Source organism: Thermobia domestica, chromosome 4, assembly GCF_964235325.1.
Source record: "Thermobia domestica chromosome 4, izTheDome1.hap1.1, whole genome shotgun sequence".
NCBI lineage: Eukaryota > Metazoa > Arthropoda > Insecta > Zygentoma > Lepismatidae > Thermobia > Thermobia domestica.
In genome coordinates, this window is record NC_137457.1 from 321,444,607 (window position 1) to 321,732,964 (window position 288,358).

At 35.1% G+C, this 288,358-nt stretch overlaps 4 protein-coding genes across 21 annotated transcripts; 3 read left to right on the top strand and 1 right to left on the bottom strand.

Moving 5' to 3' along the window:
• Positions 1-1,374: 1,374 nt before the first annotated feature.
• Positions 1,375-171,337, top strand: LOC145684384 (uncharacterized). 10 transcript variants are annotated; one of them, XR_014131288.1, is made up of 4 exons: positions 149,037-149,181; positions 160,212-160,389; positions 165,814-166,386; positions 169,657-171,337. XR_014131288.1 is itself a non-coding variant. In XM_081756633.1 (3 exons), the coding sequence occupies exons 2-3, from the start codon at positions 7,319-7,321 to the stop codon at positions 19,596-19,598; spliced, it is 1,707 nt and encodes a 568-aa protein (XP_081612759.1). In that variant the 5' UTR covers positions 1,375-1,936; positions 7,164-7,318; the 3' UTR covers positions 19,599-19,782. The 10 variants fall into 10 exon arrangements, 9 of the variants coding, with proteins under 9 accessions (XP_081612759.1, XP_081612760.1, XP_081612764.1 ...); XM_081756633.1 differs by lacking the exons at positions 149,037-149,181; positions 160,212-160,389; positions 165,814-166,386; positions 169,657-171,337 and adding exons at positions 1,375-1,936; positions 7,164-7,704; positions 18,278-19,782; XM_081756634.1 differs by lacking the exons at positions 149,037-149,181; positions 160,212-160,389; positions 165,814-166,386; positions 169,657-171,337 and adding exons at positions 1,375-1,858; positions 7,164-7,704; positions 18,278-19,782.
• Positions 53,966-74,767, top strand: LOC145684379 (uncharacterized). Of its 7 annotated transcripts, none has more exons than XR_014131284.1 (4): positions 53,966-54,402; positions 58,891-59,144; positions 63,551-64,083; positions 70,432-74,767. XR_014131284.1 is itself a non-coding variant. In XM_081756626.1 (4 exons), the coding sequence occupies exons 3-4, from the start codon at positions 63,710-63,712 to the stop codon at positions 70,664-70,666; spliced, it is 609 nt and encodes a 202-aa protein (XP_081612752.1). In that variant the 5' UTR covers positions 53,985-54,411; positions 58,891-59,144; positions 63,551-63,709; the 3' UTR covers positions 70,667-74,766. The 7 variants fall into 7 exon arrangements, 1 of the variants encoding a protein (XP_081612752.1); XR_014131282.1 differs by having other exon boundaries at positions 53,970-54,411; positions 58,891-59,058; XR_014131283.1 differs by having other exon boundaries at positions 53,970-54,411; positions 58,891-59,058; positions 63,554-64,083.
• LOC145684382 (uncharacterized) lies at positions 94,286-116,865 on the bottom strand. Of its 3 annotated transcripts, none has more exons than XM_081756630.1 (3): positions 116,824-116,865; positions 105,165-106,116; positions 94,286-95,311 (listed from the first exon to the last, which is right to left on the bottom strand). In XM_081756630.1, exons 2-3 carry the CDS (start codon positions 105,977-105,979, stop codon positions 95,275-95,277), a joined length of 852 nt encoding a protein of 283 aa, XP_081612756.1. In that variant the 5' UTR covers positions 105,980-106,116; positions 116,824-116,865; the 3' UTR covers positions 94,286-95,274. The 3 variants fall into 3 exon arrangements, with proteins under 3 accessions (XP_081612756.1, XP_081612753.1, XP_081612754.1); XM_081756627.1 differs by having other exon boundaries at positions 94,304-97,647; XM_081756628.1 differs by lacking the exon at positions 116,824-116,865 and adding an exon at positions 116,731-116,819 and having other exon boundaries at positions 94,304-97,647.
• An 83,352-nt stretch (positions 171,338-254,689) lies between the features above and the next one.
• On the top strand, positions 254,690-274,177 carry LOC145683561 (uncharacterized). Its single transcript, XM_081754909.1, has 3 exons — positions 254,690-254,817; positions 269,324-269,855; positions 272,469-274,177. The coding sequence occupies exons 2-3, from the start codon at positions 269,479-269,481 to the stop codon at positions 273,712-273,714; spliced, it is 1,623 nt and encodes a 540-aa protein (XP_081611035.1). The 5' UTR covers positions 254,690-254,817; positions 269,324-269,478; the 3' UTR covers positions 273,715-274,177.
• The last annotated feature ends 14,181 nt before the right edge of the window (positions 274,178-288,358 follow it).

A 288,358-nucleotide genomic window follows, 5' to 3' on the forward strand; every position in this document is an offset into this window, starting at 1 on the left:
AAGGAATGCACGATGAAAACAATATACTTTCACACGAGGCGAAACAATGTTTATTAGTGATACGTTCTGGAAAGCATACTTTGAAGGCCACCATATGTGGGATCAGCATGTAACAGAAGCTAAACAGCATTGCTAGTTCCACACCCAGAAATGTTTGCTGGGAGGGGTCTAAAGTATTTAAGGGGATCCAATACACTATATAATACAGAACCAGTCTTATTCTGCACCCGAAAAGAAGATAAGTAGATAATTACTGTCACGTATATTAAAAAAAAAAAAAAAACTGATAGAACGATTATTTTTATTAGAAAAGAAAGAGTACATAATGAGGCATAAAATAAATATTTAGCCTACATGAATAATTTCTCTGATCAACATTATAGTTCGTTAAGAAAATCTACAAATGTTAGTCGAGTTTGGAAATTGTTGGGAGGTCTGGACCCGGTGGACCTCTCCCTCGTGGCTACGACCCTGAGCATTCCTAACTAGTCCTAAATTCAACGTGGCGTTTCCCATCATGCAGTTTTATGCGGAAAGTTATCAAGAGTATAAAATTCATTTGTTTAAAAAAATATGTATATGTTAAATACTATCCACAAAGGGGCGGGGGGATTCTATATATTGAATTATTAATATCAGAAATCTTATTTAGCGCGAGAAACCTTCTCGTTCACTGGAAACTGTGCTGCGTTTTTGCACAAACACTGCAACGACTAGAGCGTTTAACTTCTGAAATAGAGGAAAGGAGACTAAGCATTCGCTCCAATTGCCGCGCTGAAGAAACCTGGTCGTTGTATGCTCGCTGGAACGCAACATAAATGACAAACTTGTTTTTCGCTTTTTAAAACGGATTAATGGATTTTAGTTATAGAAGTAAAAAAGAAAATGTTATTTAAAGTATATGGGAGTGTTAGAAAGTATGTTTTCCTGTTCTTTACTACTACTGCTAATAATATTTTTTTCTTGAAGTACTTTGATCATTGCGCAACGCTGCAACACTAACATTAGCCGCCACAATATCTCGTGTAGCCCAAATATTTGAGGGTCCAACTTCACACAAATCACTTCTTTTCTGTTTGGTTTTGTAATATTTTAAGCACAACTCTGTCTCGTCCGTCACTAAAAATTACCCTACTTTTGCAAAAATCTAGAGGCGCTTCTGACAACGACAAGAAATTTCGTCTTAGGAGGCATTCGCTGCTGAGTGCAGAAACAACTAACATTCCAACTATATAGATGCAAATTACAAACTAATATATTTTTATGTTTGGGCTAGCACTTGTGGAAATACGCTACTTTTCCAACACCCTAGGTACTTTTTAATAATAAGGTCTGGCAACACTGAAGAGAACTTAAATAAAGTGAACAAGAGCGTAAACGGGAGTTCGACAGCGGATGTGCTAGTGCGAACATTGTAGCTAATAGTGCTCCAAGAGGAAGGAGTTGAGTGGGCCCAGTGATACATCTACACTACACTTACACTTTCTGCTCCATTTACACGTACATACATTCCCTTCTTTTTATACTCTTTCTATTTTCATTTTACACTTCCCATTTTCCTCTACTTTTTCGCCCTGTTCACTTTGGCTTTTGGCCCTCTTTCCCTGTCTGAACCCCCTTCCCGACTTTGACTTTTTTCCCGACTTGTGTCCGTTCTTCCCGATTGTGTCCTGTATATTATTCTCTTTTGTTTTTCAATCATAAATCCTCTGTTTGAGGTACACATTTGACCAATTAGCATTAGTAGCACATTTGACTAGAAAGCTGGTGCACCTACCTATTTGACTGCTAATAGTCTTATGAAGAGAAGAGAAGAAGAGCGTAAACGAGATTAGTCACAGACAAAGGATATATCCTAGTAGGTTTTGGTAGAGGAGTTTGACAGTGGCCGTTAGGGCGAAAGCCTCAAGTAATATGGTGCTCTGTGAGGAAGAGAGTTGAGTGGGACTTCTTATCCAACTTCACTACACTCACACTTTCCTTTTACAATCACACGTACATACACCCCTTTCTTCTCTTACTCCTTTCCATTTTCATCCTACACTTCCCACTTTCCTCTAAATTTTCACCCCCTCCACGTGGGTAGTTAGCCCTCTTTCACTGCCTGACTTCCTTTCCCGACATTGACATTTTACTTTTCTCGATTTTGAGTTCCCCGATTGTGACATTTACTTATTACCATTCTACTATAATAACTTTCTTACTTTCTCATTCGTTATTGCCTTTTTATTTTTTTTTATTTTTACCTTTGTACTAATTTTCTTTTTAACTGACTACATTTATTACAGACCTTGTTCAGGGGCTTTAGTGCCGGAAACATATAAAGGGGGATTTTATTAGTGATGGGTAAATTCCCGGGAAGATATTTTTTGGGAATATTCCCCGAAATGGAGATTTTCCGGGAATTTATGTACAATCAGAAAGAAAATTGCATTGTATTACTATATTATAATTTCAAAGTTAAATTCGTTTTTATATCACAGTATATTATTACTGTTGTTCCCAGAGGACTCTTTAAAATGTATATTCTGAACGATGTTATTTTAATAATATTATATTTAGAGGGTACGCGCGAATGGATATTTATTTGCAATATATTCTATGAAAGTAAATATGTTTCAAAAATGGTATAGTAAGTCCACGTACTTTTGAACCGCTAAATAGTTTAAATTTACATGTAAGTGGATTTTCTAAACTTGACTCTACTACTGATATAAAAATAATAAAGTTTTAAATATTATAAACAAATTAGGTTGGGTAACTGCCAGAAGACACATGTCCCACCATTTTGTCAACATTTGCGCATAAATATGTATGTTCACAATATTTGCATGATACTTTCCTATCTTTATAATTTTGCATGTAACATTGCCACACACGACCTTTCTTCCTGCCCATTTCTCGAAATTTCATGCGTTAATTCACATGTAAAAGAAGTCGGAGTACCTCTTCAGAAATTCGAGTCAGAGAGAGGAGACAGACCGAAGTCTATTACTAACAGTGGTTTTGGGTTTAATAATAGTAATTCATCTATATTTCTACATAACTCTACATTACTTTACAAAATGGGACCTTTTCATCATTTGTAAATTCGTACTTTGGTACTTTTGGCTAGGGGGGGCAGATTTTGCACCTAGTTTTTTGCGGTATTCTATTTCCGTGCGGTTGTTTTAAGGTTTCATACGTTGAATTACGTTACCAACATTAAATTCAGACAGCATTGCCGAGCAAGCGTTAGCGAGTGAAGGCGGGTTAGAGCCCCGCAGGGTACGTTGTTTTCTATCTTCGTTACCAACAATTCACTTCCTTATCTCACATAAATCAGTTCCACTTACCTTTACGGTTTGTACAAATTCATACTGCCCTAAAACAATGTGTTCGATACTTTCTTGACTACTTGAACACCACTATCAACTCATTTCTTTTGTAAATCATCCTACTTTTTGCTAGTTTTGGCCCACAATACTAAACAATTACCCTACTTTTTAGTGCAAATGGAAATGGAACTTAAAAAATCATATTATGAGTTATGTAAAGTAGTCAAAAGAATTTAAAATTTTTTAACCTCCAAATTCTTTAAAGCCTTGAAGTAAATCACAATATATTAAAATAAAGTAGTTATTCATATTGTTCTTATAATTTCGAAGATAAAGTAAAGAAATTGAAATAAATTCCCTCCCGGGAATTTATAGGCCGGGGAAAATACCCGGGAATATTCCCATTTTTTAAATTCCTTCCCACCGGGAATATTCCCACTGCCCATCACTAGATTTTATTCTCCGCAAAGAGTGAAGTGAAGTGAGGATAGTGTAGTGTATAAAAAGATTAGTTCAAATTATTAATCGTGGGAATTCCAGTTTTATGGCCTTGTACTTATCACGAACAAATTTACCTCAAAGTTTGTACCGTCCGATCTAGGTGTTACGGACTTCTGAGCTATACTTTCATTGATCAAATTCCTTCTGCAACATTTGTCCTCCAAAATTGGTTACTTCAGATCACACAATACCAGCTGCGTTGTTATAGAAACAAACATGCAGGTTTACTTTTGGCATACCACAAAATTATTCTTGAAAAATGCTTCTTATCTGCTAAATGATTTGCGCTGGGAGACATGAAAGTATCTCAGACACGATTCAAGAGTACATCGGAGCGGTTGTTGAAAAATTACAATTCTTTTATGGTTTGCGTATGAATACAGCATCCGGGGGGAAATATTTAGTGCAGGAAACACAAAACAAGGTGTGCTGGGTGGCTAGTAGAAGCATAAATGCTATCAAACCGAGCCAGGGCAGTGCAAAGCTGGGGGTCCGAGCAAAAGCGAGGGATTGCTTCGGAAGGGAGCAGACGCGTCTCCGACGGTGAGTATACGCGTAAGTGAGCGTAGTGTTACGAGTTTCAATAGCATTTGTCATACTTTCGTGCTATGAGTTACATTTATCGTAAACATCCATCAATAACGTACGAACCGAAAATTATTGACGTCTATTTCTGCCTGATTTGTATTGTTTTTTTTTTTTTTATTATGTCGCCTTCTGTTTCAATAAATAACTACTCTTACTTTCAGACCATTCAAGATTTATTTCCATATGCTATGCGGTGACAGAAATGAATTATATTCTCAATCTCACTTCTTAACGGAAAAGGTTTCACATCGTATTTTATCTAGAAATTTTCTAGTTGATAGAACCGTCTGCTCGAGTGATTCCCTTTGTATACATGCCTCTTCATAAAAAATAAATAAATAAATTGAATTTCACCTTTAATCCGTGCAAAACGTGCTTTGCCAAAAGTAACCCAGCGCCAAATTAAATCGTTCATAAGATAATATTCGGCACAACCCATTCTGTTGAACAACAATATTGATATAAGAACATGCTGTTTTCTAAGAATAATGTAATTTTACGATTCAGATTTATTGTTGCAATTGAGGAAGAATTTACAGCTTATTCAGTTGCAGATTTAGGACGCATCCGCTGTGGAAAAAAAAAAAAAGACTGACTGGAGGTTTCCTACTTACTTAATAGTGTTCAGAGTTCATTATTTATTTTCTCACTAAATCTACTCTTTTCTTACATCTCAGATCCAATGTAGGAGGTCTTAATTGCTATAGGTATTACAGCGCTTTTTCCGTTAAAATTTGTTAAAAACCATGTACAAAGCCACTTGTACTTATTTTAAGCTTACTCAATAGGATTCATAAGTGCCAGAGTTAAAGGTCGTGCGATAGCTCTATTTGTGAGCACCGTGCCCCTATGGTTTTTCTTTGTCACGCTAAGTCACACGTTGGTTCAGTTAACGGCAAAGGCATTACCCTCGTGCTTTCGAGATTGACACTTCTTCGAAACATATGTATATTCGATGTACACAATGCACGTAAACGTAAGAAAATGGGTTATACACAATTTACTTTGTAACTTTTTTATTTTTTTAAAATTTTTTTTATAGTGAATAAACTTCTGTTCTGATGCTCATAAACAGTACATGTAAGCTTCGCAATTACTCACTACTGCAACATGTACATAATTCACCCATCACGTAGTGTACGCTTACTGACTACTTGGAGCCTTCTATGGTTGTGTATCATGAGTTAGCACACTGCCCTCGCTCAGTCTATTCCATTTCGCATATAGTGCTTAATGGTTTCTGTATAAAGAAATCCGTGTTTTACACCACCTGCTTTCATTCATCTGTGTGTTCGTACTATGCAAAACCCATATCGCAACATACCAATAATACTTGCACAGTGGCCTATGATATTAATTTTACGTATTTCTTCTGTAAATTTTATAAATATGTGGACCCGTTTTTCTTAAGATAAAGTAAACAACTGACAGTTTAAACCATTAAAATTCGATTTGCACAGAATTTCATAATATACATACTAAGTATACGTAAAGTAGAGAGGAAAATAAACGTTGGGTATTTTTTTTCTATCCAGTTTTAAACTACAAGGCAAAAAATCAAAAATATTTTTATCAACACTTTACGATGGCTTTTATTTCACTTCGTAGGTGTATGTTTTACCTAGTTACCTAGTAGACCTAGTATGTCCAGACGTGTATCTAGTAATGGGCAAATTTCCGGGAAAATTCCCAAAAATGGAAATATTCCGGGAATTTATTTAGAATCACAAAAAATGGCATTCTATTACTATATTATGATTTCAATGTTAAATTCGTTTTTCTGTATATTACTACTGTTGTCTCCAGATGATTCTTTAAAATGTATATTCTGAATGGTATGCTATTTTATTATATTTAGAGAGTATGCATAAATGTATATTTACCTACAATACGTTGTATGCAAGTAAGGATGGTGAAAAGAATGGTATAGCAAGTCCACATACTTTTACACCGCTAAACAGTTTAAATTTATATGTAAATGGATTTTCTAAACTTGACTCTACTACTGATAATATAAACATATTAAATTTTTAAATGTTATAAACAAATAAGTTTGCGTAATTGCTGGAAGACGTTTCTCGCCATTTTACCAACATTTGTGCATACACATTTATGTGCACAATATTTGCAAGATACAATTTTCCTCGTACCATTGCCACACGCGAAGTCTCTTCCTACCAATTTCTCGAAATTTCATGCATTAATTCATATGTGAGACAAGTCCGGGTACCTCTTCAGAAATTCTAATCAGAGACAGAAGACAGACGGACATCTATTACTAACGGTGCTTCGGGGTGTGTTGATGGTACTTCACATCTATTTCTACAGAAACTCAACGCCACTTTACATACTGGTTCCTGTTCATCATTTGAAAATTAGTACTTTCCTACATTTTAGTGCAAATGGAAATGTAACTTAAAAAGTCATATTATTAGTTACATAAAGTACAGTCAACGAATTTTAAATTTTTTAAGCTCCAAATTATTTAAAAAGTAGAACTAAATCATAATAAATGAAAATAAAGTAGTTAGTCATATCTTATAATTTGGAAGATAAAGAAATGGGAATAAATTCCTTCCCGGGAATTTATATGCCAGGGAAAAAATCGGGAAATTTATTGACAGATTTGCTTTATGTACTGACATATTTAATTTCGTCGTTTGTTATTATGACGATTGTATTGTGATAATATTTGAATCTACTTACCATTTTGACAATTGATCCATATAAATTGTACTTTTTTTTTTTGTTTTCTAGGGTCATTTGGTTGAAAACTAGTTGATTGCTGTGAAGGAAATGAAAGCTTGATATATATCTATTTTGATTTATGGTTATTTCAAAAGTACGACTGGTAAAAAAATATTGTTTAAAGGTCTTCCGAAACGTTTACTTATTAAAAACAGAATTTGATAATGGATGATAGATATAAAATACAAAATGAATTCTCTCCTATTAAGTCTAAACTATTCTATAAATCTGAATACAGGAATTGTTTTGTTAAACTAGAACGACTGAATGTTCAGAAAATGGAAATTCCTTTACTAGTAGAAGAGAAAAGAATGGAAATATGCACGTTCACAGAAGAACGCATGAAGGATTGTGACCTGATAATTTCTCCGTCACGTTCGAATTTGGAACAATGCGATATAAAGACAGAACCAGAATTCAAATCCAATGGAACGTCTATATGTGGAATCGACTTAAAGATAGAAGAGTGCGAAGGTGACACGTGTGGACTATTCTCTAATACAATAGTAGAGAGCGTATCGAGTGAGATAGTTGAATGCAACGATGAAAGGTAAGAAATATTTTATTTTTATTTGATAGGATATTATACATTTGTTGAAGTTTGAACGAGAATTTGAAAGAGCTTACTTTGTTGCGAAAACAGAAACCTGTCGGTGGATTGCCTTAATTTGTTTGAAAATTTGTTTAATATTGTTAGTTTGATACACATGAAATATTCGATTTTAGTTTAAGAAGTTCGATGGTCGCAAGCTCCGCCAGAAATTGTTGGTGTGTAGGAAAAGAACGGACAAATGTTCGGACGTAAGGAAGGATTTACCTCGTATTGTGTGGTCATATAGACACATAGACAATACTCTGCTAGAAAAAGTAAAGAAGCATTAGAGAAGGTGATTAGAGAAAATTTGGTATTATCCCTGCTAGAAGAAATATATTTGTTGCGTTTCAGAAATTGTAAGTAATCGCTAAAGAAGGCTCATTTTGGATTAATGCTGATACGCTTAGGTCTTTTCTTAAATTGTAACATTTATGTACAATTGTTATATTTAAAAGAATTTGGAAGAAACTGATTACGATACTTTTTAAGTTCACATTAAAGTATCTAAAAATATAAGATTTCGTAAAGCAGAAACAAATTTCTCGTGGTACACATGTTGCAAGTGACTTTAGTGGTGAAAATTTAATAAAGTTTCCTAGTTCAAGCTCATATACTCTTAGTCATGACAAATTGCCGCTGGAAGAGTATTTTCAGAAATAATTTACAAGCGCTCAATATAATGAGATTATTCTAGAGGAAGTAATGGTGTTCTATACCACCAGCATGAGTAGTACGCGTTTTGGAAACTTTGGATATGTCACTTTTTTCGTTTTATCCTTTTCGAATTAAAAGTATAAAAAAGATAAATTTTTAATCTGTTACAACATTTCGTTATTCGAAGTCATTTTCTGAACGCACTATTCGACACTAGAATTATTTGAGTGTACTATTTTCTTAAATATAGAAGCACATGTAAACTTTTCTAAGTCCCTTAAAATTGTCATCTTCGTAACAACGCACCTGAAGTAATAGGATGGGAAGTTATAAGGCAAAAAGAGTAGTGAAGCATTCACGGCAAACCTTGTTGTTTGCTGTTTGGGATATTCAGGTACGTTGGGAAATGCAGAAAAAACGTTATTTAGCTAAAGAAAAGCACAAAATTTTTAAGCAAAAGAAACTCGTAAAAAACTAGAAGGATTTTAAGGAGCTTCCTCGCTATCAATAGGGTGAAAAATAATACCACATTTTATTTCTATAGCCGTGCGTGTTTAGTTCGTTTTTTCTGTTTAAAATCAACTTGTGAGTTTAGTTCGAATCCCAGTCGCTGCTTTTACTTATTTATTTTTGTTAACTTCTTCCGCGGTTCTTAGTTCACATTTATTTCCTTCTTCCTTTCTTCAAAAGTCATGCTTTAGAAAATCACTAACTGATTTCCATTTGTATTCGTCGTTTTCTTAGATACCAGCAAATGAATAATCAAAGCATTTTTTTTTTGTTTTTTTAGGAAGTGGTTCAGTGTTCTCTGGTGCACGGGGTCTGGTTCGATCCCAGCTCGCGCCAAGTAAGCTTTGTGTTGAAAAAACACTGAGTGTGAAGGTTTTCTCGGGGTTCTCTCATTTCGTTTCACTTTCTTTATTCCATCATTTCATTCATTCCTCATCATCACTGTCTCCTTTAGTCGAACCAACATAACTGTTGGACGTAAAACTTAATAGATTTTCGTTTCAGCAAGATATATTAAAGCTACTAAATTGTTACTGACATGGGTTAAAGCGTTTGTTCTTCCCAGTGTGTGTATTGAGGAGAAAATGCTAGGAATACGCACCTGGCAAAGAGATATGCTAACTTCAAGAGGAAAATTTCCGTCCCAATCATGAATATCTTTTCCACCTCTAGAATTGTTTCGAGTGTTCATGCGGAAAGAAACAAGGAACAACTTTTGTTTTGTAGGTTGCAGTACTATGTTTAGGAACACACTTTGTTAAGGAGATTGGTTTATCAACCCCCCGTTATATATCTACTCTATCCATCTGTCCACAAGACGAAAACATCTGAAGAATTATTTCATGAATCACCACCACATGTGTTCAGTATATAGAGTCAGAAGGTAGGAATCCAATTCCGTTACAGAGGCAATATTGAAATAGGCAGTAATAGAGATAAATAATTACCGATTTTTATGTTGATCACTTAAGCGTTCCAAAAGTACATTTCATGTATATCCTTTACCTTCAATTAAAACTAGAAGCAATAAATGTCCATTAAGACTTTCCGTTTCAGTATTGATCTAAACAGACCAAAAAAATGAGATAGCGAGGATAGTAGTTTCTTTAATCTATTTAGCGTTTTGTTAATATAAAATATGATTTAACCCCTTATTCAAATCGAAAGTTTCAAGTGTAATCCACTTTCTCGTTTAACGTTGATTCTTATAGAACGTAATAGATAGTGAAAAGCGGTTTCCTGTGGCAGAAAATCAACCACTTTCAGTTTTAGCATTAAATATTTCGGAGGAAAAATGATAGTAGATAACACGAAGTGCCTTTCTGCACTAAACCAGATGTCCCAAACTTTGTTCTGTCTTCACTCGAATGCAGTGGTTCTGAAACTTTCAGATAACGCGGACCCTCTGTTCATCCCGGAAGTGATATATTCCTGTTCATTCGAGAAGCGATCTACGGACCCCCTTGCAATGCTATCTGAAATTTCACATTTTATTAAAAATAAACTAATTAAAACTATCACTGACCAAAAAAGATCAAGAAAAATAATGCAATAAGTAATTTGTTCTAAAGATACATGGTTGTTTCCTAGTGAATGAAATTTCAGTCGTAACTTTCAAGACTAAAAACCATTTTTTAAAAAAGAAATTACTTGCTAAACAATGTTCTCAAATAAGAGGTCACTAATGTGAGGAATGAATTTCTTTGTTTTTTTCATAACTGCATTGAAATCGGGAATAATTTTTGACACCATCTATCTTAGATCCGATTCCACATTAAGACGATTTCGCTTTAACGTTTTAATACTTCAAAGAGCAGAAAAGGTCTGCTTACATAAGTAAGTGGTAGGGAAAGGCACCAAACGTTGCAATGCCTTTTTACACAACTCTTCGTACTCACAGGGCACACGCAAACCTATTTGAGTCAAAAATTACTCGCAGCTGCGGATCTAACAACATATTTTGGGAGGGGTTTCTCATTGATTTTTTTGAAATCCCAGAATTCGGGGGAAGACTTGATGTTCTTATAAGCACAGGAATGACTAATATTTACTTCCTTTTTAAAAAAATCTGGAATTGGTGGTAGTGGTGGAATTCCGCCATTTGAAAATGAAATTCATGAAATTCCGAGGTGTCGTATAGTTAATTTACAACTGTTTTTGAAAAAGTGTCCTAACAAAGAAGAAATTTCTCTCACTTTAAGTAGTCCTATTTAACATTTGACCAAGTTCATGGCAGAAATTTAGTAAAGTACGAAAACATTTAGATTTACAAACGTAGGTATAATTTCTAATTGCTTTATTTTTAGTAACTGAAAAAATTCTTCTTGAGTAATGTGAGTTCCATTTTATTACAACACATCTCAATTTTTAGGCGCCGCTGACCTCTTGGCTAGGTCCCACGGGCCCCACTTTGAGAACTAATCCTCTAATGTGTCTGCTACAACTGGAAGTAGTAGAAATTTAGTACTACTTCCAGCTACAATATTGGGAAAATATCACTCCGTAGAAATCACACCTTCAGGTGATACATACGTATCACTGTATACAGATCGAAGAAGTAATTTGATGCTTGTCTGTCGAACTCAGTATAACCATAATTATAAAACAAGTCCAGTGACAAATGTACACTACCCGAAGATGTGGCTTGTGATGCCATACATAGAATAAATTCAAACATATATGTACTTAGCCATTACACGCACACACACACACACACACACACACACACACACATATATATATATATATATATATATATATATATACAGGGTGGGCCATTTTAATTAATCCACGGAAATATCAAAAAAATGATAAAACATAGAGGAAATGTTTGAAGTACACGTTATATATTGCTAAGGGGGAAAACCATTTCCGCCAAAAGTACCCCTCCCCACACCCCGGAAATGGGGGTAACGGGGGGTAAGTTTGAAATGTCAAATGGGAACATGGGTCGAGTAATACCTCGTTCGAAAGGTCTTGGAAAACTAAGTAACGCTGTACCAAAATTTGTTTCATACGAAGCACCAGTTTCAAAATGGCCGCCATGATATAGTTGGGAAACTCCAGTAGCCGTAGTATGAAAACCATGGGAGGTAGATGAATGGAACAAAATTGAAATACGTAAATATCATAGGGCATATCGAATGATGTGACCCCTGCGATCCCAGCGTCTTTCCTGAAGGGATCTTGTGAGCTAACTTCAAAATTTCAATGTCCGACCGGACAACGGTTCGGGCGTACGCTTTACCTACCCAATGCTGTTTGGAAGGCAGACTTCAGAGATAGAGAATTAGTGCACTCAGTTAATGCGGATTGCCACAGTCAAGGGCGCCCAAAAGGGGGGCAAGGGGGGCTCTCGCCCCCTAGAGGAAATTGTGCTTCGGAATATCGAAAACTCAATAGAATTTTTAGAATAGCTACAGCAAAATTTGAAACTATATTTGAAATGTCGCTTTTTCTTGCCTCCCTTGGAAACCACAAAATGGGCGCCCTTGGCCACAGTTACATTTTGATTAACTATTAGCACTCATGTCATATTGTGAGCTTGAGGGACGAAACAGTGTGTACGTATATCCCCGAAATGCTTTCCGAATAACCAGCACGCATTGCATAAAAGTTTCTGTGGCGACGGAGATTAGCAAATTCACACGTTTGTAAGTTCCAGCAACAGCATTATTCGACAACTTCTTTCGTATAACGTTCCGTCTGTTTTCGCATCAAATCATACTTAGCCATACAGATATGCGTTACCATTCAAATAAAATTTCATCTTTTTATAGTCACTACACCGTCATCCTTACAAACAAATGTTTCAACCATACCATACCTATTTGTAAGGTAGCCATAATTTGCGAATTAAAGTAGAGTTCTCATTTGAACTTTCACTGTTACTTTCCACCCCGCTCACATACAGAGCACAGGAAAAGATTATTTTGCAGGACTTGGATATCTCTCTATACATTATGGCAATTTTCTCTAACATTTTTATCTCTGTTGTATCATTCTCGAGCCTTGGAACGCCTCCGTGGTTTTCCTATTTAATTTTCGTTATTTTCATTCATCTCTACCCGTATTCATACTATGGGCACTAGACGTTTTCTTAGACATATTCACCATGTCTTGGCGATCATTTTGAAAACGGTGTCTCATGTCGAAATTATTCTTACAGAAGCTGTTTGATATTCATTTGTCTATGTAACATGATGTTACTCGCTTCAAGTTGCTATTTGAAATTTTCAAGTTGGCCCCGGATACCTTTCAGTGGAGTCACCCCGACAACACCTCTCGATGTGCCTTACGTCAGTTACCTACTCCAGTTTTTCTTCTGTTGATTTATCTCCAATCGCTTTCATAGTACGGGTACTAAACCTTTTCTCTGGCACTGATACTATGTTTCGGCGGCCTTTTGAGAACACTGCCATTTCACCTCAATCGTTTTCTCCTGCAAGATGTTTGATTTTGCAAGATTTATCGAACGAGGTACCACTCGACTCATGTTGCTATTTGAAATCTTGAAGTTAGCCCCCAAGACCCCTTCAGGGAGGCCACTAGGATCACAGGGACCACACTATTCGATATGCCCTATGATATTTACGTATTTCAATTTTGTTCCATTCATTTACCTCCCATGGTTTTCATACTACGGCTACTGGAGTTTCCCAACTATATCATGGCGGCCATTTTGAAACTGGTGCTCCATATGAAACAAATTTTTGTACAGCGTTACTTAGTTTTCCAAGACCTTTCGAACGAGGTATTACTCGACCCATGTTCCCATTTGACATTTCAAACTTACCCCCCGTTACCCCCATTTCCGGGGTGTGGGGAGGGGTACTTTTGGCGGAAATGGTTTTCCCCCTTAGCAATATATAACGTTTACTTCAAACATTTCTTCTATGTTTTATCATTTTTTAGATATTTTCGTGGATTAATTAAAATGGCCCACCCTGTATATATATATATTATGTAATGGTTGAGTACGTGAATTTATCCCCCTGTGAAAAATAACTTACTCAATTAGCGAACTGATTCTTCCTCATTTTTAAGTACACGGAAGCTATGTCATATAGTAGAACTTCCAGGAATAATTTATTCTTTAATTTCACGTTTCAATGCCAGTTGTATCTGCTGCTTTGGTTGATTTAAAATCAGTAGTTCGTGAACTCTGTGTCGCTATTCTCTGGTTTACCTTGAGAAGTTTCAAAAGACACCGTCAATTATTTAATATCGTATCACACGCTTATAAGTAATATTTTTGATACACATTTCTGAATTTTAACTAATGTTAATTTATAGTTATTTTTAAAATGTAAACCAAATGAACCCTTTCCTACAGTAGGTATATCTACTTTCCGACTTCTGGTCAGTGATAAAATCTATGCGCATTTGTCAAGGACTCCGCCTGTTACGCTGCCTAGGGACCTCGCAGAAAGATCTAATATATTACCAACGAAGATACTATATTTGTAGGTCGTCATCAAGTGACATTGTTTGCGGTACTTGACTAATCATCGTTTGGTAGAAGTGGTGCGAAATATTAAATTAAGATTGTAATTTGAATAGGAAGGGACGTACTGTGAGTGGAACAAGTTGGGCATTTGATCCAGACATCATGTTATATGAGACCTATATCATAGGGCGTCATAGGATGTTTAAGAAAAGTATAAATTTACTCTTTGTAAATCAGGTTTGAAAATAAAATATTTAGAGATGGTGAAACATCAGTTTTAAGGCACATTTATATGTGTTACCATTGGTGGACTAAAATTGCGTGACGTCGCATTATTCTCTCTGCTTTATTTCCCAAATAACACGGGCTGGGAACGTAAATAAGCGAAAATAGCGATGCGTTAATTTCTGGATTGTGAACTTAGAGTAAACGAAATTCTTGTATATATTTTTACAAGTAACAACTATTATGTGTATGATCAACATTGATACGAGTATTGTTTTTAAAATAATAATAATAAGTCAAAATCTGACGTATGTCCACTTACGTAAAAATTACTCATATTGAAAATTACTGTCACATATGTAGGTATAAGTGTAGTATTTTTTCGGTACAGATATACTAGACGGCTAGTATTGTTTTTCAATTTATTATTAATTATGCATTTTGTAATGGACACATTGTAATGGATGGGCGTAATAAATATAATTAGGATTCCTCAAAATTTTTTTAACAAAATTGTATATTTATACGATTTGGTGTGTGCCAACGGCTCATCAATATGATCGCTAAAGAGTTTATTATATTGTGTACAATTTATATCCTTATGGTTGATTACATGATAATAGTGCTAGCGTTATTTATGCTATTTCTATTTAAGCAATTTCTCTAAAGATGTGGTGCGTGCAAAAATATGTTCTTTACATATTACTTATTCTTTTCTAATTATTATGTTTCGTATGTAAATTTTCTATAGTGATCTCGATATTCGTAATCTGTACTCTTACCAAATTTATTTTGTCATCAAAAAAGTTCATAATTGTGAATAATGTTGCATTTATTATTCCTGTTTATTCTGGACTTCACGGCACACCTATCACTTCATAGGTTTGTATTAAGCAAAAACAGCGATCTCCATTTTAGCGGAGAGAAAATAACATCACTATATTTCAGGTTATATCGCGAAACTCATTCATACAGCTAATAACGGCCACGTGAAAGATCGCTGTAATGGTTATCAAACTTAACTTTTAACACGGCGAAAGCTTGTATTAAAATTTATTCGTGCTAGCGAGCATATTCTGTGATTGTTTGGGTCAATGCAGCACAAACTATACGATTTAGTTTGCATTAATTGGGATAGTAGTTTTCATTTTTTTGTTCCGCTGCTGTACGCAAAATGACATATGTTGCGTATTGTGAGACAAAGGTAGATTTCCAATAATGGATATTTGTGTTCAGACCGAAAGTAGTAGATCTATAACTTCCGGTTGCAACAGCGGGATACAATTGAATATGGAACCTGTTCTTCAGACGCTTAATCAGTATGAAAAATGTTCCTTCTACGATTTTTGAACCAAGAGAATCAGAATTGAAACCGGAAAATGTATAGATTTCTACAGCTTTTTTTTTTTTTTTTATAATGAGAAAGGTAAAAATAGAATCTATTCACCGTCTTCTTTAGCCTATCCGGCATAACCGTGGGACGTAAAACTGAAAGATTTAATTTGATTTGATAGAATCTATTCATATGATACTGGATCCATATAATAATACTACCTGTAGCTATCTGTTATCGTGTCTCTTAGAGGCAATCAGTGTAAAAACTAAAAAAAAAAAAAAATAAGTATTACTTGTTAAATTCGAATGAAAGGAAGACATTCTTCGGGCAATAATGAACTACACTCTAGTAGTGACGGAAGTGTTATTGTGGCCGAGAGTTTTTTCCTGAATACTAGAATGTGGTTTTCTACGAATTTATGAGAAGTACGAAAATTTTACAAATCGATGTAAGAAGTGACTTGCACTAAGAAGGAGTTACGTTGGTAAATATGGAAGAGCATTCACGTACGCGTGTGTGACTTATTAATTTTGGTTAATTAGAAACTTGTCAATTACCTTCGCGTAATACACATCTTAAAAAGAAATACGACAAGAATAACAAGTCACCCAGGATTCGAACCTAGTTGAGAATATTAACTTCAAGTAAAAGCAAACCACTTAAACCGAGTGGCTACAGAAACAACTGGTATGCTTCCAGGTATATTCATAGATAGCGAATCCCTTAGCAATCTTTTTCACAATGCTTTTTTCTGCTTTGAGTAGAAAATCGTATGTATTTTTCAAACAAAATTTTCTTCATATGCCAAGGTAATATTTTGTTCTAAAAGTATAATTACGTTAAGTAACAAAACAAGAGCTAAGTAGCTCATACATCAAACAGTGAACTGTGTTCGGAAGTCTCGTTATTCTTCCCCGTCACTTCCCTTCCTCTTATTTGGAATGCGTTGTAGTTAAGTAGCAGAGGAGTAGCTGAATATAACAAACATCAAACCATGAGTTGTGTTCAGAAGTCTCGTTATTCTCCCCGTGATTTCCCTTCCTCTTACTTGGAATGCGTTGTACGTTAAGTAACAGAAGAGTAGTTGAATATGTCAAATATCAAACCGTGAGCTATGTTCGGAAGTCTCGTTATTCTTTTTCGTCATTTCCTTTCCTTTTACTTGGAATGCGTTGTACGTTAATTAACAGAAGAGTGGCTGAATATGTCAAACATGAAACAGTGAACTGTGTTCAGAAGTCTCATTAGTCTTTCCCGTCACTTCGGCACCAGTTACTTGGAATGCATAATTGTCAAACAGGTAACTTTAAGGGACTTAGAAAAATGCACACGTATAGTTATGTTTTGGAGAAGTGTACACTCATGTCCAAAATTATTGTCGCATATCTATAAATATATTTTTCTATGTATATAATTTGATAACGAATTCGCCCGGTATTTCTTATAATTTTAGTATGTGTATAACTGGCAAAGACATGTATGTGGCAAATTTCAAGTTAGAAGAGCAGTAAATAAGAACAATAAAACGAAAATAAAATTTTCTTGTCCAATTAGCAATATTTTATTTTACTCATTATATTTTTCGTATTTATTATTCGTTTCCTATGAAATTTACCAGAAATATACATTTCCCGATTATATACATATTAGTATTAAAAGTATCCTGCAAAATCATTATAAAATTATATTCTTACAAGAAGGCAGTTATAGATATGCGACAATAATTTTGGACATGAGTGTACATTGTCCAATTCTTTTTATTTATAGGGGGGCGCGGTGGCTCAGTGGTAGAGCGTTCACCTCTGGTGCTTGGGGTCCCGGGTCCGATCCCAGCCCCCGCCAAATGAACTTTGTGGTGGACAAACACCGTGCTCGTGTGTTTTCTCGGGGTTTTCCCGTTTCCTCCCACTTCATTCCACCATTTCACTCATCTCTCATTATCACCGTCTCCTTTAGCCTAACCGGCATAACCGTGGGACGTAAAACTCAAAGATTTCATATCATTTTTTTTATTTATAATGTTACTGTCACAGGTTTCCAAATTTAAAGTCTGTAATATCATAGGGTCTTAGGTTCGTAATAATATAGTGGTTAGTAAATGTGTATAGTGTTTTATTTTATCATGTAGATAAAACATATGTAATAACCTGACGTAGTGTCATTTGATAAAATATAATTTTATGTTGGTTTGGAAACATCACAAACTCATAGATTGCAAAGTAAACGATTTCCTCGTTCCAATATTTGCATGGTACAATTTGTGACGTATTTTTTGTCTGCTGGTATAATAATTATTAGGGTGTTTCAAGCTAGTATATCTACCATGTTAAGTTTGTTTCTTGCTCTTTTTGTAGAAAATACTTTGAGGGAAACGGACATACACAGTTGAGTATAATGGGAGAAGTTGACGATCAGCAAAACGAGTCATCAGCTGGAAATGCTAAAATAGCAAAAGAGTTGTCAACTATTGCAAATACTAAGTCAATTTCGTCTATAGAATTTGGCGAATTGTTTAATAATTCGCTGTTAGAAAAGCATTTTTCAAATTACGTAGTTCCACCATCTCGCTCTTGCGATTCGTCATTTGAAGCTAAATTAAAATCAGCAGGACTTCTCTCGACTGACGAAGACAACAAACTCCTAATACCAAGAAAATCCAAATCTATCCGGAAAAGTAACTTATCAACACATTCAGTTAAGAGGCCATATTCTTGTGACAAATGTGGATTGTCATTTACATCGAGAAGTGACTTAAATAGACATTCAACAACACATACTCTTGAAAAAATGTATTGTTGTGAAGAATGTGGAAAATGGTTTACACAGAATCGATATTTACAAAGACATAAATCAAGACATGGAAATGGCAAAATCTACTCTTGTGAGGAATGCGGCTATTCTGTTGGTTGGTTGTCGGACCTTAAAATGCATCTGCTAAGTCATTTGAAAGTAAAACCTTATTGTTGTGAAGTATGTGGAAAATCGTTAACAACTAAGATTGGCTATAAGCGGCATTTGTTAACACATTCAGCGCCGCTTACAGTGGATCTGTTAAGGCAATTGAAAATGAAATATTATTCGTGTGAAATATGTGGAAATTTGTTTTCAGATAAGGGCACCTTGGGTAGTCATTTATCAAGACATTCCCAATTGTTAGAAAGTGAAGAATGCTTTGCTTGCAATGATTGTGGGATAAGTTATCCTGACAAACGTTCGTTGAGAAACCATTTCTTGTTTGGTAGAAATCACGAAAACCGCAAACCACACAAGTGTGATAAATGTGGTAAATTCTTTGCCAGGAAAAATACATTAGATAGGCATTTAGTTGTACATTTGGATGCGAAACCATATTCTTGTGCTGAGTGCGGTAAATCGTTTACTAGGAAACACACTTTAAAAGATCACTTCCTAATTCATTCAGGTGAAGGGCATTGTTTGTGTGAGAAATGCGGTAAAAGCTTTTCTTCTAAAAGTACATTGAGAATGCATTTACTAATGCATGCAGATTTCAAACCTTATCCTTGTAAAGTATGTAGTAAGTCATTCGTTCAAAAAGCATTTTTGAATACACATTTATTGACTCATACGAACGAGAGGCCCCATATTTGTGAGAAATGTAATAAGTCGTTCAAATATAATAGCACATTAAAAAATCATGCTAGGTCATGCAGATAATAATGATGTTTGGAACGTAAATAATTTGCTGCAGCACAGCTTGAAGATTATTTTCTGCTCTGTATGTAAATAAAATTGGCTTAATAAATAGAAATATCTCTATCTTATTCAAACAGAGACTTTCGTTCAAAGATACCTAGCCAACCATTTCTCTCCTATTCTGTCATCAATACAAAGAATGTCTTAATATTTTGTCTTCAGGGAACTGAGTGATCATTTTTTTTTTTTAAATAAATCTGTGAGTATAATGCCTTCTGCATGTAAAAGTAGTTTTGAATATCTTACGTTGTAGAGAGGAACTGTTAAGAATCACATATGTTCACATATTGACTTCATAGCAGTTAAAACGTTTTGTGATTGGGCTGCAATGTGAATTAGCTTTACTTGCTTCACATATCTCCTGTTTATGGATATGTTATACAACATAATTTTAGAGAATGGTTGATTTGAAATTTATTAGGTTCAATTCCAGTAGTATATCATATGTACAGTTCGAAACATATTTATCTGTTTGATTTCTCCAAGTCCGTTAAAATCTGCCAGTTTGGCAACAACAAACACATTTAAAGAAATAAAAAAAATACGAGATTTTCCAACTGATTTCGCTGTATGATGAACTCAGCTTCTCTTTTGTACTTAGCGTGATGATGCTTCTAGAACAAAATAGTACTTCGCTAATTGAAAAAAAAAGGATGATAAGAAACAATGAAGATTTCTAAGGATATAGTAATAGATCAATATAACTGAAGGAAGCCTTACAGTTATTCTAAGAGGCTGAGCTCTGTGTTGGACAGACACCTTGTGAATGTTTTTTCTCGGTGTTCTCTCATTTCCACCCGCATTCTTGATTCCACCATTGCATTCATTTCTCATCATCACCGTCTCCTTTAGCCAAGCCGGCATAATCGTGGGAAGTAAAACAAGGATTTCATTTATTTCAATAGACGTGCGTGTTGTTTCTTTGATTGCTCGATGCTCTTGAACCTGGTTTGAATCTCACTGAGTTTTTTCTTTTAATCTTGCTTTTCAGCTACAGTTTCTTTTTAATTATACTTATTTCACGAGAGTTATTCACAATTTTCGTATCTAACCAAAAGTATACTCACAGGATTGAAACCTTTTCTGTGTTTACCAAAGTAATTCCTCCTTAATGGAATTCACTGCTGAACTCGATCCATAAGATTTTCATATACCTGGAAAAAAGTTTGAGTTTTAATGGTCTCGAAATCACTTTCATCCAAAGAACTCCTTCATTACTACTAGAACGTAATTTATTTTTGATATTAAACTAACGAACAAGAAAAATTTAAGGGTATTAAATTTGGTGAGACATTATTTCTTCCTTCGTAACGTGTTGTTACACCTATGAACTATATATTGTCTTGGTGCTACACAAGGATTTCAGATCCTTTCTGGTGCTTGGGGTCCCGGGTTCGATCCCCGCCCCCGCCAAATAAACTTTGTGGTGGACAAACACCTTGTGCGTGGATTTTTTCGGTGTTCTCCCGTTTCCTCCCACTTTCTTCATTCCACCATTTAATTCATTACTCATCATCACCGTCTCCTTTAGCCTAACCGGCATAACCGTGGGACGTTAAACTCAAAGTTTTCATTTCATTTCAAGAATTTCAGAAAGTTCCTCCTCAGCGATTTCATATTTTGTTTTTCACCTAAACGTCTTATTAGTTCGCAATAGTATATTGCAGACATCGTGTCTCCCTTTGTTAGAGACTTCGTCATAAAAATATCCTTAGAATTCCCGAAAACCGCACCTTACGTTGAATAGGGGTATTTTGAGATTAAGGATAATGTTTGTTTGCGTTGCTTTCCAAGTTTATATCTGAGATTCAAATTCGGGGTTTAAGTCATATTCTGAACCTTTTCTGAGACCTGTTTGTATCTTTATTATAAAGAAAAATTATGCTAGGTCTCAAATGATTTGATTTCTTCCAAAAACTCTTTGTCCGGTGAGAAATCAAAATGAATCAGTCTGCATTGTGGCTACTTGGTATGTCTTAGCTCCGGTCGAGGGGAGTGAGAAGTATACCTATAAACAACACTCAACTCGCCCTGGACTGTATTCAACATTCGAACATTTAGAAACCTGTGAGGCATACAGTTTCCTCATTCTCTGCAACAGACCTATGTGCGAATCACTTTCTCAGAGGGTGTTGTAACTTGTTATACGAAATGTCAATTGTTTCTTTAATATAGCAAATTTTCTCAATCCTGTAATAGAATTTCATAGACAGCAATGTTTTCTGGTGCAAGGTTTGCTGAAGGTGCACAGGAACGAAGTTTATCACAAATAGATATCTTTTACTATTGGAAATCTGCAAGTCAATTTCTCACAATAGCATTGGAAGTTGCTACGTTCCTCAACGATTGACAAAAAGTCCCTTCTTTGTGGCTGTTTCCTTGTAGAGATACTCGATAAGTACTTATGTTTTCGACGATTGTTCCTTGGGGATGCTTATTTAGAAATCCGTTCTGTGAATATGAGGGGTCATGGACAAAAGTAAATTGTGGGTCGATGATGTAGGGGAAACTTCCGTATCTATTTTGAATAAATTATTTTGTGCTAACGTGGAGTAACCATGTTAATTATATTGATACTTCACTAAACATTTAAGACAAGGGTACAATAGTAATAACAATAAATCAATGAGGTATTTAGTATATGTTAAATATCATTTGTTACCTTTTATAGGCTATCAAATTCATTCGAATTAAAAGTAAATTATTTATAGGAGTAAGTCAATACTTGCAGATTTAGGCTTCCAAACCATGATATGTCTAAAGATGATAAGACTTACAGAAAGTATATATCCGTCCGTCTTACCGCTTTATTTGTTGACACGTACCATATGAATATCTGTAAGATAATTATATCAACATATATTAAATATGTACTCAGTGTCTCAAAAGTCGATTAATCTCCTCTCGTAGACCTCTATTCGTCACAAAACTGGTAGAAGTAAACTATTATGGTTTTCTACGCTGACGATCGTAGAACAAAATCTGTAAAAGATAGCGAAAATTCTTGAAATGAGTTCATCGTCCGAAGTATGGAACTTGTTTTCATTTTTATCCTTCCATTAAAACTCAGCGGGAAATATGGTTTTCCTTTAGTCTCCACACTGATCTCCATCAAAAGACACAACAGCAGATAGCTAGAAACAGTTTCTTTGTATGGATTCAGTATGGTAGGAAGACTTGTATTTCTGCCCTTGTATTAATATAAAAACTGGAAGCTATAGAAATCTGTAGAACTTCCGCTTTCAATCTGTTCCTTTAGACAAAATTTGTAAGGGATCCTGCGTTCAAACCGTGGTTAATTCCGAGCGGAGCTTCGGAATGCAAAATTTTGTATCTGGACAGGAATTGGATCTGATTCCGACAGTAATACGAATCGTCTTGAATGTGAACCCGAAGTGAATATTTAAGCTTTGTCTCAATAGACCCATTCGTACAAATACATACACTTAAGAAAACCTGACAAGTTGTGAGTTGTTTCCTTGAACATGTCTCCACTACTATGTATGTAAGGACTCACTTGTGTATAGATCCTAAGCCAAGTATTTCGACGTCCGATTACGTGTGCTCGAGTGTTTATTAGCAAAGAAAATAATACATGAATAACTATGAATACTTCAACAGGACATTGAACGGGAAAGACACGTAAATCATTATTTACCTTGGCGCCCATAACATCCAGCAACAAGACTTTATACTAGCACACACACATGTAAATGTTACTTTATATGAACATACAAATAAAGGATGATTTAAATTTTACTATAAGATCCTTTTTAATGACTTCTTTTAGTGCTGAATCTGATATTTTATAAACTTTCTATCGCATGAAAGTTAGACAAAATTGAAATTATATTATGTGAGAGTAGTATTGTCGATTTTACATGTTGTATCTTGCGAAAACATCATCGTTTTTCAATTGCCCCATAAGAACACGACGTGAAGATGAAAAGATTTGAGACATTTATTAGCTTTAAGACGAGTCAGTAAATATGAAAATATACTTTTGTATTAACCCTTTCAGACCTGGTGGTCACATTTGTGTACATTAAGTTTTAAGCTTAATAAAATTACTCTGGAGGATTCTAAATGGCTGGGTTTTTATGTCAGAATTCTTTGAACTTTTTTAAATCACTTTCCACTATTTCTGTTGTGTTTTAATCTGTTGTCAGGAAGCAATGCACATTTCTTGTAGACTACTTGCAGGAGCTATCACAATGGACAAAGCTCACCCACGTAGGCTGTTTTATTCTTGGCGAAACAAGCTATTTGCAATAAATTCTCCTTTTGTTTTAGTGATGTATTTTGAGTTTCTAAACTATATAGATCACAATGATGTGTTCGATTAATCCCATTTTTATTTTATATACGTATTTCAACCCTAATGCACGCAAAATGTTTCGTCCATAATTCTCTAAATATGACATCCGCAAACGAATTGACGGTTGTATTTCATTTGTTAAGTCATAAAGAATAATAATTCAAAATAACAATAACACCGGAGAGTAAACAAAAAATCAGGTCTGAAAGGGTTAATAGTTAGCTCGTTATGTATTAATATATTAAGGATCCTTCTTGATGAATATTGCGATTTTTTTCATTACATACACAATAAAAATAAAAATTGTTTTATAAGTATATTGATATAGTGCAGTGCGTTGCTCCGTGAGTACATTAACGTTGATTCCTTTGCTTCGCTTCGAATTTTTCACATATAAACTCAAAATTATTGTGTGTGCTTATTCCTGCAAACAGCCAAGTGTGGGCCGGAGAGGAAAGGCACCGTTAGTTTTCTTCAGAAAAATAAAATATTGCAATATTATTGGTGTGTGCATGGGACTATATGCTCCTTACTATTTCACTAGTTTTGGTTAGTATTATACTTATTTTTCACCAAAACACAGTTTCTGCATAAGAAATCCGTACATTCTCCTTGGGAAAACTAACTGATCTTTCGGAAGAACCGCAAAGAGTTTCTGGTATTTCTAACCAAGAGGCGATGTGTGGTTCGAATTTGAAGTAAGTGTTAAAACAACTCCGAAGCATTAAAATCTCGCTATAAGGAGCATAAGCTTGTCTTATCAGCTAGCCGAACTATTCTCCACACAGCAATGAAAATATTTTCAAAACGTTTCTAAAATGTACCATCATTTTCCTTCAGAAAATGTATCCTACTTCCCTTAAGGAGGTATATTCCATATGTTGTTGAAAATATTTTCCAAGTAATACTGAAAATATTCTTGCAATACACTTAAAAACGTTGTAGTAATATTTTATACGCCGTTAGAAAAGTTTTCCAAAAAATGTTTTCTGTACCATTTCCACACATTACTGTAAATTTATTTCAAACGTTTTATACAATGTTAACGGAATGATTTTTAAAATGTTTCGCATGGAACATTTTAAAATCATTTACCAATAGCACAGAAAATCATTTGTCAAAAATATTTTTTTCTAAATATTTTTACAATTTATTGGGTACTTAGTTGAAATGTTTTCTGAAGATTTTTAATCCATTTTTAACAAAGATTAATGTTTTGTAAAATAATAATTTTAAAATATTTTCCACTTATAACAAAAAAATATTTATTGTATATTTTCTGTACGTTTAGAGAACATTTTCTGTGCATGAGGGAAAATATTTTCTACATGAAAAAATATTTAGAGAGTATTTTCTGTACACGACAAAATATTTAGAGAATATTTTCTGTACATGACAAAATATTCAGAGAATATAAGTTAGACTTATCAAAAACATTTTCAAATTAGTGTCCTTGGTGTTTTTTAAGAGTAGAAAATGTTTAGAAAATATTAAACTAATTTCAGGTATGAATTTATGATAAGAAAGGGGCCGCGGTGGCTCAGTGGTAGAGCGTTCACCTCTGGTGCTTGGGGTCCCGGGTTCGATCCCAGCCCCCGCCAAGTGAACTTTGTGTTGGACAAACACCGTGTGCGTGGGTTTTCTCGAGGTTCTCCCCTTTCTTCCCACTTTCTTCATTCCACCATTTCATTCGTTAATCATTATCACCGTCTCCTTTAGCCCAACCGGCATAAATGTGGGACGTAAAACTCAAAGATTTCATTTCATTTTTCTGTGATAAGAAAGAAAATATTTACGCTTCATTTTTCAAATAGCAATTGATATGCTTTTGATATGTTATTGTATGTAGTTTCCGAATGTATTGAAAATACTTTCTAATATTTTGTGGTTTTCACATAGAAATATTTTAAATTCTTTCTCAATATTTTGTCGTCGTTACGACGATAACACCTACAGTTTGAAATACATTTCTTTCTTCAAAACTGAAGGAAATGCATACTGAACAGTTTTCCAAATCTTGTGAGTGAATATATCTGGATTTCATTTTTACAAATTGATGGAGTGGTAGAAGTTTCTGTATGTTGGAACCGGTTTAGAACGCACGGAAACTTCTATCATCACAAATTTGTGGAAATAAATTATAGTATTTTAACTTATAGGTTGAGGGAAGAAATGTATTTCAAACTGTAGGTGTTATCGTGGTAATGACGGAAAAATATTCAGAAAGATCTTAACATATTTCTGTGCGAAAACCAGAAAAGGTTAGAAAATATTTTAAGTATGTTCTGAAACTATCTACAATAACACATTAATTGCTATTTGAAAACTGAATCGTAAAAATTTTCTTTCTTAGCGCAAATTGATATTTAAAACTAGTTCAATATTTTCTTATTATTTTCTACTACTACAAAACATCAAGAAAAGTAATTGGAAAATGTTTTTGATATGTCTACCTTATATTCTCTGAATATTTTCTGTTATGCGCAGAAAATATTTTCTAATATGACCGGCTAGGTTCGATTTCCCATGTTCGGGCTGTTAATTTTTATATCCAAAAATGGATTTAGTGGTCAGTAAGAACAAGTACTTAACTCTGCAAATGGCAGTGGCTAGAACAATAGTTAAATGCAGCTGCTAATCAAATCATAAACCAAGATGAACTCATGCAGAGGTTGCTTTCGTACTTACCCACCATCCCTGACGCGTCAATCATTGAGGCGTACAGAGTATGTATAAATACCAACACAAAATGCTAAGAATTCCTGTGCTGATTTATGTAAGAAACGTGGAAAACATAACTGAAAACAAAATAAATGCATAGAACAAATTTTACTTGATCAGTAGGTGATTTACATTTCACACTTACGTGTCTCTTTCACTAGTATACTTCTATTGATACATATGTTTCAATATATTTTCAGAATCTTCTAGCCCCTTTAATATATTTGGTCTAGGAATTAATTCGTGCGGGTGGACAAGAGATGGCGCAACGAACGGAGCGTCCCACAGTTCCGTGTATCCACACATGTGTTGCAAACCCCAGTCATCGCGTATCGTTCATAGTATAGGGCAGTGGATTAAAGCGTCAACAACACCAGTTTGTAGTTAAGTGAACATGGCGCAATTTGTGCCTGATAAAGTGTTTTTGCGGGGTGTCCTGCTGCATTACTTTAACATGCAGAAAAGTGCGACTGAAAGTCATCGTATTTTGGTGGAAGTGTATGGTGACCATGCTCTAGCTGAGCGAACATATCAGAAGTGGTTTGCACGGTTTAGAAGTGGTGATTTCGGCTTGGCAGACCAAGAGCGAGCTGGACAGCCAAAAAACTTTCAAGACGAAGAATTGACAGCATTGCTCGAGCAGGATTCGTGTCAAACGCAGGAACAACTTGCAGCAGCATTAGGCGTTGATCAAACAACAGTCTCCAAACGCTTGAAAGCCATGGGAATGATTCAAAAGATGTCACATTGGGTTCCACATGAATTGAAAGACAGACGTTGAAAGACGAAAAACCATTTGCGAATTGCTGCTTCAACGACAGAGCAGAAAGGGGTTTCTGCATCGAATTATTACGGGTGATGAGAAGTGGATCCATTACGAGAACCCTAAACGAAAAAAGGCCTGGGTGAAACCAGGTGAACCAGGTCCATCACAACCAAAACGAGATATTCACTGTGCAAAGGTTATGCTGTGCATATGGTGGGATATGAAAGGTGTGGTGTACTATGAGCTGCTGCAACCGGGTGAAACTATGAATGGAGAACGTTATCGACGACAATTAATGCGTTTGAAGCAAGCTCTGGCCAGAACACGACCAGAATGGGAGAACAGACATGATAAACTTATTGTTCAACATGATAACGCTCGCCCACATGTCGCAAAACCGGTCAAAACCTATTTAGAAAATGTCGGATGGGAAGTTTTACCCCACCCGCCGTATTCACCAGACGTTGCTCCTTCGGACTACTACTTGTTCGATTGCATGAACAACGATTTGCTTGGACAGCGGTTTACTTCTTCAGAAGATATCGAAACATGGGTCTCTGACTGGATCGCTTCCAAGGATGAGGACTTCTTTCGCCACGGAATCCGTACATTGCCTGACAGATGGGCGAAAGTGGTGGCTAGCGATGGACAATATTTTTCTTAAGGTATTTATGTATTTTGTGTTTGTACTACAGCTTCAATGTGTGCGTACCAACCGCACGAATTAATTCCTAGACCAAATAGAAGAAAAAAAATAAAAAAAGACGAAGACTTAACTTAAAACGGAGTTATATGTTCATTGCCGGCCTATATTAAGATTAGCGGTGCACGACAACTTAGCACACGTTAGTTGACTGAACACTTCACCACTTTTCACATTGATCACAGGGGGTTTTGGGAGGGATTTCGTGTAATTCCATAGAAAAGAAATCCTTTTAGTTTTGTATTCTTATTCCAACGATGAATTTAAGGCTCCATCCGGGTTACTTCAACTTGCACCTTCTTATTGTACGATTTACGGTGAAATTACTTGATATACGACAAATTGATAGTACGACAAATGAATTTGTCTTTCCACATATTTTTGTTTTACTATCTTACCTTTAATATTGACGTGATTACAGGGTTCCCACATTCTGGAAAATCAGGGAAAGTCATGGAAAGTCAGGGGAATGGAAATATGTCAGGGAAAGTCATGGAAATTATGCATTTCGTGTTAATTATCATAGAAAGTCAGGGAACGTAAATGTGGAAGGGTGGAGTACTGTATGTAAATGTGGACATGTGAAGAGAAAGGCAATGATACATTATTCCCAGTGATGATAGCGATAGTACAGTGTTGCTATTTCATACTGAGGAAATAAGGTAGTGTATGTATGTATGTATGGATGTGTGTGTGTGTGTGTATGAGACGGAGAAGAGGGAGGGGGTAAATTGATAATTTGAAAATACAAGTCGAAGTATGACTTGTCATTTAGAATTTTTCCGTATTGAAAGCATAAGGTTCTGAAAAATACTAGCTCTATTGTTGAACGTGTACGCCTACATAATGCTACCATGCCTACATATCTTAAAGGATGCATGTATTTAAACTTACGTCGGTGCTACACTGAGTGAAAATTCTCTTCATTCCTTTTATCTCTTATTACTCCACAACTCCTCCTAAAGGGTTGGAATGATTTTAATGAAACTTGTTATAAATATTCCTTATAGTTAGACAACAACAGTGTAGTGGTCTGCAATAAACTTGGTATAACTATGGAATGCGTACGGAAATTAAAACCAAACTTCACTACACATATGTCTTAAATGTAGGAAACAATGATGTGGGGGACAACCTTTTGAGGGTTTCTTATCGATTGTTTGTTAATAAATGAAATTTGTACATAATCTTAATTATAATTCGGTCTTAACTCTGATTTTTGTTTTCGCAGGTAAAGGAGTAACTGCAATGGCATCCTCTTCAAAAAGGACATGGTTTAATGAACAGTGGTTAGATCCACAGCTTTATCCAGAATTTTCAGGCTGGTTGAGTGCAGTCCCTGGAGACAAGACGAAAGCTTTTTGCACTATTTGTCATAAGAGTTTTGTTCTGAGTAATATGGGTCGTGAAGCAGTAAATTCACATGCCAAAGGTGCTACCCATCAGAAAGTTAAGGAGCTCAAGAAATCTCAGCCCTCTCTTCATAGCTTTTTTACAAAAAGTGTGAATGATCCTCCCCAGCTATCGTCCACTTCAAAGGAAACTCAAAGTTTAGTACAGCAAAAAGACAGTCATCAGAGCGAAGTAGGTTCCACGAGGACAGTAAATTCTTATATGTGTTGTGACAGTGTTACACGTGCTGAAGTCATTTGTTGTTTGAAAGTGATTGTGAATAAAATGTCTCTAAGATTATGTTCAACAATTGCAGACATATTTAAATTAATGTTTCCAGATAGCGCAATTGCTGAACGCTTCCAGCTAGGTGAAACAAAGTGCTCCTATGTAATTAAACATGGTCTTGCACCATATTTTCATGAGGCAATTATTGACCGTTTGAAACACTGTGAGGACTATGTCCTGTGTTTTGATGAATCATTAAACAAAGTGTCGCAGAAAGGTCAGATGGATATGATTGTGAGATACTTTGACTGCAGTACAAATAGAGTGGCAAATAAGTATTACAATAGTTCGTTTTTGGATCATGCAACATCAACAGATCTACTGCAATCTTTTCTCAGCGGACTGTGTCCTCTTCCGCCAAACAACTTGCTGCAGGTGTCAATGGATGGGCCCAATGTTAATCATTGCTTCCTGGAGAACTTGAAAGAAAAACTGAATGAAGATTTCCCAGATGGAAAAAAAGTTTTGGACATTGGTGTGTGTGATTTGCATGTTATCAATGGTTCAATCAAGAGTGGTATTCAGTCTGCTGGATGGGACTTGCACAGTTTTCTTCGTGACATATACTATTTGTTTTGTTTGGCGTGGGAGATCCGGGTTCGATTCCCGGCGGGAGCTCATGTGGTTCGGATTCCACGTTAATCAGTAGGTCCACGTCTCATATAGCCTCGCTGCTGAAAGGGACGATAAACTAAAATCAACTCAACTATTTGTTTTGTGATTCTCCAGCTCGTCGTGCAGATTACAGTGCTTCCACTGGTAGCAAGATGTTTCCTTTAAAACACTGTGTAATAAGATGGGTAGAGAACGTAGCATGTGTGGAATGTGCTTTACTTATTTTTGATGACATAAAACAGTTTGTACGAACAAATAAAGAGATCAAGAGTAAACCATTTAAAATTGTTGTGGAAGGTACAGGTGATGCTTTCATGAAGTGTAAATTATGTTTCTTCAAAACTGTCTCAGCAGAGTGTGAACCATTTTTAAGAAAATTCCAGAGTCCTGAGCCATTTGTTTGTTTCCTGTACTTAGAACTTCTAAGTCTTTTAAGGAATCTAATAACTCGTTGTGTCAAACAAAGCAGTATGAAACTTGCTGACAGTGCAGTGAAACTTCTTGCATTAGATTTGACATCCAATGAAAACTTGTTGGAAGTAAGAAAGGTAGACATTGGTTTTAAGAAAGAAAAAAAAAGAACCCTACTGAAAGAGCTTAAAGCATCAGATAAAGATAAACTATCTCTCAGGCTGTGTCGAAACTTTTTGCTGGGCATAATCAAGAAGATTGTGGAAAGGAGCACACTGAAGTACAAACTGGTACGTGCTCTGTCAGCTTTGGATCCCAGTCTACAGAAGAACGATCCAGAACTTGCTCAGACTAGGATGAAATGCATTCTACAAATTCTACATGAGCATAACAGGATATCTGGTTCTAAAGCTGAGAAAGCAAAGAGTCAGTTTATGTCTTCCTGCACTGAAATCCAAGGATCCCTTGCAGTTGACTTCAGAGAATATGAAGAGAAAATGTGCAGCACTAGGTTAGATGACTTCTTTGCAAAGGTATTGTCCAAAAATAAGAGTATGCTGATTTGTGGCAATAATTGTAACAATTGTGAAAATATGTTTAATTTTATCTCACGGCAATGCTTCAATGGAGGGCGGGTTCTCAGTCAATAAGACACTTATTGTAGAAAACCAAATAGAAGACTCCCTAGTTGCAAAGAGGTGGGTGCATGACGCAATCATGTACTATGGAGGTGTAGAATCTGTTCCCATTGATCGAAGAATGCTTCTTTCAATTCGTTCAGCTCGGAGACGCTATGATGAACATCTTCAGCAGAAACGAATCCAGAGTGCAGAGGAAAGTTAAGTCAAAGCTGAGAAAAGAAAAGTATGTGCTGAAGTCAAGAAAGTAGAAGCAAAGAAGAAACAATTGGAATTATGTTATAAACAAGAACTGGACGCTCTCGTACAACAAATTCAAGAACTGAAAGCAAAACATAGTTCTGTTTAAAATGTGTGTAATATATTTCTCAGAACTGTCACTCTGAGGATTTTCTTGACTGTATATTTTGTTTTTTTGTCAAGCCAAAAAATAAGTAATTTCCAATGTCAAGGTATTGTATCATACATATATAATATTGTTATATACTTAAATATTAAACTTTGTCTAAATTGTTGAATATAAAAAATACATAAATGGTAATTAAAGGAGTGTGATGGACGGCTATGGGGATGGAGGAGGCCGTTAAAAAAAGTGTATGAGAGGACTTACCACATATCTTCCCGTATTTTTCACAATTAAGGTCAAGTGAACTTTGTGGTGTACAAACATCGTGTGTTCGTGGGTAACGTTTATGTTTCTTAACTTCTTATTCAAAGAACTACAAAACAGGTTATTTCTTATTTAAATGTTTCGTTTGGCTTTCCTACTCTATCGTTGTTTTTAAATCACGTTCACATTTTATGTCTTATCTAATATCTACCGAGATATAAAAGTAGAAACAAAATGTATAAATGCAGGAATTGAAAGACTTCCTAGGAAAATCGAAAGCTGATACCTCACAATGCTATTAGTCTGGTAAACTAGTATTGCCAATGAATCGAGAAACTTCTCGGTACGGAAAGAGACAAGTCTCAAATAGACAAGTACATTTTCAAATTCGAGATAATAGAGAAACATCCGAGACTTGTAGACAACACTAGTTCACTCGAGTTGAAACCTCAAAATACTATTATTTGGGTGAACTAGTATTGTCAACGAAACGAGAAACTTCTCGGCACGAAAAGATACACAAGTCTCGATTCGCTAATTACATTTTCAAATTCGAGATAATACAGAAACATCCGAGACTCGTAGACAACACTAGTTCACTCAAGTTTTAGATCTCAAACACTGTTTTAATGTTACATGTGTCATGTGTAAAACTATAAATTGATAAAAGTAATTGTACGAACGCGATGAAGAGCATTTATCAAAGTGCTGAAACCTCAAAATACTATTAGTCTCTTAAACTAGTATTGCTAAAGAATCGAGAAACTTCTTGGTACGAAAAGAGACAAGTCTTAAATCGACAAGTACTTTTTTAAATTCGAGATAATACAGAAACATCCGAGACTCGTAGACAACACTAGTTCAATCAAGTTGAAACCTCAAAATAGGGGTTTCAAGTAAACTAGTATTGCCAGCGAAACGAAAAACTCGGTACGAAAAGAGACAACTCTCAAATCGAGAAGTACATTTTCAAAATTCTCTTTCCAGATTGGAAATGATAGAGGTCGTTTTTTAAATTTTAACCTTAATCAACAGAGCAAAATCGATAATAGATAACGAGAATTCAGTTCAACAAAATTATATTCAATTCGAACCGATTCTGACAGGCATAATCGTGGGACGTAAAACTGAAAGATTTCATTTCATCTCATTTCATTTTACGATTGATTATTATCATCATACAGCAACAACGGTAAGAGATAAAACAAATTGCAATGTGAAGTGAAACTCACTTGAACTATGTTAATCATCGTTGAAATCATAAAGTATTAATTTCTACAACTTTAAGTTCGTTTAGAGGATTGACATGTGTGGAGGTCGTTGCTTCAATCCTTACACAAGTAAATTTGTGATGAAGAGCATCGTGTTTTTGGTGGGTTTTCCATTAGTGCTCCCGTACGTTTGTAGATAGAGAGTTCACATTTGTTACTTCTCTTTTTAAATTGTGTAAGAAACAATGTACTTAAAGTGAGACGCGAAATACGCGAAACATAGGAGTTTTAAAACTAACTTCTTTGGTGATGTGTAATGCATACCATTATCGAGTTATAGTGAACTGTATGTGTAACGTTTTGACCGACCTTTGTTACTATTGTGATGCGACAAACGATATGAAGACTATGTCGAAAATAATAATAATGCACTATCTGTTTGCTTCCTTTTATGATTGTAATGTATATACATGTTTCTCGGTGACTTTTTTTTTGGTAGATAGCTTGTATAAAAGGGTTTTAGAAGTAAATATATATTTTTTAAAAAGTAAAGAAATCACCTTGCGTTTTCTCAGGGTGGTAATAATGACTTCTTGAGGACTTTTGCGGAGTGCACCAGCGCTCGTCATCCTCTATTGAAAAGTAATTACTTTCAAAACGAAAGTGTACCAATAAAAGAATCGATTGACTTCATTAAGAAAAAAAAATGAAATGAAATCTTTAAGTTTTACGTCCCACGGTTATGCCGTTTAGGCTAAAGGAGACGGTGATTATGAGAAATGAATGAAAAGGTGGAATGAAGAAAGTGGGAGGAAACGGGAGAACCCCGAGAAAACCCACGCACACGGGACTTCATTAAGAGTTTGAAATCCGCTTATGAAGACAAGCATCAACAAAAAGTAAGAAGCGAATAAAATATGAAACGTGACGTTCTTATATCAAGTGACGTAATGTTGAATAACAAAAGATAACCTATGTCTAAAGAAAGAAACACTGACCTATCCTATACTTAGAAGATAACTTACATTCTAGGAAATGCAACGCTGATATGTTGAATGTATGTACAAATTTCTGATTCATTATTAAGTAAATACTACATTAAAACGTATTCTATTCTAAACCAAGAGTAATATTTGGCAATAAACTAGAAAATTGGAATTACTGTACTACGTTCTAAATTTCAATTTTGAGAAATAAATTATTAAGGCATTGTTTCACTTTATACACGAATTTAGTCAAGTTCACAAATTGACACGAGATGAGACTTCTGCAAAATCTAATAAACGAAAAGATAACTTTCTTGATTACGAATTCATGAATTTCATTCAATTTATTTTTGAGTACGAATGCGAACGAGAAAATCTACGAACACAATGTTGTTTGCGGTAAACGTGCGTCGCATTGTGATCAAACCAAAGACCTTCAGAGTAGAGATAAGCGCGCAGCGGCTTCTTAGTGAAAAAAGACGTCCATACGAATTCTTGTTCAGATCAATCATTCTAAATGAATTTTCTTTATTCCTACAAGACGAATATCGGAATAATACCATCATTAGTACACTAATAAAAAATCCTATCATATTTAGGTGACTAAACGATCACAAAGTACATATTTATGTGTAAATAATAGATTTCAACTTCACTATTATTATTATTATTATTATTATTATTATTATTATTATTATTATTATTATTATTATTATTTGTTGAATTATACATGTTGAAAAGCAGTAGAGACCAAACTAAATTAACCTATTCAGGATGAAGTAACTAACTTCCAAGAATAGAACAGGATCAACAGAATAAAGGCTCGACGACGAGTTTCAAGCAGACATGATTATGTCACAAAAAGCACTGAATAAAAGGTTCAAAAATAGTTTCCGAAACATAGTAAATAACACTTCTTAGACAGTATATAACAATACACTAAATGAGATGATTTTTTATCACTTACAAGTAAACCTTACGTTTGGGTGAATCGACTTACTGACTGAGACACACATGAGAAAGTAGTAGTATTTCAGTGAAGTTATAGGTGCGAAGCTCTAGGGGTTTAGAAGATACAGCTACCAGAATATCACATGGAAGTACAGAATAGTCTTCATACAGTTGGACGTAAAAGTCCTGTAAGACATCTTGTAACGACAAAAGTTGAATAACAAATATATATGTACATATTAGGACTAGGGAGAAGTCATATAGTAAGGGTATACCTGACGGCGGCCATCTTGAAAGCCGCCGTTTTGAATTAAGGTTAAGTTTTTAAAATCGGAATAGGGTCATGTGATACACGATTTAAGGCGAAAATTTAATCAGAAGAACAATGGTGACGTTAATTTTGATTTACGCGCAATTGGTAAAAAGTTACAGGGAAATTAAATATTGTTGCAGCATATGTATTAGTCCTTTATCCCACCTTGTAAATTTTGTGTTAATGATGATAATTAAATAAAAAGCAGGTGGATAAATATTAGGTCTATGGTAAGAGTTGCCTTGATGGCGGCCATGTTCAAATCCGCCATTTTGAATCAGACAAAAGTAAAGTAAAGTGAGGACAAGAGCGAGCGAGAAATAGATGTGAACAGGATACAAGAAAAACAACAAAATGGCGTGCAAGTACAGCATCAAACAACTAACATTGTAACACCACCATTGTATTTCTGATTAACTTCTAGCCCGAACTCATCTATTGCATTACTCTATTCCCATTTAATTTTGTGCTGGTTAGTGATAAAGCAAAAATGGTTATACCGTTGAATTTATGGTAAAATTTGCTATTAATAAGGTGTCAATTCCTTTCGTTTAAAACTTTTGTCTGATTCAAAATGGCGGATTTGAACACGGCCGCCATCAAGGCAACTCTTACCATAGACCTAATATTTATCCACCTGCTTTTTATTTAATTATTATCATTAACACAAAATTTACAAGTTGGGGTAAAGGACTAATACATATGCTGCAACAATATTTAATTTCCCTGTAACTTTTTACCAATTGCGCGTAAATCAAAATTAACGTCACCATTGTTCTTCTGATTAAATTTTCGCCTTAAATCATGTATCACATGACCCTATTCCTATTTTAAAAACTTAAACTTAATTCAAAATGGCGGATTTCAAGATGGCCGCCGTCAGGTATACCCTTACTATATGACTTCTCGCTAGTTCTAATATGTACCCATATATTTATTCAACTTTTGTCGTTACAAGAGGTCTTACAGAGCTTTTATTTCCAACTGCATGAAGACTATTCTGTACTTCCATGTGATGTTCTGATAGCTGTATCTCCTAAACCCCTGGAGCTTCACACCTACAACTTCACTGAAATACTGACCACATTTACTACTACTTTCTCATATGTGTCTCACTGAGCAACTCGATTCACCCAAACGTAAGGTTTACTTGTTAGATTCGAGATGAATTGCCAAAAAAAAAAAAAAAAAAGTGGAAGGAGTTAAATAATGCAACCAACCCACTTGTGCGCAGCTGGCAAAAGTACGGAAACTCAGCTTACTTCATTCGAACACCGGAAGACATGTTCAACAGGTTACTAAAAGAGCCCTTTGATCACTGTTCATTTAATAATATAATTGGTGAGTACAAATCACAGATGATCACCTAATTACATGATCTCTTGGAAGTCGAGTTTTGTCAGTGTTGCGGTGACGAAATTATGCTTGACCAGTACGATACGTCACTTCCCTTTCGCGCCAACGGAAGATGGAAACTTTAGTTACCAAATCTCTAAAATATTTGATATACAGAATCTCAAGATGTTACAAACAAAATTACTAAAAACAGAGGACCATTACACTCCTGCATACAATTCCGTGGTAATGACGCCAAATTTTAAAATATGTTTATAAATAATACTTCACTTGCATGTTCCGTGTTTACATAAATTCTTTTTTAAAGGCTCATAGTTTCTAAATCACTTGGCGCGGGAGGTCAAAGTTTGAGTCTTAGTGGGGACTCACGTGGCTTAGGTTCCATGTTAAATTCTAATTCCACGCCTCATACAACCTCACTGCAGGAAGGGGTGTTAACTTAAATAAAATACCACATATTTCCTGTAATTTTCAGCTTTGACTCAAGAATTCATAATCTGCATCGAATGCAACACACACACTTTCTGTACAACTCATTAAGCCTAGAACTCTCGCCGGTACGCTTAACTCCCCTTCTATGTGCTATTCACGTGCCTAAGTTTTCTTATAGCACCTAGACCTTTCAGTGGGTTATCAAACAAATCTTTTCTTGTAAGCATTCGTAGCGAAATGGAAATCCGCCGATGGGAAAGGCCTATTTAAGTCAAAATATGAGAAAAATAATAAACAGACGCTCTGCAGTTTGTACGTGTATTCGAAATGTAGAAGTATTTTTTTCACAGATTTATAGCTGTGTCTTTACCAATAAAGTGATAAGGGTTGTTCAGTACAATCGAGGCGTCAAGTGTGTAAATTACGTACCAAACTGTGCTAGGTACAGCTAAGTTGTAACTACAAGCTAGTAGTACATCAAATTTGCCCGAGGCCGAAGCAGAAGGAACACGCGGAAAAATTTTTAAATTTTAAGTGATAGCTTGCCTAGCTTAGATGAAGTTTCCCTAACAGCACAATTACATAGCAGGCATATGCCTATCATATTCCCTCGGGTACATGAGAATTTGTCCAGTATGTGCTTTATGTACCTATGAGAGAGAAATTACATGGATGGCAAGTGATAGTCACAGTGTATGTCAGTCCATAGGCACATGCCTTACCTGTATTTGAAGGAACTTACCTTGTATGTTCTAGGTAGGTTTTTCCTACACTGTAAGCGAAAATTACTCTCTCAAAATATGTTAAATCGCTTATATGTGTAATTTTTTACATTAAGGTGAGAATAAATAAAAACTTCAAAAAAGTAAAAAAGAAGAAGCACCCGGGGGTGGGTGCGAACCACCGAAAGTTTGATTATTAGGCGCGTGCTCTTCCGACTTGGCCAATGAGGCGATGAACAAAACGTCATTTGTAGAGGAATAAATCCTTGGGGTCTTTTAAATTTGGTTAATCAGAGTGTTCTTGTAACCCTGTATATTCGACGATAACCGTTTGGGATCAGATAAAATCCCCTCGCCATGTAATTTTATAACAAATCGACGCGGATCTCTTTAGTTTATTTCATGGTTCTTCCATATTCACTTTCAAATGATCGGCGACAATTGGCATCTAAAAAATACAATTATTTATCCCTAACTACGTAAATAATCAACTGTACACATATGTATGAAAGATTCATTCTTCTTCTACTTCCTCTTGATTGTGATGATTTGTTTCCATATTATGTAACATAACATCGGTTCGCAAAGCTTCGATTGTGAATTCTATAAAAAGAACGAGGAAAAAAATGATTAGTATAGAAATAGATGATGATTAAACATGTAAAAAGGCACTCAATGATAAATACGATAAAATTACCTGGAAGGTATATCGCAGTAGTCTACGATCATTAACCGTGGGTACTGTTGTGAACATGTATTGAATTTCACGCAGAGATTTTAGTTGGGCTTTACAACACAAACAAAAATAAGGATAATAGCCACATACGGATGAATCAATACTTTGCATTTGGCTATTATTATATTTATAATACATACAATGAAGTTTTAAGAATGCAACATGTTGTGGTACATAAGGAGGAAGCCCAAAGCTGTCAAAATGTTTCCATAACCACGATTACCAATATAAATTGCAATCTAATGGCTTCCTAATTTTGTGGATGGATCTGTATTCACAATGATTTCCAGAGGAAGAGAAATTTTTTAGGGCAAGTCGTTGCTTGCAAACAGCCCGGTAAAATAATTTCTGAATAATGGACTACCGTTTAAAGCACTAGCTTCTTGTATTTAACGCCGTGGATGCAAATGATACATAACGTACACGTACCTTGTTATTTCAAGCCCAGAATAATGGTGTGCTGGTGGTCGATCTCTAGGGGTGAGGAAAACTCCGCATACACAATACAGTTTGCAGGTGCTGCTAATTTCTCTTGGAAATGAACTTCTAATCGGATAGCTCCATGTCTTTGTAATTTTCTGTAGTTACAATCTCCAGCAGAAGAATCGGGAGTTAGGTCAAATACAAACAGTATATACCCATTTTTGTAGTCGGCTCTTGAAATTGTATTTCCAGTATTAGCTAAATGTATGCCTGAGCCTGAGAACAACGTGTGGTACAATGAAATGTAGAGATTCTCGTCAAAGCTGGGTTGCAATGGTTTTGAAGGTACAGCTTTTCCATTCACGTACAATGTAAAGAAATCAATGTTTAGATGTCGAAATTCAAATGGAGTGCTGGTAATGGTTCAATTCGATGCTTCATTCGATGTAAATCCTACAACAATACGATTTGGCAATGTTCCCATAAACAGGTTATCAATAGTTTTGGATTGTATATCCTTCGGGATGGTATGTGATTTCATTTGAATTCTTGTCAGAGAATACTTTGCTGGTCTAGATTGTAAAATTTCACTGTGTGCCAATTTGACACTAGGGCTACTGCTGAGTTTTCACTTGCAACGATGCATCTAGGATATTGATTTATGCACTGACTCCACTTCCACTCGCCATGAGACGAAAGTTGGTTTTGCAGGAATATGTTTCACACGTAATTCCACTCCATGAATTAAAAATTTATCTTAATTAAAAATATTACAATGAAGATGCCCAATCGTATCAAATTTCATACTTTGTTTTTTCAGTTCATGGCGCTGTTGAAATCCTTTATTCTCACTGGTGGCTGCCGAATGACCAGCCGAATCTTGAAACCACATTGGTGTTTGTAAATGCTTATTTTCAGCTCCATCACTATAAATGTAGTTTTGCACACACAGTTCCAAAGGTGAATGTCATACAATGACCTCTGCTATCCCTTATATCGATTTGTACTTGCTCAAATTCCATTTTTTCTCTGGAACATAATGTGGAGGATTAAAGATTTGTACTGCATGACTTTCAAGGGTATGATTCACAGGATACATGTTGACAATTCGTAACAACGGTACCATTGTATCTCCAACAATGACAGATTCAATAATGTCACACCTGACGTATATTTGTGATGGTAAACCTAATTGTACATCATGTGTATATTGTCCCTTTTACATATTTTTAAAATTATTTTTCGCTTCAAATGCAAGCATTAAACTAACACTTGGTGAGAATTGTACAGAAGTATGAATTTCCATATTGCGATGTCTTATGAAGCATATATTATTAGTTGGATCGTGAGATATAAATAAATTCGTTTCTTTATGATGGGCAATAATTGCGTGAATAAGATCCCATATATTGTTATAATTGCGTACAGGGATCGTTACAACCTTCCACGGTTCCTGATAACTACTACTTGATGGTTTGTAATATATTTTATTCTTTTCACTGTTAATGTTCAACACAGAATGTGGATAATGAAACTCTACAATTGCCACATCATCCCATTTCTGGCGAAATTCTACGCGTCGTAATTTCGTAATGTATGAAGTCAATGTATTCTCTGGAAAATAATCCAGGGAACTGGGAAGCCAATTCGGCTTTCTTATGATACATTTGTGATATGGGGCTAATATATTTGCTTCGTCTTATCATCAACATTCGGAACGTCACCATCAGGTTTTGCTGATGTAATTTTAAGTGATATTGGTTCTTCTTGCTTACATATAACATACAGATATTTCTGTAATATTCTATGGTACTGATTCCATTTTTCGTCATCACTTGGACACGATGTATTCAATATAGATTGATTTCACGATCGAAATTTGATTGACGTTTCTCACTCACACTGGATGATGATGCATGCATTCGTTGAAGCATTTCTGGTGGCACGAAAACCATTTTCTCGTTATGTTTCATGATGTTTATTGTTTAAACAAAATACTGGATAACACACTTCCTACAATAGGTGCTAGTAGTGCAGGTAAAAATCCTCTTTGTTGTACGTCTAAATGCTTCTTTTTTATCCAATGATTTTGTATTGTCCACGAGGTAGCGGAGCGTGTTCCTGTAAAGCTTTGTTATTGCCTTCTGTGCACTTAGCAGTGGAACATTGTCTTTTAAGACATTATAAAAACATTCACTAATACTATGAATTAATGAAGCTTCTGTATTGGCAATAATAGCTTCACGCAATCTCGGTTGAGCTTTGTGTAGAGCACGTAGCAGATCAGCGTGTTACACTGTAGGAGACATCGTGATAGACTAAGTCGTTCTTTTCACACGAACAACAATTTAAACATGTTTTGTTGGTACGTAAAGGTAATAATGCAAGCCGTTGGGGAAAATATTTGTACGAAATCGCATTTTATTGGATGTATCTTGTTTAAGATCCATGCAGTAAATAACAATGTGTATTTCTAGTTGCATCTGCATAACTTTCTTGTAGAAACGGTGGATGCTCAGGCATGATTTGATAACTCATATGCTTGATTTGTGACTTATCACGTGAATTTTTAAACAACACCAAGTACGAACAATTTAAAGTCTTATTTCTATTTGCTTTGCTTTGGCGAAACACATTTTGTGTTATATAAAAAATCACTAATATTTCGATAACGTGATTCTTTCGTGAACATATCAACAATATCACTATTCACTTCTCGCATATGATCATCAATAATAATCAAATTTGGTGCAACTTGAGGTTGAAAATCTTTCATTCGTGGAAGTTCTTCGTGAAATTCTACTGGAACCGGAATTGTTGCATATACGTTTTGCCATTCTGCATAATACCAGTATATCTTACGAGATTTCGTATTTATCATGCTTGCGAGATGAGACAGTAATCGCTTTACAAAATACGTTTTGCCACACCCACTAGGTCCATTTAGCATACATGTAAATGGATGTTTCTACTGCGATCCATGATGAACACTAACACCTTTTTTCAATATGATGTGTATTTAAAGTGATTTAAAAGTTTTTGTTTGAAAAGTTTGTTTTAGTTTGTAAATTCTGGCCCTCACTCTTAAATGCTGGAGAACAAACAGGAAATCGCCTATTTGTTAATTGAATAGTTGAAAATAGTTTAGTTGTTAATCGAGTAGTTGAAAACCGGATAAGGTTTGACTCTTAATCGTGAAAGTTCATCACTGTTTCATCTTAAATTGCATTTGCTTGAAAATCATTTGTTTAAAAGTTTTCGTTTGAAGATTTTTTTGTTTCAAAAATTTACTTTCGAAATATTTTCTTGAATTTTTTGTATCAAAAGTTTGTGTGAAAAATTTAATTTAAATTTTTCTTTGAAAATTTTTGTTTGAAAACTTTTGTTTCGAAATTTTTTAGTTTGAAAGTTTGTTTGTGAATGTCTTTAGTTTAAATATTTTTATTTGAAAACTTTTTGATTTTTTCAGTTTTAGAATTTGTTTAAAAGTTTTAGTTTAAAATATTTTGTTTTGAAAATTTTGTTTGAACTTTTTAAGTTTCATAGATGAAAACATTTTTAAGTGGTATGAATTTTGTTCAAAATTTCCACCTAACTCATAACATATGTCGTCGTATCAAAGACTTTCTCATCAAAAACCAAATCATCCATCACATGACCGTACTAATATTTGAGACCCAAATTTTTGTTTGGACAATTCCGAAGGAAACACCCATACCCTATGACCCTATATGACCTCATCAAAGAGGATAAATTGAGTCAATAGCCGAACACGTGGTTGTACTAAAATTTGGCAATTTTGTACCCGTAAAAGGGAACAAGGCACACTACCCGAATTTATAGTGGTACATATTGAGATCCTGTATTATTAAACGAAATTTGGCAATTTCCAAATTTGAAAGGGTGGGTCAATATACCCTTTCCAATTTTTTAAAGGGATGTACCGATATACACATGTCCAGTGAAGGCCTATACACACCCATATAACCATATAACGTATTAGGACCTCATCAAAGGGAATAAATCAGGCCAAAAGCCGAACACGTGGTATAACGTATTGCTTACGATTATATTTTGGCAATTTTTTACCCCTGAAAAGGAAGATGTGGACCACCCAAATTTATAGTGATATATAGTAGGGTCCAGTACTATTATACCAAATGCTTAAATTCGGAAATTTCCACATTTTAAGGGGTGGGCCAAGGTACCCCTCCCAAAATTTTAAAGTGGTGCATTTATGTACTCATGTCTTATGTAGGGGAATGGACCTCTGTATACACCTATATAATTATATAAGGTAATTATACTTGATCAAAGAGGATAAATTAGGTCAAAAGTCTCCGAAATTGGAATTTTTGTCAAGTTTTTACTCATAAAAGGGAACAAGGTGGGCCCCCCAATACTGATAAAGGTACACAATCCTGGTCCGAGGCTACCATACGAAATTTGTAGATTTGGCAGTATCCAAAATTTAAGAGGGTGATCCGATGTACCCCTGCCAAAATTTAGGGGGTCGGTCAAGGTTCCTCTGCCAAAATCTAGAGAGGCTAGTCCTAGGTACCCATATGTCATTGATTCTGGGCCAAGGACATCGACCTTTCACCTATGTCGTGGTCAAAGTCCAAAGTGAGATCAGGTGGGGCCATTACTACTATATATATATATATATATATATAGGGTGAGTCATAAGTCTCCAAACAAATGATGATAATACTACACTATAGTTATAAAATATGTTCCACATGTTTCCCTTGCATGTCGAGACTAAATGACAGGCGCTCCAACCAATTCCGACGAATATTTGTCAATGTTGCACTTGTTACTTTGATTGCAAGCTGCACTAATTCTTTGTTTAAGATAATCCAAATTCCTAATTTTCTTCTAGTACACAATCGATTTCAGGTGGCCCAACAAATTAAAATCCATGGGAGTGAGGTCTGGTGACCTTGGTGGCCACTCCACCGGACCACGTCGACCGATCCCATGCCCAGGGAACTGCTGGTCCAGCCATCGGCGCACTTCAATGCCATAGTGGGGCGGTGCTCCATCCTGCTGAAAAAATGCAGGAAAGTCCCCACTCTCATCCAAAATTGACATGAAGATTTGATTTTTCAACATGTCTGTATAACCTTTGGTGTTAAGGTTTCCTTCAATGAAAAAAGGGCCAACAATTCTGTTACCCCATATGCCGCACCACACCTTGCTGTTTGCACTTAGACATCCAATGTGGGTTGGTATCACTCCAGTACCGCACCTTTTGCTTGTTCACCTCACAACTAACATAAAAATTTCCATCATTGTCTCATCTGAAAAAAGGCTGGTACTAACGAAATCACGATCACTATGGTACATGTTTAGTGCCCATTCACAAAACTCTGCCCTGCGATCAGAATCGTCTTCTGACAGCTTCTGCAACATTTGTAGCATGAATGGGTGTCACTTGTTAGTATGCAAGATACACATGACACTGCTTTGGCTGATACCAATTTCTGCAGAGAAACGTCGGGTTCCCTTTTTCGGACTCTTGACCATCGCTGCAAGCACCATCGTTGACATAACTCATTTGTTGCCGTCTTCGGTCTTCCACATCGAGGTTCGTAGGCCACAGAACCTGTCCTCTTGAATTTCTGAATGAGTTTGACCACTGTGTCATGGGTTATCTCCGTTCTGTGTGTTTCATTGAACTCGCGTGCTACAAGACGTGTGGTACCACTACCAACCAACAGAATGATGTCAATACGTTCTTCCTTTGTAAGTGGCATTCTTTCGCTTCTTTCACTTTGGTTCAACTACGTGGAAAGTGAAAAAATAAACATTAGTCATCTTGTGTGGAGACTTATGAAAAAAATAAATGAAATGAAATCTTTGAGTTTTACGTCCCACGATTATGCTGGTTAGGCTAAAGGAGACGGTGATGATGAGTAACGAATGAAATGGTGGAATGAAGAAAGTGGGAGGAAACGGGAGAACCCGAAAACCCACGCTCACGGTGTTGGTCCACCACAAAGTTCACTTGGCGGGGGCTGGGATCGAACCCGGGATCCCTAGCACCAGAGGTGAACGCTCTACCACTGAGCCACCGCGGCCCTCTGTGGAGACTTATGAGTCACCCTATCTATCTATCTATCTATCTATCTATCTATCTATCTATCTATCTATCTATAGATAGATAGATAGTGGGTCCGTAAAGTTGCGCAACCCAAAGTTTGATTGCGTATATCTTTTGATCTAAAAATGATAAAGACCTGAGACTTCAAACAAATCTAAGCACGGTCTATGTAAATATTTTTGGATCAGACCAATGTTGGAACTTTTAACGCTTTTGTGTAGTAACGAAAGAAATTACCGTATGTGTAAAATGAAAAATGTGCAAAATGAAGGAAATCTATATTTAGTAGCAGAAAACTGGTTTCTTGCGGGTGAATTCCTATGTATATGTACAGTATGCATCAATTAGGTATGTTTTGGATTAATTAATAATAAACAATGAGAATTTGCACATAATTGATAAAATGAAACAAAAATTGCGATAAATTCGACGATACACGGGGTGGCATCGGATTTTAAGGACACCCTATATATATATATATATATATATATATATGACTTTCCATATACTTTAATGTTTGTACTGTTTTTAATCTAGTATAATAAGAAATAATTGCGTACAGATTTATAATATCCCTGCAACTGGAGTACCCTGAAAATGATTACATATTATTCTATTATAATATATGCAATTATGATATCACGAAATTCATACGTAGTTTTTCAGAAATTATTTCTTAAGTTAGAAGTTACTTTATTGCTTTCAAATTAATTTTTAGAGGGCTTTCATGTAAGGTACACATGTGCATCCAGACATATACCACATTTACTAAAGTGCGAAAAAAAAAATAATATAATCAAATCGAGAATGCTATTTAGTGTCAGGGCACAAGCGAAGAAGAGGACCCACGCAAGAGTACGTCGGTAAGGAGTAGGTTCATTATCGATGTAGGTTATAGTGCAAGAAACAAGAATAAGAATAATGCATAAATAAGAATATAAGAAATACGTCACGAACCCTTGATATCGCATTCATTATTTTGAACTCAATTATAGCCTTTTTAATGCTTTGATACTGGTAACATTACACTAAACATAAATACCGGTTTCCTACATTATACAGGCATTTTCCGACTGCGAAAATTATTATCCCAGATAATCTTTTACATCACTGACATATTTTAGCAGTATAATTACTACTTGTTGAACAGGCTCTTCTTATGCAGTACCAAATATGGGAGAGCTTTGTGAAGAAAGTCTGATGCAGATACGGGCGGTAAGTCAAGTAATTAAATTAAATATTATCATTGCTTCGTTTGGTTTCCTGTGTTTTCAGCAGTTTTCTAAAAAGTCTTTGATGCCGTAGCATAACATGAAAAGACATTCATTGCCTCGTGACACACACAATTTTGGGATAGAGTTCGATTTTTTCTTAAGTGTGATTCTGTCATCAGGACGTTATACGAGAAATCAGATTTTTGAATAGCGTAGTACAGGGAATAATTTTATAACCAAAACTCACTTTATTCTTTTAACGCAAACTAACCTAACCCACATTTAATGCAAAAGGAACAAATTAGTTAGTGAATATTCGCGGGCGTTGGAACAGAATCAGTTGACCTGGATTTTAAATGATTATCATGATCTATTGGAAATGCCTGTAGGAAGCTAGGAAAGAATTGCTAATGCTATTCATGCGCAGGTCTAAACAAAATCTGTACGCAGTTTCGCTTTCATTGTTTTCACAGTTTCCCTTACTTGTTTTGGATTGCCACCTATCAACAAGTATAAAAAACATAATTCCTCTATGTTCGTGTAAAAATTGTTTCAAGTTCATTCGAGGCTCTTGCTGAAGTGTCTTGAGCAATACTCTTTGAACGTATAAAGAGTTATTGAATAGCCTTTTTAAAGCTTTCTTTGGCCCTCTGTAAACACCACTATAAATTGAACATAAATCAATAATTATAATAGGCCTATAATGTATTTAATGTTTAAAAGTATTATTAATCCTCTATCTCTCTCTGACACACAGAGCACAGACCAAGACAGAGAAGGAAACGAGTCCAACAAGCATATTGGCAGGTTCAACTTGAAACTTTGTTACGTCATCATTAAATTTGCCTATAAGAGTGGTACTTGAGCTATATATTGGATGAAACTGTGTGGATCGACGATAATGCGTACCAGATTGGGCTATTTTTTTAAAGTGGTCTCGATACCAGAATTTCAGTTTGAGCGACATGCTACTTTTAATCATCTGCAAACTCCAACAATTCTCTACTTTCGTATTTTCATCGTTTTGTATATTACAATAAAAGTTTTGATAAGTGAGTATTGTATTTATAGTGAACAATATTTTACTAAAACTAACATGTTTGATACTAGTTCAATTCTTTTTTTTAGTACTTTTCAAATTCCATACCCGAGAAGACTTCTGTTCAGTTTGCGGTGTTGTAATATCACTGACGTTTTGCTGTTTCAGTTAATAGCTAAGTCTAGTACTAACACAGAGATGTGTAAAAATGAACATAGCAAATTTAATTGTGTTACTGTATTGTCCATATGAACATATTGAGTACGTCTAGTTACAATAAAAAAATCCAAGATTTATGGCTCTAGAATTGGGAAATAACAGCGAAAATTCATACTGTAAACATTGTAAAGTGTTTTTAGAGCCTAAAAAAAATGACTTAAGCAAACACTTCTCCTTGGAAATAGAAGAACGCTCATTTTATATCATCATCGTCTGCACGGTTCATTGCACATTACACTATATATATATATATATATATATATATATATATATATATATATATATATATATATATATATATATATATATATATATATATATATATATATATATATATGTCCTGATTCAAGGGACGACTGTAAAAGTATAGCCCTTCTTTGACGGTCAGGTATTCTTTATTCTTGATAAAGCGGCAAACTATGGTTTAGCTCCTCCGACGATCATATCCATTGATAACCAGCGAAAAAGTTCTCGGTGGGAAGGAAAATAAAAAGATGGAATATTCCGAGATATTTTCCTGGCATATAAATTCCCATAAAGGAATTTGTTTCCATTTCTTTACTTTATTATTCAAATTATCAGAAAAGTATGAATAATTACTTTATTTACATTTATTATGATTTACTTCTGGGTTTTAATTAATTTGGAAGTTAAAACGAATGAAATTCGGAGACTGTATGATTTATATAACTTATTAGTATGATTTTTTTATTTCCATTTCCATTTGCAGTAGAATACTAATTTATAAATGATGGAAAGGAGTTTTTAAGGTAATGTAGAAATTTTGTAGAGCTGGAGCTGAAGTACTATCAATACATCCCAACCACCGTTAGTGATATAGGCAAAGATGTTATAAAATAGAGGATCTGCCCATACAAGAAATTCATGAAGTCATAAGTCACAGCTTTGCGACACCTACTCTGCCCACTTCGCGCCACTAAGATCGCAATGTTTCGAGCCAATAATCATGGTGGAAACGAGAGTAGCCTATCAGACGTGCCAGCTCGTATGATGCTAGGTTGTTTTTTGGCTTCACTGAGTTCATATGATGAACATACGTATGGGCAGATCCTCTATTTTATAACATCCTTGGATATAGTTCCGTCTGAAAAAGAATCGGGAGTTCGGCAGGGGCTGTTGTAGTGGGTGCCTCGTGACTGTTGGTGCTCCGTGAGGAAGAAGGCTAAGTGGGACTTGCTATACATCTACACTACACTTACACCTTCTGTTACATTTACACGTACATACATTCCCTTCCTTTTTATACGCTTTCCTTTTTCATTTTACACTTCCCACTTAATCATAATTTTTTGCCCTGTTCATCTTGGCTTTTCGCCTTCTTTCCCTGCCTGAACTTCTTTCCCGATTTGACCTTTTCCTGATTTTGACTATTTTCCTGAGTTTTGTCTTTCTTTCCCGATTGTGTCCTGAATTTTATTCTTTTTTTTTTTTTTGAATCATAAATCCTCTTTTTGAGATACACATTTGACAATTTAGCATTTTTAGCACATTTGCCTAGTAAGCTGGTGCACCTACCTATTTGACTGATACTAGTCTTACGACAAGACAAGAAAAAGAATCAGATATTGAAGAAAGAAATCTCCGTGGTATAAACCACAGACAAAGGATATACAGACCGCAAACTTCCAATATGTGCAATTGAAATCAGTTTTTATCGTCTGCACAGCGAAAGAGCCAATCAGCGCTCGGGTGGGTGGAACGATGTGTCGTCCCGGGTGAGATGGCGCTGCCATCGGTCTGTGAACGTGACGTCATGGGTTGTCATAGTAACCAGGGGATTGTTTTCGTCTGCTTTGAATCACAAGTGTTAGACGCAGTGCAGAATGATTAGCTAGCTTGTGTTCAGCTTTTCTTGTACTGCCTCTGGATTTGACATTCCTTTAAAGCTTTATATATATATATATATATATATATATATATATCAGATTTTTCTTTTTTCCCTTTTTTTTCGAGTTCACTGAAAATGCCTAAGTTCTGCAAAATACGTCAACATAAAAAGCTGTTCCCCAAACAGTGGCGTCGGAAGTATTTTTCAGCTGGGGGGGCAAACTGCTGTCTAGAAAATAGATACGGGAATGTAACATAGGTAAGATAATACGAATATGTTTGTAATGTAACAATAATTTGATTTAACTGGTTAATAATAATAATAATAATAATAATAATAATAATAATAATAATAATAATAATAATAATAATATAATGAACCTGTAAACAGTTTTGTGAGAGTGAAATTTCCATCTATTAGAGGCATCTTAGTTTACATCTTCAGATTAATTAATCCCGTGTCAGTTTTGTTCTGGATTTTGGTCTGGTGCAGAAATTTTCAACCAGTGAAATCAGAATTAAAAACATAAAATTGTAAAATTTGTACTGCTCACAATGACTGTAAGCACAAATTTTACCATTTTATATACTGGTACATATTTTTAACTGTATTGGACATTGTCACACGGACACTATTAAAGAATCTTATGGCTACTTAAATCATTTGGAAATAAGGAAATTAAAATTATATTTTTACAAATCCAGTTCTGGTGTTGCAGAAATTGCTATTTAGAACTACAAACTTTGTAGCACTTTGTAGTAGAAAGTAACTTTGTACATTATAAAACAGGCTACATAATTAAGTAAAAAATAAGAAAATATATTTTTTCTACCTACTTGCCTTCGTACCAGAAATGGAAAAATGGAATTTTTACTAAAGACTTCATAAAATTTATATAGAAAATTCAATTACACTAATTATTCAGAGTTATTTATATTTTTTACTACACTTACTTCAGTATATCCAGTTTTTTATTACATTCACCTCTCTTCCTAATCTCATTATATTCACTTCACTTCACACTAATAAAGTACGACACAATTAATAAGAAATAATTCAAGTTTATATTGAATTTTAAGTGCTATTTTGTAATTTAAATAATTGGTTATAATACGTATAATATTTTCACTTACGTAATTCCCCATTTATTTCTTTTCAAAATTGACCAATAGTAACTTTTCTTTCGCTTGTCTTTGATATGAATTCTCTTGCAATGGTGTTTAAGTCTGGTCGCTACACATATGCAACAACAGCAGATGAGCCAATCTTTCCTGCGTTATGGACGTCCTCAAATATGTCTTTAGACGACGCAAATAGGTGAATGATCTTTCGCAAATGCTCAAGAAGCTGACATGGTGAGAACGAAAGTCCCTAGACGAACAACTTGGTCGAGAAGACTGCGAACAGTTGGGGTTTCAGCACTAATAGTTTTTAATATTCTGATGGTCGTCAGCGACTCAGTCGTCATCAAAGTAGGTGGAAGCAGCCTGAGCTGTGCTCATAATCTATCCAGGTTAAAATCCGACGAGTGAACTCCCAATTCCTGCTTCAAATATTCTCTTGATAGAGGCCCACCAGCACATAAAGCTCCTTCAGAAAGTATCTTCTAGAGTTCTATGAGTTGTTTGAAGCCTGGCTGATTGAAACGACGCTGTACTTCATTCAACAAATAGTCAATGATTTCGAAGTACTGTACATTTTTGGAAGATCTGATACAGGTTCTAGGGTTGCTGCTATAGGAGGATTAGCAGTCTCCTCCAAGCTAGTTGGTGTTCTCTTTGATCTTGATGAAGTGGGCAATTTTAAGTGTAGTCTGTCTGAATTTTTCTTTGCTTCCTTACAGATGTTTTCAAATGCACTCTCCGTTCGTAGGTTTCTCAGAGTATCCTCTAGATAGAATCGCTGCTGCTCTTTTAGCTCCAGAAGCGGAAGAATCAGAATTTTGAAGCACTTTCGCCAGTTGTCCACAAGGTACAAAAGCACGTATACTGACTATCAGAAAAAAAATATTCCGAATTTGTTCATTCTTTTCAAATGCACTTTTAGAATTACTTTTTGAGCATCATTTGGACCACTTGTATAACTGATGATTCTTTTCGAACGTGATTTGAATTCGTTTGTAGTAGATTGAAATCTGATTAGAGATTTTCGCCTAACACACCAGCGAGTAGGACAAACAGGCACCAAATGTTTAGGATTACTTTCGTTGATAGTTTTACAGGGTTCAAGAACAATGTCGGCGTGCGTATGTTGTCTATCGTTTTGCAGAATCCAGGTTGATGTTTCAAACGTCTTTCACTATGGCCCGCACGTCACACAAAGATTCGCATTTTCGTGCTACTTCATGCAATGGAAGATCTAATGCATGATCATTGCAATGAATGTATACAGCTTTCGGATGTTGAATCGAAGTTATCTTCTGCACACCATTCACTCGTCCTGACATGACAGCTGCACCATCATGACACTGTTCGCGTATATTTTCTGCATTCAGACTAGGTTTCGTTAGAATATCTTTGATCGTGAATTCTGTTTCCGATTTTGTGCCATGTGGGGTGATCATTTCCACAAATATTTTGTTGGGTTTGATGAATCAGAGTCACTACAGCGCACACAGAGACAACTGTTCTTTCTTTGAAATATCAGTCGTGGAGTCGGCTATGATTGCATAAAATACAGATTCTTTAACTTCTGCTACCAAGTCTCTCTATATTGCATGTCCCATAATCTTTAAAATTTCATTCTTTCAATCAGCACTAAGCCAGTTGTCCTGTCGATTAATCAATTGGTTGAGAACAGGCACATCCATTTTTCTTTCATCCAGGAGTGACATCAAATTACCCGTACTATGCAAATGCTCACTGATTGCTTGACCACTGGGAGCTAAATATCTAACACTACTAGTTATTATAAGCAGTGACTGTCTTCCTTATTCTTGTTTACAAACTTGGTCTGAAAGGAGAGCTGAAATAGATATTCTGTTTCTGCACTCATATCTTAGCCCTTTCACTACCACTGGGATATATGTGTCCCACGATACATTCTCAGAGGACCTCTGGTAATTTACCACATTTTATTGCTATGAATTGATGATCCACTGGTAAAGAGAAGCCCGCTAATGGTTCACAGAATTATTATTAACATTATCAAATAGACAGTAGTGGAAGTGAACGTGAACAATGAAAGTGATAATGGAACAGATGAAAGTGAGGAACAATATGCTAGTGATAAAGCAGTGGTTGCATGAACTGTAATTTGGAAAAGGATGCCAAAATGTAAAATATTTGTAATCATAAATACGACCCAATTGTTTTTCTGACAATATACGTTTCATAATTGAAAATACAAGATGAGCATTCATGTCAATACCACTGGGACATACAGGTCCCACGTAAAAATATTAGAGGGATACATAATATCCCACCCTTCCCACGTCGAAAAACGAAACGGTGGAAAACGTTTTTTATATATATTTATACGTTTGAAAACAACTTAAAATAGCCGTATATTAATGTTTCTCACTCCGAAAAAAATGGTAGTGAAAGGATTAAACGAACAAAACGACAATAGAGTTCGCATTTTTTCATATGCTCTGTATTATTAATCCTACCTTATACATTTTTCCTCCTCACTATAAAACTTACTGCACTCTGCACATTGTTTGTAAAAACATTAATTTAACTTTATGGAAAATGTATTTAGTCCCTAAATGTCCTGTTACTCATTTAAACTGTGTTACTCATTTTTCAAACTTTAAAATCTCGCTCGACGACTCGTTTCATATTGCAGACTTACGATTACTTAAACAACAATTTTAAAAGAATTTAAAGTGTTTTGAGAATGTACACCAATGGAAATAAAGAGAATTTTCAATTCTTTTTCCTAACTCTTTCTGTCTAACATGGGGGCAGAAAAAGCGCCCGGTCCCTTGTTTCAAAGAGAAAGATGAATAGAGATTGTTTTTCACATTACTATAAAAAGCAAAATTTAGTTCATATAATCAGTGTTGCGTGATGTTTCTACAGTCTGAAAGTGAGGGGGCAAAAAGGGTATCTTGCCCCCTTTGAAAATTTTAGGAGGGGCAACTGCCCCCCTTGCCCCCCCGGTTCCGGCGCCCCTGTCCCCAAATGCAAGTAAATGAGCCAAAGAGTAATAGTTTTAAATAAAAATATAGAAATTCCTCCTGTGGCTGCGAGTGTGTGCACAGACAAAGGATATCCTTCGTCTGTGCTCGCAGCCACTCTTCCACCACGTGCTAGTATCCTAACCCGCGCCCAGTGAGACAAAGCCTCGAAGGTGGCGTCAGATCGACTGATTAGTTCCGTCGTCGTTGGTGCAGAGGCGCTACTGTTCCCGAAATTTCCAGTTTGTCGCGGAGTTTGCGGTCTGTATATCCTTTGTCTGTGGTATAAACTGTCCAAAGGTGAAAGCCGGGGCAAGAAAGCAACAAGAACAAGAATCTCCGTGGTCGTAAATAAACATACTTTTATAATTGATTGTTTACATATCAATATTAAGGTTGCTTCTCAGGATGTGTCACTAGTAGCAGTGTTTTTGGACGTGTGTTAATTAGGATTTGTTTGCTTCTTCTTATCGTGTGTATGTACAGTGCCAAGCATTGTTCGAATTTTTTTGTAACACCATAAATATTGTTCGAAGTAAGCTATCGTCTTAAATTAGAGAGTTAATAGTACACAGTATGAACAGAGTAACAAAGCACAATGTAACCAAAAATCAACACTGGTATGTATGGTACGTGTATATGCCATCCCATACGATGGTAACCTTACAAATTTTTCGAGAGACTGCGTTGTTTTCTGGCAGTTACCAAACTAATTTGTCTATAACATTTTAAATTTAATATGATTATAAGAGTAGTAGGCTCAAATTAAGAAAATCCACTTACAAATAAATTTAAACTATTTAGCAATGTAAAGGTATTGACTTTGTTACCAAATGTTTTTCCTACATGTTTACTCCCATAAAGAATATTGTAATTAAACATACATTCAAGTGTAAAAGTGCGAGAAAGTTGGGGGTACGCCGTAACCCCACCTCCAATAATTTGTAAGGCGCCCCCCAGTTAGTGATGGGCAGTGGGAATATTCCCGGTGGGAAGGAATTTAAAAATGGGAATATTCCCGGGTTTTTTCCCTGGCCTATAAAATCCCGGGAAGGAATTTATTTCCATTTCTTTACCTTATCTTCCAAATTATAAGAACCATATGACTAATTATTTATTTTAATATATTATGATTTACTTCTAGGTTTTAAAGAATTTGGAGGTTAAAAAAATTAAAATTATTTGACAGTACTTTATATAACTAATAATATGATTTTTTAAAGTTCCATTTCCATTTGCACTAAAAAGTAGGGTAATTGTTTAGTATTGGAGGCCAAAACTAGCAAAATGTAGGATGATTTACGGAAGAAATGAGTTGATAGTGATGTCCAAGTTGTCAAGAAAGTATCGAACATATTTTTTAAGGCAGTAGAGGATTTATACAATACGGAAAGGTAAGTTGAAGTGATTTATGTGAGAAAAGAAAATGAATTGTTAGTAACGAAGATAGAAAACAACGTGCCATGCAGAGCTCTAACCCGCCTTCATTCGCTAATGCTCGCTCTGCAGTGCTGTCTGAATTTAATGTTGGTTACGTAATTTAACTTATGAAACCATAAAACAACCGCATCGGAATAGAATATCGGAAAAAAAGTAGGTGCAAAAGCTGGCCCCCAATGCTAAAGAACAGCCAAAATTAGCAAAGTACTAATTTACAAAGAATGAAAAGGAACCATTTTGTAAAGTAATTTAGAATTATGTAGAAAAAGAGATGAAGTACTATGAATATACCCTGAACCATCATTAGTAATAGATGTCGGTTTGCCTCCTCTCTCTGACTCGAATTTCTGAAGAGGTACTCGGACTTCTTTTACTCCTTCCGTAATTTATTGGTACTAAATAAGTACCGTATGTGGTACGTATACTAAGTACCACATTTGCTCTATCGATTGATTCCGTGTTAACAATTGCATAATTTGGCCTTGTACTCTTGTTCCGATAGATACTTCGATCAAGTGTGTACTTACCGTAGTAATAGCTATTTTCAAGAAAAAGTATGTATCTTCATTAACACGTTTCTCGCGGTGCGAACTCTACTTGAACATATATTTTTATGCATGTATTTAGTGTGTGTGTGTGTGTGTTTTATTAATACACCTAGGTATACTAGGTGTATTAAATCGATGCTATATTTCCACATATTGCATTTTTGAGTGATAAGTGTACAAGTTTTAAATTTATTTTTCAATTGCACTGTTAATTTGGGGCCGCGGTGGCACGGTAGTGTAGAGTTCACCTCTGGTGCGTGTATCTCTGGTTCGATCCCAGCTTGCGCCAAGTGAGCTTTGTGGTAGACAAACACCCTGTGCGTGGGATTTCTCAGCGTTTTACATTTCTTCCGACTTTCTCCATTCCACTATTTGATTCAATTCTCACCACCGTCTCCCTTAGCCTTGGTGTATAATCGTGGGAGTACACGAAACATAACTATGTCATTTATTTTTTTAATGTTGATATTCTATTAATATCTTATGAAAGTAAATGCAGACATTGTATTTAATGACTGAAGTTAGAATACTAGTATAAATATATCGACGTATATTATTTTTCAGTACTTCAAGAAAGCAGAGCATATTAAAACATTATTAATATTACTATAGTAAACATCAGATGAGAATGGAAGGTATAGTAACACTTTATGTTAGCGGTATTCACGAAATATAATGAGTTTGCCAATGAAAATTAACTCCCTGTAAATTTATTCCCAGTTCTAATTAAAAGTGGTTGGCGTTCAAAACTAACTGTGTTTTGATAAAGCTTTCTTTAGCAAATATAATTTATGTATTATATTTTATTAAGAAAAGTAAGTAATTCTTACACATTTTACACGAATATTGCTTACCAATTGAGATAATCGGAGACGGCGTCTCCATATTAAGTTGCTTCGAATATACTTGTATATGAGCGCAGGCTACCAAGTCACCTTATTTTTTTTCCCCTTCACGAAAGATAAATATGCATTCAGTCTTAAATCTGTCTTCGATTTTCTTCCATAGTTGGCATTCTTATCCAGAATAATAAATGTTGATATAACACAGGCAGAACTCGCTTGCCTTTTTCTGTTTATTTATTCACAATGTAAAATTGTAATGACATCTTTCGTTTCTTTCACAACGGCAACAATAACTGATTTTATGTGCTTTAGTATTGCGAAAATGCTACTAGTTCTCTCGTTGTTATATTTGGGAAGATTTCATCACTATAACTATACTGTGCATATAACTGATTAAGATTTTCTGTCAGTCTAAATTGCACAAGTTCTGATAACATATAGATACTCGAAATTTTAAATTTCAATGACGATTTAAAAAATACAGTTCTTCAATATATATTGTTTTAAAACAACATCTAGTTTTGTAAATTTTGAAATGTATAGAAATATATGGTCATTCAATGAAACACAATAAAGCAGGAAAGACTGCTATTGTGTAAGTCAAAATTAGTAACATTAAAACTTCTTCAAAATTATTCATTTCGTTGAGTATTTAAGTTCAGTTAACGTAAGAATTTGTTACAAATATGTTAGTGTTAATAAAAAGTAAAGTAATAATTAAAAAGTTCATAAATTAAAAAAAAGGTGAGCTAGTCATCAAATCGAGTCATACCTGATAACTAAGAGAGTCGTGCGTAAGAGAGAACCAGATGATGATTAGCTACCATACGCTATTTTTTCTTATTTTCTATACTGTTTACATACATATTTTCTTTCTGTTGATATTCTCCTTCTTCTATTCAAAAATTTTAATTTTCTTACGGAAAGGATACAATTTATTTGCTAAAGCTAATTAAAAACTATAAGTATTTAGTGTTATATTTTAATCCTTTCGAAACAGGGTGGTTTTTAGTGTTTTCGCAGTATTTCAGTTAATGAGTTATAACTCAAAAACTATTTACTGCGTTGATGTGGTTGATAACTTGTATCTTAGAAGCATGTAGCGATTTTGTGACGTAAATTCCTTTCCAGTGTTGCTAATGGGGGGAGATGTAGTAATAAAAACTTCGTAACCGAATTTTCAAATGTTTGGAGATGGCACTCACAGGGATCGAAATCACCTAGAAAAATTCTTTGTTGTGTCGACAAAGTACAATGAAAATATGAAGTCGTTTGCAGCCTTACGAAGACAGAAAAAAACATATACTTTCATCTTACACCCGAAATTTTGCACTTCGCTTCAAAAGCAAAAATCAACCAAAATCTTTTATAATGCTCTGTGTTGGCAGAAGACGAGCTTTTCAGATACTGGTACGTGTTTTCAATGTAGAGATTAAGAAAGAAATTATAGAGAAAAAGTGGGTTATTTTCGGAATTTTTCTTTTAAAATCGGAAATTAAAATTTTCTTTGACTGGAAACACTATTAGCAGACAGAAGCAAACCATCTTAAAATAAATTTTTGCATCTCTCTAATGTATCCTGCAAGTGTCATGACTATATATTTTAAAGTATGTATGTATTAAAAAGAAACTTCCTAAAGAACACAATTATTTTCCCATTTAGAGAACAAGGTCTAGTGTAAACCTCAAGTGTAGTTCTAATTATCGTATTGAAACTTTCGATAATGTGTTGTATAGGACGGAGGTGATGTTTTCAGGTACTGGTACGATTGTCTCGATGTAGCCAGTAAGACAGAAATATAGCCAAAAAGAGAGAAAAATGTCATTTTTTTCCCTAAAATAGGGCATTAAAATTTCAGTTTGTTACTTTCTTATTTTGTACATATGTTGGGATTGTGACAAAAATTCCGCGGTCTTTAGTCGTAGTGCTTAATATAACATTTATTGAAAAGCTAAATTTCCGTACATTTTATTTCATATTTGTAAAATCTTCCGTTTTCCCTTGTTAAAAGTTTTTCCTAAATCTCCCTGTGCCGCGGGAAATTTTCCTCTAATACCACTTGTGTGTGATATTGACGCTAATTGATGTACGAGGCCATTTCAATTATTGTAATGTGGTGTATTTACCCAACCGCACAAAGATTCGACTTTTCCCTTTTGAAGTATTTTATGTCTCAGTCTGTAGAATATTTATTTTAAGCTATTTGGAAAACTTTTCACAATAACATTTTCTCTAATAAATATTCATATTTAAGCTACAAAATTTGTTTTGCAGTTTGGCGCCCTCTTCAGCTGACGCTTCCTGTGATCGCGCAGTTCGCAGAATTCAAAATCTGTCCCTGTCTATGGGGAGAAAAGGGAGACAGAAAAAAGGAAATTTGGAAAATTCGACACCCAGGGAAAAAGTACCATGAGGATAAACTGCGGTCCAACCATGTTTAGCGTAATTAAAATAATCCCGATATTTTTATTAGTATTTATACAGCAGAGGATTAAAGAAGTGACTGCTTTGTACGTGTCGTTTTCAAGGTATCTCTCCTAAGGGTGAATTCAGTCTTAACCAATCAGCTGATCTAATTCTAAGAATTCTGTATTCTCTACATGCAATTCCTACAACTGGGTGTAAAAGGGAAAATGATTATTATTTACACACATGATTCTCTCCATATTCAAAGAATTTTTTCGCCCAATGAGGAAATGAGAGACAAAACCACTACGTACTTCTCAAATGTTTGTGTGTTAATATATCTGGTTAACTGTGTTATGCATATATTTTGGGAATACTCAGTTTGAAAACTCATTGTCCCATAATTTCGGAATTCTGAATCTTCTGAACCACATATTGCCGGACAGGTTGATTGACACTGTTTGTGCTGTTTTCACTTCTAGGATCACTTCCCGAAAGTTGTGCCTATATATAGAGACTTACTAGTGTAAATATATTCTGGAATGCTATCATATGTTTGTCGTTAAATTTCTAGTTTTCATTTCCTCACTAGAAATTTTAGTACTATGATAGATCTCTTTTCATATAAATTTATTTCCATCTTCTAAGCGTATTGTCATTAGATGTTATTCATTCTTGTGTTATTGAACCTTTAACGTTTATCTCCTGATATTAGACGTTATCTTGATGTTGGTTTTGAATTTTCAACGTTTCGGTATATCATAATCATCGAATATCAGGTTGGACACCAGATTCTCTATTATGGAAGATGTTTTACTCCTTTCTGCGGGAAACATAAATTCTGATAAACCTATTGCAGTAGATGAGAAGGGAAAGTAAAAAGTGCAATTTGTTACAATAGCTTCAAGATTGATAATCCTGTAGTAATATCTTCAAACACAGTATGCTAAAGTAAGATCAACACAATCGAGTACTTACTTTGTTTTATAATTGGCTTCCATAAATAAACTGCTTTCATTGAAGAATTTCTCGTTTGCCTTCTTCTGCGGAAGACAAGTTCATCTGTAATTATGATGGCTCGTTTTTATTTGTGTCAAATATGTGTATGTTGCAATATCATGTACACTCCCTTTCAAATCACGCTTCTCGCTGAAAGTTGAATATTTTCCTCAAAAGATTTTATGTTTGAAAAAGGCTATATGGATTATCGTAACGAGTGATATTAGGACATAATCTAAAGCAGTATGTGAAATGACAAATATTTTCAAGATTGTTTCCACTCTTGAAGCAAAGTTAACTTTTAAAAATCTAGAATCTCTGTATACATCAGAAAGAAGAAGCTACAGAGCCATCTTAAGTAAACTATTATTTTCTTGTACATGGCATTTCTGTTTCCTACTGAAAATTCTTCAATACTCAACTTGTTATACAGCGTTCCTACCAATCTGTATATCAACTTAAAAGAGTCACAAGCTCAATTTTCATGCAGATGTTTTATACTTTGACTTTCGTACATTGTTCAAGTTTCTTACTGGAAAAGCAATTAACCTTTCTGGACCAATGTAGATGCAACCTAACTTTTGTTGGATTTAACGTTATCTTTACTTGATTAAATGATAACCAAACGTAAAGAAATAATAATCAATTAATATATTGATGCTATGAAGCTTTTTTTTTAAATTATCTTGATAGCATCATTAAAAATGCAATGAGATCGAGCCTATTGTATATATTAAATTTTTTGCCAAACCCAAAATTTCGAAGTACCTTTTGCTTTCATACTGATCTAATACTTATGGCACTATGCCCGTACGCCGTACGTTGATCGCATTTTGTCCCGAAGGACGGGCCTTTGATGTTACGGGTGTGGGGATAAGGTTTGTTTGGCTTTTTAGCTGCATATGTTCTCTTAGTTCTTTCAACCCATGAAAGTGTTTGTAGTAGTCTTTGAAAAGGTGTACCTTTACCTTCTCTGGACTATAAATTCTTTTACAAAGATGTTTATTTATGGCATTTTAGCTAAAACATGCAACTATAATCTTAGTACAGGAAAAAAAAAAAAGAAATCGTAGATGTACTGGAATGTATTGTTAATAATTATATAATAGTATTTGGCCAATATATCTCATTAGAATTAGTTGTTGTTTATAATATATGCTTTTGTATAATTTGCACTGAATCTCGCATTAATTTTACACTAATATTATTCATTTATATGCAGTCTTCTTGTTGCACAAGTAATGTACTACAATGAGAACAATTTAAAATGTTGATTTTGCAAAGCATCAACTCTGTGTTGTGTCTCTATTCTTTATGTATGAGTATAGGTAATTTCCTTTTATGTAAAGTTACAAAGTTATTTACTATCTAACTGTAACACCATTGCCAAGGGATACGGATCATTGCCTATGTGTGCCATGCCTTCGCATGATATTCTTCGAAGCACGTGGGACCAAAAATTAATACGTTACATTCTCTAATAACACCTACTTTCCTTTCAAAGACGGTTTCCAGTATTTGCTCTGCCTTTATCAGAACACACGTTATATTTACTAATCGTCCTGGTTTTCTTTGCTTTTCACTCGATACTGAATACATCCGCGAAAAGGGCAAATACGTTCATCAGTGTTAATATTTCGTCCTGGGTTCAAACTGCACCTATATATATATATATATATATATATATATATATATATATTTGCAAACTAATCTAGGTATGGCCTTATTTTGAAGAGGGAGTCATGGTTAGGTTCACCTGCACTTGCAAACTTTGAATTGCCATTCAAATGAAGCATGAAGAATTTTCACATAACCTGTTGCGTGTCAACGACATGTTGCAAAACTAGTCAGAAAGAATGGTTTTGTCGACCAATAATAATGTAATTTCGGTAGCTGAACAACACAAATATGAAGAATAATTTCAAAGAAGTAAAGCAGTATGTAAAGTTTCACTGTAACCCACTTATACCACATAGAACGTGGTTTTAACTTTCCTTGACGACGTAGGACCGCAAATTTTTTTAGCAGCATAAGGAATCGTTTCCGATTTCACATATTAAATGCATCTTCTCCAAATAGAAAAGCAATCTAACGGAGTACATGAAGGATCAAGACCAACGTTAAACCCTAATGTCTTGTCGAAAACAAGCTAATATGCTTGGTCATTACGAGAAGACTACCTTCTGTCAGTCTTTTGTTCATTACTATGTGATGCACTTGGGCATGGATAATTCCGCAACATGGAACTATCATCATTCGATACAGAGCTACTTTTGCTTTCTCCGTAACTCCGTCGTAACTGAAAGTCTGGATCTTTATCTCCTTCTACAGCAATGTCACTTATTTCAGATTCTGACAATTCACCAAGAATATAATATCGTCAGTATCCAAATTCTTACGGTTGTGTGTGAAAGTCATTTTATCAGAGTGCAGATATCGACCACAACTAGAAAGAAGGAACACTGAATAGTGCCGGTGCTGCCATATGTTGGCTCTATTGCCAATGATGCTCTTCTCTCCAATGCAATAGGAACGAATGCCGTGTCGGGTACGTGTACGAAGGATATATTGCATTTAAAATGCAAAACGTACGTTGTACGGGCAACGTGAGAGGACAGAAAATATCAACGTACGACGTACAAGCAACATGTAAAACGCCAGAAAAATGGTTTTACGGTCCGTGCCGTAAGTGTTAATTTATCGGAGTCTTACTTTATCTAATAAGAAGTTTACTTTTTTTCACATAGTGTTTATGAAATATACAGGTGAAAATTAGGCTAAGGGTGATTTCTATTGATAGCTTCAAATAAATGGTCGTATTGAACAGGGTTCAGTTTATTAATGTATTCCGTGCCGAACATCTTTTTCGGTTGTTCGATAAATATGTTATTATTTTTTCTGTTTATTTTTTTTAGTTAATTTTACGTTTGAACAAAGAATAATTGGTAATTGACATATTGAGATAATATCTGACATACTTTAACTGTCGAAACTCTATTTTCGTACATTAATAAGTTTCGTTTTACATATTCTCAACGAATATTCCAAGGAGTCTAGGAGCAAGTTTGTAAACGAATGTGCATGAATTGGAATGGATAATGTGCGTAAATATCTATTGGAATTCTAACAGTAAACAGATGACATGTGCTGAAGATTCTAATATTAAATTTATTCTTATTTTACTACACAATTTACTGGAACCGATAATTTGTTAAGTAAGAATATTTGAATATTTTGTATTAAACTTCCAATTATATTTTACAGTATTTCTTAAACATTTGCCGTACAATAATCATTTTTAATTGCTTTCAGAGCAAGTTGCAGAATTTACCTTCATTAAAGCTTATGCATGTCAAAGCCGATCTTTCGACGAAGTTGCCATTTTCCTCCTTTTGTCTTTCTAAACTTTTCGAAAGTTTTTTGTTGCGAGCTTTAACTGTTACATTTTAGTGTTTGAGTAAACCTTTTATTTTAAATATTAATTTACAGTACTTTATTCTTAATTACCTAACCGAAGATTTATCTTTAGCAGGTACCTTGGGAAAATATTTATTTAAGAAGGTGAAACAGAATACCAGTTAACTATCCACATTCAAAAAAGTGGATTTCAGTAACTTATTGCAATTAATATAATAATTTACTTAATAATTTTCTGAAGACTATACGTGACAAGATATACAAGTTAAGAATGGAATATATATACCGAATAAAAGGAGAAGACTCCTTTACGAAAGGTGTACTATGCTCTGAAGTTGCTTTCAAAAATTGCTACGTTAAGTTAGAGCCACTGGATCTCAATAAAATAGAAATTACGGTTTTAAAAGAAGAGCAAGAAGGATCATTATTTGCATTCTCAGATCAGTTTCTAAAAGAGTATGACGCGATAACTTGTTCATCACGATTTAAGACAGAAGCAGGTGATCTGAAAACAGAACTCGACAAGAAATCAAATGTAATACATGGGTCTGAAACTGATATACAGATATCTGAAAGTGAATCATCTTCACCTTGTGAATTATTCCCAAATGTCAGAGAAGAAAATAAACCATGTGAGAAAGGAAGGTATGTATTTATTTCTGTAGCAAAGGTATTTACTTTATTTGAATAGAACCGGCTACTTAAAAAATATTTAATGCAGAAATTGGGAAACGAATCTGGTTCAGGCACCAAGAGTCCTCGGTTGATCGAAACTAAAAACTTCATTATTTGCACGCAGCTCCGCACATTCTAGTAAGTCAAAAAATATTTTCAGAAAGGTAACTCTTGAGTCTTGTTTTCAATACATTAACAAGTAAATAATCATGTTATATCTGGCAAATATGTGAGACTGATAACACGTTTTGATCCGAAGCTCACACAAATCAATGCATTCAATTCTACACAACAGCTTCATTATTAGCTACTCGGACATACCGTTCTCATACGTAAAATTACGGGCAGTCTTTTTAGAATAATGAAATAAAATTGCTAGTTACAATCTGACGTATTGTGTGTTATGGAAATTGAGAAGTGTGTTAATTTGTTTCAAATTGGTTGAAAAATTTTGAGTTTTGAAGTGAACCAAGGTCTTTCCACAAAGCAATTTGCCAGTTTTTGTCCAAAACGCGATGAAAAAGTCACGTTTTGTCCTCTTCAATGGTGTTCTAATTCAAATATTGCTTCCTCTCAGCAGATATCATCCATTTGCTTGTATTCATGCATTCTCTTCCATTTCTCCTCCTCAAGGAAGAAAGTCGTCCCAGATTGTCCATACGACTTTTATTCCTTCATGTCCTCCATTATTATTTTCCAAACAATCTTCTCTATTTCAGAAGTTACGATAATATCCTGTGAAATGGATTTCAGTTATTCAGAATACATCAACATGTTAATTATTTCATTGTTCTGATAGTTCTGCCTGCACTTGGGCGCTGTTCTGGTCTAGATTCGTGTTGTAGAATTTCCTGTTAACACTCAATCTCTTATGCAATTAAAAATCATGAGAACGAAGACCGCAATTGTTCTCGTACTTTTTTTCATATCTAGAGTGATTTGGGCGAGATTTTGGGAAAGCGCAGAGAACTTTGTTTTACCTCTGTTGCATGGGGGAAGAGCTGAGAGTGTACCATAATGAGTATCCTTACCTGGCTGTGTGGTGTGCAACATTAGCAAAACACAAAGTTGTAAATTTCTTCGCATGTTCCCAGGCAAACAGGCAACATTCACTAAGTGCAACTACGAAAAACTTTCGTGCCAAAAGAAATTTGAACGAAGAAATAATTCAGTTTCGTTTCCTGATTGCTGCAATAGGTATTAATTGTTGTTGTGTCATTTTATTAAATGTGTTGATTGTTTAATTAATGTAAATTGTGATTTTTTGTACCATTTATATGAACTTGTACAAATAGTTTGGACTGCTTATCGCCAATACACATTTATTCCAAGCATTCCTTATTCTTTATTATTTAGTATTCCTCTTCGTGTTCCGATTTCTTAGATTAGTTTCTCTTTGAAACCTAATAACCTTAAGTAGAAATATCATCAATCCGTGTATTTATGAATCTCTACTTTACGATTTTAAATGGGTTATAATGCAGTGAGAGTGTTACAACTATCTTGAATAGTTACATATTTTTTCCTATGTCTGTAACAGAAATACTTCGTTATATATCTATATCCCTTTCCGTTTCTTTTGTGCTATGAACGGGTTATATATGCAACCGTATAATTAAAAAAAATCACTTTCAACCCAAAAACCTTTTTGTATTTCTTCCTACGTGAACTACTTGCGTACAAGCAGTTCCTTTCATTTTTTTATTTCTATTTCTTCCTGGTAGCTTTTGTTTTGTTGCTGTAACAGAACACCAATCAAGCCTGTAGCAAGCCTGATTTCTTATGGCGGGGAATGATAATTTCTGAGGGGGCAATATCAGGGACCTCAATTAACAAAAAAAAACTCTTTCTCTCTCTAATATGTGAGTTCCTTCGTGGCTAAGCGGTTGGCGTACGCGCCTTTGGCGTGGGGGACCCGGGTTCGATTCCCGGCGGGAGCTCATGTGGTTCGGATTCCACGTCAATCAGTAGGTCCACGTCTCATATAGCCTCGCTGCTGAACGGGACGCTAAACTAAAATCAACTCAACTCTCTCTAATATATATATATATATATATATATATATATATATATATATATATATATATATATAGTTTTTGTCCCTTGAGGCGCTTGTCGTTTCAATGTCTATGTTCATATTTATATTTATTTATTATTTATGGAATCTATAAGAAAGTTGAAAAACTTTATTATGCTGATAAATATTACAGTACCAAATTCACGACTATCAAATATCATCATTAATATTCTTTTGTTAAAACAATGGTATATAATTGAATATATATTTTAATACACTAAATAGTATTAAAAGTAAAATATTATTTATTGTAGGAACATTTATTAACTGTTTTCTAAATTATAGTATTTTAGAACTACAATATTGTTATTACAAATAGATTATGGAATTTTTTTATGTATAAAAATTAAGAAACAATCCTGACATAAGTAAAATAAATATTTTTTACAGTTCTTATATAAGTAATTACGTCAAAAGAGTTTACGTGAGCACTTTGCAAATTCAATAACAAGCTGGTCTAGATCTAGTGCGCGCAGAATATCTTTGTTGTAAGCCAGGAGAACGAGGTCGGATTTTCTTTCGTGTCCCATAGACTGACGTTGAGGTCGAAGGAGAGCTGTCAGATGTGAGAAGCAGTTTTCGACCGTGGACGTTGAAGACGGAATAATTGGAGCAGCTTCTGTAAGCATTTTTATTCCCGGGAAAGCCTCGCCATATTTTCCAATTTGTTTTGTGAGTTCTTCCAGAGATGATGTCTTGTTGAGCAGTCGATTTGCTAGATCTATTTCCTGCTTCAAATTCTGGAGCACTTTGCAATATATGTCTTTGCACTTTACAATATCACACAGGGGTTTCAAATTTTCTTAACTTATTTTCTCGCTCAATAAGTTGTGAATGTCACCAATCACGCTCTCCCTGTCTAACTGAATCTGCTCCGAATTTCTTCGACGGAGATATTGAGAAATGGGCAGTAATCGTTTCAGGTCCTTCTCGTCTTCCTTTTCCTTCTCCAAATTTATGCCACCGAAATCAACAACCGAATCAGTTAAGCGACTGGGGAGTGTGCATTAGCGTTTCAATGGTTGCTGAATCGAAGTGTTTAAGGCATATGCCTTCATTGCATCGTGAAGGATATTTTCAAGTATTCCTTCGTCTTCCAGGCAAGATATGAGCTATTCGTTACCGATCCTATTAACTTCACAGCGGCTTCAATGTCCAAATTTCTTCTTTGTAGCAGTGCGGTTTTAGATATTCAAGAACCCTGAACATGGGCTGAGTAAGGAAACAGAAAGTCTTAGTGGAGATCTGATGTAGTAAACCGGAAGCTTCAACTTTCATTGAGGCGTGTTCTTCACGGGAAGTTTGAATTGCCATCAGTGCTTTCAATATGTGAAACCTGTCGTCATGAATTACAGTCACTGTGTCAAGATGTCCAGTCCAACGTTGTTCAAACAATCGTTTTAAACTCCTTCCTGCGTAATCTTCTGCAACGCGTCCTTTTCTGAAAATGGAAAATAGTTGTTGACAAATATCAAAGAACTCTTTCAGTTCAGGAATTGTGTCAATGGCTCTACAAAAAACTAAATGTTATTGGTGATTGAAACAGTGAACAAACAAAATGTTGCTCTTCAAATTTTCAGACAAAAGAGCTTGTACTCCATTTTTCTGTCCACTCATGACAGGTGCTCCATCGTAGATCTGTGTATTATCGTTTCGGTTTTGAATTCTGCTATTCTTAAACAGTCTAAAATGGCATTCTTAATGATGGCAGGTCTTGTTTGTCCAACTTCAGTATAGCAACGCATCTTTCTTGCACTTTAAAATTCACAAGGTACCTAATAGCGACAGACAAATCTTCGATTCGTTTCTTGTCTCTGGCTTTATCTGTAAGTAAAGAACAAAATGTACTTTCGTTTGCTTCATTTACTATTTTCCTCTTAACAGATTCTGCCATGAAATATCTCATTCTGACTATCCGGATTAGTGTATGTTGCATGGGCAGGGATAGTTTTGACAATTTCTGCTAATGTCGGATCTTTACCAATAATGGATTCAAATAAATATAAGAACAAGCAATTTGATTGTTTTCCGAATTGCCGATTCCCAGAATCTCCTCTAGAGGACAACTGATTCACAGCCAAGAATTGAATAACTTCCATCACACTTTTCACACAGTACCTATTATTATTCATAATTACATCACTACACACCTTCTTCACGACCGTTTCGCCTGAGTCCTCACGTTTTCGTTGCTCCAAGTAGCAATCCACAACGTGTCTATGAGTTTCAGAATCGGCGACGAGAAAATCCCTTATCTTTCTCGGCTGCATGCTTCCAGTCTCTGAAACCCATCTGCACAAATGAGGGAACACTGTTTCTTCACTGATATTTGCGGGATGAGAAGCAAAGGGCAGCATGTAACATAACAGAATACTCGAGCCAATTCCACGTTTTGTACCATATTGTAGGAAATCGTCGAATTGAACCCGAAATGCTGGAACCTGGAAAATTTGCAAGATGCGGCTGAGCTGGTTCTGTGTCGCCAAGGTGTGATGGAGGAAATCAACATCAACATGGTGGAAATCAGATGTTTGACATGTAATTTCTTCTTGACCTTCTACACATGTTGATACAAATGACCCTGCTTCTGAATTAGTTTCATTTTCGTTAATTTTTGAACCAAAAATTACTTGATGGATGCCTGCTTCATATTTATGGCGTTGTAATAATCAGTAGAGTAATTTGAAACGTCTGGCGAGGTACATTTGCCTGTAGTTCATTTTGTACTGTTTTTGTTTCCTTCTGGAAATTTGTTAAGCACTCTGCTCGTTATTATTGCGCGCAATTATAATGACGTGTGACAAAATCTCTTTAAAATAATAGGTTCGGTGTTCTGCTTCCGTCTTGATTTTTATCTCTGAGTGTATATACGGAATTAACGTTCTCTTCATTCCGTATATTTTAAACAAATCGTGAAACAAATGGTTCGGAACCACTCAGAAAACACAAAGTGGGCCAATGCAAACTGCTATTTAAACACATTTTCAATCATTGATTTATTTTCGTGGGTGCTACCCGCAAAGACTCATCACGTGAAAAACAACATTGTTGCCGCTTTTACAATAAACAAAACTTCCGAATTCCCCACTGATTTCTTTGAATCTTACTATTCTAAAGGCGCATGTACGTTTTCTCCAGACATCACAGTTTCGGAACTAGTTTTATATATGAGACATGTGTTTTCCTTGCACTATAAGGAACATGGACATGTTGCATGTTTTACACGTTAATTACAGGCACACGTGGGACATGTACTGTCAAGTCGGCGAAACAAATGTTTTTTACCTGCAATGTTACACATGCACAAGCCAGGCACTCACATTCATGTACCATAGCCTGTTTTCGGGTCAATTTTCATATGGGTATTCTTTGGAGGGTCATCTTGTCCAACGCGTTGAATGCTTGTCGTGGTTGTGATCGTTCAAACTCTTGGAATGAGGAAAAGTAATACATGGGAGATTATTGAGTAAATCTAGCAACAAGAATAACTGTTGTTTTTCGTGGAAATACACGCCACGTTCAATTTCATTTGTTACTAGCAGTAAATGCGCGCTAAGTTCAATTTTATTTAGTAAATGAAATCACAAGATTTTTCTACTTGGGATCTGCTGAAACAGTTTGAAGCTTCTGGACAACGTCCTTTTTAGAGCGGAAAAAGATATTGCCCGCTCTAGCCCCTCCCTGGCTACGGGTCTGAGACCAGTTGATCTGCACCGTTAGCTGAATTAGTATTGTGTTTTTTGGATGGAAATTCCATTACGTATCCTAACATAATTTATGGCACTTATGCTGTCATGTTAAACATATTTAATTAATATTAATAATACTTCGGAAGATGCATTGCTTGGTTATGTTATGACTCATAACTTATGAGTTTGTAAAGTGTTTAATATGTGTGGTATTTTTAGAGGTAGGAACAGAAGTTTCATGATCACGATGAAAAGGGTGGCCATTATTAATAATTATAACGTCGTAGATTTATCCTAAATATCTCAATGTGGTGCGCTTGTACTATAACTACTGAATTATCGTTTCGAAATCTAAAAAAAAAAAAAAAAAAAAAACACTGAATCTACCTTGGTTTTCTTTTTGTTGACTGAAGAAAAATGCATTTAATTTAGCAACATGAAGGCAAAATTGACTCAAAATTTTTAGTTCATAATTTCGTTCACCTAAGAGATATGTCTTTCTTTTCTTTTATCATAGTTATTGCGACAACTTATCTTGTTTCTTTTGATTAGGACTTCCTTCGAAGGCAAAGAAGATATGCTTTTTGGTTCATTTGAAGAAGATAATGATCAGCTTTGTAGTAATTCATCAAGTGGAAATCTTGAAGTAGAATCTCAGTCGTCGCCTCGTGGAAATATTAAATTGAATGTGTATGGGAAGTGCGATAAATTGGAAAAACTGTCAGCTCATATTGTTTTATCATCTTCGCGTGACGATACTTATCCGCGAGTTAAATTCAACACGTAGTCTCCCAACAGACAGAGGAGTGAAATATTATGATTATAGTGAATGTTCGAGTTCGTGTAATTTACGAAATCGATTGACAGCACGTTCACTTGAGAGGTTTCATTATTGTGAAGAGTGTGGAAAATCATTTAAATTAAGAAGAATGCTAAAAAGACATTCACAAATACATTCAGTTGAAAGACCCTACATTTGTGAGAAATGTGGAAGATCGTACAGAAAGAAGGAAAATCTAGAAAATCATATCATAGCTCATTTACATCTTCAACCTTATTCATGCAAAGAATGTGGAAAGTCGTTTACGTGGGAATCTAGTTTGCGCAGACATACACAAACCCACAGAGAATTCTTTTCAGATAAGGATGTTCCCGAGTTCAGTTGTGATGACTGCGGGAGGAAATATACTGAGAAATCGAGCTTGGTAAAACATTTACAATTTGGTGTAAAACATGGCGGTAAGAGAGAACTAATGTGTGATAAGTGTGGCAAACTATTTGGAAAAGGATCCGATTTGAGAAGGCATACTCGATCTCATTTTCAAGAGGAAAAATATTCTTGTCACGAATGTGGTAAATCCTTTACTAGGAAAAGTACTCTGAGGATGCATTTACAAACTCACTCATGTGAAAGAAAAGAAAGAAGTCATTTTACATGTGAGGAATGCGGAAAGAGCTTATCAAGCAAAAATAACTTGAGGTGGCATCTGCTAATGCATAAAGACGTAAGACCGTATCCCTGTAAGGTATGCGGTAAATCATTCGCTCAAAAGGCGACTTTAAATATCCATTTACTGAGCCATTCAGATTTAAGGCCGTACGCGTGTGACAAATGTCTCATATCATTCAAATATAAATCAACATTCAAAAGACATCTACAGAGAAAAACTCATAGGGATAAATGCGTAATTTATGTATAAGAATTAAGTACACTTTCAAGATTATTAACCGTTTGAATCAAATTTACGTTTCTAGTTTGTAACAGTAAGACATCACCTATTAATTGATGTGAAAGCTTGTTCCGAAAAGTCTTTGGAACTCAGGTTTTAATTTTTCTTGCGGAAAGATATGCATACATTTTAAACCTTATCAAAAATAATATCAATACATGGAAAAAGATAAAATCTCCTCAAAGTGGATTAAGGATTGAAGAAAAAATGCCTTTTAGTCGTCCATTCTCCTTATGTGAACTAATGTTTTAAAGTTGTTTCTCGTTAAGGATGTAGTAATATACGAAGCTGTTAGTATGATCTCTTCTGTATAACTTCACCTATTATATTTTGTAATAATTTTGTTATGCAAAATTTAAGCACCAAATAGTTTTTCAAGTTTAATATAAGTGAAATTTATATTACATATTTTCTTCGTTACTTTTTATTATTATTCCGTATTCATTTTAACTTCATGTAGTGTCGAAAGTTTTATTTATTTAATTATAAACATCTCTGTTTAAATAATATGATATTGACTACTTTAATATTTGTTTATATTCTTAAACGTGATATGTGGTTTCTCTGCAACTAGACAACTTCAATATGTGGCGCAATCTATGAGATGAGACAGTACAGTTGAAGTGCCCTTTATCAAAGTATTTACATATAATTTATACCTTTTTTATGAATTGTAACATAGTTTTAAATTAACATTTCATATTTGTGTGCGTTTCGAATATCGAATACTTTTTAATTTTTGCTTGTGTTGGAATACAATCTTTCACTTTTCTTTTTGTACTTTTCTGTAACGGTAAATATATTATAAGAAAACCATGGATTATAACATTGTTTAACAAGCTATTTTGATCCTAAAAGAATTGTTCAACTTTTTCCATTCCAATGCTTTTCCAATTCCTCACCAGCGGATGACATTCTTTACAATGAATGTGTGAGCAACGTGATGAAGTTTCCAGGTATATTTTCCGCAATACTGAAATACAATTCACTTGATTTTGTGTTCATTTTATTTCTTTTGAAAGAGAAATGAGAAACATTCCACTCACGTGAAATTACATGAACTCTTGCTTCTCATCACTTGATGCAATTCAATTATAGTACTACGTGAGGCCATTTTAGTTTCTCATTGGTGCAAAAATCATTCAGTCGGTTTAACACTAGTTTTGCCATTGTAAGGGACCTGCTCGAACAAAAGAAACATTCATCTGGATGCTGGGATTGTTTTTCGTTCAGTACTTATTGGTTATGTATAATATCACATGACATCACATTATTTATCTTTGGTGGAAATTCACACAAACCTAGCCTACATGTCTGCGATGTACAGAGACTAATCTTAGTTTCGCAGTTGAGAGCTGAACCTGATCTATTAGCTTGCAAATCACTTGCATATACAAGGAAAAAGTGTGGAAGTAATACAGAAAAAAGAAATGTAAATAAGGGAATATTATGTAAATTGATATAAAATAGGAATGATAGAGATAAAAAATGTAATTGATTAGCATGTATTGAGGTATCAAGAAAAGGTGTAAAAAAAAATTAGGGATTTTTTCAAGGAAGCAGAGCAGACTGTCAGCTATGTTTTTCTATTATTTTTCATACCTTTCGATTCCTCTCGTCGTTTAATGGAAGTTTTATGTCCGAAATGGTGACAACGGAAGCCCAAGACTACTTCTGATATAATAGGTGAATTGCAACTCTTGTACGTGAACTCGTGAAACGTAGTCGAATTTGGAAAATTTTATGGGATATTTACTTGAGAACTTGTTTCGTGTTGCTTCTTCTGTGCCAAGCTGACCTACAGATTTTCGAGCATTTTTCTGGTTACCGGCATATAAAGCTAGAGCTCCTTTCTGGATAAGCAGTTAGCGTACGTGCCTTTGGCGTGGGAGACCCGGCTTGGATTCCCGGCGGGAGCTCATGTGGTTAGGATTCCAGGTTAATCAGTAGGTCCACGTCTCATATAGCCTTGCTGCTGAAAGAGACGCTAGACTAAAATCAACTCAACTCAATGGCATATAAAGCTGTAGTACAATTAATGGCATCCATGTTTCAGCATTTAAGAAAATTTAGCTCCCTAGGGGAGAATTCGTGATATGAACTATAATTATTATTTTTTTTTAGAAGTAAACATGTATTTCAATTTTTTTCTAAAATTCTGCTTTTGGACGTTAAAAGGGGCAATATGTAAGATTTATGCAACATTGACAGCGATTCACTGAAAATTGAGTCCATGTTAATATAAGTAGAAATGTCGCACTTTGACAGACAGCTAATTTTGACAGCATGGAGTAAGAAAATATTTTTAAAAATACATAATATTCTTCATTATATGGTGTTTGGTTATTATATACGAGAGGTAACTGGAAAGTTTTGAGCCTAACATAGAAAGTGAGTGTCTAGAATATAATAATTATATGTATTGGAATAGGACATATAATGTGTATCGGATCCTTTGGTATTAATGTGTATCAATCTGTTCGTTCTAAGTAATTTCTTTTGTCTTTCACAGGCTCCTGGAGTGAGTGAGATGGCAGAAGTTGGAAAAATGAAAAGAAAATGAGTATAGATCAATCATCAAGTATTTTCAATTAAAAGGAATGTCGGCATCTGAAATCCACCAGGATAGATCAATACCGTATGTGAATCTGCCCTTTTATATGCCACTGTCAAAAGATGGGTGCAAGATATCAAGCGTGGAAATCAGTGTTGAAAATGAGCCAAGATCTGGGAGACCATAAAGTGCTACCACCACGGAAAACATTGACCTGGTACTTGATAGGATCATGGAAGATCACAGACTCACCGATTATCAACTCGACAGATAGCAGACAGGTTTGTCGTATCACAGGAGAGAGATGATATGCTGAAGAATGAGCTTAATTCATAAAAATTTTCTGGTCGATGGGTCTCACGTGTTCTGACTCCCGAAAGAAAAACGCACTCGGAACTCCTATCCACGGACAATTTGAAACTGTTAGAACTGGTGTGGACGATTTTATATGTCGATTCATGATTATGGACGATTGTTAGATACACCATTACCATCCAGAAACAAAACAACAATCCAAGCAATGGAAGTACCCTTCTTCCCCTAATTCCAAAGAAGGCAAAGGTGATCTTCTCCGCTGGCAAAGTGATGGCCTTTTTTTTTTTTTTTTTTGGGATTCCCAAGGTGTGATGTTCATTGATTACCTGCAAAGGTGTCATACCATCACAGGACAATAGTAATGTGATCCTTGAAAAACTTTGAGTGCAAATTCAGGAAAAAAAGCCACAAATGCCACACGTCAGCAGTTGCCATGGCTACTATTCACGAATGCGGCTTTGAACTCGTTCCTCATCCACGCTATTCTCCAGATCTGTCCCTCTTAGACTTCCAGTTGTTCCCTTATCTAAAAGTGGCAATAGCAGGAGCACTTATCCCAATGTTTTGCAAGCGATAACGACGTCATGACAGCCGTGGGGGAGTTTCTGTGGTCAGAACTTAAGGATTTTTCTTTCCATTGGGATAAGTGCATTTCAGCACTGTTGGAGCATGTGTGTTTCTGTCCAAGTGGATTATATTGAAAAATAAAGGTATTAGCAAATCTGTACTTCTTATAGTTTCCTCAAGACTCAAAACCTGACCCCTCGTACTATGATAAAAATAAACTAACCGCTGAGCAGAACAAGCAATTTATTATTATAAAACTAATATCTTATGACAATATCGCCAAGTAACCATTTGGCTTTATCACACCTTATGAATTACTTGAGAATTAACAGAGGGGTAAATATTAAGAGACACCTAAATTCTCTCTCCAACTTGATTGGTAACTGATGGCCAATGACCTTGTAGAACCAAAAAAAAATACAAAACCAGCTAAGTCCCTCTCCGCGCTACTTCGACTGTATACATATGTACTCACTAATTTTTTTTCATAATAATAATAATAATAATAATAATAATAATAATATGAATATAACCCTGTAATAACAATTGTATTCACAATAACAAAAATATCAAAATGTTTAACTTTTAATGCTTCCTAATAACTTACTATACTCTACATCAAGTTTGAATTCCTGAGTTCCAGTTCACATTATCGCCATCATTTTTAATAAATCTTACCTCTTTCTATTTTTTGATATTCTTTCTGTTTTCTTTGGCTAGTACTTTTACCTCATTTCAATTAACCTAATGTCCCATATCCCTTATGTCTCTGTAGACTGCATATCTCTGCATTATTCCTACCTGTTCTGCTTTTCTCTTCTTCCTTTCTTTAAGTACTTCGAATAACCCCTTTCTTCCTTTCATGTAGGTCGAGGTACCTCCCCTTTTCTTAGTCTTATTTTCCTCATTCCTGTGTCTTTCCCCATAATTTCAATCCTCTACCACATTATCTTCTGCAATTTTTCGTTGTTTCTTACCAGTCTCTCTGCTTCTCTTTCTTTCCTCTTTTTCCTTTCTTCACAGTGAAAGATTTTAGTAATTACCAAATCCAGTACTTTCTGGACTACATGTGTAATGATTGTGCTTCGACCATTTAGAAAATTGAGTGTTTTTTTCTTACCTTTCATTATGCATAATCTGTTTCATATGACTGGAACTGAATTCAGTGTTTTTTTTTTTCAAATTTCTATGGAAATAGTAACAATACAGATACCCAAAGCGACTGCCGGGAGCTAGCCAACATCACAAGCCACCCATTTTTTTATCTCAGGTTCTTATGTTAGGACTAACATCCTTTCCTTCTACATTGTGGCTAGTGAGCTGTGAATTGACATAGATTATTTTAACCTTTAATTTGGATATTCAGGCAGGTTATTTGAACCAGACTATATTCTGAAACGAACTACAGCCTTGAAAACAGTTAGTTAATCCAACTTCTACACGGGGTAAATCAACTTGAAGTTTTGCTCCGAACATTCACGAGGAGACTACGTTCACTCTGTTCGCCATGCATTTGTACGAGTAGGCAAACGTTACAATGTAGTCTTCCAAGGACTTTTTTAACGACTAGCAATACTAACCTCGCCCTGTGGTACTCTGACCTGGTGTGCATGTACATGACCGGTTTCAATAAGCAGTTCGGATTTTTATATTTTGAGAGTCATAAGCTGATATTTTGCAGCCTTGAGTACAAATCCTAAAGGAATGCAAGTTTGGATATCCTTATTGGATTATTGAAGCAGGATTTTGGAACTTACTTCGTGGAATGACTTCCAGTACTACCCTTCACTGTGTAACCTCTGTGTGTATCGCTTGGTGGTGTGAGAAAACTTTATATAGTGATCTTCCAAAATAAAAGTGCCATTGATGTGTATCTATCTTACAAATGATTTAAAGAGCTATATTATGTTGAACGGACGGTGAAGTGCATTTTTTTAAATAAATGTTATTAAAAAGAAAAAGAGAAAGAATAGTAATGAAGTAAAAATGTGTTATTGAAGTGTGTAATTCATCAATCAATCTGAATTTTGTTAAAAGCGTGTTTGTGTTTATTTTATAGTGTTTGCTAAAGTGGTGCATTTTTTATACTAATACGAGTGTTTCGTGTTTTTATTATTTTATTCCATTGTAACTGATTTTCACACTAGTGCACTTGATAAATAAGTATACTTTTATCTTATTTGACGTGTTTTGCTTCATGTGCTTGTGATACCTCTACGTATTATCGTTTAAGAAGTTCTCTGGCTGTTCACAAAATTTTCGAGACGAGACATCTGAACCACTTGGCGCTTTGTACTTGTGTTATTGTCGCAAGTTGGGAAGCACCGAGGACCAGGTCTATAATTCCTTTTCGAGGGTGTTCTACAACGTCTTGATCAGGTAAGGTAAGATATTTAAATTGTATTTAATGGGTTGGACGCCAAGAGCGGATCTGAAAACTGGTTATAAATCCTGTAACAGTAAAGAAACTTATTAAGGTACTGAAAAAAAATAGGTTGAACATATTGATCTTCTTTTTACAGATAGAAATCAATTAAGTGAAAAACCACTTAAATCTCCAAATGAAATCTTTAAGTTTAACGTCCCATGCTTATGCTGGTTAGGTTAAATTAGACGGTGGTGATGAGAAATGAATGAAATGGTGGAATGAAGAAAGTGGGAATAAACGGAAGAACCCCGAGAACCTATATTGTTATGATTCCAAATATCTTATAAAATTCATATTCAGTGAATTTGTCACTTGCATTCATGCTGACTCGTAGCCAGATAAGTGACTGAGAGCAAAAACACATAATCGGTTCTTAAATGTACTCCTGGACGAAGGTGAATTCAGCCTATTACCTCGTGGAATCTTCCTGGTAACTCTGTAATGCTTCATTATTTCGTTACACCAATTTGTACGAGAACATTTCCTACTTATTTCTTCTCTCTTAACATCACATCAACACTTAATTTTATCCATCGCTTATCTTTTTTTACTTTATATATCAAGCCCGTTACCACTTTAGTGCCTTTATTATCACGACAAGATCAACTGCTCAAATCATATTTATGATTTATGTGATCAGAACTGTATTTAACATTTTTACTTTCCGGGACCATTATAAAAATGACACTTCCTTCCGAAGTCAATAATTTCCAGTGTAGACTATTTGACACATTGGCTGATGATGACATTAAGCTGCTAAGCAAAAATAACAAAATGATTTGAATCTGTTTTCGAATTTTGTTTGAGCAAGTTGCTTCGATTAGAACAGTTTACGAGTATAATAATAGAATTTTGTCTACGCCTCAAGGTCAAAATATTGTGTCCGCAACTAGACAACAAGCTCGTCACGAGCTGCATTTTTTGCTATTTTTCAGTTCCAGTATCGGTAACAAATTCAATTTAAGGTCAAACAAGTCTTTCATATTTTAAGTAAAAGGTGCGATTTGAAAATATTGTTAATGAGTCAATATCCAAACGAAAAATCATAATTTTAAGCATGAATCAATCGTTTTATGTTTGTTTGATTTTTCTTAAGTTTATGTACTAGCCGTCATTTTGTTAATTCTCACTGGGTTCGAGAATTTCCAGGAATGTGAAGCGAAGAGCGAATGTAACAAATACGCGAGATACTCAAACTTGTAACAACGTGAGTCAAATTAGGAGGAACATTTTGAATCAAACACAGACACGCGATTCTCATTCAAAGCTGAACTGAACACAAAAAGAAAAATTCTTTACCAGTTTCACTAACAGGAATGTTAAATAAGCAGCTATGACAGTGACTTCAGCTCTTGAGTTTGCCAGAGCCGTCATTGCGTGTCATTGTGATGTTGCCATTTCAGAAGATGTCGTTTACATAATAGATAAATCGAAAATTCCTCAAGAGAAGAAAAATTGTGTGAAACTTAATAAAAGACAGTGGTACGTAATATATATATTTCAGTTCCTTTATTTCAATGGGCGGAAATGAGAAAGTTGGAAAGAAGTTCGACGGAATAGAGATACTAGGACAATCCTATACATTCATATCAGAACTTGGCTTAAAATATATTGGACGCGTTTTCCTTACAGAACATGGAGACAAAAATAGCTAAAACGATTTCTCAAGTTATTGAACAAAGTTGAACAGCTACTTAAACTACGTTCACATTGGGATGCTATGAAGGAGATACATTCAGTGGGAGGAGTTGCATATTATTGTGTCTACTTCATATATATGTCCTACAAGCCCAAACACATTATCTATTGCGATGGAAAAATGATTGATATTTTGTTTCTTGCCTATCAATGAAGATCATTGGGCCAAAACAATGACTGATATCAACAATTTTAGTACCAACCAACCCCCAAAAAGACCAGTAGAAATTTATTGAGCTGTCTCTTGTTGCACATGTTTGTTGGATTTATCACAGAAAATTCATGGACAAATTGTACAATCTCATTGTTTAAGATACTCGTTAGGTTAACTGTATATTTACGTAAGTACCTTGCAACTGTACAAGAATTACGTTGCCTGATTCAGTCTACGGGTCAGTGTGCTTCGAAATTAAACTACATCCACGGTGTTGTCATGAATTCATCGGGTAACGGTGGATTGGCCAATTCCTTTCAGAAGAATGAAACAAAATTTCCAGTCGTCCGTATGTGTTTATAGATAGTTCTCTTATCTACATAATATCCCGTCATCCTAATAACGGACAAGCAGCGATGTTAAAATATTGGAATGAAGTCGTACCAAGAAATCACAACAACAGAAAAGTTCATTACCACGACATGGTCAGTTGCTTTCCACCCAGATAACGGAATTACCATAGACTAGGTCGATAACGACGGACCAGTTTAAAGAAAGTGTCAAGAACATAGTCAAGACTACGCCATTTCTGGACCATACTCAAGCGTTTGAGAGAATCATACATGTAGTGACGGATGATTTTAAACAGGTTTCTGCACCAAAGAGAAGAGAGAATATAATTCAGTGTAGTCTTGATGGCAGTATTTGAACTGAAGTATGAGAATGTCACATGAAGACAGACAAATTTGTTAATAGTGAAATGAATATCTTGTAAGGGTAGGTGAGAAAAAACTAGAGCTGGAATCATCTTGGAGTGAGGGAGCGAATCCGAAGTGAACTGCTGAAAAAACAAAAACTCACTAAAATATTTTGGTTTTATGAATTTAAAGGAGGTATAGGGAAATGACATGCCGTTAATAAAGAAAGGTCCTGAAAATAACGTTTGGCACAACAAGAAAAATTTACAAAAGACTACATTTCTAAACATAATGATTCAGTCTTTGCCGTTTAGAAATTTGAAAATAAGAAAGAAACAATTGTTCAAATTAAAGCTTACGAGTTCCATCCTACGCTAGAAACCAATTGCTGTGCTTTCTACACATATTGCTAGCGCAAAAAATGGCAAAAAGAAAAAGAAAAACGGTGTACTTGTGTTCCTACTTTCAGTCACTGAAAAGTTTTAGCTTCTTCAGGGAAGGAAATTGACCAAAAAATATGCAATTTTGCAAAGAAAAGACCCCAATCCAATGATAACTTTTCTGCGACTTGCTCAAACAAGATTAAAAAAAAAAAAAAATCTGTTACTAACTATTACGGCTACAAGATTGTTACACCAACTAGTCACAAAATATTTGCACTGGTGGCTGGGTAATCAGCTTTGAAAACTCTATTGGCAAGTCAATAAGCTAATTAAGAATTGAAATATTTTGAAACTATGATAAAAGAATACCGTGTGAATGGAAAAAGAGAAACAATGAATATTACATCATAGCGAGAATGTTAATTATTTCTTTCTAGCGAAACATATTCTTGTTAATGGGATGTTTACAAATGCGAAAATCCGACGTGATACTCATATATGCCTGGATTGTTAATTTCTGAAATTTTCTGAACAAGAGAATGAAAAAAAAAAGTTAATTTGAGAAAATTTACCGCGCCCCGTAACTTGTCACCTCGGGTTATTCCCCAAGTTAGAGCATTCGTAAATACGGCGTTGCATGTGACTGGTTTCCAATTTTCGAGGATTATTCCTAACACATCTCTCCATACTTGGTTCTGTATTCTGTATTCTGAAATGTATTATTTTCTATTGCTTGCAATTCAGACCCATATGTCGAAGCAGCCAGATTAAATTTAATGAAATTTTTTACATTTAAGAAATATCGGCAATTGACTTGGATATAAAGTTGTTCCTCTGCGAACTGTATTCCCGACTAATTTAGTACGATTATTAATTTGTTTAATCCTGTCATGCACGAGTATCTTCGAACCAGATATATGTTGGTATTCAGTTCTTATAACTACGTATATTAAACTTCAATCCCTGACTACCTAGCAAAGTCTCGAAAAGCAGCCTTAAAATATTCTATATTCATTTTCAGTCGGAATTAGATATTTTTTAGATCAAGGTTTCGTGTCATATCTTGTATTTCTGATCTGTTGTTTAGGAAGGGAACGATAACAGCAGTTAAATGGAGATGGTTCAAAATATACAGGGTGTCCATAAAGCCCGTTGCCACACCATGTATTGTGGAGACGACTGCGAATATGAGAAAATGCAAAACCCGTCCATCACTATTTTAAGGGGCGTGAGTTTTGAGCTATAAAAGTCCATTCCAGACCCTTTTTATAGTACGCGGGGTCAACTTGAAAATTTAAATAGCAAAGGGGGTCGAGTAATATATCGTTGGAAAGGAGTCGACAAGAGAAATATTTCGCCGAAAGGTTCAAGTCTCTATGTTGACCCCATTCAAAATGGCGGGGGGGGGGGTCACACTTGGTACCCATAAAGTCCGTTGCCAGTCCGTATATTTAAGAAACGACTACGAATAATGGAAAACGCAAAAACAGCCCATCATTTTTTAAGGGACTGGCGACGGAATCATTAACTCGTATTCTTGTATCGTCATATAGGTTGTCTCATTCGTATTCGTACTCGAGTCAATGAGGCACACTTTGCAAATATTCGGTATTACAGTTTTTTTTTTACTGGAGATTACAGTATAAATCCTAAATTTTAAGTTCGTCTGTTTTATTGTTTTCTATTTTTATTGTACTAAATAATAACCAGTAGTAGTACAAGTTCAATTAAATATTCCTTAGAACTTCAGTCCCATTCACCAGGACTATATTACTTAATAGATTTCGAATTGTAAATCTCATAGCTTAAAGAAATTTGTAAATTACAGTTATAGTGCTAAGTGTTCTTGTTCATTTTGAGACTGATTGGAACGGTAAATTCTCAGATACTTGTGTCTGGTTTTATACTATTCAAATGAATTGTTGCAAGGACCAATCCAGTAAGCTTTTACTAGTCATTTACCTCTCAATAAAGGTATGAACTAAGATAGTGTGATTAATTTTTGAACTATAATAGCATAACTTTACCCCGTTCATTCAGAAATAAAGTGACAGACATGAACAAAATGGTTATTGATATATTGCATACTTAAATATCTTAATTTAATAAACTTGTGTTTAATTTTAAGTGTCAGTGCTATTTCACCTCACACTATATTACTATGTATATATAAACTCGTTACATGGAAGGTAATGCTCAGAATAGTGTTTAAATATGTTATTCAAGTAAGTATACATATCAGTAATTCAATATTAAGCCTTAATAAAAACCTTTTAAATATATTACTAAATTATTAAAAGTTCAGAAACTTTCAATTCTATGTATGATAGGCTACAATAACTTATTGTTCTTTCGATAAAAAGTAATAAATTCGGATACAAGATATACGGAATGTATTAAAGTAATGGATAATACACGAATGGTGTATAAATTATAGAGCAGAAACCCCATCGAAAAGTACTTCAAGGTGTACCAAGTAGATGTAACAAAGGTGACATTAATCAATTCTTGGAGCGTTAGATGATAAACAATACAGCCATTCTGAAGATTTGTACTGGTTCACTCAAAGCGGTTAAAATTTTCCAGGTTCTAGGAGCCAGTATTTCAATCTATTTCGATACTCAGTATTCAGGAGAGAATATATGTTTTGAGAATATGGTATGTATTCTTTTGTTTCAGTTTCTCAATAAACAATTGAGTCATGTTATAGTTGAGACATAATATTGTAATTTTCCTACAGCATCTCATTAGAGGAAATATTACTGTGCGGGTGTAGAGATTCAGTTTCTATTTTAACATGCGATTAGTTTTCTGCCAGAAAAGTAGTGTGTTGCACTGACGCAAACTGAAAAAAAAACAGCCTATTTTTTTCGTTGGGTGCTTCGGAATAATAGTAAAACATATTTATAATAATATAACCAAACAGTAGTAATAGACATTAAGTCAACTTGTAATACTAAAGATAGAAAAGATTTTCAAATGATTTGATTGACACCACTGATTAAAATACAAACTATTGTAGAGGATATCAGGCTTAGCGCCTATTATGAATTCTGCCTGTATGTGGTTATTCTTCACAGAGGAAATTGTAATTATTTTATAATAAAGAGGAGACTCAATCCAATACAAATTCATGCATACCATTCTCTTCCTAGTTTCTGTAATTTCCTCAGAACAAACTCAGCCATGCCGTTTCAGCAATTGATAAACTTCCCTATTGTCCAAGATAATTTTGATGAGGTAATCACCCACGTGCGGAGCACCAGGAAGAAACGAAAGCAAGAAAGTGGAACAAAACCAAGAGACACGGAACCATCGAGGAGAGAAGTGAGACAGAAGCCGTCAGAAACATACTTTTGGACCGCTATTCAAAAGAGTCGTCTTGACAACAATTGGGAGACGGTAGGCACGCCTGAGCCCTCACCATCCGCTGCATGACAGGTGTCATTCCGAAGACGCCAGGACATCTGGGAGCTGTTGCCCTGAGGTCGGGAGGTTCTTTACTCTCGAACGTGAGGTCCGGGATCGATACCAGACGGAAACACTCAACCGATTTGAGGATAAGGCTTCACCCGATATTTAAAGTGGCTGATCACATCGAAATGGCTGAGGTACAGTAAAACCATTTCCTTCCCTAACCTTTGCGTTTCTGTGATCTTTTCTATTAGAAAACATTCAATTCATTTCACTCATCCGCAATTACTTACTCAAGCGTTGTACTACTCAGATCCCCACGTACTTTCTCTCTTACCATGCGAAGTGCTATCCCCACGTTCATTTGGTAAGAACTGATAATTGAGAAAATTAAATGTGGTTTTAACCCCACAGTACAATACAGCAAGATGGTGGAGATGTGGACCCTCACTTTGTGAAGATTTTTGAAGCCTTTGCCTAGCAGTTAGGATTTTTTTCTCTTAATCTAGAAATGCACCTTCTGTAAGACATCGTTATTTTAAATTTCCGAATCATAAGAACTTTAAAGTTTACTTCAACCAGACGATTTTTTATCATGTCATTTTTGTTACAATTTTGTTATATGATATAATTTCTTCCTTATTATTTAGTTTTTGAAGTGAAGCAAAGATTGGACTTATTTTAACTTTAAGTATGTTGTGTTGACGCTGATTTTATTTGCGTGTTTACTTATCATTTTCTGCATGTTTCGATTATATAGCTGAACAGAATCTACAACCTTCTGATCACAGAAAATAGGAAGTCAATCACAGCATTCTCTGTTCCGGGTGAGGGATCTTTTCATTATAATGGGGTTATCCAGAGATTACTTTGTTCTACTGCGGCGTTGAACCGGCTCATAAAATTGACATTAGCTGACATTCCTTTGCCCCAGATATTGAATTACCTAGATGACTATTTTATAGTATCTGACACCATACCAGAAACGTTAGAATTATGCACATTACTTTTTGATGCTTTTCGCAAGCAAGATTTGTAATTGTCTTCAAAGAAAAACAAGTTTGCCCAGATTTCTGAAGTTGTTCTTGGACATAGAGTAAATAAATATGGTATTTCTATGTCTGACAATGTGATTGACACTATAAAATGTTACAAACTTAAAACTAAAAAAAAAAAAAAAAAAAAAAAGACTGAAGTCATTTTTCGGCACTTATAGTTTTGTGAAACGCTTTGTAAAGAATTTCGGTGGTATTTCAGCTCCTCTCTTACAATTACTTAAGCGTGCTGCTATATTTAGGTGGAAAAAGCCACAATAGGTTGCTTTTGGAAAACTCAAAAATGCAATAATAAATTCACCTAGTTTAATGAACTATCATCCCAACGGACCATTATTTCTGTACACGGATGGATGTAAATCTGGGGTGGGGTCGGTTGCTAAGCAACCAATTGATGAGAACCCTGACAGTGAATTAGTCCCTATTGGGTATTGTTCAAGGTCTCTAAATGCTACAGAAAAAATACCCAATATACGAGATTGAGCTTCTTGGGGTGCTGTATGCACTACGTTCTTTTCGTTACTGGCTCATCGGAAGACATTTTTTTTCTGAAAACAGACTGCCGAGCGATTACATTTTTGAAACAATCTAGAAATGTTAGTGGCAATCTGGCTCGGTGGCTTTTTCAGCTGGAACAATTTGACTTTACAATATCTCATGTATCAGAAACTGCCAACATAGAGGCCGGTAATATCAGTCGTTTTGCTTCCAATAAAAGAGATATCGAGGATGAAAAGTTAAGTTCAGAGGACCCATTTGTTTTTTCTCTAGAAGATAACAGCGAGATTAATATTAGCGAAGCTCAGAGAAAAGATGTTCTTAAGCACATTATTGACTGGCTTGAGGGCAAATCTAAAGAGAATCAGTATGAGAGACAAGCTTCCTGTTACGACTTGCGTAATAACATTCTTTACAGGAAAAATAAAACACATGTGGTTATGAACTACTTGCTTGCCATTCCTTTGTCATTGCGGGAAGCTTTTTTTTAAAGAAGTGTCATGAGGAGATTTTAAGAGCTAACCACTCTGCTTTTAGTAAAACATATACTTTATTAGTTAACAGTGTATATTTTCTTGACATGAAACATTTTGTATATAGAAGCTGCAGAGAATGCCTTCACTGCCAAATGTTAAAGAAAAGAGTTGGTTTGAGTTATGGTAAGCTGCAAACTCACCCTAGTGTTATGCCCTTTTATCGACTTTATTTTGATGTAGCTAGCCGTATTGCACTAACAATATTTTGAAACACAAATATTTTGTAGTTTGTGTAGATGAAGCCACAAGATTTTGTATAACAGCTAATATTGCAGACACCACTGCCAATACTTTGACATCACTCCTTTCTAATGACGTCATTTCAAAATATGTGTTATTTTGTGAATTTTGCCTGGAGAGGGCAGTTGCTTTTACAAGCGCCATATTTAAGGAATTATGTAATATTTACGGTCTTACGTTATATTTTCAGACGTGAAAGCCCATTTTTTTATTGGCCTTGCTGAGGTAACAATACGTAATTTGGAACAAAAGTTGAAGCTCAACATTCACCCAGATAATTCAGGAAATTGGGTGGAGTTACTTCCCAAGGTTACGTTTAGTCATAATATTTCTGTTAACACAAGTTACAGTCCAGTTTTGAATTACTCCATGGCTTCAAACCAAGGTTAATACATCAAGCTATGTTTGACACACAGTGTCAATTTCAAGACAACGTAGTCAGTCTATCTCCTCTTAATGATACTCGAGAGCAGGCTGGTGAAAAATTATTCAAAAGGTTCCAAACTTCTGCAAAATCATATGACAAGCGCCATAAACAAGTGCGTTTTCAGAAGGGAGATCTCCTTTGGATATATGTAGATAACATGAAACAGGGCCAGACGCGTGCTTTCATTGGAAAATACATTGGACCAGGTGAGATACAGGGCAAGAATAATGAAAATAGTTACTCCGTTAAATTCACTACTGGTACTGGAAGACAGAAAATAGACTCCATTACGACTGGCCGTCTTAAGAAATATTACCCTTCGTCGCCTCTGGACGAGTTAGGAGATCATGTCTATCAACGGAAAAAGCCTGACACCAGTGACGATATTGCAGCCAGAGACTCAGCCATTCAAGAAGAGAGCGTATCCCCTGAGGAGAATTGTACAGAAGATGAGGAGGAACAAAATCAACTATCTCTACGGAATGACGAAGAAACAGGCTTACCATCGTCGAGGTTTATTACCGAATTGACGGGAAGGAAAGAGGGAGAGGAAGAAAAGGTTATCAAACTGACAATTACACGTGCCTAAATATAGTTAATGCAATTTCTATGCTCCATTTACCTGAGTGGGATGTCACAGCCAGACGTATGCTACATAATGCACCTAATAAAGTTCCTTCAAAAGTTGGTGTGAACACTAAATCAATTCTAAAGTAGCTTTGTACCATAGAAGCATTGTAGAACTTGAGGGTGACGCCATTGTAAACCCAAGCAGCACGGATTTATTAACCGTAGGGGGCGTAGACAGGGCAATACATGTAGCAGCAGGGCCACAGTTAACTCAAGAATGTGCACGGATTGGGAAATTAAAAGGTTCGTGCATTATTATGGAAGGTTTCCATCTTCCAGCTAAATATGTAATACACACTTGTGGTCTTAAGGTGAAAATAGCAAATTATTACAGTCTTGTTCGTATAATTGCTCGTATGACAACGGCATGTCTGAGTAGCTACTCATGAAACCTGTCGCATAGAATTGAGTGCAATGATACTTGCGAGCTTCAGATCAAAACATGCGTTTTATCAGCCTCCCATACTTGCCAGATACGCAATACGATTTTATAATTTTCAATGTATTGAAAGCAGGACTGAAAAATTTACATTTTTAAAAATGTAGCAGTGATGAGGATCTTTAACAGCGTTACAATGGACGACTTTTGTAGTTCGTTTTATGACTTACTAGATTGTGTGAAGGTGAATACAAATAGTGAAGTTCTGAGTTTGATAACCTGAGGAAAGTTGGTTCTACTTACTTACCTTTGCCGACCTGGCTTATTTTTCTAATTTCTGCATTGTGTATTTCTTTCTCTCAGTTTAATAGCCTGTTCTACTCAAGTAAATGAATAGACATCGCTACAGAAAATAAATAATTACTTTTTTCTCACATGATTTATTTTCTTTTCTGACATTTGTGAGTAATTCACACGGTGAGGACTATTCACCTTCACATAATTTTCTTTACAAGTCAGATTCATGCCCAAATATTACATCTGTTTTGATGTTGAGTTGTATTTTCATATCACCTGATTCTCTCTCCAATCGTGACGAACAAGTTATGGTTTCATACTCTTCCAGAAATTCTTCTGTGACTGCAAATAATGATTCTTCTTGCTCCTCTTTTAGCACCGGAATTTCTATTTTCTTCAAGTCCAATGGCTCTAGCTTAATGTAACAGTTTCTGTAACCAACGTTAGAGCATAGTACACCTTTCGTAAAGGCGTTTTCTCCTATTATTCGGTATTTATTTTTCAACTTTAACTTGTATACCTTGTCAGGTATAGTCTTCAGAATGATGTTAAATAAGTTATGAAACCATGGCTCTATACATTCAGATATTTCTGCCAAGCCTGCACATAAATAAGAACTGGTGGCGAAACAATGTTCAACAAAAGTTGTTTGCTATAGGGAAGATAAAAACTTTACTAAAAAAGTTATATGACCATTTGAAGGCATGTTATATCGTTCTTAATACTTGTTCAGTGTCATCTAGCAACAGGAGATATCACATAAGTACATTTGAAAATAATAGATTTTTTTTTTTTTACAATTGGTGTTTTTGATATCTCGGATTTCTAATTGTGCAAGTGACTGTGTTGAAACTGTTTTTGGGTTTTGCGTCCCGTTTACTGTGTTTAAATTAAGATAGACTTCCTTTAACATGATTTATTGTGTTATTGCTTTTATCAATAGTGTGAGTGTAGCAACCTTTTCAGAAATGGCTGCACAAGATCAATAACAATATTTTAAATAATCAAAGACATCTTCGATTGATGTTGCTGAATTTCGTTTGTATTATTGCATGTTTCATTGAATATAAGGATTTATATTAATGTGTAATTTATATATTTTGTACTTTCAGAATTGTTCGATTATTTCAAATACTGAGCGATAGATGCCTCAAGTCTTTAGTGTAATAAGTTTTCATGTTATTTAATTTGTTCTTGATTGCTTGAACCTAGCTTCAATTAAATACGAAATGGAAACAGAAAATGAACATAATGAAGATCGCAATTGTAAGATATATAGGATTGACAACAATAAATTGGAATAGAAGGATACATCTTCATTAAATTCTATGTTATATTTTGAATGTAAGCAAGAAACAGAAAATTCAATGGAGGAAGATATTGACGTTAAACTACCCATGCTGCGAGAAAATTTAGAGCCTAACTTTAAGTTCGTTTCTGAAGGTAATGGATGTGATGCACTAGGAAATCGGAATCTTCCTGCAGAACCAATATCTTTCGTCAATTGTTTATCAATGTCTGATTTACTTGTGAGGGGAAAGAAAACGTTCAAGAACTGTACTATCCAGAAATAAGGAACAATATTCAGGAACTCAGGTATGTTCATTTCGTCAAAGTTAGGTTACATATAATTTCGGGACTATTAATATTTTTTTTAGGTTACCTAATGTATTCTATTAACCTAATTTATTTTTAGGAAGTTGAGTTCGTAAATGGACACTACGCATACAGAGCTTACCAGACAAATGATTCCAATGCACTTGTCTATCCTCGCATATAATATGATAGACTTTGGAACAATGTAAAAAAGAAAAGATAGTTTTTTTCAAATTAACGTTATACATGAATTTTGCTCTAAATTAGCATAAACTTACTCGTAGTATTATTACTGAGAATTATTTTATCACTTTTTCAAACGTCGGTATGTCAAGTTTTAAAACCCTGTCTTACAATTTAGAAAAGTGGTTTCCATCTAATTTTGTTGACATCAGGGCATTGTTTGGTTTACACAGGAAACGGTAAAGTACGGTTGAAAACCTAAGTCCAACAACATTCTGTTAATTTTTGTATGTTTTTAACACACACACACACACACACACACACACATATATATATATATATATATATATATATATATATATTATTATTATTATTAATGTTTTGGCTGAGTAAAATTTCTTTTTATTTCAATTAATGTATTTCTTATGTAGTAAGTTTTTACCAAGCACACATACCGAAGCTTGCAAAACGCTAGAGTCCCACATAGATAGGTTTTGCACTACTGATTTAGAGTACATAGAAAATGGTTGCTCAGGACTTTAACTTCCTATAGCAAGAAAATTTTAATTTCTTATCTGTCCCCTTCGATATGAATTTCAGAAAACTTTTCTTATTTGATGCTATAGTTTTGTAGAACATTAGTACACTATTTCAACTTTCTACCCACCGGAGAGTAGAGATGTGAACAGTAGCGAAGATTTTAAGTTCTCATTCCACACTTACAGCGTTGTATTGTTTAAAATATAATGTTATCATCAGCTTAAATCTCATTATGCATACCATATTCCAAAATGATCAACGCATTGATTTTGGCTATTTCGAGCAAAGTAAAAAATGAAAGTCCAATTTGGGGTATCTTCGAAAATATTAAATCAAAGATGCTAGGTTGGAAACTGCAAGCCAATCTTCGCAATCGCGAAGAATTGTGTAGTTATGTTTTTAAGTGTAACAAGACACGTTCAAAAATTATTACGCGTACAAAAATAATATTCATTGAAATTCGTAATCATACAGTATTTCAAAACTGTATACATGTGAACACATGCTGGTTTTGCCTGTTAAGTTTGCGAGCATAGTACTCGCATCAATAGTAGAATCGAAAAGATAAAGGAAAGAAAACAACATAACTTGCACCTTATATAAATGTTATCGTCTTGAAAATTCGGTTATATTTGGAAGCTAGGCAGGGGCGATATTGTTTTGTCATCGGTAAAGCACGGGGCTATTGATCGTAAAATCCTGAGTTCCATTATTATTTGAGGTAAATATTTAGCATTTAATGATACATTCATCAATTCATGAATAATTATATAAAGAGATGCATTAAAATAAATCTGTTTATATATATATATATATACTGTGCAATCACTTTTAGACACTAGTAATTATTTAGTAAACCTATCTCTTGAGAAAAGATATTTTCCATCAGTGTTAAAAGTGGCAAAAGTAATTCCTCTCCATAAAAAGGGGAGTATGCATGATGTAAGAAGTTTTCGCCCAGTCTCCATTCTTTCCACGTTTTTAAAATTTTTTGAATATGTGATGAAGTCACGACTTTGCAATTTTTGAAGTCATGTAACTTACTATCAACATCACAACATGGCTTCTAAAATAAGAAAAGTATTGAAACAACCTTGTTTGATTGCACGTCCAATATAGCTTTTGAATTTAAAAAAACAGTAAATATGTTATTGGCCTATTCGTCGACTTATCCAAAGCTTTTGATACAATTGATCATGCTATTCTTTTAAGCAATTTGTATGCTTATGGTATTAGAGGAGCAGCTCACAACTGGTTTCTCTCTCATTTATCCAGTGGGCAACAAGCGTTACAAATATCAAAGTTAGCTGCAAATGGGTTTCAAACAACTTGTTCGTCTTTACCAACTGTAATCAGAGGTGTTCCTCAGGGTTCCATTTGGGTCCTATTCTCTTCCTGATATATATAAATGACTCTTTAGAATTTATGCAGATATATATAAATGACTCTTTAGAATTTATGCATCCAGCAAAATGTATTCTATATGCTGATGACATCAGTATGATAATATCAGGAAAATCAATAGAAGAAGTTGAGAGGAAATCTGACAGTTTTACGGACAAATTAGTAAAATAGTTAACAGCGAATAGGTTAATTATAAATTATGATAAATCGATTCTCTTACATTTTCATTTTCCAGGAAAACCGCGTATATCACCTAGAAAAAAATATCTGCTAACTTACTCCAATATTTTTGCATAACAAAGCATTCAGGTGTAATCATAAGTGATGATCTTTCATGGTCTGTTCATATCTCCACTTTAAACAAGAAACTAAGTAGCGTGTGTTTTGCCTTATACAAACTTCAAGGTACTGTGTCGAGAGAAGCACTTAGCTTTTACTACTCCAAATTTAATTCATTAATTAACTTCGGCATAATACACTGAGGATCTGCTAAAATAGTTTAGGCACTCTCCGATTGCAGAAGAAAGCTATTAGAATAATTTTTGGATTACCCACAAAATCGACATGTAAAAACGTTTTCATAGAAGCAAAAATGTTAACACTCCCCCTCTATAAATCTATTCTTTTTACTGTGAAAAACAAGCATCTTTTATCATTAACAAAAATGTTCATAGCCATAATACAAGACAATGTAGTGACATATTTGTGATGCATCAGAAATATGCTAATATAAGCAAAACGGTGTACATGAATTGTGTCAGATTGTATAACAAACTTCCTCTGTACTTGAAAAATATGACCAATGTTTTCATTCTTTGTAAGACTTTATATAATCTACCCACTGAAAAGTGCTATTACACAATTAAAGAATATTTAAATGACTTGTTAACTGAAGAGTTGGTAACAGATACTTACCCGTGAGTACATGCCTGGTGTGGTACAAACAGTTACCTAATTAGATGTAAATTGTCATTTTTTTATACTTAATATATCCTATTATGTGGTTTTGTATTTTAGAAAGATGCATGATGTATACCTCTGGTACTTGACAATATTGTATGTTTTTTTTTTTCTGAGAACTGTAACGCTTACATGAGAATTTCTCATGCTTTGTAAGCTAATGAAGCAGGCAAATAAATGAATGAATGGTCACTAGCTGTCTTCTTTGCTTTGATGAATATCGCCGGTACAAACAGCTTCATAATTTTTCAGTCCAACACACAGAGTAACATGAACAGGAATGATTTTCTGAAAGTCTTAGCTAAAGATCTTTGCTTGGACAACATGAAGGCAAGAGTAAATCTACAATATCTCCTCAGAGAATGAAAATCAAATATCCGAAAGTATGCAAGAATACCAGAAGATCCATCTACTGTGTCTAATCCAGTTGCAATTTCAGGGCGTTTTGCTTTCTGCACGAGGAAAGAAAACAGGAAGACCAAATATTGTTGTGTCAAGTGTCAAAACTTTGTGTGCGGTGTGCATAAAGAAACTGTCACATATTGCAAAGAATGTGTTCATCAAGATGGAGTAGAGGAACTTGAAGACGAGGATATGTAAGTAGTATGGATACGTAAACCGAGAGGCAAAAGCATAATTTATATGAACGTTTCAAAACACAAAAACTATATTTCTTATCAGATCTAACTCTACATGTTATTCTTGTTATTTGAGAAAAAACAGAATAGTTTCTTCATTGTTTAGGTATTTATGTCTAACGTATTTTTATATTAGTTTAGGTCGTCAATTGCATAAAATAAATTAAGACGCCTATTAAAACAAATAATTTAAACTAAAATTAAATAAAAATTAAAAAAAAGGAACAAATATTACAGGAGTTTTAATCTGTAGTTATTGTGCGGAACAAAATTCCGCACGCGACTAATTAAGTAATTTTTTTCACGCGACTAGTTAAGGGATATTATCTATATCGCTCACTTATAATGTAAGTGCGTACACTTTGAATATTTTCTCCATTGGATAAACTTAACTACTTTAAGTAAATTTACTATATACTTCCTTGCATGTTGTTAGAACACACTCACGTTTTTGTGCACTACTCTGGATACACCATCAAGTGAGGTCATCGTCACACAAGTAACTGTTTCAATCCACTTCTGATTTATAAATTTCCGAATCTCGAATTGGACACCGAAGGTATTCATGTTACAAGAATGTTTTACTGTGCTATAAGTATATTTGACAATACCTTGTAACCAATCTCCCTCAGCCTCTGAACATTAAAGTGGGACGTTGCACTAAAATAAACCTTTTAGAGTTGAACACAAAATGATTTCAAGATATTGAGATAGAAAGTAGAGAAAGGTGGTTGACAGAAAGAAGACACAGTATTAGGGAAAAATATCTGGGAAGCTAGACAAGGAAACTAATAAAAGCGTTAATCAAAGAGAGAAAACAATGTATGAGGAAATCAGATACATTTTCTTTATGGGTTAATATACAACAACATGTGGAAGAGCACGAATTATTTAAAATTGAATACAATGATTCAAGAAAAAAATATCCTTTGTACACATACTTTTGTCGTGTACTTAATTTGTGGTTCTTTACTATATTTAGAGAATATTTCATTTCAAAACCAAGAAAATGTAAACAATCCCTTGATCTTTCCATATCCACCGGTGTCTTTTGTTTGTAGGGTCCAGGTGAAACGAAGAAAAGAAAAAAGTGTCCACGCTAGCATATTACTCTATTGAATTGAGCTTTTAACTTGGGAAGAAAATCAGTAACACAAAAATGCTTGATCACGTAGGATGTTTTTTTTTCGTAGCGTATATTTCTGTTTAATTTTTTGTTTACATGTCAATTCTTCGATATCTATACATAGTACTATGCCATGTGGATAATAACTTGCATTTATGATATATATGTCGTTTTTCTTATAAACTATAAATTTTATTCTCTTTGTTAATTTTCGTTGCATGTATATTACGGTTACCACAAGGGAACTTACAAATTAACGATAAAAATTTCGATGATTTCCTTTTTCCATTATAACTTATTTTTTCCTGAAATATCTTATTGTTAATATCTGTTTTGTTTTGCATATTTCCAAGAAGACGTACGAAATTTTCTGTCGTAAGACATGGTTATTTATCTGTATTTAAGTTTTAGAGACATATGACACGAATTTTAAACACTAGTGTACATGGCTCTTTCCCATGCAAGGAATCTTGTAAAGAATTATTACTATAAAATATTTGTAATTCCTATTCGAGCTTCATATTAAGTTTCAACCTCGATAATTGCGGTGCTTAATGAGGTTGTGAAATTAAAATTTAAGAGGTCACAGAATGTTATTTTTATTCACATAATGGTGACGGTTATTACACAATTGTGGTATACAATTTTATACTATCTACTTTTATGTGTGAAATTGAGTTTACGTACAATTAATTTTTGCCTAAGATGTACAACATTTCATAGTATATCAGAAACGATGTATTGCAACTTTCACAAACATAAAATAACGGATCTGGTATTTACAGAAATCTAATTGTATGCAAGTTACATAGCACATACGAAATATATATTTGACCAAAGAAAAGTTCCGAGCGACGAAAGTGAAAATATATAAATAAGGTTCTCTGTTGGTGTAAAGCAAAGTTTTGAAATTATTTTCAGCCAACATATGGCAATTGAGGTATTTCATATCATACAGGGTGGCCACAGAATCCCGTTACCCCTGAAAGTAAGAAACAAACCAGTAAATATACGTAAACAACTACAATCAAACAACTGAATAACATGAAACACAATGCTTTGGAGAACTTTTGTTGAGATAGGAAACATTAAGCGTCCAAAGGATCGGTCTGTCAGCCGTCATTCTCGTGACAAAGGACAATGCTTAGCCAGGTTCTGTGCGATATTTTGCGGAGCATTGCACGTGTACCATAAGTGAAAGCTTGTCGCGCAGCGTCTGTCAGTTCGGCAGTGGTATCATTCTTTTTTTTTTTTTTTTTTTTTTTTTTTTTTAACGATGCCCTGTATGAACTCCCACAGCGCATGATCAGAGGTGGTCAGGTCTGGGTTCGTGGTATCTCTCAAGTACCAAACAAGTTCCAGTAATACTTTCTTCAACACTGAAAGTGGAAGTGTCAGCCATCGTTAAGCAACGGAAAACTTGAATTAGAACTAGCAAGGGGTAATGGGAAAAATTACATAAGCATTTATCAAGGGGTAACTGGACTTTGTGGTCACCCTATCATTAACTTATATTCTTCATAAAAATGACAGTACAAAAATAAATTAAAAGTAACTTGCAATTAAAAAATTACATAGCAGGAATAATTTCGATTTCTAAATAAATTACTATATTTATTTTAATTACATTGTAATGTAAGTGACCCACCATAGATTTCAAAACATATACGTATCTGTTCGCACAAGTGAACCATTCAAGAACACGACTTATCACATTCATCTCTAGTATACTATTTTTCACGTGTGTGAACTAACATATGATGTTTAAGATATCCTAAATGTTTAAAGGATTTAGAACACTCGCTGCAGACATATTCCCTCGTAACTCTATGAGTTGCAACATGGCGATTCAACTTTGATATTTGGCGAAACGATTTACTACAAATTTTACAAGTATGCGGTTTTATATTTTTATGAATCTGTAAATGCCATTCCAACCTATTCTTGAAAAGAAATCTTTCTCCACATTTTTCACAAACAAAACGCTCTACACCCGTATGAATTAACATGTGATCCTTAAGTGTTAATCTACTTTTTAACAATTTGCCACATTCCTTACATGAATAGTTCTTTTCATTGTTATGACTTAATACATGATACTTTAAACCTTGCAACTGACGGAATGATCTGCTGCATATTTCACACAAATAGGGTTTTATGTTCTTGTGTATCAGTAAATGCGATTGGAGATTTGACTTAGTAAGAAATGCTTTTCCACATTCTTTACATGAGTAACGGGGTTCACCTGAGTGAATTAATAAGTGGTGTTTTAAGTGATGCTTTAAAATAAATGATGCGCTGCACTCCGTGCACGGATGGGGTTTTACTTCCAAATGAGTCTTTAGATGATAATTCAAGAATCTTTGTCGAGTGAATGATTTACCACATTTATCGCATACATATGAACAATAATTACCATGACTTTTCGTATACAAAATATGTATTTTTAGATTCTTTTTATGAGCAAATTCTTTCCCACAAATATCGCAATAATACTTGAGGATTGCTGTGTCTTCTAGTGTATTTCTGTGCTTTAAAATATGTTTCTCCAAATTAAATGTGTTTACAAATTTGTTTCCACATTCCGTACAAGAGTATGATTTAACGTTCAGATGAGAATCTCGATGTTTTTCGAAGTTCCATTTTGCACCGTAACTTTTTCCACATTGCTCACAAGTATACGGATGTTTTTCTGCATGTGTTGATATATGAGATTTTAGGTAGCATTTAGACCTATATGCTTTTTTACACATGTCACAGGAATAAGGGTACACATCTTCATGTGATGATATATGCAGCATTAGCGACGATTTGGTTTTAAATGTCTTTGAACATCTGTCACAAGAATACGGCCTGTCACTTAAATGTACTATTAAATGAGATCGTAACACATCCTTTGATTTATATGATTTTCCACATTCCTTACAAGAATACAGCTTCACGGCGTTATGTCTCATTAAATGTCTCTTTAAGTAAAGATTAGTTGTAAATGACTTTGAACATTTCTCACAAGAATACAGTCTTTCAGTTGTATGTATTATTAAATGCCTTTTCAAACATATTTTTAATTTAAATGATTTTCCGCATTTTTCACAAGAAAACGGTTTTTCATATGCATGTTTTACCATATGGGATCCCAAATTTTTTTTGGAATTAAACACCTTATTACATTTGTCACACACAAATGATCTGATATTCTTCCTAGTTAATTCGTTTTGCATACCGGTGTCTTCAATTAGTCCCTGAAAATTTTGTTGGTGGTTCGAAACATTCACAACTGTACTCATAATCGTTTGTACTTCTTTTTCTGAAGTATTCCTAAAATAAAGAAAAAGTACAAGTTATCTAAATAATATATATATATATATATATATATATATATATATGTGTGTGTGTGTGTGTGTGTGTGTGTGTACGTAAGTGGTTATAAATTATCATAAAATCTTACAGACCTTTACACAGTTTAATATTTGAAACCATTCCAAAGTTTAAAAACATAAGTATATACACTTGTAATACTCGAAATTACGTAGTTGTAAAAATTATTGAGTTTCGTCTACAACATTTAGGACAATAAGGTTTTAGTAGTTTTAATTACAATTAGTAATCGCAAATACATAACAATAGGACGGACGAGTCACGAATTTAATAATGTTCATGAAATCTACGAAATGATTTGAGATAACAAACTAAAACTTTCTACGTACATTTCGAAATAAAAAAAAAAGAACTGGGAAAACAACAATTCCAAATTCCTTCAAACTAGTTTTAGCCTCAAGAAGTGGAAACGATCTGGAAGCATCGGAAAAATATGTCACATTCCACAAGAGGAACATTCCTTTGTATTTCATCTTCACACTCAAATAGACGCTGACTGTATCATAATGGGAATGAGACTAGATCGCTTAAAATGAAATTTTGTACATGGTTAAAACTGGGCAGGGTATGAAATTCCGCCATGTTACTTTTATTAAAAGAAAATCTTGAATGAGGGGCAACAGGGTCCAAAAAATATACCAAAAATAGAATATAACGATGGCCAAATTAGCCGGATGATCTTGTCATATAATTATTTTATTAAAAGTAAGTGAAAATCCCAAGCATTTAAAACGGCTGGAGGAGAATGAGTAAGTTCAATAGCAGTTCTTCGAATATAAACATTACATTGACCTGCTTTGAATCATAATTACGGGAAAACATCTTAATCTTTTGAAATGTTTATCGGGGCATAGTTAACATTTGGATCGAGCTGTCTTTTCGATTTAAATATACAGCGAATGGGGATCAAATACACGTTTACAATATTTCCCATAAAACTCTTCTTTCGTTCCGAAACCCGAGCATTTTTAATTGATACTTTTCCAAGACTATAAATTATATTGAAAGGAAGTTTAAAATTTGTTTATTCAATCCGATACCCTGAATAAACATTATATAACCGTAATATATCTTGTTATACTTCACATTCGTGCGTGCATTCTTTTTGAGAATGTTTGATTATTTGGAAATATACAAAAGTATTCGGTGCGAAGTGTTTTGAAATGGAACTTTTCTGGAGATAGAACAAAGGGTACAAAATATAAATTCTATTTTACAACATCGTCATTAAGAAGTTTCCTCACAAAATATTCTACTAGGTAAATGGCAAATATGTCAACAAAGAAATAAATTTACAGTTTGATCGTCTTGTCACACTAAAAAAAATCTTTTGTCATACAATTTCAAGTTCATTAGTTCAATGCGTTAGTGTGCTTTTTTCTTTTCTGTATGTTGTAGACAGAAACCATTTTATTTGATGTCTTATTTTCTTTCTCTCTTGTTTGTACTTCTCTCCTTCTCCTTGAGTAGGCAATTCGATGCATTTTATAAATATTATTGAAAGGTGATTTTGTTGGGATGTTGTAATGGAAAAAGCGAATTCTATTAAAACAGATTTCGGTTAAATAGTGTCTGAAAGAAATGTTCCATGATTTTTGTTTGAAAGCGTTGTACCCTCATTTAAGAAATGCATGGCTATAGACTATGTGAAAAGTCCTTTTTATCTCTAGGCATTCATGGCGAATCGTTTACTAGTTAACTTTCCTCAGGACATAATGGGTCGCAGCTCTGCACTTTCTTAACTAAAGGACAATCATATTAAACCTATTGTCATTTATATACGTATGACAACCCTAGCGTGACGAAAGTATTCCACTGTCCGTCTACATTAATATTGAACTCTCCCACCAACTAACGCCTGAATTCATGTCAATATGATGGCCATGATTAAATTTCTAAGGTTACTTTGTTTTTCTATTGCTGTCTTTAGGAAACCATTTACGAAGTAACTTCTCAAAAAAGTTAAAATTAAGAATCCTTTTCACCCTTTGCATCTGAAATAATTTGGCGTAGGACAGTCATGCGTAGTCAATTCACCGCTAGTCAAAAGACTCTCCAACTTTACTCCGTAAGAATATATTTTCAGTAATTCATTTGCTGGTAACTCTGCAGGGGTTAATTTCCTCACACCACCTATAATGAAGACACTTTCTAGGTCGTTACTTGTCAGTATCAGTCTTTCCAGTAATCGTTATGATCCATGCAATTCTTTTCATATCGTTTTAATATATAACATACATCTCTCCATGTTTCATTGGATGCTTTGCAAACAGCAAACGTCTTATCTTGTTAGTATCTGCTCTACGATCTGTACGTTAAAACGGGTAAATTATGCTTAGTGAAATTTTATACTTTAGACAGATCAGGATTTGAATTATCAATATAAAGTTGCTCCTTTCGGATTGTATTCTCGCCTTATTCAGTATGACTGTTAACATCGTCCTTAATGTTACAATTCGTGAGTTTTATCTATCCCAGATAGATTTAGGCACTAACTTCTAATTCCATCGTCTTTTGCAACTCAGTTTTCAACATGAATCTCAGAATACCTAACAAACCTTCTTGTACATCCCTTAGATGTTCCAAATTCATTCTCAACCGAATTTCTATGTTCTTCAAATTGAGGTTTTATATTGTATCTTGGAATTGTGAGTTGATATTTGAGAAGATCTCACAATGCGCAACTAAGATGAATCGGAATATATGCATGAATTCAGGGGAATTATTAAATGCTCCAAAGCTTCCATTATTTTCCAGTGAGAGATTGTTTTTTCAAAGACCGCTTATTAATGAATTAATAAAACACAATGCGAAACGCTACAAGAGCAACAAGTTATATGCACAGCATAATAAATCTCATCTGATATGTAGTGACCACCTATGGGCTATGACCGAGACCTCCGGGTATAAATAGTAGAACTAATGACGTTACAATTAAAACATTCTGAAGATATGAGTTAAAAGCTGTTTTTCGGAAGGTAAGCAGAGTTTCTCAGGAACCGATGAAAAGTTTTCAAGTTTTCGGAGTCGGTTTTTATTACAGTATTTTTCATGTTAGCAGAAACAGTTATTCAATATTATTTTCAACTCAATGTTTAATACTTACGAAAGAAAATTGAAGAAAATATTTTTATATAGAACATATTCTTTCCTTTTGTCTCTAAGTAGGAAATTTAGTCATGCTCTAGTTGAGATAGGTTAATTTTCTATATGTCTCAAAGGAAATAAAATGCTGCTCTTGTACAGATACAGTTTTTATCTGTAAATATGATTAGTTTTGCACCACAAGAGAAAATTTCTCTTTGGTCTGACGCAAATTGATTCAAAATGGACTTCTATTCTTTTTGTTTTGGCATAATAATAATAATAATACACAAATAAAATGAGCATATAGTAGTAATATTAATGATAAATCAAATTACTACAATATTCATATAATCAACCGTTAAATAATTCGAATTACACCACTGGATAAAATACAAACTATTGACTTTAAGACGATCCTACAGTGGAGATACAAGGTTGCAACTTATTAAAAGCAAGTGAACGCTACAGCACTTGCCGAGGAAACTGACTATTACGCTGATGTGAAGTTTTATAATCCACAGAAAAATATGGAAAAAGTGGAACATATATTAAAATACATTTAGGTAATGTTGAAATGAAATCTTTCAGTATTACTTCCCGCGCTTATGTCGGCTAGACTAAAGGAGACTTTGATCATGACAAATGAATGAAATGGTGAAATGAAGGAAATAGAAGGAGACGGGAGAACCCCAAGGATAACCATGCACACGGTGCTTGTCCACCACAAGGTTTACTTCATGAGAGCTGTGATCGAACCATTGACCCCATGCACTAGAAGTGAACGCTCTACCACTGAGCCACCGCGGCTTACAAATGTTTAGGAAAATTTGCTTGTATAATGGTGAAGTGTCAATTTAGTTAATATAAGAAATGTGTTAGAATAATATATATTGGATAGCAGAACACAATCTACAATTCTCTTACATCCATACATGGAACTTTTTATTCATAAAACGGTGACGTTTAAAAAACAGATAAAGGAAAGGACTTCACAAATTATGTACATCGTATGCATTAGTCAACGTTTCTCTCATTCTTGTTTCTTTAGATATTGGTTCTCACGTATTATTGACCTGGCTCCACAATTTCTCACACACTATGATAATTTTTGACTTTTTCTTTTCTTATTCCTCATGACTGTTAACTACATAGGAATTATAAATTGTGGCGGTGCAAAAGTGCACTGTCTTGTTTAGACAGCGTAATCCTTTTTGCTGACACAGCGATAACTAGGCTTTGTGATGCTAAAATAATCGTGTACACAGAGGCTGACGGAAGAAGTTCAAATAGCTGTATAAATACCTTCTTCTTTTGACTCACCCTCTCGTATAATATTTTCTGACAAAATATTTTTATACAAAATGTTTAATTTTTGACATTTTTGGACGATTTTTTCAATATTAAATTTTTATATTCGTATTTGCTACTAAGTTTCCATTTACCAAATAGCTATGTGAATTATTTTTATTTACAAATGTGGGAATTTCTTTTGTGTAAGAAAGTAATGTTTTGTACCTCTTTTGCTGAGATACAGGAAGTTTTAAAATTCGACTTGAAGTCTACGAGATGAACGGCCGGAAACACAAATTTGCTTCGATACCTGAAGTGCGGTACTTATTTGTTTGTTTGTCAGACATGCTATACTCCTGATGATTGGATTACAATAAATGAACAATTATTCCTATGTAAAGCTCGTTTTCGGTTATTCCACTACATGGCATGTGAACCTGATTGGTATTGTTGCATTACTGTATATGGTGTATGGACACAACAACCAGAGATATACCGAAAGAAATCAAGGCAAATCAGCCACCTTCGTACAGCACCGAAGTTCCAAAAAGATATAGCATTACTCTCGCTGTTCACTATACAAGTCAAACAAAGACGTTTTTTTTCTATTTTTACTACAAAAAGTGCGCAAATTTGAGGGGATTTGCAGAAAATAACAGACACAGTGAGATGTTACAACAGAAAGTATGGTGCTGATTTTGAGTATAGATAGCCAAACAGTATTTCGTCGAACCAAGTGCAAAAAGATGACACGAGTGCACATTTAATAACGTATTAAACTGGCAGAAATAAATAAGTAGCTAGTGCACAAACAAGTAACAGACAAAAATCTCTTAGTGTGCGTTTCTGTTACATGTATCTAAGATTTTACCGACAGGAACACTGTAAAAAGAAGCCAAAGATATAAGGATGCGATGGGGAACACACGGCGTATTCCCAACTAAAATTTTATAGTTCACTTATACTCATATTAAATTTACGAAAAAAATGTGTATATATATACGGACGTGGGTACAAGCTATATTTTTTAAAGTGGCCGACTATATACTTATCAAAAGTTCTAGCATTACATCAATGAAAATTATCGAAAAGACGAATTTGCTAATGCAAATCCTGGTGTGAAGAAACCAGACGGAAAATGTTAAGAGCGTACTACAACTGTAGGCACCAAATTGCACACGAAAACATAACGTACCTATATAAGTGTGTGCACTGATAATTGGTAATTGTGCTCAAAATTGCTAAGATTCAAATAACTAAAAAAAAAAAAATTAAAATACGAATTACATCAAAAGACTTCTCAACGCGACATTAGTTATACATAATTATTGACTTGAGAGAAACAATGAAGAATGATTATCTCTTTTGTAAATGTAATTTCAATTTTAATGAAATTAATTACAATGTACTGTAATTTTAGCTTAGAATAAACATAAAAAGAGTACAATTTTCTTCAACATGAGAATAAAAATAAAATTCCCACTTTTAACCCTTTGGTCTTTAAGGTAGTACATGCGTTCAGTCACTCCAGTGCTATTAGAGCATATGACCATCGTAGTTGGGAATTAAAATTTTCAAATGAGAATATAAATATTGTTTGAGAAAAGTTATCAAAAACCCGAATCCGAAATATCATTTTACCTAAATTAATACTGTAAGAGTACTTCACATCTAAATGAGGGAGATAACACTTATTCCCCCTCAGATTCAGCGATCGATTCAGTGACCGAAATGGTAACACTCTCTCTAGAGTCATAGCAAATAATTTTCTTAAATTCTCGTACATACTTCTCACCACAATAGGATACATGCTATACATGTCTCTACAGTAAAAATAGAAGTATGGGATCGCTGTAGTCAGTTTACTGGTGAACATTTGTCGATCTAGTAGTTTCATCAACAGCTCCTTCGAAAGCATTTGAACTTAACTTCATAAAGCAGAATAGTACAAATATTCAGAATTTAAATTGGGAGCAATTAACATTCTGTGTTGAGAACTGAACGAAACGCAGGCCCCCAAATTGCGTTTCAATATCGGTTACACTTTAATCAGACTGAAATGAATAAGAGTCCCAATATGGCCTCTTAGGTAAAACTCCATCGTAAATATGTCATATATATTTAAAATGTTTGTCGGTGCAAGTTAATTCTAATGGTCTTAAGTAGACACGCACAAAAATATCAAGGTTTCACGCCTGATAATTTCGGAGATCTGCGATGAGTGAACCAGTCACTGAGTGTATAAAATTATATGCGAGGTAAGCTTTTTACCTCGAAATAACCATGTAACTCGTAAACTAGTAAATAAAAACCATTGAAAGTTTGCATAAAGCAAATATCAACAAGGAAAATCGTTCGCACAACGTGCAATACTGATACGTGAACACTGTTGCCAACTCAATGTAAAGTTAGATTTTTTAATTATCCTACGTCAGATCATTACATATTTAAAATATGCATTTTCAACAAGAACTCACAACAGATCTATTTTTTAGTGTTCCAAAGTAAGGCCACTATAATATCAAAAATGCTGATTTCTGCAAGTCTCTACCTCAGTATCATCACAACATAGATTTCGAGGCAAGCACATTTAAAGTATTTCAAAGTTAAACATTTTAACGTATATAATAGCATAAACTTGTGATTGTATTTACCAAATCTTGCAACTATAACGTTTATGTATATTTAGTTATAGGCCAACGAAGATAATAGTATGGTATCTTATGATAACAAAGCTTGTGGCCAGATGCGTTTAGATTTGTTTTATTTACAGTGTTAAATATATGTGAGGAAGCCATAGTTGATTGAAGTGAATTTTTAGCTTTGCGAAATAAATGATAATTATTAAAGGAATGCGTAATTTTAAAGCAATAAAACTAGTTTAGTTTATTGAAATAATGAATGGAATAAGTTTTGGTGGATACTAATGTAATTTTGCAAAGAACTGGAACCGCAATTATGTGAGTTACAATTTATGGCTGTAATATTATGAAAGTGAAGCAAATAATAATCTTTTTAACATTTTCTAAAAATACATCTACTATATAATTATTGTTTATAAAATATAAAATAAACTTTACCTTTCATCATCAGATTCATCAGTGTCCTGTGAATCAGTTCCTTCTGTGTCGCTTGGTGCACGTTCATCACCTTCCCATTCTTCTATCTCAGTATTATTTACAACATTAGATCTTCCGTTTCCTTCATTTCTCGAGTTCGGTTCATCTATGTGTTTTGGATTGGTTTCTTCTGTGTAACTTGAAGTCAACTCGTTAGTTAACTGCTTACATGTTGTGTCATTTTGTTTATTTTTATTTGTATGTCCCTCATTTAATTTTGTTTCTGGGTCTAATATAACTTCATCAACTTCTGAATTCAAACTTAACTGATTTTCCATCGGATGTTCTTTCAGTGTAGGTAATATTAATTCTTGTTTCTGCTGTAATATAGGTTGTAAAATTGTGTTCAAGTATAGTGGTTCTAATTTAACATAACATTCTCTACACTTCACTTTCCTTTTGAAATTTAACGACTCTGATTTATCTATGTACTTCAGATCGTTTTCTCCTCTGTAATTTGAAATCAATTCGTATGTTACTCTTTTACATTCTCCGCCATTTTGAGAATTTCTGTATGCAGGTGTTATATTTGATGATGTTTCGGATTTTGCTCTCACATAATCATCTTCTAATTTGGAACACGTCTCGTATTTCTTCCGATGTTCCTCCCTAGGTGAAGATAATATTAATTTCTGCTTCTCTTTAGACACGGGCTGTTCTTCCGTCTTCAAATTTAATTGCTCTAATTGAACATAACACTTTCTAAATTCCAATTTAGAGATCAATTCAGTGTTCGCTAAACATGTTTCATTCTTCCATTTGTATTTATGTTCCATCTTGAAGTTCAGCTCTAGGAGAGGTAGGTGCTGAAAACATCTATTGCGACCTGCTTTAATCGCTGTTACTTTAATCTCACCATTAAATCATTGTAAACGCTTCTATAAGTCTTCTAATAACATTCATTCTGAAGTACCTGTTGAGGATATGAAAAGGCATGTTCAATCAATTACCAATATGCTAACTACCAAATGAATACAGTGAAACATAAATCGCTAAAAGTAGTTTTCGGCTTAGAGAGAAAAATTCAAATTATAATTACTATGCGTCAGAAAAAAACACGTCAAATTCAGAATATCTGAAGGAACCATTAGTATCTATTATATATATATGTTTATACTAAAACACTAATCTATTTACTCTACATACGCTACATAGTTGAAGAAACGACGGTGGTAGTAAGGAAGACAATTAAAGATAATATCTTAAGCCAGTTTCCTCCTTTACTTTTATATTTTCAGCTAAGTTCAGCATTTGCAAACACCAGCAAGACTATTCAGATAGTTTGTATTTCTTGGAGACGGAAAGGAATAGCACCGCACAATATATTTATTTTTCTAAGAATATATATAATGGAGAGATGGTATTTCGCACCAAAGGTATACTCCGACAATATTCACGTTGGATGTCAGTACCTATTAATATCACAGAGTGAAATAGTTAAAGAATTCTAACCTTTGAAGGATCAATTGCACAAAATGAACCATTCGCACAAAGGCCTTAACAAGAAAATACTCCAGTATGTACTTATGCTTGGATTGAACCTAACAGTCAAGAAGCTTCACAAAAGGGTAATCATTTTTTTTTTAAAGAAATAAATATGATCTGGTCATTCACAGTAATCTGCGTCCACAATGATTTTTGCTTTCAAACAATCAATAGGGTATTGGTAGCTACACCGAGCATCAATAATTTGTAAAGTCTGTATGTTTTCCCATTTATTTAGGACCAAGAATACGACATCACAAACAGGAAATTTACGAGTAAATTATAATGCTAAAAAGGAATCTTAGTTTGAATAGTAGAGCTTGACAGAAGAGTAAGTACAGGCCAAAAGATAAAATTGACAGAAAGCAACATAGAAAGTACATGCAAATATTATAATCCATTATAACACAAACCTAAACACGATACATTATTGACATACTAAAAGTAGCATTACTGAAAGTAACAAGGAATAAAAAACAACTCGTAACACTATCTTAAACTCTAGGTGTGCATTTAACTGTCGAAATTATATATAAGTTAGAAAGTGTGTTAGTTGTGCCAGAAGAAATTATTCTGGATGATGATGGCCTACTTGTCTCACGGCAAAACATTGTGTAAGAGAAAATCTAGATAGAATAAATGGTTCACTGACTGGAATCCGAGGGAGTTAACGTGAATCTGAACAGCCAGGTCAGTATTACCAGTCGCACGCAAGTTGCATTATTTGAACTTCCGACTTCGGGTTGCAATTTTCAAGTTCTTGATCATAGGAACCAAGGTAGTCCGATGAAAATAGTTTCGAAAGAATCATATTAGACTAAAGATGACAGGAAAGAAGAAATATGTTCAGATGAGTCGTCTTTCACCATAATTCCAATAACAGTCTGTGTTCATGTATGGTATATATATAAAGTACTTGTGGCTTTTTAATGTTGTTGATCGCAAATTTTTGAATTTCTAATGGTCTAACAATTAGGCTAACACGGAGCATTATTGCGGACGGTTAGGAGGACACTTGAGGTGACCACCTAAATTCTATGATCATGATGTTTTCGGCTCGGATAATAACATAATTTTCAAAGACAATATATATGTAAATTCAAGTAATCATATGCTTGAATTTCGATTATTTTTTCATTAGATTTACAGCTTAAGCCCAATGACTGCTATAGGTGAAAACGAGGAAATCCACCGGTAATTTTACAATAATAGGGGTATTTCACACTATTGTATATAATTTATGAATTTCTCTGTAATACGATGTGTACTTATTCCATGAAAATTTAAAGGAAGTTGTAATCGACATGGCTCAAAAATTAAGAATAAAATGTGGGGAGGAAGATATTGATGTTGTTCACCGATTATCAAACGGTAAAAATAAACCAAAAGCAATAATTGTACAATTTACAACGCGCACAGTGAGAGATATGTGGTTGACTAAAAGAAATACGGGTTTAGTTAGTAATAATTTAGTATCTGGAAGTAATGATAGTAGAATATTTGTGAATGTAAATTTAACTCCTAAAGATAAGCAATTATTTTGGAAAGCTAGAACAGCTGCAAGAAATACACAGCATAAATACTGTTGGGTAAATGGCAATGGACAAATTTTAATTAGGAAAACCGAAAATGGCCAGGTTTTGATTATTAAAACTGAAGATGATGTACCAGGATTTCCAAATTCTATTCCAGTGTAATCTTGAAATATGTAGGCTATAATTTAAGATGACAGTAGTTAAAAGTACGTTTGATATATATTACCAGAATGTGAATGGGTTAAAAACTAAAATTAACGAATTTTACCTAAGCTCTACCATGTTTAATTTTGATTGTGTTGACATTACTGAATCATGGCTAAGACATGAAATATTTAATAATGAGTTGTTTGACGATAAATATTTGGTCTACAGAAAAGATCGTAACCTAGAGCGTAGTAATATGAAAGATGGAGGTGGTGTTCTCTTAGCTGTTCACAATAATTATATCTCTGAAAGAATAACAAGATTTGAATTGCCAGATAATGAGGATTTGTTGGTTAAAATTCAGTTATCAGATTTGACATGTATATATATTTGTGTAGTTTATTTCCCGCCACATAGCTTAGAAGAGTTTTATTTAAATTTTTTCGAAATATTGAAAGATTTAATGAACTAACATTATCTCAAAATGTTTTTATTATAGGAGATTTGAATTTGGCGCATTTAATAGATTATTTGGATGGTAACTATTTTTTAAATTTGCCTAATTTGGAGAACAATGTCTTACATAAAGTAAATTTTTTAAATTTCCCACAAATCAATTAAGTAAGAAATCTAAATAGAATTTTAGATGTTGTATTTACTAATGTATTACACGTTGAAGTTTTTGAATCTGATGTTCATTTTGTTCAACCAGATCGTCATCACCCATGTTTGAATATTAGTATTCCGTTTTATAAAAACTGTAAGACACGAAATGAAATGGAAGACGTAGTCTACAACTTTTGTAAGTGTGATTTCTTGAAACTTTATCAGCTATTGAGATGTAAGAAATGGGATTCCTTATATGAGATTAAGGATATTGATAATTGTGTCGAGTTTTTCTATTCTGAATTATATGGAGTTTTAAATGAATGTACACCTAAACATATGAAGAGGAAACGTTCATATTCAACCTGGTTTACTCCTGAAATAATAAAAATGTTAAGGAAGAAAGAACGTTATAGAAAGAAATTTAAAAAATCAAGACTTTACTCAGATTACATGCAATTTGTTGCACTAAGGACACAAGTAAAAAATAGTATTGAAATAGCTTTTCGTGATTATAACAACGCAATAGAAGAGCAAATTGTAAAGGAACCTAGGAAATTTTGGAACTATATTAATAAGAAAAAATCTTCAAACATAAATCAATTTGTACTTGAATATAACAAAGAAAAAATTGTTGACAATAAATTGAAATGCGAAGCTTTTGCTAAGCATTTTCAATCAGTATATAGTTCTGAAATACCTAATATTAAACTATCAGATATTTTTCTGAATGATGTTTCTTCGATTGTAGATACAATGTCACTGGATAGGTTCACTGAAACAGAAGTAATCGAAGCTACTGACAACATGAAAGGTAAAAGGTCAATTAGTAATGATGGTATACCATCTTACATTTTTAAAGGTTGTAAGGAATTTATTGTTAAGCCAGTGACCTACATATTTAATCTGTCTATCACTCAGTATTATTTTCCTGCAAAATTTAAAATATCAGCAATATGTCCAGTTCCAAAAATTAATCCTGTAAAATTAATACAAGACCATAGGCCGATAAGTTTGATTTCTTTTCCAGCTAAAATATTCGAATCAGTAATCTGTAAACACCTGTTTAATCACATCTCACGATATCTCTCTGATTCCCAATACGGTTTTAGACATAACAGATCAACAGTAACAAATTTGTTGAATATAAGTCAAGCAATTAGTGAAGCTCTTACCGTAAGGTCTCAAGTTGATGTAGTGTATACAGATTTTAAGCGAGCCTTTGATTTGATTAATCACGAAATACTTCTTAAAAAGATTAAAGGATTTGGTATTTCAAATGAATTAATCCGACTATTTAAGTCATATTTAAGCAACAGAATCCAATATGTAACATATAATAATTGTAAATCTAAACAATATTCTGTATATTCTGGAGTACCACAAGGATCCAATTTAGGGCCTTTGCTATTTTTAATTATGATAAACGATTTACCTGAAGAGTTCCAATATTCTTCGTGTCTAATGTTTGCTGATGATACTAAATTATACAAACAAATTTCTACAAGAGATGATTGTGAAAAATTACAGAGAGATTTGGTGAGGTTGAGTGAATGGTGTCAAAGAAACAAATTTGAACTCAATATTTCAAAATGCAATGTTGTAACATTTTCAATCACAAAGAAACCTGTTATATTTAAATATATTATAGGGAATCAAGTACTGGAGAGGAAAGAAGTTGTCAGGGATCTGGGAGTATGGTTTGATGCAAATCTAAAGTTTACATATCATATGGATATCAAAACAAATGAGGCGTTTAAAATGCTTGGATTTATTAAACGATCGTGCTGTCATTTTAAAAACATAAAAACAATATTAACTTTATATAACTCTTTTGTAAGAACAAAATTAGAGTACGCTTCTATAATTTGGGAACCATACTACCAAAAACCAAAGCAACAAATAGAAAAGGTACAAAAGAAAATGTTAAAATATATTAGTTATAAAATAGATAATATACCAACTCGTTATGTATCTTACAATATACTACTCAGGAGATTTCAGCTTTTGTCACTGGAGGATAGAAGGTTTATTCAATGTGTATTGTACTTGAAAAAACTTACTGATAACCAAGAGGATAATATGTCTTTCTTAGGTAAATTACCATTCTATTGCCCACGTCAAAACCTGAAATTCAGACAAATGTTTTATATGCCTGACAACAAAACAAATTTAGCAAAAAACTCTCCGTTGTATAGGGTATGTGATAGAGGCAATAAAATGCATTCTATGGGTCTGGACATATTTCAATTAAGATGCTCAATATTTAAACAAAAATGCCTCCAAATGTTACTTAATAAAGTGTAAAGATTGTTATTATATCTGGTAATTATTGACTGTACATGAACAAAACAAGAGTAATAACTAGTTGTTAGAATTACTTTACATGTAGCACATTCTGCACCATTATAAAATTAACAATTTGTGCTTTGTAATTGCCTTCGGGTGTTAAGTACAAATAAATTATTATTATTATTATTATTACATAAGGTTAGTTCACCAAGTCCAGTATCTGTCACTTCAGTTTTACAGATTTCTTGTATGAATATTTTATGTACTGAAATAGGAAAAGCTGTACACGTATGGGTGGAAACCCCTTCTGGCTTATATAATGAATTGTTGTGTACGTGTACGGCAAGGAAGTGATATATTGTGGTTCATATTCCTTTCTTATGAAAAAAAGAAAATGCAGTACAGCTTTAAAATCTGGATGTGTATGTTCGTAGATATGAAGTTTAAAATTGTATTCCATATTCATGTGAATAAAGAAATAAAGTAAAAATATAAATAACATACTCATGACTGACGAAATTTCCCGTAACAAAAAGCAGTTGAGCGATAAATAAACTCTAAAAGGCAGGTGTCCCAGTGGATTTTTGGAAAGCATTTCATTTTCTAATTAAATGTGAAACCATCAGGTTCGTCTTACTGACTTATTAAAGATGTAACGTATTTACTATTGGTCTGAGGTCAAGTTCAGGCACACAACTCGAAGTAGATGTTGAAAAATTATGATTACTTCTTTAATTTTCCTCTTATTCTAATCTAAAATATTTGTGCTGGCCAACATGTGAAAATCAATACTCAGCGTTAATAAAATTTAAGGGGACCACCAAAGTAATTGTTAAAAATTACAATTCTTTCAAGACTTGCGTACAGAAGAAGCGTCCGGATATCTGCCATAAAAAAAGTAAGAAATTCAATCTTTTCTACGTGTCCCTAGAAACCACAAATGCTATTTAAACAAATCAGGGGACTGAGTGCTTAGTGGACCTGTGCGTAGTGACGGACAAATTCTTGGATTTTTTTTTCAATATTCCGGGAATTTATGTCTAAACACACGAAAATTGCATTCTATTATTATATAATGATTTCAAAACAAATTTCCCTTTTCTTCAGAATATATTTATTACTGTTGTCTCCAAATGATTCTTTAAAATGTATATTCTGAACGGTATTATTTTATTATATTTAGAGTACGCATAAATGTATATTTACTTGTAATATGTCTTACGCGAGTAAAGATATAGGAAAAAATTTGATATAAAAAGGCCACATACTTTTACACCGTTAAACAGTTTAAACTTATATAAAAGTGGATTTTCTAAACTTGATCTTCCTACTAATATAATAAACATAATAAATTTTTAAATGTTATAAAGAAATTATATTGGTAACCGCCAGAAAACGGAGGTTGTCTGTCGAAACATTCGTAATGCTGCTAGTGTATAAGATGGTATTTATGAAGAATGTTGATTTGAAGAACACTATGCTTTGTTCCTGTGTTCTTACTGTGGACTATTAAATCTCTAATTTAAGAAGATAAGTTTTCTCGAACAATATACACGGTGTTAAAAAAAAATTCGTCAACAACGCTTTGTGCATGAATACACATGCACAAAGAAGCAAACAAATCCAACTTAACACAGGTCCGCAAACACTAGTACTAATGAAACATTTTGAGAAGCAACCCTAATTTTTGGCACGTAAACACTACATTTAAAAAGTATCTGTATTTACAACTACAGAGATTTCTTTATTCATTATCTGATTCATTCTCACAGAGGCAAAGACAGCAGACAGACCGACATCTTTTACTAACGGTCGTTCGTGGTGTTTTGATGCTACTTCATCTCTAACTCTACAGGATCTCTACATTACAAACTGGTTTATGTTCATTTATAACATAGTATTTCCCTACTTTCTAGTGCAAATAGATACGGAAATTTAAAAAAAAAAGTTATATTGTTAACTAGTTATACAAAGTACAGTCAACAAATTTCAACCTTTTAACCTTTAAGTTATTTAAAACCTAGAAGGAAATAATAATAAATTGAAATAATTAGTCTATTGTTCTTAGAATTTGGTCTGCCTACTTTTTATTTTCCTCCTCACCGAGAATATTTCCACTGCCCATCACTACGTGTACGGTAGCGTGGGCGTGCGTCCAGAAGAGGCAGACGCGTTAGCGATGTTGGGTATACGCGGCAGCAAAAGTTGTGGAAACATGTGGGGTTTCGTAGTGACACGAGTTCACATGGAACTTGTAATGGTTTCAAGCAAGTGTCGCTACACCCGTAAACATAAAATATAGCTTTTGTGCATTGTCCCGAGATACTCCGTCAGCGGAAAATATTATCTAATGCACTCATCATTCATACGTATTCAATTGTTTTAATCATCTTGAAAGCATTCGTAATGATTTTACACTTCTAACACTACACGTAGACATAAAATACAAGTATTACTTACTATTTAATTCCGCCTCCTGTACAAATTTATTCCTTATAAACGTGTCTTTCCACGCAGAGTATTGAATTTTGTCTGTAAATTCTGTATAAGGTTGTGTAAATAAACTTTACCAGAACATACTATAGCTATAACATCAAATGTGAGCAAATAATTGTTTAACATAAAGTATCAATTAGTGTGTTAGTTTTTTGTCCCACTTGGTAGAAGTCCTACTATTTTCGTTTGTTGATTTGTTTCGTTTATGAATCATTGGCGTCAGCAACACATAAGCTTTGGGGGAGACAGGCCACTGGCAGAACTAAGGTGTACGGAATACCACCTGGAAAGTAGGGAATCGTGGGCCATCCCACGGAGAGTTGAGAAAAATAGTCTTCGTATATTGCAATCTAAAGCACTTTGACTTAAAAAACAAACAAAATTTACTTTTTTTTCTTCCTTGTTTTATATTTACCTTTGATAGTCTCATTTTAGAAAACAAATCAGTTACTAGAAACACGGACACAAGTTTCCAGTTTGTTTGCTTATTGAAACAGTAAAATTTAACCTTGTTATAGAATCTTAGTTAAACTTAAATGATACCAAGTGTAGGTCTGTGTCAAAAACAAAATAATGATAGAATGTAGGAAGAAGTGAATACTCAGAAATAATCAAGTTTTCGAAACAGATATTACACCTACAACTAATATAAATCAGGCTTAATAATGTACAGGGAAATATGTGACGAGCCGACCTTTTCGTTTAGGAAAGGAGCAGAAACGTTATAATTTTAGGAATTATTCATTGACTATCTAGGATGGTAAAAAGGACTTTCATTTCATCACTGAGTAATATAAAATAAAATGTACGTCGGTTTGCGTTACGTTTCGTTATGTTTTGAGGTTTCTTTATTTATTTTGACGAGTTGCATTTTTTAAATGTTTAACGTGACGTAAGTGAATGTATGCGTAGGAAGATGTAGGTGGCGGCAGTAGTATAAGGAAGAGACGACTAGAAGATAGCGGCTGTACAGGTTAAGGGCATGCTTCACGTTGAGGAACGGTGCATATGTGTGTATGGTGTTATGCAAATAATGATTAAGGGGAAAAAAGAAGACAGGATATTTATTTTGGAGGAGCAGGCTGTTCTTTTCTGAGATAAATTGTGTTCGAAATGTTTTAGAGACGCGGTCTTTGTACGGAAAGGAAATGGAATGGAATGTGTGCTCGTTATAGAACCACGTGTAACTTAAGTTTTTAAAAAACTATGATTTTTATCTGTGTTTCTGTATTGGTGCTTTTAGGTCTTCTATGCTAGTTAAGGCATTAGTGTCATATCGCCGGACGAGTTTGAAAACTGAAAAAAAGCACCAAAACGTACTGCATTCGGTTGTATTTTGTTCGATTACATTAAGTTACGTTAGATGACTTTATTTAGATTAGGGGGGAAAAAACTAGTGTAAAAGCACAAACCAAACTGTGCTAGGATGGCCACTAAAAGCACGAATGCTACCTAAACGAATCAGGGCAGGAGCGCAGCAGGGGGCCCGAGCGGAGCGAAGGAGTGCGCCCGAAGGAAGTAGGCGCGTCAGCGCCGGTGTGTATACGCGTACCGAGGGAAGTGACATTTGGGTTTTGGCGATCATGAAAATTTCAATAGTAATTGTTATGTTTTCATACTTGAAACGTGTTGAATATTATATTAAAAATCATCACTTGCCCGGTAACCACTTGTATGCTGCTGAGTAGGTCATTGTAGGCATTAACTTTTACAGTGCTTTATATTTCTTGATTAAAAAATAATATAGGCCTGTGCTTATTGTGTGCGCGTTTTCGCTTGGTACTCCCTCCCTTATTTTATTTTCATTCTTGAAATTTGCCCTTGTACTTAAAGGTGTTTTCCTAGGAATGTGTTTTTTTATATGGTATGCGAAGAATAAACACATGCCCTTGTACGTAGTTTATGAGTATGTGTGGGGGATTTGAAACACATATCGCATGTCTCGTGCACGTGGATGCTTCTTGCTGTTACACTACGTATAAAAATTATTTTATTTGACGTAGAAGTGGTAATGGAACATATAAGAAACGCACATTACGTTGTATTCACACTTCATGTTGGAGTGTGAATACAACATGATCTGGGTTTTTTGTGTGTTCTATTACCACTTCTAAATGAAATAAAATGATTTTTATACGTAGTGCAACAGTAAGAAGTATCCACGCGCACGGAGGATGAAAAGGTCGTTTTGTAAACTTTTACCATGTACAGTTTAAAAAAAAAAAAAATTGTTGAAAATTGTGTTTATTTTAGTTATATATTTTTTAAGCTAAATTTAAACTCGCTTTGCTGCTTATTATCTAAACAGAAAGTTACAGTTTGTTAGTTTACAGTCTACTCTACCTTCACCTTCATAGAGTCAAAAACTAATTGCCTTTTTTCACAATTGGAATCGAACTTTTATGCTACTTTTTTCATACCAATTTCAGTAACATTGTTTTCTGAACGTAGCAAACTGCTACACGTTTGAGCCTCTTTCGGGTCATACTTCACTTAAGATATTTGAAACTGTGTGTGGTGCGGAAAATATTTTACAAATATTAGGGGAACACGTCCCCGGTGGGATTAACGCCCGTGTAGTGAGTAAAATATTTGAATCTTGTTCATGAGTCAACTTGAACAAAAATATATAAGAAAAGCTTAAAACTAATTATTAAAAAAATAAGCATCATTTGTCATTAGAATAATGTTAAATATAACTTTTTATGCATTCTCCTCGATTTCGTGTGGGAACCTAAGGATCAAAGCGGAGGAGATTATATTAATCATCTACATGTTACAACTTAGAAAAAAAAAATTCAAGTTTTGGATAATTTTCCATCTCTAATATGTGGGGATAAAACACTGTAGGAAATAATCGATCTTCTTCATCGTGTTAATGCCGCAGGCAAGAAATAGCGTTGGACGGTTATTAAATGTATTAGACATATAACAAATTAATAAAAGCGAATTTCATACAAAATTACCGGTGTTAAAACTATGAAATGGGAAAGTATAGGGTGGGAGATTTTACCACTTCCAACGCTATGACACGAATACAAAAAGCAATATTAACTCACCAGTTTGCACTGTTTTTAATGACGCCACTATCAAGTTTTACCACTGTTGCCAGTTATGTGGTTTCAAGTTTACTTCAAGAAAAACCTAGAATTTCCCGAAGCTTAGAAAATTTTTATATCCCAATAATTTTATGGTTAAACTAACAATGAAATTCAGGTATTAGAAAACTATACAGGGTGCAGTTTTACTTTACGGAATCACAGATCATAAAATGTACGGAAACATTTCGGAAAGTCTTTAATTTGCCCATTGCATGTCGAGAAGATAACCAACGAACCCTTGCTGGGCTTCTAACCCGTTCCTACTGCTACTACTTCTTATACTATGGATCCGTATAGTAACACTGCACGCTATACAGAGCATAATTACCCAAAATTTATAATAGAATATCTGTATTTTGAGACCTAGAGAATTATTGGTGATCTCCAATCATGGGCGGCAACTAGGGGGGGAAGAGGGGCAGTTGTCCCCAACTTTTTTAAGTGACGCCCTTATTCCTATAATTTCATTTGGAAATGTAAACAGGGTGTATTTACAATTTGCAGGAAAGATCTCTGACCTTCCCTGACTTTCCATGACGAAAGTTCCAGATTTCCCCGACCCCTGAATAACTTATATATATATATATATATATATATATATATATATATATATATATATATATATATATATATATATATATATATATCTATATATATAAAAGAAAGAAACCCAGCCTCCACACTCCCCATAGTTGACCCTTTCTATTCCATTTCTGTTTCGTTCTTTTTCAATTTTCTTTCCAAAGTAATGTAAATTTACAAACATGTGTATTAGGGCCTTATTGATTAGGCCTACATATTACACAAAATGTAAAGTTACAAACGAAAGTGTGCAATATACAGAGTACTTAAGATATAAGAAAGCATTATAATACCAATTACACAGCATTATAATGTTGTCTATAGTAATAAACAGTTCATACATGATTTTACTGATTATCAGAAAAACATACACACACAACACACATTATGTAACACATACTTTTGTTGGTGCATTTGTTAAATGCAACAAATTTAGAAACTTGTTTTCATATTTTCTTGCATAGTTCTCTTCTCATTGATCTGAATAACCTTCTCTTCGCAGGTTAATTTTCTTTTCTTCCTCCAGCTCCTTTAGTTGTTGCTGAATCTTTCGTTTCTCTCTCCTCTTCTCGTCTCCAGCATTTATTTCTCTTTTCTTTTCCAAATACACCTAATATTGTCTCATTGAACTTCTCACTCAATTTATCATACCTCTTATAATTATTAATCCTGATGATCCACCTGTTCTATCACAGAATCATATATGATCCGTTGAGCCACCAGAGATTCTTCTTGTAAGTTTTCAACAATGAGAATTTTATTTAGTATCAAACCACTTTCAAAAAATGCGTTTCTGTGAAAGAAGATAAAACACATTTCATAACTGACCATAAGTCAACGAAGTTCTTCCTATTTCCTAAGACTAAGTAAAAAAACTCATCAAGTCCAATATCATCTCTATCATTAGCTATGAATCCATTCGAGTGTTCCTTAAATTCTTCAATCTGAAAGCTCATCAATTGTGAGCTTTCACTGTGAGCTGGAGATACTATTTCTTCGCGTTCTCAGCCACTTGTCCAGATATCCTCTTGGCACCATGCAATTCTTCTAGAACAGTGTCTACCCTTTTGAGCAAATATGACAGGATGTAGTTAGATGTGTTTTCCGCAGAGAATTAGTTTCAACAACTATATCAGAGAACACTGACTCCCTCAATATCATCATTGAGAACGCCACATTTTGCATCCAGTAACAGTAAAGAAATGAACCCTATTTTATAAATTTAATAATTGAACAATGGACCTAAATCGATTTTCTCCTGACTTTCCCTGACCAATCTGCCATTTCTCTGACTTCACCTGATACATTTTTACTTCCCTGACATTTCCCTGACTTTCACTTATTTTCCAGAATGTGGACACCGTGGTAAATGTTTTGTATGTATTACTGTTTCATAGAAAAAATGGTGCCATATTATATTTGCCGTTGCGTGAGTACATATTGGTTATTTGTCTTCCCATGGAGTTAAGAAAGCTACAGGAATTGCGTTTTAATTGCAATTCAAAGCAATTAATATTGCAATTACGTATTTCTTTAAATGTCATAGCATATGCTTGCAGTACTTACTATATTTCATTTTCTAAGACTAAAAACATTCATTTAATGGTATGTGTGGAATTCATGTTCATGTGTGAAGTATAATACATGTGTGAAGTATAAATTGTTCATTAATTCCCAGTTTCAATATAACTTGTGCAGAACAAGCGTCATTATTCATTACTATCGTGATTAATATTATCCTTTCTATTTATTTATTTTGCAAATTTATTAAATAATCTGATCACACAATTTTCAGACAGAATTTTAAGATGTTCATGAGCAAGAACTCAAATCTCTTCTTACACTTTCGTTGTTTAAGAGTATAAAGGGTTAGTACCTACCTGTATTGCTCTTATGAATTTACTTAATAAAATAGAAATACGATATACGGCATTTTAAGTGAAAAAAGGTAGTATCCTATTAGTTATACAACCTTTCATCAAACAGTGTTAGAAACAACCAGGAAATCTAACACTGATATACAACTGTTCAGATCATGTTTTGCCCCCCCCCACTTCTAACGTCCAACCGCCGCCACTGTATCCAATAAGCAACTCTCTATTAGGAATAAGCTCAAAACCTGTTTTTCTAGAGCACTGTTCCTCAACAAGTGGGCCGCGGCATATGTGGTTTAAGCTAACTTCATTGATTAACCATGAGTGCGTAATGATGCAAAAAATACACCTGACATTTTTCCTGAATCATTCGACAGCTGTTTATGTCTAGTGAATTGCTGCCATTGCAACATTATGAACATATTTCGTACGGTATCCATTTCATTAGGAACGTAGATGAGAGTTCGGATCTTAGGGGGACATATTTGCAAGAGGAAGTGGTTTGGCCTCCAAATATGGTGATTTTGCAAATTGGTATATAGTAAACACACGATATTTGCGGTGACCAAGACAAAGTTTTGGAAGGGGAATGCTCCTTTAGCTACGTCTCTGCACTTCACATTTGTGGTGGATCAATTTGACGGAAAACGATCTTATTTTTTAACTGACACTGAGACAATTGTGTTGGTTGCTTCCATAGAAACCTATGTAGGTAATAAACTTGAGAAAATGCTTAGAAAAATTCTAACAGTCTTAGGCGGGATTCGAACCACGCACCTCCTTATTACAGTTAATCAGGAGGTGCGTGGTTTGAAATCCACTCAATACTATGAGAATTTATCTATGGATTTTCTCAAATATATTTGAAAAGCTCTTTTTGTATACTTTTTGAGCTTTACAAGAAACTCAGTTACAAGAAAGCTGTGTTTTTTTGGGACTTTGTTTTACCTATAACGATGGAACTTAAATAACTTTTAGCATATCCGCGAGCTGTTCTGCTCCTCCATAATTTTGTCTTCTCCATTTCTTCCTGCGTCTCTTTTTTTAAGGTTTAAAAATAATCGCATCACCAATAGATAACGCTTGACAACATCGCTTTCAAGCAAGATGGGGAACATCGAATCTCACAGGATCTTCGAAAGCCCTTAATGGCCATTACAGACATTGGGAACTTAAGATTTCTTTTGTGTGTTATGGGAGGAAGAATTCGAATGACAATAAAAATATAGTATTTCTACCGAACGGGCACAGACAATTCAACATGTGTGCGCAAAATGTCAATTGCCTTGAATACGTCTGTGTTTCTTTGTCTTTTAAACAGCGGCATCAAATTTTAGAAGAAAATTTCTTGTTAATGTATTTTATTTCGGAAAAGAGATGACAGAAAAGATCAGTTCATTGTTAGGATCAGTGTTGAGAAAGACCATTCGTTTCGCGAGTCATTGCTTTGGGTGCGCAGCATTTGGGTTAAGAAGTTTCGTTTGCAGTAAGTACTAGTTCCGAAAAAATCCTGGTTTCTTTTAAATGCAAATTTTATGACGAAAAAGTGTGTTTAGTGCATGGATGCTGTGTGGTTATTGTTTAAAAGTGAAACTTCTGTGCTGTTTTCCATATCGAACATGAGTAAGAGACAAGGAACTTTGTTTTGTTTTGAAATTTAAAAAATAATCCGCACTATTGATAGTGTTCCTAGTGTGGCTGCATGTGATCAAAATTGTTCGAAAAATGTGGTCAACAGTTACAGTGATACTGAAGATGACGTACAGGAGAATGTAAGTGCATCCAACACAGAGAAGAAAAAGCATTCTCCTTGTCGTAAGTACAAAGAAAGCTATTTGAAGCATGTTTTTACTCAGTTTCCCGGCTCAGTCAATTTGCTGAGATCTCAGTGTGTTATATGGGCTGTTGTTCTGGGTAACGAAACTATGAAGCCTTCTCTTCTTATAAGACAGTTAAACACAAAACATTCGGACTTAAAAGACCAACCGGTTGAGTTATTTATGGGTAAGAAAGATTGTCTGAAAACTAAAAAAATGGCGATCAATCAAGCTTGAACTAGAGGTACCGCACTTTTAAAAGCACCTTATTTAGTTGCTCTGCAGATTGCTAAGTGCAAGAAGCCCTATTCTATTGGAGAAGAAATCGTTAAACCTTCTTTAATAGCAGCATGTAATGAAGGTTTAGGACAGTCTTCAGCTAGCAACATTAAGGAAATACCCCTATCAAATGATACGATTGAAAGACGAATTTGCGATATGGCATAGGACACAAAAGCCCAATTAATTAAAAATATTTTAAAAATCCAAATTTTTTGCCATACAACTTGACGAATTAACAGACCTCCAGAACAGTATATTACTTTCTTATGTAGGATACATTGATTATACCGTTGACGACATCAAGGAGGACTTACTCAATGTATGTGAGTTACCAGGTCAGACTATCTCGGAAATTTTCAACACATTTTATGCGTTTATTCTTATGAAAGGGTTGGAGTTAGAAAATTGTGTTGGAGTGTGTACCGATGGTCCTGCTTCTCTGACCGGAAAACATTCAGAGGTGACATCCAGAATAAACGAAGTAGCAATTTACGACATCATACTAACCCAATGTTTCATACATAGAGAACATTTAACCTTGAAGAAAATGACACCTGAACTGAATGAAGTTCTTTCACAAGCTGTGAACCGAATTAATTTTTATTAAAAACAGCTTTTTGAACATACGGTTGTTGAAACTATTGTGCGAGGAACTGGGATCTAATCACCATCTTCTATTCCATACAGAAGTTTGATGGTTAACAAGGGTGAGGATTCTCAAAAGGTTGTACCAATTGAGAAATGAAGTTATTTCTTATCGATAAGGAAAACACTTATAGTCAATATCTTTAGGACAACGAATGGGTAACCAAGCTTGTTTATTTAACTGACATATTTTCCACAATTAATGAACTGAATTTGAGTCTTCAAGGTTCACAAACAACAATATTCAGTGCCTGCAAGAAAATTGAAGCGTTCAAAAAGAAAATTGAACCTTGGCTCAATATGGTTTCTGAATGAAATTTTGAAATGTTTGAATCGTTCTCCCGTTTTATTGCTGACGCCGCTGTTGTTGACATGTCAAAACTAATAATCAGTAATCTTAAGATGCTCTCTTCATCATTTGGAAAGTATTATCCTAAAGATAAAGATCCTCGGGAGAGCAATATGTGGATTATAAATTATTTTGTTCAACATACATATTCATCCCTTTCACACAAAGAAAGAGTACGTATTATCATCAGACAGAAAGCTTGAATGTCTTCACAAATCTACGAGTTCTTACAAATTCTGGATAATAATGAGGAGAGAATACACAGAAATGTATGAAAGAACAATGTAATTTCTTCTTTGTTTCTCGTCTACATATCTTTGTGGAACAGCATTTTCGGTAATTACTCTTCTCAAAACAAAGCAAAGGAATCGACTGCAACTTTCTCACTGTTCATGTTTGGCTGTTACTTCACTTCATCCAAGAGACAATCAATTGGCAAAAACAAGCAACAGCAGAGGTCCCATTAACTTAAAGTCATTGCAAATCCATTAACCTCCTTTCCTTTAGTTTCAATTGTATACATAAACGATATATTGTTTTAGTTAACACTTATCACGTATGGGTATTATTTGAGTTTAGTGACTGAAACTAAAAATTTAAAAATCATTAGTTTTCAATTCAAAATTGGACAGGTGGTACTTAACAGTGGATTGTGCAACAATGCTTAAAAGTTACTGAGTGTGGATTGTTCGTGTGTGTTGAATGGTGGTGCGAACCTGCCTTTGGACGTCTTTACTCCAGCTTCTTACAAACAGTGGAGATGATGAGCCAGAAGTAATTTCATTCTTACTTTCATTAGTTTATTACAATTCATTTTCATTGTATTAAATCTACCATCCATTACAGTGCAGATGAACGAAACTTTTCAAGGAATCAAAACAAAAGTATATGTTGCATAAATGTTTTGTCATTTTAATTGTGCAGTAAACTGAGATTAGCAATTACTGCTAATGAGTATTCATGTATGCAGCATTATATTTTACCTTAGTTGCTAAATATGGCAAATTAATGAAAACTAATAAATGTAATTTTTGTGGAGGGCAGCAGGAATTATTTTGGAGACGTTGCTGCGCCGCAGTCTCACAAAAGTTCAGAAACATTGTCCGAGAGACTTATTCTGTCTCACTCGCTGTAAAATTGGAAAAGGCAACACATTCAAAAAAAAAAAAAAAAAAAAAAAAAAAAAAAAAAAAAAAAAAACGAGTTGAGTTGATTTTGAGTTTAACGTCCCACTCAGCAACGAGACTACATGAGACGTGCACCTACTTATTAACGTGTAATCCGAATACATTATCTCCCGTTGTGAATCGAACCCAAGTGTTCCACTCAAAAGGCGCATACGCTAAACGTCTAGACACTAAGGGACTCTACAACGCGAAAAAGATAATATTTTAGGCAATCATATGTTCCATACTGAGGCCTTTGGTGCGTATCAGCGCTGTTACCATCGGTAACAGTAAAAAAATTACAGGGGGAATCTATATCTATATGTCTATATCTATATCTATCTATCTATCTATCTATCTATCTATCTATCTATCTATCTATCTATCTATCTATCTATCTATCTATCTATCTATCTATCTATCTATCTATCTATCTATTTATCTATCTATTTATCTATCTATCTATCTATCTATCTATCTATCTATATAAAATTTTCTTTTTTAAAAAAGTTTTCACGGCCTATCACATTACAATTTAAACGAACGAGAGAAACCAACTCCAAACAGGAAAATGCTATAGTTCACACTGTAGATTTAACAGTTAATATGAGCCCCGATAATTACCACAAGCATCCTGCACTCTCGTATTTGGACATTCGGCCGGGATAGCTCTTACGTTACCGTTTCGATCAGTTAATCAAGAATAAAATAAGAACGATCCCTGTAAAAACAAGGAGAATCTATAATGTCATTGCTGTTTTTCTTCTAACATATTCTTTCAATTATTTCCCCATTTCCAGGTCGTAATCCAAATGCAATCACCGTGTTACAATGGTTATAGTATAGTAGTAGTTTCTTTGTCCTTATAGTATTCAATTTTAGACAAATACAAGAAACATATGTTTCATAGCTATAGCATTGAGGATCTGCTACTCTGTTACTGTATGTTTCGATATGCCTTATTTTCATGATGTCACACTATATTTAGTCGACTTGTATATCTTATCTTTAAATTTGAATAATACGCAGCTCGGTATAATATACTTTTCTGGGGGCCTGCATTAATATTTGGTCCCCTAGAAAAAGTTGTTTTCGGCCCTCCCCAAAAATACAAAAATAGGCCCCTTGTTTTCATGTTGTTCTTATTCTTTGTGGGACCTCCCACAATCCCCCGATAGACCCGTTTTACACATTACAAAGTAATTAGGGTTACAATATTGAGAAATCTCAAAGCCACACCTGTAAATATTATTTCTAAGGCCTCTAAAAGTAGATATTTTTTACTAAAATCGGCCCACGACTTTTTTGTTTTATTTACCGTTTGTGTGCTATTTTGTTATGTAATATAGTGAACTTGTTTGGTGCTTCATTTATAATTTCTTGTTCGTATCGTAGGAGGGCAGTTGCCGGCCCAAGCTATGGCCCTGATGACACGAAAACAATGAATAAGAAGAATACATTCAATAGGCTACTTTAACTAACATAATTAATATAGGTTTATTTGAATTCAAAATAAATTTTCACACTAATTGTTAATTTGAGCTATATTCGAGTTTTTGATTTAACTTTTATTGCTGTTTAAATAATAGAAAAGTTTAGATTGTAGTTGTCTCGTGGCTGCAAAAGCACAGACACTTTAGTTCTTTGAAGTGTGTTATAATGTGTACAGAAATGCCTATCAACGAAATGTGTTGTGCTACATGCTTAATATTTTAAGTGCAAGGGGGTATAGTAATGATGCCTAAAGATATTTTCCGCGCTTCTTCCAAATCGAGTTCCTGCTATTATTATAGGATATATGCTAATCTGATGTTTCAAAGTTTAAGATCTTACATTGAGAGCATGTCCGGAAATTATGCCCATTACAAATTCTTTACACTTTCGGCAAATAGAAGCTTGTTTCTAAATGGTACTATAAAAAATTTCAGAATATATTTTGTTGGGAACAGAAAGGGTATTTATACTTCTGCGTAACATGAGGATAATTTTATTTATTTATTTCATTTTCCGCCTTAAGAGGCCTCATCACTGCGAAATTAAAATACCGCTAATTTTACAGTAATTATGTGATATGTTCAAATAGAAAAAAGATAATCGAAAAGTGGAACAAGACCACCCTAGACAATATTATTTTGCGTGAGATACCGTTATCAAGACTCGCTTATCTGCTTTCGATTTCCAGCCATTTAGAAAATCGGCATTTATTTTCGCGTTTCTAAATAACTGCAAACGCAAAGCTACTAGGTGACTCGTGATAACGCTACCTCATGTTAAATAACATCGTCTAGGGAGGTCTTGATCCACTTTTCGATTATCTTTTATCTATTTGAAGATATCACATAATTTCTGTAAAATTAGCGGTATTTTAATTTCGCAGTGATAGGGACTCTTAAGAACTTTTGCGTTCATTTCTTTGTGAAGAGATACATTCTCACAATTAATAATACAAATATTATTAAATTAATATAATATAACATATAATAACACGTAATAATACATGTATATGTAATAATAAAGATACAATATTATAATAATACAAAATATATACGTCAGGGGCATAAATAAGGGCCCCGCTGACCCTGGATTGCGGGGGACCTCAAGCTATCAAGGGGCCCCAAATCGTGTAGTGGAGTATAGAAAAGGGCTCCACTCCACGCTGTCTGCCGCGAGGCCCCCAAAACTTTAGTTATGCCACTGATATACGTAACAATGAAACCAAACCAGAAATAGGCCCTATATATATATATATATATATATATATATATATATATATATATATATATATATATATATATATATATATATATATACACATTTCTAGTTTGGTACATATAAATTGTACCTTATTTTATATATTTCAACATTCAAATAAATCTTAATATTTATATTACAGAGAATGTATACACACGGCAATGGTATTATTTTAAGTTTCTGAAACAGTGGTCTACTTGGTGTATGAAAAGGAGCTGATAGGATTACTCGTAAGACTTTTTTCTGATTTTATTTGCATGCCAGGTATTTTGATTGCATGAAATATTTTGATTGCATGCCAGGTATTACCCCAGAAAAGAATTTCATGCGATAAAGTGGACTGGATCAATCTGAAATAAGTTTGTTTCATGGTTTCTGTAGTTAGAACCTTACTAACTTTACGTATAAGATAGTCTCTTGGGCTCATTTCTCTCAACAAAAATCATTCATATGTTCATCCCAGTTCTACTTAGAGTCTATTTATAATCCTAAATATTTATGAATGTCAGATACCTGCGTGAGCTCAACGTCTATACGTATTTGATATACATATAAAGACTTTAGTTTCCCTTCATTGAAATTCATAGGTGTTGCTTTCGCTGTATTTGAGTTCGTTTGCATTTACCCATTCTCTAAGTTTATTTGTCGTGTTCTTAAATATGTGTTCTGCGGAGCAAGGCTTGTTTAGGATTTCAACTAAAATGTTTGTTTCATCAGCAAAAAGGATGCTTTTGTTGGGAATTATATAATGGGGAAGATCATTAATATATATAAGGAAATGTATAGAACATAATATTGATCCATGTGGAACACCGTAAACTAATGTGCCTTACCTCTGACTTGGTTGGTCCTATTTGCACATATTGCGTGTGAGTAGTTAAATAGAATTGTATCTACAAATTAGCGTGTCATGTAATACCATGACTATGTAATTTGTTCATGAGGATTTTGTATTTTACGAGGTCAGAGGCTTTCGTGAGATTCAGAAAAAATCCATATATTTCGTTTCTGCTCTTTCTTGCTTTATATATGTTACAGAAAAGCAACTACAGCATTGTTAATTGATCTCTACCCCTAAAACCGAATTAACTCTTTGTGAAAATATTATCCTTTTCCTAAAACGATACTTATTCTTATTCATCACTTTTTCTAAGATTTTGGAGAAAACAGATAGATAAAAAGAGGAAGGTGATTTTCCGGATAAATATTTGATACCTTTCGTGCATATGACTTATTTTGGAAATTTAGGATCTTCTGGAAATGTTTCCTTTTCAAGAAAGGAAATGCATTTATTAGCCAACGGTATAAGAAAATATTCGAGACATATTTTATGCAAATAATAAGGAATATCGTCAGGCCCAGACGAATTTTTCGTCTACATTTTTTAATAATCGATCTTATTTCTAGCTCTATGGTAGATATTAATTGTACAAATTTAGAGTTGCTACATAATTTTATATTAGTCCCTTCAGGCACAGTATTATGTGAGTATGTTTGCAATATGGTCTTTATTTGCTATTTCTCTGGCCACTGTGGGTTATTTTTGATTACCATTTACTGCAGTTTTGGGGTGGTTGATTGTTCGTTTATTTTTTCCATAGAATTTTGTGTTAACCGACATTATTAAGTTTTTATATCTGCATTTTCTTTGCTTCTTTAATTACTCCTTTAAGAATACTTCTATATTTATTAAGATATTCCTTTATGTTCTTGTTATTCGTTTTATTCACAATTGTATGTAATTGTTTCTTCTTCATGAAGGAATTAATTATGCCTCGTTTTATTTAGTTACATATTGCTTTGTTAGAATATACCTTTATCTTTTTAAATGCAAAAACTATTTTCAAATAGTGCCTAACGGTATCAATGAACTGTCTATATTTGTTGTTTACGTCATTTTCTAGTAATGTGTCGGTCCAGTCTTCCTTGCTAAGTAGATATTGAAAATACTACACGTTAGTTACGTGAAGGTTTTTTTGTCCACTTACATTCTTCTGCCAATTTTCCGGTTTTGGGGTGTAAGTGTTATTTTTATTTGAACTCTATTACGGTCGGAGAGTGATGTGTTAAGATTATTTCTTTTAAATGAAGCATTTTCATTATCTATTATAATTTCATCTATGCAAGATTCAAATTTCTCTGTAATGCGGATTGGAGTTTTTATAGAGTGTTCTAGGTCGAAGCAGGTCCGTATCCACGGGAATCTAGGGGGGTCAGTCCCTCCTAAATTTTTGCTGGTCCCCTAAAATTTACACAGTAGGATTGCAAATAAACTATAATATGGATGCATCTGGCCCCAGTAACTTCTACCGGCCAACCCTACATATTTGGGCTGTCTACTGGCCTGGGCTGAATTATTGCTGTATGTTTGAGAATAACATTAAGGGATTCAATGGTGTCTGTCATCAATATTTAATGTTATTTATAACATCCAAATAGTTTGTATCTAACACGGTAGATTGAGCCACCGTCACCAATGTTAACATATACAACTAACAAAATTAAAACAATCAAAAATAAAATGAATAATTCAAAAATTAAGCAAAAACGAATGTAGTCTGCATAATGGACTGACTATGGCAAAATCTAGGGAATGGTACGTGTCAATTTCACATATTGTTGGTAGTTTCATTGTTAGGGGCCACCATTGTTAAATGAACAAAAAACTTTATTTGCCATTCTTTCTACCAAAAACTGACCAAACTTTGCACACCCATTAAAGATTGAAATATCTAGGAAAATATATGTGTCGATTTCTTATATTGCTGTTAGTTTAACTGTTGAAGGCAACCATTGTTAAATAAATAATCGTTGGATTTCTCCATTGTTAAAGAATCAACTTTATCTGCCATAATTTCTACCACAAACTAACCAAATTTGGCACACTCATTTACGATTGAGATATCTATTTAATGGTACGTGTCAGTTTCACATATTGTTGTTTCATTGTTGAAGGCCACCATTGTTAAATAAACAATAAACCTTATCTACCACACTTTCTACCACATGTTAACCGAACGTTGCACACTCATTCACGATTGAGATATCTATTCAACGGTATGTGCCGATTTCACATATTATTGTTAGTTTCATTCTTAGAGGACACCATTGTTAAATAAACGATCAACTTTATCTGCCATACGTTCTACCAAAAACTGATCAAACTTTCCAATACGCCATATAGGACTGAAATATCTAGGGAAGGTACGTTTCGATTTCACATATTGTTGTGAGTTTCATTGTTGAAGGCCAACATTGTTGAATAAACAATCAGCTTTTTCTGCCACACTTTCTACCAAACTAACCTAACTTTGCACACTCAGTTACGATTGAGATATCTATGGAATGGTGTGTGACGATTTCACATATTGTTGTTAGTTTCATTGTTAGAGGCCACCATTATTAAATAAACAACCAACTTTATCTGCTATACTTTCTACCAGAAAGTGACCAAACTTTGCACAACAATTTAAAACTGAAATATCTATGAAAAGGTATGTTTCGATTTCACATATTGTTGAAGCCACCATTGTTGAATAAACAATCAACTTTATCTGCCATACTTTTTACCACAAAGCAGCAAACTTTGCACATTCATTTAAGATTGAGATATCTATAGAATGGTATGTGTCGATTTCACATATTGATGTTAGTTTTATTGTTAGGGGCCACCATTGTTAAATAAGGAATCAACTTTATGTGCCATACGTTCTACCAAAAATTGACCAAACTTTGCACACCCATTTAAGGTTGAAATATCTAGGGAATTCTACGTGTCGATTTCAGATATTATTTTTAGTTTCATTGTTGAAGGCTACCATTTTAAATAAACAATTGTTGAATTTCTAAATTGTTAAATAAACAATCAACTTTATCTTCCACACTTTCTACAACAAACTGACCAAACATGGGACACCCATCGGATCACCACAGAGATATCTAGGAAATGGTGCGTGTCGATTTCACATATTGTTAGTTTCATTGTTGAAGGCCACCATTGTTAAGTAAACAATCAACTTTGTCTGCTACACTTTGTTCCACAAACTAACCAAACTTGGCACACTTATTTACGATTGAGATATCTGTGGAATTGTACATGTCGATTTAACTTGTTGTTATTAGTGTCATTGTTTCAGGCTTCCATTTTTAAATAAACAATCAACTTTATTTTCCATACTTGTTATCAGAAACTGACCAAACGTGGGACACCTATTTGGAATTGAAATATCTAGGGAATAGTACCTGTCGATTTCACATATTGTTGTGAGTTTAATTGTTGTTGGCTACAATTGTTAAATAAAAAAATACTTTATATTCCATACTTGGTGCCAGAAACTTGGCACAACTATTTACGTTGAGTTGAGTTGATTTTAGTTTAGCGTCCCTTTCAGCAGCGAGGCTATATGAGACGTGGACCTACTGATTAACGTGGAATCCGAACCACATGAGCTCCCGGGAATCGAACCCGGGTCTCCCAACAACTATTTACGTTTGAAATATCTGCTGAATGGTACATATCGATTTCACATATTATTACTAGTTTCATTGTTGGAGGCTACCAATTTTAAATAAACAGTAAACTTTATTTTTCACACTTGCTATCAGAAACTAACCAAACTTTGCTTACCTATTTACGATTGAAATATCTATGGAATGGTACATGTCGATTATCATTGGCTAACAAGCCGCCAGCCAAATCATGTGTAATACGTTAGTATGGATTGGGATCAAACGATAATTATTCGTGATCAAACGATCTGGCCGAATTCCTATTGAATTTGCTTTCATGGAAGCGGTGGTGGAGGGGCTAACAGGTCATTCGTAAATGTTAATGTTCGGAAAATGGAATAATGAAAAAGAAAAAAAAACATCTTGCATTCAGAACGTTATTGCGCCTGCTTTGTAAACAGTATGAAATAGTTGTGTACCTCCAAATTTTCTTTTGTCTTAGGCGGGGCTGGATGGTCCCCTACAGCGTTCCTAGAACTGCGCTCTAAAAGCCCCTCTCATATAACTGACCTGTGTTTCACAGCAGAGACAGCACATTTGAACTCTGTTGAGATTCAGTGTAAGTTTGATGGCTTTTAGGAAAGCTCACGCACGTACAAATTGAGAGAATAAACATTTATTAGGGAATGAGAAGTTTTCGAAATAAATTTGCAAGCTGAGTATTTTTTCGCGACATAAGTGAAGAGTAATTGTATATCCTTGAAGAGTACCCTGGAGAGTAAGAAAGCTCTAAGCAAAATGATCATTGAATAAATAGCAATGTAATAACAGTAATGTGTATATGGCATGTTGTATTTCTACCAGATTGTCAGAGCACTAATTCTCTCATTTTTTTGATGTAAGCTATCTTGCTATCGAATCTCCAAAAGAACATTTAAGAAAAACAACGATGTTGTATTTAGGTCTATTCCATTTTAAACAAACGAAGTACGTTGCGTAAAAAAAAATGTCCATGTTAAAATATTTGATGGGTAGAGTAGTTTGTGTGAGGTTTGATTGTTGTTGGATATACGTATTGAATGCTCAATGAGTAGCTGGGAAAGCAGCCAGGATATTCATTCTGACGGTTGCAAGCCCAGGGAGTAGATAACAGATAAACATTCATAAAATTATCGTGGGGGACGGGTCCGAAAGAGGATATAGTGTGAAATTTTGGGCCGCAACTAGGGAAGTTCCGCCAGAAAAGCTGGATCACCTGTATACAGCTCTCATTGTTGAGACACTAAAAATTTTCAATTACTCGTATACGGAAGATAAACATTACGAAACTCCCAGAGGCGGTTTTTAGGGAGGCGAGCCGGACCTTGTCCGTAGGTCTACGCATTAATTAAAGTATGTGTAACACACATGCTTATATATATATATATATATATATATATATATATATATATATATATATATATAAGCATGTGTGTGTGTGTGTGTGTGTGTGTATGTAAAATGTAAAATATTTTTGAGCCAATGTTTCCAATCCAAATAATAGAGCCCCACTGCTTCTACTCGCCAAGAGTTCCATAAGAACAAATTTCGCCTCTGTCACCTTCTACAAATCAGTGGCTATGCCCATAGTATATTCTTTGATAACAATTGACTGAATGTGCTTTTCAGGTTTCTAGCTCATTTTCTTGGAAAGAGAATGCGTAAGACTTCCTTAGTGTTGCAACGAGACGAGACAGGACTCTCTGAGTCGAGACGAAACGTTTCGTGAAGTGTCTCGTCTCGTGTCCCGAAAAATACAAACAGAGTTTCTGAATTTGCTTAAAAATTTATTAACTCAGAATAAATCGTTTGCCTTGGAAATGTATACCATCTTTTATTATTTCAAATGATCCAAATGATTCAATATTTCAAATTTTACAAAGATCAGGGAATACCTAAAGCAATTTTTAAAGATGATTCTTACAAACAGTTTTCATTTCCACTTTTCAATCGATTCAAGTTTAATTATTTTGTGGTAGTGCTCCAGATTCAAATACAATGTAAAGCATTCATTGAGATCAGTGTTTCAGAAGATTCTATTCCGGGGGCTGGTGGAGATATTTACGTATAAAAATCCTGTTATAGAAGTACAAGTAGAAGTGGAAATTTAAGCAGTAACTAACTATTGTTTCATGGTATTTCTCGTTCCGAACCAAGACAGAAGCCCTTTCTCAATACTGAGTTTTAAAAAGATGCTGATTTGACAATAAAATTTAGTTTTTTATTATTGTTTTATGATGTTATTCGAAACTAAACAGTTTTTGAAATGAGAAGCTTACATAGGCCTCCTTATTTGTTGAAGTGGCGCCAGCGGTTCTGAAAAAAGGATATCAGAATAAATGGGGAAATCTTGCCTTTCGACTGTACTGGCGATGTTGACAAATGTTCCCATCGTAGTAATTACTGGTCTAGTCGAAATTAAGCAGTCGTTTGTGGAAGATTGAAGTCGTGTTGTGTGTTGTGCTCTGTTAACCAAACCAAACTTAACCACTTGTAACCAAGTGTAATTTTAACCACTTGGTATAAGAGCTCTTTTTGTGGGCTTCAGCCTTTCTGGTGTTGCCACGAGACGAGACAGAACCATTCGATACGAGACGAGACTGGCACATCTTTTCTAGACGAGACACGAGATGAGACGACACAGTCAAAAGTCTCGTCTTGTCTCGTGCAACACTAGACTCTCTATACCAGTAAAAGAAATCACAACGTTCCTCACGAAGCACGTGTAAGCTCTCAGCCTCTTTCTTTCACTGATGTTTGCTTACATAGTAGATGAATATATAGAGAGTAACAAAAGGATGACACATGCAAATTTTCCTGAAGCAAAATTAAAATTGTAGCAGTATTTGGAGATTGTTATAAATGGATTTACCGGGAAACTAAAATAATTCTGGGAACTGATCATACAGTATTGATATAAAAAATATGGAAACAAGTAAAGACAATGAATTGAAATCGTGAATTTGTTTTCAAAATACAGTTATCTGGAAGAAATATCTGTTTAGTCGACTTTAATTGTAAATGAATTTTGAATAAATTTGCATTCCCTGAATTTTTATACATAAAAATGGAAATCCTTCTTTTAGCGTACGAATGAGAGGCTTTAGGATATTAGGCCAAGATAATTAAAATGATACTGTCCTTTACAAAATTTAAAGGGAAGACCATGATCGAAAAAGCATCAGTCAAACTATAAAGGTCAATGGTGGCTTTTGTCATTTCTTACGACCACTATATGCACCTTATTGCGAAAAATTTCTTTGTATTATAAAACCGATGTCGTCTAATAAATTCAAATTTAACAGATCTTGAGAGTTGAAACTACAAAAATTGTCATTGCCTTTGTATCATAATATATTCTAGCTTTGGGACCCATGTCATTATATGACTTTCACGATAAGTGACAAGTAGAATATAAATCCCAAGTTTAAAACGTAAGGAAAGAGACCGGCTGCTCGCGCTTCAAATTATGAGAAATGTACCAAAATGGTTGAAATTATGATTTTGTATTTCTTTACGAGAAAGAAGAATAAAAATAAAGTGTGGAGCAATTCTAATCACGTAGGTATAAGTCCACCACCTTCTTCAAGATACTAAATTAACTTCAAGTGACTCAACCATTTTTGACACATGATATTTCGAAAACTTTTAGAGATATTAGAGGGAAGAATACGTGGTTGATAATGAGCTTTTTAATTATGCCACAATACTTTTGAACTTTACCTTATGAGCAATGGCATATTCCAAAAATAACTCAGCAACACCCTAACCTGAGTTTTACCAAATGATTAGCGAGAGTGATACGGTGTGCGTCATCCACGGTTTAATTCCCGGTGTGGCATGCAAACATTGCTGTGTTGACCAAACATTGAGAGAAAAGTTGGGAAAGTAAAGGATAGCGGACTTCAATCTAGACAGCCGGCGACGTTGGGTGTAGTTGTGCTTACCACTCACATAAGTCCTTTGCAGACTCAGATCACAAGGAACTGTTGCGCCAGGAGTTTATATATATATATATATATATATATATATATATATATATATATATATATATATATATATATATATATATATATATATATATATATATATAGATATACACCTTACATTCTCCCTATTTTACATTACATTACCTTACATATATTTTATCTCACATTCTCTCAGTAGCTTAACTAAGGACGAATGGGCCTCCCAGCAAAAATGTTAAACGGATCCTGTCTTTCCACATTCGTGAGTCACGTCAAATTTACAGAGAACAGAGTTTTGACTTTCTATGTTCTATCTAGTGAGTCACTACTTGCTTATATACAAAAAAGACATTATTATTATTGTTATTATTATTATTATTATTATTATTATTATTATTATTATTATATTGTGCTATAGTTTTCACCTATTCTGCTGTACGAACATCGAGAGTCTACGACATCCGACATTTTTAATGAGGTGTGGCGGCCCCACTCTTTGTTGTTTTGTTCGATGCTGGTTTCACTGTCCTTTTCCCACCTTTGAAATACACTAAGCACGGCAAATCATGTAAACTCGACAAGTCGCGCTGTTTCCTAAATGAAACTCCTAGCCATTTAGTCACCCTGATATATCGTCGTTCTTCCCCATTCAAGGCACAAGTACCACACTGACTAATCGAGGGAGATTTCTGTCACCGTCTGGCGCGCAATTGTATTATGTCTCGTAGCTCTTATCTCAGCCCAATGATTTCGTTCAAAAAGTAGCGAGCGGTCATAATGTTTCCGCTGGTCAGTATGAGTTTTGTTGGCTTTTAATTTACTAAATAATCGCTCAGATGTTACCATCTTCACAGGTAAAAATGAGATTATTTGGAACATCACATATTTTTAACAGCCGAACATTATAAAGTTTAACTTCGAAACTGAAATGGGCCTCTTTTTGTTCTGGGCCTCGCAGTGTTGTATGCCCTGCAGGCCCTTTAGTTGCGCCACAGCATTTTCTCTACTCAGAAGGATAGCGACAAATAGAAAAGTGAAAATTCAGTCTGTCTATTTTTCATGCATCATACACTTAAAAACATTATATAATACTGATAATTGTAAGAAAATATTAGTATTCTTTGTTTTCTTCTGTATACAAAGAACCATGGAGGTTATTTATCTTATATTCTGGTAATACTAAAGAAAAAAGCTTCATGTGATATAGGGACGAAAGAAAATTTGTCAACGAGATGCGAATAACCGTTTTCTGCAATCTAATTCCAGTTTATCGTACAAAAACTCTATTCCTACCTGCGAAAAGAAAAGATTTGTTACCCGTCAATGGTTGAGGTTTTGCCCTACAGCTGAACAACACTGCTTGTAATAATAGACTCTGACTGATTGGAGGTACACGAAAAAAAAAACTGTTGAATTCCTCTCTCCGCCCACCTCAAGTGTGGAAGTCCTGGGCACCTTCAAACTGAGCGCTAGGATCTTTCAGTTCTTCCCAGTAGAGGTGCCAGCAGTGATTGCTAAATGAAAAAGTGAGCGTCTGATGGCAAAAAGGCGAAGTACTCGGAGAAGGGGGAGGGAACAGTAACCTTAAGTCGCCAGATAATACAATTGGTTTACTTTCTTTCTTAACTAGGATTAGCAGTTGTTCTAATTTTTCAATGAACCGGGAAAGGGACTGTCAGATTTTCTGTACGAGACTATTACAATGAATCTATGTCGTGATTATTCAATTTATGTTACTGCATGTTCAAATGTATGTTCCTCATTTAGGTACATGTTGTGAGTTTTGACTTTACTCTCTAGTATGTCCCTCACAGACATTAGAGCACTACCGCATTTACTGAAAGTCTGGGAAATTCCACCAACATATCTATAATTTGTTAGGACTATACTCTCTATTTCACTCTCTCTAAACCAGTGTTTGGTAATAAAAATTACATCTCAGTTGAGCAGCGCACTGTCATTTCTCTAGTTCATCTACTAACTCACTGTCTAGTTCATCTACTTTATTTCTAATGTATTGGATATTATGGTGAAATATCTTTAGTTCAAATGTATGATATTGATTTAAGTGATAGTCTACTGTCCAAGAAGAGTTGTTTCGAACTATGTCGATGAGTGGAGCATTTGTTATGTCTTTGATGCTTAGATTTTCATCTAATTTAGAGACATGTTCCCCATTAACTAATTTGGAAGTGATATTATAGTATCGTTGCATAATCATAATTCCTGACTGTTTCCGGTAATCCCATTGTCGATTGGTCACACGCATGCTACTACTTGGGGCGCTTCCTATTGAATGTGTATGTTTCTTTAATGGTGTAATACATTGAGAAATTGGGAGGATAGTATCTGCGTTTGCTTTACTGTACTCCGAAACAACGTTTTCGCTGCCTTCTGGACTACTATTAATGAAACCAGGCAAAGATTGCTAAATCAATATAGATGTAAGTGCAAAAACGCCTTGAAACCATGTTAAATACAAAATTCAGAAACACATGTTTCCAATATGTACTATATCCAGAAATTACTTTTTTAAGAACGTACTATATCTTTCCTCATTACATAATGCAATATATCCATCAATGTCTTAATACGTACGTCTTCCTTTTCATGGCAAAATGTACTATACCCAACTAAAACAGCCAACCACCCCATTAGGAAGGCACCACGGGATAGCTGGCGGACCTCAACCGACGAAATGGCAGACCACCGGCGGGTATCACTCGCGGACCGTCAGCAAGATTATACTTATACAGCCAGCGATTACCTCTCAGTTTTAGGGCTGATCTCGGTATAGTTCCGCTTTGGGTCCGTGATTATCCCGCCAATGCTCTGTATTCTCACACACACACGCGTATATATATATATATGTATATATACAGGGGCAGGGGGTTCTGGATCCGATAAAGGCCCCTTTTACTTTTCCATCTCCATATATATATATATATATATATATATATATATATATATAGAGAGAGAGAGAGAGAGAGAGAGCATTCGTTAAGCTACGTGGTTAGCGCAGCAAACCTTAGTACGCGTCGTTCCGGGTTCGATTCGATTCAATTGTAGCTGGAGTTCGAGAGTTATAGATAATTGTAGAACGGACTAGCATAGGGAGGCAATTGAGGGGCTACTTTAAGTAGGATATGCAGACAGAAATCCAATTAAGTAAGACAGAAATAACGGCGCGTAGAAGCGAACTTGCACCATCTGGCTAGTCATAGCCTTTTATAGATCACGTGGCTCTACAGCCGGGAACAGATATGATCAGACAGATAGCGAATGTTCTGCTGAGTGATTTGTGATGATTTAAACGTGTTAATGAGAAAACGTTTTCAGAAATTCATTTTACAATTCGTTGCACGAATATCAGAATCAAACTTTAATATATATATATATATATATATATATATATATATATATATATATAACGTGACCTAAAACTCCCACGATGTTCGAACCACACATTACTCATACAAAACACTGAACAAATGAAACACTAATTACCAAGAATAAGTCGTATTCTAGTAATATATGTAATTTGAATATCAGGAATGATTCACCAAAATCTTTACCCAAAGGAAGAATACACGTTTTTTTTAATCAACAGTGCTTTTTTTTTTAATTCTTGTAAGCAGGAAATAAATCTTAACAAAGTGGCAATCTCAATTCATTGAAACTGAGTGTTGGTGTACAGGATTTGTGAGTTATCAATTCTGTGACCCTACAATCATATCTTCCGAGATTTAAGTAACACCAAGATTTTTTCTTTGTGATTTTACTTTCGAGAAACTATTCAAATTTTCTTCTCGCTCCATTGCTCTATACATATCCAGAGATTATCCTACTAGTCACGACCTTCCATTTTGAGAAATACTGTTTTCCACAATCACCGCCCCTACAGAACTAGCATGCAGTTTAGGTGTTATGAAAAGATAAATTTGGTTTCATTCTACTATATATTTATTAAATAACAATATTATATAAAACAGCTTTTTTGAGTATTACAAATTTTACTGTCATTCTTTAATAAAAGGAAAACTGCATACATAGTTTAGAATACAAAGTAATTAAGACGTCTGCAATAGGTGCACATTAACTTCGCAAATATCCCATGGTTTGCGAAGCTTATATTCGCCTAACGCAAAAGCACTACTATCAATTAAGGTTGGCCTCACACCAAATGGAACTCTTCGTTTCGCAACACTTTCAGATAAGGTCCGATTTTATTTTGATATTACATTAGACGAAAACACCTAAATATGTTGCAGCATTATTATTTTCTTTTCAAAGTGTTGAGAAATGTGTAATTTTGGTGTTTGGGTGACCTAACTAAAAATATAAACAAATTGCACTTACGCATTTTAACTTAGAACAAATTATTCTCTTACTTACTGCCAATCTATTGACAAAATGATTGTTTAAACATATTCACTATTAGTATTCGCAATTATTCTAACACTTTACTAATAGTTTTTTTTCCTTCTCGCTCTGCCACCGCACCTGTCCACAGCATTTTAAAATCATCATGCAGTCATTTTGTCTATGTCGAAACCTGAAAGGCTCTTCAGTGTTTTGTAAGATACTTCTGAAAAATAAAATAAAATAAAATAAAAAGAATCAGAAAAAATGGTGTTTCATAACTAGACTAGACAATATGAATTAATTAACAAGTTCTTCCAAACAGTGAACATATTAAATTAATAAACATGTGTACAATTTATACTGCGAAAGACTGTAAACTGTGCTTAGTTGAATATACTTTGTCTACTTTTTGTGATTTTTTTAGATACAGTAAAAATTTCCTTAACGAACAGCTCTCTATAATAGGTACGTCCATTATAGGGACAAACGGTTTTGTCTCGGGAAAGATACACTGTATTATTATGGCAGAGAGCCTTCCCTTCTGCGGACACACTCAGATTCGGACAGGACAGTCTTCTTGTATTCCTAACATTCTAGTATATCTTCATAACCGACAGGAATTATTCTCAGCTCGTACGCATTTAACAAGAAAATACTTTTTGTAATTTTATAATCTTCAATTCCATTTCAATAAATCCAACAGTTAGAAGCAAATTTTGAAAAAATCCTAGTACCCAATGGTTACACGACAGACAATTATTGAAGTATTCTTTTCCCAAGAAATTCACAAACTGCCATGATTGGTTAGTTCTCTGTATATTTTCAGTATTTAATAGTAATGCTTTTATTCAGTTACTTTTAATATGGGCATTAACTAAATTAAGAGATTTCTATACAAGTAGCTTGCACTTGAAACGAAAGTGACCATGTAAGCATTATGTTTTGCAGCACCCAACCATATAAACAGATCCCCCATCGTTTCTAACACTGGGTACAATATTTCGATATTACCCTTTGTTAGAATCACACAAAGGGGCTAACAAGCTTGTAATTTTGGTACATCCTTCCGCTATTCTGCACAATAACTCTTGATGGAATGGCAATTGAAAATTCTGCTTTATGCAATCAATAGCTACAGAAACTATCTAGGACTAGTTCGTTAACGAACATCTTTCATTTACAGACAAATAATCATGTCCCAAAAAATGTACAGTTTGAAGTTTCAAAAAAGAAATATGTCTATATTGGTATCCTTTAGAAGAAAGGGGTTTATATTGGTCTCTTAGTTCGTGTAAGTGTATATATCACTATTCTGAGTGCACTCCTTCTTTTACTTTGAACACCCTATTGTGCAATTTTTTGGGCGCAGGTACTACCCGCAGCAATTTGAATACTTCGGTAATATGAAGCAGTAAACTCCAATGAGTATAATTTTATTAAAATTTCCATGAATGTAATATGTAACGATAATATACAATAGTAACTATGTTTTTTTTTCATTCAATTTGCCGAATTTCATTTTCTTAGCCAATTACTCTTTTTATTTATTACAGCCTAAAGTTTCATTCTTCGTTTTACGGTTACTAATATAGCTTTGCCAACATGATTGCATATTGTAAGTCACTACACTACATCACCACTACATACATTGTTTCACTGCGTGGAGATTTACGCTTTAACACAATGTGGTCGGAAAGTATTAAGTCCGCGAATTCTTTGCTATGTTGCAATGTGTGAACATGTAAAACTACTTACAAATAAAATAATCTTCCATCCAGTCGCAAATTTAAGAACTACCGGAAATGAGATTTCATGCTTTTTAATTTTTAATTCTTACAAAAAATATTATTGAAACCTGGCAGGTAATAATACCGGTGTAGTGGTTAGCACACTTGTTTATGGTTCACGGGTATGATTTCTGGTGGGAAAGAACTTAAAGCATTACACTAGCTTGAATCACGCTTTTAACAGAATCCCCAAGTCTTACATAGATACTGCTGAAAACAAACATTCAACTCTAAAAGCAGGGTATAAACAAACTGCGCTCCATGACATTAAAAAAATGGTTTGATTTGATTTTGAGTTTAATGTCTTACATGTTTAATATTTCTTATGAAAGGTTTATTATTTTTTACTCTACCCATGTGAAAAGCTTAGGACTCATATTGGATAAGGAAGTAAACTATAATATTCATATATCTACTCAGTGTAATAAAGATATTACTTTATTACGTCGACTTTACAAAGCCAAAGACTTTCTATCTCAGTCTATGAAATTATATCTCATACAAGTTCTTGTTTTACCGTTATTAGACTACTGTGACGGTGTATATGGACCATCTCTCTCCGTTTACAATTCTAAAACTATACAGAAAATACAGAACTCCTGCATTACGTTTGCCTTTAACTTAAATAAATCGGATCATATCCTACCAGTGTTAAATAGAAACGATATTTTAACAATGTCGAGAAGAAGATACCTACGCAATAGTTGTCTGATATATAAAATCCTTAAAACTCAATCCCCACAATATTTATATTGTAAATTTACAAAGCGGTCACAAATTCACTCTCACGTTACGCGTAACAGTGAGAAATTCAATGTACAAAGACTTAAACTGAAGATAGTGCAAGGATCATTTTCTAGAGCAGGTCCGAGAGTATGGAATGCTATACCAAAAGTTCTCACGGAAATAAAGTCATTTAATTCATTTCGAAATTCATTAAAATCACATTTGATGAAATCCCAGCGACTGGCCTCTGGCACTTACGACATGTGCAGGTTTATGTAACAACTTAGCTAAATCCAACAATATAGATACTTTCGTTGCATATGCCACTTGTTTATTTCCTGGTTTACTCTTTTACTTGTATTATTTTAATTTTTTATGTTCGTTTTGATGTGTAATGTTTAATATTGTATTCTTTTGACAAGGGTTAGGTGGTAGAGCAGTCATGGCTGAACCTCGCCCGCTTCAATAAAGACATTTTCATTCATTCATTCATTCAACGTATTTCATATGATGAATTGGAAAATATGTACTAAACAAAAACCATGGAAGCTGATAAAACCGACAATTAGGGATGATAAAAGCACAGCACTCACTAAATGCACAGCAACTCAATATCTTTTGTTAAATTTCTAGCAAAAGCAACCTCAAGCTGCTTCGATTGAATAGTTGCAATTTGCATTTTCATTTTATCGCAGCAACTGTTGAAACTTAAATTAAAATATCACGTTGTTAACAAACATTCTACTTAATGCAACTATTAAATAATCATTTTAGACAATGTGCTTTATTTTGTTAAATTATTTCTGTAAAACATGCTCTTTCTAAGCCTAATACCACTTCTGGTATTTATAAAGGTACAAACCACATGCTTAATATTAATTATGCTACATGATTATCCTATAAGAGCTAATCTCTATATAGGAAAAAAGATTTTAGAGACTAACTGACTGACATAAACGTCCAGGTCACACTGTTTTTAACGTAGAAACATGAAATTTGAACAGAGTGTAGATTTGTGACGTAAGGCACCAATAAGGAATAATTTTTAGATAGTCATGGGAAAGAGGACAAACGAGGGTGGCAGTTATTTGAATAAGATGGCCACAGTTCGGAATCTCTTACGATTATAGATGCAAATTGATAGTTGGAGTTTACACTTAAATCATATAATACGACATGTTGCAGCGTTTTTATTTATTTTTTTTGTATTACTTCACCTAGAAGAGAAGGAAGAGGAGAGTTGATGTTTACTAAACTGCCTTACGAGATGTTCAAATGTTGTGCGAGACTCAATCTAGATGATCCCTATACGAAAAACAAGAGGAAGAGCGCACGTGTTGTTTTTAGTTGAATTTCTTTTTAGTGTCTTCCGTTTGAAACAACTCGAAGTTTTAATTTAAACATATAGTGTTATAGGTATTTTGTGCCGTGTTATTGAGCCATGTGCCATGTATTTTGTGCCATGTGCCATGTGCCATGTTTATTGAGCTGAGCGAAGCGAATCTCTTATACTCGGGTTAGCCGTTTGGTTGTCCGCGAACTCCTCCTAGACCGTTTGGCCGATCTGAACCAAACTTAGCACGCTGATAGAGTATGTCGTGCTGAGTGACAACATAGGTCGAAATCAAAAATCCGATGTACCATCGAGGAATAATGACCGAAAAACGCTTCCTCCTAGACCGTTTGGCCGATCTCAACCAAACTTAGCACGCTGATAGAGTATGTCGTGCTGAGTGACAACATAGGTCGAAATAAAAAAATCCGATGTACCATCGAGGAATAATGACCGAAAAACGCTTCCTCCTAGACCGTTTGGCCGATCTGAAGAAAACTTAGCACGCTGATAGAGTATGTCGTGTTGAGTGACAACATAGGTCGAAATAAAAAATCCAATGTACCATCGAGGAATAATGACCGAAAAACGCTTGCATAGACTTAACATGGGGAAAAAGTTTTCACGCGATTTTTTTGTCAACAATTAAAAATGGCATTTATTATTGCATAATGGCCAGGAATGATTACGTAGTTTAAGCTCGCTCAGCTCATTTCATTGCAATCGGGTACATCCATTGCATGCCTAGTCTAAAATGCAACGAAAAACTAGTGATCGTGAAGAAAGAAAAATGTAGTCAGCAGAATCAGATTCCATAGTGTAATCGAACAGAAGTAGAAATTGCTATAAATAAATTAAAGTAACCCAAATCTCCAGACGCAAACATAAATCCAGCTGAGTTAATTTTACCTGGTCGAGAAAAATTCCGGAGCCAGCCATACAAACTCATTTTTCTTATCTGGAACAAGGAGGAATGCCACAAGAGTGGAAGAAAACAATCATTGCTGGAATTCCAAGAAAGGCCACAAAACTTATTGTAATAATTATTGAGAATTTTGCTACTTTCAACAACCTATAGAGCCCTTTCGAACATTCTATTAGCAAGATTGACACCGTATCCTGACAAAGCTATTGGAGATTATAGGTAACGATTTAGGCGAAATTAATCAACTATCGACCAGATACTTACAGTTCGACATACACTCGAAAAGAAATAAGAATACAATACCCCGTAACATCGATTTTTTGTTGAATTTAGAAAGGCCAACTAGTCGGTTAGGGGAAATAATTAAGATATGATTAACTCAATCCTTAGTAAAGTCCAAGTAGGAAAATTCTTCTCCGAGAGATTTCACTTCGAAAATGGGCTGGAACAAGGAGATGCGTTTTCACCGTTCTTATGAAATTTTGTTTGGGAGTACATTTTAAGGAAAATCTAAGACAAGAAACAAGGCCTAGAGGTCATTCCATGCGAAGTGGTCCAGAGGTGGTTGCTCGACCATCTCCGAAAATTATAAAAAATTGAGTGCGTTTATGAAAACTAGTGAGAGCGAGCGTTTAGGAAAACTACAATTGCTCAGGACGTATGATTCAGATGAACACCAAACAAAAACGAATGTTTACAGTAGAAACTGAGGTATACAGAGAATATAAACTTTTTCGTCTAAATAATATGCAGGGATGCAAACCAATACATGAAATCATCAGAAAAACTACAGAAAATTACACTTTAATGGGATGTGTTTTGGAATGGCATAAAGTAGGGGGTTCATAAGTTTTGTGCTGAACACTATTGCATCTAAAGAGTCTGCAGAAATATCCACCGCTATGATACTACTGAACTGTGGATTTATGATGGTGTGAAAGTTGATGTTTGTGATTTTGATGTCATTTTTGGGGCGTAATATCTGAAAAGGGGAAAGTCAGGGTGCGAATTGGCGGGGGGGATGCCAGGGATTTCCCCCCTGACAAAAATCTTTCCCCCCTGGGGAAAAAAATTTATCCCTGGCCGGGATAACTTTTCCCCGTCTGGAGTAATTTTAAATGGATATGAAGATAGAAAAAGGAAACAATTCTTACTTTGCGTAGCTAACCTAAATATTGCTTGACTGAAAATTTATGAAACATCTCACATCTCAATTGTTTTGTACTTGTTAGTAAATATATATATATATATATATATATATATATATATATATATATATATATATATATATATGTGTGTGTGTGTGTGTGTGTGTGTGAGGACGGTGCGCATATGGGTGAAATTCATCCCCCTCTGGGAAAATTTTTCAATTCGCACACTGGGGAAAGTGCTAAAAATTGCTGTTTATGCCACAATTAATTCTGTATGTGAATAAACTATTGCAAAAAAATTAAACTCTCGCCAGTGCCTCATCTTCATTACCTCGGTATGACTTTGGACTCTGACTACTTTGGAATGTACATCTCGACACCCTCACCACCAAAGTGCAACCTGTTTTCAACCTTATCAGTGTACTCAGCACTAACCGATGGGAATGGACTTAGGCCGAACCTCCATTGCATCCGAATGCGACTGCGTACGCGAGTACGAATGCGAACTGCGAATTCATGTGCCTCTACTACATCCGAAGTTTTGTGAATACGAATTAAGTTGCAACATCTCTTTCAAACCTTCAACGTGAAATATTTTTGCTTGAAAATTCATATCTTAAGGTTTTAATAATAATAATAATAATAATAATAATAATAATAATAATAATAATATTTATTAATTTCCTTTGTGTGCAAAATAGAGTGAATGTCGCTTCTGTGGTATCCGCTATTTTCACTTTAAAATAAATTAATTAAATAAAATTAGAGATTGCAGAATCAATCAACTTTATAAGAAAATTTTCTCCATGAGTAAAAAACCCGTTTTAGCTATTTCAAACATATTAGCCAGTAATTACATATATTTGTAAAATCATTATTTGAGGAACAAAGATGAAATAGAAATTGAATAAAAAGTTGTGGTTCATGTATTAATTAAATCTTCATATTTTAAATAGAAAACAAAGAAAATTACACATACCTTCCACTCCAAGTTCTTTACTTACATCTGCCCATAATTTGTTCACAACGTATCGTTTGTGGTAATCTGGATGAGCTTGGATCGACAATGGCACTTTATCAAATACACAATTTATTAAAGCATCAATATTTATTTCCCTTTTTATTTTCATTTTTTCTCCGCACCTCGCAACGTCGTCTGCTTTCACGCAAAACAAACTTTCTTCTCTCACGTAGTGCTCAATTTCTCTGCAGACGACTTTCCGTTCGCACGAATTTGGAAGAACTTTCCCAGCATGTTGGGATCGCTCGCATTCGCATCTTTTCGTCGGTTTTCGCAATTCCCAGGTCGGAACTAGTCGTGGCACTTCTATTTATTTACACGTGCTGGTAAACACGCATTTGCATTCGCATCCGGAAGCAATGAAGGCGCTGCCTTAAGTTAACAGTTATGTATTTTCCGTCAATGTTTGGTATCAAGGATTTTATATGGCTGCCCAGCTCCCCTACCTAGACGGATCAGTGAACTGTGTGTTCGATTACAAGTGTAAGGAGTCCGTTCCGTTCTTTACCAATCTCAAAACTCACCGAACAAGGCACGCCTGAAAGAAGCAGGTATCATTCCTTACAATATTAGATCATTTCATGTTGCTAAACTATTCATCTTCAAACGAATGGCATATACAACGGTTAAAATATGAAACAAATCTTTAATAACCTCCCGTTATCCGGAATTTCGGTAGCAGGAGCGCACGCTCCGAAAACAGTGAATCAAGAAATAGTGAACTCAAATAAGAATACCAATATTAATACTACAATACTCTTGGGTCGTAATCGACAACTTACCATTCGAGCATTCAATATAAATCTCCACACTGATGTTATTCACGAAGTTGTCCGACGTAGCGTGGACGTAGAGATGATGCAATCTAGACTCAGAATTTTCAGAATACACTTGCCTAAACTTGTTATTAAAAACCATATGTATTTATTTACTATATTTGTTTCTATAATACCACATTCTATCACAAAATAGTATTCATATACACAACAGATAATGCTCACCACAAACGAACAATATTTTGACGTAAACAGTAGCTTCAATAATGACTTGGTAACGTCACTCACTCCAATTATTGATACCGTTCAACATAAAACCGAGATTGACAAGTAATTTAAAGAAACATGATATTTAGAACAAGGAAACACAAAATACTATATACAACAAAAATAATAATAATACATGCAATAAGGTTTCTCTACTATACTTCTAAGTCTTTTCAGAATAAATGAAAGTCCAGACGACAGTAGCAAATTATGTTATTTCAAATGTCTAGAAAGAAGTTTGATCTCTTATTTATATTAGTATTTATTATTCATTTATTATTTCCTTTTTTACGGATGCACTGAACTATTATAATATACTTGCCACTTGATATAACTGTTTCTATCTTCCGTTCTGTCTTTGCCTGAATAGATGATTCACTAGTGAAATACTAATTTGAATGTAAAGTGACTAACTGATTGACACTTGATAGTCGCGACTGGCGAACTTTTATTTAAATTGAATTCAACTTATTACTGATATTTCAAACATTCTTCACAGATAAATATGTTAGCTAGCACAGTTTTCAGAAATAATGCAGTTATTTAACGATGTTATATCACTACTGTGGTTGTTAGATATTTTTATAGCTATAATTTGAAGTAATATTCCGCTATTATATAGGCCTATATCAAATATAGATTGATTTTCTTTCAAGCGCTTTTTGTGGATATATGTTTCAAACTTAAGCTTAAGACTAAAAGAATTCAATACAAGGGAATGCGTTCATATTGTGCGCTCATTATATGCACGACGTTCTATATTTACTGATCCTTTAGAGTGTCTACAAATTATTAACTTCTACTAATATAGACTGGCGCAAGAAACTTTATATTTACTTTTTGTAGCACTGATATGCAGTATCCAATAAAATAGATTAGATTATGAGTGAGGTATTTGAAATGAATAATATTACATCGGCTTACATAAATAATGTATCAATATTGCAGTTTTATTTTTTATATGCGCATATGTTATTACGGTAATATCAAAAGAATTCTATAAGGTTACGAGTGCAAAGCATGCTTTAGTGTGTCGTATACTGTATACAAATACCACTTGTTTTAATTCTTTTCGTTGACATTAGTACGTGACATGCGATGTTTACTTGCAGTGGCTGGCTTCTTCACGAATATGGCTTACTTGTTAGTTTCTTACCTTGACTGATAGGTTAACACAAAACAAAACAAGTTCTTAAACACTTCTTGTTCTATTAATTCACCTACAAATACTTCTTCATAGTTGCAATTTTATCTTATTCTTTTCTTTATACTTTCCCACTTGTTCTTATTACACTGCATTTCTCCTCTTCTGTCTACCTGCAACCTGCTCCTCCTGCTCTCGATTCAACCTGCTGCTCCCTGATCATGTGTTGACAATGTTGCCAGTGAAGTTTAGACAACAGTGGTGTTCAGAAGGTAACTGAGCGGAGCGCTCAGTCACACCGCTCGAAGTGAGCGAAACGCAGAACTCGCGAAAACAACACGTACAAAAATGATGATGGGGCAGCGTGTCCTGTCACATATTGTACTTATCACAGAAAAACTCTACCCTACTATCTACAACTGTCTTGGACCTACAATGCATATCTTCGTGTAAAACAATGGATGATTCTTATTTACCGAACGCCCAATACCTGTACTACCAATCATCTTACACTACAAATATCACATCTACGCAAGATGAATTTCCATATCTATCGCCTCACTGGCTACGCTCCACTCCCCAGTGTCTAACAGCGCATCAATGGGAATATTATATTAACCAGCATCATCCAGACGCTGTACTTACACGGATGCCTCTTAACAGGTAAAAGCTTGACTATCGAAGGTGGAGATTGGTGTTTTTATATCCCATTACAATTTACGCTTTACTCAGGCACTGCCTGGCCACACGTCGATCAACATGACCGGAGAGTTCGCAATTAGAGCCGCATTATAACGTGTGTTATGCTTCAAACCACCTGTTAGCTGTATTTGTATTGATTTTAATAATGCTCTTCGTCTTCTTCTTTCTATTGGATTCTGCTAAATATTCTACAACAGGTATGTCAAATACTACGCAAAGGACTGCAGGTACATTTCATACATATAAGTACTCACAAACAGAGTAGTGATGGGTAAATTCCCGGGAAGATTCCCAGAAATGGGAATTTTCCGGGAATTTATGTACAATCACAAAGAAAGTTGCATTCTATTACTGAATTATAATTTCAAAGATAAATTCGTTTTTTTTTTAATTACAGTATGTTATTACTGTTGTTTCCAGAGGAGTCTTTGAAATCTATATTCTGAACGATGTTATGTTATTTTATTAATATTCTATTATATTAAAATAGTACGCATAAATGAATATTTATTTAAAACATGTCCTATGAAAGTTAATATGTTTCAAGAATGGTATAGTAAGTCCACATACTTTTAAACCGCTAAAAAGTTTAAATTTACATGCAAGTGGGTTTTCTAAACTTGACTCTACTACTGATATTATAAACATAATTAATTTTTAAATATTATAAACAATTTGGATATAGTATACGTAAGACCGTCTGAGTTCCAGAAGAAGCTGGACGCTCATACTTTTAGGGATTACTCATTGAGTATCTGCGAACTTAGAAAGGGGGTAACAAACCCACTTTCATTTACTTATCCACTGATACGAAAATAAAAAAGAACGTACCTATTTGCCCTTGTACTTTATATGCTATAGCGCATTACATTATATGCAACAAGGATTTTGGTCTGCATCACGATATAAATTTAAAAATATTTAACATTTTTCGAATCGAAATCAACAAAATTTATTCTATAAAGTAAAAATAGAATGTTAAGCACATATAATGAAGACAGCGCAGTGATTTAATTTGGTAACATATAAATATATAATATGAAGTATCCTCGTGCACGGAAGACAGGGGGTTCTCATGTATACTATTACCGACAATTTTGTTAACATCTGCACACACACACACACACACACACACACACACACACACACACACACACACACACATATATATATATATATATATATATATATATATATATATATATATATATATATGTTCGCAATATTTGCATTATACTTTCTTATCTTTATAATTTTGCATGTAACATTGCCACACACGACTTTTCTTTCTACCCATTCCTTGAAATATCATGCGTTAATTCACATGTAAGAGAAGTCGAAGTACCTCTTCAGAAATTGAAATTTTCACCCGTGAATTATGCAGTTTCGCTTGTGCATTCTTTATTTGCAGCTTAGATACTTGTTGATTCTTCCTCGTTTCATTTCTGCTGTTTTTTTTCTCAAATGTAACGAGCACATTCCTATTCTCGTAGAGTACTTTATATTTCGTGCAGTTTTACTACACGGATCCGTAGTACAGTAGTAGTAGAAGTAGAGCAGAAGTAGTGATAGGCAGTGGGAATATTCCCGGTGGAAAGGAATTTAAAAAATGGGAATATTCCCGGTTTTCCCTGGCCTATAAATACCCGGGAAGGAATTTATTTCCATTTCTTTACTTTATCTTCCAAATTATAAGAACCATGTGACTAATAACTTTATTTTAATATATTATGATTTACTTCTAGGTTTTAAAGAATTTGGAGGTAAAAAAATTTGAAATTATTTGACTGTACTTTATGTAACTAATATGATTTTTTAAGTTCTATTTTCATTTGCACTAAAAGTTAAGGTAATTGCTTAGTATTGGGATGGGGGGGGGGGGGGAATAGCAAAAATTAGAAAGATTTACGGAAGAAATGAGTTGATGGTTGTGTTCAAGTAGTCAAGAAAGTATCGAACATTTTTTTTTTTTTTTTTTTTAAGGGCACTAGGGAATTTGTAGAAGCCGTAAAGGTAAGTGGAAGTAATTTATATGAGAAGAGAAAATGAATTGTTGGTAACGAAGATAGAAAGCAACGTGCATTGCGGTGCTCCAACCTGCTTTTACTCGCTTACGCTCAGTGGGCACTGCTGTCTGAATTTAATGTTGGTAATGTAATTTAATGAATGAAGGCATAAAACAATCGCATCGGAATAGAATGTCGCAAAAAAATGTGTGCAAAATCTGGCTCCTCAAAGTTAAAGAATAACCAAAAGTAACAAAGTACTAATTTACAAATGATGAAAAGGATCCATTTTGTAAGATATTGTAGAATTATGTAGAAATAGAGATGTACTACTATTAATAAATCCTGAACCACCGTTAGTAATAGACGTCGGTCTGTCTCCTCTGTCTGACTGGAATTTCTGAAGAGGTACTCGGACTTCTTTTACATGTGAATTAACGCGCAAAATTTCGAGAAATGGACAGGAAGAAAGTTCGTGTGTGGCAATACTACATGCAAAATTATAAAGATATGAAAGCATCTTGCAAATATTGTGAATATAGATATTTATGTGCAAATGTTGACAAAATAGTGCGGCATGCGTCTTGTAGGAGTTACCCAGCCTAATTTGTTTATAACATTTAAAAATTTCATATGTCTATATTATCAGTAGTAGAATCAAGTTTAGAAAATCCACGTACATGTAAATTTAAACTCTTTAGCGGTTTAAAGTATGTGGACTTTCTATACCATTTTTGAAACATATTTACTTTCATAGAACATTTTGTAAATAAATATCCATTTATGCGTACTCTCTAAATATAATTTTTAAAAAATAACATCGTTCAGAATATACATATTAAAGACTCCTCTGGAGACAACTGTAATAATATACTGTGATATAAAAACCAATATAACTTTGAAATTATAATATAGTAATAGAAGGCAATTTTCTTGTGATTGTACATAAATTCCCTTTTTGGGAATATTCCCGAAAAAATATCTTTCCGGGAATTTATCCATCACTAGGCAAGAGTAGGGGCAGAAACGGGTTAGAAGCCCCGCAGAGGTTCGTTTGGTTCTGTTTTAGACATAGAAAATCTAAAGACAAATTAAAGACTTTCATAAATTTTTTTGGGTCTTCTACAGTCTCTTGGTGCGTATAGTAGTACTGCAGCCTTTATTTACCAGTAATTGACTTATTCGTGGACACAATACCAAAGTTTAACAGCTTGTTTCAGCACTTTTTGTTATACTTCGGAATTTGAGATGAAACAGAATTCTTTGCTTAAAGTTCTTACTTCCTTGCTATATTTTCTGTATTTTATGATGGTTTATGTTATTTTGCATTAGGTTAGAATTTTTGGATTTGGCTGTCAGAATTCCTTGCTGAAAATTTGTACTTTCTCGTATATTTTCTATTATGTTGGTGCCTTATGTTAGGTTAAGTTAGTACTTACTAATTAGGGTTACCCTTGTGTATCATCAAAGCATTTTTCTTGTAAATATATTTTTTCACATAATTTTGACCCACATCTTCTGTAACTACCTCATCTTTTTTTAATATCTAGAGTTTGCATCCACAATAGTAAAGCCCGTCTCACACGGATCTGAACTAAGTTCTCAACTCAAGCTGCTACTTAACAGTGTTGCTTTACTCAAACTTCCATGCAATTTTTTTTTATCCTGAGGTGATAAAAGGGTAGAACTTGGTAGGTTTTACCAGCGGAGCCTCTCGTGAACACTGTAGTAAACAAACGAAAAATGTGATACGCACAGGGCAGCCAACTGCCATAATGGTAAATATTATTGTTTTTGTATTTCACAAGATGAGTTCATTCGAAGAGGATAATGGCCATAGCAGCGGTATCTGCTCTGTTGCTGACACAAAATCCGCCCTCGACATCCCCCTCCCAAAAAAAACGAGAGAAAGAGTAAAGAGGAGCTGGTGGACCCGAGAGTGAATTCTTGGGCACAATAATGCACAGAAAAGCACCGTATTTTGAACGGTGAATAATGAACTACTTACAGGAGAACCGTTCCTTAAAAAAAAAAAAAAAAAAAAAAATATTGGGAATTCCGTACGATATTGACCTTAGTAATTCCGAAAATTTTGGAGCGAGATACGAATACGGGGGAGTCTGTATCAGCTAAAAATTGGTCTGTAGATGCTTTGATCCACAAGATTCTAAAACTGAAAGTAAAATGACTTGTCCAAGTTTGTAAATGAGAGCAGTTATCAGGCGCGGAAAGCTGAAATAAAGAAGAAAGGACATTTTTCTAGTATATTTTCTGGGTGCTCAGCTCAGTACCCACAAAAATGCCCACATAGCCCATAAAGTAAACTTATGCCGCGCCTGGAACCGATCTCATGCATTACACCGGAACTTTTGTATTGTGCCAGCATTGTAGGACTGTTCCCTATAATTTCACGTAAGCCACATAACACTGATGACAATTCTCTCTCATTGTTTCTGTTTTTGACGCTGGTTTACTTTTGGTGGATCACATTTGAATTTTATGTTTACAAGTGTAGGATTGCTAGGATTGTTACAAGTGGTTTACGACAGATAAAATAAGTGAGTTGATATGAAAGATGTGTGTATATAAAAAATTTTCTACCGGTGGTGAATTTTTGCACAGTTTCCAGAAGTTCTATTTTGTTTCAATTAGAACGCAACTAACATAGCTCAATGATAAATGATATTGAAACTCGTATCATTGTCAAAAACCCACTCACTTTCACTACCTTTGCTTATGCGGGTCTCCCCTTTCGCCGACGCGCGTGTTCCCTTTGGACGCAACCCATTGTTAAAGGTCGGGCATTACAACTTCGCTCTGCTATGACTCTGTTGGGTAGCATTCGTGCTTTTTAGTGGCGACCTAGCGCAGATTGTCTTGTGTTTTTGGGCTGTAGTTCTATGGATGCATTCGGACGCTGTACTTATACGCAAATGGTAAAAGAATTATAATTTTTCAACAATTTCTTATGATGCTCGATTGAATTTTTACTACGCCATGTGGATATTTCCATGTCGCTCAGCGTAAATCATTTAGAAAATGATAAGGAAGTACTTAGTGAAAGAATTCTAATTTTTGAACAATTATTTCGAGTGTTGCGCCATAAGTAAACCTGCTAGCTACGGCTGGTACTATATGTTGCATGGTTGTGCAACCGGACATTTTTTTAATACTAAAAATATTTTTAAGTATTAAAGTAGTGTATCAGTAAAAAATAGACCTTTGGTCTTGAGCGCAAAACAGTATTGATGCATTTCTGAAAGAATCAATTAAAAAACGGAAAGAAAGAGAGACATTTACATTTCCAGTGGCAGCGAACGTTGCCTCTGGAGGCAGTAACATTGAGCATATGGCAGAGAGCTCCTATCTCTTAACATGGGGAAGTGGATTTATTCTTGCATCGCTCCTATCTTCCCGTATTGCTCTCTTGCGATTGCACTTTCTTCTGCAACTGTTCAGCTTCTGTAATAGTTACGAATTCCTCCGCTTATCAGCGCTTCACTCAATCGATAGGGTAAAGGAGATACAGACGCTTGGAAAAAAGAAGTTATTCACAAAACATACACTCGCAAAGAACAAATATAAGTCTGGTGTTGGCAGGGACGGTTCCAGGCTCAAAGTTTGGAGGGGGTGGCGGTCGTTCGAAGTCAACAGTTTTTATTTAACATTTATAATACAATTGTGAAAATTCTTGGGATAAGCTTTATTTAAAAAAAAAAAAAAAAAAAAAAAAACTTTTCTGGGGGTTCGATCGAGTCGAAGAAGAAAATGTCTTACTACTAATCTAATTCCTATCTCTCTGTGTTTCGTGGACGTGATTCTGTGTTCGATTTCCGGCGGAGAGCATAAATTAATATCAAATCATACACTTCCAATACTCATCTGTCTTCTTTAGTTTAATTTGCAGGAATGTTACATTTTTTTTTGTCATTTTCGAAGGAAAACATCTTAGATTTCATGCTTCTTTATAGTAGAACAGCAGCCAAAGTACGTGATTTATTGAAAATGGACTTTTTTCTTCCTTATATTCATAGAAGGAAATGCTAACAAAATGCATATTGTCGGAGAAGAGATGTGTTTCTCGACCCTAAAGGAACTAAACCGGAAAATATTTGCGGTTCTTTCTGTTCAGAGAAACTTCTCGAGAAGCATTTCAGATTTCAGTAAAGTCATAGAAAAAGAGAGACATTTATTTTAGAATTTCCGAATATCCCGCTCAAGAGGGGGCGTTTCAATAATAATAAAATTTCCCTTTATTTACTCACAAATTACGGAATATGAGGATTCGTTTCATTTTGGTATGTAAAATTCGGCATGCAAACTCATAATAAAAATAATAGAGCACAGGTTTAAGCGTGTGTGAAAATTTTCTCTTGAAGGGAAGATGAAGGATTTCTATAGTAGTGGGATCCGGTGACTCAGTGATAGAGTGTTCACCTCTGGGTCAATTCCAGCTTGCGTCAAGTGTCCTTTGTGGTGTGAGGAGCACCGTGCGCGTGAGTTTTTTCGGGGTTCTCCCGTTTTCTCTCGCTATTCATTCCACCATTTCATTCATTTATCATCATCATCATTATTGCCGTTAGCCTACCCGGTATCAGCGTGCGACGTAAAACTCAAGGATTTCATTTCATTTCTATAGTAGTGACATTTCTCGTTTTATGAGAAAGTGTTCAATATAAGGACTCGCTTAGACTGGAGATGTGAAATTCTTAATGTAAACTCTTAAATAAAAATAATGGATTTAGTGTTTCCGAATAACTCATTTCTAAGGTGAGAAAGAGGAAACATTTTTATAATTGTGACTTTTAACTATAGAAGGTTTCGAGGAAACCGCCAATACGTGTCGCACACCACAAGGAGGCAATGCAGCAAACGAAAGCGGAAACAGGTGGGGTGATTATTTTTTAAGCGACATAGGCAAGGTAACTTTGTTTAAATCGTTCTTTATGTAAGAGAACGTTCAGTTGTTATCTCTAGAATAGCAACGACGTGCACAATATTATCAATTGTACGAGAAACAAGAATATTTCTGTTACATTTCGAGCATGCTTTTTATTTTTTAACCACCTGAGTACCCTGATGTTGAATAATTTTCGTGAGCTCTCTTGTGGCTAAGCGGTTAGCGTTCGCGCCTTTGGTGTTGGAGACCCGGGTTCTATTCCCGGTGGGAGCTCATGTGGTTCGGATTCCACGTAAATCAGTAGGTCCACGTCTCATATAGCCTCGCTGCTGAACGGGACGCTAAACTAAAATCAATTCAATTCAACAATTTTCGTGTTAATTCTATTTTTTTAAAATTTAGTACATTAACAAAGAAAGACAAGAATTATCAGCAGATAAACGATGTTTTTTTCCTTCTTTTCTGTTCTGCTATTGTATTGATGGTTGTTTTTGACTTCAACGTTCCTTTCGAGCACAGAAGCCTAGGGCGCCGATTTCTTTGTAAATTTCCAGAGGGCTCATTCAGATGGAGAAGGTATATATATATATATAAGGATTTCAAGACAAATTGCACTCAAATTATGCCCAATATTGTATATTCATAATAGGGGTCCCGGCCCCCTCAGGATAGTCGCCCTTGACAGAAGCTATATATAGGTGACCTCGACCTAAAGTATAATGCAACGTATGTTATAAACAGTCTGTTAATTCCGGAGTGAGTGACAAAAAATCTCATCAAAGAAACTGCATTAACAATAAAGGCTTGTTTCCCAAGCGTATTTATTGTTTATTGTTATCACAAAAATTTATCCATAGCCTCGCTGCTGAAAAGGGACGCTAAACGAAAATCAAATTTAAATACTATGTGAATATTAGGTTTTCTACATTGAAAAGTAAAAATAATGCATACCACTGCAGTTTTATTCTTCTGTTTTTTCATTAAATTTCTCATAAGGTTTCACACACCTTATTCCATGCATCCCGTTTATCATTTCTATCTGTACATTTCGCACTTTAAATTCCATATCTCGGGATATTTTTCCATTGCGTTAATGAATAGTTCTATGTTCAGTTCTTCGCTTTCCATTTCTGCGGGCGCGGGAAAGTCTGGACTTGTGGCTTGACTCATTGCCAGCAATGGTTTGCCGACCAGCTACACCTGTGCGGACTCGCTGCGAGCCAGCAGTCCCCGCAACTCAATGTTTGACCGCTGCGGGTCCGCAGCAGATTCGTGCTGGAAAGTTTGCACGTGTGGCATGAATGATAAGAACCAACGTATTTCCGGCTCGCGCGGGTCCGCAATAGAGTTTTCTGCTGCGGGCCCGCAGGAGACTTTTTTGCACGTCTGAACCGAGACGTATGCAAGTCCATAAGAAAATAGAAACTGCTTCTATGTCTTCCAGGTCAGGATCCAAATAAGGGCAGCAGAAAATTTCAACCTGAACTAGGGGCAAGTTACCTCTCACACGATCGTTAAGTAAGATCGTGAATTTTAGATTGTGAATCGCAGCCTTACTTCATTCCCGTCTGAGACAGGCTTAAGAAACACTGACTTCAAAAAAGTTAGCTGGACATACGTTGACTACGTTCTCAACATACAACTACAACGACCCAGAGAAGAGTGAGGTTGCCAGTACTAAATAAATTTTTGAAAATATATAAGGAAAATACTAACAAAATGATTCACATTACCGAAAATAAATCATAAAAAGACAAACCTGTTCTACCACCAACATCTGTTACTTTACAATACACAAGTCAAATGTAAATATTTATCTACATTAAACGCTGATACGTCATTCCACCCATACTTTATTAGAAAATTACATTAAATTTATACTAATATTTGAGCCTATTTCTATAAAATTTAATACAGTTATTGTTAGGCGCTAAATTTTTCCATGTTAGCCAAATGTTGTCGTGTTCACAATTCGCAATCTTTAAAAATGACAAGATAATGGGACCTATGATAGTAGATTGCTCTCGATCAGAATAATGACCTGCCCTGAATGCTAGCATTTTTCAGCGTTACACATTTACCTCTTCCATTCAAATTATGCTCTTTAGTTGTTGTGAATAATTTTGTGTTTATTGAAAAACACAGGGTAGGTTTTCGTACATAGGTCCCCCCATATAGGTAAGTAGCTAGATTGGTTCATATCTGCACCAAAATTCAATATTTAGTTCACATAGTGGTGCCGAGTGAGCGTTAGCGACTGTAAAGAGGTTAGTGCCTCGGAAGGTACGTTGTTTTCTGCCTTTGTTACAGCTAGGTGGAAAGCAGGACCTGCGTTCTACAAGGATGCCACAAAATCAAATAAACCGAACATTTAATTTTAACGAATTTGGAAATATTAACAATGAAAGTTTATAACAAATATTAGTTTACTATGCAATAGAAAATTTATGAAAAAATTACATTATAATATATATAATTCAGACTTCAATTAAGGGACACAGTGGCCCAATGATTCGGAGCTTAGCTGTGGCGTATGGGTTTTTTGGTTTGATTCTTGTCCAAGTACATATGAATAACTTCGTGTCCGTGGGTTTCTCAGGGTATTTCTGTTTCCTCGTAAATTCTCATTCCATTACTTTTTACATCATTATTCACTTGCCGTAATCATGTTAAAGGGTAAAGTCATGGGACACTAGACAGAAAATTTTTATTTCATTTCAGTTTTCAAACTTCTGTTTCGTTCTTTTTGATAACAGGAAGCAGTTTGAAACATTGCATTATTTCTACGTCAATAAAAAGTCATAATTATATTAACCTCAAATTACATGTTACCTATTCTTCCGTTTCTTGTTTTCAGAAATTTTCAGTATCAGTTTCATGACGCCAGCAGAACTAGAAACAAGACGGTTTTGGTTTACACTGATATATGAATTCCGGTCAGATTTGTAAAGAAACTGTTAATAAGCATATTTCGAATAAACTCTCAAATCACTAGACTAGCAATTGCTGTGAAAAAAGCCGTTACAATAACTGATATATATATATATATATATATATATATATATAAAAGGGAAAATATTTAAAGGTATATTTCTATAGAATAGGCGCCGTTATATGAAATACTCACCTTTACTTTTTCATTGTGGGCACTATTGTTGAGTTCTATTACGAGCTCTATTATGAGTACTCTGTTTTTCACAACGTTGGAACCTACTTTGTGAAGCACGTGTACTGATATCATTAACCTATTTCATAATATTCCTCTTTAAGTATTTCAGGATTTGTGGTATTTCCTTTAAGATGCCCAAAATTTAGGAAAAAAGAACAAAAGAAAGAAACAGTTTGACAATTCATGTGAACGCAAAGTGTTCAGAATAATACCGTTACTGAAAAAAAAAAGCTAAAGCAAGAATTTAGCAGCTTAATTGGTTAGCGGCGCCGTCTTGCTGGAATCATTAATTTTGTTCATCACCTTCAAGAAACAAAACAATCTGTGTAATATTCTATTGGTATACTGGGATGTTAACTGGATTTTCAGGATATTACACAATTTTAATGAAACGTTCGGACATATTCCATGTAACGCGTGTGGAAATTCAGACAAATATTACTCATTTTAACATTTTGCATTCTAAGGTGGATGAGCTTGTTTCATCAGTAAAGATAAGAGAATTTGGCTCTACTAATTCATAGTTCTCAAAAAACGTTAGCGTCTTTAATTCGGTCAGATCCGTTGTTTACTTTAGTTCTTGTACGCAGCAAACACAATACGCAAAAACTTAATTTTGTCGCTGATTGAGCAGTATATAATCTATGTTTGCACTCACAGCTCTTAAGGTTTTGATGGCGAAAGCTGCGACATTGCCAATTTCAGCTAGTTATACCCAGTGAAAACAGTGAGTTTCTAGAAGGTCTTCTTGCTTCAACTCAATCGCGTAAAGTCATCCGTAGAAAGCGTCCTAGGGCCTATTCCATCTTTGGACTTTGCAGCTTTTCACTTTGTGCTGTGCAAATGGCATCAAGGTTTATTTTCGACGAAAAAACATTTCTGCTAAGTGAAAAGTGCAAAGGGAAAACTTGCAAAGACCTTGCAGAAACTTCTTTCTTTTGTTCCATCATCAACTTAAGGAAAGTGCAAAGCAAGATTTTCAAAGTTGTGACGTATTTTGTAAAGTGAAGTTTGGTTTCGCCTGGATGATTGTCTAAGAACTATTGTAGTTTGAAAATGTTTCGGAGGTTATTATATTCACCGAGTTAGGATGAGATTCCTAAGAAAATGTATAAGAACAGAATCAACTTCCACTGCATTAATTTATTTCAGTTTAAACAATGCTTTCGTTTGACAAGTGGGCAAGTGAAAAACTTATTGGAGCACATCGGACAGGCTTTGGAAAGAACATCAAAGTGTAGCAAATCCCATACAGCAAGACATCAAGTACTCCATTGCTTTCGCTGGCTAGGAAAGGATGCTCGAATGCATGGATTAGGACAAATGCACGGTATGCCAAAATCAACTGTTTGTAGAACAGTACATGATGTTCTGAACTCTATTTTAAGCATTATGTTTCCATATGTAGTAAAATTGTCAAATGACAAACAACATTGCACGTGATTTTTCACGGAAAGGTGATTTTTGGGTCAGTTTTTTGGTGCAAACTGGAACACTTATTAATATCGATGCCCCATCGCAAAATCAAGTGGTGTTTGTAGGCTGACATGGGAAACATTCAATTAACCTTTTGATGATATATGGTACAGACAATATGTGTTAAAGCGCTAGTGCAAATTGACCTGTAAGTGTACATGATAGTCGTGTTTTATATAATTCTGCGGTAAACCATCTATTTGAAGGAGGTTGGAGACCGTTCCCCGGTGCAACTTTGTTTGGCGAAAGTGATTATGGATTGAAGGATTTGCTTATACCGCCTTTGCATAGGAATCCAGAAGATGTGTCTGAGCAGCGTTTCAATAGAGCAAACAAGAGTACGCGGAGAATTATTAAAAACAGTTATGGCATTTTGAAAGAGCGGTTCCCGTGTTTCAATCATACTCGAATGAGTCCACAAGAGGTTTTGAAGGTCATTCTAGCGTGTGCTACGTTGCATTATGTTGCATGTACCGTTGGTTTGGAGGAGTTTCAGGATACGGGGAATGACTTGGAAGAGAACGATGATGAGACCGCCGATATCGGGGAAAAGAACGTAGCCCACCCGGCAGCAACTGAACGCTTAAATGGCCTTGTGCGATACATTTCCTGAATATATATATCTATATGACAGAATAACATTTATAATTTAACCTAGCTAACCGAAACTGGTTAAGTATTGACTTCACACATTTTACTTTATTAAGTAATGGCAAAGGTTAACTATTTTTTGTTTTACTTTATACATGCTTCACTATACTTTATATGGTGGTCAGAATCTTTCGGCCCATTCCGTCTCTGTTTCTTACCTGTCCACCAGATTCGTACATATTTATAATATGATTGCAAACTAATTAATACAATAAGTGTGAAAACAACGCACGAATCTGTGCTAAGTGACCAACACAAACTAAGTTTGCATGTATTCTGATTCCAAGCAGGGCAGAATTTGAGAAATCACGCGTGATTTTGCTCGCGTAAGTAGGCACGTTAACGATGGTGTGTGTATAATGAAAGGCAAAGCGAGGATCATCATCCTGTTTTCTCTGTAGTTGCTCAAATTACATTCGTTACTCATGTAAGTAATTTGTGATTATAGAAACAAAGTTAAAAAATATGATCCTTAATTATTTAACTATAATCAAAACTAGCTTGTACTGACCACCTACCATAGATAGAAGCACATTTTTCGTACTAATTCGCTTAGACATATATCCGCCATCGGAAATTTGCCTGTTCCCTACGGACGCAGCTCGATTATAGCCCTCCTGCTTCGTCTTGGCAGCAACGATATCAGATGCAAAAGTACCTTGTAGTGAGCACGTTGCAAAGTTCGGTTCGTGGTGTTGAGATGTGTGAGTTTCACTGTATATAGCTAAGTGTTCATGTGTTGCTAAGTTGGTAGTTACATATCCTCGTTTTTTTTTTTTTTTTTTTTGCGAGGTAAAAGACTTTACTTGAAAATTAAAAAAAAATTATTTAATTCTTTTCTACACTGTTTATTCTTCCGTTATATTTTTGTATTTCAAGAAAAAATTGTGAATATTTATTTCGTTTTCTAGATATGACGTACATTTTATTTATGCAATTCCTGCTTCTGATGTTAATTCTTTATCAAAGTAGATCTGACATTCAGTTTTACTTTTTTTTTTTTTTTGGATCGAATTCCCTGCCGAGATGTGAGTAACCGAACTAGCCCTCAGTGTTAACCGTACCTGAGGGATTACTTTGGAAGCATTATGCATTTCTCAGTCAAGAGGATGGTTGAGCTATGCTGCAGGTTCGGTTCGATTAGAGGACTCCTACATATTCGATTATGCATCTGGCCGTAAATCTCGTATAGGTTTAACATGCTTTTTCTGTAGAAAAAAGAAGAGTTATATCAGGGAAACGAGAATATTTGGTACCCTGACCTTTCAGATTTAAAACTTTCACTTCTTTTTATCACTTAGAAAATATGATTCGCACTTCACTAGACATAATTTCATTACAGTGTTACCTGAAAGCACTGTTGGTAAATTTATTCACATACTAGTTGCGCGAATACTGCCTAAATTTTGTTTCCAAAAGTGATGACTATATTGTTATTGGTTTATTTACTAACCTATCAAACAAAGGTCCTTTTAGTCGAGGTAATTTGCGACTCTATATCCTGTTTTGCACTTTTCAATTACATTCATATCTCGAAATTTTTTCTGTTAATATGTAAACTAATAATAATCTTCCTCTCACGCAGTGTGGTTTTAATCCTTTTCATTTAAACCGGTCAATCGTGTGTAACATACGCAGAATGTCTGTAAATAACACCAACAATGTAATCGTGTTACGTAACACTCACAAATTTCATTTTCAATTAAAGAGGTACGTACTATGATTTCTGTATTTCTTTCAACTTTAATATACTTATTTTTCATTTTATAACTTGTTTAGTATTCTAAATGTTTGAAGTGAGCAACCTAAAACTATTGTAAGTATACCTCGAGCAATGTGATTTTTTCACAGCATGGACATTTCTTGAAATCAGTTAACTAAGTTAAGCAGGATGTTGTTACATTACTTAATGACATAATAGGATTCTTGCCATTGATAATAAATTCAGAAATTTTTGTACTCACAGGTTTCAATGACTTCTCGTCGTTTTCATGTTGCGTTCTGTAGCCGCTGCACACCGATTTTCAAAATAAATAACCCAACAGAAAAAGACTGGACGATAACAAGAATTGAAAGGGAGGGAGTATAAAGTACACGATTGGTATAAAAAACAAAATGTAGCCCATCCTTCGGAATAATTATTTGACATTGCAATAGACAGCAACAAAATTAAAAAAAAGAAATTCGCCGATAATAATGAAAAAATTGAAGGGAGAGAAGTACAAATCAGGAAACGACGTCAAAGGAAATAATATTTAAAATGTCGAGTAAGCATTAAATTTAGAACATGAATAAATCATAATTACGTAACAAGAAGTATGAAAAGTTCCTCAGACACTAGTAGGGTCGCAACTGCTTCCATTACTGTATACTACACTAATAACAACATTAACAAAGTAATACTATAGTTACTCAGATCACACTTGGCAAATACACAGGGTTTACTACTCTCCAAACCCATAACACAGGACAAATGAACCAATACACAGACGGAGATCACTTTATATTCCTACTGTTAATTAACTGATTTGTATACATTTTACTAGACAACAATAATCGTCTTTGCCGCCAAACTAAACTCGTAATTTATAACATTTTTCGCAAGACACGATGCCAACTACGGAAGTGTAAATAAATAAATTCTTGTGTAAAAAACATTCAGTGACCACTAACTTGTTAAATATTGGACGTAAAAGAACTCAGTGTATATGAAATAATTGGAACATATTTACTTTTCTGGAGCATATAATTTATCTCAATTAATAATTACTACTTCACAAAATCGAAGAGATGAGAAATAAAGACAACAAATAAAAGAAATAATTTCACATCTAAAATTTTCAGTTACTTTAACTATTTTCTTGACTCGATGATTTTGAAGTTTTGCTGCCGTCTACTATTAATCCAATATTCTCGGGATTGCAGCCAGAGTGAATGTTGCTGTGCTTAGCTTTCGTTGCTATACAGCGGTAATATCTTCAGAGCTGTGTAACTTGACTGTTTATGATTTGGAAAAATTTTAAACGAAGTTCAACAAGCTCTAAAATAGAATTAGTATACTTTCGGAAAGTACTTTATTTACGCAAAATGTGTTTAAAATGTCCATTCTGTTTTAAACGTTTCTAGTAATATTCTTTATCTGGACCTAGAATGCTGTAAATTGACTTTATTGCAGATATAAATAATTAAAAATTTTGTTACCGAGATTGAGGAAACAAACGATAATGTGATATACATTGTGATGGCTTCGTACAGAAAGTAAAGAAAAATTATTTCGAAGATAATTCTTTTTCTTTTTAGGAATCAGAATTTCTACATTATAGTATAGATCGCTACTATTAGTTTTCTTGTGTTTTCTTAGTTGGATGATAGAATTATTGCGAGACAACAGATAGAAGAAAATTATGTGTATGTAAAACAACATTCTCCAAATATCCTAAGAGTAACATTTGTTGTATCAAAATATGCATGCAATTTTCCTTCTTTAGTTTTTTTTTCTTTTCTTTTTTTTTCTGTCATGAATCCAAACAAGTTGCCCATAATATTTATTGTATAATTTGAGTGCAGAATATATCTTGGCCATCTAATATTCTTGTTTTATTGTATTGAAATTTAGCAAAAGTAATAACCACTGTTACTTGATATAGAATAATGCATTCAGAATGTCTAGCCTGCAGTTTTGATTACAAAATGGTACTAGAACTTGACTATTACAAATATAGATGCATGTGTATATTCTTCGACATTTATTGTAAATGCTTTTAAGATATCTATTATCCGAGAAGCCTATTTATTACTCTTTAATAGTGTATTGAGTTACTGCGATAATTAACGGAAGTAAGGATTCCACCGTGTATGTATAATGTTTTTTCAAATGTCCCAGTAAGTAAGTGCTAACAATTGCAGAGCTGTGATAATACGATTTGTAACTCTCGAGAAAATATATGTATTGTAATGCATCATTAATTGCATTAATTTCCTTGTCTCGTGGAGGGTTTTAAGACTGTTATGTGTCTACAACTTGAGATAAATGGGTAACGAATTAGTTATTTATATCTGAAGATCTAGATTGTTCTTTATTGTTATTTAGTACAACGTAACTATGTGTACAGTAGGCATTTGATTTAGCGACTACATCCAATGATTCACCTCCTTCCGAGGGCCAGACCGTCTTTCCTCCATGCTCGCTATTTTGATATAGACCTGAATTTAGAGAAACTTGTTTGTCCAAAATGTAGATCAAGGCAGAATAAATAAATTATTTACTTCCTTTGACTTTACATAGAAGCTTACCTACGTAAGGAAGATGAGGGTATCAAAGCCCGCCTTTTTTAGTTCTCGCTATTAGAAAGCGGCAGGTCACTATGTTTCAATTATTTTCTGGTTGTGTGTCCTGATTAAACTGTTTAGAATCTTTGCTTAAGCATGTTTGATCTTGATGTTGTTTAAATCAATAATGTAAATTATGGTTTATTTTTATAAAGTAGACTGTAAAACCTCAATAACATTATATTCTAAATAGTCAAAGATAACTTCCAAAAATGTAGCTGAGTTTCGCTTTTATTTTATGCCGTTTTATTGAATATGATTTTTTATATTAATGAATGATTATATATTTTTTTTTCAGAAATGTTTTTTCCTTTGAAACACTTATGGCTGAAGGCATTAAGTGTTCAACGTGATTAATTTTCATCTTAATTAAAAAAGCCCTTGTTTGCTTTAACCTTGCTTCAATTACAGAGAAAATGGAAACAGGATATGCACCTAGTAAGGATAGCAATTTTAAGCAATATAACATTGACGCCAATGAATTGAATTATAGAGATCCCCTTTCAATGTCGTCTTTGTTATATTTTGAATGTAAGCAAGAACCAGAAAATAGAAAGGATGAAGATAAGGACACTATACTAATGCTTGGAGAAAATTTAATACCTACTGTTAAATTCGCTTCAAATGGCAATGAACGTGAAATAGTAAGAGATTGGAAGCTGGATGCACAACCAATATGTTTGGTGAAGCGTTTAATTATGCCTGATTTACTTGTAAAAGCCAACAGTGGTTTTAGGCTAAAATATGATAATTTTGCAAGTACTACGGAAAAATCAAAGGATGTAGTGTCTTACAATATTGAGAATGAAATCAAAGAAAACGTTCAAGAAATAAATTGTCAGAAAATAAGTAGCAATCCGCAGGAAATCAGGTATGTTTACATATATTCATTTCTTTAGAGCTCCATAAATTTTCAGCACTGTTAGTATGCTGTGTTTTTCTTAAATTAATTACGCTAATTTAATCTCAGAAAGTTTTATAAGTAAGAGGGCATTACATAGTAAAGAGCTTCCCATAAAGTAGATCACAGTCTACTGGCCGATCGCTGCAAAGAATCTGAGAGATCTCCAAACAATTTATTTATTTATTTATTTACGAACACAATTCCAGATACAGCTTTACGCCAGTTTACACTGGAATATCTAACAAATCTAGATGAAACATAATACAATAATAATAATATAAATGACATATCAATAATAGGAGCAACAAAAAAATAATAATATGTAAGTGATAACAAGAAACTTGACAATAGCTGACTAAAGTTTATATACCAAAATGACGTCGTAGTGCAGAGTTATATCCAGCTTCAGAATTAGATAAATCTATGGATGTATGACACACTTCGTTGTATAGTTTAGGAAGCCTAGAAAACAGAGAACGTTGAAATATTGAAAGTCTAAGTCGTACTGTATGAAAAAGATGTGTTTTCTTTGTTTGTCTTAAGGGGATTCAGAAATACAATTCTGAGAATGGGGTAGAGATATTTCCAATCATTCAGATAAATATTATGTATTAATTATGTTTTTATTTATTTTGAAGTAAGTTTCAACTGATATAAAAAAAAATCTTTAATTTTACGTCACACGGTTATGCCGGTTAGGCTAAATGAGACGGTGATGATGAGTAATGAATGAAATGGTGGAATGAAGAAAGTAGGAGGAAACGGGAGAACCCCGAGAAAACCCACGCACACGGTGTTTGTCCACCACAAAGTTCACTTGGCGGGGGCTGCGATCGAACTCGGGACCCCAAGCACCAGAAATGAACGCTCTACCACTGAGCCACCGCGGCCCACAACTGATGTAAAATAATTACGAATAAACTTCTAAATCATCTATTTTCTTTAACTTCACAACATCTTTCTTAGTGTACGCAGGGAATGCCAATATACGATTACAATCACAGGTTAAGCTTTGTTAATTTTTAATATATGGTCTTCAATGTAAAAGAAATATTTCTTTAGTATTTTTCTTTTGTTATAAATTTATATCACTTTAATTTAATTTTACACTTTTTCTGTTATGTTGCCTTGAAATTTTTCCTATACACATGCTAGATCTTGGGACGTAAGTTTACGTAAGTTTAGAACTACTGATTTATGGTATACGAGAAACACCTTCAAAACCATGTAGGAAGAAGGTTCAGTTGAATTAGAGATTCAGGTAAAAATAAAAATATCTTCTATTGTACCCTTAGAGCGTCGCGTTTCTCTAAACATAATCATATAATTAGCTCAGAGTTTTGTGAGTGCATGCCATTCAAAGTTAAATTTAAAAATTTAGCGGTATAAACAAATAGAAAGACTTTCGTTAAATATGAACTTGCATATGCGGAAAAACACTGAGTATGTACCTATCAAATATGTGCATTCGGCATGATTTTTTAAAATCTGAATACACTATGGAGTGCCGCAAAGGTAAAACAGAAAAATTAAGTGATTCTGAATTTTCAGTTCCTTCAAAAGGCTTTCAATTTTCAAGACTTTTTATACTGAGTTTGAAAAGACTACAACAGACTACCTTCCACATTAACATATTTCAAAATTTGTGGTCGATATCAGGCTCAAAATCGTAGTTTTATAGCCTCGGCATGCGGCACTAAATAACTGATAAACTGTTAAGATTTAAATTGTAAATGCAAGTAATATGAGTGTTAGCAAACTCCAAATAAGAAATAACTGTAATTATTGGTTACAGCTATCTAGTGCTGCTTAGAATATTGTTTAGTATTTTAGCGTGTTAATATTACAGTCATACACCAGCAATATTGCTCTCGCTGTGTACTAAAAGAGTTAAGTTTTCAATCAAATACTTGTTATTTCCCGTCATTAGAAAATATATGTATATCCTCAAATTCTAATTTTACATAGCTAGGTCATTTTGACCCCCAATATCTCTGCAGTTGATTATGACCCGAGTTTCGTACTTGCTAAAGTTAATTATATAATGGTAATTATATTTGTGCTCTTGAATTCTTTTGGTAAACTTGAAGTACTAAAGCTAGTGAGTGCTTCAAATATTCAGCTTACAGCATACGACGTATGTTTAAGAATTTTACTGTTGATTCATACTAAATTCATAGGGCACACTATACTAATTTTTTCTTCTACAAAGTATAATCATTCGTACACAGTCTAGTGAACATCGGAATTCGACTACTATCGTCTCTACTCATTGTTGTCATAGCTGATCCAACTTTTGTTACACGTGATCAACTCCTTCAGGAATAACTCAAATTTGTTAATTTTTTCTTAATTCGCTTGATTGAGTGTATTTAATTTTGAGTCAGTTCGTGTGGTATTAAGAGCTACATCTTTCTATAGCTAGCTTTCTCTAAACTGTTTAGCATTGGTACGTCTTGTGTTTCTAGATCATTGGCCATGTCGTAGCAGTTTATATGCTTCACTTACTGTACTCTTGTCAGAAGTTATCATTTTTTCTGTAATTTTTGCCCACTGCAAGCAGCGAGCTGGTGTAGAAATTACAAGAATGGAAGCGACTCAATAATCTGTTGGCTTTTACCATTTCTGATCTTTTGGCTCATAATTAGTGATAATATAACTTCCTTTGTTTCCAACACTGAATAATAAATGTGATATTTTAAGTTTTCGTTTAACATGCTGATTTCAAATATTTAATAATCTGACGTAGTGCCTTTGAAAAAATATAACTTTATACTGGGATGGCAACACTGTTCACTAGTTGGTGTTGTTTAATACGCAAAGGATGTCTCCTTTCTTATAGTTGTTCCGTACAAAGTTTCGATTTTCTCCCTTTTCTGGTGTCCCCGTTATCACTGATTTTCTAGATAAATTGTTCACCCTCTATATCACACTATGAAACGTATGTTCTGATTGTAGTCTAGGCAATATCTTAATTAAAGAATGGTAACTAAAAGCCAGTAGATGTTAGCTTGCATATTACTGAATATTTTACCTAATGACTGCTTAGTGTTACGAATCGGCACATTTCAAAATACACTACGAATAATTCACTTACATGTTGGATGGAGTAACGAAAGTACTTTCAGAAAAACCGATTTTTCCATTTTATTGGTATATTACATAGAAACATTGCATTATTTTGTGGAAAATGCTGTTAATTTCAGTTACAATTTTATGACTATAAATATCTTTCAGGGACCATAAAAATAATTCCTCTACAAAACGGAATATCGTTACTTCACGAATACCAGTATATTCTCAACCAGTTGAGAAATATTTCACTTTAGATACACATGGCACTACTTTGCCTGTAAGATCAGATACGGCAAATCACATCGATTTACACGATAATGAGGAACATCGTACTTCTGAGATTTGTCATAATTTGAGAAACAATCAAATTTCGGAATCCACATGCTAACACATACATTTGAGAAAACACATATGATAGAGGAATCTTCGAAGGGAACTACTCAAATTCCAGATTTCCTAACTTACAAATACCCTCATACGGGTGAAGATAATTTTTCTGAGAAAGATGGGAAAACAATTAGTGGAGGATTAGATTCGTATAAGCAATCTCGTCTGGATAAAAATACTCGTAGTGAATATGGGAATAGGTTCAAGCGAAAGTCACATTTGGCTGGACACAAGCTAGTACATGCAGGTGAGAAACCTTTCGTTTGTAATGAATGTGGTTCGGGGTTTAGACGAAAGGAGCATCTGGCTAATCACATATTTAACCATACAGAAGAGAAACCGTACAATTGTAATCAATGTCTGAAAGGGTATAGTAAGAAATCAAGTTTGGTTTATCATTTGTTAGTGCATAATGGACAAAAACCTTATACTTGCAGTTACTGCGGAAAAGGATTTACTACTAGCTCAAACTTATCTCAACACTTGTTAACACATACTAGGGAAAAACCTTATATTTGTAATGAATGTGGGAAAGAGTTCATTCGCAAATCACACATGGTTACTCACAAACTCGTACATTCATTGAAAAAACATTACATTTGCAATGAATGTGGGAAGAGATATAGTGGAAAACCAAGTTTTACTAGACATATGTTAGAACATACCGGTAACAAATTTAACATGTAATGAATGTGGGAAGCAATTTACTAGAAAATATAACTTGGCTTCACATACGGTGCAACATAAATTTCAGAACCGTGCTAGAAACAATACAGGGAGTGAGTTATTAATTGAACAATGTTGTTTAGATGAACGGATGTCAGAAGATAGTGGTAGTAAATCTTACATTTGTCATGATTGTGGGAGAGCCTTTATTAAAAAATCTTATTTGGCACAACACGTGCTACTACATACAGGTGACAAACCTCACGCTTGTGATGAATGTGGTAAGAGATTTATTCAAAGATCAAATTTGATTATACACATTTTGGTACATAAAAGTGAGGATCATCACATTTGTGATATATGTGGAAAGGGATTTAGTCACAAAACTAGGTTGGCTAGACATATGTTAGCTCATACACATACGAAACCTCATATTTGTAATGAATGTGGTAGGAGATTTAAGCAAAGAGCACATTTGTCTTCTCATTTGTTGGTACATAAAGGAGACAAACCATATATACTTGCAATGATTGTGGTAAAAGTTTTCGTGAAAAATCAAATTTGAATACACACAAGTTATTACATAGAGGAGATAAACGCTACAATTGTGATGAATGTGGAGAAAACTTTAATCAAATATCCAAATTAGCTGCGCACATGATTACACATTCAGGCGAAAAACCAATAATTTGCAATGAGTGTGGAAAAAAATTTAGTTCAAAATATACATTGGCTAAACACATGAGAGGACATTTAGGTGATATGGCTCATGTTTGTGGTAAGTGTGGCAAAAAGTTTACTCAGAGATCAAATTTATACACAACCTAATACATACAAGTGAGGAACATCACCTTCGTGATGTATGTGGGAAGGGATTTAATCACAAATCAAGATTAGGTAGGCACGTGTTAAGACATAAAATTCAGGAATCTCATACTTTTAATGTATGTAAAAAGGTATTTAAACAGAAAGCATATCTGGCTTATCATTTACTAGCTCATACGGTAAAGAAACCTTTTACTTGTATTGAATGTGGTAAGAAATTTAGTTACGAATGAAGTTTCCATAAGCACAAGTTACAACATACAGGAGAGAAACCTTACATTTGTGATGTATGCGGGAAAAGATTTAGTCAAAGATCCAAACTAGCTACACACATATTAGGACATTTAAGTTAGTAACCTCATATTGTAGCAGGCAAATCAAAATTAAGATGCTACATGTGGTGTATACAACTGAAAAAGATGTTATTTCTGATGAACATTGAACGAGATCAAGGTTTCCAGAATTCTGAATTTTCCCTTGGATAACCTAGAATTTTTAAAGGATCTACATAAGGATTTATTAAAGATTACATTTGCGTGAACATCTGTAATTTCGTACTGTACAGAAGTCTCATATATTTGATGCAGAGAGATATTAATAATATATGAGATTTTAATCAGTACATGATAATATAATGCTGTGGAACTTCATGCTTACGAGGAATGTAGGAAATGATATATTCGAAGGTAAAAGAGAATCCTGTGTATATATTCATCCAGGAAACAAACACCTTAGTCGCTTGGTGTGTATGAGAACGACTTTTGGAGAAAGATAACTGCTTATACATACGGTAGTATTTATAGGTGAAAAGATACTTCTGGACTATGTAGAAAGATTTAGTCGAAGCTTATATTTTATAATGCGCAACTTAGAATATACACACTAATACTTGATAACTTCAAAAAGAGAGTTAAGACCTCATTCGCAAAAGAAAACGTTCGGCGAAATACATGTTAGCATACGTAGATGAAATATATCGCTTTTCACTAATACTGGTACAAATCGTATAGAATATTAATAGAAACAAGTCTAATGCGAGTTAGAAGCCTGCAAAAATGATCTTTATATGATATATCTTAAACTTAATTTGTGAAATAAGATTACTGTTCACATGAAGTTCGGAGACAGTGTTTTATAAGGTCTCTAACAAAACAAATTGTAAAAAATACATGTGTGAAATTTCCGTAAATATATATTCAAACCTAAAGTTCAGCACCATATCATAACATACCAGCTGAACATATTTTACATTTCAGTGAAGGTAAGATTTATAGAACTATCTGTTAAATAATAAATAGGTTGTGGCACTTAGAAGAGAAGCTCTTCCGTGTCAGTAGTGTGAAAGGGAGTTCAATGGAAACACAGATTTAAAAATTCATTTTTGTCGTGCTCCTGAGTGACTTGAGAATTGTTTTACAAATGAATTCTTACATCAAAGTTAAAATCATGATTTAGTATGTAGAAACCATTTTATATATGTTAAGGATGCAAAAAGAAATTAGTATCAACTAAGAAGTGTGAGAAGGAAGAAAACTTGGGACTGGTACTTGCCACAAGCCTGAGAAATATTATATTTGTCTGAAAATTAACGCTGGCTTTGCTGAAGTTTTTGGGAAGAATAGTTTTAACCTTTATTTCGAAAAAATACTTTTGCTATATATATATATATATATATATATATATATATATATATATATATATATATATATATATGTATACAAAGGAAGAGGGTGAACTGTGAAAAAGAAAAAAAAAATATGTTCTGGTTTTCTACTTTTCTCTTTTTCAACTAGTAAAAACAAAGGAAGGAAATATACATATTTTCTCTTCTACGTAACAAAAGATCTCTCTCTTTGTAAAATACACGGTAGTGGAAAGTGAGATGCGATATTCTATAAAGTGTTAAGCATTCCAGTAAAATATTGTACTTTCATACTACCATCTAACACCAGAGACAATTTGAAAAAAAAAATGGCTACGAAAGTAACTCTACGTTCTGCAACATCTACTTCAAACTCTCTGAAAGCAATGCATTAAAGTAAAATTTTTGGTTGCTAGACCGATCCCTACGCAAATATTTTTTTTAACCTGTAAGTGCTAGTTATGATCACTTTTTTTCTCTTTACAAGACTCGCAGTAGACAGTTGAAAAGAGTGAAGTGTTTTCAAAAAATTTATATATATATATATATCCTCACGTCATTGTCAAGGCTCTATATTTGTATTTTACATTTAAAATTGCAACCGGGTGTTTCTGACTGCCGTATACGGTTGTCCGATCATCACCCTTGTTCTTCGCGCACAGTCATTCGAAGAACTGAAAACGTACTCTGTACACAAACAGTTTATGGTTGTGAACTCAAAAAGCCTGGTACTTCTGCTTGTCAAGGTCAAAAAGTGGGAGAAAAAAGGATGTGTATAATGTAAAGAGGGTGCAACAGTGACTGATACTTGTAAGAAACATATTCATTTGTAGTTCGTGCACATTGCGCATGTAGCGCTACTGTGGCTCAACGTATCTTGTAACTGTATAATTCTTGTACGCAGCTTGTAGGTCTATTGGCGTATGTGACGACCGAAACTATGTTGTCAGCTCTGACTGCGATAATGCACTGCTGTGCTGCTTTTGCTTTTCTTTTTTCTCCTTTGTAATTTTTGAGACGCCAAACATGTTGTTTTTAGTTGTTGCACGCGCTGAACAGGTTCCTGCGGAGCGAAGTATTTAAGAAGTTGACTACATATTCTTCTTTACGATAGAAATATGATAAGTACTTTGAATTATAATACTGTTTTAAATTGGTTAGCTGTTGAAAAAAATACGAAAATAAAGTTGTGCTTGTAAATGTATATTAGTCGAGGACGTAGCTACTGACAGTGTTGATTACAGATATTCTCGTGGAAGAATTTCAGTACACTAGAGGTGAAAAGCAGACGTCCATTTAGACACCCCCTCCCACCTTTTCAGACTCAACCGGAAAGGTCTCAATCGTTTCTACAGAAATGTGCAGGCGAAATTTTCGTTTGTACAAAATTAGAGGCGCTGCCAGAACGAAAAAAAGTGGGGGAGGGCTGTCTAAATTGTAGCCCCTAACATGTCCAATTCAATCACAAATCGTTGCAATCTTTTGTACAGAAATGTGCAGGCTAAATTTTCGTTTGTACACAATTGGGGGCGCCGCCAGAACGAAAACAAAGCCTGGGGCTGTCTAAATGGTAGCCCTCCCACCATGTTCAATTCAACCACAAACTGTCGCAATCGTTTGTACGTCTTTGTACATAAATGTGCTGCTGAAATTTTCGTTTGCACATAAATGGGACGTCGGCAAAACGATAAACTATGGGCTGTCTAATTGATAGCCCTCCTACCATGTCGAATTCAACCACAAACTGTCACACTTGTTTGTACGTCTGTACAGAAATTTGCAGGAGAAATTTTGGTTGTACACAATTAGGGGCGCGCCAAAACGATAACAAAGTATAGACTGCCTAATTGGAAGCACCTCCCCACGTCCGATTCAAAAGAAAATTGTCTCAATCATTTGTACAGTAATGCGCAGGTGAAAGTTTTGTTTCTACGCTATCAGGGCGTCGACAGAAGGAAAACAAAGGAGAGCGTTCTAAGTGCTATCCACACCATGTTCGATTGAACCACAAATTGTCACGATTGTTTATACATCGTTTGTGCAGAAATGTGCAGGAAAAATTTTCGTTTGTACTAGATAATATACGGATGTGAGTATTTGTAATATTTGATCTAGAATTGAAGAAAAGGGATGGGAATTGTAATTATGTATATATTTCGGAATTGCTGAAACTTAGAGATATGGAAGTTGTTATTACGATTTCTCATTTCAAATGTTAAAGCAGTGTATCGTGTTTTAACGTTTTTCGATACTTAACGTAGAAAGTAAGAAAGGGGATGGGGCTACAGCTATGTATTACCGTTTTCGCTGTTTAGCGATCAACGTTAACCGGTTTGAATAATTGTACCTATTACACTAGTCGACAAAAGATTCTTTTTCTCTGGCACACGAAAGAAAATATCTGATTCTAATAGAACTTTTCACGTAGAATTCGAATCTGCAATCGCTTTTTCTCCATCACCCTCAGTTTTCCCGTGACAGAGTGATTTTCGGAAAATTTCCCCTCAAATTTTTTAAATTTTATTATATATATATATATATATATTTTACAATTTTCATACCTGTAGCTCGGGTACCTTAGGTATATAAACACTCAAATTATATTGTATGTTAGCTTGATTTATACTTAGTAAGCCCTCTAAGTTTCATAAGTATAGCATTCTAGAACATAGAATAGCTCTCTAGAGAAATAAACATATTTATATAAAAATATGCTATGTGTACTGTTCATTTTACCATATTCATTAGTGCAGATAAAATCATATAACTTCCACGAAAATTACAATATAAGCACGGTTTATATCTCATTGGATTTGAAATAAAACGTATTTTCAATGATGTATACACCGTGTCACCATTTTATATCTACTTAATAAATAATATGAAAGAAGTGAGTGGTATCTTCTTAATAAATGAACACTTACTTACCTCAACTAATATGTTTTAGTTGTCGACTTTCTTGTGTGTTTGGCTTCTGGAACATCTCTTTTGAGTGTCCGACAGTAATCAGCTAGCACTTTTGTATCTCTTTTCCATGGAGGAAATGTCCTGATGAAAACGTTCCCCATACTCATTACTAACAGCACCACGGTTTCCAGGGAAAGAAATACAGGTGGGAGTCTAGAAAGTGAACTTTACGGGACATGTTGCAACCCATTTCTTTGAATGATTGTAGGAAATCACTCACAATTTCACGGTAATTTAGGGCTTTCTTGTTTCCTAAAAAATTCTCTGTTAAACATTTAAATGAACACCAAGCTGCTTTCTCAACCAAAGTTAAGAGATCTTCAAATTTTTTGTCACGAAACAAACATCTTATTTGGGGGTCTACAAAACTCCCTAGCGTCACTAACCCGTGGAAATTTTTCCTTGAGGTAACAAAATCCTGCATTACTTTTGTCCAGTGCCTTAACAAAGTTTTTGAAGAGCCCCAACTTTATCTGAAGAGGAGCTAGACTTATCAGGGCTCACCAGTGAGGAATATAGAGCCTTCTTCTGTCCAGGAGTTAATACATGTGTTGGCCATTCCTTCTTGATGTAATTTTCCGCTTTGTTCCTGCTGTCCCATTCGCAGAGGAAACGACAATATTTCGTATAACCAAGCTGCAAACCCATTAACAAAGAAATGACTTAAATCATAGCAAACGGTCCACTTGTATTTCTCATACTGAATTCTTTCTAACACTATTTCGATGTTTTCATAAGTTTCCTTTATATTAGTTGCATAAGGCAAAGGCACTGAAGGAAATTTGTTGCGATTGTGCAAAGACAGCCTTGAAAAAAGTTTTCGAAGAGTCAATAAACAATCTCCCCCCTATACTTATATGTGCATGTCCAAGGTATCCACCACAGCACAGACATTACTACAATACACTAAATCATTTTCTTGAGAATAATAGTTTTGAAACTCTGTATGAAGGTTTCGAAAAATACACACTTTAGTGTCACGATGGAGCAGATTCCAGCCTTTAAGTCTAGAAGCAAGAAGTTCTGTCTGTATCTTGGAGAGTTTTAAATCCCGTACGAGGTCATTTAGTTCACCCTGAGTTATCAGATTGGGATCCAATGTAGGTGTGATTCCTACATAAGTAGGATCATCTTCATTTGGAGCTTCAGTAGTTGCCTCAAGTACGTAATCCTCATTTACCGTAAGATGAGGAGGAGGTACTGGTACAGGCAATTCTGCACTGTATAGAACGTCTAATTGCTGATGGCAAATTAGGGTACTGTACTGTGTGGCTAGATTTACTGGTTATTTCTTTATCTGTGTCATACAAAAGTAGCAGTCTTAAGAATGATCTTTTGTTTCCCTCCAGATCTTCGGTACTGCGAAGTTCATGTTTCGTTCACCATTTGCCCACCCAGTCAGACGTTTCACGCAAGTACAACAAATGTAGTGAGGAGCGAAATTCTTATCTTCGTCTCCTACACAGCAACACTTCCTCACAAGTGGAGTAAAACATCGACGTTGCGATTTAAATGTCAGCTCCCCACATACATAACAGAAATTGTCCGCTTGATTTACACACTTCCTCGGCATCTTGTATTCTGTAAGGTGTCACACACACAGGAATCTACACTCCATCAAATTCCCACAAAATCCCTCTAGAATTTCCCTCATACAAAAATGGCGACATGGTGTATACATCATTGAAAATATGTTTTAAGTCCAATGAGGTATAAACCGTGATATATTGCAATTTTCGTTGAAATTATATGTGTTGAAGACCGACCCGACCCGAATAACCTGACCCGAGCTGGCCCGATTAACACTACGCGAACCGTGACTCGAATTCACTAACCCGACCCGACAATCCGACCCGAGTAGCCCGATTGACCCAACTCGACCCGAGTTGACGCGAGTGATTCGACCTGACAACTCGACCCGAGGTGACCTAACCCGACAACCGACCCGAGTGACCTGGTTTTACAATCTAACCAGTTTAAGAGAACTAGAACCTTACAAAGCTGCCATCAGAAAAAAATGCTGGTCAATTCGTATGCATAAACCATTGTTTCGGCTTTTTTATTTGTAGTATAATTATCCTCCTCCTCCTCAGTGTTCTGCCATTAATGATAGGCCAGTTTCCTTGAACTAGGTAAGAATCTTCCATTTTTGCGATTTCCCGTTAATATCTTCCTCGCAACTCAACATAGTGTACCACACTCCTTATTACAATCTATCAGTTGCAACCTTCTTACACACTCTCGCTCTCCTGATATCACCCCCTTTACTACATCTCTCAAAATGCAACCCCTTAGCAAGATCAAAATTTGAGATCCGTCCATTTTTTCGCTTCCTTATACCGTCCAATATTGCTCTCGTCTCTTGCATGTTTTCAGCATTTCCTAATTCGTTTTCCTCTTTACCCTGCTAACCTCTATTTTCCTCCACATCCAAATTTCCAAGGTTAAAATTTAGACAATCAACTTCGAAAGTCAAAATAAAATTTGAAGTTCTGAAGATATGATTTTCTAGTAAGGAATGTATATAGAACTTCTTTTATTATTTTTTACTGTGTAATAAAAAAAATTTCATCACGTTAACATTCCGATTTTTCTATTTTAAAAACAGCATTGTTGTCTGATAGAATCATAAGGAACTAATTGAACTGAAATATCATTCTGTAGGGAATTACCTTTTAATTTTTTCTTGATTAATTTATCTAGTAGATATTTGCAATTTCTGGACAGATTGTTGACATGTGATGGGCAGTGAGTCCTGTACGAAGCTCCACGGCGCCGTCCTCGTTGGTTAGCATCCCATGAACCGGTTCAAAAACAGCCCAAGCCAGTACTACTCAAGAATAAGGTTCTCCTGTGCATTTTGTGGACTGCTCGCGGCTTCGTCCATCTGGAACTGCTACCAGCTGGTCAGAGCATCAATGCAACTGTGTACTGTCTGGACCCAGCACTTCTGAATCGCAAAGGGGTCCTCCTGTTACAAGACAACGCTAAGCCCCACGTGGTTAAGATGACCGAGGACACCATTCTACGCCTTAGATGGGAAACACTATTGGATCTGCCATATTCCACGGACATTGTACCGTCCGATTATCAGCTGTTCCATTCCTTGGACAATCACCTTAGAGAACGCCAGTTCAAATCGCTAGTAGAGGTTCAATATGCACTTGATACCTTCTTCGCTTCACGTTCCACCAAGTTCGACTGCGATGGAATCCATAGCCTTCCAGAACGTTGGCAGAAGGTCGTCGATGCTGATGGAGACTATTTTTGATATTCCAGGTACGTCTTAGGTTACATATCAATGTTCGAAGGTGTTGGTGAAAAGGCGGCGGAATTTTCTTGGTCACTGTTAAAGTAAAATAATAATAATAATAATAATAATAATAATAATAATAATAATAATAATAATGTGTCCTGCTCAAAGGCAGATGTTTGACCCGAAGGTCCATGGGTATTGATTCCAGCTGGTACCAAGTAATTTTTCTGGTGGAGAAACACCGTCTGCATGGGTTTTCTCGTGTTCGCCAATTTCCTCCCACTTTCTTCATTCAACCACTTCAATTATTTCTCATCTACACTGTCTCTCTTAGCGTTGGTGCATAACGTGGAACGTTAACTAGATATTTTCTTTCAATTTCACTTAATGTGACATTTAACTTGACATAAAAACGCAGAAAGGAAAATAGTCAGTCGTAATATTAATTACAATTACCATGCTAATTAGTTAGTATAGGGTTAAATTAAAATTTTATTACTATTTCAGCTACAATTAGTCACAATTGTCATTCATTCACCAACTTCGAATTGAATTCTACAACAAAGCTTCTTACAGTATTTCAAAATAAGTTAAGAATGTGACGACACGACCCGACTGATCCGACCCGACAACCCGACCCGACTGACAGTAGATATCCCCCTGGATAGACGGCCGAATCAGCGAAATTTGATCTTGTTTTCCTAGAAATCGATATCATTTCCTGGAATTGGGAGGCAAGTTTCGACAAGCCTTTAGTTGTTATGTTCATAGCCTTTTACGGCTACCACAGAAGCCATGGGAAAATGTTTGTTGCTATGCTCATAGTCTTGGACGCCTATGTTCATGTAGAAACAAGATGAAACATGCCTTTTTCTGCCTTTTAGGGTTACCATCAGCTATAGGTTCATGAAAGAACATGCCTTTTCTAGTCGTCTTGTATTGGTTAGCTAATTTGGATTCCCAAGCCCCGCCCCCTCCTGCAAAGACTCTTGGACGGCTACAGGATCTTCATCAGAGTCCTTTCAGTTATCACGATTGAAGCCTACCAATTGATTGTGTTTTCAGCCTAAAAGTGTAGTGTGCGTTTTGTGATGCTGGTCGTTCTTATTAAATAGGTAAGTAAAAATATATATATGTTCTTTCTTCATTTAGTTATAAAGGCAGTTGAAAGAACAAGTGTATTTATTCATAGCTCCGTTCAGGTTCTAACATTAAAAACAAAACAACAACAAAAAAAAAAAAAAACACACACACACAGACACACACATACATATGTGTGAATGTCTGTTTTGCTAGTCTCTTTCTTTCTCTGTTTGCTAGCACATTGAACTTAATCTTAAAATGGTTTAGTTTCAAGAGCAACAGATAAGATAACATTGTAAAATGTTTTGATGATTCGTATTGCAACTAGTTAACAGACTGACCTACAGCCCTGCTAAACGAATGATAAAAGGTACAGTACATTTAATTGTATATTAAATAATATTATGTCTTAAAATGTTATATGTGTCTGTAGTATGTGCTTGCGGGAGCCCCCTGGATCATCGATCCACTCCACCTTTAAGTAATGATACTAGAATAAAAAATGTGGAACGAGAAAAAAAAAATGAAATCTATGAGTTTTAGTCCTATAGTTATGACTACTAGACTAGTGGAGGGTAAAGTGATGATGAAAAATCATGAAGTGAAGAAAGTGGGAGGAAACGGGAGAACTCCCAAGGAAATCCATTCATACGGTGTTTGTCCACCATAAAGTTCATTTGTCTGGAGCAGAATTTGAACACGGTGCCTCACGCATCACAGGTGAACGCTCCGGGAGAACCCAGAAAAAATCCACGTACACTGTGTTTGTTCATCATAAAGTTCATCTGGTGGGAACAGGATATTGAACCTGGGACCCCTCCCCCATGCACCAGAAGTGAACGCTTTATCAGTGAGCCACTGAGGACCCTGATGAAAAAAAGTATAAAAATATGGTAAGAAACACGTCCACCGAGCTAAGATGCCCTCCAGACAGTGTATTTGCTTTGTGTTTTCGTGTTTGATACAGATGAAATTCTAACGTTAAAAACACATACATATAAGCGAGTTTGTATGATGCTTGTGTTCGCTGTACGTTGATTTCTAAGAAAATGATAAGATGGAATTCTTGAATGTTTTCTGACTCGTATTGCAATTAGATATCAGCTGACGCAAGACTTGGTGTTTTAATTTTGATAATATGATGCATACCTGTCTGTCTTTATGTGTGTAAATGAAATCTTTGAACACTGAAGAGTTTTATGTCCCACAATAAAGCCAACCAGGTCCGTCTGTCTTTCTCGGCGTCGCTGTGTTCAATGATGATATTCTGAGCTCAATAACACATCATCTAAGGGCGTTGATGTTGGGGGTCTTCAGGGTTGATATCGAGACACGTAAAAATAATTTAAAATGAACAATAGTAGTGTCAAATACATAGTTTTCGGGGTCGCTGTGTTGAATAATAATACTCTGAACTTAATAACATATCATCTAAGGGGGTTGATGTTAGGGGGGTCTTCAGGGTTGATATCGAGACACGTAAAAATAATTTAAAATCAACAATAGTAGTGTCAAATACATAGTTTTCGGGGTCGCTGTGTTCAATGATGATACTCTGAGCTCAATAACACATCATCTAAGGGGGTTGATGTTTGGGGGGGTCTTCAGGGTTGATATCGAGACACGTAAAATAATTTAAAATGAACAATAGTAGTGTCAAATACATAGTTTTCGGGGTCGCTGTGTTGAATAATAATACTCTGAACTTAATAACACATCATCTAAGAGGGTTGATGTTTGGAGGGTCTTCAGGGTTGATATCGAGACACGTAAAAATAATTTAAAATGAACAATAGTAGTGTCAAATACATAGTTTTCGGGGTCGCTGTGTTGAATAATAATACTCTGAACTCAACAACACATCATCTAAGGGGGTTGATGTTTGGTGAGTTTTCAGGGTAGGTATCGAGACACGTAAAAATTATTTAAAATGAACGATAGTAGTGTCAAATACATAGTTTTCGGGGTCGCTGTGTTGAATAATAATACTCTGAACTTAATAACACATCATCTAAGGGAGTTGATGTTTGGGGGGTCTTCAGGGTTGATATCGAGACACGTAAAAATAATTTAAAATGAACAATAGTAGTGTCAAATACATAGTTTTCGGGGTCGCTGTGTTCAATGATGATACTCTGAGCTCAATAACACATCATCTAAGGGGGTTGATGTTTGGAGGGTCTTCAGGGTTGATATCGAGACACGTAAAAATAATTTAAAATGAACAATAGTAGTGTCAAAAACATAGTTTTCGGGGTCGCTGTGTTGAATAATAATACTCAGAACTTAATAACACATCATCTAAGAGGGTTGATGTTTGGAGGGTCTTCAGGGTTGATATCGAGACACGTAAAAATAATTTAAAATGAACAATAGTAGTGTCAAATACATAGTTTTCGGGGTCGCTGTGTTCAATGATGATACTCTGAACTCAATAACAGATCATCTAAGGGGATTAAAGTTGGGGGGTCTCCAGGGGAATAAGTATAAAATTCACGTAGAGAACGTTTATACATTAGACAATACATTTGAAGCAAACTGTGAACATACATTTGTTTCACTCCCCCATGGAGTACGAAAAAACGTTACAATTCATTTTAACTACTTAAAAGGTATGCAATTTTTCCCTTGAAATTTCTGCTTTTTCCGTATAATGAATTGAAATTTATGTGTATATATACTGTTTATATTTATTTGGAATATGGTTATAAGTAACCAGTTCATTTCTTTTTTTTATTTTAGGTTGAATACAAATAAAGATAACTGTATCAGACTTTCCTTATCCTTACCGATATTATTATTCCATTGTTAATAACTTATATATAGCCCTTTTTTATTTATTCATATATTCTTTTAAAGCGCTTTTATTTATATTCTATTTGAAATAATACTTATATAACAACTATTTACATATACATATTGGAAAATTTTTGTTTTGCATTACGTATATACATCCGGGGAGAAAAATGGAAAACAAGTCTACGCAAGAGCTATTAAAAGAGATTACTGCATTTATTAACGACATAGAAGAAGAAGAAGAAGAGATTGTAGTAAATAAAGAGACGCAAGTTCTTCTAAGGAAATAGATGCCGTAATCAGAATACAAGAAGAAGAAGATCATCATGAAAGGAAGGAAGATGATGAAATGAAGAAAGGTACACAAAAGGAGGAAGAACTCATAGAAGAAGAAGAAGAAAAAGAAGAAGAGATTATCATCAATTCCGAAGAAAAGAAGAAGAAAAAGATGCAGCTAGTGAAATTCAAATTGCAGAAGAAAAAGAAGAATACGAAGAACAACTATTAGAAATATTGGAAAGTGCAGGTAATAGAATGATAACAGAAGAAGAAGAAGAAAAAGAAGCATCCGAACGTATTGCCCAAATTAAAAAATGGTTACAAGAAGGAGCAAAAGAAGAAGAAAACGTCGAAGAAAGAACAAAAGAAGAAGAAGAAGAAGAATTGCTAAATCTACCGTTCTCCCAAATAATAGGAGAGACTTACAATGAGGAAGAGAAGAAGACAGAAGAAGATGAGTTCTACGAAACTGAACTAGAAAAATGGATTACCAATTTATTTCCTAATCCTAAAAAAGAACAACAACAACAAGAAGTAATATATCCATCAATTATGGAAATATTAGCTGAGGCTAATACAGAACATACAGAAATAGAGTTCGATTTAGACGAAATAGAAAAAAGAATGGACGAGTTGCTATCCGTATTTAAAGCAGAACGAAACTCAAATGTACAAGTAGGATTTGGAAATAACAGCCGTAATGATGAAAACAATAGATTTCATATAATAGAAGAACGCAGAAGACAATACAGAAGATACAATATGGCTGGTACAATGCTAAGATTCCGTCTAGCCCCCGTGCGTGCAGGTGAAAATCCTTTTACTGCAATTGAAACAAGCCTACGTGCTTTAATAGATTATTTACTACGTGATGTGGACCAGCATGATTACGTAGGAATAACAATCACAAATGAGAGAGAAGGGCACCGCCCTTTTTGGTTATCGTTCAGAGAAGCAAGAAATCTCTCAGCAGAAGATCTATGGACAAGTTATGAGAAAGTACTGCAAAGTAATGCGGCTTTTCTTATAAATGAAGATTGCATCGTGAATTTTCATCATGTACGCATGCCGAGAGGACAAGGGGGATTGAAACAACATATTATGAATACTGAAGAATATGTAAAGGCAAAACGTGGTATTATCACAATTAAGAATAAACGCACAAGATGTTTAGCACATGCAATCGTAGTTGCCATAGGACTGAAAAAATACAAGGGAAGAAATCAAACTGAGTACAATAGATATGTAAAACATCAAAGTAAATATATCATAGAAAAAGAAGCAGAAGACCTATGTAAATCTGCTGATGTAGATCTTAGTCATGGTGGTGGAATTCCTGAAATTCGTAAATTTCAGGAATATTTAAAGGATTATAAAATCACAATATATAGGGGCTTTTCAGGAAGTGATGTTATGTTTGAAGCACCACCAAGTGATAATGAAAGAACACCTTTAAACTTACTCTTCGTAGATAACCATTACAACGTCATTGAAAGCTTGACAGCATGTTTTAGCTGTAAGTTTTATTGCGAAAGTTGTCATAAGAAATATGAAAAAAATCATGAACATTTGAAACATTGTACAGCTGTATGCTATCGTTGTCATCAGAAGCCACCATGTGACTTTAAAGAAACCCATATTACTTGCAACGATTGTAATCGAGAATTTTATGGCCAGTCATGCTATGACTATCACAAGTCAGCGCCGTATCAAAATGGAAAGACTTTATGTTCAACTGTGAAATGTTGTGCCCAGTGTTTGAAAATTTATGTAGTAAAAGAAAAAGGTTCTCACGTATGTGAAGAAACTTATTGCAACATTTGCTATGCTATAGTACCACCCAATCATGAATGTTACATGAAAGTGAATGAAAGAAGAAAATCAAAAAAGCCAATGAAAAAGTTATCGTGCAGAAGAAAGCTATGATTGTGTTTTATGATATTGAATGCACACAAGATACGAAAATAGAAGAGGAGGACGCAAATATATATGAGCATATACCTAATGTCTTGGTTAGTCAGCATACATGTTACAGATGTTATGAAGACAACGACATCAAAAATAATTGTATCGTTTGTGGAAAACGAGAAAATATATTTGATGGAGAAAATGTAATAGAAGACTTTCTAAAACAACTTCAACAGCGACGTCCAAACATTAAATCAATAACATGTGTAGCCCATAATTCTAAGGGCTATGATGCACATTTCTTCATTAAGACCATGGTTGAGAAGATGAATTGGACTCCAGAAGTAATCATGATTGGAGCAAAAATTCTATCTCTTAAAATAGGGAACGTTACATTCATTGATTCACTAAGCTTTCTTCCTATGCCCTTAAGTAAATTAAGTGGTGCATTTGGTCTTCAATCGTGCAAAGGATATTTCCCATACTTTTTCAATCGACATGAGAACCAAACATATGAAGGTACATTTCCAGACATTAGATATTATGGAGCAGATAGCATGAAAGTAGACGAAAGACGCACGTTTCTCCAATGGTATAATAAACATCGAAACGATACCTTTAACATGAAAGAAGAACTCATCAAATATTGTGTACAGGATGTTGAAGTATTACGTCAAGCATGTATTTCCTTTATGAATACATTTGAATCTGAAACAAATGTAAATCCCTTACTTGAATGCATTACAATCGCCAGTGCATGTAATTTGCTATATCGTAGAAATTTCTTAAAGGAAAATACGATTGGTATCATACCAAAGAACGGGTATCGATGGAGAGATGTTCAATCAGTTGAAGCAGTACAATGGATAACTTGGGAAGAAAAAAACAAGAAACATACAAATTACCAATGCTGCTCGTAGTAAGGAAAAACGAATTGCATCAATGAAAGTAGATGGTGTATGGACAGATCCCAATACAGGAAGAATACACGTGTGGGAGTATGAAGGCGATTTCACACATGGATGTGTCTACTGTTACCCTAACGACAGAGATAAACCCATCTATAACAATGCTACAGATACCATGGAATTTCGATATGAAGCAACAAAGAAGAAAATCCCAAAAATTAAAAGATTTTGGCTGTGAAGTGCATGAAATATGGGGCTGTGAATTTAAAAAACAATTGGCAGGAAATGAAGAGATGAAGAAGTATGTTATTAATCATCCGTATACAAAGAAAACACCATTAAATCGTTGTGACGCTTTTTATGGAGGACGTGTGAATGCCATACGTTTGTATCATAAAGCACAAGAATCTGAAGGAGAAACCATTCAATATAAAGATGTTATTTCGCTTTACCTATTTATCTCTAAGACTAAGAAGTTTCCAATTCGTCATCCTACTATCTATCTGCCTGGAGATTCAAATATTCCCACCATTGAAGAAGTTGAAGGATTAGTTAAACTAAGTATTCTACCTCCAAAAAACCTCTTACACCCAGTTCTTCCTTACAAGTCAAATAATAGATTGATGTTTCCACTTTGTCGTACATGTTGTGATGAATTAAACCAGTCATCTTGTAATCACAGCGATGAAGACCGAGTTCTACATGGTACATGGGTAGCAGATGAAGTAAGAAAAGCATTAGAAAAAGGATACAAAATAATAGATATTCATGAAATTTGGGCATATGATGTTGTTCAATATGATGAAGAAACAAAAAGGGGCGGCTTATTTGCAGAGTACATAAACACCTTCCTGAAAGCAAAAACGGAAGCTAGTGGATGGCCAGCATGGTGTGAAACAGATGAGCTAAAGCAGAAGTACATTCAGCAATTTTATGAAAAGGAAGGAATACGTCTCGATGAAAATAAAATTCAACATAATCCAGCACTTAGAAGTTTAGCTAAATTAATGTTAAATTCATTTTGGGGAAAATTTGGACAACGTGAGAACATGGGCCATGTAAGCATTATTAATGATCCAAACCAATTATATGAGAAATTAACATCTCATGATATAGACGTTCATCAAATATTTCCAGTAAACGATGGTATGATATATGTATATTGGCAATACACAGATGAAGTTCCTGTTTCACTACCAACAGTAAACGTCGTCATAGCCGCGTACACAACAGCTCAAGCAAGATTAGAATTGTACAAGTATTTAGATCAACTGCAAGAAAGAGTATTGTATTTTGATACTGATTCAGTCGTTCATACGCAAAAACCTGGTGAAACTACTATTCCAACTGGTGACTCTTTAGGCGATTTAACAAATGAAGTACTCGAGTATGGTAAAGAGGCCTATATTTCAGAATACGTCTCGGCTGGACCCAAGAACTATGGATTACGTATTTTTGATCCCAGTACGAAGAAGGAGTTTCAAGTATGCAAGATACGGGGCTTTTCATTAAACTATGAATCTTCAAAACACCTAAATTTTGATGTAATGAAAAAATGATAGTAGATAATGAAGAGGAGGCTGAAGAAGTAGAATCTCGTCCCACGGAGAAAAAAAATTGCCGCAGGAAAGACCATACTATTGTCAGCATCCCCGAAACAAAAATTTATAAGATATATCAAACGACGTAGAATACCAAATTCATATGATACTCTTCCATATGGCTACACTACTTCCAACAAAAGAAGAAGAGAAATGTAATAAGGCCCTTTATAAATATACGTATGAAGAAAGAATGATCATACTCTTTAATATAGACACGACGTGGAAACATCCCTTTTCATGTATTGTGTCCGGACCAAGTGGATGTGGAAAAACTTCCTTTGTAATACGATTCCTGTCCAATTTATCACGTATGGTTAATACATCGTTTCGTCATATTTATTGGTACTATGCAGAATGGCAAAATGCATACAGAGAAATTTCGACAAAAGCACAATTTATTGAATGATTATCTCGAACAAAAGACTTTTTACCTGAAACTGGACCACATCTTATTATTATTGATGATCAAATGTGTGAAGTGAACCGCAATATAGTTGATTTCTTTACAAAGGGTTCTCATCATAGAAATCTTAGTGTACTATTTATTACACAAAACATATTTCATCAGGGAAAAGGAAGCAGAGATATGAGCTTGAATTGTTCTTATCTCGTATTATTTAAATATCCAAGAGATAAATCACAAATTAAACATTTGAGTTATCAACTAACTCCTGAGAATCCAAAATTTCTTCAAGAAAGTTTCAATGATGCAACAAAGTCACCATATGGATATTTGTTTATTGATTTAAAACAGGATACGCCAGATGAACTTCGTTTTCAAACAAATATCTTTCCTGATGATATTTATCATTACGTTTATGTTCCAACGAAATAGAAGATGTGCTTATAATGTTTGTTTTAAACTGTGTTTCTTCATTCTGACAATTTGTCTCCAAGAGTAAAACACGGAGATCTTCTTCGTACGCTGAGCAAAGCAAATCCTAAATTACGTAAAGCTATACTGGCCAATGCAGACTCTTCAGTGATTCGAAGTATTTGCGAATGTTGTTATAATGTATTAAAAGGGAATGTACCTCTTACAAAGACACAGAAAGCAAGATTAAAGCGATACAAGATTACGCTTCGATATCTTGTGAAGAAAGGAAATTCCATCCCAAAGAAGAAGAAGCATTTATTAGTGCAACAGCAGGGTGGATTCCTACCGGCATTATTAGCTCCTATTTTAACTGGTGCATTATCAAGTTTACTATTCCGTTAGTGCAATGGAACACGCAAAGAAGATGATTTTAGTTCCATCTGAAGTTCTTAATCGTATACAAACACCATCATCATCATCAACAACAACCCTGGAGAAACGTGAATCTAATTTGGATCAAGAAATGCAAGAGATTTTACAGTTATCATCGCTTAGTGATGAAGAAAAGTGGAATCAGTAATATAATATTCTTCAAAAATATTTACATTTAATACGAAAACAAGAAGAACCTGTGACACTTTCAATTACGTCAACTAAATCAGAGAAGCCTGAAGTAGAAGAAGAAATATTATTATCTATACCCAAAATGTTTCGTAAAAGAGCTGAATTACTACTACATAGAATGAAACATGATGATAATATCACGTGGGATAATAAAGGAACTGTTTACATCAGAGGTGATAAACTAGAAGGATCTCACATTGTAGATTTAATTTCTGATGTGTCGCGACCCCGGAAACACACAAATCCACCGGGATGGGAGAAATTTTGTAATTATTTATCTTCTAATAACACACCTCAAGAACTTATTTTAAATCCAAAACGTTTGTCATATATTTTACGACGAATTAAAGCATCACCAACAGCATCATCGTCAAGGGAAAAAATACCTCTGAAATCGTTTCCAGAAGAGAATCGTTTAAAACGTTTCCGTCGTCGTTTTAAAAGAGATTTCTATGTAGTGAATAACATTGATGATGAGTGGGAAAGTGATATGAATGATCTTCAGTCTCTTCATAAATTTAATGATGGATATCGTTATATTCTTACAGTGATAGATGTGTTCAGTCGATATGCATGGGCTGTGCCATTAAAATCTAAAAGTACAATTGATGTCTTAAAAGCATTGAAACTTGTGTTCAAAGACAGAAAACCAATTACATTCCGAACAGATAAAAGAAGTGAGTTTACTAATAAAACAATACAGAAGTACTTAGAGGACAACAAAATAAAGCATATTACAACTAAAAATCCTGATATAAAAGCTAGTATTGTAGAACGTTTTAACAGAACTCTAAAAGAAAAAATGTGGAAGTATTTTACAAAGTATCAAACGTATAATTATTTAAATGTATTACCTCTTCTTGTGAAATCATACAATGAAGGTTATCATTCAAGCATAAAGTTGTCACCTGCAAATGTTTTTCAAAATAACCTATTACAAGTATGGCATAATCAATATGATAATAAAGAAGAAGAAGAATCCAAATTTCTCAAAACATCTTAAGATTGGTGATACAGTACGAATTAGTAAAACTAAACGTACATTTGATAAAGGATATATGCAAAATTGGACTTGGGAAATATTTAAAGTGAAGAAGATAATACCAAGAGATCCACCTGTTTATGAAATTGAAGATTTAAACAAGGAACCACTGGATGGATTATTTTACAGAGAGGAATTACAACCTGTGACGTTACCAAAGACATTTTACATAGATAAAATCATACGTACAAGAAGAAAAGGCAGCAGAAAAGAATATCTTGTTCATTGGAAAGGATATCCTTCTTCTTTCGATTCCTGGATACCTGCATCATCCGTAAAGAAGATCGAGAAGTACAATGGAACCTGATGGAGATTTTTACGTTACGCTTCCCAGTAATAGTTCTATGGAATACTTTCCTGACAACACCTTAACATCATACACTACGAAACTTCATCAAAGAATGGAATTCCATGAAAAGTGGGAAGTGGCTATTGTTGAAATTCATTATCCTCATTCAATATTAAATATTAATGAAGAAAATAATAAATTGTTTTACAAACCTGCAAAAAGTGATGAATGGAAATTTTTAACTATTCCTGTACGTTATTACACTGACATATCAGAATTGATAAAGATAAATAATACGTACAACAGATTCACAAATTTACATATTTCTTATACTCGTGAGAGTAATACCTGTTTTATACGACGTCTTCATAAAGACATAGATGTAGACGTTGCATTATCACCAAGTGTTAGTGCGATGTTGGGGTTTGATCCAAGCGTTGATTTAAAGGATATGCAACAAGGCCAAAGCATTCCAAATTTACGTTTAGGACTTCCATCTACAATGTATGTGTATTGTGATATAATTCAATCTGTATTTGTTGGAGATACAGTAGCACCATTATTACGTATCATAAATATGAATCCTGTGAATCATACATTTGGAAGTAGTGTTATAGAATTTTTTAATCCTCCACATTATGTGCCTATAGAAAAGATGCATTTTGAACACATCAAAATAGATATAAGAGATAGTACAGGCTCTCCACTGGCATTCACTTTCGGAACTGTATGCGTTAAACTACATTTTCGACTAGTGCGTCAACATCGACAAATATGAATAATCCTTATTTACAATATTATGAAAAACAAGCTCTTTCTGGAACTGGAAACGTTTATGTTGGATCCCCTTATCAAGTTGGACATGGTATTGGAAGTTTCCTTGGAGGATTATTTCGTTCTGTCATGCCACTAGTAAAATAAGGAGCTAAAACAGTAGGAATGAATTATTAAAATCTGGAGCAAACGTTATTACTGATGTCATCATCGATAATCAACCTATTAATGAATCCTTTCATCAACGAATGGGTGAAGCGAGATCCGTCTTGCAAGACAAAGCAAAAAATAAACTGAAATCTATACTAGGATCTGGATATCAACGAAGGAAAAGAAGAATTACACATCATTCCATCTTTAACCCTTCATCATTACACATCATCAAGCGCAAGAAGAAGGGCAAGAGGAAACGTACACAGAAAACAAAGAAAAATCAGTCTTATAAGAAGAGGAAGTTATCACACGATATCTTTGTTTAAATCATCACCATCATGGCTTTCTTACATCATCAATCCTGCGAGTGTGTAAAAAGTGAACTAGATATTTTTTCTACAAAACCAACGCAAACCAGTATATTGGATAATCATGTTGTTACATACAAACCAATCAGTTCACTAGCTGATAATGCTCCTATAGAGTTTGTCATCCCAGGAACAAGTGATGAATACATAGATCTACCACATACTCTTCTTTACATCGAAGCTCAAATCGTTAAACCTGATGGATCAGCATTTTTTGAAAGTGATAAAGCTTTGGCTCCTATTAATGACTTTTTAGATTCTATGTTCAGTGAAGTGGAAGTGTATTTAAATAACAAACTGATTCCATCTCATAATCAGCCATATCGATCACACATTGAAAAACTGTTAAATTATGATGATTCTGCTAAAAATACTCATCTTCAATGTGCATTCTGGTTTCAAGATACTGCTGGACATATGGACGCAACATCTAGTGGTAATAGAGGATTTCAACAACGTTATGAATTAACAAAAAAGTGCAAAATTCGACATGCTTGGACATCTTCATTGTGATATTTTTAATCAAGATAAATTTTTAATCCAAGGAGTAGAATTACGTCTCAAGTTAATTCCAGCAAAGCCAAACTTTTGTCTCATCGCTAGTGATTCGTCTGTTGAGGCTAAAGTGAATATTTTAGACGCTGCTTTACATATTAAAAAGATTAATGTTAGTCCTACAATAAAACTAGCACATAACAAGCTTCTACAATCAACAACAGCCAAATATCCTCTCACAAGAGTGCAAATGAAGTCATTCGTCATTCCAAAGGATCTTCAATCAAAAACAATTGATAATTTATTTATGGGAGTATTACCAACTCGAGTGATTGTGGCGTTTACACAAAATGATGCCTATACAGGAACAATAACTTCAAATCCATTTCATTTCAAACATTTTGACATCAATTTCTTCTCTCTATACATTGATGGAAAACCTCTACCTTCAAAACCATTACAACCAAATTTCGAAAACAACCTCCATGTTTCCTCATATCATACCTTATTCTGTGGCTCAGGTATTCACTTTTCCAATCATGGCAACAATATTTCTCGCCTTGACTTTCCTCAAGGTTACACTATCTTTGTTTTCGACATTACTCAAGATGGAGAAGCCAGCGCTGTGCAGCATTGGAACCTTATATGTCACGGCTGTGTTCGTCTGGAAGTTCATTTTACGAAGCCTCTACCAGCACCTATCTCCTGCATAACGTATGGAGAATTCCAATCTCTCTCAGAAGTGGATCATCAGAGGAACATCATCATGAATTTTTAAAGTACGTTATTTAAATATCATACCATATATGTACATGTCTGCATTTTTATACATGATGTCCTCTACACAAGATTTATTGAATGCTTTGCAAACAAATTCTTTATTTCACAATCATTTCGTTGGCGTATATCCAGCCAATGAATTACCAACACATGTTCCACTACCTGCAGCTATCATAAATACAGATCCCTCGAACAAACTTGGCACACACTGGATTTCCGTATATATTCATACTGATGGACGTGCCCACTACTTCGATACATTTGGATTTCCCCCATATGTAATACAACATATTCAATTTCTACGTAGAAATTCCATTTCTTATACATTTAATAATAAACAAATTCAAAGTGTGAAATCGTCCCTATGTGGGCATTATTCATATATTTTCCTATGCTTCAAAGCTAAAGGAAAGTCCTTAAATGAATTTCATTACACTTTCTCATCAACTCCAGAAAAAATGATCGTCGCTTGCTGTATTTACTTTTACAGGTAATCATGTCTTCATTCTTCTTCTTCGTTTGTTTTGATTACTTTTTTCATATTATTGCAGGTAGTCATTTCTTCTTCTTTATTATAATGTGTTTGTACATATTATCATTTGTTGTTTTATTTGTTCATGATTATAGATAAAATAAATTTTAAGTTTTGTTTTTCAATTTTTTCATTTCAGAGAGTAAATGATCGTCATCGTGTGTATGGACATCATCATCAATGTACAGTATGACTTCTATCTACGTTTCATCACCATCATCAACAGCAGTAGTATCATTAATTGAACTGTATATAGATAGCATCAGTGAACAGTATATGGCAGCTGTGAAGTTATCATCACCTGAACAATGAAAAATCTAACGTTTTCTTAAATGTACTATACTTACCGTCGTTTTAATTGTGTAAATAGCTTCATCATCAATAAATACTTCGTATTCTTTTTTCTCTTTGAAAACAAATGTTTTATTTCTTATTTTCTCCGTTTCCTAATAAATAAATAAGTTTTATGATGAATTATGTAATTAAATACACATATCATAAAACATATTTTTAAGTCATTGAATTAAAGAATTTCATAGTGTTTTTTTTAAAAAGATTCTAAAACTGATTTTTTAATTCAGTGATGTAATCACATAACTACATAATAATAACGAATTCAAATACTTAACCAGTTATTCTTTCGTAAATTAAACCAAGTATGTGAATTCAATATTATTATTATTATAGGACTTTTGTTTTTAAAAATTTAATATTAATTATTTTAGTTCCTTTTTTTTAAAAAAAATAAAAAAGTCCTATCATACTTAAGACAAAGTTATATAACAATAATAATAATAATAATAATAATAATAATAATAATAATAATAATAATAATAATAATAATAATTCCAAATACTAATTTTTATTTTAACATTCATTTCAAGAATTTGAATTCATTATTATTATTATTATTATTATTATTATTATTATTATTATTATTATTATACGTATCACTTATACGAGGAAAAAATATGTTAGGATTCTTTCTTATAAAAAATTAAAAATCCTATCATATTGAGGTGTATGAAACGAACACAACACACGCAAATAAAACATTTCACTTTCACTATATATATTTTTTTAATACATTTGATATTACGTTGATTAGTATACATGAAAAAGAAAATCAATTTTCTTCTTTATGAAGAGACGTTCACTTCATTGATACCCTTCGAAGGCTGAGTATCGGTTTCTCCCCACCATGGCTCTGTCGATACACTATCAAATAAATCAGCCATAATTGAATCTATGAGTTTTTGTTTGCAAAATACTTTCATTTCCAATTTTAATCGTTCACCATCAATGTTCACATCACTGTTCTTACCAAGAGAGACACTTGGAAAACTGATGTTCATACCATTAATAATACTCTGTTCATCTACACAGGTATGTATTCCGGCAAGTCCTCTGCATGTAAGACACTGCAATTGTACATGATTACGAATAGTATCTGTACACAAGTCAAAATATTCACGTAGCACAACACTACAAACTTTACTGTTTTTCACAGCATGTTCAATACATGGTAATATTTCCAATAAATAAAGCCAATCACTTGAAGTTAAGTACACAGTGTTTCGAGGAGCATGAAGTGTTCCTTTCTTCTCTAACATCACTAATTTTTCACCCATTAGTTTTCGCACCACCAGTTCGTTTTTTCGACCAAGAGATTTTATAAATGTAATTTCCACTTGAGAATTTAAATAGTCCGTAACAAATGGGGTCAAATGTACAAGTTTCTCCCACTCTGCCAAATTTAACTCCACTCCAAACACAAGTCCTTTGCCAACAGGAATCACTGGTTCAAATGTATCACTATCCAGTCCAATACAAATTAATTTCGTTTTCATTGAATTAAGTCCATATTCAACATTTAACCAGTACTCTTTCTTGGTATCCATAGTTGATGCACAAGCACTCAAAGACATGTTCCTCCAGTCGCTGCCCAGCACAGAATAACGACACTATGCATACAGATGACTGCGCATGCATGAAGAGGAAGGGGGCGAAGAGGAAAATTCATCATGTTGTTTGTACATGCTACCATACACTTACGATGAGTAAACCAGTTCAGTAAATTCAAGATCGTGCATGTTACGTCCAGATACATTAATCTTCATTTCTTTATATATTAAACAGACATTCCCACTTTGTAAATACGTTAATAATGCACCATTATCTGCTTCCAATTTTTCAGTACAACGTCCTGGTAAAATCACTTTTTCGCCTCCTTCAAATGTCACACATGCCTTCCTACCATATACCGTTGTAATTATCTCACAGTTTACAATTCGAAATGGTACTCCAATCTCCAAATCTCGCATTTTTGTAAAGGGTACCATTGATGGCTTATTAAGCTTATCTAATAAACTCATTGACGATTACATCTTTAAATTTTGACGTTTCTTCCTTTGCAACAGCTGCTATTGTCTGTTCACTCTAGGATGGAAGATTGTTTACAAACAACAATTGTAGTGCGAGCCTGAACACCTTGCTTCTCACCCCTACATGGTTAATTTATGGTTGCCAGACACGTGAATCGCCGAACCGAATGTACCTACTTCTGCACTGTCATAGAACAATTATTATTATTACATAAATTGCTGCTTTTGAGATGACTGAGATATTAACGTTATGACAAATCGAGTTAGTTATTATGTAATACAATCTTACATATAATGCACACTCAATTTTGTAGAAGTGTTCTTGTTTGAAAGTGTGCGAAAACCTTGTACGCCTGCCAATATTGGAAGCATATAGTTTGTATTGTAAACAATAAACAGAGGGAGCTAAGACCGTTAGGTTCGCTGGACAGCATTGTTTTCATGATAAGGCGACAGAAACATATTGTACTGATTGTAAATAGGGGCTGGGAATTTCGGTGCGAGTATAGGTGGAAATATTCTCGCCACATTATTGCCTGTTGGTGAAGATTTGCAATGTTGCAAGCTGCCAAGTCTAGAATTTCATACTAATTGAACGAGCTTTGAGAAGGATTAGTATGATGCAATAATTATAAATACTAACAACCATGGAGTTAAAGTATTAGGAAATAAAGCATGCTGCTGTAAGAAGAATATAATACACATTGTATTACGTGTTCAAAGTACAGTATAAAGCGAATTTTAATATGTAAACGTTTTAAAGCAGTACGCATTTACCCTGTTTGGGTGCCCTTACCAAATACTGTCCAACACAAAAAAAGGCATTAAAATAGGTAGATCGAGCGTGGGCATGAACCCAGCTCTGGCTGGTATTCCTTATTAAGGTTTTCCTCAGTTCCACGAGGTGAATGCCTAGACGATAGCTTCTGTAAGGAAGGGGCGGATCCAGGACGGACTTCTGGGGGGCGGTAGGTTTTAATACTGCTACTTAGAGCTACTTTTAAGAGTTCCAAACTCCGGGATGGGTTTTATTTAAATATATAAAATAAGAAAGTTTCCTCTGCGGGGGGAGGCAATCTCTCCGATCGCCCCCTGGATCCGTCACTGCTGTAAGGCCAGAATTGGACCGAACACTGAGAACCCAGAATTGGCGGGAAATATATTACGCCAGAATATTATGTTGCCAACATTTCCACAAATATTATGGTGGTTGGTTCCGATATCCCTTTTTCGTTTATATGTGTTTAAATTCATTATGAAGTAAAAGTAGAAGTGTTTCTTTCATTCTCTTTCTTTCTTCTCATCTTTCTCATCCTCGCTCTCTTTTCCCGAACTTCTTAAAATTTGAATACATCCTCCTGTAAGATCGTTTCTCTCCACGGACCAATGTTTAAAGAGGCCAACCTGATATAGTTAACTATTAGCAGAACTATACCAATAAATTCACATTAGAGACAGCGCCGTAACTTAGATTTTTTCTGGGGGGCAAGCATTAATACGTGTATTTCGGCCTCCTAGAAAAAGTTTTTTCCCATTCTTGGACCCTCCTCTTTCTATCTTTCCCTTACTATTTATGTCCCCCCGGAGCCTGTGGGCCCTCCCTTACGGCAAGGTCTGCGGGCCCGTTACTTACGCCCCTGGGCCCCTTCCATACATAACAAATTAATTCAGGGGACAATATTGACAAATCTCAAAACCATACGAATAAATGTTATTTCTAGGGCCCCTAATAGTAGACGTCTTTTTTACTGAAGTGGGCCCACGACTCACTTTTGTTTTATTTACTTTCTGTACGCTGCTTTATGTAATGTAGTGAAACTGTTTGATGCTTCATTTATAATTTCATGTTCGTATCATATATGGATTAAGAAAATTTTGCCTCAAAATGGGCCCCTTCGAACGGCGGGGAATCTCCCTGAGGGGCAGTTGCCCCTCCACTGCCCCACACAAGTTACGGTCCCTGATTAGGGAAGAAGTAAACTGTTTCGAAATTTACGCAACTTGCAAATACCAAACCCTACTAGTGCTAAAGTTGATGAGTTAGTGCCACTGTTACCACTGCGATAAGGGGAAAGAAGGGGAAGGACTGTTAAGATTCGCTAGCCAGGTTTTGTGTCAAAACACAGCGCCAAGCTACAGTAAACGGACAATAACAGAATGATCTACACAAACACATACGTTCCGCTTACGCTCTTCACAGGAGGGGTGGGGGGTTTGGGGATTCAAATTATTAGCCAATAAACGACAAGAGCACGAAAAGGTTTGTTTTATCTTGTTTCTACATCTGGTAGGCGTCCAAGACTATGAGCATAGCAACAGGCGTTCTCACAAATCAACATTTTCCCACGGCTTCTGTGGTAGCCGTAAAAGGCTATGAACATAACAACTAAAGGCTTGTCGAAACTTGCCTCCCAATTCCAGGAAATGATATCAATTTCTAGGAAAACAAGATCAAATTTCGCTGACTCGGCCGTCTATCCAGGGGGATATCTACTCTGACTCGACCCGACCCGTTTGAGAGCACTATCAGTGGGGTACAATTTACAGTACAATTTATTTTGTATGGTTTAGCATACTTTAAGGCTACCATATTTTTTTGAAAACAGAAAACGGGACATCTTACAAATTAGTAGTAAATATTGCATTTTGTATTAATTTTATCTTTCGAATCTTACTACAGCTTCGCACTAATTACACAACTTAAAATAATGTGTTAATATAGTCCATACTTAATCAACAATGCTAAAAATTATTACAGAAGCTAGAAGCTGTTATACAATATAAACGTAATCAGTGAACATACTATATTTAGGCAAAAATTATATTTTTAATATTATTACACATACCACCTCACATGATCTACGTGTCTATAAAGAAAAAAATCCAGATTTACGAAGTTGTTTCGAAATTTCAATGGACTGATTTATTTTTGTTAACCTAAAATGCGAACTAAAAGAAAGCAATTTGTATAATTGTTTTTCTGAAACAGAAAAAAATGTGTTTTCTGGGCTGGCCTGCAACGTCACAAGAATTTGTTGCCACCTCGGGGTATACATTCTTGCTTTTGGTGATAACAGTGCCAGTTAGGAGGATTTTAACATTGCATGTTGTATCCGGGAAAGCAGCGATTGGAATAATAATAAAGATTAGAATGAAATTGTTCCTATAGTAAGTTTTATTGTCGGAATCGAAAGCAAAAGGAATAAGTCGATTTTATTATCTTTTCAGAACTTTTGATATGTAATTAATAGAAAAAACATGACAAGAAGAAAAAATTCTGCACACAAACACAAATTTTAAGAAACCGGGACATATGGTAGCCTTAGATACTTATTTGCATGCCGAGTGTCAGTACGGAGCCACTACGTAGCAGAGTTGAAACAAAACCTTGTAAATAGGTTGCCAACTCAGAAACACAAAATTACCGGGACACCCTCAAAATGCTCTGTACAAATGAAACACTGAAGACAATATTGATCGTTATTGTATTTACCAGCAATTGCCACTTCTTTAAAATTATCGAAACATGAATAATACTGGATATTAATCTTTGCGTAACAATTGTTGATTCATAAAATGAAATTTACTCTATAAACTTACACTTCAAACAAACGAAATTGCTTTAAAAAGCCATTTCCTCCTCTCAATAAATGTATAATTTTTTTTACAATAAAATCTAAGTGTTATCAAATTTCTTATGTTAAATAAATAAAAAAACTGCCATAGATTAAAAAATATCGATAATGTATAATACAACAGAAATTTGTGTTTGTAAAGGCACTGTTGAAAAATTTCGATGTTCAATGTTATATTCTGGATTGCAGATTCCAAAATACCGGTCAGAAGGGGACTAATAAGAAGTTTGTACCGGTCACCGGCCTTAATCAAAATCACAACAATATTCCCAGTCAGGGCGGTGAAATACCGGCCAGTTAGCAACCCTACTTCTAAATCAGAATGCTGAATGCACTAAAATACTTCACCATGCATTCTACAGTTTCTGCAAAATGAGTTTAATGAAGATGTTCAAATAAAACAAGGTAAGGGAAGTTCCTCTAAGAGCGCGCGGCCTCTAAGAGTACGCTCAACAATTTGCCAGATCTGGCAATGCTGTACGATGTTTGTTTGTATTCCTGCAGAAGCGTTGTTGTATGAAAGGTGGTTGTACGCAAGTTGTCTGCTGCCAGAATCTGTGCCCTACGTTTTATTGGTAAGTAAATATTTTTGATACTTCCAGTGTAATAATTGAGTTCCCACTAATTAGTGTGTGTAGTTGAATACAGATATATTCTGTTTCTAAACTTAGTATCAAATATTAGGTGTCACAATCAAGTTTGGGCATAAGGCAGATAATACCATCATATCTGGAAATTACTGCACACTTGCGATAGATTTGTAAAATGAGTGCGATTCCTCTAAGAGTACGCATTTTCTTTCCTTCAAGAGTACGCGCGCACTCTTGGGGACGGGTGATGCCGTACTTTTGGAGGACTGTGTAGACAATTGAATTTGACTATCAGAGAAGAACACCTTGTCAGATTCTTTTCCAATTCTGACACTGAGGGGTTACGTTGAGGCAAAATGAATAGGTTTCTCTAATATAAACAATAGCAGTGTGCATCGCTGTTGATTTGCATAGCCCGAGAAAGTAGGTAGGCCTAGGTATGATGTGAATATCTGGCGATTTACATGGCTCACTGAAGTAATACTAATGTGAAATCACCAATGATTTACATTATAGGAATGTGAAATTACGCTATTCCTGAAGTGAATGAAGTAGGACAAAATCTCAGAAAAGTGTGTATGATTACTTTCAGGATCAGAAAATGACAAATTTGAACCTATTGCATGCGAACTAACAAAGAGTCAACTAACATACTGCAATGATTTTTTAATGGTTTTTGTTTAGCTACAGTTTCTTTTTTTCTAAATTTTTCCAGAAACTGTCCCAGTGTCCGTACGACAGATAAAGCCAACATTCAGCCCTCTGCAAGAATAAGAATTGGCTTAGTACGTAAGGGACCTTGATTCTATGCTTTACGGTATCACATGCCAACAATTGATGGACTTTGCGTTCGACTATGCAGAGAGAAATCAGATCAATACAACTTCAAGAGAGAGAAGAAGAAAGCCGGAAAGAATTGGATATATGCATTTTGCAAAAGGAATAGTAACTTAATATTGCGCTCACCGGAGAAATGCAGCCTCGGAAAAATAATTGACTTCAACAAAACTCAATACACGATATTCTTCAGCAAATTTCAGGCAGTGTTACAAGACAAACAATTTCTCTCTCATAGAATGTTTAATATGGATGAAAATGTAATTTTAACTTTCCCAAATAAAATTCCAAAAGTACCTTCGCCAATCGGTAAAAGGCATGCGGGTAAAGTTGTCTAGTTAGAGGGAACAGACGATTACTGTTCTCTGTTACATGTCTCCAACTGGAATTTACGTGTCTCCAGCCATCATATTTCTCAGGAATAGAATGAAAATAGTGTTGTATGAAGATGGACCTGAAGGAACTTTACCTCTGGTCTCAGATTTTGGATACATAACCAGCGAACATTTTTCGGATTGGTTGAAACATATCTCTCACCTCGTGAAGCCAACTCAGAATGATGAAGTGTTGCTCGTTCTTGATAACCACACCACACACTGCACTTTGGAAGCAGTGCTGTATTGTAGGGATAATTACATTACCTTTCTTTCTCTTCCCCCGCATGCAAGCCACATGCTGCAGTCCCTTAACAAGGGGTTTGGACCTCTGAAGACTGCCTTTGCAGCTGAATGTGACAAATGGATGGTCAACAACCATTGATCACCTGTGGGAAGAATAACACAAAGGGACATTTCCGACATCATCCACATTGCATACGAAGGGATTGCAACAATTGAGAAAGCTTGGAGTTCGTGTAAGCTACAGGGATTCACTCTTTTAATCCTGACGTTTTGAGCGAAGTAGACTTCCAACTTTCGGCACTGATCGATCAACAACTGTGCTCTGCTGACAGCGAAGAGAATGGTGCAACAACATCAGATGTTCCAAATGAACCAGTAGCAGTACATCGTCAGCATGTCTGCCTCTTCCAAAACACTCAGGTGTACAGAGCAGGGAAGAAGTCTGATATTATGACGTTTCCACCGTTTAAAAATAAACTTGAAACATCCACAGAAGCAACTTGCAAGAGGAATAGGCCTAACGATTAAGTTGATGCCAAGACTGAGGAAAGATATCGTGTTTCTTCAGACCAACCACGATCTTCATCCGAGAATTACTTCTGCCCTGGATGTGATGAGCAGTACACGCAACCCATCATCGAGGTTTAGGTGCAGTGTCATGCCTGCAAGAAGTGGTGGCATGAAGCCTGTTCAAATTATGAGGGCCTCGGGGATTTTAAGAGTGACAGTTGCTAATGATCATATAAATGTCAGTTTTTAGATGCATAATTTTATTGTAATGTTCTATTTGTTTTATTTGTGCATGTAAGTTTCTGTTTAATTTAAAAGCAGTGTCAATTATACTTTGGTACAATTTGGCAGTTTTCAATTTTATTTTGTAATTGTAATTGTAGTTTTCAATTTTATTTTGTAATCTAGGCCTAGGTTAATTGTAGGCTATCTTTTGGTCTCCCTCATTATCAAGAATTTGAATACCCTTGATGTTACACTTATATTTGTAACATAATTTATATCAATTTCTCGCAAAACCAAAAAACTTTGTACCTCTTTTCGTATTTCTGTCATAATTTTCTTTGAATTGTGTAATATCATCTTCGTTTGCTGCCTTGTAATAATATTATTCTCACATAGCAAATGCGTACTCTTGGAGGACACATTGCGTACTCTTAGAGGCCTAGTCCTCCAAGAGTGCGCAAATGCATTGTTTTATAACAATGCGTCTATTGTTGTAACTATTGCGTCACTGTCTTTATATTTGCCTCCAATTTCGACCTTAAGTTATGAATAAAGATTTGTGATAGAAATTATCACTCTGGGTGGTTTCCCTTTTCTTCGTTACGTGTTTAAAGACTAAGTGCGTACTCTTTGGGGAACTTCCCTTACTATATTATAATTTATCCTTTAACAGTCTACTTTGTCAATTTGTTATACCTTCCACTTATCAATTTCCTGTACGAGATGAAAATAACGGTTTCTGTGCAAGTTAGAAAGAAAAAATGCATTTTTCTTATAAGGATTCAGCTCAGGTAAGAAATAATGAATAAATTTAATAATAAGAGCCGAGGAGTGATTAACTAACTAAGCAATAATGATTGTAACTATAAATATAAATATAAAAACAAAAAAAAGAACCATTTAATTCCATCATCGTTAGAATAAGATCAATGTAGTGAATCGCATGATAGTGTGAACATACCAATCGACACAATAGTGTGTAAAAAGTCTTGTTAGAAAAATACTCCATAGTATCTGGCACATTTTTTTAATGCTTCTACCATTTAGATAGTCCCCCACATTGTTTTCGTTCTGGCGGTTCCCCTAATTATGTACAAACGAAAATTTGTCCTGCATATTTCTGTACAAACCATGTACAAACGATTGCGACATTTTGATTGAATTGGATATGGTGGGGGGCTTCCATTTAGACAGCCCCTCCCACTTTGTTTTCGTTCTGGCGGCGCCCCTAATTGTGTACAAACAAAAATTTGGCCTGCAGATTCCTGTACAAACGATGTACAAACGATTGCCACAATTTGTGATTGAATTGGACATGGTGGGGAGCTACCACTTAGACAGACCCCACTTTATTTTCGTTCTGGCGGCGCCCCTAATTGTGTACAAACGAAAATTTCGCCTGCACATTTCTGTGCAAACGATGCAGAAACGATTGCGACGATTTGTGATTGAATTTTACATGGTGGGTTCTACCATGGACAGCCCCCACTTTTTTCGTTCTGGCGGCGCTCCTAATTGTGTACAAACAAAATTTCGCCTGCACATTTCTGTGCAAACGATGCAGAAACGATTGCGACGATTTGTGGTTGAATTTGACATGATTGGGGTGGGGGAGTTACCATTTGGACAGCCCCTCACTTTGTTTTCGTTCTGGCGGCGCCCCTCATTGTGTACAAACAAAAATTTTACCTGCACATTTCTGTACAAACGATTGAGACCATTTCCGATTGAGTCTTCAATGGTTGGGGGGCTGTCTAAATGGACGTGAAAAGCAGTACTGCAAAAATAGATGTAATTTATATTGAGCACTATATGAGGTAATGTTCATTTCAGATGTTGAAGGGCGGGGGAATTGAATAAACGATGGCTGAATATAGTACTGTGAAAATTATAGTAACTCAGATTGTGCACGCTTGGGAAATGCCATAGAGGGAATTTCGAAGCTCTAGGCCCAAGAGCCACCTCTATAATCATCACTGACTGCCATTTCAATAATGTGTTTTATTGTCTTATGTCCGTGCTCCCATCCTTTCCCTCCCACTCCAACTCGATACTTGATACTTTTTCTATTCCAAATTTTTGTGCTAGTTTTCTGCCGAAACCTTGAGTTTTGTACTCTCATCGGTTTCGAGTTAGTTAATTATTTACGTTTAAGATTCCCTTTCTGCATCGAGGTTATGTGAAACGTAGACTCAAAGATTGTGATGAAATCCAAACACAGTAATAGTCCAAATTTTGTAAGCTCTACAGTTATCAACGTAAAATCGAAAATGACCCACTTCTACCACTTCCAGTTGGCGAATCACCTCCATTAAGGAACTCCCTGAAGAGGAATCGCTCTACTTATTTATTGGAAAAAGCAGAATTAAAACATTCGCATTCGTCCAAAGTTATCGAGTGAAGTAACGGGCGCTCGTATGTACGTACTAATATCGGTAAGTTCCACTACGCGATCCCAATTAATACTTCATATACCCCGTCCAGACACACACACACTAGCATATGTGCACACGAAAGTATACCTGGTAGTATCCACACGCTTACGCTGGAAACTAGAAACACACAGACACAGACAGAGAGAGAGAAAATCTTGTTGTACCTTTATACTGAATGCACTATTACTCACAAAATCAATTAAAAAAGAAAATCAAAAAAGTTGTAAATGAAACTTTCAAAGATTGGTACCACTGCTGCGCCTAACACATGAAATTGTTCTATAATGATTGTTTCGTAATATGATGTATATGGGTTTCTTAATGGTAGTATAACAAAATGCCTTCAAATTGAGCACAAAATAAAAGAAAAAAATATTTCTAAAATTTTGTAATATCGAAGTCGGTGGGCAATATGGGAACAGTCTACAATAACAATATATGCAAATAAATATTAATATACTTCACGTTTTCCAGTGGGTGCAAGAAAGCTTGCAATAGTGTTTGGTGTCATAATCATTAGCAGATAGTGTTAACGGAACTGACAGGATATATATATATATATATATATATATATATATATATATATATATATATATATATATATATATATCCTGTCAGTTCCGTTAACACTATTACTAAATCTTACTAGAAAGGTGCGAACAAGAAGTATGTATGAACATCCCGTCGACATTACAAGTTGAATTACAGAGATCATATGTATACGGTCTCGAAAATTAAAAAAATAAATATCTAGCCTCTCGGGCATTGTTGTTAGGAGTTCTGAGAATATAATTAATAGTAATTACGCATAAACAGACTTACGTTGAATATGGCAAGCAAATACTACATGATAAAAGGAAAATGTGAACTCGTCTTGAAACGTATTTTCCAGTTCTGTGTCATATGGTTCAAGGGGAAAGTATGTGTGCAAACACTGGGAATTGAATTCAAAATTCTTGTTCTTGCGCTACTAATTAGTGTTGTTTTAGTGTAATTAACGTTGATTTCTGTTTTGAATGCTAGATTAAAGTTCACAAATAAAGGCTCGAAAGCGTTTCTGCTCCATCAATCGCCTCATATAAACCTTGCTGAAAATAATATGCTGAATCAGACAAATGATACGCAACCTTCTCTGTATGTAGCAGAAGATTTTGATCAATTGTTATATACTAAGAGATTTGAACAAAGTGACAATCTCTGCAATTATCGCGAAAGATATTTGATATACTTGCATCATAAAACTTAGAATGAAGACATTGTATCGTTCTGAATCTAATTCTGAATGTTTCAATCATGAGATGAAATTGTATTCCGAATGCAATATTCGATTTCGTATTCTCCTATCTGAGTCGCATATTCCTCAATATTCTCTGCTGTCTAAGTACGTCAATAGTTTGTGTTTGGAACATAACAATAAAAACAATCAGTCACATTTGATCAGTACATTAACATTTCACTTCAAATTTTCTATATCGATGGTGATTCTCTTCTTTCTTTGACCGTTAATATAACTAACCCCCACTGTATCTGCTGTCTCTGCAGATTACTGTTTCTTTTCAATAAAATACCACAATTTACTCTTCGAGAGCCTTAGCTAAAGAATCCAAGAAGGTTTTCCAAAAAAAAAAAAAAAAAAAAAAATCATACTGTAAAATCAGTTTTTAAATATCTGTTATTTCGTTTCGTTGTACTTAAGGTCGCTAATTAGATAGATATATAGTTTTCATCCGGCAAAGAAAGATTTAACTTTTATTTTTCTTTTTCTTTTAATTTATTACGTGTTTTCCTACAGCACACATCAGATAGATTGATCTGCAAATTTGAATAGGACATGCCTCATTCCTCGTGATTTGTACTACGGCAGCTTTTCTGGTTACGTCCACGGAAAGTCATTTTCGTATTTATTATTTTGGTAACTATTTAATTACAAATAAATGTTGTGATTAGTATACTTTTGTTATTTCATTGTATGTTTTCTTATTTTGTCCTTTGTATTTTCAAGTAATTCTTGGTGATATATATAATTTGGAGATATGAGGTAAACATATTTAGACACAAATTTATATCCTCATGGATTTAAAATATCTGCTAATTAGAAATTGTTTTAACTCTAATAATGTTTTTGTAATGTCCATTGGAGTTCTTGTATAAAATTCATTGTATCCGAATACTCATGCGTTGTCAGTTACAGTGTTCCACTATGTAACTTTTTGTTTGTTTTTAATTCATCTCTTACAATTTTCTAGAAACGACTGGTTTTGTTTCTGTAACATGTATTTCTCCTTTATAGAGTCCAATTTCCTGTTTATTATTTTCTATTGTGTCTAGCATTTTTCTTTTATCATGTATCTTATTCTTATCATTTTGAACATACAATTTTTCTTTTATCGATCTTCTATCGCGTTTATCTTTCATAAGAAAACATAGAAAGAATTTGATATGGTAAAATAGGAACATACGTTATAATTTCTCCTATAAAATATTATTTCAAGATTAATATTTTGTTGATTATAAAAGCGAGAAGCTGGTTCATACTTTGTGTTTATGATTTATAGCCCAGCGTATTATAATATTGTTATTTACTGAGTGTACTGAGATAAATTAGGTGCGTGATTTTATAATTCTTAACATGAAGTTTTAGTATTAAAAAAAGTTGTTTCACATTACCTGAATAACTGTAGGGTTTATGTGTGGGGTATTATTATTAATATTATTATTATTTACTTACGTAATATATAGTGTTCTTAAATAATCAGTCTTTTCATTTTTTCAGTGTAAGGGAAATTCAACTTTAAGACAGAATATTTGTAACCAATTTGATTCAATGTCTCTGTTCGGGCGGACATTTATTTGTAACCACTCCGTGTAATCTGGTCGCTGTTCGTGGTTTTTAGTCCTACCAATAAGTATTTTCCTGATACTTGAACTTATCTCGATAGGACGATGAAGGACCTCTCCAAGAAGGGTTACAAATTGTTTCCAAATCGCTCGTCGGTCTCAATGATGAGACGAGCATTAGGCGTCGAGAGGTTAGGCTCGTCTCGAAAACCTCACGGACGGTCATCCAGACCATAACGCACACAAACATCACCCACACAAACAACGAAAAAACACTGGAAAAATAACACTATACCTATTTATTAGAACACTATTATATAAAAAAAATAACGAAGAGGAAGGAACACAACACTGAACACAGAATGCGTATAATAATTTTCATCACTAAAATCACGCTTTACCTTTCTAACGCACTGTAGCCCTTTATATATGTATAAGATTATAATTCAGATTTCACTGCAAATGCTTCTCTCACACCATTGGCGCACTTGGGGGAAAAGTTAACCTGACAATCGTACGAGGAATCCAGTTGCTGCACCAAACAATTCTGAAGCGTAAAGATGAGACTTCAGCAAATTAAATAAAAGAAAGTAGAATGCTGATGTTGGACGACGCGTATATAACGGACATGTACGCACAAGGTCTGCAGACCTGGGCCTTCACTAGCTGGGGGCTAGCCGTAAGAAAACGTCTTTCACCGGCTAATAGCTTATGCCCCTTAACACAAAATCATATTTGATTCCCAACGCCTTTGTGTGTGGTGGCTACATACAATACCGGAGTCAGACTCCCTGAGCACCAAAGTTCAAGGTACGAGCTGCAGTGGTCGACTGAAGACTGTTGGCAGTACATTCCAAAAATCACTCAGTTAACTCACCTGTATGCACATACAAACAGAATACGAAAAATAATTTGTTAATTTTAGTCAACTGCCTACAATGCACGAGACACTGCGATAACTTGGGCGTGAGAAAGTACAGATAAGGCACTGCAAAAACTGTGAGGCTGGTGTCACTCTGGTCACTTGAATACCTGTTCTGGTCTAGTCTGCTCTAATATATCGCAATGTTTCAGAAGCGATCAAAGAAAGAACTTAATTCAGTTCCAAATAACTGCAGAATATATACTGTGCATAATAATAAGTCAGGGAGAAACACTGAAATGGTTCGTCACTACCTGAAATGTTCTCACCAAAAACAATGTTTTAAATAAATATATGAAAAAGCAATGAACGACTTCTTTGTACAGTTGTGTAAGAGAAAAGCAATTCCCACCTAAGAAAAAACTTATATACGCCGCAGAATAAAGTATAAATCGAAAATAATAATCACTGTCTTTACGAAATATACAGAGCGTCCATAAAAGATACTTCTATAACCTGGTGGCGGTTATAGATTTGACGCCCGTGAAGGGAACGACCTGTCAAGTGCACACATAGACAGGTTGAGAAATCCTGGCCGTTTAATGAAGTAGGAATAAAATTAGGTTTTTCACCAAAAATTTAAAATCAGCTTGTTGGCAACACTGTGATATGGTGTAAGACTTACGTGTATAAATGATGAATGGTTTTTCACCTGAAAAAGGGCTATTAAAAATAGTTAAATAACTTGGTCACTCACTACAACATGATAAGGTTCCCGCGTGAGCAGTATCCAATCCAAGTGTTCCATGAAGTAATAAGATCCTCTTGAACGAGTGGTGCAGTTGGGTTTCCTTATCTTCCGTTTCTTCACATTTTGAAACCATGCTGTCTTCCTGTGTTGAATATCCTGCATGATTCCCCAACGATGAGTTGATGAGGGGAGAAAGGGATTATTTTTGACACTGGTTTGAGAAACGAAATATGGTTTAAACACCTGTGTGATAACTTTTTTTTTTCAAAGTTCGCAGAAAGCGTTTATAGTGCTATTTAAATTCTTAACCTTTTTTTTTAAAAAAATACTTTTCATAAAATGTTTTAAGTGTTCCGTTTCGATCACTTTATTTTTTGTAATATGAAGTAAATATACATACTCAATAACTATTCAAGAAAATATCGACTTAAAGAATTATCAAACATCTCAATAAAAATTAGTAAATGTTTTTTAAACATACTGATATCTATATATAAAATATTAGAATATGAATGAATATGCAAATAGCAAACACGTTAAAGGTATTAAAATATTAAAATTATTGTCGAAGTTTCAATATTACTATAATATATTTGAAAAATATAAAAATCATAGTAAAAGTAAAATGAATGAAAATGTAAACACATGATAAACTGACAATATACAAACAAAATAAGATTTTCACTGGTATATCCCTTTTTTAACTGTACCTCATGTTGCTTGGCAGAAAAGAACGAAAAATCGTTTTTCCAAAATAAAAAAAATAAACTTGTGTCAAAAATGACGTTTATAGTGATTCCAAGAAACAAGCATGATTCTGGATATCAAAGAAAAGATTGTGATTTCGTTGACATGTATGAAGAAAATTCGGCACGCCATAAGATCAAAATGCCATCTCCTCGCCATGAGAAAATCGAGACTAATTCGATAATGCTCAATACAACAAATGGTTTCATTCTGAAACAAAGTTATTATTAGCTTAGGCCTAGAAAAATAATTATTATTCGCTTCTAAAAACGTAAATATTGTAGGGTTACCAGAATATGTGGGTATTATCTGCAAAAAAATATTAATAAGGCTTTGAAAACTACACGGTGTTGATCCAAATTTTCGAAGGTCTGAATCAAGGAAGTTGACTCATTCGTCCAAACATTCCTGAAAATAAACTGTACGGCCACTGATAGTATTTTCGATTCATTTTCATAAAAAAGTTATTTTTTAAATATATTTACTCATTTAATTGTCCGTCTCCGTATGATCTTTATGTTCCTCTACTTGTCCGTTTTACGTTTGAAAGGTGATACTATGTAGATAATTTGCTAGTAACTTGGTTCGACTCTGTGGCGGGCCTTTGATAGTATTTTCGATTCATTTGCTTAAAAAAGTTATTTTTTTTTTTTAGATATTGTCTGTGGTTATTTTTTGTTTTCGCAAAATCTTTACGGATTATCCACTTGTCCGTCTTATGTTTGAAGGATGATGGTATGTAGATAATTTGCTAGTAATTTGGTTCTTCTCTGTTGTGGGCCACTCATAGTATTTTCGATTCATTTGTAGAAAAAAGAGATTATTTTATATATTGAATTTTTCTGTTGTCCGTATTCGTAGCAGCTTTATGGCTACTCCAGTTGTCCGTTTTGCGTTTGAAAGACGACACCATGTCGGTAAATTGCTTGTAATTTACTTCGATTTTGTGGTGTGGCAGTGATAGTTTTTTGGATTCATTTGAATAAAAAAGTTATTTTGTATATATTGACAGTTTTTTGTCCGTTTTCGTAGGATCTTTACCGATGCTCCACTTGTCCGTTTGAGGTTTCAAAGATGATAGTTTGTAGATAATTTGCAAGTAATTAGCTTCGGTTCTGTGGTGGCCACTGATATTATTTTTGATTCATTTCCTTAAAAAAGTTATATATATTAATTCTGTTTTATCTTTATCGATCTTCCACTTGTTCGTTTTAGGTTTGAAAGACGCTAATTTCTAGATAATTTGCTAGTAATTTGTTTCTATTCTGTCGTGGGACACTCATGGTAATTACCATTCATTTACGTGAAGGAGTTACTTTTGTATATTGACTATCTTCATTGTCCGTTCCCGTAGGATCTTTAGAGATCCTCCTCTTGTCCGTTTTACGCTTGAAAGATGACACCATGGAGATAATTTTGTTAGTGATTTGTTTCGATTCTGTGGTGGGTCACTGATAGTATTTTTGATTCATTTGCTTTAAAAGGTATTGTTTTTATATATTGACTCGCTTATTTTCCTTTTTTTGTAGGATTTTTACAGAACCTCCACTTGTCCGTTCTACGTTTGAATGATGACATCATGTAGATAATTTCCTAGTAATGTGGTTCAATTCTGAGGTGGGCCACTGATAATATTTTCGATTCATTTGCATAAAACATATTTTTTTGATATATTGAATCCGTTTATTGTCCGTTTTCGTAGGATGTTTACGGATTCTCCATTTGTCCGTTCTACCTTTGAAATTGGTAGTATGTAGGTAATTTTCTCGTAATTTGGTTCGATTCTGTGCTGGGCCATTGATAGTATTTTCGATTCATTTGTAAATAAAATATTTTTGCATATAAGATATTTATATATTGACTCGGTTTATTGTCCGTTTTCGTAGGGACTTTACGGATCCTCCACTTGTCCCTTTTACGTTTGAATGACGACACCATGTAGATGATTTATAAGTAATTTTGTTCGATTCTGTGGTGGGACCATGATAGTATTTTCGATTCATTTGCATAAGAAAGTTATTTTTTTATATATTGACTTTATTTGTTGACAGTTTTCGTAGTATCTTTACGGATCCTCCACTTGTCCGTTTTACGTTTGAGAGACGTTAGTATGTAGATAATTTGCTAGTGGTTTGGTTCGATTCTGTGGTGAGCCACTGATAGTATTTTCGTTTCATTTGCATAAAAAAGGTTTTTTCTGTATGATGACTCAACTTATTGTCCCTTTTCATAGAATCTGTACAGATATTCATACCTGTCCGTTTTACGTTTGAAGGAACATAGTATATAGACAATTTGCTGGTAATTTGGTTTGATTTTGTGATAGGTCACTGATACTATTTTCGATTCATTTGCATAAAAAGTTTTATCCTTATATATTGCCCCATTTATTGTCCGTTTTCGTAGAATTTTTTCGTATCCTCCACTTGTCCGATTTACGTTTGAAAGATGACACCATGGAGATAATTTTGTTAGTGATTTGTTTCGATTCTATGATGGGTCACTGGTAGTATTTTTGATTCATTTGCATAAAAAAAGTTATTGTTTTTGTATATTGATTCCGTTTTCCGTTTTCGTAGGATTTTTAGAGAACCTCCACTTGTCCGTTTTACGTTTGAGAGACGTTAGTATGTAGATAATTTGCTAGTGGTTTGGTTTGATTCTGTGGTGAGCCACTGATAGTATTTTCATTTGATTTGCATAAAAAAGGTTTTTTTCTATATGTAGACTTAATTTATTATCCCTTTTCTTAGGACCTTTAGGGATCCTCAAATTGTCTGTTTTACGTTTGAAATATGATAGTTTGTAGATAATTTGCTAGTAACTTGGTTCGATTGTGAGGTTGACTACTGATTGTATTTTCGATACATTACATAAAAAAGTTCTTTTTATATATATTGACTTCGTTTATTATCCGTTTTAGTATGATCTTTATGGATCCTCCACTTGTACGTTTTACGTTTGACAGTATGTAGATAATTTGCTAGTAATTTGGTTCGATATTCCGCGGTTCCACTGATAGTAATTCGTATTGTTTTACGTGCAATACATTTTTTGTCCACTTTTGAATATTTATGTTTGTTGTCAGTTTTCTTGCAATCTTTAAAACGTATTCAGTTTTCCGTTTTGCGTGTCAAACATAATTATATGTTGATATTTGTGGTCAATTTGATTCGATTTGATAGGAAGTTATCCTATATATGGGTTGTGATACCTAATTTATTGAAGAATTTTTTGTATCACTGGCTACTCTGGTTTTGTGATGCTTTAGAGCTGGCAGAAGTCTGCCAAAATCACCGCGGTATTCCCAACAGGGGTCAAGGTGTAGCCCAATACTTGTGGTTGGAATTATTAACATCCTTATTTTCGGCATCAATATTTTATTTATTTACCCAATTATAGTCTTCATATCAGAGTTACATAGAATAGCTTTAATATATTTTGCGAAATCATTTCTGATTCGTACCGTGTATATCCAGGGCATTTTATATTTACTCAGTTTATTGTACACTGCTTGTATTCTCCACGTTGGTGGCTGTTTTATTTCATTTGTTCGAGATTTCTTACAATAATAGAAATTTCTATTGCCCACGCGTATGTTTCCATTGGGTACCCTGAGATGAAAGGCAGAGACCAAATTCTTACTATTCAGTTTGTTATGTAATATTTTATACAAGAATATCATGTGATTTAACTCTGTGATTGAGAGACATTGTGTTGAAGTTCTCATTAAGAGAAGTACCATTTTCATATCTGGGCAAGATGCCTGTTTTCTTGTATACCAGAAACCACAGACATTTATTTTGAAGTCTTTCTATTCTAGTAGAGTCTTTCTTCGTGTGGGGGTCCCATATAATAGACGCATATTCTAATTTTGATCTAACAAATGAAAAATATAAATTCAGTAAAGCATTCTACTTATTAAATTCCCTTCCCATTCTCAAAATGAGTCCAAGATTTCTGTTTGCGCCATTTACAATTTGATTTATATGATGCTTAAACAATAGTTTGGTATCATATATTACACCCAAATCTTTAACAGTTTTTTCCCCTTTCAATTTATTACCATCTATCTTATATTTCAACTTAACAACATTCCGTTTCTTAGTGACGGACGCTGTTTTGCATTTATCTGAATTGCAATTTTCAGCAAGTTGCCCTTGCATTATTCATTTACTCTGTCTAGATTCTCCTGCAAACTGACACAGTCCTGTGCTATTTTAATTCTCCTATATAATTTTAGATCGTCTGCATAGAGTAGTTTATGTGAGGTTTTAATACAATTAGGAACATCATTAATGAATATTATAAAAAGTAAAGGCTCTAAATTACACCCTTGTAGGACTCCAGAAAATTGAATGTATTCGAATGATCTACAGGATATATAAACCACATATTGTTTTCTGTCCATCAAATATGACTTCATAAGAGCAATTAACCTACCAGAAAAGTTGAGGAATTTAAGTTTATTCACTAACAACATGTGGTTTACCTTATCAAATGCTTTCGCAATATCTGCATAAACTACATCTATCTAGTATAATCTACATTATTACTCTCCAATGTATCAACTAGATGGTCATTGAAGACACTGAGGTTTGTTACTGTGGATCTGCCAGGAACGAACATAAACTATTCTGAACATCATTGAATGATTTCAAGTAGTATAATGACATGAAATTATTTACACATGTGTACTGCCCCGGGGCGCTCATGAAATCGAAACCCGTACCTTTACTGCCTGGTAAATTAAAGTTACCAAGTAGAAGAAGGATGCAGCCTGGTTGACACTTCGATTCAATGTACTGAAATATTTCATCATATTTACAAATGACAGAATTAGGCAAAAAATACACAACACATATATTCATTGTTACCCTCTCCCCACTTACTTTCACCAAAAGGCAGTCTACGCCATTATTCAGGTCATCACTATATATCGAGCACACTTCATATTTATTTTTAGTACTGCAAACATTACCCCTTCCCCAGTACTCTTGCCGGTTTTTCTGTCACTATGGATTAGTGAATATCTGGCATCAAAGAGTTATGAGTTAAAGATACCCTCATGTAACCACGTCTCTGTTATTGGCAAGAAATCGTAGTTCGTTGACAGCACACTAAGGATTCAGATTCAGTTTTGCTTCCACCTCCCTCCCCCTCACATTTTGATAATACACACTCAGAAACACTTCGGAATGTACGTTGTTATCTGAAGAAGAATCTTTTGTAAGTTTTCCTTTTTCATACCTGCCTTGAAATCAGTCTCTGGTCACTTCCACTCGTTCCCTCTGGTCACTTACACCTGTCCCTTTCGTCATTTTTCTTATAGTGACCCTGTTGCTGGTCGTTCCCGTGACCTGACTCACGGACACTGTATCCAACTCGCTCACAGTTTGTTTTGTTCCTGAGGCTACTATAATTGTAAGGGAATCATCTCCTACACACTTCAAAGGTGTGTTATTTAGGTCCTCCAATCTGAAGTATTGTTATTGATGCAAAGTTTGTCAAAAAGTAAGAACGCATGTCTACCCTTGGATCAAGGAATTTTCATATGTGCTGTTAACTCTCTCCTTATTTGTCATATATTTGCAGAAAAAATCTTGATAGATTATCGTCAGTGTACGTTTAGCTTTGAGCGCGTTCCTCGAAACATTATCTTTCACTTTGAAAGAATTAAATTTAACAATAATTGGTCTGTTACTTCCTTTTCCTAAGCGATGTGCACGTTCAATATCACTGTCCGAAAGCTCAATTTGAAGCTGTTCTCGCACAAATTTCCGCACCACACTTTCACAATCCGCCCATGTTTCATTTGTTTTCCCTTTTAAATTAGTAAAGAGAAGCTTATTTCTCCGAGAGGAGTTCTCAAGTTTATCAGTTGTCCGGCGGTTATGTAGTATTTCCTACTTCAGTCCTTTTTATTTTCTTTTGTCAACTCCTGTAGTTCGGAGAACAAGTTACTTAACTTGTTTTGAAATTTCTTATTGCCACCATGAAGGACAGTCATCTCTTCCATTTTCTCTAGTTTTTTTTTAACACGTCATCCACGGCGTAGGGACTTGAATTCATCTCCACACTTCCAGTCACCAGTAATACAGCAATAATAGCACTGACGAAGAACACTTTCACTGCACTTTCCCGCGGCTGTCTTTTGCACATTAGATTACAATACTTATCGCGACTGCCTATGTTAAAGACTCCTATACGAAGCCTCAAGACTTGAAAAGATATTCCCATTGTGCCACGGTTGAATGACTTCGGGAGCTCAATACAAGCACGTCTAGCAGCATAATATTTGTATGTTAGTTTATGGTAGGTTGCGCTCTATTAGGTTAAGTTGGTTTTGTTAGTGTAGGTTAGTTTACGGCAAGTTTACCTAAGTTAGGTTACCGATACTGAAATTTTATTATACGCGCTAGACCTTATTAATTCCGTAATATTTTTGAGGTAGGAAAGGTTGCAATATTGGAATATGAATACAATATTGCCACAATATGTTGCAATAGGCTCTAATATTACTTGTCCATAATTTTGTTCTTTACAGCAATAAAATACAACAATAAAATACTTGACATAAATATGATAACATTGATACCCAAGGGGGGTACAAATGTACTCCAGTGTAGTTTTAGCCACAAACGTAAACAAATCACCTTACACTCTAATTCTTGTTGAGGAAATAAGTTTCCTGACAGTACGGTCCACAATGTGAAGAACACTGGTCAACCTTGGGTGTCTGTGACATAAAATATACAGAAAAAACATACGCAAGGGGTACATTTGCACCCTCCTTGGGTATCCGAAGATTAATACCAAAAGTTGCAAAACATCAACCATTTTCCATTTTAACGATGATCTCTGTAGAGTAAAAAATTAATAGATACTAGTATTTTTTTTTAAAAAAATCAATTAAGCATGTAACAATGCATTCCATCCCTATTCTCGCCGTTACAGTACAGCCTGAATTGATATAAATATACTCAATAACCAGTTTGAATTGAATTGAGAAAGTATCTCGCCATAAAAATCAGTCTTTCAAGTTCGTACATGGAACACTGCTACTTGTTCCTTGCTGATAATGACTTACGAATGGAGTAAACCAATTATTCCGTTGAATAATAATGGACCATAGTTTGGAAAATCAGAAGTAAAGCACAGGTTTACCACTTACAATAGAAATCCTGATAGGTAAGGAATTTAGGCCTATAGGGTATATTGAGACAATATACCTCAATAGCAAAAATGAAGTAAAATCTTAGGAAAAAATGAAGGTTTACGTCTCACGGTTATGCCGGTTAGGCTAAAGGAGACGGTGATGATAAGAAATGAACGAAAGGATGGAATGAAGAAAGTGGGAGGAAACGGGAGAACCCCGAGAAAACCCACGAGCACGGTGTTTGTCCCCCACAAAGTCCACACGGCGCGAGCTTGGATCGAACCAGTGATGCCAAACACCGGAAGTTAACGCTCTATCACTGAGCCACCGCGCCCCCACCTCAATGGAAGTAGTAATTGCATGACCTGATCTAACTTTGGACTTTGACCCTGACATTTGTGACGTCATAGGTCAAAGGTCAATGACCTTGGCCAGGGGTCAATGACCTAGGGGTACCTAGGACCACCCCTATAAATTTTGCCAGAGGTACCATGGCCCATCCCCTAAATTTTGGCAGAGGTACATAGACCATCCCCCTTAAATTTTAGAAATTGCCAAATCTAAAAATTTGGTATGGTAGCATAGAACCACAGTATGTACCTCTATTAGTATTGGGTGTCTATGTCGTTCCCTTTTATGGGTAAAAAATTGCCAAAAATTCAAATTTCAGGGGAATTTGACCTAATTTATCCCCTTTGATGAGGTGTTATTACCTTATATAGTTATATGGGCGTATACAGGGGTTCATTCCCTTTCATAAGATATGGGTATATTAATGCACTCCTCGAAAAATTTGGGAGGGGTACCCTGGCCCACCCCTAAAATTTTGGAAATTGACCAATTTAAACATTGGGTATTATAGAACAGGACCCTAATATGTATTATGATAAATTTGGGTGGTCCACCTCATTCCCTTTTAGGGGTACAAAATTTCCAAAAATATAAACGTAAGCAATACGTTGTACCACGTGTTTGGTTTTCGACCTAATTTATCTGCTTGGATGAGGTACTATTACCTTATATAGTTATATGGTCATGTATAGGGGTCTATTACCTATCATAAGACATAGGTACATTTGTGCAGCCCTTTAAATTTTTGGGAGGGGTACCTTGGCCCACCCCTTTAATTTTGGAAATTGCCCAATTTAAACATTTGGTATTATATTATTGGACCCTAATATAGATCACTATAAATTTGGGTGGTTCATTTCGTTCCCTTTTAGGGGTACAAAATTGCCAAATTTTAGTACAACCACGTGTGTGGTTTTTGGCCCAATTTATCCATCTTTGATGAGGTTCTATTACCTTATATGTTATATGGTCATGTATAGGTGTCCATTCCCTTTCGTAAGGCATGGGTATATTGATGCACCCATTAACATTTTTGGGAAGGGCACCTTGGCCCATCCCTCAGATTGCTGAAATTGCCAAATTTAAACATTTGATATCATAATATTTGACCCTAATATATATCATTATAAATTTGGGTGGACCATCTCGTTCCCTTTTAGGGGTGCAAAAAATTGCCAAAATGTAAACGTAAGCAATACGTTGTACCACGTGTTTGGTTTTTTGGTCCATTTTATACCCTTTGATGAGATCCTATTACCTTATATGATTACAGGGGTCTATTTCCTATCATAAGACATGGGTATATTGTTGCACCCTTCTTAAAATTTGGCAAGGGGTACACCCCTTCAATTTTAGGAAATTGTCCAATTTAAGCATAGGACAGGACCTCAATATGTTTCGGTGGTCCTATTGCCAATTTTTTTTAGTACAACCACGTGTTCGGTTATTGACTCAATTTATCCTATTTGATAAGGTTATAAGGTATGGACAGGTATCCCCTTTCAATTTGGTAGGACTCTTCGGGTGTAGTATGGTCACGTGATCGATGATTTGGTTTTGGTGCGCGACAAGGTCGTTGGTCAATGTTCTCTAGGAATTAGGTGGAAGCTTTGAAAGGAAAGATTCATGGCATTTAACTTTTTTCAACTTTCAAACTAAAAAAAAAATCAAACCAAAGTTTTCAAAACAAAAATTGAAACGAAAACTTTTAAACGAAAATCTTGAAACTAAAAAATTTTCAAAACAAAAATTTGAAACGAAAAATTTTGAAACAAAAAAATTCAAACTAAAAATTTTCAAACAAAAATTTTGAAACGAAAAAAAAAATTCAAACTAAAGAAGTTTCAAAACAAAAAAGTTTGAAGCAATATTTTTGAAACGAAAAAATTTTCAAAGTAAAAATTTGAAAAAAAATTTGAAACAAAAAAATTTCAAACAAAAATTTTGAAACAAATTTCAAACGAAAAATTTTCAATTAGAATTTAAATCAAACAGTGATCAGCTTTCACGGTTAATTGTTAAACTTTATCCGGGTTTTAACTATTCGATTAACAAATAAACGGTTTTCAGCTATTCGATTAACAAATATACGGTTTTCAACTATTCGATAAACAGATGAACGGTTTTTGCGTTTCTCGCCAACATTTACAAGTGAGTGCAAGAATTTACAAACTAAAACAAAAAAAATGTACTCGCTTTAAATACGCATCATTTTTGAAACAAGGTGTTAGTGTTTATCATGGATACACAGTGGAAACATCCGTTTACCTGTATTCTCGCAGGATCTACTGGGTGTGGAAAAACGTATTTTGTGAAGTGCTTACTGTCACATCTCCCAACCATGATCAATGCGAAATTTCGTAAGATATACTGATATTATGCAGAATGGCAAGACGTGTATGCAACAATGCCGGTTCCAGTAGAATTTCACGAAGGACTTCCACGAATGGAAGATTTTCAGCCTCAAGATGGACCACATTTGATTATTATTGATGACCATATGCGAGAATTGAATAGTGATATTGTTGATATGTTCACGAAAGGATCGCATCATCGAAATATTAGTGTGATTTTTATAACACAAAATGTATTTCATCAAAGTAAAGCAAATAGAAATATGAGTTTAAATTGTTCGTATTTGGTGTTGTTTAAAACTCCACGTGACAAGTCACAAATCAAGCATATGAGTTATCAAATCATGCCTGAGCATTCACTGTTTCTACAAGAAAGTTATGCAGACGCAACAAGAAATCCACATGGCTATTTACTGATGGATCTTAAACAAGATACACCCGATGAAATGCGATTTCGTACAAATATTTTTCCCGACGATTTGCATCATTATGTTTACGTACCAACAAAACATGTTTAAATTATTGTGCATGTGAAAAGAATGACTTAGTCTGTCATTATGTCTCCTACAGTGAAACGCGCTGATCTGCTACGTGCTCTGTACAAAGCTAAACCAAGATTGCGTAAAGCTATTATTGCCAATGCAGACGCTTCATTAATTCATAGTATTTGTGAATGTTGTTATAATGTCTTAAAAGGCAATGTTCCACTGACAAGTGCGCAGAAGTCAAGATTAAAGCGTTACAAGAACACGCTCCGCTATCTCGTAGACAATACAAAATCATTGGATAAAAAAAGAAACATTTAGCCGTATAACAAGGAGGATTCTTACCTGCATTACTTGCACCTATTGTAGGAAGTGTGTAATCCAGTATTTTGTTTAAACAATAAACATCATGGAACATAGCAAGAAGATGGTTTTAGTGCCACCAGAAATGCTTCAACGAATGCATGCATCATCATCCCGTGTGAATGAAAATCGAGAATCTAATCTCGATCTTGAAATGCAATCTATATTGAATACATCGTATCCAAGTGATGAAGAAAAATGGAATCAGTACAATAGAATTTTACAGAAATATCTTTGTGATACATAAACAAGAAGAACCAATACCGCTTACAATTACATCAACGAAACCTGATGGTGACGTCCCGAATTTTGACGATAGCACGAAACAAGAAATTTTAGCCGCAATACCACAAATGTATCGTAAAAAAGCCGAACTACTATTCCGTCGTTTAAAACAAGATGATGCAATTACGTGGGATCATAAAAGAACAGTGTACATCAACGATAATAAACTACATGGATTCAATATCGTAGATTTAATGTGCGATGTGACTCGACCGAGGAAACATTCTAATCCTCAAGGCTGGGAATTGTTTTGCAACTACCTTGCATCGTCACACACACCTCAAGAATTGATTGGTAATCCACGAAGATTAAACTATATTGCCAAGCATAATAGTACAACAGCATCTGAAGGATCTGCACCACCAAAACCGGCACCTGAATTATTTTCTTCCGGAGAAGAAGAAGAAGAAGAAGATGATGATGATGTTTTAGAAGTCCGACCAAAAAGAAAACGTATCATTCCACAATGGTCAACGTACAAACCATGAACAAAATGTTGAAATCCATTTATTACAATTCAGCACACCCTGCATCGTTTTCTACTGCAAAGAAATTATGGCAAGCCACAGGAAAATCTATACCTTTAGCCAAAATAAAACTTTGGTTAAACAAACAACCTACCTACACGTTACATCGTTACGTACGTCGTCGTTTCCGTAGAGATTTTTATCTTGTCAACAATATTGATGATAAATGAGAATGTGATTTAAGTGATTTACAGTCACTTCAAAACTATAATGACAATTACCGCTATATTCTTACAGTGATTGATGTGTTTAGTTGGTACGGGTGGGCTGTACCACTATAATCAAAAAGTGCCGAGGATATAGTGAATGCATTTGAAATGATTTTCCAGGACAGGAAACCAATTGTGCTACGTAGTGATCAAGGAACTGAATTTACCAACAAGACAGTACAAAAGTTTCTCAGGAAACACAACGTGCAACATGTTACAACAAAGGATCCAGATATTAAAGCCAGCATCGCAGAAAGATTTAATCAGACATTGAAACATCGTATGTGGAAATACTTTACCAAATATCAAACATACAATTACAACAAAGTATTGCCTTTACTTGTAAAAGCATACAATGAATGTCGGCATTCCAGTATTAAAATGGCACCTGCAAACGTTTCTCAGGACAACTTACTGGAGGAGTGGCATAACTTATACGCCAAAAAGCTACAACTTTTAAAACAAGATACGGATTTATCTGTTGGTGATACTGTTCGTATAAGTAAAACAAAACGTATCTTTGACAAGGGTTACCTCGAGAACTGGACTTGGGAAATATTTAGAGTAAAAGCCATTGTACCAAGAAACCCTCCAGTGTATCGACTAGAGGATTTAAATCATCAACTTATCGATGGTGTTTTCTACAGAGAAGAATTACAACCAGTGCCGCTCCCTTCGACGTTCCTCATCGATAAAATATTACGTACAAGAACAAAAGGTCGCAGAAAGGAGTATCTCGTCCAGTGGAAAGGATATCCTTCCTCATTAACTTCGTGGATCCCTGCAACTTCATTGAAGAAGTAGAAGAAGAATGGAACCTGATCAAGATTTTTACGTTACACTTCCCAGTAATAGTTCCATGGATTATTTTCCAGAAAATGCACTGACTTCATATATTACGAAATTACAACGACGTGTAGAGTTTCTCCAGAAATAGGATGTGGCAATTGTAGAAATTCATTATCCACATTCTTTGCTGAACATTAACAGTAAAAACAATAAAATATATTACAAATCATCAAGTAGTAATGATCAAGAACCGTGGAAGGTTGTAACGATCCCTGTACGCTATTATAACAATATACGGGATCTTATTCATGCAATTAATATACATCATAAAGAAACCAATTTATTTATATCTCATGACGCAACTAATAATATATGCCTCATAAGACATCCCAATAAGGAAATCCATACTTCTGTACAAATCTCACCAAGTGTTAGTTTAATGCTTGGATTTGAACCGAAAAATGATTTAAAAGATATGGAGAAGGGACAATATACACCGGATGTACGATTAGGCAAATGTACGTCTACTGTGACATTATTGAATCTGTCATTGTTGGAGATACAATGGTACCCTTGCTACGAATTGTCAACATGGATCCTGTGAATCATACTTTTGGAAGTCATGCAGTAGAAATCTTTAATCCTGCACATTATGTTCCGGTGGAAAAAATGAATTTTGAGCAAATAGAAACCGATATATGGGATAGCACAGGTCATCGTATGCCATTCACCTTTGGAACGGTGTGTACAAAACTACATTTCCGTCGTCGTCGTCATGACTGATCCGTATTTGCAATACTACCAAAAACAAGCGTTGTCCGGTATCGGCAACGTCTATGTGGGAAGTCCCTATCAAGCAGGACATGGCATTGGAAGTTTCCTTGGTGGTTTATTTTGTTCAGTGTTACCACTTGTGATGCAAGGAGCTAAAACTGTGGGAAAAGAATTATTAAAATCAGATGCCAATATGATTAATGATGTTGTGATCTCGAATCAACCGCTGGAAGAATCGTTTCATCAACGTATGCAAGAGGCAAAAACCAATTTACAAGAAAAAGCTAAAAATAAGTTAAAAACTATGCTGGGAAGTGGATATAAACGAAAATGGGATGACTGCTCTCAGTTTGAGGTTAACCTTCTAACGATCAACAACACCATCAATCCTACGAAGAGACGTAAATTATCACATAAGAAGTAAAAGAAATCATTGGCATCGTCACCAGATATTTTTGATTAATTCAACGATGGCTTTCTTACATCATCAATCCTGTGAATGTGTAAAAAGTGAATTGGACATTTTTTCAACGTTACCCACGCAAACCAGTGTTCTAGACAATCCTATTATTGGCTACAAACCAATTAGTTCAATAGCTGAAAATTCACCAATAGAATTTGTAGTGAGTGGTAGCAGTGATGAATATATTGATTTGCCACAAACCTTATTATACATCCAAGCACAAATCGAACCAGATGGTTCCTCCTTCACCGAAACGGATAAAGCAATTTCACCTGTCAATGATTTTCTAAATGCTATGTTTAGTGAAGTACAAATCTACTTGAACAATAAACTGATTTCATTTCCGTCACATAATCATCCGTATCGTTCGTACCTGGGAAAACTGCTCAATTATAGTGATGGAGCTAAAAATACACATTTACAAACAGCAATGTGGTTTCAAGATACGGCTGGTCATATGAACGCAACCACCAGGGAGAACAAAGAATTTCAACAACGCTATGAACTGAAAAAACAAAGTATGAAATTCGATATGATTGGACATCTTCATTGTGACATTTTTAATCAAGATAAATTTTTAATTCATGGAGTGGAATTACGTGTGAAACTTATTCCTGCAAAACCAAACTTTTGTCTCATGGCCAGTGAAAGTGATGCCAATGCAAAAATCAATATTCTAGATGCATCGTTGCAGGTGAAAAAAGTCAGCATTAGCCCTAGTGTCAAATTGGCACACAATAAAATTTTACAATCTACACCGGCAAAGTATCCTCTGACAACGGTTGAAATGAAATCACTTACCATCCCGAAGGATATACAATCCAAAACTATTGATAACCTGTTTATGGGAACATTGCCAAATCGTATTATTGTAGGATTTACATCGAATGAAGCATCCAGTGGAACTATTACCAGCAATCCATTTGAATTTCAACATCTAAACATTAATTTCTTTACATTGTACGTGGATGGAAAAGCTGTAAATTCAAAACCATTGCAACCCAACTTTGAAGAAAATCTCTACATTTCATCGTACCACACATTGTTCTCAGGCTCTGGCATACATTTTACCAATACTGGAAATACAATTTCAATAGCCGACTACAAGAATGGATATACACTGTTTGTATTTGACCTAACTCCCGATTCTTCTGCCGGAGATTGTCACTATTGGAATTTACGACGACATGGAGCCATCCGATTGGAGGTTCATTTCCAAGAGAAATTAGCAGCACCTGCAAACTGTATTGTGTATGGAAGGTTTTCCTCACTCCTAGAGATCGACCACCAGCGCAACATTATCCTGGACTTTTAAATTACAAGGTACGTATACGTTATGTATCATTTCCATTCACGATGTTGAACACATTACAATTAGCTAGTGCTTTAAACGGTAGTGCATTATTCAGAAATCATTTTACCGGGGTATTTGCAAGCGATGAGTTGCCCTCACGGATTTCTCTTCCTCTGGCAATCATTGTAAATACAGATCCATCTACAAAACTAGGAAGCCATTGGATTGCAATTTATATTGATAATCGCAGCGTTGGAGAATATTTTGACAGCTATGGCCTTCCTCCTTATGTACCACAACATGTTGCATTCTTAAAACTTCATTGTATGTACCATAAACATAATAATAGCCAAATGCAAAGTCTTGGTTCATCCGTATGTGGCTATTATGCTTATTTTTATTTGTGCTGTAAAGTCCAAGGAAAATCTCTGCGTGAAATTCAATACTTGTTCACAACAGTACCCATGGTTAATGATCGTAGACTACTGCAATGTACCTTCCAGGTAATTTTATCATATTTATCATTGTAAGTGTATTTGTTTTATCATCTATTTCTATACTAATAATCTTTTTCCTCGCTCTTTTTACAGAATTCACAATACGAAGCTTTGCAAACGGGTGCTATGCTGCAAAACATGGAAACAAATTATCGCAATCAAGAAGAGGAGGCGGTCTAATGAAGAAACCCAGCTCAATATACAAACATTGTCAATACCTTAGTGTAACAAGAAAGAAAAAGAAGAAACCAGAAAAATGAATAAAATACAATTTATGCTGATCTATGTGTTTTTATTGTTCATTCCATCAATATGATACTAGGGATGGTACCGAGACCGAGACTAGTCTCGGTCTCGTCTCGAATTATCGAGACGAGACTGAGACCGAGACAGACTTTCATATACCGAGACGAGACCGAGACCGAGACGGACTTTTACATACCGAGACGAGATCGAGACCGCGACAGACCTCTATAAATCGAGACGAGACCGAGACGAGACCATGGTCAGTCTCGAAAGTCTCGGTCTCGTCTCGAATATTGATAGTTCTTTTGCCTTTACTCAAAATTGGTTTCGTTGCTGTATGAGATAATATGGGAACAGTTGACTGATGTACCTGTACAGTGGCATATTTAGCGAGGTATCGGGCTCAAGCCCCTCCCGAAATAAATTTGTAATCATTTTTTCGCATTGCACGTACAACACAAATGTTTGTTACCCGTTCCTCAGGCCTCTCCCGAAACAAAATCCACTGCTGTTGTATATAATCTCTCTATCTATCTATCTATCTATGTATATATATATATATATATATATACAGGGTGGGCAATTTTAATTAATCCACGGAAATATCTAAAAAATGATAAAACATAGAAGAAATGTTTGAAGTACACGTTATATATTGCTAAGGGGGAAAACCATTTCCGCCAAAAGTACCCCTCCCCACCCCCCGGAAATGGGGGTAACGGGGGGTAACTTTGAAATGTCAAATGGGAACATGGGTCGAGTAATACCTCGTTCGAAAGGTCTTGGAAAACTAAGTAACGCTGTACCAAAATTTGTTTCATATGGAGCACCAGTTTCAAAATGGCCGCCATGATATAGTTCGGAAACTCCAGTAGCCGTAGTATGAAAACCATGGGAGGTAGATGAATGAAACAAAATTGAAATACGTAAATATCATAGGGCATATCGAATGATGTGACCCCTGCGATCTCAGCGTCTTTCCTGAAGGGATCTTGTGAGCTAACTTCAAAATGTCAATGTCCGACCGGACAACGGTTCGGGCGTACGCTTGACCTACCCAATGCTGTTTGGAAGGCAGACTTCAGGGATAGAGAATTAGTGCACTCAGTTAATGCGGATTGCTACAGTCAAGGGCGCCCATAAGGGGGGCAAGGGGAGCTCTCGCCCCCCTAGAGGAAATTGTGCTTCGAAATATCGAAAACTCAATAGAATTTTTAGAATAGCTACAGCAAAATTTGAAACTATATTTGAAATGTCGCTTTTTCTTGCCTCCCTTGGAAACCACAACATGGGCGCCCTTGGCCACAGTTACATTATGATTAAATATTAGCACTCATGTCATATTGTGAGCTTGAGGGACGAAACAGTGTGTACGTATATCCCCGAAATGCTTTCCGAATAACCAGCACGCATTGCATAAAAGTTTCTGTGGCGACGGAGATTAGCAAATTCACACGTTTGTAAGTTCCAGCAACAGCATTATTCGACAACTTCTTTCGTATAACGTTCCTTCTGTTTTCGCATCAAATCATACTTAGCCATACAGATATGCGTTACCATTCAAATAAAATTTCACCTTTTTATAGTCACTACAGCGTCATCCTTACAAACAAATGTTTCAACCATACCATACCTATTTGTAAGGTAGCCTTAATTTGCGAATTAAAGTAGAGTTCTCATTTGAACTTTCACTGTTACTTTCCACCCCGCTCACATACAGAGCACAGGAAAAGATTATTTTGCAGGACTTGGATATCTCTCTATACATTATGGCAATTTTACTCTAACATTTTTATCTCTGTTGTATCATTCTCGAGCCTTGGAACGCCTCCGTGGTTTTCCTATTTAATTTTCGTTATTTTCATTTATCTCTACCCGTATTCATACTATGGGCACTAGACGTTTTCTTAGACGCATTCACCACGTATTTCAATTTTGTTCCATTCATTTACCTCCCATGGTTTTCATACTACGGCTACTGGAGTTTCCAAACTATATCATGGCGGCCATTTTGAAACTGGTGCTCTATATGAAACAAATTTTGGTACAGCGTTACTTAGTTTTCCAAGACCTTTCGAACGAGGTATTACTCGACCCATGTTCCCATTTGACATTTCAAAGTTACCCCCCGTTACCCCCATTTCCGGGGGGTGGGGAGGGGTACTTTTGGCGGAAATGGTTTTCCCCCTTAGCAATATATAACGTGTACTTCAAACATTTCTTCTATGTTTTATCATTTTTTAGATATTTCCGTGGATTAATTAAAATGGCCCACCCTGTATATATATATATATATATATATATATATATATATATATATATATATATATATATACATGGTGGCCCATTTTAATCTTTCCACGGAAATATCTCGAAAACGGTTGAACATAAATGAACTGAACAAAAACTAGAATAAGAAATACCATGGGACAGATCGAATGGCAATGTCATGGTGCCTCCCAGGGCCGCTCTTCAAAGAGCCCGGGGCCCAACTTTAAAATCTTAAATAGAAACATGGGTCGAGTGAAACCTCGTTCGATAGGTCTTTAGAAACTAAAAAGCGATGTGGCAAAAGATTTTTCACATCGGTCACCGTATTCAAAATAGCTCCCAAGATATGATACCTGCATCAGATGAACGTCCAGTAGCATTAATATGAAAACGGTTGAATATAAATGAACCAAACAAAAATTCAAATATTAAATCCACGGGGCAAATCGAATGATGTTGTCGCAGTGCCCCCCAGGGCCGGCTTTCATGGGGGCCCAGGCCCAACTTAGAAATTTTAAACGAAAATATAGGTTAAGTGATACCTCGTTCGATAGATCTCATACACTAACCAGCCTTTTGGCAAAAGATTGCTCATATGGGTCACCGTTTTCAAAATGCCGCCAAGACATGGTGCCTGTATCAGATAAAACATCCAGTACCACTAATATGAAAACGGTTGAAGATAATAACGGATGAACAGAATAAAACTCCTATAGGAAATCACAGAGGGTGTTTATCATTCCAGGTCTCGAAAATGTTGCAACAGAGGAGAAGATGCCTAGAGTAAAAGTGCCATAATGCAAAGGAGGAAATCTAGTTCCTATAAAATCATCGTTCCAACGTCCTCCGTAAGTGGGTGAAGCGGGACGGAAAGAAACGGTGAAATTAGAAATGAGAACCTTAGTTTTTGCAAATTGTATCTACACAACAAAATTATCTGAAATGTGAATTTATAAAGATAGGTGTCTTTAAAAAAAAGGTAGGTAAAATTCTTTTTAAATATTACTTTTCATTTTGATTGCAGGCAATGATTTGTGCAAAAATGAATCAACTGAAATGCAAAACCAATTTGTCGAACAATGCAATTTTAGAACAACGTGTACAAATGTTGGTTTTGCTCAAAAGTCGTCTGCACAGTATTGGTTCATTACTTCATTACAGTACCAGTCACTTGTACACTCAAGTGTTTCAGACAAGCCATACCTATTGCAAGTAAAAGTGGGGTTCTCATTTGAGATTTTACCATTCATTTCCGTTTTACCCACTTACGGAGGGAAATCGGCAAGATAATTTTCTAAGAATTAGATTTTCTCTTTAGCATTACCTCACTTATACTTTAATAATCTTTTTCTCCGTTGGAATGATAAATACCTTCTGCGATTTCCTATACGAATTTCCTATTCATTTATCTCCAACCGTCTTCATATTAGTGGTACTGGACGTTTTATCTAATACAGGCACCATGTCTTGGCGCCCATTTTGAATACGGTGACCGATAAAAAAATATTTTGCCACATTCCTTTTCAGTTTTTAAAGATCTATCAAACGAGGTGTCACTCACCTCATGTTTACATTTAAAATTTTAGATTGGGCCCCGAGCACCCTTGAAGAGCGGTCCTGGGGGACACCATGACATCACCATTCGATTTGCCCCATAGTATTTCCTATTTGAGTTTTTGTTCAGTTTATTTATGTTCAAACGTTGACGAGATATTTCCGTGGAAAGATTAAAATGTGCCACCCTATATATATACAGGCGCGGATCCAGGATATGATCAAGGGAGGGGCTAAACCATAGTTTGCCTCTTTATCCAGTGTAACGCATGATTGAAGCTCATTTTATTCATTGTAGCTATACCTGAGCGTTAAGGGGGTATATAGCCCCTATAGCCCTTCCCTTGGATCCACGCCTATATATAAACAAGCAGTGTTACGAACGCAAAATAAAGTTATATTTTCTCAAATTGCACCATGTAAGGTATTATCTATTTCTAATTTAGATATTAAATAAAACCACAATACCACATATATTATTCAGTGTAAGAAAGGACAATACAGTATCACTAACATCAACATTTTGGAGATCTCTTATAACTCAAATAGCATAGACGGTGCAATGCGCATCATTTGTATCTTAGCGTCAAATACTATGATCATGGTATAATGTATTTCGAATGAATGAAGAAACAAAGTTACAGGAATTAAAAATTTTAACTTTTTCTAAGGACTTTACTTCGAAAACGTGCTGACATATCACGTCTCATCATGTAGATGCTTCCAAAAGACTTAAGTGATCATAATGTCATTTACAATAATTGTTATTTCAAACCGTTTCAGAGATACCAAACACATGGATAGTGATTGTTTTATTGCTTAAAATAACGCATTTGTGTTGTTTTTATAATGATTGTTGTTTTAGTTTGCTTCTATAACATTACAACAATAGTTTTTGGTTGTTTTAATTACAACAAGTTGCAGTTCCATTATTTTGAGCAGTGTTGCCAACTTAAATAAATATTATTCTAAATAAGTGCAAACAACGTAAGCTGCAAAATATTTTAATAACTCGTAATTTGCTTTATGGTGCAAGAATGGTTTCAAAAGATGACGTTTTTCATAGTCTTGGGCTATTTATAATGTTAATGTCAAAGTTTTCGTTACGGCAATACATGTAAATGCAAATTGTATCTGAAATTAAATGTAACTGATAACTTTTCAGTAACACTAGTTTTTCCCCTAAGCCAGGCCTGATGTACACAAAACCATGCTTAGTTAAAAGTTCTAAATACACCTTTGCGTTACATTTCACTTGTTTTAGTTTGACCACCGACCACCTCAAACTCGATCCATACCATAAAGCTATATGCAATTATTCAAGGACTTACAGTTAGTAATACACATGTGTTGATTTTTGGTTTGGTTTGTTTTAGTATAACGTCCCATGATTATACTAGGGCGCCTAAAGGAGACGTGGAGCTAATGATTATAATGGAAATCGAACCACTTCGGTCGTTCAACTGTACCCCCACTGGAAATCGAATTCGGGACCACGCGAACCGAAGTCAAGCGTGCTAGCCGTTAGACCAAATGGAGGTCCTCACATTGTGTTGATTTAAATCTTTGAGTCAGTGTTGCCAGATTCGAAGATCAAAAGTAGTGTGGCTGTGCTCCAAAAGTAGCGGATTTGAACTATTTGTAGGCCAAATATATACAGTAGAAATGACTTATTTGGCAACTAATGACTGGTACTAATTGAATAATTTTTAACATGGACTGGAAAGTGTGCTGGACATATTGCAAGAAATTATGATCGATGAACAAAAGCAATTCTAGACAGGATACCACCAGCTAAAACTAGGAAACGTCCTAATACAAGGTTTGACGAAATCAAGAACAACTGGGGAGTAACCTGAAAAAGAATTGCTCAAGATAGATAGTTGTGGAGAAGACTTGGAAAAACCTTCATCCAGCAGTGGATTGACAATAGTTGATTATGATTATGGGTATAATTTTATTATATCTGGACCTCAGAGGCAAACTAAACCAAGTCATAATTTAGTAATTTTACAAGAGAAGAGAAAAACCATTTCTTTAAGTAAGACCTATAGTAAGTACTGTTTTCAAACTATACTAAGTAGTTACAAAGTAATAGGATGCTTTTAGACTTAGTCTATAGGGCCTTATGCAGAGTCGTTTTGACGTCTGATTAAAGCCATACTACGAGGTTGACTAACGGATGGTTATAAAAATCGTATTCAGAGTCTCTGATTAGGACGTCAGATTTGACGAAGTTAATCACGTGTGACTAATTAATCTATAGCAGAGGCAAATCTTTCACCCACGGTTTAGCGTGCGACACATTTCGGATTTCGTAATTCATCTATTTTCATTTTTAAAGACTACGCATGCGCTCATCTACTTTTCCGTAGTTGCCACATTTATTTTTTCACCAATGCATTTGGGTTGTGTAAGTTAATCATACCCAAATCAACGTTTTAGTTGTACTCAAAGTAGACTTTGAATTCCAAAAAAAGTGCACCTTCCTTAGTAAAGATCTAGTATGCCATTAGCTAATCCGAGACAAACCCACGATTAACTCATTCTCTCTGAATACCACCCATATTGTTACACCACTAGAAAGACCATAGTCTATTATAAAAGTATTCTTGACTCAATTTCGACCGAAAAATGACAGCATAGTCTACCTCTAAAGTTCATGTATATATGTAACTTTTACCAGGTAAAGTTGGGTAAAGTCAGATCCAAAATTTAACGAAATTCGTACAGCGAAAAACAAATTTGATCCTTCATATTGCAGCAAAACTACGAAAATTAATACAAAAGAAAACTAGAAAGTTAAGAATCACTTGTTTTGCCGGGACAGAGAAAATAGATACATATAGGTCGAATTACCTATATACTTACATAATATGTATGTCCATATTTCGCAAGTAATTTTCAAGCAATATAAAATTTCAGCGTAATGAACGTATAATTAGTTTTCTCGAATAAAGATCACCGCTGAGAAAAATGAAATGAAATCTTTGAGTTTTACGTCCCACGATTATGCCGGTTAGGCTAAAGGAGACGGTGATGAATGAAATGGTGGAATGAAAAAAGTGGGAGGAAACGGGAAAACCCCGAGGAAACCCACGCACACGGTGTTTGTCCACCACAAAGTTCACTTGGCGGGGATTGGGATCGAACCCGGGACCCCAAGCACCAAAGGTGAACGCTCAACCACTGAGCCACCACGGCCCCATGCACCGTTGAGAACTCAGGAATAAGCTTAATTTATGTTACAGCACTGGATATATGCTTATATAATACATTACGACCTTATAAGCTTGTATAAGAAACAGAATGTACTTAAAGTGAAACGCGAACTATACGAAACATAAGACTTTGAATCTAACTTGTTTGGTGATCCAACCCGAGACCACAGATAGCAAAGATTAGTTCCGTAGCTCCCACCATAAGGTTAAGGAAGTGCCTGTTTTAAAGTGTCAATTAAACACTGAGATGTGAAACGGTAATAAAGCAATTGATCAATTTGAAACAAAATATATGGTAGTAATAATTTACTTTATTTGTTAAGATAATGAACGTTATATTCTGTTTTTAAAATGACAACCAAAGCAGAGTGTTTTTGATAATAACTGAGAAATTGTAAAGTTTCAATTTCGGTACGATTAAATACATTCGTGCTGCTATGTGTTGCGTTATCCGTTAGGAGGTATTGAACAATTCTGATTCAAAGGAAGTAAATAAACTACTGTATAGTACTGGAGTTAATTTAAGAGAGTTTAATTGTATAGGCAGTACTGAGGCCATTTGAGACAAAGTCTATTGCTGAAAGTGAAATATGGGTTACTATTAGGCTTTTATCCCAGGTATGTTATACCCACTGATGATGGAACCCGGAACACACGCATGGAAAGCATTAGCGCTAGCAAATTAGCTACGAAGAAATACATCATACCATAATTCTGTCAAGCATGAAGGCAAAAAGTAAGAGCCGGAAACGACAGACTACGATAATAATACTTTCACAATTTTAATTTCATAGTATTTATTTCGAGACTTTCGAGACGAGACCCGAGACGAAACCGAGACTTGGCCTTCGAGACCGAGACCGAGATCGAGACAAGCATCTGTTGACCGAGACGAGACCGAGACCGAGACGGCGATTTTTGACTCGAGACGTGATCGAGATCGAGACCGCTACTTATCAACCGAGACGAGACCGAGACGGTACAAAGTCTCGTCTCGTCTCGTCTCGATACCATCCCTATATGATACATACAACGTTATCAGATTCTCCTAAAGAACTGTGCGATATAAGACGAGAACCCTGGGCAAAGTTTCCACCTAATTCAAGAAGAAGTGCTTCCCGCATTCCTGAAGAAATTTTTCACGACTCGATTGTAGCAACTGGTGAAAATAGAGTTCATATTTTTAGTGATTATTTCTACAAGAATTTTTGTGTTCAGACTACTCCTACGCCGCTTCCCCCTGTTCAGCAAGTTTGTTCACACTCGTTGTCTTCACTCAGTACTTCTCCTGATGAGGTAAGGCATCTTCTTTCTTCTACACCTTTGAATCGTTCTCCTGGTCCTGACAATATCAGTTCAATCTTCTTACGTAATACTACAGAATCTCTGGCCAACCCTTTATGACGATTTTTAAATAGATGCTTTAGTGAAGGTGTTTTTCCTAGATCGTGGAAACAGGCTAATATTGTACCTATTTTGAAATCTGGCAGCGCGAACAATGTTTCATCATACAGACCCATTTCTCTCTTGCCCATCCTTTCTGTGGTGTGCGAGAAAATAATCAAAGATAGGTTGCATAAATTTGTTTCACCCTACTTAGATCCTGCTCAACATGGCTTTCTTCCTGGCAGTTCTACTCTCACAAATTTATCTTTATTACTTTCGGAAGCTGTTAAATCTCTGTCCAATAATACACAACTTGATGTAATCTATCTTGACCTAACTAAAGCTTTTGATCGCATTGACACTAAGCTTCTTCTTCATAAACTAGCACATAGATTTAATATTCACGGCAATTTCTTCTCATTGTTACGAGACTATCTCACCGAACGTGAACAACGTGTTGTTCTCTCTGGATCTGCTTCGAATTTTGTTCCTGTTCTCTCTGGTGTTCCGCAAGGTAGTGTTCTAGGCCCACTTCTTTTCCTTCTCTTCATAGATGATCTCCCGTCTTATCTTAAGATATCTGATACCAAAATTCTTCTCTTTGCTGACGACTGCAAATTATTTCGGGAAACTAGGACAGCTCAAGATGTGATTGAACTGCAAAAAAACTTCTCAGATCTTCTGGACTGGTGTAGCATGTGGAATCTAAAAGTAAATCCCTTAAAATCTTCAACTATTACATTTTCATTAAAGAAAAACAAGATCCCTTCTACCTACTTCATTGGAGATGATCCTATTGATAAGGTCTCATCTCAGAAGGATCTCGGGGTTGTGTTCGACGAAAGACTTCTGTTTGTTGATCACATTGCTGCCATGACCAAGAGTGCTATGCGATTATTAGGTCTCCTGTACAGGTTTACAGAGATAAGCGATATTACAGCCTTAAGTATATTCTATAAAACGTTTATTTCAACCAAAATAGAGTACTGTTCCACCATTTGGAGTATGGCTAGCGTATCAAATCTCTCTCGCATTGACTCAGTTCTAAATTTCTTTCTTGCCATTGCCAGCAAAAGAATACCTTCTGTACGCTGTTTAAGTAAACCTGAATTGTTGACTGTTCTTGGCATCCGTACACCTTCATCTCGTCGCATGCTATTTGATATGATGTTTCTTCATAGAATTCTAAATGGGAAACTTAGAACTGAAGAACTAATCTCTAAATTTAATATTCGGGTACCTGCAAAAAGAACTAGAAATAGTGAACTACTTCATTGCAACACGCCTCGATTATCAATTATTCAGCGTTCTTTGTTCTATAGACTGGCTTCTGAATTTAACTCCATTGCTTCTCACGTGGATATTTTTAAATCTGAGAATGTTTTCCGACAGGAAATTATTGCTACACTTATGGAACCTTAGTTTTATTTCAATTTGTTATTGCTACACTTATGGACCTTTATATAGCTTTTTGTTTATACTTGTTATTGTTAATTTTATATTCTATGTTATATAGTTTCAGTGTAAAATGGCTGCCTTGCTATATTTTGAACTTTGGCAAATAAATAAATAAATAAATAAATAAATAAATAAAGAACATTGACCAGGGACCTCGTCGCGCATCAAAACCAAATCATCGATCACGTGACCGCACTACACCCGAAGGGTCTTACCAAATTGAAAGGGGATACCTGTCCATACCTTATAACCTTATCAAATAGGAAAAATTGAGTCAATAACCGAACACGTGGTTGTACTAAAAAGTTTGGCAATAGGACCACCGAAACATATTGAGGTCCTGTCCTATGCTTAAATTGGACAATTTCCAAAAATTGAAGGGGTGTACCCGTTGCTAAAATTTAAGAAGTGTGCAACAATATACCCATGTCTTATGATAGGAAATAGACCCCTGTAATCATATAAGGTAATAGGATATCATCTAAGGGGATTAAATGGACCAAAAAACCAAACACGTGGTACAACGTATTGCTAACGTTTATATTTTGGCAATTTTTTGTACCCCTAAAAGGGAACGAGATGGTCCACCCAAATTTATAACGATATATATTAGGGTCCAATACTATGATATCAAATGTTTAAATTTGGCTATTGGCTAATTCCATTTGTGACTTACACGACACCAGACGTCAGACGGCAGTAAATATTATGTATTACAAAAATTATAAGATATTTTCATGGGCAAGTTTTAGGTTATAAATAAGGGGCAATAAGTCCTTCATTCATTTTCATTTGCAGCATTTAAATACGTAAACAAAATGGCTGAAACAAGTCTCTATATATATGCGTGACTTACACGACAGTAGGAGACATCGTGTTTTGAATAACGGTAAACTATATGAAAATTCTGTTCTTCTATTGCTGCAAGAAAAATAAAACTTTTTACATATATTAAGTAGATACCAAGCTACAAGACCAAAAGAAGATTATTATATTTTCTGTATTTATTATAAAATATATGCCACAAATATAACGTGACGTACACGACATAAATTTGTGACTTACACGACAAGTCTAACATTATGACTTCGTTTAATTACACTTTCAAAATCTATTGGCGGATAGAGTGGCACTAATGATTTAGATAGATAAAAGGAAGTTAACAGACAAAACAAGAAGTTAACAGTTCTTTTATTGGAGCAAAATTTGTCAAATTCTAATTTATGTCTGTGATCGACGTCTGTTAATGCAACATAGGCCTAATTTTTCTGTTGTGGCCGATAAAATTCTTTATCTTGATGGTAATGGCGAAGAAATGTTACATACAGTTGTTGTGATTCTTTTCTCCACATCTAACAAATATTTAATAGTTCTTTTTTCGGCGAAGGGTAATAATACCCTGTCTCCAGTAGAGTATTTCCATCACTTCTTCGCTGCGTTTATTCCCTTCTCATGCGCCAATGAACAGTTCTGGAATGAAATCGAATTTCCTTCGTGGTGAAGAAATATCTTAGATGAGACAACATTCAATGGTATACGCTGAAACACAATGAAAGTAGTGCTAGTTTCGTGTTTTTGAAATATTACATATTTCTTTCTTATGATGGTTCCATTGGCGCATCAACTCAAATTTTTGAAGTAATACTCTTTACTACAATATATTACATGAATGTTCGGACATAACTTGCGTGCGCTCTCAATAAATTCTGAAGCAGATTGAGGATCAATTTGTCTTTGAGAGCCTTTGCCATAGTTCATAGCCGAAATATGCCAAGACATTTCAACTTTCTGCAATTTATTGAACAAAGTGAATAATGTTGCGCACCATCATCCGACTGATAATTCACATTATTGATCGGAAAACCCGGATGACGCCATTCAAAATCTTCCATAAGTGTAGAATAGAAGCAAGCAACTGTAAACATATCTTGATGCATACAATCAGATATAATTACGCACGAATCATTTTCTGTGGTTTCATTTTCTTCAGGAAAATATATTATGGCAGTTTACATAGTACAACTGTTAGATATCCAGTGACCGGTTTGTATCTTTTCTTGGTACATAAAACAGTAATTTCCACTAAAAATACATTTGATGTAATATTCTTTTCAACTTCTCTATCTATTTCCGCTTCCATTCAGCTTCTGAACTAGGCATATCTGAAAATGCAATAGAAAAGACAAGTGTTACATATCTGACATGTCCTAATTTCATAATCTTAAAGTAAACTTTGTTGTGACTTACATATTTTCGTTTGGGTAAGCATGTTTTCTACCAAGGAAGCGTGACAGAGCAGTAGCGTGCTAGATTTGGCTCGGTAGGTTGCGGGTTTAAAACATATAGCTGGCAATCCTGACTGAGGTGTTCCTCATTCACACCAGGCAAATGCCGAGATGATATCCTTTCAATAGGTCTGAACGAATCCTTTCCCACATACCCACCTCCGTCCTATACCGGCCTGAGCTTTAGATGCATAAAGGCAATAAATACCAATTTACAAGCATGTTTCTAAAACAACGAAAGAGTACGAGAAAACCAATATTAGTATTAAAAGTAGCTGAAGCTAGAAACTTCGGAACCACATATGCCGGCATTGTTCCAGAGACGGTAGATACTTCCTGTCACGTTTTTAAAAACTTCTTTCTAGATCACATTGATTCATATTGTTGAACTTTTCAATCATTTGTTACATTTATAGTCCAGTCAAGTACACTTTACACCCATACGTCATAATATTGCTTTTATCGTCCTTATCTTTTATTCTCTTACACTGAACATGGCACCTAATACATTAATTGGGTTATCAATCCATTGTTTATACGTTTTACTGCAGTTAGCAACTATTTTCAATGTAGTAACATTGCAACAAAATGTGACTTACACGACACGCATAATGTGACTTACACGACACGCATAATGTGACTTACACGACACGCATAATGTGACTTACACGACAGGGAAGGAAATGTGACTTACACGACATATTATATTTTGTATTTAAAAGAGTTACACGTATTATTTCGGGACTTTCTACACGGTCTTTGATTACCTTCCGCACAAATGAAGAAAATGTAGAATTACAGCTTTTTTGTTTAATTATGTATATAGATACATAAACTTGTTTATGTTTTCTTGTGACTTACACGACAGCCTACTTGAATAAATCAAATATTATAATTTTCCTGCTATTATTAAATTATGTACAAAACAATAGCACTGATGTAAACCCAAACATTATCTTAATAAGTACCATACGTAATCTTCACTTACCTACATGAATTAGCAGGAAAAAAATTGTGTTAAATTCCCACTGTAGATACGATCTTCTGCGGCATGAAAGTGGCCATATTGTAACTCCTGCAGAGCCATCTACAGGTCAACGTTGGTATAATCTTGTCCACGTATGAAAAATTCGGGATTCTTAAAAATGAATTTTAATAATTATTTGAGCCAAGCTGAAACTTAAAATTTTCACTTGGTAGGGTCACTTACCGCGGAATTGACCTATTTCTACAATTTAAGGGCTGGGCCAAGGTGCCCTTCCCAAAAATGTTAATGGGCGCATCAATATACCCATGTCTTACGAAAGGGAATGGACACCTATACATGACCATATAACCACATAAGGTAATAGAACCTCATCAAAGGGGGACAAATTGGGCCAAAAACCAAACACGTAGTTGTACTAAAATTTGGCAATTTTGTACTCCTAAAAGGGAACGAGGTGAACCACCGAAAATTTATAGTGATCTATATTACGGTCCTATACTATAATACCAAATGTTTAAATTGGGCAATTTCCAAAATTAAAGGGGTGGGCCAAGGTACCCCTCCCCAAAATTTAAAGGGGTGCACAAATGTACGTATGTCTTATGATAGGTAACCCTTTCGGGATCCTATGGTACAATTTGTACCATATGCACTTTTCATGGTACATTGCGTTATTTCTCTTCTATTTGAGCTTTTTCGTCCGGTTTTTTTGTTTTCCAAGTCCAGAGGCCTTGTAGAAGACATTACGTATGGTTTCAGACCGTCCTGCGTCCAGACATAGGTGGTGATGACGTCATAAGTCAAAAATTTCTCTTCTCATTTTCTAAGCCTATGTTCAATATTTTTTGGCGGGCTTATTTTTCTACGTAGAAGATTGAAATTTTGCACAAACATTCAGTCTACCGAGTAGTATTTACCCGATTTTTTGTTCCGATGTCAGTGCTAAAACAGGGGGGAACCAGAGAGGAAAAGGGGTAAAAAAGGGATTTTTTTACACCCAAAATCCCGTTTCTCGTCATTTTCCCGCCTCGCATACGTGATAGGACCACGCGAGTCATACCGTCTGAAAGGCCGTTCCATTCTGAAGAGAATGATGGTCGAATTATTATTTTAGGGTAATTAGGGACGTCTCAGAGATTTTTTGAAAAATATACTTCTATATAGGGAAATATGGGGCATTGTCGGTATATGTATTTTTGGCGGGCTTATTTTTGAACGTAGAAGATTGAAATTTTGCACGAACATTCAGTCCACCGAGTACTATTTAGCAGATTTTTTGTTCCGATGTCAGTGTTAAAACAGGGGGGGAACCAGAGGGGCAAAGGGTTAAAAAGGGATATTTTTACCCCAAAAATCCCGTTTTTCGTCACTTTCCCGCCAAAAAACAAGATAGGACCACGTGAGTCATACCGTCTGAAAGGCCGTTCCATTCTGAAGAGAACGACGGTCGAATTATTATTCTAGGGTAATTAGGGCCGTCTCAGTGATTTTTTATCCAAAGATACTTCTGTATAGGGTAAAAGTGGGGCATGGTAGGGAATTTTTTTTCTGCCTGGCCTATTTTCTCACGTAGAAGATTGAAATTTTGCACAAACATTCAGTCCACCGAGTAGTATTTACCAGAAGTTTTTTTTTCCGATTTCTGCTAAAAACAAGGGGGGGTCCAGAGGGGCAAAAGTTGAAAAAAGGGAAATTTTGCCCCAAAAAATCCCTTTTTTCAGGAATTTCCCGCCTTAGATTCATGATGGAGACATGTGAATGGTACCGCCTGAAAGACAGTTCTATTCTGAAGAGAATGATTGGCGGATTATAGTCCTAGGGTAATTAGGGATGTCTCAGGAATTTTTTCCCTGAGATCATACTGTTTTATGGTACTTTGGGGCATTGTGGGAATTTTTGATAAAAATTCTCCCGCCCTTACTATTCAAGATAGAAACTTGAAATTTGGCACACACATTCAGTATTATTTATCAGATTTTTTTAGATGGCTACGATCACACAGGGGGGGTCCAGGGGGGCCAATGTTCGAGAAAAAAATTTTTCCCTCCGAAATTTTAACTTTGACATTTTTTTCCGCTTCTGGTATATGGTATGAGCATGCAAGTGGTACCATTTGAAAGCCAGCTCTATTCTGAAGAGAATGAGGTATGAACCATGATCCTAGGATAAATAGTGACGATAGAGTAGCTGCTTGACTGAAAGTCTAAAAAATAGCCCAAAAAGCCAGGATCCAGAAAGGGGTAATGGACCCCTATACATGACCATATAACTATATAAGGTAATAAGACCTCATCCAAGCAGATAAATTAGGTCGAAAACCAAACACGTGGTACAATGTATTGTTTACGTTTATATTTTTGGCAATTTTGTACCCCTAAAAGGGAATGAGGTGGGCCACCCAAATTTATCATAATACATATTAGGGTCCTGTTCTATAATACCCAATGTTTAAATCGGTCAATTTCCAAACTTAAGGGGTGGGCCAGGGTACCCCTCCCAAATTTTTCAAGGGGTGCATTAATATACCCATGTCTTATGAAAGGGAATGAATTCCTGTATACGCCCATATAACTGTATAAGGTAATAACACCTCATCAAAGGGGATAAATTAGGTCAAAATCCCCCGAAATTTGAATGTTTAGCAATTTTTAACCCATAAAAGGGAATGACATAGACACGCAACACTAATAGAGGTACGTACTGTGGTTTTAGGCTACCATACCAAATTTTTAGATTTGGCAATTTCTAAAATTTAAGGGGGTGGTCCTATGTACCCCTGCCAAAATTTATAGGTGTGGTCCTAGGTACCTGTAGGTCATTGACCCCTGGCCAAGGTCATTGACTTTTGACCTATGACGTCACAAAGGTCGGGGTCAAAGTCCAAAGTTAGTTCAGGTCATGCAATTACTACTATGGAAAGCAATAAGTCCTGATTAACATGATAATTCAAGCATTGTAATTCTCTTTGAGAAGCACTACACACAACATACCTACTCTAATACATTCTTCGCCATTTAAATTGAAAGAAAAGAAGGACATAAGTTAGTAAAGCTAAAATTGTCAGGCAGAAATCTGATTTATGGACAGACATCTAGAAATATCTATGGGTGTATATTAGGGTGTCATTTATATAAGGTAATTTCGTGTTATGATACGCATCCCCGATAAATGTACTCAATGTACCGTAAAAACGCATTAGTGAAATAGCAGCTCCCTACGAGGATATTAACCCTTGCCGACTTCACGACAAAATCATGAAATGACATTTCGTTATTATAATATAATTCAGAATGTCCAACCGTGATAATGGAGAAACCAAAAGAGGCAGCGAAACGAAACTCTGCACGAAGCATCTAGAGAAAGGAAGAGATTTGCACGTGTATTGACGAACATCAACGGATGAAAAAGTGTTGCTACCCAAGAGAAGATTGTTTTTGTAAATTGGACGACCTAAATTGGATAGCATCATTGGAAGCAATAATGAAAATAAAGACAAGAGAGATGGTAAACAGATCAGTGTTTTGCCTACATTTGTTTCCAGTGTTGCAAAGTTTGAGTGTTCTCTGTAGATATTTTCGAGATCATGACCAATGTTGGAATTTATAACTTTTTGTGTAGTAACGAGAGAAAGTACCAAAAGCGTAAAATAAAAGATGTACAAAATGAAGAAAGTAAATATTCAATTGCGGAAAACTGATTTCCTGTCGATGAATCCCTGTATATATGTGCAGTATGCAACAACATTTATCCATTGGTGCAAAAATGTGAAAAAGGTGATGCAGTGATGCCATGTAAAAGGATATTTAATGCAAGTCAAAAAATACAGAAATGTAACCCCTGGCAACACTATTGTCATAAAATTACTGGAACGGGTTTGTTTTAGGTTAATTAATGATAACCAATGAGAGTTTTCACATAACTACTAACCTGAGCTTTTATGCAAAAATTTGCGATAAATCGTTACTTGTCTACAGTTGGCACCCCTATAATCCTTCTAGAATGAGAAAGGCGCTTTACAGTAAATGGTCGAAGTGGCTGCTACGTTTTTGTAAACCAAATTTACACGTTTCACCACTTTCTCGACACCTTTCTAAGAGTGTTCCTAGTAGTTACAGTAGAGCGTCGATTATCCGAACGTCGGTCAACCGAACGACCACTTAACCGAACTGTGTACTCACTCGCACCTGTTACTCTCCCACCCTACCGTCCATCATCACCCTGACTCCCAAACCAAGTTTCCCACAGTAGTCGCCGCACTGAGCCACCGCTGGCGGAACATTGCTTCTAATGGGGCCTTCATAAGGCGCTGCTGACCGGCCAAGCCGCCAGTCGCTGTGTTTCAACAATCAGCACACTTCTGTCGGTTTGGCACTGGCTGTAGAAGTACACTCCAGTACAGTGCAGTACAGTACAGTACAGTTCGATTATCCGAACAAACCAGTTTTCCGAACACCCATGACCCCCAATTACTTCGGATAATCGACACTCTACTGTAATTATATTTCTGTTTCAATGTTCGAGCTCAGTTCCTCAGTGGTTCTCGGGTGATTCTTGTACGCTACATTTTTCAGGTAAATCCATAATAAAAAGTCAGGTGATGTTAAGTCCGGACAACGAGAGGGCCACACAATTTTGGAGATGATGTGGCCCTAACTAGAAAATTCCCCTAACATTTCTAATCACTTTCCACGAATATTCCAGGGTTGCCAGCTGTAGGTGAACATACTGCATACTACATAGGGATTCATCCGCAGGAAATCAGTTTTCTGGAACTGAATATTGATTGCGTTCTTTATTCTCTACATTTTTTTATTTTACACTTTCGACATTCGTTACTACACAGAAAACGTTACTAATTTCAAAATTGTTCATGATTTCGAAAAGATCTGCATAGAACGCTTTACATTTGTGTCAAGTCTCAGGTTTTTTTATCGTTCTTGGTTCAAAAGATATAAGCAGTCAAACTTTGGGTTGCTCAACTTTAAGGACACACTGTAGTTCTGAGAGAAAGAAAACGATTATGTTCTTCAAATGGTCAAAAATTTACAGGGACTAGTCCGCTATGTCTGGTGTTGCTCACGAGACGAAATAAGGTTTTCTTGTCTGGTCTCAGAAATTTTGTAGAAGTCTCATCTTGTTTCGATTCTGCGAAAGCTTTTAGTCTCGTCTCGAAAATATTTTTGTTCCGTTTTTTTCAAATTTACGTACGATATTTATTCCCCTAGTTTATTTCTTAATTTCATCTAACAGTCATCAAAATTCGTCCTCGCCACGAGAGACCAACGAAGAGTGTTATATAATAAGATTTAAAGAACGTTTATACGATGGAAATATATTGTGTAATGTCTTGCGTGTCGATAAACGTTGTTCAATATCACTGTACAATCACTACGTATTAATAATCGGAGTTTGTTTTATACTAAGATCATGTAACACTAAATCGGTGATTAAGATCTAAGACTTGGGAGAATTAGCGTTCTTTACGAGACTCGAAAAGTGTCCCTATCATGTTTACCCGTCACCTTGAATCTAAAATTATCTTGAGCTCCTTAGTGGCTAAGCGATTAGCGTACGTACCTTTGGCATCAGAGACTAGGATTCAAGTTCCAGCGTGATCCCATGTGGTTCGGATTCCACGTTAATCATTAAGTCTACGTTTTATATAGTTTCGCTGCGGAACTCAAAGTCAACTCATCCTAGTTGGGTTTGTCATCTCGTTTTTCACAAGAGAAGAGACATTTAGCAATAAATAAATACTGTACAAAATGCTGTTGTAGCGATGCACTTGCTAGGAGGTTCTCGACCTCTGCGGAAACATCTTAAAAAAACTAATGTGCTAAAAAATTAGGTCATGAAACCACTCATGTAGCAAAAAGTCGTATGATTAGCATCATACTAAAGGCCTGACTACTGTGTGAAACATACGTTAGTCGTATACTTCAACTTAATTCCTATCACGTCCCCTATGCTATCACATCCTCTTGCCAGCTACCCCGTTATGATTTCTAGTTTGAAATAAGCTAGTGTGAGATGTTTAATATACCTATTGCGGAGATCTTACGATATCCATCTATTTTTATAATTATTGAATCCAGTTCTTGTATTTAGTGCATACGATAATTTCTCTAAAAGCGAATGGATTAAAAGCAAATAATTAGGCTCCTATCGTCAAATTTACGATTCTTTCATCTTTGATTCTACATTATTTAATTTCAGAGAATTCAAATGCATGAACAATGTGTTATCTACATAATTAAAATACATTTCTAATTGAAACCGGAAGCTTGTAGCATATGTCAGTCTCGTATCCACGGGGCGCGGACCAAGCTATATTTTTAACATGCCACTAAATTTTCATGATAAGCTTGCAAGAAAGATATTACTGTTTGATAAATAATAATATGGTTGGATGCCCCCTCTCCTACATTTTTTAGGCTGGCATGTACTGTATGTTTTAAAATATAATAAGAAACAACTATAAACTCAATTTTATTTACAGTAATTGATATGATACTTACCGCAAGGAGGATAATTCATTTCATTCCGCATGAAAACATATACTTTTTTACTGCAGTATCTTGGAGTGAATGCTTTGGAGATTTCACCTGCAGTCCATTTCACGACGAGCTTCTTTCTCAACAAAATATTTACTTGATTTTCTGAAAAGTGATACATTAGCTGCTTTTTCATTCCTTCGTCAATTGTTTCTTGCATATGTTTTAGCTCAGCATCTTTTGTTTTGATAATTTGTTTCAAAACATTTACTTGATTTCTCAGAAATTTTACCTCTTTCTCTAGTTGTTGAAACACCTCATCCCTGTTTATCGTTTCCTCAACATCCGATGGTCGTTCTAATGTTGAAATACTTTCTAGTATCTGCTGGTGTTCCTAAATTGAAAGAAATAATTGGTTAGGCTACTGAAAGAGATTGGTTAGACTACTCACTGTCAGTAGTCTGAAAAAAAATACATATTTAATTAACTTTGTCAGGGTTAAGCGATGTTTACGAGACGAGATGAGGCGATGATGTTGAAGAATTAATTCTTATTTTCACTTACCCATCGTGTCAAAATTATATAACAATAATAGTAATTTTACAAGTAGCTATTTGCTAGCGTAGGTTAGAGAACAAATGTACTTGTGTCTAACAGATAGTGATGTCCACGAGAGGAGACGAAAAAAAGGGTTTTCAGTACTTTCACGAGACGAGACTCCAGTCTCTAGTAATGTTACATATAAAAGGAGAAGAGAGAGCGTTTTTACGAGAATAGACAGACCCAAATCTTGGCTCGTGAGCATCACTAGTCACAGGGAGCTGTTACACTCTATTGGGCAATTTTTAGGTTTAAATCTCGAAGTCACTATCTTTACTGAAATTTACGAGATTTTCTTTTTCACCTGCCGAACACTGGGCACGTGCTTTTACTTTCAATCATTTTTTCCCAGTGGAAGTGATCGTCGATAAACATCATAAGCGTTATTCAGAGAGAATTCGTTAATCAATGGTTAGTTACAGACTAGTTAGGGAAATTTTAGCTCTTTACTAAGGAAAATGTACTCTTTTGGTATTCAGTCTACTTTGAGTACCCCTAAAAAGTTGATTTGGGTATGATTAACTAACGTAATCCCAATGCATCGGGTGAGAAAAATAAATCTGGCAACTGCAGAATGTAGATGTGCGCATGCGTAGTCTGTAAAAATGAAAATACATGAAATCCGAAATGTATCGCACAACCTAAACCGTGACTAAAAGGGTATCATCTTCTCTAGATTAATTAGTCACATGTGATTAACTTCGTCAACTACTATGTCCTAATGGGATACTCTGAATAAACGTTTTGGGCGGTATTCAGAGAGAATTCGTTAATCGAGGGTTAGTCACAGACTAGTTAGTAAGCATACTAACTCTTTACTAAGGAAGGTGCACTTTTTGGTATTCAGAGTCTACTTTTAGTACAACTAAAATGTTGATTTGGGTATGATTAACTTATATAACCCCAATGCATCGGTGAGTAAAATAAATGTGGCAACTACGGGAAAGTAGATGAGCGCATGCGTAGTCTGTAAAAATGAAAACACATGAAATACGAAACACGAAATGTTGTGTTGCACGCTAAACCGTGGGTAAAAGATTAGTCTCTGCTCTAGATTAATTAGTCACATTTTATTAACTTCGTCCACTACTACGTCCTAATCAGAGACTCTGAATACAATTTTTATAACCATTCGTTAGTCAACCTCGTAGTATGGTGTTAATCAGATGTCAAAACGACTCTGCATATAAGGCCCCATAGAATTTCCATAAAATATAAAACCATCAGCATTTTTCAATAAAAGATAACGCTGGTCTTTTAAACTTATTTTATCCCAAAGATAATACCGGGGAATTACATGAAAATAAACTTCTAAAGCATTATAGTTATCTAAATCTCGGAGAAAATGCCAATAAATTTATCTGTGTCAAAGCTTTCCTTAATTCGTTCTTGCCGTTTTTTGTTGATTCTGCTGTTGTTCTAGCAACAAAGTTCTCTGGTAATAATTCTGCTGTGGAAAATGCACCAGGCTTTAATTTCCCCTTAAGTTTGGTGTTTAGGAACTCAGACTGAAGATCTTTTTCAAAATCAACCAGTGTAAAATGGTCGGATCATACGTATGAGGTCCCCTCTTGCATCGAGTTATCCATTTTTAAACAAATATGGTCTATTTGTAGGGAACCTTCGGAAATAGAAAATAAAAAAAGTACAATTTGTCACAGTTACTGGGGTTAATATTATGTTGTTGATGATGATTAAGATGGCAAGATAAACCCATAAGGCCTTATGCAGAGTCGTTTTGACGTCTGTTTAACGCCATACCACGGGGTTGACTAACGAATGGTTATGAAAATTGTATTCAGAATCTCTGTTTAGGACGTAGTATTTGTTTAAGTCAATCACATCTGACTAATTAATCTAGAGCAGAGGCTAATCTTTTACCCTCAGTTTAGCGTGCGAACAACATTTCGTATTTCACATATTTTCATTTTTACAGACTACGCATGCGCTCATCTACTTTTTCGTAGTTGCCACATTTATTTCTCTCGCCCGCTTAATTGGGGTTTATAAGTTAATCGCACCCAAATAAACTTTTTAGTACTACTAAAAGTTGACTCTGTATACCAAAAAGTGCAGCTTCCTTACTAAAGAGCTAGTATGGCACTAACTAGTCTGTCACTAGCACTCGATTAATTAATTCTCTCTGAATATCGCCCATTGTGTTTTATTAATTCCATTGGAATGTAATGATGGTTTAAGAATGTGGCCTACATTCAAACGTGGAAATCGAACTATTTGTGACCCCGCTAGGAATCGAACTCGGAACTCTAGTGCATGCTATTAACATACAGAATTTACTTTAATTTGAAGCATGTGTCGTTTGTCTTTTACGCTTGTACAATTTGCTTCCATTTCTAAGTCATAAAATGTCAGTATAAATCATGGCTATATGTGTATAGTTTGTACAGAATAATTCGTGCGTTTCCGTGAGAGAAGTTCATTAACCGTTCTATTTTATGCTACACATCAAACTCGTGAAGAAAATTCTACATACGGTAGATCTAAAATGAGACTTATTCTATTCCTCTCTTCTTTAAATTCGTTCCTGAATTTGAGAAACTTGCAACCGCACATGAAGTCCCAGGCATTGTTAATCAACAACAGACACTCTTTAAAAACAAACATACAATTACAACACGTAATTAAAGCAGAAAATAGAACACATCAATTGATTTTAAAAAGCATCCAAAATCACAGGGGAAAGTACGCTTCAAGCAAGCAACAGTATATGTGCGCGGGGGGAACCGGCCTTCAGTGACGTCATGTGTGACATTTGTTTACCTCGTGTGAGGCTACCTGTCATTTCAAACAACCTTGACCTCTAGTTGGAATAGACAGGGATGGAGCTACGGGAAGCATGCTGGCATTTCCCATCTAACTTTTTGAAAAAATGAGTTATTCATATTAACTATACACTTATCTAGGAAGTATTCCACAGATTCGAGATCGGATAAAAGGTCCGTCCCACAGCATACAATTCCTAACTCCGCCCATGAGAATAGCTATTAAAGGTGGCCAGATGTCTTCTTTCACCCGAATGTATCTTCCTTTCCAGCCCCGAAGATAGTTCGTGAGGGATTTTTAGTAAAATAAAGGATGTCCAATTTCAAGTGATAAACAACTGCTTGACCTTAGATATTCCTTTTATATACTGTATATTTGTAATTATTTTTTTAGAGCTAATATTGTTTCAATATTTAATTTCCAAAGAAATATAACACATCCTGGTATAAACGCGAAAAAAACAAAAACAAATTTAATACTGCTATTTCAGAAATCGATATTGTAAAAGTTGTACTAATTATATTTTCTTATTATGTCATTAAAATATTTGTCAAGTAACAGTAATTTTATATGTGTAATGGGGTAAACATCCTTGAAATATCAATAGTAGGATTAGGATTAGGAATTAGATTTCTAGGCTTTCAGCATCTATGGCCATGTTATCCCGTTACTAGGATTAGGATTAGGAATTACATTTCTACGCTTTCAACATGTGTTTCCATATTAGCCCTTCACTAGGATTAGGATTATGAATTACATTTGTGGGTTTTCAGCATCTATGGCCATGTTAGCCCTTCACTAGTGTAACCGTCCGGAGTTCTGGTCGCTGTCCGTGGCTCGTGGTAATACCAATAAGTATATTCCTGATACTTTAACTTACCTGGACAGGACGATGAAGGACCTCTCCAAGAAAAGGTTACAAACTGTTTCCAAATCGCTTGTCGGTCTCAATAATATGAGCATTAGGCGCCGAGAGGTTTGGGTGTCTCGTCTCGAAAACCTCACGGACGATCAGACGGTCATCCAGACCACAACGCACACAAACATCACTCATATAAACAACGAAAACCCACTGGATTAAATGACACTATACTTATTTATTAGAGCACTATTATATAAAAAAAATAACGAAGAGAAATGAACACAACACTGAACACTGAGGATGTATAACAATTTTAGTCGCTGAAATCACGCTTTGCCCTTTTCGGGCAATATAGCTCTTTCTCTCACACTATTGACACACTTGGGGGATAAGCACTGGGGAAAAGTTGTCTGGATCGTCCCACGATGAATCCAATTGCTGTGCCGACAATCCTGCGGCGTAAGGATGAATCTTCAGCAAATTGAAAAAAGTAGAATGCTGATGTGGAGGGCGCGTGTATAACTTACATGTACGCACAAGGTCGGCGGACCTGGGATTTCACTAGTTGGGGCTAGCCGTAATAAAACGTCCTTCATAGGCTAATTAGCTTGTGCCCCTTAACAAAACTTAGTGGTTGATTCCCAACGCAACGTACGTGGTGGCTGCGTACAACACCGGAGTCGAACTCCTCGAGCATCCAAGCTCAAGCTACGGGTTCCAATGGTCAACGGAAAAGTGTTGGCAGTTCATTTCAAAAATCACTCAGTTAACTCACCTGTATGCACATACAAACAGAATATAGAAAACAATTTATGTTAATTTTAGTCAACTGCCTATAATGCACTAGACACGGCGATAGCACTGGCGTGAGAAAGTACAGATAACGAACTGCAAAAACTGTGAGGCTGGTGCCACTTTGGTTGCTGAACATCTGGTCAGCCCGTATTTCTCTAATCTATATTAATGTTTCCATAAGCGATTAAAGAAAGCACTTAATTCAGTTCCCAATAACTATAGAATATATACTGTGTATATAATGAGTCAGGGAGAAACACTGAAATGGTTCGTCACTAGCTGAAATGTTCTCAGCAAAAGCAATGTTTTAAATATATATATGAAGAAAAGATGAAAGACTTATTTGTCCAATTGTGTGGGAAAGAAGCAATTCCCACCGAAGAAAGAACTTATATGCGTTGCAAAATAAAGTATGAATCGAAAATAAAGATCACTGTCTTTACGCAATATACAGAGTGTCCACAAAAAAACCTTCTATAACCTGGTGGCGGTTATACTAGGATTAGTATTAGATTTCTAGGCTTTCATCATGTATTTCCATGTTAGCCCTTCACTAAGATTAGTATTAGGAATTAGATTTGTGGGTTTTCAGCATCTCTTTCCATGTTAGCCCTTCACTAAGATTAGTATTAGGAATTAGATTTGTGGGCTTTCAGCATCTAGTTCCATGTTAGCCCTTCACTAGGATTAGGATTAGGAATTACATTTGTGGGCTCTCAGCATCTATTTCCATGTTGGCCCTTTACTAGGATTAGGATTAGGAATTACATTCTTGTTGTAATCTTCCCCCTTCTCCCCTAAAATATATAATTCGATACCCATAATGATAAAATATTCCAAATATATTATTACTTTTACAGGCGCCATCTTGAATTACTGAAAATGCTTAAAGTGTATTATACATCGTCATACTTTTCCACCAAATATTGTATCAAACTTTTTTTTGATGGTAATTTGGTCAAATAAGTTGGCTAAAACTTTCGCATCCATTATAAACGACCAAATATAAAGATAAATATATTTGTTCATTTGTTTATATTTCTTGATTCAGTAGTTAGGTTAGTTAAACGTATCTGTGTAGTTTTATGGCTGTAACTGTTGGTGTAACCATAATGAATAAGGCTGTAGAAATGAATGGAATGACTATTGACAGTTACTTCTGTCTCATTCCCCTCCTTTATTGCTATTCCTAAATAAATCTTATATTCATGATTTTTGAATATGCTTCAAATTCGTGGATCTCTACCAAGATCGAACCATTCCGAGCTCCGATGTTAAAATCAGGAGCTTGTTTCGTAACTAAAATTCGAATCTGTGGATCCTTACTTCAAATCCGGATCCATGTGGTTATCCTAATGTGCATGCTTTGTGTAATTATACTGTATGTTCTTTGCAAATTAATAGTAAGGCTAAGGGTAAACAGAAAATCACCCTTTCTTTTCTTCTCTTTATAGATCTGTTCTGACACGTAAATCGACCACAAAACTAAATCGTAGGACTAAGGCGAATGTCAGACAAAACGAGCAAGTGCGTGATTGACAAAGTGACAACTATGCCACTCTAGATGTGTGGAGTGTGTCACAGAGCGACAATAATTTTTAGGATATGATTTTACTATGAAGAATACAATAATTTAAACAATAAAAAACATGTCATTATAGGCCTATATTTGCATTTACGTCATTATAAATAACGCATTAAAACAAATAAAACTACACGGATTATCGGAGGTACTTTATGTATGTTTTCTTCTCAGTAACAATATTTGAAGCTTCAGAACTAGCAAGTAATCTACAACATCGCTCTATCGCTTGCTTACTTTCTGTCTGACATGGAACTTAAGAATGAGCTTTAAAAGATGTTATAATTTATTTACAATCGGTTTCAAAATGTTTATTCTTGTGTTCCTTTTACAAATTTTTCACGTTACAATAAACTTACATATGAATTTGATTTACAGGTCCAAAATCATTTAAATTAAAAAGTAAATTAAACGTTCATTTGGCAAAGCACTCAGATAACAGGGCCTACTTTTGTGAGGGATGTGGATAATCCTTCAAATAGAATGTGAATCTAAAAGCACATACATTATATTACACCTCATTTGAATGTAAATCCGTATTCATGCAAATAATGTGAAATGTTTGTACAGGAAAGCAACTTGAACAGACATACACGAACATACAGAAAATTGCTAATAGACATGGAAGTTCCCAGGTTTAGTTGTGATGATTGCGCGGTAAAATATATTGAGAAGTGAACTTTGAAGGAACATTTACATTTTAGTAGGAAACATGGTGAAAACAAAGAACTGATGTGTGATAAATGTGTCAAACTGTTTAAAAGACGATCCTATTTCAATAGATTTTCTCAATCTCATTCAGTGACACATGCAGCCACATTATTTCTCATTGGTCTAAATTCATTCGAGCCATCTGCTTCAGACTGCTGCCATGTAGAGACTATAGCTGCCTTACGCAAAGTCATTTTGACGTATGATTAGCATCATACTAAAGACCTGGCTACTGTAGGAAACACACATTTTAGTCGAGCTCTTTAGTATGGCACTAACCAAGTGTCAGAACGACTCTCCTTAAGACCCACAGGATTTTAACAGAGTTGAAAAGCTGAAGCCGATCTACTAGTATGCTGGCAGCTCCCTTGCATATGAAGAAAGTTTCGTGACAAAATAATATGGAAATAAATAATACAAAAAAAAGAAATAAAATAATATCATGTAAGTTGATATAAAATAAGAACTATAAATATTGTAGCTGATTAGCATTTATTGAAGGATCCGGAAAAGCTGGAGAAATTAGAGATTTTTTCAAGGAGGCAAAACAGATATTGGGAAGAATGTTTTGCTCATCCTCCACAACTTTTGTATACCGTTAGTAGTGTTCGGAGTATGAGGGAACTCGAAGGTAAATTCAAGAAATAGGGATTTTTCCAATAAAACCTAAAATCCAGAAAAATTCTTGGACTGACTGATTGACTAAGATAAATGCTTAAACTTTTCTTTGTTCTTCAGAAAGACACCAACACAGTACTAATAGTATGTGTGTGTATAGGCTTATGTCTGTTCAAGGTAGCATTATTTTTACCCGTTGTTGCTTGAGTGTATACTTTGTAAAAAATGAAGGAAAAAGAAATAGAAGGAAAGAGCAAATGAACGAAACAAATGTGGTTGGCATTTGCTTTAATATAGCAATTCTTAATCCTATTACATAACTTCTGTCATAGGAATTGGGGAAGGGGGACCTGTGTTAGAACCTTCCCATTGGGCACGCAACAAATTTCGGAAAATTTCATAAGAGAAAATTGTGAGCCAGACGAGGGAAACTTTTCAAACAAAAGCTACGAACACTCCGCTCTTCAGTTTTAGGAAAGGTTATTTTGAAAAAATGAAAAGAAATCTTTGAGTTTTACGTCCCACGGGTATGCCGGTTAGGCTAAAGGAGACGGTGATTATGAGAGATGAGTGAAATGGTGGAATGAAGAAAGTGGGAGGAAACGGGAGAATCCCGAGAAAACCCACGAGCACGGTGTTTGTCCACCACAAAGTTCACTTGGCGGGGGCTGGGATCGAACCCGGGACCCTAAGCACCAGAGGTGAACGCTCTACCACTGAGCCACCGCGCCCCCCCTAAAGGTTATTTTGAGTTCAACAGTGACTGTTACGGCAAGTGCGTCGTGTGCTGTGAGGAAGAGAGTGGAGTGGGATTTCCTATACGCCTACACTACACTCACATTTTATTTTATATCTACATGTACATACATCGCCTTTTTATACTTTCTTTTCATTTTACACTTCCCGCTTTTCTCTAAATTTTTGCCCCGTTCAACTTGGCTTTCAGCCTTCTTTCACTATCTGAACATCTTTCTCGATTTTGACCTTTTCCTGACGTTGACCTTTTTCCCGATTGTGCCCTTTCTTTCTAATTGTGTCCTGTATTTTATTCAATTCTGTTTCTCAATAACAAATCCTCCCCGTGAGGTACATATAAGACAATTTAGCTATTGTAGCACACATGATCTCTGGATGGTGCACGTACCTTTTTGATCGATAATGGTCTAATACAAGACAAGAATGGTTATTTTATGGAATAGTGTTTGGTGAAGTGTAAAAAAATATATTCTAAATAACAAGTGATTTGCAAATGTTGTTCGTGAACTCGTAAAAGGTGATCCAAGTAAAAGGTAAGAACGTGTAGGTGTACCGTCAAATGGGGTGAATAGAAACTCATTTTTGGCTATAGAAGTATAGAAGTATATAGTATAGAAGTCTAGTGCTAATTGAGATTTCGCGTATTGGATTATTGCAAAAAGACGGTCTTAATTTGCCGATGAAATTCAGTAAACGTCATATTAATTTATCAACACCACTTTTCTTCAGCTTGATTTTTCTTTGTGTTTCTATTCAACCCGTGGGTAGGAGTGAATAGAAGTAATGACTTTATTTTCATTGTTGTTTCTTTTATACTATTGGAAAGGTAAAAGGAAACAGTGTATTTGTTGAAATGAACTATTTACTTGATACCTGCAAGACATAAATTCAATAGGATCAGTATTACAAAAGTAACAAACTTATAAAACAATACAATGAGCAAAGTAGGTACAAACGACCATATAGTTTTGATATTTTAAAAAGACTTAAAAACACTGAAATCACCAGGGAAACTTATTATATACTTAAAGCATGCTGACGAACTCCTAATAGAAGCCGACAGAATCGTCACAATATCCTCATGTAGTAAGAATGATTCTTCAGAAGTTTCTGAAAATGTCATTGTTTTTAATGCTGACTTATAAAATAGTCCCACATATCGACCATGTACACATTTTCGCGTTTGGGTAATTTTAGCTTCCCATAAATCTTTACCACATCAAAATCGCCAGCTTTTAGAAAAGCATCATTTAGTTCGTCATCATCTGGAGTGTTGTCTTTCTCCCCTTCCGACAATATGCGGGTTAAATTTAAATCCTTGTCACTGTCGTGAAGAGAATAATCGTCTAAGCTCTCTAATGACGAGCGTTGCACGTGTATCAACTTCCTTGTTTGTGATAGATCCGTTCCGTCGCTGTCGGAGTATGAGGGCCCAGGTTGAGTTTCGTTGTGATATGGTGAAGATGTATCATGTCGAGAAAACAAACCGAAACTCTTACTAGAAACATCTATTCGTACTCTCTTCATATTCACGAAGAAATTAAATGTCGACTTAAAAGCAGGGAATTCGTGTTAGTTTTCGGTTCAAAATCTCTTGTCGTCGCGAATTATGTCGAGGAATTTGAAGTATAAAATATACAAAATGGTAATCATGCCAGTTGTTTTGTATGGTTGCGAAACATGGTCGCTTACTTTGAGGGAAGAACAACGACTGAAAATATTTGAGAACAAGATCCTGAGACAAATATTCGGACCCAAGAGGAACGGGAATGGGGAATAGCGGAAACTTCATAACGAGGAACTACATAACGTATACGGTTTACCTAACATTGCTAGGATCGAGAAGTCTAGGAGGCTTAGGTTGGCAGGTCATGTAGCTAGAATGGATGAAAGTAGAAACGCTTTCAAAGTCTTGACTGCTAGACTATAGCGGTCACTGGTTTTCGTCCCAATGAGAGAACGTCATTGTCTAGCGTTGCCTTGTTTGACGCATTTCGCTACTTCCATCATCTAAATTCAGGCTGGTGGACGAATGATTGTATGGTGCTTCCGTACCGGTCCTTATTTTGGCTTTAGTGGTTAGGAAGAGTACTGCTCCGTTAGCTTACAAAGGATACTAATACACCTTGCACTATGGTTTACCTTGCGAATCTCCCCAGCTACACCCCACCCGAGTCAACCAGGCAATAGTACCGTAATTTACTGCATACCGGACCCTTGCAAGATTCACTTAGAGGCACGCACAAAGTTTACCTGTTACAAGCATACTTCCGACATGTTTAACCCAAAGTTCGTAGACCAGAACGTGCTCGTGTACCCCTGTGTAAGAGCAGAATATTAAGCCGTATCAACAATACACTTTAAATTGGACTTTTGGACAACTTTTTGATCACATCCACATTTAAAAATTATCAATTGAAATGTTTTCTTTACACATTTTATACAACTATGTTTTATATTAACTATACGATTTTAAGTTTATTGAAGCCCCTGATTTTGCGCGACGCGAACAGTTCTTCCCCGGGGAGACACCCTTGCCACCGTAACTATTCTGAATGAGTTGGTTCCTGTCCATCCTCTTCAAATGAAGGCACACTTTTTGTAATTATTCCTGCTCTTGTCCACAGTTTTCAGAATTACTTTGTAATTTTCACATTGAAGACTTAAATATGTTGACGCAGCGAGCCACTGTCAAAACTGCTTGTTTTGTTCTGATTCCAGCCAGATTGAATGCACTGTTGCCAGTCCCTCCTCACAGAGGTGCTCGCATCCACCAACGCAACGTAAAGGATAACGTAATATTTAAAATTAGCCATGAAGCACTGTGGTTGAGAATGCAGAGGGAGTAGATTTCCCCTTTGGGGTATATTTTATACTAACCATATTTCGAGAAATGAAAGAATTTTTTGCGTCGCAAAGACGCACACATACATATACACTTTTGTCTGTTTGCGAAGAGAAACTTCTCAGAGCTGCCTTTATACGAGATTCAATTAAAAAGTTAAATTTTTTCTTAACTAATGATAAAATGAGTTATCCTTTAGTGTTACAAGACTAATCGGAAAACGACCATTAGGAAGATCTAGCCGCAGATGGGAGGACACTATTAAGATGGATCTCGCAGAGATAGGAATACAAAGTAGAAACTGGATCCAATTGGCTAAGGATAGAAGTCAGTAGAGAGCTTTTGTGAACGCGGCATTGAACCTCCGGGTTCCATAGGCCCCACAGTTAGTTATTCGTACTCTCTTCTTCAGTTGTTTAACTTTTTCATCATCTCGCATGCTCTTGAGAAGATACACAAGGAAATGGTCTACAGTCTGCGCTGCCTTTTGCTGTTCTGTCCCTTCTCGTTTAGTGTCTCTTTTTGGCAGTATCCTCAGTACTTGGTCTCGAGAAAGCAGTAGCGTAGCCAGGATTGTTGCTTGTGGGGCCTTTGTGTTATATATATTATTATTATTATTATTATTATATTTTTTTCTCAAATGCTGACTTCTCTAGATATTTCTTCGTTGCTTCTCAATTGCTGTTTTTGAACACAACTACTATCATTTTTTTCGTTCTAGGCGTTTTTCTAAAACTTTTTGCGAGTCTTGCTCTGAATTAATATCTTGTTTAGATTTTTTCCGTTCTTTTTTGCTTTCTTTGCACAATTTCCTTACCGAAATTAACACAATTGCCTTTCTACCGTTTTAACCACTTTTGTAAAACGTTTTGCGACATTTTGCAATTGCAAAAGAAGTTCTTATTTCAACACCCTGAAATCGTCTAACTTAAGCAAATCATTTGAATTGCTCTAATTGATCAAACATCAGATATTGCTGTGAGATAGTCACATGCTATAAATATTTATTATTGTTTTCCACCCTCTCCTGTTAACATTTTTTTCCTCAAAAAAATCTTCATTTGAATGAAACCAAAACATCAAAGGAAAATCTCTTTTTACCCCTCCTTTCTTTCATTCAGCTTGTCTAGAAACTGTTTAGTGACATGTAACGTTCTGAAATAGAGTACGTGGAAGGCTATTGCTGTTTCTTAGGAGAAAAAAATTTAAACATCATAGCACCAAAGTAAATTGTCGGAACCTCTTGGGCGGGCGGGGGGTGGGGGGCTCGGCCGCCAGGGCCCACTCCTTCCGTACACCACTGCGGCAAAGGAAAGATTCCACACTTTTTAAATCCAGCCCTAATATTTTACTCCTTCAGTTTGTCACATTTTTTCCAGAAGAATTGGAAATTCGACGTTACTCAAGTAGCACAGTCACATATTCTCTGACGTATAAAAAACGTCATATTGCCGGACATTTGTATGTGGGAAAAGACGTGTAAATCACGTCGTGTTAGGTGTATTTTACGATGTTTTACACCAAAAATAAAACGTATTTTCAACGTCGGTGTACTGCTTGGTTAGGGATGGTTAATTCATTCTTATCTGGACGTTTTTTCCGCTCGTCAAGAATTTTCCACTCCTCAATAAATGTTTCTATTCACCCCACTAATTAAAAATCATAACAATAACCCAGTAAAATTAAATTTTAATTAGAAATCATTTACAAAAGTTAAACTTTTATCATGACTCTCGTTACATATAGAAAGGAACTACAAAATAGGCATATGTTCAAATGTAGCAAAAATTAAAATTTCTTACTTACGAAGAAAGTTTGAGGAGCGCCAGATTACTGTGTAGAAGGTCAGTAACACATTAACGCTGCTGCCGTCTACTTCAGTGTTGCCAAACTCAGTAAAAGATTTTGTCTCTGCTCTGAACACTTTAGCCGTATAAGACTGTTAAGAAATTTCAGTTTATTTGATTAATTTATCGTACGAATAAATCCAAAACTAATCTGGAAGTTTTGGTTCTATTCACCCCATTTGACGGTACTTTTGGCGCACCATTCAAAATAAATGTTGAAAAAATATAATTCGCCATTGCTCGAATAGACGGTTCTACCAAAGTTTGACACATTTCCTACATTTTCAGGTTAGGAAATACTTTTGTATTTCTCTTACCAAGCCATTGACTTTATGAGGAACTCCATTACTAATTGAAGGTTGACTTTAGGAGGGCTCAGTATAAATACAGTGATGACATATGGTATGCGCATAAAACACGTAGCAACTTGTGCTAGGTGACCAGTAAAAAGCATGAATGCTACCTAACAGTGTCAGGAAAGGACCTGCGTCCATATATAGGCGCGTCAGCGACAATGAATTTACGCATAAACGAGGATAGTGGAAGAGCACGCTTACACATACAATGATATCACTCAAAATTCATTACAATATGCTGTTCACTGACACTAATTACTTTTATTCACACTCTCATTTCTTTACGAAAAATGTTTTCCGTATAAATTTTCTGTTCGGTAGAACCATCTGCTTGAGTGAACACCAGGGGTGTAGCCAGCAGGTTTGTGTAGGGGGGCCCGTCGTTTTTGAGGGGGGGCCAGCTATAATGTACAAAGCCAAAACAAATGTGTTGCTGCTAGTGTTTTTGAGGCCTGAAAGAAAGGAAAATTTTGGTGTCCAGCTGGAAAATTAAAAACACTTTTAGATTATTATTATTATTATTATTATTATTATTATTATTATTATTATTATTATTATTATTATTATTATTATTATTATTATTATTATTATTATTATTATTATCCATAAATTATATTCAAGATAGTTTTTATTATGCTTAATCAAGAACTACTGCCCGGGACAAAACGCTGTACTTTTGTGCATAACTATAAAGGTAACCAAGAAAGTTTTGTCCCTTTTCGTGGAGGTCTGTGTTTCATTGGACCTCACACTATGAGTTGAATGCGAGTGGAGATAAGGCGAACTTCAGTTGTTGGTGTGGGTATATCCAACATACTACCTGGTTGTGACAATTCAGACACACCGTGAACTTGCATAAAGACAGAGGGAACATGGGACATCCACAGAGCGTCATAAGAGCATGTATGCTGAACGAGTTCAAATGGAGGTCAAACGCCGCTGTAGCGGGACAGAAGATATGCCAGGCCTTTGGTGAGGGTGTCGTGACGACGCGGACAGTGCAGCGATGGTTTAACAAGTTTAAGGACGATGACGAAACACCCGAAAACACCACGTGCCAGAAGACCAACACATGTACGTACAAAGAGGAACTGGGACTACAATTCAGTGTGTGGAGAAACCATTCGGCTGCACATCCATCACCTTGTGAAGCACGACAAGTTGGGTCGATGGGTCTCACATATTTTGACTCCGGGCCAGAAGGCAACGCGGCAGTCGCCTGTGTTTATTTACTGTTTCGGAGCCATTTCTGGACAGGGCGTTGACATATGATAAAAAGTGTGTCCTATACGAAGCTCCACGGGTCCGTCATCATTGGTTAGCATCCCATGAACCGATTTCAAAACAGCCGAAACCAGCACTGTACCAGAAGAAGGTCTTTCTGTGTGTTTGGTGCATCGTGAACCACTACCAGCTGGTTAGAGTATCAATGCAACTGTGTAGTGTCAGTAGTTGAGCTGTGCTCAACACAACCTCAAAACTCTGGAGCCATCGCTTCTGAATTGCAAATGGATCCTTGTTTACGCGACGACGCTAAGTCCCACGTGGCTAGGATGACTCAGGACACCATTTTCCGCCTTGGATGGGAAACAATATTGCAACCACTATATTCCCCGGGTATTGCACCGTCCGATTATCACCTGTTCCATTCTTTGGACAATCGCCTTAGAGGACGCCAGTTCAAATCCCTAGTAAAAGTCCAAAATGCACCTGATACTTTCTTCGTTTCACGGCCCACCAAGTTCTACCGCGATGGATTCCATGGCCTTCCAGAACGTTTTCAGAAGGTCGTCGATGTTGATGGGGACTATTTTTGATCTTCCAGGTTAGGTGACATATCGAGGTTGGAAGGTGGTGGGTGAAAAAACAACAAAACCTTTCTTGGTTACCTTTATATTTAAATTTGACTGATTTTCTTTGAAATTTCACTTAATTTCTTTACGGTTTCCTGACAAAAATATTTATTTATTATTCGTGACTAAAAAACATAATTCTTTATTACACTGAGGAGAAATAAAACAGAGACCGAATGAAATGCAAATTGAACCAAAGCATCGTTTCTTACCAAATTTTCCATCCTCTATGTCTTTTAAAACACTTGTTAAAGCATATAAAAATATACTGTACTTACAAATCAGTTTAGTATGTTTGTTTTATGGCTGCATTTGTAGTATCTTGTTAAAACGTTTGTCTTCAAACTGTCAAATATAAATCGCAGTAAATTGTGTAATCTGCTGTCACAAAAAAGTATCCTATTTTTCGATCTGTATAAGGAAGAGATACTATACTATTTTTCGATCGGTATGGAAAAACAATATTTCTCCATACTATTTTACCATAAATTATTAATTGTCAATAAACTTCGTTACTTTTAAATGAATGAAGCGAGATGATTTTACTATGATGTTTTAAAAGCTGGTCATTTGGGGGGCCAGGAAACCATTTGGGGGGGCCTGGCCCCGATGGGCCCCCCCTTGGCTACACCCCTGGTGAACACTATAATTCTTTTACTAACTTACTTATTGCCCCGTAAAATATTTCCTGTGCATGACATGAAAATGCTTGACTTGGCATAGCTAAGATTCAAGGGGACCACAAGAATTACTGAAAATTTACAATTCTTTTGCGATTTGCCTATAAATACGGCTTTCTATTGTATGCATTAAAACGATATTGCAAGAAAAAGCAGCATGTGCTAAGTGGTCAATGAAAAGAACTAATGCTATCTAACTGAGCTAGAGTAAGGTGACACCTTTGGACGAGCTCGATGCGTCCGAAGGGAGCAGGCCTGTAAGCGATGGTGCATATACACTCGTAAGCGAGGGTACTGGAAAAATGACACTTTGGGAATGATAAAATCCCCAACAGTAGTTGCAACAGTTTCATGATACTAACGCTCTCGTAAATGTTAAATACAGCTTCTAAACACTGTGCAGAAATAAACCGCCGGTAGAAAATAGCATGTAATATAGTCATCTCCCGTATGCACTCACTTATTTTATCCGTCGTAAAGTGAATTGAGTTTACACTAGAAACCGTACATTTGTAAACCTAAAATACAACTGTACCACTTTCTATTTAATTCCGTCTCTTGCGGAAATTTCGTCGGTATGAATATCTCTTTTCATGCAAAGTATTCAATTTTACTTGTGAATATTCCAAAATGTGAAGATTCAAAACTACACCAGCACCAAAGAGAAAACGTGGATATTCATATGTTGTTTTGAAGACATTTAATATTTGCTTTCCATTGTCATTCTAACTCGTATTATGTTCATGTTTCCTCAGTTTTACAGTGATATAATTTCTTCAAATTGTCCCAAGTTCTAAAGAAGCCAGCTTATATGTAACAATTCACTGAATTTTAATTTTATATATTCGGTGACTATATTTCCTTCGTAATTCGTTGGTAGTAATTACTTATGTAGCAGTTTCGCTAAGTTCCTTTTTTCTTCTACCAAGTAAATCCTTTGCAATAATTACATAATTTGACCTTGCACTCTTGCTCAGATAGTTACTTCGGTCAAATGTGTGATCTACTTAGTAACATATCTTTCGATGAGAAAAATATGTACAGTGAAGTTCCGGTAATCCGAACATGTTTAATCAGAACATTCGGTTAATCAGAACATGTTCGGAAAATGGTCGCCGATCCTGTGTTCAGGGGTCCCGATTTCTATTGTGGGCCCCTATTGTATTTTACGAATATACAATATTTGGCATAATTTGAATGCAATTTGTCTTAAATGCTCATATATATAGCTACTTTCTGCATCTGAATGCCCCCCCTCCAAATTTAGAGAGACACCGGCGCCCTTGATTCGGAAGGAACTCTCTGTGACGGAAATACGCAGTTTTAGGGAATTAATAATTAAAAGGGTGAATATAGGTGCATGTTTTCGTAGAAAATCAAGTAAACTTTCGGTAAATACAGCTTTCTTTTTCTTTAATGCCTGTATTTAGGCCTTATGCCACATTAAGACAATTACACAAAGTTTGAATTAGAATAGAGTGTACGTATTGTACAATATTGAAACTAGTAGGTTTAGTATGAGTGAAATACAATAATGTAGTAAGAATTACCACTGTACTGAAACGTACAGTACTAGTATCTATCATAGTACCGTACTAGTATTACTAATTACAAGACATGAACTCAGTTATTGTCTTTTATCATAGTGAAGAGAGGATATTGGACGACGTGTAGTTTCGCCATCGTCTCATAAACTACTGTACGTGCTGTACGTGGAAAAATACAGGAATCAAGTTTCTTCGATATTTTTAACATTTTTTCAGTACAGTACATGTATTGTAGTCAGAAAGAGTGTCTTGAAATAATATACGCTATATATTACAACACAATAGACTCGTTCATCTGCTTCAAATCACGATTTTACTGTCCTACTGGCTAATCCGAACAATCACGTAGGGGAGATGGGGGCACAATGAAACAAAAATAATAATTTTGCTGTAGCGTACTTGTTTATTGAACAAAATTTTGAAAAATTCGCCAGTGGATAGATTAGTTCTTTGTCCATGATTGAAGAACGTGAAAGTCAGTCTTACAATCAACTGGAAAGATATATTCTAAGAAACGAAACACTTGTCACTCTGTTTCATAGTACCTCACGTTGGAGGTAGAATAAAACATATACCGGGGCAGAATGAAACACACTGACAAATTACATATGCAGTGGTTTCACAATGTATTTAAAATACAAAAATATATTCAAAATGTAACTAAAATACAGAAATACTTTAAGTAAAGTGGAACATGTTTTTGTTAATAAATTTCTAAAAACTGAGTCTAATGAACGTTCAAAATGAAACACATTCTTGTTAATAAACTTGTAAAACTGAGCCTAAGGAATGTTCAAAACGACACACATAGGCGTCTCTGGCGGGGGGGACGAGGGGGTCGCGTCCCCCCAATATTTTGAAGTACAAAATATTCAATATTTCATTCTAATTTAATTTATTTACTAACGACAGAATAACAAGTAAAGTTTCTTCGATGTCCCCTCCAAATTTTACATGCCAGAGACGCCAGTGACGACACATATTCTTGTTAATAAATTTCTGAAAACTGTGTCTAATGAATGTTCAAAATGAAACATATTCTTGTTAATAAACTTGTAAAACATCCTAATTACTTCGAGATATGGAAATCATATTTTTCCTTCTTACGTGACTACCACTAACGACGACCATTTACAAACTGAGATGTCACGTGGCTATGTGTGCAATGTTGCTAACACAGAAATACCAGATCTCTCCACTTTATAGTCTTGGCGGAAACTTCTTTGTTTCACTGTACCCTTTGTTTCATTGTGCCCCCATATAGTGATGGGCAGTGGGAATATTCCGGGTGGAACGGAATTTAAAAATGGGAATATTCCCGGGTATTTTCCCTGACCTATAAATTCCCGGGAAGGAATTCATTTCCATTTCTTTACTTTATCTTCCAAATTATAAGAACCATATGACTTAATACTTTATTTTAATATATTATGATTTACTTCTAGGTTTTAAAGAACTTGGAGGTTAAAAAAATTAAAATTATTTGACGGTACTTTATATAACGAATAATATGATTTTTAAGTTCCATTTCCATTTGCACTAAAACTAGGGTAATTGTTTAGTATTGGGGGCCAAAACTAGCAAAATGTAGGATGATTTTCTGAAGAAATGATTTGATAGTGATGTTCAAGTAATCAAGAAAGTATTGAACACATTTTTTTTTAGGGCAGTAGGGGATTTATACAAAACGGAAAGGTAAGTGGAAGTGATTTATGTGAGAAAAGATAGGGAATTGTTGGTAACGAAGATAGAAAACAACATGCCATTCGGGGCTCTAACCCGCCTTCATTCGCTAACGCTCGCTTTGCAATGCTGCCTGAATTTAATGTTGGTAACGTAATTTAACGTATGAAACCATAAGACAACCGCATCGGTATAGACTATCGCAAAAAAAGTAGGTGCAAAAGCTAGCCCCAATGCTAAAGAACAGCTAAAATTAGCAAAGTACTAATTTACAAATGATGAAAAGGAACCATTTTGTAAAGTAATTTAGAATTATGAAGAAATAGAGATGAAGTACTATTAATAAACCCTGAACCACCATTAGTAATAGACGTCGGTCTGTCTCCTGTGTCTGACTCGAATTTCTGAAGAGGTACTCGGACTTTTTTTTTTTACATGTGAATTAACGTATGGAATTTCGAGAAATAGGTAGAATGAAAGGTCGTCTATGGCAAAGTTATGTGCTAAAATATAAAGATAAGTAAGTATCTTGCAAATTTTGTGAACATAAATATGTATGCGCAAATGTTGATAAATGAGCTGGTGAGACATGTATTTTCTAGCATTTACCCAATCTAATTGGTTTATAACATTTATAAATTTAATGTGTTTATAATATCAGTAATAGAGTCAAGTTGAGCATATCCACTTACATATAAATTTAAACTGTTACTATATAATTTTTCCACACATATTTAATTGATAGAACATTTATGCGTACTCTCTAAATATAATAAAGTGTTAATAAAGTAACATATTACCCTTCAGAATATTTATTTATTTATTTAAAATATTTATTTATTTATTGAACAAATTCCCAGATACAGCATAATTGTGCCATTTTACACAGGGAAATTTTAACAACCGGGAAAAAAAAATAAAAAATAAACAATAACAGTAACATCAATAGTATTAACAAAGAGTGCACAAGTAATATTATTTAGCCAGCACGCGTTTTATTGCTCTTTCAAACACCGGGTAGCTCGAAAAAATGTCCACCTCACTAGTTAGATTATTATAATAGTTGGGTACTCAGTGAAAAAGAGACCTCTGTATAATTGTCAACCTAGGGCGTGCAAGATGGAATAGGTGGGTATTCCGGGTTTTGCGGGAAGGGACATGTAAGGATAGTTGTTCAATTAGGGTTTCTGATCTTAGGTTCCCATTTACAATCTTATGAAGAAACTTCAAATCACAGTTATTTCTGCGTACTTCCGGCGTCTGAATATTAAGATATCGCAAAATTTCCTCCTTAGGTAATATTCGAAGTGCGGGAACACGAAAACGTACTATTGCAATAAAGAAATTGAGAACAGAGTCAAGTTTAGAGAGATGTGTAGGTGCGGCCATGGCCCATATGGGAGAGCAGTATTCGATTTTGGGTGCTATTAGAGTTTTATAGAATGTTGTTAATGATGCCACAGTACGTAGTTCAGTGAATCGGTAAAGAAGCCCCAGCATACGCATTGATTTCTTAACTATTGAGGAGATGTGGTCAGAGAACGAGAGTTTCGAATCAAAGATGACACCAAGATCATTGTGACTGGCAGAATGTGTTATAGGGGAATCGTTAATATGGTATTTGGAGGGAACAGGATACTTTTTAAGAGTAATTGTAATACCGTCACATTTCTTACTGTTAAGTTTCAATTGCCACATTTCACACCAGTTTACAAGATAATTTATGTCTTCCTGTAGGGCAATTATATCATGGAAACATGATATTTCTCTATATAATTTGCAATCGTCAGCAAAAAGCAAAAGGCCACTAGGATTAACTGATAGGTGAGAGTAGAGATCGTCCATATACAGGACAAATAGCAGGGGCCCTAGTACGCTTCCCTGAGGCACCCCCGAGATCACAGATTGAGGGTTAGAAGTCACCCCTGAAAGAACAACTTTCTGTTTACCGCCCTTTAGATAGCTGGTGATTAAAGAGAGAAATTTACCATGTACATTAAACCTATTGGAAAGCTTGTGGAGAAGAAGAATGTGATTGACAGAATCAAAGGCCTTTGAGAGATCAAAATAAATGACATCTAATTGAGTATTGTTATTTATACATTGAACTGCACAGGAAAGAAGAGTACTTAAGTTTGTGAGACTTGAGCTTTTCGGTAGAAAGCCATGCTGAGAAGTGTGAATATAAGGCGACGCGAATTTGAGAAGCCTGTCTTTTATTATTTTTTCGCAGATAATAGATATTACAGAAAGAAGAGATATTGGCCTATAGGAGGATACTTGATCTTTAAGTCCTGATTTATATATTGGGGTCACATGAGCTAGTTTCCAGCTGGTGGGATAATATCCTTCTCTGAAGCATCTATTGAATAGGATGGATAAAGGAACTGAAATAACTGAAGCAGTTTTGTTAAGATAGAGAGAGCTAATGTTGTTGGGCCCAAGAGATCTATGTGGAGAAAGCGACTGCAAGAGAACCAAAACCTCACCCGGGGTGGTAGAGAGGTCTGATAAGGTGTTAGTACAAATGGGGAGGAGAGGGGGAAGATGGGTTGTAGGGGGAAAGGCGGTAAATGTTTTACAGAAGTAGTTATTAAAAAGATCAGGTCTCTGACCATCACTAGCTTCAAAATTCTCGTCATGAACTGTTGCTGGTATGCCGGGAGATTTCGATCGAGATTTAATTACAGTCCAAAATAGTTTAGGGTTGCTAACAGTAAGATCACCAATTGAGAATATACATTTTAAAGAATTCTCTGTGGACAACAGTAATAATATGCTGTGATATAAAAATTAATTCAACTTTGAAATCATAATATAGTAATAGAATGCAATTTTGTTTCTGATTGTACATAGATTCCCGGATAAATTCCCATTTTGGGAATATTCCCAGGGAATATTCCCGAATAATATCTTCCCGGGAATTTACCCATCACTACCCCCATGTCTCCTAATCAATACAGGGGTTGGTCTAAATTAGTTTGAATTGGCGTGACTCCACTGTATTTTCCGTAACATGTTACTTTCTGTATTAACTTTAGTTACTTCCTGGTATATTGTTATTTTGTGTTTTTTTAAGTGTATTTGATATAATAATACCTGAGTATAGAAAACCTCACTTGCTTATGTGTCTTCATTTATTCTTTATGTAAAATTGTAATGGGCTTTTTTCTTTCTTTAACGGCGACTATAACTGTTTCTTAGTACTTTTACATTCCAAAATTTCAGCTAATGTTCGCATTATTTATATTTGGGAACATAAGCGCCGAAACTTGGGGGCTCAGTCCCTTTCAGCATCCCAAGGTTACCGATGAGGGGGATGAGCCCCCAATGTTTTAGTTCTGTTTTCATATTTTTATTTCTTCAAAACACTTTTTTTGAAAACTGACTACTAATGTGCATCTTCATTTTCAGAACATAGTATTTAGTTCAGAATTTTTATTGAAAAGAGGAAAGAGATTATATGGTTCTTACGTTTTTCCATCTCGCTCCCATTTCAATTCTTTACTAGTGACTGGACTGATAGGTATTGTCGTCCTGGAGTATCAAAGCAAACAGAGAGAGTAAAAGAATCACCGTCGTTTTATTAGTATAGTGGCTCTCTTTTTCTAGGATTTATGGAAGCCCATTGAACCTTCCCCTGCTAGCCCTTAATACTCATGGTACTTTTATATGTCGTTTTATTAACGTATTCCGTGCTGCACATTTTCTTCCTTTGTTCGCTTAATGTTATTATTTTTTTCTGTTTAGATTTCTTCAGTTTATTTTACGTTTTCGCACAGAGAAATTGTTAGTTGATAGTTTGAGATAACATCTCACATCCTTTGAATATCAAAACTCTATATTTTCGTTAATACGTTCGGTTTACGTATTATGAATGAATATTCCAAAGTTAGTGTAGAAGGAGTTCTCTAACGGCATAGGAGCAGTTAATCTGTGTAAATTTATATTTATATTCTAATGGTAAAAATAACAAATTTCCTGAAGCTTCTCATATTAAATATATTCTTTATTTTGCTACTGAATTTGCCGGAAGTAAAATCCTATTATTTAAGATTTGAATATTTTTTTTTTTGTATAAGCTTACATTTATATTTTACAGTATTTCTTAAACATTCACCGTAAAATAAACATTGTTAATTACTTAATTTCTCATTTTCAATATTAACTTACAATAGTTTTTTTTTTTTTTTATATAATTAACTAAACGAGAACTTATCTTTCGCAGATACTTCGGAAAAATATTGATTTATATAAGAAGGGGAATCAAATACAAGTTAAATAACCGCGTTCAATAAAGTGAATTTCAATATTACAAGTAATGCAATAACTTATTTTAAAAAGTTTCTGAAGACAGTACCTGCCAAGATATACAAGTTAAAAATGGAATATAGATATCTAATAGAAAGAGAAACCTCCTTCACAGAAAGTGTACTATGCTCTAAATTTGGTTGCAGAAACTGTTACGTTAAGCTAGAGCCATTGAATCTGAAGAAAATAGAAATTCAGGTGTTGAAAGAGGAACATCAAGAATCACCATCTGCAGTCACAGAACTTGTGAAAGAGTATGACATCATACCTTTTTCAACCCTATTAAAGGCACAGTCACGTGATACGAGCACAGAACTGGACATCAAAGCAGATACAATATCTGGGTCTGAAAATGACTTGGAGATAAACATTTGTGAAAATGAATCGTCTTCACCATGTGGATTATTCCCAAATGTCAGAGAAGAAAATAAACCATGTGAAAAAAGAAGGTAAGTATTCATTTTCTATACCAATGTCAATTGATTTAATTGAATAGAACAGGCTAGTAAAAAAATGAAAGAATTACACAACGCGGAAATTGGGAAACGAATCTAGGCCTGCAAAAAGTAAAGAAGTTCGACCAAGTGTTTTCAGTTTATATATAGTAAGAACTTCATTATTTGTACGCAGCTTCACACAATCTAGTATGCTATAAAATGACCTATAGAAGTCCTGCGTTGTATTGCTGTTTAAGATCCTCATCACTGCTACATTTTCAAAAAGGTAACTTTTCAATCGTGCTTTCAATATATTGAAAATAAAATAATCCTATGGAACAACTGGCAAGTATGCGTGGACACATGTTTTGATCTGAAGGTTACAAAATCATTACGTTCAATTCTATGCAACTGCTTTCATCAGTAGCTACTCAGATATACATTTCTGGTTCGTAAAACTAACACCAGCAGAATTTTCACGAAATTGAAAAAGAAGGGCCATGTAACAATTTGAACTACGGTATCTTAAACATAACATCAAATGTCTTAATTTGTTTTATATTGGTTGGAAAATTTTGATCTTTGAAGCTTATCAGAATCCTTTCAGAAAGCATTTTTGCCGGTTGCTGTTCAAAACGCGTTGAAGAAACCATGAGGTTCTACGGCAAATATGGCTTCTTTTCAGCAGCGATCTAAAGTTTCCTAGTAATGGTGCATTCTCCTCCGTTTCTGCTCCTTCAGTAAGAAATTCGGCCAAAATGTCCATACAACTTCTATTCCTTCAAGTCCTTCATTATTAGTTTCCAAACAATCTCCATTTCTACTCCAGGAGTTGCGATATTATCCTATGAAATTAACATCAATTATTCAAAATACTCATAACAATGTTAATTATTTCGTTGTCTGACTCGACGGGCCGCTGATCATGTTCCATAATTTCCTGCTAGAAATCAACCTCGTATGAAATTCAAATCATGGTAACCAATTGTTCTCGTATATATAAATTTTTTTTCATATCAAGTATTTTTGAGGGAGGTTTTGCAAAGCTCATAAAACGCAATATTTCCTCTGTTACAGTATTGAAATGGTGACAGGGTATCGTAATGACTATCATTACGTGGCCGCGTCGTGCGTCACATTAGCAAAACACGAAGGTGTAAATTTCTGCGCATATTTCAAAGCTAACGATAAAATTCAACACTACGAAAATATTTAGTACCAAAATAACTTTCCAAGCAATGAATAAATAAAGAAGTTTCGTTTCCTTATTGTCGCAATGTGTATTAATTTTAGTTTTATATTGTTAAGTATGTTCGTTCCGTAAGTAATACAAATTATGATTTTCTTTTCGTTATATTTATATGAACTTGTACAGATAGCAATCGCCACTTATCAGCAATAATCATTTATTCTAGTCATTCTGTATTTTTAATTATTTCTTATTCCTCTCCAATCTCCAATTTGTTTGATTATTTTCTTTTTGAAAGGTGATAAACTTACGTAGAAGCATCATCAATCCTTGTATTTTTTTTTAAAAAACTGTACTTTAAAATTTTAAATGGGAGCCTCTCCGTAGCTAAGAAGTTAGCATACGCGCTTTTGACGTGGGAGGCTCGGGTTGGATTCCCGGCGGGAGCTCATGTGGTTCGGATTCCACGTTAATCAGTAGATCCACTTCTCATGTAGCCTCGCTGCTGAACGGGACATTAAATTCAAAACCAACTCAACAATTTTAAATGTTCTGTATCAAGAGGTAGTGATACAAATATCTTAAATAGGTATATATTGATTTCGTATGTCTGTAACAGAAGTACTTCGTGCATATATAGCTATATCCGTTGCAGTTTCTTTGTACTCTGAATGGGTAATATAGGCTACGCAGCATTGTACAATTAAGAAATTCATCAAACCGAACTCCTTTCTCTGTCTTGTATTTATTTTATTCATGAAGTACTTTTGTACAAGACAATTCCTGTCAATATATTTTTATTTGTATGTCTACGTAAATGCATCTGTTCCATTACTGTAACAGAACACTAATTAATCTGCAGCGGTCTCTAAAGTAGTATCGTGTGAAGGTTAGAATAAGGATGGATATAACCTTTCATATTTTATGGCATTTATGTTGTCATGTGGAACATATTTAACTAATAATAATAATAATAATAATAATAATAATAATAATAATAATAATAATAATAATAATAATATTAATAATATTTCGGATATTGCAGTGTTGGGCTGCATTACATTGTGAGTTTCTAAAACGTTAAATATATAGGATATTTTTAGCCATAGGAACAAAAGTTTGATTATCATGATGAAAAGTTCGGCCATCAAGAATATTTAGAATGCCATAGATTTATCTCCGAAATCTTAAAGTACGGCGCTAGTACGATAATTAGTAAATTATCGCTTCATGGTTTTAACAAGAATACATTGACTTGACCTTAATTTTCTTATAGTTATCTGAAGGAGGATGCATTCAATTTAGGAACAGAAGTAAAATTGACAACATTTTTTTTAGATATTCGTAATTTAATTAATCTAGGAAGAAAGTGCGCATCTTTCTTTTTCAATATTATTAAAGTTTCTACAATGATTTGTTTTCTTTATATCCATTAGGACTTCCTTTGAAGGCAAAGAACATACCCTTTGTGGTACATTTGAAGAAGGTTATAATCAGCTTTGTAGTAATTCATCAAGTGGAGATCTTGAAGAAACTCAGTCTTTAGCACGTCGAAATATTAAATCTTATGTGTGTCAGAAATGCGGTAAATTAGAAAGACAGTCTTCAACTCATATTGTTTTACCGTCTTTGTTTGAAGATACATCACTTAATAGCGAAATAAATTCAACACGTAGTGTCTCAACTTCCAGAGAAATGAAATATTATTATTGTACTGAATGTTCGAATTCCCGTAACTCACGAAAGCGATTGACAACACGTTCACTTCAGGCGTTGTATTATTGTGGAGAGTGTGGAAAATCATTTACACTAAAAAGTGCATGCAAAAAACATTTAGCAATACACTCAGTTAACAGGTCGTACTTTTGTGATGAATGTGGAACATCCTACAAGCGGAAAGAATATTTACAAACACATATGAGAGCTCATATGAATGTAAAACCGTATTCATGCAAAGAATGTGGGAAGTCGTTTGTACAGAAAAGTAACTTGAGTAGACATACACGAACACACAGTGAATATGTTTCAGATAAGCAACTTCCCGGGTTTATTTGTGATGATTGCGGGACGAAATATACTGAGAAATCGAATTTGATAAAACATTTACAATGTAGTGTAAAACATGGTGGTAACAAAGAAATATTGTGTGATAAATGTGGCAAACTGTTTATAAGACGATCCTATTTGAATAGGCATTCCCTATCTCATTTTGTTAAGGAAAAATATTCTTGCCACGAGTGTGGTAAATCCTTTAGTCGGAAATATATTCTGAGCGAGCATTTACTAACTCACTCATGTGAAAGAAGCGAAAAAGTGCATTTTACATGTAAGGAATGCGGGAAGATCCTATCAAGCAAAATTACCTTGAAGTGGCATCTGCAAATGCATAAAGACGTAAGACGGTATCCCTGTAAGGTTTGCGGGAAGATCCTATCAAGCAAAATTACCTTGAAGTGGCATCTGCTAATGCATAAAGACGTAAGACCGTATCCCTGTAAGGTTTGCGGTAAATCATTCGCTGAAAAGACTTTTCTGAATGTCCATTTAGTGAGCCATTCAGAAGCAAGGCCATATATGTGTGAGGAATGTCACAGATCATACAAATATAAATCGACATTGAAAAGACATCTTTGCCCCAACAGAGAAAAGGCTCATAGGGATAAATGTGTAAGTTATGTATAACCATTAAGTATACTTTTCAGACTATTAGCAGTTTGACACAAATTTAATATTCTAGTTCGTAACAGTAAGAATTAGATAATTAAGAATTAGCACCTATTAATTTACTGAGATATGAAGTCCTGTTCCGAAAAGACTTTGGGACTCAGGTTTTCTTTTGAAAAGATAGCAATACGTTTTATACATTATCAAAAATAATATCAAAGGATGGAAAAAAGATAAAATTTTCTCAAAGTGGATTAATATTTGAATAAATAATTTTTGAATGATCCATCCCTGTTTATTCGAAGTGATGTTTCGGAACATTTCTCGTTAGTGATGCATTAATATACAAAGCTGATGGTATGATCTTTTCTGTATAATTTCACTCTTTCTACTGTTACCGTTTTCTTATTCAAGCTATACAACTCAAATATTTTTACAAATTTAATAGAACTCAAATTTATATTAAACGTTTTCTTCATAATTATTGTTGTTATTATTCCATATTCATTTTTAACGTTATGTAATGTAGAAAGTTTTATTTATTTAATTATAAACATCTCTGTGCAAATTATATAGAATAGATAAGTTTAATATTTATTTTCATATTTGGAAATACAGTCTTCCTCAATGAAATACTTTTTTAACTGGACCACGATTTCAGTATGTGGTGAAATGTATGAGGCAAGACAATAAATTTCAAGTGTGATTTATCAAAGCATTTAGATATGAAATATGCTATTTCTTAATTGAAATATATAGATGTTATTCAGCCTACGTTTGGCCGATGTCGTTCCTTCCCCCTTCCAGACAGAATGGACTCACCCGACCTGGTTCGTGGCTTCCTGGAAACGGAGTTGTTTTTCCGCGCGGACGACAGTAACGCACAAAACAGGACCATTGTTGTCAGTGTTGTGTAAAATTTGCTTCCAAGTGTTTGGGTTTCCGCTCTGTGACTAAAATGCCGCCCAAAATAAACCGGTTTTGGGAAGGCTATGTTGCGTCTCTTTATGACGCCCACTTTAGTGTTTCTGTCATTAGAAAACAGTGCAAGAAGAATGGTTGCAACATCAGTTTAAGTGGAATAAAAACTGTTATTTAAAAGTACAAGGGCAACTATGCTCCATCATTTGGATCACCAACGAAGTTTCCCAGGAAGCGGGAATGCACCAAGGCCACCTCAACCATGCAGAGGAAACTTCGAAAATCGCAATGCAAGAAAATCCGGCAACGCAAAGGTGCATGGCTAATCGTCTTGACGTGTCTTTGGGGACTGTGAGCCGGAGATTACACCATCAACTAAAGCTGGAAAATGTCATGAAAGTTCACGGCCATCTTCTCACGGATGGCCACCAAAAGGAACAAAAGTGTAATGCCCAGAAATTGTACGAGCGGCATCTGGCAAAACAAAGGTGGATGTATGTCTTAACGCTCGATGAAGAATGGATTTACCTTTCCGACTGCGGCAAACCGAGAGCCATCATGTACCGAGAGATAGGCGCCAAGAATATCAGAAGGTGGGTCAGTGTCTGTGAAGAATCCTTCCCAAAAGGGTTCATGGTCGTTACTGTCTACTGTTACCGAGATAAACTGAAGATTCGTAGGGTGGCGAAGAACTGCAAAATAAATTCGCAGTTTTCAGGAGCAGATAATGCGGCCGATCTACGAACATGAGATTCCAACAATGTACGGAAAAGACGCCAATCTGGTGCGCATTCACATGGACAGGGCCTCATGATCATCCCTCGCGTTCTACAGGGAGATGGAGGAGGCAAGTAGTATACAGGTGATATATTTCAATGAAATACTTGTTAAATCTCCAGATGCAAGTCTTATGCACTATTGTGGATTTGGATTGCTGAAGCGGGCTTTGGGAAAACGGCGTGTGACAATTGTGGAAGGACTTTGGAAAGCTGTGCAAAGGGCATTGGACAAGATTCCCCTCCCAGTTCTTCATAGAGGCCTATTACAGTGGATATTACCTGTCAGGCTATTGTTAGGAACCAAGGGAAACACATCGAGCACTTACGGACCTGGCGCCATGGATTATTCTAAATTTTTAGGTAAATCGGAATTCGACAAATTAAGACTGAACAACCTCTGTATATCTATCTATCTATATCTACAGATACATATATATAAGGGTGTCCCTTATTGTAGGTAATTTCGTGTTGCGATACGCACACTCCCAAATGTATTCTATGTGACCGCAAAGACGCATTAGTGAAATAGCAGCTTTCTACGAGAACATTAACCCGTGTCGACTTGACGACAGTCATAATATGACGTTTCCACATTAAATATAATTTGGAATTTCCAATCGTGGTAACAAAGAAACTAAAAAAGATAGGAAAACGAAACTTTGCACAAAGCAACTAGAGAATGGACGACATTTGCCCGTATATTGATGAACATCACCGGATTAAGAGTGCTGCCGACCCAGGAGAAAGTAGTTTTCGTAAATCGAATGACCTGAACAGGAACTCTTGTCTTTACTTTCATTGGAAGCCACAATGAAAGTAAAGACAAGAGAGGTGGTAAATGGAGATCAGTGTTGCAAACTTTTCGAGAAATAACTTGAAACATGTTTAAATGCAAACACCGTTGGCGCACACAGAAAATGAAGTACTAACGTTATGTACACCATAAATTAGATAGTGACAAGAAGTGTTTACACTGAATCTACGTCTAGAAGAGCCCGCTGAACAGTGTTGCCATCCATGGAAGAGAAATGCTGAGTTTGGAAGAGGTACAATAACTCGGAAAAGGTCACTAATGCTGTATAGTTTAACACATGTAATGCAAGAGAGTAGAGCATGAGGAGTAGTTCCGTAGCTATGTGAGACCGATAAGCCATTTATTGACCGAGATATTCGGTATTTTTGTTAAAGCAGAAAAGTAAGGTTTGTAAAAAATGGCAACGCTGCGCAGCGGTGGTTTTTTACTCTTGACCTCATCAGCGACCTCAAAAACTGACGAGTACATAACCCCAGGCAAATTGAACAAAGTTTTCATATTTTAATCCGGTTATTGGGATACCAACCCGCTGTGCAGCGTTGCCACCTTTTACAAACCTTCCTTGTCAGCTTTTACGAGATACCGTGTATCTTGGTCAGTACGTGACTTATCGATCTCACATATTCACGTAACTATTCCTCATGTTCTACCGCTTTGCATTACAGGTTTTAAACGATACAGCAGTAAAGTGTTATTTTGCAAGTTATTGTACCTTACCCAAACTCAACTTTTCTTTTCGATTGATTGTAACACTGTTCATCGAATCCTTCTAGACTTAGAGTCAGCGTAAACAGTTCTTGTCAATATCTGATTTAAACTGTAGAAAACGTTAGAACCTCACCCCGTGAGTGCGCCAACAGTGTTTGCATTTAACACGTTTCATATTATTTCTTGAAAAGGTTTGCAACAGTGATCTGCGTTTACCATCTCTCGTCTTATTTTCATTATTGCCTCCAATGATGATATCCTGTTTGGGTCATTTTATTTACAAAAACCTAACTTTCTCCTGGGTTGGCAACACTGTCATTCGTTGATGTTCGTCAATATACGGGCAGATGTCATCGATCTCTCTAGTTGCTTTGTGCGAAGTTTCGTTTCTCTGTCTCTTTTAGTTTCTTTATTATCACGATTGGAAATTCTAAATTATATTATGTGGAAACGTCATTTCATGATTTTGTTGTCAAGTCAGCAAGTGTTAACGTTCTCGTAGAGAGCTGCTATTTCACTAATGCGTCTTTGCGGTCACATGGAATACATCTGGGGAAGTGCGTATTGCAACACGAAATTACCTAAAATAAGGGACACTTTTTTTCAGTGATGTTAGCCAAAGACGAAGTAGAAATTTATTAAGTGGGATGGGGTCCAAAACATTTTGGGGTAGTCCATGTTCAACTTGAAGACTGTATTAAAATGTATAAAATCGCCCGTAAAATAAGGTAAAATTTACAGAAAGGTTGGGATTTAAAGGGAAGGGGAGTTTGGACCCGCATAATCTTTTTATTTATATTGCATTTGAGCTACAAATACAGTTTAACCTCGTTAATCCGAATATTTGTTTGCTCGAGCTATTCGGATTATCAAAGAATTCGCAGTTCGTACTACTAAGGAATGTTAAATATATGCCCGAAACAAGCCTAAAATACGTACATAAATTTATTGACAATATGTACGTATGTACAATAAATTGAAAAATTACACAATAGAGACCTACTACAAAATGGAGCTTTGTATGTTACTGTTCTTTAAATACTACAGTACAGTAGCTTTAAGTGAGAGAAAGTAATTTGAAAAAGTCTGTAATCGTTCTCTGACCTGCTGTTAGATCAGAAAGTACAGTACCTATGTACAGATGAAGAACAAAGGCCGGTGGATTAATGAGTTTTTACTGAAGTTCAAACCCATTACTTTTAGACCACAGACACGCTACTTTTTGATCTTCTCATCTGGCAACATTGACTCAATTATGTAAATCAACACATTCGGCTCGAGCGATTGACTGAATTGATCCTAGCCGAGTTGGTTTACATCACTATCCAGGTTGAGCTGCTTGGTTCAAAAATTCGACCGTGCAAGTCTCTTCCTTGATGGTAAGAACTGCAGTATATACTTATATTCTTGCTCACGACATTTGAGGCTGTCTCGTTATAAAAATCTATTGTTGCCTCGTTATCGAGACTAGACAAGATGCGAGCAGTATCCCCTCTCGTGAGCAACACTAAAGTATTCCACATTATTGCTTACATTTCTCATGGCTTAAGTTTTCCAACGTAATCAAGCCATGCTTCCAAAACGAGTTAAAACGAGCTGAACAAGCGAGCTATTTATCAAACTCAACCTCAAAAAGCCTTCACGATAAACACCATCTGTATGAAGACACTTATGCGTCGGGTAAGGAGGATTGCGTGCTACAGTGAAATTTAGAGCTGTGTCGGTGGTAGTTCACTACCAGAAGGGCCACCCCTACCGAATTGGTCTAAATGGAGTAGCCAGACGAAGAGTGTTCTGGGAGAGGGTAGCAGCTCTCCAGTAGCCAAGTTGGCGGAAATCATAGTGATTGGTACGGCAACTCTGACGTTAGTCCCAGGCTTGGTCAGAGTGACTTTAACGGCTAGGATACTGCGGGGTGGAAGGCAACGGGAAACCACCACCATATTTTCCCTAGTTTGCTGGCAGCAAAAAAAGAACATATGAGCAATGATCTTTCGCAGGTCAAAATGTGCTTCCGGAGGTAAAATATTCCCACATTCGGATCTCCGAGAGGGGGATGGCTTGGGAAGGACTATTGGACGAGAAAGTAATAATGGGGGGAAGACAGACAGAGAAAGAAAGACAAGGAAGAGCAAAAGGTTTAGGATAGGATGGAACGTATGTACTATGTTACCGAGAGAAAAATTAGAAAATCTTAAAGAAGAAATGAAACAAAATAATTTAGATTTAGTAGGCGTTTGTCAAGTTAAATGGGAAGGTAATGGGTTATTGAACAGCGAAGGAACAGCGAACAGGTTTTACTCAGATAATGAAAAGGGCGGTTAAAGTGACGTAGGAATAATTCTTGAAAAGCGCTTAAAGGAGAAGGTAGTGAAAGTAGAATTTATTGATGATAGAGTTATGATGTTAAGACTTAAAAGGAAAACGAAGGATCTAGTGGTGATACAGACATATGCACCGACGACTTCGCATACAACTGAAGAAGTAGAGGAAAATTATGAGAAAATAGAAGAAATTATAGATAGGGAGAAGAAGGGTGCATGCATAATTCTAATGGGAGATTTCAATGCAGTTGTGGGAGAAAAACAGGAAGGTAGTATCACAGGCAAATATGGTTAAGGCGAAAGAAATGAAAGGGGAGAGGGACTGGTGAATTTCTGTAGACAGAATTCACTAGTAATTGGGAACACTTGGTTCAATCAGCACAAGAGAAGAAGATATACATGGAAATCACCAATAGACAGCGGAAGATGTCAGATAGACTATGTTATGATTCAGGAGAGGTATCGGAATAGCTTAAAGAACGCAAAGACCCTTCCCGGGGCTGATATTTTCTCCGATCATAATCTTGTGCTGGCCGAAGTAGATACTCAACTGAAAAATGTAGGGAGAAGAAAAGTAGGTAACAAAGTGTTGAATACTGAAAAGTTGAAAACCGAGGAAATAAGAAATCTTTTCGTTGAAAAATTCGAAGAAAAATGTTCAAACGAGGGAAAAATAGGCGCAGGTAGTAACGCACGGTGGGAACATATTAAACGTTGCTTACAGCAGGCTGCAGAAGAAGCAGTAGGTTACCGTGAACACAAAACGGCTAAGAGACCATGGGTTACAGAGCAGATGTTGCAGAAAATGAGAGAGAGGAAGATGTGGAAACAGGTTGATACAGAAGAGGGCAGAAAGATGTACGGAAAGTTAAATAATGAATTACGAAGAGAAACAGACAGAGCGATGGAAGAGTTGTACAAAAGAAATTTACAAGGAGGTGAAATCTATGGAATTTCGGAGGAAACAAGGGGGTATTATGATGGCAGTAGAAAATAAGAATGGGAAGGTAGTTAGCGAGAGAAATGAGGTCATAGGAAGGTGGAAAGAATACGTTGGGAACTTACATGAGAGTAGGGATAGACCGTGTAGCCTAAATGTGTAAGTAGAAAATGAAGTAGGTGAGAATGATAAAGGATTTAGTATTCTTAGGGATGAGTTTGAAAAGGCTATATCCGAGATTAGGAATGGAAAGGCAACCGGAATAGATAACATGCCAATCGAATTCATTAGAAATATAGGAGACAAGGGAAAGAAACAATTGTTCCGACTATGCAATGAAATATATGAAACAGGAGAATGGCCAAAAGACTTTCTGGAAACGATCATGGTACCGATGGCTAAGAAATCGAATGCAAAGAGATGTGAGGATTATAAAACTATTAGTCTCGTATCTCATGAAGCTAAAATTCTGCTCCGAATACTGAACAGAAGGTTATATGAAAGAACAAATAAAGAAGTTGAGGAGGAGCAGTTCGGGTTCAGAAGAGGCAAGGGCACAAGATGTGCAATTGGATTATTAAGGGCGATCGGTGAAAGATTTATAGAAAAAGGGAAAGATGCGTATACTATATTTATTGATCTAGAAAAGGCTTTTGACCGCGTGAATTGGGAATTGTTGTTGGGAGTTCTAACGAAGATAGGGTTGGAATGGAAAGATAGAAGACTCATAAGAAACTTATACATGAACCAAGAAGTAAGTGTTAGGATAGGGGAAGAACTGATGGAAGAGAGTGCAATTGGAAGAGAAGTTCGACAAGGATGTTGCTTCTCGCCAACGCTATTTATTGTGTATCTGGACGAGATAGTGAAAAAGATCCTATATGATAATGATGGTATTTCGGTAGGAGGTAGAATGATTAGATGCATAAGATTTGCAGACGATATGACGCTTGTTGCAGAATCTGAAAAGAAAATCAATAAAATGTTAGATAACATGAGAAAAAGCTTTGAAGAATATGGGATGAAAATAAATGTTAGAAAGACAACACCATGGTGATTGGAACGAAGGGGGCTGTGTCAAATGTAAAAGTAGGAGGGGAGAAAATAGAACAAGTGAATAGTTTTCGATGTCTGGGTAGTATTCTTAGTAATAACATGAAGTGCGAACGTGAAATAAAAGCAAGGATAGAATGGCGAAAGAAGCCTTTAGGAGGAAGAAAAGCCTGTTTTGTGGGACCTTGAATAAAGAGTTGAGAAAAAGACTCATAAAATGCTTCGTGTGGAGTGTTGTACTGTATGGGGCAAAAAGCGTGGACATTACGTAAAAGTGATGAAAATCGACTGGAAGCCTTCGAAACGTGGGTGTGGAGAAGAATGGAAAGAATTAGTTGGGTCGAGCGGAAAATGAATGAGTGTGTGTTAGAAGTGGTGGGTGAGAAGAGAATACTTTTAGATATTATTAGGAAGAGGAAGAGAAACTGTTTGGGACATTGCCTAAGAAGAGATTGTATCATGAGGGACGTCCTAGAGGGTATGGTGGCGGGAAAGAGAGGGAGGGGTGAAGGAGACTACAATTAATGGATAATATAAAAACGCGAAGACGAAGAAGTTAACCGAGGACCGTGGAGCATGGAAGTGACCTGCCAATAAAGGCAGAATGCCTATGATGATGATGATGATGACCACAGTGAGTCGGCTCGGAAATCGACTCAAGAAAATTACCTTTGACTAGACTCGAAACTCGGCTCGAATTCGAGTAGAGTTTCGAGTTGAATCGAGTTTTAGCTTGACTCGTGCCCATCCCTACAAAACTATGTATTTAACACTAATATCGGTCATTTTCGATTACTTTTACATGTTTCGGTATCTCTCTCCCGGTGACCCGCAGCCCGCAACCGAATGGGGTGAATTTAGAAGTTAATGCGATTGATCTCAGCGACCGCGGTAACTATGGATTTGACACAAGCATTGGTCATTTTGGATTATTTTCAAATGTCTCGGTATGCCCGCCGGTGACTCTCAACCCATAATCATATGGGGTGAATTCAGAAATTAATGTGATCGGAGTATCACCATTCATCTCAGCGACCGCCAAGGCTATGAATTCGACACAAACGTCGGTCATTTTCTACTACTTTTACATATCCCAGTAAAAGCCTCATGAGACCCCCGTAGTTCCCAGCCGATAGGGGCTGTTTTGGAAGTCAACGCCTGTGGGAGTTAGGGATGGTACCGAGGCCGAGACTAGTCTCTGTATCGTCTCGTCTCGAATTATTGAGACGAGACCGAGACGAACTTTTATATACCGTGACGAGACCGAGACAGACCTCTATAAATCGAGACGAGACCTTGATCAGTCTCGAAAACCTCCATCTCGTCTCGAATATTAATAGCTATTATGCCTTTACTCAAAATTTGTTTCGTTCATGTGTGACATAATATGGGAACGGTTTATGATGTACAGTGGCGTATTTAGGGGTAGGTGTCGGGCTCAAGCTCTCCCAAAATAAATTTGATAATATTTTTGCATTGCACGTACAACATAAATGTTTTGTACTCGTTCCTCAAGCCTCTCCGGAAACTAAATCCACTGCTGTTTCGTATAATCTTCACTCTCTCTCTCTCTCTCTCTCTCTCTCTCTATATATATATATATATATATATATATATATATATATATATATATATATATATATATATAGGCGCGGGTCCAGAATATGATCAAGGGAAGAGCTAAACCATACTTTGCCTCTTTATCCAGTGTAAAGTAGGATTGAAGTTCATTTCATTCAATGTAGCTATACCTGAGCGTTAAGGGGGGATATAGCCCCTATAGCTTTTCCCTTGGATCCACGCCTATATATATATAAATTAAAAATGCTAAAATTTTGTACCTTGTTGTGTGAAATATTGAAGGGAAAATTCTTTTAGATACTTTGCAATACCAGCACATAAACATGCAGTGTTGCCAACGCAAAATAAAGTTGTATTTTCTCATATTGCACTATGTAAGGTATTACCTATTTCTAATTTAGATATTAAATAAAACCATAATACCACATACATTATTCAGTGTAACAAAGGGCAATACAGTATCAGTAACATCAGCATTTTGGAGATCTCATAACTCAAATGGCATAGACGGTGCAGTGCGCATCATTTCTATCTTAGCGTCAAATACTATGATAATATGTATTTCCAATGAAGGAAGAAAGTTACCAAAAATGGAAAATTTGACTCTTTTTAAAGACTTTACTTCGAAAACCTGCTGACATATAACGTCTCAAAATGTAGATGCTTCCAAAAGACTTAAGTGATCATAATGTCATTTACAACAATTGTTATTTCAAACCATTTCAGAGATACCAAGCACATGGATAGTGATTGTTATACTGCTTAAAATAACGCATTTGTGTTAATTTTTTGTAATGCTTGTTGCTTTCGTTTGCTTTTATAACATTACAATATTTTTTGGTGCTTTTAATTACAAGTCGCAGTTCCATTATTTTAAACAGTGTTGCCAACTTAAATAAATTGCTAAATATCATTCTAAATATACTGCAAATAACGTAGCTAAACTGCAAAATATTTTAAAATTGCTCGTGATTTGTTTTATGGTGCAAGAATATTTTCAAAAGGCAATGTTTTTCATAGTCTTTATAATGTTGATGTTAATGTCAAACTTTTGGTTCCAGCAATACATGTAAATGCAAATTGCACGTGAAATTAAACGTAACTGATAACTTTTCAGTAACACTATTAGTTCCCTTGATCCTTAGGCTTGATGTACGCAAATCCATGCTTATTTAAAAGTTCTAATTACACTCTAATTACATTTCACTTGTTTTACTTTGACCACTGAACACCTCAAACTCGTTCCATACCATACAGCTATATGCAATTATTCAAGGACTTACAGTTAGTAATAGACATTGTGATCATTTTTGGTTTGGTTTGTTTTAGTTTAACGTCTCACGATTATGCTAGGGCGTCTAAAGGAGACGTGGAGCTAATGATTTTAATGGAATCCGAACCACTTCGGTCGTTCAACTGTACCCACCGGAAATCGAATTTGGGACCACGTGAACCGAAGTCAAGCGTGCTAGAAGCTAGACCAAATGGAGGTCTTCGCATTGTGTTAATTTAAATCATTGAATCAATGTTGCCAGATTCGAAAATCAAAAACTAGCGTGTCTATGCTGCAAAACTAGCGGATTTGAACTATTTGTAAACCAAATATATACAGTAGAAATGAATTATTTGGCAACTAATGACTGGTACTAATGATTTTTTTTAAATATGGGCTGCGGAATGAGCTGGATATATTGCAAGTAATTATGGTCGATGAACAAAAACAATTCTATACAGGATACCAGGAGATAAAAACAGCCTAGGAAAGGTCCTTATACAAGAAGGTTTGACGAAATCAAGAACAACTGGGTAGTAACCTAAAAAAGAATTCCTCAAGATAGACAGTTGTGAAGAAAACTTGGAAAGACCTTGATCCAACAGTGGATTGCTAATGGTTGATTATGATTTTGATTATGATTTTATTATATCTGGACCTCAGAGGTAAACTAAACAAAGTCATAATTTCGTAATTTTATAGGAGAAGCGTAAAACCGTTTCCTTAATTAAGACCTATAGTACTGTTTCTCAAATTATACTAAGTAGTTACAAAGTAATAGGATGCTTTTAGACTTACACTATTATACCACTAGAAAGAACATAGTCTCTTAAAAAATATTGTTAACTCAATACTTTGACCAAAAAACGACTTAGCATAGTCTAACTCTAAAGTTCACATATATATATATATATATATATATATATATATAAGTTTTACTAGGTAAGGTAGGGTAAAAACGGATCCAAAATTTAACGAAATTCGTACAACGAAAAAAAAATGCCATGGTTTGCTGATAAGTTCTCGGCCCGACTCAGAAGGACTTGAGCTGGAGGCATGAAAGTGTGAGGCTTCTCAACATAGTTTCCTCGAAGGTCAATACACTTGACACTTCGATATTGCAACTTCTTCAAAAGAAAAAGATTTCTCAAAGTATGCAAAAAACTGTTCCGCAGCTGTTATCACCTCTTCATCACTGCGAAATTTCTGTCCTTTCAGTGCAGTTTTGAGTTTTGGAAACAGATAATAATCAGAAGGATCAAGATCTGGCGAGTAAGGTGGGTGCTAAATGCACTGAAATCCTAGGTTCCTCGGAAAATCCATTGTTCTACCAGCCTTGTGGAAGGGAGCATTGTCCTGCAAGAACAAGACACCTCGCGTCAATTTTCCCGGGCGCTTTACTTTAATAGCGTCCTTTACCTTAGCCAGCAGACTGAACTAATACTCTGCAGTTATGGTTTGGCCCTTTGGAAGGTAGTCTGAGAGCAAAACACCATCCTTATCCCAGAATATCGAGGCAAGCACCTCGCCTGCGGACTTTTGTGGTTTGAATTTTTTGAGTTTTGGAGACCCTGAGTGGCGCCACTCGCATGACTGCTGTTTGGTTTCCGGATCAAAGTAATGCAACCACGTTTCAGCTTTGGTAACAAGCCGATTAAAAAAATCGTCCTTGAAGTTCGCAAAATGCAGTAGAATCACCTGCGATGATCTCTCACGTTCGCGTTCAAACATTTCGGAATCCATTTCGCAGAAAGCTTGCGCATGTCCAACTGATCATGGATTATTGACCCAACACGTTTTTTGGATATGTGCACTTTGTCAGCTATCTCCTGAAGCGAAATCCGTCTGTTGCTCAAAATCAGGTCATGAATCTGGTCCACTTTTTCCGGAGTTGACACTGACACTGGCCTGCCACACCTGTCACCATATTCTGTTGAAAATTCACTATGCTTGAAGTTCGCACACCATTTCTTCACAGTGGAGTATGAAGGGCACTGTCGACCCAATGTGTCTAGCATGCAACCATGGATTTTCTTGGGCGACTTCTATTGCAGGACGAAGAACTTCATTACACCTCACAACTCCTCTTTGGTGAACTTGACATCTGGCTCCGCCATGGTTCATTCAATTACCTGTAAAATAAATACCATCATGGTAGAATCGTGAAATTTGGTACTTAAACATATAAAAGATCAACATTTCACATGACATCAATTACATGAGGGTGGTACATTCGGAAGGGGTCGGGCCGAGAACTTATCAGCCGACCCTCGTATTTTTGATCCTTCATATTGCAGCAAAACTACGAAAATTAATACAAACAAAAACTAGAAGGTTAAGAATCAGTTTGCCGGGACAGAGAAAATAGATACAGCTAGCTCGAATTACCTTTACACTTATATAATATATATCAATGTTTCGCAAGTAATTTTCAATCAATATAAAATTTCAACGTAATGAATGCACGATTAGGTTTTTCGAATTAAGATCACATGCACCGCTGAGAGCTAAGTAATAAGCTTAATCTATGTTACAGCACTGGATATATGCTTATGTAGTACTTACGACCTTATGAACTTGTATAAGAAACAGAATGCACTCAAAGTGAGACGCGAACTATTTGAAACATCGGACTTTGAATTTAAGTTGTTTGATCGCCCAATCCTATACCACAGATAGCAATGATGAGTGCCGTAGCTCAAACCACAAGGTTAAAGAAGTCCCTGTTTTAAAGTCTCAATTAAACACTGATATGTGAATCGGTAATAAAGCATTTGGTCAATTAGAAACAAAATATATTGTAGTAATAATTTTCCCTATTTGTTAAGATAATAAACATTATATTCTGTTTTTAAAATGACAGTCAAAGCAGAATGTATTGGATAATAACTGAGAAATTGTAAAATTTCAATTTCGGCGCGATTAAATACATTCGTGATTCTGTGTTGCGTTATCCGTTAGGAGGTATTGAACAATTCTGATCCAAAGGAAGGAAATTAACTACTCTGGAATTAATTTAATAGAGTTTAATTGTATAGGCAGTATTGAGGCTATTTGAGAAAAAGTCTATTGCTGATAGTGAAATATGGGTTACTATTAGGGTTTTATCCTAGGTATGTTATACCCACTGATGATTGAACCTGGAACACACGCATGGAAAGCATTAGCGCTACCAAGTTAGCTACGAAGAGGCACATTGTACCATAATTCAAAGTCAAAAATGAAGGCAAGAAATAAGAAGCGGAAACGACATACTATACGATAATAATACTTTTACAATTTTAATTTTCCACAATTTCTTTCGAGACTTTCGAGACAAGACCGAGACCGAGACGGCGATTTCTGACTCGAGACTCAGACCGCTACTTATCAACCGAGACGAGACAGACTATACAAAGTTTCGTCTCGTCTCGTCACCATCCCTAGTGGAAGTATCACCATTCATCTCAGCCACCGCAAAACTATGGATTTGACAGTAATATTGGTCATTTTTGATTATTTTCACATGTCTCGGTATCTCTTGGTCGCAGGTTAACGCCGACCCACAGTCGAATGGGGAGAATTTGGAAGTTAATGCGATTGATCTCAGCGACTGCAAAAACTATTAATTCGACACTAATATCGGTCATTTTCTACTACTTTTACATGTCTCTGTAACCCTCCCCCTGCAGGTGACCCCCGCCCGGCCCGCTTACAATGGTAGCTGAATTTGAAAGTCATCGCTAATTGGTGTCACAATTGATCTCAGCGACCGCGAAAACTATAGATTTGACACTAATATCGGTCATTTTGGATTATTTTTACATGTCTCGGTATCCCCTCCCTGGGGTCTGCCGGCCCGCAGCCGAATGTGGTGAATTTGGAACTTAATGTGATCAGAGTTCCATCATTGATCTCACAAGTAAGGGACTATATGGTTGTCGCGCAAATCAGATGCAGACATACACCATCTGAAAATATATGGAGAACAAAAATTTAAGGTGCTAAGGGCCATAGGGAGCGGAGCGAGGAAAGAGGAAACATTGAATATCGGCAAAATTGAAGAAAGTCAGGAATGACAGGAAAAGTTAATTTCGTGCAAACAGGGAAAGAAAGTCAAGCAAAAGAAAGAAACTAAACATAATAAGGGCATCAAGAATGAAGAAAGATCATAATCAGGGTTGTCATCCGGACCGCAGTGTTGCCAGCGCTGCATAACATTGATATGGAAGATATAGCACAGTATAACAATTCATGCAAAAGGAAAAATATAGTAATGCAAAAGACAAT

Excerpts from the sequence above, each read along its gene's own strand:
- LOC145683561 (XM_081754909.1), top strand. The coding sequence starts at position 269,479 with ATGGAATATAGATATCTAATAGAAAGAGAAACCTCCTTCACAGAAAGT. Across the intron at positions 269,856-272,468 it reads AAACCATGTGAAAAAAGAAG|GACTTCCTTTGAAGGCAAAG; the intron begins GTAAGTATTCAT and ends TATATCCATTAG.
- LOC145684384 (XM_081756633.1), top strand. The coding sequence starts at position 7,319 with ATGGATGATAGATATAAAATACAAAATGAATTCTCTCCTATTAAGTCT. Across the intron at positions 7,705-18,277 it reads GTTGAATGCAACGATGAAAG|AAAATACTTTGAGGGAAACG; the intron begins GTAAGAAATATT and ends CTCTTTTTGTAG.
- LOC145684379 (XM_081756626.1), top strand. The coding sequence starts at position 63,710 with ATGGAATATATATACCGAATAAAAGGAGAAGACTCCTTTACGAAAGGT. Across the intron at positions 64,084-70,431 it reads AAACCATGTGAGAAAGGAAG|GACTTCCTTCGAAGGCAAAG; the intron begins GTATGTATTTAT and ends TCTTTTGATTAG.
- LOC145684382 (XM_081756627.1), bottom strand. The coding sequence starts at position 105,979 with ATGGAACATAAATACAAATGGAAGAATGAAACATGTTTAGCGAACACT. Across the intron at positions 97,648-105,164 it reads GATGAATCTGATGATGAAAG|GAATACTTCAGAAAAAGAAG; the intron begins GTAAAGTTTATT and ends TCTTTATTTTAG.